The 213,097-nt window shown below is 42.6% G+C and overlaps 3 protein-coding genes and 1 long non-coding RNA gene across 18 annotated transcripts; 3 read left to right on the top strand and 1 right to left on the bottom strand.

The window, feature by feature from the left end:
- Nucleotides 1-31,635: 31,635 nt before the first annotated feature.
- POC1B (POC1 centriolar protein B) lies at nt 31,636-198,679 on the top strand. 14 transcript variants are annotated; one of them, XR_010591213.1, is made up of 13 exons: nt 32,042-32,248; nt 33,314-33,398; nt 42,664-42,835; nt 43,688-43,867; nt 45,942-46,049; nt 50,925-51,040; nt 59,657-59,790; nt 60,826-60,894; nt 68,542-68,694; nt 79,683-79,769; nt 176,924-177,083; nt 185,240-185,405; nt 198,541-198,679. XR_010591213.1 is itself a non-coding variant. In XM_024107192.3 (12 exons), the coding sequence occupies exons 1-12, from the start codon at nt 31,964-31,966 to the stop codon at nt 136,096-136,098; spliced, it is 1,437 nt and encodes a 478-aa protein (XP_023962960.2). In that variant the 5' UTR covers nt 31,636-31,963; the 3' UTR covers nt 136,099-136,199. The 14 variants fall into 14 exon arrangements, 13 of the variants coding, with proteins under 13 accessions (XP_023962960.2, XP_005279186.2, XP_005279191.2 ...); XM_024107192.3 differs by lacking the exons at nt 32,042-32,248; nt 176,924-177,083; nt 185,240-185,405; nt 198,541-198,679 and adding exons at nt 31,636-31,966; nt 134,515-134,739; nt 135,994-136,199; XM_005279129.4 differs by lacking the exons at nt 176,924-177,083; nt 185,240-185,405; nt 198,541-198,679 and adding exons at nt 134,515-134,739; nt 135,994-136,199 and having other exon boundaries at nt 32,027-32,248.
- GALNT4 (polypeptide N-acetylgalactosaminyltransferase 4) lies at nt 33,406-38,679 on the top strand. The gene has a single exon (XM_005279128.5). The coding sequence runs from the start codon at nt 34,150-34,152 to the stop codon at nt 35,899-35,901; it is 1,752 nt and encodes a 583-aa protein (XP_005279185.2). The 5' UTR covers nt 33,406-34,149; the 3' UTR covers nt 35,902-38,679.
- On the bottom strand, nt 65,999-78,271 carry LOC135974084 (uncharacterized). The gene is made up of 3 exons (XR_010591223.1): nt 78,066-78,271; nt 77,688-77,878; nt 65,999-67,736 (listed from the first exon to the last, which is right to left on the bottom strand). It is a non-coding gene; the product is annotated as an uncharacterized LOC135974084 (long non-coding RNA).
- Nucleotides 192,515-199,952, top strand: DUSP6 (dual specificity phosphatase 6). Of its 2 annotated transcripts, XM_005279126.5 has the most exons (3): nt 192,515-195,893; nt 196,536-196,973; nt 198,541-199,952. In XM_005279126.5, exons 1-3 carry the CDS (start codon nt 195,491-195,493, stop codon nt 198,846-198,848), a joined length of 1,149 nt encoding a protein of 382 aa, XP_005279183.1. In that variant the 5' UTR covers nt 192,515-195,490; the 3' UTR covers nt 198,849-199,952. The 2 variants fall into 2 exon arrangements, with proteins under 2 accessions (XP_005279183.1, XP_023962855.1); XM_024107087.3 differs by lacking the exon at nt 196,536-196,973.
- Nucleotides 199,953-213,097: the final 13,145 nt, after the last annotated feature.

Genomic DNA, 213,097 nt, shown 5'->3' with positions numbered 1-213,097 from the left:
ATCAGGCATTAACTTCTCTCCCTTGCTTTTCCCAGGCTGGGAAAGTGTCCACCTCTGAGGACCCCAGCTGCCTCTCAGTGCTCCTATAGGGTGTACTGCCCCTCCCTCACCTGGCAATATGTCTGGGCTTGCAGCTAAGCATGTTTACCCCAGTGAAGCCTGTCCTAATGCTGCGGTGTAATGGTAATCGTGTGTCTGGCTTTCAGCCCACAGACTGCTCTGCATTGGAAGGGAGATCAGTCTGAAAGGGAGGGAAGGGGTCACTCTTCACCCCTCTTCCACTCCATAGGCTGGCTCCACACTCAAGCATCAGGAGCACATCAGGCATTCTGTGACGAGAACAGAGACATGTAAATATTATAGTAGTAGGTGAGATGTCTTGCAATGTTCAAAATAACTCTCGTTGTATTAAGTAAAGCCCCCAATGGTATTGGGTCGCTTCTACAGTAATCACATGGGTGCTAGCAAGCCTGGCAAAGCGGGCAGGCAGCCTTTCAGGCTCCTAGGGACATTGAGCAAGCTATTCCCACAATTGAGGTATTTGTAACCATACCTATTCATGGTTGAGTGGTCCCCAGGCCAGGATCAATATCCTTCCTGTAAAGAGCTGGGGAAGTACCACAGGTGCATCACCAAAATAAAGGCTCTATGATTTCCAGGACATGAAGCAAATGGCTTGTAAGGAATTAAATGTTACACAAGAACACAAAGCAACCTCGTATGTTGGGAACCTCAGGTTCAATCAGCAGAAGCTCCACCTGTGAAAGACATTGTCACCTTCAGAAGGGGGCTTCGTTCCAGAAGACCCCATAGTCCACAAGAGAAGGACTTACTACGCTGGCCCTCAAAGCAACAACCATTCAGAAAATAAAATCCTATACTTTATAAGGAAAATATACTTGGTTTGTTGTCCAGGGGTATGAATCTTCCTTGGAGTGAAAGGTCTCAAGTTCTGTTTTGTGTCAATCCTTCATGAAATTTGTGATAAGCTCTGAATCCTAACTCGGTGGCTACAAAGAAATGATGAGGTTGTCAAGTGGTGAAGCACCCATAAATAATCAGTAATCCTAAACTGGTACCTTGTGCATCCAAACACACAGGTGAAGAGTTGTCTGCAATCCCAGCTATTAATTTCAATAACATTTCCCCAAGGGGATTCAACCCTCACTATCAAAGCCAACATGGCAATGTGTTGGTTGCTATCAACTTCAAGGGTATTCAAGAAGGCACTCTCCCCATAGCAGAGGGAGGAGGAAACAAACTCAAGCTGATGTTTACAAAGAAACAAAGATAAATTCTTCCCAAACCAATTAAATTCTCAGCATGACAAAGACAAATGACCACTTGTGTATGAGAATGTTAATTCCTGCACAAGACTCTTCCCTGTGATCCACCCTCTCCACCTATCTATTCCCATTCATAGACAACATATCAATCAGCACTCTGTACAGGGAAAAAGACTCATTCAGCACTAGCCAGCGGCAAAATCAAGAACCTCTGGACCCACTACAGAGAATTGCTTACCCAGGATTCAAAACAGGCATGGCTCTGGCCATATTTTTACCACCATGCTAAAGCTTTGTAAAAAATCCAAAATGTCATGGCAACAGTCATGTGTTGGCAGTGGTCACCAGTAGGCAGTTATTTCCCATGGCTAGGATGCTGGTGCCATGCATAGCCTTCATCCCCTGAATGGGATTTCTCAAAATGTACCTCCAGAAATTCCTTCTGAGAACATGGAAATGCTTACCTTGTACAATGCAAAATTAACCTCCATTCCTGGATCACATCACTGCCCCTTTCTTGGCAGGTAAGTACAAACTCATTCTGAATGCCAACCCAAATTCCACCGTACACTCTTGCATACTCAGGATGAAAATAAGCCTCGCAGGTTGAGGCGCATACTTGAAAGACCCAATTCCAAATATCAGAACACATCCTTTTAATTCACTTTGAGAGCTCTATCAAGGACACAGCTGAATAATGACAAAATATGGCTATATGGGATTGGACCAATGATTCATCGAGTCCAGTGTCCTGTCTGACAATGGCCAATACCAGCTGCATCAGAAAAAGAAGCAAGAAACCATGCCCTAGGCAATTATGGTGCTCGTAGGAAGTTTCCTCCTACTTCCTGTTAACTTGGCGTTCGAGTAACATGTGAGTATTTATATGCTGTTGGACTTGATAAACAGCCAAGGATCCTCCATTGCACTGGCAGAAGGCCAGACTTCTTGAAGAAGGGATGACTCCATTTGGACTCAGACCACCTATACTTCCATAGTTTTATTTTTGCAGAGATTATAGCCAGAAGGGATTATTATATCATCTCGTCTGACCTCCTGTATTTCACAAGCCCTTAAACTTTACCTAGTTGGCCCTGTATTCAGACTATTAATTTATGACCAGAAGGCTCCTCCTTGGTCACTGAAGTTAGTCCTCTGCCATCACATGCGTCCCCACCACTTAATTCTGTTCATAAACTTATTGAGCTCCCTCTTAAAAAAGACAGGTTGTTTGCTCCAACTACTCCCTATTGGGGGGCTGATCCAGAACCTCACTCTTCTGACAGTTAGAAACCTTCTTCAAACTTGGGTTTGACTAAAAAATATTTTCCCAGAAGATATCCAGTTTTGATTTGAAGACTTCAAGAGATGGAGAATTCACCACTTTCCTCAGTCTCCTATTCTAGTAATTAATCAACCTTACCTCTTTTTTGTTTTTGTTTTTAAAGTGCCTTTATTTCCACTATGAATTTATCTGGCTTCAGCTTCCAGCCATTGGTTCTCATTATGCCTTTCTCCATGACATAAGAGTTCTTTAGTACCTGGCAATTCCCCCCCCCCCCCCAATGATACTTTTACGTTGTATTCAAAGTCACCTCACCCATCTTTTTTTTTATTAAGTGGGTTAAGGTTTTTAGGGCTTTCAGTATAAGGGCTTTTCTCCAGCCCTCAAACCACTTTTTTGTGCTTTTCTCCAATTTTTCAACATCCTCTTTGAAGTGTAGACACCAGAACTGAACACGATACTCTAGTAATGCTCTCACCAATGCCGTATATAAAGGTGAAAATCATTTCCCTTGTTTACACAGCCAAGAATCTCATTACCCCTTTTAGTCACACCACTGCACTGATTGCTCATGGTGATCTGACTGTCCACAATGAGCCCTAGAACCTTTTCATATTCACTGCTTTCCAATATAGCCCCCCATTCTCTAGGTATGGTCTGCATTCCTTGTTCCTACATGTATAATGGTGCACTTGGCTGTAATAAAATACATTTTGTTTGAATGGGCCCAACTAATGAAATGATCCAGAATACTGTGTGACTACCCTCTCCTCATTCTTTACTATGCTGCCAATCTTTGTGTAATCTGCAAACTTGATCAGCAATGATTTTATATTTACTTGCAAATCATTGGTGAAAATGTTAACTACCATGGAGCCCACTAGAAATCCCCCCATTCAATGATACCCCTTTGAAAACTACTTCTTGCTATCTGTCCAATAGCCAGTTCTTAATTGATTTAATGTCTGATTTATTGTATAGTGCTAGTTTTTAATCAATGTCATGTGGTACTAGACCGAATACCTCCCAAAAGGTTTGCAAAATAGATTTCCAGTCCTCGATAGAAGTATCCTTTGCTAGGAAGGTGCAACTGAGTTGATTCCCAACAGTTCTTTAAATTATATAGCTCTGGCTTCATATGCGGGGCTGGAGTGGGGATGGAGGGAGACCATTCCCATTTCTACCTATTGTACTATAATACTTTGCTTCTCTCCCCCACCCCAACTTCCCCTTTGTTATGAGGGGCAGAAAGCTTTGTGCTGCAGAAAGCAAAACTTATTACCAGCTTTCTCTTTTGCTAGCAACTTCTCCTCAGTCAACCTATGCTGGTAGCCCGAAAACAACTCACTCCACCCCCCCCCACCCCTAGGCTTTAGTCCTGGAACCTCCAGCAATATTGGACCACCTCTGAATTGCACAGATGGGAGGAGGGTATTAACCCATTATTGATGAAATAGAAAAGTCTTAAATATGTTACAGAGGTGTGAAGAGGGCCTGAGCTTCATTGCTCCTGTATGGGAGGAAATGCATAGTTTATCACAGAAGAGCAGTGAGTGTGAGGAAAGGGAGGGAGATGAGGTTTCTGGGAAAAATTTAATATAAGGAATAATTCCTGTACAAACTTACCCAAGTTGCCTTCCCTTTCATCGTCTGTGTTCGGGTGGCAGGATTGGCTAGACTCCAGAATAGTTTCAAATAGCTCCTGGCTCGCGGCATGCTTTGAGTCCCCTGCTGCATTGCCTTGCCTTTGCCATTCATGGCAGGGGTCTCCACTTCAGACTCCTGCAAAGTGCCCACAGTTGTACATGAGGTGCTGGTGGGGTCCCCAGCAAGTATGGCATGCAGTTCTTCATCAAAGCGGCAGATCTGTGGGGCCATGCCAGATTTATTCTTGCCTTCTGATATGCCTAGTGAAGTTCCTTCACTTTCATGTGGCACTGCTTCTGCTATCTGTCATGCCCCTTTGCCAGCATCCCCCACCCAATCTGCCTGTAGATGGCAACATTTCTAGCAGTGCTTGCACAGCCTCTTCACCCCAGGCCAAGAGGATCGAATACTACTTGTCTGCTCCAGGAAGGAGCGCTTCTAGCAGCTCTGTGCTCATGGAGTCAGCATGGTTGGACAATCAGATGCAAATGACAAAAGTGAGGTGGTGGGCAATCAGGAAAAGGCATTTCAAAAACATGTGCAAGGTTTTAAAGGCAATGTGTGGGATAGGAAGACAGGCTTCCAGTGTCTGTGACCCTTGGGAATGGAATTCCAAATTGTAATCAGAGTGGCCACTGTCACAGGGACAAGGGAAATGTGGGACAGCTGCTGAAGGGCTGTTAAGTTGACGCAATGTGAGTGTAAACATTTCATGACCTGTGTCAACTCTAAGTAAGTTGACCATGGCTGTGTAGTCATTCAAAGACGTGGTGTTTATTGCATCAGCGTAACAGGGAGCTTTCATTGATCCAAGACTAAATTTGTACAGACAGCACTGCATCAACCTAGTTGTGCATGTGATGCAAGCACCCACGTATGTACACATATAAGCAACATATTACAGTTGGTGGTTATATGCCAACATAATTTGTATCAAATGAACTTTATAGGGTAGACATGGCCTGAGTCTGTTGATTAAGGAATGAGCCACCTGACTGAAAACTTCACTGACTCTATTGACATTACAATGATTCTTAACAGCAAGTTTAAATGGATTTCTACAAAGCTTGTCTTATGCAGGTGTTAAAGCTTTAGAAATGTGTGGGTTTTTTTTTTAACCTTTTAAAAATAACAGGATTAGAATGTGTAGGAAAACCCACAGGACCTTATGGGGTCTTCATTGTGCTTTTTGCAGCATTGCAGTTGTTTGCCAACACACATGTTAAGCATAATATACACCATACTGATGGGTATTATGCACATGGGGTGTGTGTAATTATAGTAAGTGCTGTGAAGTTATGTTAACTGAATGTATTATCCCACAATTCTGTTCACCCATGTCAAGCATCCCACAACACTTTACAAAGCTGCGTGAATACTTTGTACCAAGCACAGTTAAGGAGTACTTTCATGGCTCATCAACACTTGGAATGTAGTGTTCAAAATGAGATATGGGGAAGTAGAGGGAGGTACCAAGGACAAAGCTGGCACGAATAAGTGGATCAAGCTTAAACTTTTAGTGATGTGTAACAAGTTTTATAATTAGTCAAATCATACTATGAATATTGCTAGCTGAAATGCCTATCTTTGAAGGACACCGTCTGTAAGGTGAACATGTGCTGAGGATTTGCTTCCCAGGAAGGTTTGTATGTCTCCTGTCTGTTACACTGTTAATTTTAAGACAAATTTGGCTAAGTTCGGTTATTTGGTCTCTTAAACATTTTTAAGAATGAATGGTGAGTACAGTCAAACAATTGACTACAACTTTTAGTCAATGGGGAAGGGGGGAACTGATCTGTCCCACACAAAGGAGTGTGTACTCTACTTGTACCGCCAGAAAAGCCTCTTAGTTTGATTCTTCTGCTTCAGTTGCAGGCTGGCTTTTCCAAACCTTCCTGAAAGAGAGCATTGAACACAATTAGCTATTCTAAAAAACAAGTAGGGCTGATTTATTTTGCTGAGGCCTTGGCTACACTTGGGGATTCATAGCGCTGCCACGGCAGTGCTGTTAAGTGCGAGTGTAGTCACGCCGCCAGCGCTGCGAGAGCTCTCTCCCCGAGGGGAATAGCTTGCAGCGCTGCGAGCGCTGATTACACTGGCGCTTTACAGGGCTGCGCTCGGGGGTTCACACCCCTGAGCGCAGCAAGTTGCAGTGCTGTACAGCACCAGTGTAGCCAAGGCCTGAGCTTTGTGGCTAGGCTACAGGGTCTTATCTTGGAGTCTTTCACGTGGAAGTTGCTCCCTTTCACTGAAAAACTACATTGACTGTGGCCTCAGCTGTGCAACGTGGCACACACAGGAATGGTGGAGGACAAGCCCAGTAGGAAGGGGAAGATAAATGATTTGCAAGAGACTATGCCGCATCATTAAATGCATCGCTAGGATCTTTGTATCTTGTGCAAACTGCAGTCAGACTTGTGCCCTTTTTTTGCTCATGTATAAAGACTTGAAACATGCTGCTAAAAAAGGGAGATTCTGCTTGTTACACTATTTCTTTATTAGGAATATCCCTCTCAAGGCCTCTGAGTCCACTGAGTCTATTCCTTTTAAAAAGAGATATTTATGGAGGAAAGGGGGTGGAGCATTATGTTTTTGAGATTGTAAAAAACACAAGTTGCGAAATCAAGTACGCAGTTGTTTAATGCTAGAATTAAGGTAATCTGGGCAATGTTAATTTACCCCCTTGTGTGCATGCGTGATTGAGAGTCTTTAACTATGTGATCACATACTATTTTTTCCACAGGAACTTGTGAATGAGTTACTTGTATTACCATAACACCTAGGAGCTTTAGTCATAGACCAGGACCCCATTGTGCTAAGTGCTGTACAAACACAGACCATTCAATAGTTGTATTTTTATCCTCCCTTATGCGGCACCAGACTTACCTATTAAACCCATCCCCTGCATCGAACTCCTGCATTCAATTCAAAACTTTGAACGTGCTTTCACCACTGTGTGAATGCTTCACAGATGTTAATGAATGTATCTTCACCATACCTCTTGATGGTATTTATCCCCATTTTACAGTTAGGGTATGGAGACCGAGATTATGGCTAAAGTGGCCAACTTGAGGTACTTACAGCTTGATATTTCATTACTCAGGATTTTTATAACTTTATATGTTCAAAGCATAGCTCCTCCAATCAACTGCAGTGGCAGCTCAAAGTGCTCAACCCTGCTACAAATCAGACCCCTGAGGTTTCACATTGAGCTATCAGATGATGAACACAGGATTAGTGATCACCTTTGAAAAGTATGGTTTAAGTGCCTTACCCAGCATCACATTAGGAGTTCTGTAGCAGAGGCAGGGATAGAATCTAGGGCATCATGTGACTGCCTTATACATGGATCATCCTTTCTCTTCCTGAAGTCCCCTGACTCAGTCCATATTCCACTCTGGTCCCATCGCTTGGTGGGAGTATTACCTGGTGGCTCCTTCAGGGAGCCATAAGCACAGAAGTGTACCTGGAACAGTTCACAAACTCCCCCAACATTTGTTCCTTTTGCAGTGAAAGGGAGATGCTGGCACACCTCTATGCAGAGTTGCAGCCCATCTGCTGGCTCTTCCAGTACCTCCTGCTGGGTTTCTGGCTGCACTTCTCCCCGCACCTCCTGATTTCACACTCCTCACAAGACCTCGTCAACTGAAAACATCCGCTCAATGTGCAGCGGCAGTCAAAAAAGCAAACCATGTTGGGAATCATTATGAAAAGGATAGCTAATGAGACAGAAAATATCATATTGCCTCTATATAAATCCATGGTACGCCCACCTCCTCAATACTGTGTGCAGACGTGGTTGCCCCCTCTCAAAAAAGATATATTGGAATTGGAAAAGGTTCAGAAAAGGGCAACAAAAATTAGGGATATAGAATGGCTTCTATATGAGGAGTGATTTAATAAGACTGGGACACTTGAACTTGGAAAAAAGATGCCGGGGGGATATGATTGAGATCTATAAAATCAAGACTGATGTGGAGAAAGTAAATAAGGAAGTGCTATTTACTCGTAACACAAGAACTAGGGCAGGGGTAGGCCACCTATGGCACGTGTGTCGAAGGCGGCATGCAAGCTGATTTTCAGTGGCACTCACATTGCCCGGGTCCTGGCCACCAGTCTGGGAGACTCTGCATTTTAATTTAAAATGTTTAAGCTTCATTTAAAATTAAAAACCTTATTTAATTTACATACAACAATAGTTTAGTTATATATTATAGACTTATAGAAAGAGATCTTCTAAAAACGTTAAAATGTATTACTGGCATGCGAAACCTTAAATTAGGGTGAATAAATGAAGACTCTGCACACCACTTCTGAAAGATTGCCGACCCCTGAACTTAGGGGGTCACCAAATGAAATCAATAGGCAGCAGGTTTAAAACAAAAGGAAGTATTTTTTTTTCTCACAACGCATGGTCAGTCTTTGGAACTCTTTGCCAGAGGGTGTTGTGAAGGCCAAGATCATAACAGGGTGCAAAAAAAGAACTAGGTAAGTTCATGGAGGATAGGTCCATCAATGACTATTAGCCAGGATGGGCTGATGTCCCTGACTTCTATTTGCTAGAGGCTGGGAATGGGCAATAGGGGATGGATCACTTGATGATTACCTGTTCTGTTCATTCCCTCTGGGGCACCTGGCATTGGCCACTGTTGGAAGACAGGATACTGAGCTAGATAGACTGTTGCTCTGACCCAGTATGGCCGTTCTTATGTTCTTAACTTCCTTCTGATGCTGGTTAAGACAGCCATCCATCACACCAAAAAGAGAAGCTGGCCAGGAGGGCATTCTGTGACTCTCAGGCCTGTTTCTGGTTCCTAGTTCAATTGTGTCCCCAGCTACAGTTCCTTGGGGCACTCTCTGGGGTTCTCTGCTCAGTGTCCCCCTCTGGTTCCCTGATTTGTCAACCTTTGTTCTCACTCCTGTCCCTGTTTTTTCATTTGTTATCCCCAGTTTTCAGTTGCATCCTGGGTCCAATGGCTCCTCCCTGTCAGGTGAAGGGGAAGATCTAGATCTGCCTGTATCAGTACTTGTAATTAGTACACACCTTCTATTCTGCTGCAACAAATGAAGCAGGGGTCCTAAAAACAACAGCCTCTTTCATAACACAACCCTAATTCATTCTCAAAGCAGGGCTCATCCCGTCTACTGAATGAGGCATGGATTCTCTGGAGAAAATAGTATGTGATCATGTAATTACAGTATCATAATTCATATGCACAAGGAAGGGTGAATTAAATTTACACAGGAAATGCCAGAAGTAAAATTGCCTAACTTTTGCTTGCTTGATTTTGTAGCCTTACTATTTTTTTTAACATGGGTATTTTCAATGAACTTTCCTTTTCCCTTAAAATAAATAAATAGAATAACTGCTTTTTTATTTTTATCATGTAGAACCATATTGGCACCCAACTTCGGTCACCGGCAAGTTTCAAACATTTAAATGCACATCACAGACTTGCATTCACGAAGTGAGTAGATTTTACAGCTCTTTGCTGATAGCAGCTGAACATAGTGACACAGCACTCCTGGATTCAATTCCATGTTCTGGAGGATGTGTTCTCTAGTGGTTATGCCCTTCTGCCCAGGTCTGTCTCCATCTCCTCCTAGCCAACCCTTCTCCCCAGCTCCATCTCCTCTGTAGAGATACCCATCCACATCACCAGCTCATTAACTCTTTATTTATTACTCTAGCTACCCTTTCTTATAAAGTTGACTATGCTGTAGGCTACTCAAGATACAACCACTCATTGTTTAAGGGTTGTTCGTAGCTTTCTGTCTTACAACACTACACTAATTTGGCAGTAGCTGGGGCAGGCACTCCTCATTTCTGCCAGTTTTATGGAAGTACGTTAATCAATTCCTAGTTGATAAAGAGTAGAAATACTGGGAAAAGGAAAGAGTACAAAAATATAAATCCAGTTGCTTTCAAGACAGTTTGAACTACTCAAACTAACATCTCCAGCCAAAGACAACTAATATACAAACCAGGATCCAGCTGCCTTGACAGTTTAGGATGACTGATTTTGTCTGAACCTTAAAGTGGCATTTAAAAAGCTAAATAGAGTGGAAACTGGCAAAGTACTTTCAGAGCTATATTGAATGGGTGCTGAAAATAGACACTAGGTGGCACACCTGATCAAACATTACGTTGTTGACATGCTGACGTAAACTTGACCCAATGAAGTGACTGTCAGACACTTAACACTACTGATTAAAGATTGTAAGGAACTGACATCGAAAGGAGGTATGAAACAAGACTCCTGAAACCGGTAACTGAGTCTCTGAAATGGTACCAATCCAAGTGGATCAGAGAGGGGGAAAAGTTATTGGAAATGTAAGATGGTTTTTTGCTTCCCTACAACTAAGCCTAAGATGTACCTAGGTGACTTAGTTTTTGCTCAGGTTCAGATAACATATTATACATACTGCTATTGTTTTAATCTGATATATGTAAGTACATTTTGTTTTTAATTAGGCCATTGAATCATAGAATGGTAATTTCACAGTCCTGAATCCAGAATTGGAAATCAGGTATGAGTCCTGTTCCCAGCTTTGCTGCTAACTGCTTGTGTGGCCTTGAACATTTCATTTAACCTTTTTGAGTTTTAGTTTCTTTAAAATTGGAATCTTCTTCTAGATCTTTAGATGGCCTCCATGACTGCACAATGAGTTCCTCTGAAGTATTTAGACCAAGAAATAGCTATTTCTATGTTCCCAGCCTGTAGATGAAATAGCTTGCCCACTAGGGTGACCAGATCACAGGGATGAAATATCGGGGAGCGGGGGGGGGGGGGGGGGCGGAGCAAAAAAAAAAAAAAAAAACAGTGTTGCAGGGGCGGGGGGCATTAGCAGGCCCCAGCCGCGCCGTCCGCACGTGCTGCCCACCCCAGGGCAAAAGCTGGCCCCGATGCAGAGGGGGCTGGGGATAAAGAGGGCATGGGGGGGGGGACACACCGATAAGAAGCGCTGGGAAGCAAAGAAGTCCGGGGCTGGCCGCGGGGCAGCAGCGGTGCATGTGAGCCGGGGACCCCGGGGGCAGCGCGGTGCAGGGGGCCGGGGCTGGCACAGCCGAGCCACAGCAGCGGCCGGTCTCCTGAGGGGCTCCCCAGGGCTCCAGGCTGGGCAACGGGCAGGAGCCAGGGCTTTTCCCAGCCCCGCAGAGCCTCCCGCCCCCCAGCCCGCCGTGGGTACATGTGGCGCGTCCCGCCGCCGGCAGGGAGCCCCGCGCCTCTCCCGCTCGGCTGCGCTCCAGCGGCTCCTTCCCGGAGGGGCGAGCCGCTGGAGCGCAGCCGAGCAGGAGAGGCGCGGGGCTCCCTGGCAGCGGTGGGGAAGTTTATGGGGACCCTGGCTGGCCCCTCGCCCCTGTCCGCCGGCCTCCCCGCCTGGGACAAGTCTCGCCCCCGCAGCCCCTCTTCGCTGCGTGTCTCCGGCGGCCCACGCCCCTGGTCCGCGCTGCCCACCCGGGCCAGAGCCAGCCCCGGCTGCTGCCTGCACGCAGCCCAGGCCATGCCCAGCTAGCCCCCGCAGCCGCAGCAACTTTCCCTTCCCCTCCCACGCTCCTGGTAGATGCCCGACCCTCCTCACTCCATCCCCCCTCCACACATCCCTCCTCCTAACCTCCTCCCTCCATGGAGGGATCCAATGGGGGAAAGAGGGGGCAGAGTCGGGGTGGGGGGGGCGTGAGCGCCGGAGCAGAGGGCAAAATTGCTTTTTTGTCCAGTGTCCCCACCGAACATCGTTCGGGACGCTGGACAAAGAAGGAAATATCGGGACAGTCCCGATAAAATCGGGACAGTCCCGATAAAATCGGGACGTCTGGTCACCCTATTGCCCACACTTAGAAAATTCTTCAAGATCTATGGCTACAAAGCACTACATAACTATGAATTACCTTATTACTACCATTTTTAAAAAAAATGAAGATAGTTTTTTGGAGCTCTTTCATCTTTCCTGGAATCCCTACAGCAGCACCTTTATACACTCTCCTGCCTCAGACTTCAACCTCCATTCTTTCAAGTTCAACAGCATACTAGACAATCCAGGGCTCTAGTCTCTATTAGCAACAGGCAATGACAGTCTGTCCTCACCAGTATGCCCTGCCTTATTATGCCTCCCACCCTCTTCCTCCTCGCCTTAACATTGTCTTCCAACTTTTTCCTCCTCACCATCATCTCCCTTCTTCATATTCTCTCACTTGTCACTCAAGCTCAACTTTCAACTATTGAAGTAAAACAAATAAGTACTGGATAGATAATTAGGAACTGTGCCCACAACATATATTAGTAACTACATAATCTTTTAAACTCCCTTTCCCTTTCCTTCCTTCTTGTGAACAAAGTATGGATGACATGTGTTTCATCTCCTCTTATTTTTAAACTGCAAACTTCAGAACAGGGAATGTGCCTTATTTGTGAAGCTCCTAGCATCGCTTTACGTTACTGGAAAATAGGGTGACCAGATCGCCCAAGTCAAATATCAGGATGTGGGGCGGGGGGGGGGGGCAAAAAAAACAAAACAAACACCCTTCCTCCACAAGTGCTGGAGGGAGGCCCGGGAGACGCAGGGAAAGCAGGGGGCCAGGGTGAGTGAGTCCAGCCTGGCCCCGAGCAGGCAGGACTCAGTCGGGCGGTAGGGAGAGTAGGGGAGCGGCCCACGGGGCCAGGCAGCGGCTGTTCTCCCCCCCCCGGCAGCGGGACTCGGGCGCAGCCACTGCTGCAGCTCCCACTGCCGCGGGGGGGAGGAAGCGGCCCATGGCCAAGCTCGGCGGCTGCGGCTACGGCTCTGGCGCCCAGGCCCGAACCCCCTGAGCCTGTTCGGGAAGAGGGGGCGGAGTCAGGGCGGGGGTGGGAGGGGGGAGCGCGAGCATTTCCTTGTTTGTTCAGTGTCCCGACCGCACATCAGTCGGGACATGGGACAAACAAGGAAATATCGGGACAGTCCCGATAAAATCGGGCCGTCTGGTCACCCTACTGGAAAATAATACTAAATACTAATAACTGGAACAAGTGAAAACTGACTTCTATGAATTTTTTGACCAGCTCTAATGCTTGTTGGATTTTTCTTGTGAAAATGAAGTAAAGTTTATATAGTCTGGTAAAGTGCTATCACTTCCAGATTCTTCAATTTTATCTTCAATTTAAGCATTGAACCCCTCACTGCATTTTTCAGTGCAGTTTGATGGAAAATATTTATCACTAACTTATGCCATAGTGCAGTTAAATATGAATTCAGTGATGTGAAAGTACTAGAATGTTTATACTGAGGCTTTCTTCCTGACTTCAAACAGTGCTTGTTAGATTTGTCTCCTTTTTTTATTAATTAAGTTCATCAAAGAGCCAAAGTTGGGCTCACAAAAGCCTGGGCTTCAGACAAAGCAGTCTTTCCTAACGTTGAATGAATGAACTCAGATTTCAAGATCCCATTCTCTCTCTTTTTTTTTCTTTCCTTAAGCTCTCATTTCTCTTTGCCTCTTCTCTCTCCACTCTTATATATTTACCTAATATAATTGTCACTTTTTTGTTTTTTTTATTTCCATATACTCAATTTTTAAATCAATATCCACGTTCATTCTAGTGTTTACTATTACTACATCAATGGCTAGGTATAGATACTACCTTCAGTGCAGACACTACCTACACCAACAGGAGTGGTTCTCCCATTGGCATAAGTAACCCATCTTCCCAAGAGTCAGTAGCTAAGTCAATGGAAGAATTCTTTGTCAACCTAGCATGGTCTACACTAGGGGTTACATCAGCTTAACTACATCGCTCAGGGGTGCGGATTTTTCACACCCCTGAGTGACATAGCTGAGTCAACCTATTTTTTTTTTTTTTTAGTGTAGACCAGGCCTCAGCCCTTGTAAACAATGGGATTTTATTTAGGAACTGTAGACTTCAGCACCCTCTTTCCTAAGGCTGCATCAGTTGAAATTGACAGGTATAGAAGTAGTATTTGATCTACATTCAACCTCCATCAGACACGAGGCTAGGGTCCTTTCAACCAGGAAGTAGCTACAGCTTTTAGAATGCATTACAACTAGAGCTTTGTGAATAACTGATTTTTCAATTCACTGGCAGTTCTGAAAAAAAAAATTAAAAATTCAGTTGAGGTCAAACAGAAACCAGAATTGACTGAAAGTTGGACCAAAAAACATTGTTTGATCCAAAACAATTTGTTTCAATTATTTTAAACTTTTTTAATAGAAGCAAAGGAAATGAAGGGCTAGATTCAGGAAACTGAGGCAGAGGTAGAGCCCTCTTTTATTCCCTGTGGGCAGGGCACTCACCGGAGATATAGGAGACCTAAGTCTGGATCCCTGCTCTGGAACAGAGACTTGAATCCAAGTCACCCCACTCCTAGGTTACTGCCTTGGCAAAATGGTTATAGGCGATTTTGGTATGGGTCTCGCTCTCCTATTAAAGCTGTTCCACTTTGTATAAAATACTTGAATAGTCATTGGGCCAGAATGAGCAAATGACTCTACGGTCTAGTGATTCGGGCATTCACCTAGGAGATGGGACACCTGGGTTCCAGTTCCTTCTCCAGAACAGGAAGTCAAACTGGTAATCTCCCACATCCTAGGTGACTGTCCTGACATGGGGCTATTGGGCATAAGGGGACACTGTCTCCTCCCTGGTTTTGTCAATGATACCTACTTCCCCTTGTGAATCTAGCCCCCCAAAAAATCTCAACATTTTGTTTTGATAATGTAGAATAATGTAGATAATGTAATTGTTTTGGCATTTCTAAAATTCTTGTTTGTTTGAACCAAAACACCTCACTGAAATTGACATGAAGTTGCAAAACGTTTTGGTTGATCTGAATCTGCATTTTTCATAGGAAAAAAAAAAGTCGTCATTACCAGCTTGGGCCATATTTAAACAAAAGGCCTGGGTGCGAAAGGTTCTACACCCTGTTTCGGGCACAGAATCAATGTACTGAATTTAGACGATTTTTACATGCTCTTAAATAAATGGCAGCCAAGAATACAAACTTATATTATATCATAGTATGGTGTATTTGGAAATAGTAAAACTTCCTCCAATCCCCATTACCATATTTCCATTATAAACTATAGCAGCCTTACTTTGGCCTGGTCTACACTAGGAGGTTATGTCGAATTTAGCAGCGTTAACTCGAATTAACCCTGTACCAGTCCACACAACGAAGCTATTTATTTCGACATAGAGGTCTCTTTAAATCAATTTCTGTACTCCTCCCCGACGAGGGGAGTAGCGCTAAATTCGACATGGCCATGTCGAATTAGGGTAGGTGTGGATGGAATTCAACGCTAATAGCTCTGGGAGCTATCCCACAGTGCACCACTCTGTTGACGCTCTGGACAGCAGTCCGAGCTCGGATGCTCTGACCAGCCACCAGCAACACAGGAAAAGCCCCAGGAAAATTTGAATTCCTTTTCCTGTCTGGCCAGTTTGAATCTCATTTCCTGTTTGGACATGGTGGCGAGCTCAGCAGCACTGGCAATGATGCAGAGCTCTCTAGCAGAGGTGATCATGCAATCGCAGAATAGAAAGAGGGCCCCAGCATGGACTGATCGGGAAGTCTTGGATCTGACCACTGTGTGGGGCGATGAGTCCGTGCTTTCGGAGCTGCGATCGAAAAAACGGAATGCGAAGATCTCTGAGAAGATCTCAAAAGCCATAACTGAGAGAGGATACAGCCGGGATGCAACGCAGTGCCACGTGAAAATCAAGGAGCTGAGACAAGGGTACCAGAAGACCAAAGAGTCAAACGGATGCTCCAGATACCAGCCCCAGACATGCCGTTTCTACGAGGCACTGCATTCCATTCGAGGTGCGGCCGCCACCACTACCCCACCACTGTCCGTGGACTCTGACGATGGGGTATTGTCGACGGCCGCTTCCTCGGAGATGTTCGCGGACAGGGAAGATGAGGAAGGAGATGAGGAGGACAAGGCAGTCGATAGCGCTTTCAACGCTGATTTCCCCGACAGCAAGGATCTCTTCATCACCCTCACGGAGATCCCCTACCAACCCTCCCAAGGCGGTAACCCGGACCGTGAATCAGGGGAAAGATCAGTAGGTAAGTGTTTTAAACATTTATTTTGAACAGAATAAGAATGGTATCTTAACAATGGGTTTTTCATGATTAGTTTGCCCTAGGCGCTTTAGTTTTTAGTCCTTGCCAGTGCAGCTACTGGAAAATTCTGTCAATATGTCCAGGGATAAAGCAGAAATCCTCAAGGGACATCTCCATGAAGCTCTCCTGGAGATATTGTGAAAGCCTTTGCATCAGGTTCCTGGGGAGAGCGGCCTTATTGCGTCCTCCATGGTAGGAAACTTTTCTGCGCCAGGCTAGCAGCAAGTACTCCGGGATCATTGCCTCGCAATGCATGGCGGCATACAGCCCTGGTGTTTGCTGGCATTCACGCAGCATGCGCTCTTTCTCTGTCTCCGAAATCCTCATCAGAGTGATATCACTCATGGTGACCTGCTTTGAATTAGGGGAATGTTAGTATTGGGACTGATTGCCTGTTCCTTTACATAACTGTAACCGGCCGTTTACAGCCGCGCGGTGGAGGCGGGACAGGGGCAGCATGCAGGGATCTTTCCCGGGGACAGCCGCAACAGGGGTGGGACAGGGGCAGAGTTCATGCTGGCCGGATTGCCGGCAGCAGGAACTGGCCAACGCTAGGAGCATTGCTTGGAACGTGAAAGGAGGGCACTGCTATAAATTAAGCTTTAAGCAGCCAAAAGTCTACGGCTTACCATGTCCGCCTGCTAGCCGAATTCCGTTGTCCGGCCCCGCTTGTGTGATCTGTACAGCAAGACCCCAGGCACTCAATGGGAAGTCCGAAAATTCGACCTTGTACTGAGTGCGCATGTGATAGGTACTGTGCATGGTCTTGTTCACAGAAAAAGACTATATTCATTGTTCGCAAAACTGTATCTTTGTGAGGAATTCACTCCCTTTTTCCCATCCCACAGCTGCGAGTGTCTCCCGAGCTACCCCGGCATCCCCCTTCCAGAGGCTGGCGCAGATCAGGCGACGAAAGAGAAGGACACGGGACAAGATGTTCTCAGAACTTATGGGCTCCGAGGCGGCACAGCAGACCCAGTGGAGGGAGAACATGTCGCAATACCAGCGATCACACAGCGAACGGGAGGACAGGTGGCGGCAGGAAGACCAGCAGGCGACTCAAACGCTGCTTGGACTAATGAGGGAGCAAACGGACACGCTCCGGCGCCTTGTAGATGTTCTGCAGGACTGGAGGCAGGACAGTGCCCTGCTGTATTCTATCTCTAACCGCCCTCCCCCACCACAAAGTCCCATCCCCCCCTCACCCAAAGTCCCAAGAAGGAGGGGCGGCAGGGGCCGTGAAAACAGTCACTCCACCCCTGCAGACTGCTCAAGTAGCAGAAGACTCTCATTCCCAAAGATTTAATAAGTCCTTTCCTTCACTCCAAAAGCACCTCACCCAAGCCCCCGTCCCAGTTTCATCCCCTAACTGTGTAGTTGTTAATAAAAAATATGTTTATGTTAATCACTGTTTCCGTCATGTTCTTTTAGAGGAGAGTGTGTTTGAAGGGGGGGAAAGGGGTTGGTAATTGGAGAGGACAGTCACCTTTACCAGGGTACAGACACGGGGGCAGGTTCAGCAGAAGGTCACACACACATTGCAGTCACTAGGCTCCCTGGTCAGTCTGGGAGGTGGTTTTCATGGTCTGGGGGGGGGCGCTATGTGAGTTTGTGGCGGGGGAGGGCGGTTACAGATCTTATGCAGCAGTCCTTAGCCTGGATGATAGAGCTACGCAGCAGGGGATCTGTAACCGCCCTCCCCCGCCACAAAGTCACATAACCCCCACACACAGAGTCCCGAAAAGGAGGGTGGCAGACTCCGTTGAAACAACCAGTCCACCACTGCAGACCGCTCTAGGAGCAGGAGCCTGTCATTCCTTGAGTTTAGAAGCATCCTTTCCATCACTCCACCCACTCTCCACCACAGTCTGCGTTCCAGTTTCAACACTTTACCAGGAAATCCTTAATAAAGAAAACGGTGTTAATGAACAAAGTTTCATTTATTTTATTTTTAAAGGTGTGTTGGAAGGGGGGGGAAGGAGGTTGGTAACTGGAGAGGATAGTCAACATTAAGTGGGTAAAGAAACAGGGGCAGGTTCAGCTTCTGTTTAAACAAACTTAATAGTCACAGCTTACCCTGCTCACTCTGGAACCTAGCTTTCAAAGCTTCCCGGATGCACAGCACGTCCCGCTGGGCTCTTCTAATCGCCCGGGTGTCTGGCTGGGTGTAATCAGCAGCCAGGCGATTTGCCTCAACCTCCCACCCTGCCATAAACGTCCCCCCCTTGCTCTCACAGAGATTGTGGAGCACACAGCAAGCTGCAATAACAATGGGGATATTGGTTTCGCTGAGATCAGAGCAAGTCAGTAAGCTTCTCCATCTCCCCTTCAGACGTCCAAAAGTACACTCCACCACCATTCTGCACTTGCTCAGCCGGTAGTTGAAGAGTTCTTTTTCACTGTCCAGGGCGCCTGTATAGGGCTTCATGAGCCAGGGCATTAGCGGGTAGGCTGGGTCCCCGAGGATCCACATCCCCAACAGTTATTTTGTGGTCCGGGAAGTAAATACCTTCCTGCAGCCTAAACAGACCAGACTTCCTGAAAACGCGAGCATCATGAACCTTGCCTGGCCATCCAACGTTGATGTTGGTAAAACGTCCCCTATGGTCCACCAGTGCTTGCAGCACCATTGAAAAGTAGCCCTTTCGGTTAATGTACTGGCTGGCCTGGTGGTCCGGTCCCAGGATAGGGATGTGAGTTCCATCTATAGCCCCACAGCAGTTTGGGAATCCCATCGCAGCGAAGCCATCTATGATCACCTGCATGTTTCCCAGGGTCACTACCTTTGAGAGCAGTAGCTCAACGATTGCGTTGGCTACTTGCATCACAGCAACCCCCACGGTAGATTTGCCCACTCCAAATTGGTTCGCGACTGACCGGTAGCTGTCTGGCGTTGCAAGCTTCCAGAGGGCTATGGCCACTCGCTTCTGGACAGTCAGGGCTGCTCGCATCCGGGTGTCTTTGCGCTTCAGGGCAGGGGACAGCAACTCACAAAGTTCCAGGAAAGTTCCCTTCCGCATGCGAAAGTTTCGCAGCCACTGTGATTCATCCCAGACCTGCAGCACTATCTGGTCCCACCAGTCCGTGCTTATTTCCCGGGCCCAGAATCACCATTCCACAGCATCAACATGACTCATTCCCACCATGATGTTCACGGCGCGGGGTCCCGTGCTTTGTGAGAGGTCTGTGCCCCTCTCAGACTTAATGTCCTCACCGCGCTGCCGTAGCCTCCCCGCCCGATTGCTCAGCATCTGCCTCTGAAAAAGGTGGATGATAGGGTGCGAGGTGTTGACAACGGCCATAACTGCAGCAATGATCGCAGCAGGATCCATGCTTGCAGTGCTGTGGCGTCCGCGCTGTCAATCACCAGAAAAGTGCACGAACTGATTGCCCGCCGGCGCTTTCACGGAGGGAGGGCGGGAGTGAGGGTTGAATGACGACAGTTACCCAAAAGCACCCTCGACACATTTTTTGCCCCAGCAGGCATTGGGAGCTCGACCCAGAATTCCAGTGGGCAGCAGGGACTGTGGAAACTGTGGGATAGCTGCCCACAGTGCACCGCTTCCAATGTCGATGCTTGCCCCGTTAGTGTGGACTCACAAAGTCGAATTACTGTCCTTAGTGTGGATACACACGTCTGACTTCGTAATATCGGTTCCACAAATTCGCTTTAAGTAAAATCGAACTACTCTCGTCGTGTAGACATACCCTTAAGTGCAACTCCACTATAATAAAACTATATTTCCCCCCCAATTTTTTTTTTTCTGGAATCAAAGTTATTCGATGTGGCTCTATTAGTCATGCAGTTTCTAAGTGATCAGAAGCTGAAAGTTTTACATTAAGAATCTCAAGGAGTGGTTTGGCTAAATAAATCAGAAGTTTTGCCTCCTTAAACATCTGTTTTATTCTATTGATGAACGTTGGCAACAAATGCCCTTTTACAAACAACTGAACTTGCACAAGTCTATGAGCCACAATGTACACTGATAAAGAAGGGTAAACAATGGGGACCTGCTCAGCTTCAGTGCATCTCAGAGCTGTGTAGAGCAGCTTATACTATAGGAAGTTTAACTTATAGCGGGTGGATGGTTTGATATTATTAATTTTCAAATGAAGGGTAATTTTCAGACTTTAAGATACCTCAGCTGAGTATGTGTAAGGGGAAAAAAGAGCACCAATGTAATTAAACAGCAGCATTATAAGCCAAATAACATAAACAGTAGAGTTAGCAGCTGACAATTTGACAGTTATTCTGCCAAAGGACACATCTCAAAGCTGTTAAAATCTGTAGGGTAAAAGTAGGTGGCATCCATTTGATTAGTCTTTTGTCAGACATGCTGTAAATCCTTCCAGTGGCTTCAGGCATCAGATTCCTTCTAACTGTCCTAGCACCTCTGTTCTATTTTTCTGTGTCTTTCCTGCTCCTACTATAGCATTTATGACTTCACTGATTAGGACAAGCATGAAAAAAAAATGCCTGTTAATGTCTCTCAATTCCACACGCCCATGTTTTGATAGTCAAAACATATTTTGCAGTTTACTTTTTGTCCTATCGCAGATGGTGTATGTAGTTCACATTAGTTTTAGGTTAAACTAAATTGATTTATAAGGGCATGTCTACACTGGCAGTGTTACAGTGCCAGGAGTTACAGCGCCGCTCAGAGAGCGTTGAAGGGAAACCGCTGTTGTGTGTTCACACTGTCAGCTGCCTGCGCAATAGCATTTTCACACTTGTGGCACTTGCAGCAGTATTTGGAGCGGTGCACTCTGGGCAGCTATCCCATAGAGCCCCTCTTTCTTTTCTGCCGCTAAGAGCTGTGGGACGGCAGTGGGGGTCATGGGGCATCCTGGGTCCTGCCTCATGTCCCATGATGCATTGCTTCGCATCCCAGCAATCCCTGTGCTTCTGACCGCATTTGGCACTATCTTTCAACGGTTTGTGTACTGCACGCTCTGCCTCTTTGGGCGGCAGGAATGGATCCCGAACTGTTGACCAGTATGCTGCTCGCACTGACCAACACATCACGAGTGGCAGTGGAGTTATTCCTTAAACTACAAAGGCAAGAGGAGTGCAACATTGATCTCACCATGCATAGTACTACGACACAAGATTGCTTGTGGCATTCACTGAGGTGCTAACCACAGTGGAATGACGCTTTTGGGCTCGGGAAATAAGCACTGAGTGGTGGGATCACATTGTGATACATATCTGGGATAACGAGCAGTGGCTGCAGAACTTTTGGATGAGGAAAGTCACATTCCTGGGACTGTGTGATGAGCTCACCCCAGCCCTCTGGCACAAGAACATGAGAACGAGAGCTACCCTGCCACTGGAGAAGTAGGTGGCGATTGCATTGTGGAAGCTGGCTACTCCAGACTGCTACCGATCGGTTGCTAACCAGTTCGGAGTGGGAAAGTCGATCATTGGACTCATGTTGACGGAAGTCTGCAGGGCCATTAATCATGACCTGCTCCGAAAGACTGTGATTCTGGGCAACATGCGTGACATTGTAGATGGCTTTGCACAAATGGACTTCCCTAACTGCGGTAGGGCGATAGATGGCATGCATATTCCAATTCTGGCACCAGACCACCTAGCCACCGAGTACATTAATCGCAAGGGGTATTTCTCAATGGTTCTCCAGGCGCTTGTGGATCACCGTGGGCGTTTCACGGACATTAACGCAGGCTGGTGCAAAAAGGCACATGACGCAAGCATCTTTTGGAATGTTGGCCTGTTCAGGAAGCTGCAAGCAGGGACTTTCTTTCCGGACCAGAAGTTCACTGTAGAGGAAGTTGAAATGCCCATTGTGATCCTGGGAGACTCCGCCTACCCCTCAATGCCATGGCTTATGAAGCCATACACGGGGCAACTTGACAGCAGCAAGGAGCGGTTCAACAACAGGCTGAGCAAATGCAGAATGACTGTTGAGTGTGCTTTTGGCTGTTTAAAAGCCTGCTGGCGCTGTCTCTATGGGAAGCTGGACCTGGCTGATGACAATATTCCTATGCTTATAGCCGCGTGCTGTAAGCTCCATAATATTTGTGAAGGGAAGGGTGAAAGTTAGCTGGACTGCAGAGGCTCAGCGCCTGGAGGCTGTTTGAGACCAGGGCTATTAGAGGGGCATAGCGCGGGGCCATAAGGAGCAGGGATGCCTTGAGGCAGCAGTTTGAAACTGAAAGCCACTAATATTTGTTGCTATGCTCAGGAGTGCAGTGCTTGTAATGCTAGGAGGTGCTTGTGATTGGTGCAGATGATACAATATGAAGGTTTAACATAATTGTCTGTTGCTTTGCAGGGCTCTGTTTGCTTTCAATTAATAGACTAAAGATTTCTTTGAAACCAACACAACTCTTTTATTCAAAACCAACAACCGGAGGAGACAGTCAAACAAAAAAACCCATAAACACCAAGGGTGGTGGTGGAAGGGAAGGTCCCACGAGGAGGTGGGGTCCCGGGGTGGCTAAAGGTTTGTGTATGTCTAAGGATCGTATCCAACCTTCTCCTTTGGAGTACAATGCAGCGGGTGCTGTACTTCAGCAGGGCCAAACTGCAGAGGGATGGGTGTCAAGTGCAGTGGGTAGTGGGAGTCCACAGTGCTGGACTGTGAGAGGGGAGGAGTGGAATGCTGCGGGTATAAACTGGAGCCAGGAGGTTGATAAGAGTGTGTTGGTGGTGGCTACAGCATGGGAAAGAGTTTTGCGACAGCAGCTGCATGGGAGGGTGGGTACGGAACTGCTTGGTTTGAAGAACTAGTATCACCTAAAGCGTGTCTGCTTGGCGCTCCATAACTTTTAAGAGCCGCTTTGTGGCTTCATTCTGGCATACCGCGTTCTCTTTTCAGTCCCTTTTCTCACTATCCCATCACTCTTTCAATTTCTGTTTCTCGGCGGCGAAGTGCATCATAAAATCATGCAGAAAGTCCTCCTTAGTTATTCTTTGCTGCTTTCTAATTCTGCGCAGCCATTCAGCTGCTGATAACAAAGAGTGAGGCAGGGCTCCCAATGTCATCTCTGTGAAATTTAAATGCAACATTTACAGAAGCAATATTGTTTGCAACACACACAACACTGATTTAAAACACAGGCTGTCCTCTCACACCTGTCACTAACTGGCTGACCCCAGGCAAGCACACATGAGCTGCAAGACCCCCAAAATGTGAGTAGCTGCAAGGCAGGGCAGGATAAATCACTCTTCCCAGATCCTGCTGTACACTGGGCACATGGCTCTTGGGGAGAGCCAGCACTGTAGGGTGGGCCTGATAATCATTCCTGTCCCCAGACTTTCCACAGGATGTGACCTTTATGGAAGATATCTCACTGCTGAGGGTAGGCAGTGAATCAAGGGAGGGTCTTCCCAAGACTGCGGCTTCCGCCCTGGCCCTTATATGGCTCGCTTGTGTGAAGCAATGGTTCCCCTTCCCTTCCCCTGTGACAGCACGGTGGCGCAGGAAAGTTACCAAGAAACAAAGCAGCTCTGCCGAAGAACCTGCGGCAGCGGATTGCTCAGTATCTCCACGAGAGTTTTCTGGAGATCTCTGAGGGAGATTCCTGTGAAGTGAGGGAGTCAATCAACAGCCTGTTCTGCCACTCTGACTAGGCATGCGGTGGGAGACAAGCCTGCTTTCTGCAATCCTCCTCCCCCAACAACTCGCTTCAGTGATTCCCAAAATCAAATCCACTTACCAGGGGCCTCCTCTCCTGTTTGTAATTCGCCAACATCTGACAGCTGTGACTGGCTAGCCTCCTCCAGAGTAGAAAAGAGCTCCTGACTGCATGCATCTCTGACCTCAGAATCATCCTCTCCCTTTGGGTCCCCCTCCACATCCTCATCCAAGATTTTCTCCTCCTGCCTCGGTCCACTTTCGACTGACACGTGAGTCACCGAAGTATCCACAGTAGTCTTCGCAGTGGAGGTGGGGTTACTGCCAAACATCACATCCAGCTCTTTGTAGAATCGGCAGTTCGTGGATGTAGCATCGGAGTGGCAGTTTGCCTCCCATACCTTGTGGTAGGCATTCCGCAGCTCCTTCACTTTGACCCTGCACTGCAATGTGTCCTGGTCATGGCCCCTTTCTGTCATGCATCGTGAAATCTGTCCGTGGGTATCATAATTCCTATAGCTGCAGCGCAGTTGGGACTGGACATCCTCCTCTCCCCAAATGCTGATGAGGTCCAGCAGCTTGGCATTGCTCCAAACGGGGGATCGCCTGGTGCATGGAGCAGGGATGGCCACCTGGAAAGGTGCGCTGAGACCACTGCACACATCACTGAGCAAACAGGAAGGTGACTTTCAAAATTCCAAAGGAATTTACAGGGTGGGGATGATGATGATTGGTCACCTGAGGGTAGGGCAGTAGAGTTCAAACTGATGACCAGAGAGGCGAAAACAGGCATTGTGGGCCTCCCACAGGCCAACTGCAGCACTGTAATCAACGATGGTATCTATACTGGCACTGCAGCACTGTAGCCCCTGCGCAGAAAGCTGTACGTCTCTTGTTGGGGTGGTTTTTTTACAACGCTACAACTGCACAGTTTCTGCACACTGCATGGCAGTGTGTCCACTTTGGGAGTTACAGCGCAGAAAGTTGCTTTACATGCAGAAACTTGCCAGTGTAGACAAGGCCTAAATGTTAAGGCTGAAAGTTACTTACCCTCCATCAAAACAGCTGTGAAAGGGGAATTAGAAGAAATATGGCCTAAATTTCACATTCCCTTTTGAAAACTCTTACAGGGACACTGTCAATAGGAGTTCTTTAATTTCCAAAAAGAAACGTTCAGGGAGCGCCCTTTAAATAGTATGTTCTGACCTTTTCAAAACATGGAAATCTCCTTTCCTGCTTCATGCTGATGATTATAAGAGTCTTTTAGGCAGGAGCAACACCAAATGTTCAGAAGCACACCTGCTTCTCCCTTCCCTTCATCTCTGCATACACCTACCTGCTATTTTTTCAGTTTCAGCTCTTCTGCTGTTGAACACCCTTTCACAGGGCCTGGCCAGAAGAGGCACATGAGCAATGCAAGACAAAATAGAGAAACTGAATTGACAGCACTTTATGTACAGTCAAAGCAAGAAAACAAACTTGGGGTGGAGGAGAAAATTTGTTTTTTGTGTTTTATAAAAATCTCAGATATTACAAGTAATACTACTACATGCAATTTTGAAATGGAAACTTTGTCTTCAAGCTGATGTCTTTTATTTTAAAAAACAATCTCCAGTACCATATCAGAAGAAAATGAGAAGAAATAAGAGATATTTCTTTTAACAGACTGAGGCCCTCAGTGGGGTTGCAGGAACACACATGAATCTGCCCACGTGGTGCTCACTGCAGGATTGGAGCCTAAACTTTGTAAATGGAGGAGAAAGGGTGGTGGAGGAGAATTGGGCAGGGGAATGGCCTGAGTTTTAGAGTGTGTGTGTGTAGGCTAACCATGAGCTAGAAATGATACTGACATGTCTGGCATATTAAAAAATATCTGGAATGAGCCGTGCTCTGATAGCTGTATTCAATTCTATATGTAGGAGCCAGAGGATGAGAGGCAGGAGAAGGAGTAGCAGCCAGGGACTTGAGGGGGTATACAGGAGTGGGGGAACTAGCATAGGAACTGGGAGTAAGGGAGAGGGAGCCAGGGGTCTATAACCATGAGTGCACAGTCCCCTCTAGAGCTTGGAACTGAACCCAGGAGTCTTGAATCTCTGCATTCCTTTGTCAGCAAACAGCTCTGAAACTCACTGGCAAAGTGTGTCGCACCCCCTCTAGTGCCTAACCATATACTCAACCTACTGCTGCTACCAGTTACTCTGTTAAAACTATGCTGCGCTCTAAAGGTCTGACCCCTGCTGGTGACCAAAGTTGGGGGTCAATATGGCCCCACATAATAGGATTTCTGATATTTCAATTTTGTTTTAAAAATTAGGGAACTACAGTTAAAAAAAAACTATAAAAAGATAAATAAGGTTGCAAAGTAAAACACTCAAGCTAGGAAAGGACTGACTTAAGGTTGCCTCTGCAACTTTAATTCAGCCACCTTGTGGATATGTATTATAGTAGTCTTTAATTACATGAAAAGTATGTGATCAGTAATTAACATTTTTTATCCTACTGTATATGCATAAGGTGGCAAAATGTAAGGTTACACAGGCAACCTTAGTTCTGTTCTTTCCTAACTTGAGTGTTTGACTTTGCAACCTTTTCATTTAGCATAGTTTTTTTTAATGTTTATATATAAAATACAGTTTTCCCTAGGGATGTCAGCCATTAAAACAATGCTTTTGTTCCCAAGTTTGGGAAAAGACATTTTTTAGGTGGTGACTTTCTCATTAATAATGACGAGGATTTTCATGTTGGACTAACACTTCTAGCAAAAACTAACCATTTTCACTCAGTACCTGAGGCACTTCCACACAGCTATTGGAGTGACTGCCAACTGAAACATAGTATTTTGATGCTATTTTTTGAGGCATCATTTATTACTGCCATCGAAGCTGTGCAATAACTTGGTACAGTAGATGGCACTTTTGTATCACAGAAGAATCATTCTGAACCTTAAAAGGACATAGGCAAATATGAGAATTGACAGAATTATTATAAATTTTGTTACCAATAATCTCTGATTACTCTTTTTTTTTTTAAATGAGAGGGGAACAAATACTTTGTTTATTAGGTATATTTGCCAGCTCTTTGTGTGTAACTTTAGTTTACCTTGCTATCATGCACTGCTTTGGGGGAGCTCACATGCACATTCAAGGCCCAAGACCAGGGGTCGGCAACCTATGGCATGCGGCTCGCCAGGGTAAGCACCCTGACGGGGTGGGCCAGTTTGTTTACCTGCCGCGTTCGCAGGTTCGGCCGATCACGGCTCCCACTGGCCGTGGTTCACCGCTCCAGGCCAATGGGGGCTGTGGGAAGCAGAGCGGGCCGAGGGATATGCTGGCCACGGCTTCCCGCCGCCCCCATTGGCCTTGAAACAGAGTTTTTATCAGTAAAATAGGCAGAGCTCCTGCTGTTTCTGAATTTTGGACCAAGTGTCTCTTTCTGAAAGCAATAAGAACTGAGGCCCCTATCTGCCCAAACACCTCAACTCTGATAGGACTACAGAGTCTCACAGGGACTTTAGGAATCTGTCCCTTTCCCCCTTCCTCTGACCTTGTGCAGAAAGCTAAGGACTGCCTTTTTCATTCTACAGACATTTGCACTGGGAGGCTGAGGGAACCCATTTCTTCACTGTTCAGGACATACTTCTCCTTGCTCCTTAGTGGACTGGGAAACTATCAGTGCCATCCATGCAGGGGAAAGGGAAGGGCAGCTCTTTTTCATCGTCAGTCTTTCTTTTCAGCTATCTTTCTATTTCCTCTTCCAAAATCCTCAATATATGTTCCATTCTATATGCATCCGAAGAAGTGGGCTGTAGTCCACGAAAACTTATGCTCTAATAAATTTGTTAGTCTCTAAGGTGCCACAAGTACTCCTGTTCTTCTTTTTGCAAAATCCTCCAGTCCCTCTACCCAACACCTAATATTCTTCTACCCCAAAGGTTTCAAATTTACACCTATGATGGTTCACCACTCTGCCTCCCATGATCTCACTTTGCTTTATGACCCCCGTCCCTCATTTTTCTCTATTTTCTTTTGCTCTGCTTCTCCCAGGGCTCCGGGGTCAATCCAGACACCCATCTTCACACCTCTTCCAGATCTCCCCCACCCTGCCCAATCTCCCTCGCCTACACCTTCTGTTCCCCATCTATTCAAACAAATGAGCACCTCCATCCCAAAGGCTTTGTCTCCCAAGTGCCCCTGTTCATCCATGCTTTGCCCATCCCTAAGGCTTCCTCCTCTCCAACTTACTCACTGTATCTGTCCCCCAAGGGGGAAGGAGAAGAAGTTGCGGCCTGCTGGCAGGCCAGCAGCTGGGACTCCATTCTCCAATCTGCACAGCTCTTTGTCTACTCAGGCAGCCGGCAGGTTCCTAACTCTGCCCTATTGTGACACAGAGCTAGCTGGGAAGGGAAGAGGAGCTCAGGCAGGGTAAGAGTTGAGCTGGCTGTGAACAAGTGTCCGCTTCTTCAACCCCCTGCCTGCCTACCGGGGGAGGGGGAGGGCAGACAGAGGCAAGCCAAGAGACATTGCCTACTGAGATGCTTCACTAATCAATAGCCTGCAAGCAGGGTGGTGGTGAAGTTCTGAGAGGCTCAGTATTGTAGTTATGGGTAAACGCAGGTAAACAGTTTGTTAGTCTACCCACTTATTTTTTTTACCATTACACCACTGGTGAGGCCTGCAACAGTCACTCTCCTCTGCTACTTCTCTTCCTTTCTCTGTAGTCAGCTGAAATTTAGGAGGCGAGAGGACAGATCCCCATTGCTGAGCAGTGAAATACAATTTCCCAGTTCTCGAGAAGGAACACTCTTCCCTCTACTCCTTAAGACCCCTACCTCTGCTTCCTAGTCATATTCATAGCTTCCAAGTTCCATGCAGATCCATGTAACATTTTATGTAAATTAGCTCATGAAATAATTTGCACATGACTGTAAACTTCAGCTTACGGCCAATAAACCTTGCAGCGAGCAGAAACTGGGATAAGACATGGAGTTGCACAAAACTTGGCAGGTGGGTGGAGGGCTGGAGGCTAAAGTGTGTCGGGGGGTGTAGGGGGAGAAGGTGAAGGGAGAATTGTTAAGGGACAATGCCTAGACTACTAGCTTTGATTTTTGCCTCCCCTTTAGCTACCTTACAAAAGTGTTTTGGACCAGGACAGGAAAAGGCCTGTGATCCCAGGCAATCAAAAGAACTCTGGTGGGTTTAAAAGGGAACATTCGACCAAGGGTAGCTGTTTAGGGGAAACAGACTGAGATACGTGACTCTCCACTAAGGGTGCCTGAAGAAGTTAGTCCTGCCTAGGATACAATCAGGGGATGGGAACGGAAGCCTTTAGGTAAGATCAATAGTCTACACGTCTTCTTAAAATCCTTTTAAAAATTTTAACTGCTTTGTTCCTACTATTAAAATAAATAATATTCTGGTTTTAAGAAGGCTGTCTCATTGTATACAACCAATTACAGCCTCCCTAAGGGAAGAACTGTGCAGGTACCCAAACACTGTCAGCCCTGCAGGGCAAGCCTGGTTTATAGACCAGGCTTTGAGCTACAGTACACTGTGGGGCTGCACTCAGAGGCCTGAAGTGCAGCTAGTCCCCTAACTATGACACCAAGATTTTCAAAAGTGACCAATGAGCTTTAGTATCCAACTTGGGACACCTTTTAAAGGAGCCAGATTTTCAGAGGAGAGGTGATCAGTCCTTTCTTACAATTTGGATCCCTTAAGGTCTCAAGTTGGATACCCAGAATCACTAGGAAAATCAAAAGTTTCTGAAAATCTTGGCCTTTGATATCTTCTGCTCTCCCCCACAACCACCCACTCCCAAAGCCCACCAAAGTCAACAAATCGAAAGAAACATGAAGTTTATAGACCAAACCATTGTAGGGATATGAGCCAAAATTTAAATTTCCTGACTAGAATGAGATGTAGTATGTGAAATTTTAGGAGGATTAACTTTGTTGGGGGTAGCTGTGTGTGGGGAGAGAGAAGGGGTTGAAAATCAGGCTTGTAATTGGAAACTAGCCCAAACTATGAAGTTGTTACTGCCACTCCATAATAAGCTCACCTTATCTGTCTCTACCAAAATATCAAATAACAAATAATGTGTTATTTTAGAAAGAGCTTCTAACTAAAATTCTCAGTGCAAATATGAAAGTTTGCCAAATCTGTTTACAGAAGCCCCAAAAATTTCATAAATGTTTACCATGAAAATTAGATTCATAAAATGACCAATAGGAAACTACGATGCAACCCAAGGTCCTCCCAAATCTTGCCCTTTTCCTGGTCCCTAGCCTTCCCATATCCTGGCAGCAAAATTTTAAGCCCCATCTCACCCTTTGTCTATGCTTTATCAAATGCTCAAGGTGCAACCCCTCCTCCTTTTAACATTGATTCATTTCTTCTGTTGGGGAATCTCCTCAGTAACAGCCACCAGTTCCAATTACTTAAACAGAGCAATAATATTTGTCATAGAAAATACAGAAAAGTAAATCGTATAGAATAAAAGCGTACTAAGCTAGCCTATATTACATTACCTTTTCTGTAAGTAAGTGTTTTCTCCTTTCCTTGAGATCAGTAAGCAGTCTCCTTCGTGATTGCTCTATTCGGGGTTTATCCATTTCTTCCTGTCTGGCTTTAAGGAATGCAACATCTGGGAGAAGGAGTTTTTGTGATCTGATTCAGGCCATAGCCCATTAAATGATGGGTAAACAAATTTTAGATTCTGCCAATTTTCAGCCATTTCTATACATATTTTTATGGCAAGAGTCAGTAGCTAGGACTGTTACCTGTAGGTTTAATGTTTTTTTGTAATTGGACAAGTACTGTTCAGTCTTGAAGAAATGCTGCTGCTGTTAGTTTTGCAATGTTTCTTTTGGGGAGGAGCTGCAGGAAAGCAAGCAGCAGGAAAGGCTGATCTATCTTCGTGTCTCTAACTAGTCAGTTTTGGGGTTAGAGTTTCTCCCTGGGTATTGGTGAAAGAAGGGGTTGCTTGTGTGCTGCTTGACTGCCTTTGTTCAAGGAGTGGTATAAATCTGTCTTTGATGATTTATATGCCCTCCTCTATTACTATAATTTCTGATCACCTCAATCTTTGAGATATTGATTTTATACAGTGTAAATTAAAATAAGTAACCCTATTTAAAATACTTAGATTCTGCATCACTGATTTCTTCTATAAGGGGAAACAAACCTGCAAGCCCCTGAAATCGGCTACTGCGCAGCAGATTCCCTAACTACGTGGAGTTCATTCAGCATCATACTTCTTCAGGTAAAAGTAATTTTGGCAGAATTCATTTTTTAAAAATTTTAAGCATTTTTTAAAAATTGAATACAATTTTCACAGTTGTGGGAAATTATGGGGGAAGACAACTATTTAATGACAATGAACAGTGAGATTTTAAAAGTTAAAGTTTTCTAACTGTTAAAATACAAACTGTCAATACCACCTGTTAAAATATACAAAGTGAACAGCCTTCAATTAAACTCTTGTCCTCAAGCAGCATTTTGCTTACGATGCCTGTCCTACGCTTTGAGTGGTGCAGATGAATGACTTTTTTCAACCCTGCGCGTGAAATTTAAATTCACTGACATTTGCCCACATTTACCGTACAAATCTCATCCTTCCACGCCTGGCGAGGAAGCCACGGCCCAGCCCCCAGGAAAGGGCCTTTCCCCGCCCAACAGCTCCCTCGCCACAACACGGATGGAGCATGGCTGATACGAGGGGATTTGACTCTAACGCTCCCTGAATCTTAAGGCGCTAGGAAGGAAGGTGGTTCCCCCCTGAGTGCAGCTCCCCAAGCTGGCTCGGCGGGGTGATTCCCGGTCTACTTGCTTGGCCCGCTCCTCCCCCGGGCGGCGGGTCAGCAGCGCAAGCACCGTTGGGAGTTCAGTCCCGCTGGGCTCGTGCTGCTGAGGCAGAGGAGCCCGCGCTGCAGCGAGGGCGGGGGCAGGCCAGGGGCTAGAGCTGTAGCGCGCGTGCCTCTCTGGGGGCGTGAGGACTGCGCAGAGAGTGGGACACGGACGCTCATGGTAACCAAGCAACTGGGACGATGGGGCTCACTGTCTCTTTAAGGGCGAGTCGAGTGCCTATCACATGGATGCGGCTCTAAGCTCGGCGCCGCGCTTACAGGGTTGGATGGGGCCCGCAGCCAGGCAGGGGCTGCCGCTGGGGTCGAATTCGGGACTCGGCTAGTCGGGTCTGGAGCGCGGGGGGTTTGACTGGGCCGCGGCGCGGCTGCTGGTGTTTCAGGGCAGGGGATCGCAGCGCCTCGAGCGGGCGCGCCGGGCCCCTGTCCCATGGCGTCTGTGCTGGTAAGGGGGCGGGCGGGCCTGGGGAGACGCTGCCCGCCGAGCCCCGTTCTTGGGGCAGAGGGAAGGGAGGGACCCGGTAGCTGTGCTGTGCGTGCTGGGGAAGCCCCGGACAGCCGCCCGCCCGGCCCCGAACTGATGAGCGTGTCTCCAGCTGGGCACCAAGCGGCGGAGTAGGCTGGGGTCCGCGCCTTCTGGCCCCGCCCCATGCGCTGCCCCTTCTCCACCGGGACCCGCTAGTGCCCGTTCTTTTCCTCTACTCCTGCTGTTACCGCTAAGGGCAGCGCTCAGCTGTCACGGTGATGGGCGTCTGGGGCGCTGGGCAGATCGGTGGTGGACGCTCCTCAGTGAGCGAACTGGCCAACTGGAAAGGGGCCTGGAGCCCAAAGAGAACGGGGAAAAGTTTGTCACAGCTCGCTCTGCCAATGGAAAACCCCTGCCCTTGAAACAGGGAGGGCGGGGGCCGTCCAACAGCTGTTCCAGGGTTTTCGTTTGCGGTAACCAAATCAAAACACATTCAAAACGCCCTCTCACTCTGATTTGTCAGAGGAGAGTTACAGTCCCTTAAAGGGGAGCAGGAGGGTGGCCTTGCATATGATTTGCTATATCAGTCCTGTTTGTTGCAGGGCGTTTTATTGCCCTCCAGGGCCGGATTCCACACGGGCGGCGGGTTGTTGCTCGGGAACATCTGTGCTATAGGGACATTCTGTAGGGCCTGTCTTCTCGGGATTTTTCTCCATGTCAACATCTAAAGACCAGCACTTATGCCTGGGCCTCTTGGCTGTCACCGCACTTCTCAGAGCAATGCAACCTTGAGCAGCGTTCTAGCTTTTAGGATGCTTTGCAGTACTCTCCTTTCCCACTATTATTATAATGGAAGGAAGTTTTATTCAGGGCTAAGGCGCTGCTGCTTTCCCAGAATCTATCAATTGTATCTGAGAGAAGCTACCTCCTTTCAATATTGATCTTTGTGTGATCTTAACATGGCGAGTTCCGGGTTGACATAGAGAACAAAAATCAGGTGGTGACTCAAAACTGAGTTCTCAGATATTACAACTTCTTTTCCAGGAGGATCCTATCTTAATTCGTCCCTTTAAAGGCCATAAAGCTGCAGTCACCGGCGTTGACTTCAGCCCGACCACCACGGCAGTTGGTGAGTTTGTTACCTTTGGTTGCGCGTTAGAGTGCCAGCTTGTGCTGAACGCTTTGTGTAGGATCCAGACGCCCAGCTCCTGCTACGGGACTGTACTCAATGGGGAGGAGGGTACAGTGCCGCTGGAGCGCACGGAGGAGGAGGAGCGAGAGGATGGCTACAGGTGGGTGGCCCCTACAGGTTGTCGCTTGGGCAGGAGGCCGTGTTTGCTTTCCGGGATGACTGAAGAAACTTTCTCAGCGGCTTCCGGAGAAGCGTGCTTGTGTGGCTGCGGGTCTAGCTCCGGCTCCCGTCGGGTGGGGCTGACGGAGGCGGGGCTGGCGCACAGGGTGGGAGGGGGGAGGCGTTTCTCTGGGTCGGACGGGCCAAAGGCTCCCTGCCCCTTTCTTAAGCGACAACTTTTTGAGCAAACCACAAGGCGGAGGGAGAGTGCCCGAGGGAGGGGTTTGTCCTGGGGACAGAGAGGAGGAAGTAAGGCACGAGAGAGCTGAGGCGGGGGCGTTCTGCACAGGAGGGGGGGAGGGGCCGGGAGAGGGACGCTGCTTCGTTGTTTTTTTGCTCCTCCGCATCCCCGCTCCGGACTCTATATCCGGGAAGAAGAGGACCTGCTGCAACCCTCCCGCCCCCCTCCCCAGCAGCCTGAGCCCGGAACTGCTGCCCGTCCGCGGCTCCCGGCAGTGCCAGGAAGGGGCAGAGCGTTGCAAGAACTTACAGCTCTCTCGTCTGCCCGCGGCTGGTTTAATCGCTTGCAATGAGGATCCGTCTGGCCAGAAGATGGACTTGGCTTGGCAGAAGCTGCCTGTTGCTTGGCCTCTTGATGGTTGCCTACTTCGTAGTGGAGCTGTCTGTTTCTACCTTCCATGCCTCCTCCACCGGAGGCAGCGTCACCAATGGGAGATGGGAGAGGCACTTTTCTAATAGAGCAGAAAAAGCAGAGGATTTGGCTCGTCCAGTTTATGAAAAATCCCCCCCTGATTCTTCTGCGCCAGGAGAATGGGGTAAGGCCGCTCGTCCACAATTGACTCCCGAGGAAAAGAAACTTGAAGAAGAGCTGATTGAAAAATATGCAATTAATATTTATTTGAGTGACAAAATATCTCTACATCGTCACATACAGGACAATCGAATGTATGAATGTAAAGCCAAATCTTACAACTATAGAAAACTTCCAACTACATCCGTTATAATTGCTTTCTATAATGAAGCTTGGTCAACCTTACTGCGGACAGTTCACAGCGTTCTTGAAACATCTCCTGCAGTACTTCTAAAAGAAATTATACTAGTGGATGACTTGAGCGATAAAATATATCTGAAGGCTGAACTTGAAAAGTACATTAGTAACCTGAAAAGAGTTCGTTTGATAAGAACCAGCAAACGAGAAGGACTGGTTCGTGCACGCTTAATTGGAGCTACCTTTGCTACTGGTGATGTCCTCACATTCCTAGACTGTCATTGTGAGTGTAACTCTGGTTGGCTGGAACCACTTTTAGAGAGGATTGCTGAGAATGAGACTGTGATCATTTGTCCTGTTATAGATACCATTGATTGGAATACTTTTGAATTCTACATGCAGACGGGTGAGCCCATGATTGGGGGATTTGACTGGCGATTGACATTTCAGTGGCATTCTGTGCCTGAACATGAACGTCAAAGATGGAAATCTAAAACTGACCCAATTAGATCCCCAACTATGGCTGGTGGGCTATTTGCAGTTAGTAAGAAGTATTTTGAGTATCTTGGTACATATGACACAGGGATGGATGTCTGGGGTGGGGAGAATTTAGAACTATCATTCAGGGTGTGGCAATGTGGTGGCACCTTGGAGATCCATCCTTGTTCCCATGTAGGCCATGTGTTTCCAAAGCGGGCTCCATATGCGAGGCCAAATTTCCTTCAGAACACTGCACGTGCTGCCGAAGTGTGGATGGATGAATATAAAGAACATTTTTACAATAGAAATCCTCCAGCAAGAAAAGAAAATTATGGTGATATTTCTGAAAGAAAACTAGTAAGAGAGCGTTTGAAATGTAAGAGTTTTGACTGGTATTTGAAAAATATTTTTTCCAACTTACATGTACCAGAGGATCGTCCAGGCTGGCATGGAGCTATCCACAGTATGGGAATATCATCAGAATGTCTCGATTACAATTCACCTGAACATAATCCTACTGGGACTTACGTGTCTCTCTTTGGATGTCATGGTCAAGGAGGCAATCAGTTCTTTGAATATACATCGAGTAAAGAAATTAGGTTTAACTCTGTGACTGAACTGTGTGCTGAAGTCCCTGAACAAAAGGATTTAATTGGCATGAGGAACTGCCCAAAAGATAGATTCCCTATCCCAGAAAATATCATATGGCATTTTAAAGAGGATGGGACTATTTATCATCCTCATTCAGGAAAGTGCCTTAGTGCTTATCGTACTTCTGAGGGTCGGCCTGATGTGCAAATGAGGACTTGTAATGCTGCAGATAAAAATCAAATTTGGAAGTTTGAGAAATAAAATAGCCACTGATGATAGTTATTACCTGAAGAACTTCAGAGTAAATTAGTGGCTGGCTATGCTTTGATACGTGGATGTCCTCTGAGAGCCTTCCCTATAGTAGTTTAGGAACTGAATCTCTTATGCTGAAGTGTACGAAAGTGGGTTGGCAAATACTGGGAATTAATATTTAAAAGTGCCTTTTCATACTGACTTAAGGTTTTTATTTTTGTAGAGTTTTGATTCGTTAAATTCACAGAATAAATAATACGGTAGTACATGGCTGAGTTAACATTGGTGTGGGAAGTCGAACCTTAATCCTTAGTACGTTGTATAATCATCCAGGTGTTTACTTTATTGGAGATCTGCCAACTCCTAAGGGTGTTGAAGAGGTCATATTATTTTGAAAGGAATGAAAGTTTCTATTTTCTAACTCCTTGGAAGACGGGAAACATTAGGACTGGCCGTGCTTCATTCCCTAATTCATATCCCTCTCCACACGTGAACACCTCTTCAGTCTTGCCCTAGTTCCTAAAAGCAACTTGGTTCTTCAACACCTCCTTCCTCCCCCGCCCCCCCCACCCTAATGCTAGAGGTAGTGAGGTAGTGGAACTAGGAAGATGGGCTAGCAGTATGAGAATGTTGGCCAGGTGGAGGTTGGGGGTGGGAAGGGGATGGTTAGGGGTGGGAGACTATAGAGTGTGTGTGGTGCATTTATCTTGAGTGTGAGAGAGAAAAGGATGGGTGTCATGTTGACATCTGTTTCTCATCTTTGAATTCTCAGAACTAGTATGCACATCCTGAGTGCTCTAAGCATTAGCTAGTACTCAATTTCTGGACACTTGTTTATATTCTCAACACTACCATTATGTTTACATAATCTTTTGCATTCTTTCTTGTGTCGTGTTTTATTTTTTTGTTTGTTTTTAAATATATGTAATATTTTATATACCAGTATGTTAGGAGGTTAAGGAAAGAGGTGCTTGTGTAGGTCTTTTCATAATGATATTAAGGCGGTGGTTCTCCACCTATTTACTGTTGCGGGCTGCATATGCAGCTCTCTATGTGTTATGTAGGCCACATTCACTCAATATGTATACGGCCTGTGTGGCCCTGAGGATGTCACATGGGCTGCAGCTGTGTGCTGATTGGTCCGCAAGCGACCTGCAGTTTGAGAACCATTGCATTAAGGTGTTTCTTTAAATATGTGATCCTAGATAGGATGTTCAAATAAAGTTTCTTAGGTGTGTGATCATTGGATTGCATATTCTAGAAAAAGTACAATGCCAGTACCAAGCGTGTTGGGGCCTCTACATGATTCTTTGAGGCATTGGCTTAAGCTTTGGCAAATCCAGGGTGGTTTTTTTTTTCTTTTTCTTTTTCTTTTTCCTGTATTCATCTTGTGCTGTTTATCAGTAGCCACCAGATACCAAAACTTGATCTTGGACTGACAGCTCTTACCTTCAGAAAGTCACAAATTAATGACAGGAAGTGAGCAATAAAAATCTGGGGAAGGTCTAGTGGGATATAGTAGGTGGTGTTGGTTCATTACAGCCAGGGCTAGGCAGAAGGGAAAGGAGATGGCTATTTGGAGGGAGAAAGTGGGGTCGTAAAAGGGCTAGGGACTTTCTAGCAATAATGAGGGAAGAGGGAAAAGGGTGTGTGTTCAGGGGTATCTCTAAGGACTTTTGAAGGATTGGAGGGAAAGAAGTGGCCAGCAAGTTGAGGCAAGAGTCTCTGGGGCTGGGCTGAAAGAGGGACTAGATGAGGAAGATTCTGGATTAGTAGTGTAGTGCAGGGCCATACTAAAAATGATTGCCTCTATGTGGCACTGGGCATTATAAGTCTCTCTGTAATTTATTTTAAAATGACTAATTTGAAGTCTGATTTGTATAAATTGGTACAGAATAAGGGAATTGTAACATTATATTGATCAGCAAGGCACTCCTTGGCACATTCACCAAACCTGGTGTGCCAAGGAATACCTCTGCATTCCTTTGTAGACCTACTCCTTTGAGAGACTACAGCCCATGACATTCTGAAAGAGCAAGCTGTATATGGTCACATGTATTTGTGAAAGCCTTACCATAAATACATTTGTTTCAGCATGCACACTTCCAAATGGATTCATGCTTGCATATGCATCTACCTTGTATGCCATGCATACTTATGTAGTGAGGGAAATGAAGTACTGTGTGTGCAGACTATGCAATTTTTATTCAATTCTAACATTTATTATTTTTTTAAAACCTAGAAAATATTGTGCTCCTCTTGGAGGACTATTTTATGAATTGGAAGTTTAAAAATAAGTTGTTGAGCTATCTGAGCAGAAAATAAGAATGAACAAGTTTCTTAAATGTTACACTTTTTTCAATGCACTTATAACTAACAAACAATTCAAGAGAATTTTCTTATCCCATATTTCAGGTTTTTTAAACAGAAAAATAAGACTAAGAATGCAGCACTTCTGTCCAATCAGAGCAATTTTTATAATATTATAAATATCTAATAGGAACTTGGAAATGGCAATCTCAACCATAACTGAAGCATTGCTACTGTAATCTTTTAATTCTGTGTGCAGATTTCTGGAAAATCTGATACTCTGAGAAACAAAGGTATAAATATATCTATTTTTAATTCTATCATAGTTTTATGAGAATTTTGGGGGAAATAAAATTACTGTATGTGGATTTTAAACTACTGATTTTAAATGACAAAAGAAACTATGTAAATTTAACATTGATTAAATGTAATTTTTTTTTTTTTAAAAAACAGTAATAAAAATTATAATTGAACGTCGGTTAGTTTTCTGGCTTTTGTTTTGTTTTTGATCTTTGCCACTTATATTAGTGCCCACTACATTTAGAATGAACTCCAGTATTTTGGCATTTTATAAAGGTTAATAATATTAAACCTCTTCTGCTTAATACCCAATAAAGATTCGGAATTTAAGCAGCCTCTCCATCCCTTTGGCAGAAATTTATTTATCATCAAATAGAAACTCCTTAGAATTACTGTTGTATATGTATTTACCACTGTAACTAATGATGAAAGAATATTTGATAGAGGCGTAGTTGTTTTAATGTCCCCATTTGATTTGAATATTTAAGTTCATCTACACTGTAATTCCTATTTTACTGCATGACCTCGTTACAGCAAGGTAGCCTCCTGATATAGTTGAGCAATAAGTAGATGTGTTTTAACTGTCTATCAGTTCTACAAAAGGTCAAAGTTGTAGCACAGTTCAGTCCTACTAAATCTTGTTAACAATATCAGCACTGCTGTGGTGTTCGGGGGGTGGGGGTTGAGTACAGTAGGAGTTCCACTCTAGATGGAACCTTACTGTCTTTGATAGACGTGATCAATATGGCCAATTATTTTTATTCTGATTTTGGCAGTATTGAGGGGTGGGGGAAGAAGTAAGTCCAGATGTCTTTATTTACTGCCAAAGAGGTATCCTTGATTGAGTGCCCTTTTACTAATAATTGCAGTCCAGAAATGTATAAAACTGGTGTTTGAATAGACTATCGTTCCATTGTTGGATGTGCAAGTCTTTGATTCATATGAAGAAAAGCAAAATATGTAAAGAAAAATCTATTGTTAATTTCTATTGCCTGTATCATTAGATACTTAAGTAAAACTCTGGTTGTAATGTTGTTTTTTGTATGCAGACAAGAATCAACAATGTTATGACATGAGGTTTGTGCACAGTCAAGTTTTTGCCCTGTTAAAACATGATTGTTTTAGTGTAGAAGGGTAGTTAACTAGAACCATGTTCGAACATGAAAGGTGTTCACATACACCACTGCATACACCAGACGTGCTCATGTTATAAACTGTTTTACAAAACTAGTCTATGGACCCACCTAGTGTGTTTAAAGGGTGTAACATGGCAATGTATCATACCTATATAAAGATCAGACAGCATTATACCACACTACATTTTCCAGTGTTGATGCATCCAGTAACACATTTTGTTACAATTAGGCTTGGTCTACAATGGCTTGGGACATCATATTTAGCCCCTGCCTGGGAACAGCCATGTTTAAATAGGTATTTTAACATTTTATTTGAATTTTGTAGAACTTAATGTATTTATAATATCTTATGGGAGGGGGGGAACATGGTGCAAAAAGGGAAACAATTTTACAAATAATTCTGTGAAATACTTTGCTTGGATAACTCAGAGAACCATCTTAAACTGGAATAAAGAAACAGAAGACTTAATTTAAAGGTAATAATTATTAATCACTTATAAAGTGCATTTTGTTACAGATAAGGAATAATTTAAATTCGGTTGCAGCTAATATGGTTTCAACACCACTGTTGAAGAGAGAAGTTGTTGCTATTAGCAACATTAACCATAGATGTATTTATAATACACCTGTACCTCGATATAACGCTGTCCTCGGGAGCCAAAAAATCTTACTGCGTTATAGGTGAAACCAGGTTATATCGAACTTGCTTTGATCCACCAGAGTGCGCAGCCCTGCTCCCCCGGAGCACGGCTTTACCGCGTTATATCCAAATTCGTGTTATATCGGGTCTTGTTATATCAGGCTAGAGGTGTAATTCTTTCCCTCCATGTCTTAATTATATATTATTGTGCTAAGGTATTCCAGAGGTTTAAGATAGTGTGAAATCTTATGTAGAAGGTACACCATAGTTAGTCCCAATTCCTGAAGGCAGAAATATTCAGGCTATCTCAGGATCCCATTGAAATTAATGGGACTCAGTTCTCCCAGAATCGGGGCCCTAGTTAAGGTTGGAATGAGAGCTTCAGCTCAGAATTTCCTTTCTTTTCATTGTGCTCATCTCATGTCTATCTCTCTGTCTCCTTTTTTTTCCCCCAGCTTAATATAAACAATTACTTATTTGTGGTAGTAAAGCAGTAAAAGGAAGGAATTAGAATGCAATTTAAAAATATGTTAATGTCTGAAAGCAAGGAAGAGGGCCAGTGCTATGTGCTTATGCTCCAGGGGTTGCTGGTGGTTTGTGGATTATATTTAGTTTAGAAAGTAGTGGCCTAATAAATAATCTGTCCCATTATTTCAAAGGTGGTGAACTCAAATTCTTTCTTTTACAGCCAAAAAAAAAGACACAAAATATTATCAGAAAGAGCCTACTATAAGTTTTTCTAAATTTGAAAGTATGTTACTTTATCACATACCCACAAACCACACACCCTCCAAAGTAGGGGATCCAGGGATAACACCTCGCCTCAGAGACTACCCTTCTCCTTGGCTTCTGGGAAAAGCGGGGATTAGATCCATGGAGAGGACTGTGTAGACTCTACTGGGGGGCTCATCATCTTATGTACTAGTCTTGTCTTGTGCTGTATATGTCTCTTTAAATTTAGAGGTTTCTTCCTCATCTCTTGCTTTCCAAATTACTGCCGTCACTGGTGCAAGTTGGGCAGAGAAGTATTAACTTCTTCACATCTTCTGCAATTGCAAGGGAGATCCTATTCGCCCATCCCCTCTTTTCCCACTTGCAGTGAGGAAGGAATTATTTGTTTCTTCTCTCCTTTCTTTTTTTTTTTTTCCTTTCTGATTACGCCATCCCCACCCGCTACACACAAGTCATTCCCATGCCTTCCCTGCCTTCATCTTTTCCAAGCACTGACATAGAACTTTACCTAGGGTGACCAGATGTCCCGTTTTTTGGGACTCTTTCTTACCTATTAAGAATTAATAGGAGGTGCCTATTACCTCCTCCCCCACACTCCCGTCCTGTTTTTTCACAGTTGCTATCTGGTAACCCTAACTTTACCAGATTGGTCATTTTCATTCAGCTGCTCAGAAACTTCCAGACAAAGTCTGGAAAACATTTTGCTTAAAAAGTTAAATACATCATTATACTGAATTATGTCCAGTATATGATCAGCTGTTCTGACTGCAAAGAGACACAAATATGTTCCAGTGCTTGCTGTTATTTAACCAACAGCCTCAGTTTCCCATTAAATTCACATGAACTCAAAGAATGTGCAAAATGTTCAAACTTGAGTACTTAGATACCGAATTACTTTTTTGGACATGTTTGTTCCAATTTAGGTGACTGAAACAGATATTAGGAGTGGAATTTTCAAGTAGAGGTTTAGCACAAGCCTATCTCTGTGGAGTTAGGCCAACACTTAGTGCTTTTTGAAAATCCCACAGTAGAGACGGAACTTTAGGCACCCATCTGTGAAAATGTGGCTCATGTCACCACTGTGACTTTAAATAGCTGCAGATAGAAAAGGCAGTATTCGCTAGCCTGTTTCCAGATGTTTTAAATTTTGTTCAGCATTGTCAAACCTGTTATAGTTATTGGAATATTTACAGTATTTTCATCTTCTAAGTGCTTTGCATCCTAATTTGCTCAATACACCTCAAAAATAATGTCCTTATTTTACAGATGAGAAAATTTAGAGTGACTTGTCTGAAGTCACAGTGAGCCAATGTTAGTGTCAAAATGTCTGTTTAGGAGTTCCTGGCTGGCTCCCAGACTTTGTACAAGGGCCACTAGACCAAACCTTTCTCTCGAAACATTAAATAGATAATAAATTCAGTGGCATTGACAAAATCCGCAGTAATTGTTTTTGTAGGCATTTTGTGTCATTTGACTTCCATATTAAAAATTAACAGATTGTTAATGATAGTGGAATTTAAGGTACTGTCACCAGTTAAGTATGTAACTATTATGTATATTTTAAATTTGAGTAATTATCAGAATTCTTATAATTTCAAGTGATGTAGTTGTTCGCTTTTAACAGAAAATAGCTTTCAAATTATTTTTTGCCAGCCTCATCTTCTTTGGATAGATTTCTTATGATATGGAATTTGAAGCCACAGTCCAGAGCTTTCAGATTTGTGGGTCACGTGGAAGCTGTGACCAGTGTACAGTTTTCACCAGATGGGCACCTCGTGGCATCTGCTTCTCAGGATCGGACTGTTAGACTATGGATTCCCTGTGTGTGAGTATAACTGAAGTGTATTGGTTATATATTTTGATACTGCAGTACCAATATAGGAGAAACTTCAGATCTGTAGATTATTGCCCCCTTCCCCCATCAGGTGGACTTGAGGGATAATGGGAGTCTGCGGGCAGCTGGAAGCAAGGTTCTTCATTCTCATTGGTTCCTCTGCAGTTCTATAAGAGTACAGAAATTAGGAGGCCTTAGCTCAAGGCAGGCAAGAATGAGTGGGTAGCAGGAGGAGGAAGGCCTAAATTCACGTGGCAGTGTTTCTTTCAAACTCAAAGGATACATTTACTTAAATGGGAGTTGTACGGCTAAAATTCTGTGCAACCGTTTGCAATTTGGGGGTAAGTGTTGAAGGAAGCCAAGACAACACAGCAACTTTTATTCATTCAATCAAAATTTGTCTGTTCCTTTAGAGAAAAATGGTAGTGATTATGAACAAAAAATATTTTAAAGACATTTTACAGTGTAGAGGCTAGTGTTTACCTTCACTCTTAAGATTGTTAGATTATTACAGTATATTAAAATATTTTTATTTCATTAATTACATATTCTGAACTAAATAGCAAGGCAAATGTTGGCAAGGCAAAGTACTTTTATGTTTTAGAGTTAGTCATCTAGATAAATAAACTTCTGCTAGATTAGAAAACCTGTTTTTTCAAAAATGTCTGTGTGGCTTTGTCTAAAGTCCATAATCAGGTTTTACCAAGAGAGATTGTTCTTGTGTATAGGTGTATTAAGGGAGAAATAGATTAATTTTGATCTTTTAATCAGTGTCAGATTATTATTGAGTTTTATATCCTCTACAAGGTTAATATTGTGTAAAATGTTAATGTATATTTTCAGTCATGGAGAATCTTCAGCCCTGAAAGCCCATACTGCACCTGTCCGTAGTGTGAACTTCTCACATGATGGCCAGTTCCTAGTTACAGCGTCCAATGACAAATCAATAAAAGTATGGAGTGTCTACCGGCAGCGCCTTTTGTTTTCCTTATCCCAGCACACACACTGGGTTCGCTGTGCCAAGTGAGTGTTGTGTTATTGTGTTCTTTCATAGTGCGTTTGTAAAGGAGGAGCATTATATGCCAATTTCCTTGTTTAGAACTTCAAACAAGGCATTTTATTCTCCAGAGGCTGAACAAGCATGCAGAAAAATGTGTAAATGATAGAAAGCTGTTACCTTATGATACATCATTCACATTTATGTTATTTCATTTTAATAAGTTTAGTGCTATAGGCCCAGATTTTTAAAGGTACTTAAGTGTGGCTGAGCTCAGTGTACAATGCCTAACTGATTTAGAAACCAAAATCCCCTTGCCAGTTGCTGGAATTTGGGCACCTAAGTTCCTAAATCCCCTTTGAAAATGAAATTTAGCCTCCTAAATCAGTTAGGCTTTGTACATTGAGCTCAGCATGCCTAAATACCTTTAAATATCTGGGCTATAATACTTAAATGTATCTAGTTGTTTACTTATCACTGTACACAACAAATATTGAAAAAATAATAATATATATGGGAATTTTGTTTTTGAAGAAAAAGTAAGACTTACTATTTTTATCCTGTTTTTCCTATATTCTGTATGTGTGTGTAATTGTGTTTGAAACTTATGTTTTAGCTTTTCCACATACATACAGTTTCTTTCAAATTCCTATTTTTCTCTTCGGATAGTAAGGTTACATAGGGATGGTTACAAGCCAAAGTAGAAAGCAGGTTGTTATTTATGACTTACAGAAGTGGATAGTGCACCAGAAAATGTCTTTAAATGCACAGTTGGTTGCAGTGTTGAGGCTGTGTTGGTCCCAGGATATGACACTGACAAGGGAAGGATGAGGTAATGTGTTTTATTGGGCCAACTTCTTTTGGTGAAAGAGCCGTGCTTTCGAGCTGCACAGTGCACTTCAGAGGAAGAAGAGCTCTGTGCATCTCTTTCACCATCAGAATTTGGCCCAATAAAAGACAATAACTCGTTCACCGGGTCTCTCTTTAAATAAAGCAAACAATAGGGTTGGCTCACTATTTAAAGACAGGTTTCAGAGTAGCAGCCATGTTAGTCTGTATCTGCAAAAAGAACAGGAGTACTTGTGGCACTTCAGAGACTAACACATTTATTTGAGCATAAGCTTTCGGAAATAAATTTGTTAGTCTCTAAGGTGCCACAAATACTCCTGTTCTTTTTACTTAAAGACAGAGCAAATCTCCAAGGACAGTGAGAGGGGAATTGCCCATTACTGTTCTGCTTGGTTCTAAAGAAGAGGTTCATCAATTGTTTGATTAACATCAGCATTGATATTGAATTTTGAAAAATATGAATATATTCTGATAGCAGCGCATAATGAAATTCACTATAGAACACTAGAGGACTCAACTGGTGAAAAGAAGAACAGAACCATAAGGCAATCAGATTTGAAAACTCCCAGAGGATTACAGAAGTGCAATACTGCACCTGTATTTAAAAAAGAGAAGTAATGAATACTGGAGAAACTAGACTAATAAGTTTGACTTTGATTCATGAAAACTTTTAAAAATAAGAAACAAAACAAATCAGATTAACCAGTCTGGGAGAGTTTAGGGTAATTATTGATGGATCATTGTTAGTTTAGAAAGACTTACTTAGTGAAAACTCGCAAGCATGTGTACGTTTAATACCATTAAAATATTCATGGTAGAGAAAGCCTTAGTTTAAAATTTAAATGCAGAGTTCTAGTATGACACTCTGTTTTCATTCACTTGTAATGTTTCTGCAAATTTCTCCTTTAGAGCTGAAACTTTCATACTTGGATTCAGCCTACAGGTCATTCTTCTACCCCCTCCCCCATTCAGCTGTATCGGTGTTTAAAAATATATTTTAGTTTTTAGATTTCAGGGGTGGAAAAGGTGTTTTTTTTTTTTTTTTTTTTTTTATATAAATGGTGTAGGAAGAGGTAATCTTTTCTGCCTAGTTTTGCGAACTTGAGGTTTCTCAGTAAGTATAACACCCTTAAACTGAAAACTGAGATTGTCCTAGAAAATATCTTTTAATATTTATTTACTATTCAGTTATCTTTATTACTGAATATTTGATACTACTTCTTAAATAGAAACCTTTTTTATACTTTTCAGATTTTCACCTGATGGAAGATTAATAGCATCTTGCAGTGAGGATAAAACTGTTAAAATCTGGGATGCAGCAAATAAAATATGCATTGATAGCTTTACAGACTATGAAGGGTAAGTGCCATGCAACAGAAGAATGCAGAAATATATTTAACATGATATGAAGTTCATCTTTTGTGCTGCCTTAAATCAAATTTCACCAACATCTCTATGCAATACTTGAAAATAGATGCAAACTTTTCTACCAGCAGATGGAAATCAAAGAAATGCAAAGATTTTTTTATTTTTAAGAAGCCAGCTGGCTGTCTAAACGTGCCCATCTGTTTTTCTGTCTTCAGGAGATGAGACCAAACCTGTCTTGAGAAGATGACTGGGTTAGACTTTTGACTACTTTTATCTTTGATTTTTTCCCCAATACTTTCCTTTCTGTTAATTTAGAGTAGGATGTTTGTTAGTGAAGAATTCTTAATTTTCCCCCTCATGCTCATTAATTAGTTGATAAGGTTGTTTATATTCTGCAAGCTACAGTGTGTTCTGCCTTCTTTGGCTGTAGAAAATACTTTGGTTTCATATTATCCCATATTCTTTTAAACATAAAGGGAGTCAGAGCTTTTGGAATGCAAAGAACCTCCTGGAAGAGCCCAATATATGCACTTTATTAGTTTCACTAGTGCTATCTCTCTCCATCCTTTGTCTGAGCGGAAAAGTACTTTGAGCTCTGCGGCCTGTCACTATCACAGGCTAGGTCTACACTACCCGCCTGAATCGGCGGGTAGAAATCGATCTCTCGGGGATCGAATTATCGCGTCTCGTCGGGACGCGACAATCGATCCCCGAATTGACGCACTTACTTCACCAGCGGAGGTAGGAGTAAGCGCCGTCGATGGGGAGCCGCGGAGGTCGATTTTTGCCGCCGTCCTCACAGCGGGGTAAGTCTGCTCCGATACGTCGAATTCAGCTACGCTATTCGCATAGCTGAATTTGCGTATCTTAAATCGACCCCCCCCACCCCGTAGTGAAGACCTGCCCTCAGTCTTCCTGCATGTATAGCAGCAACAGCACTTCAATTTTCCTATTGAGAGCTTGGGACTTGCTTTCTAGAATGAAATGAGTTTTCTAGGTTTAAGGCTTCAAGCACTCCTCTAATGGAGAGCTTTTTCCTGTTGCTGAATTCAATGAAGGAAATTTAACTCCTATCCTTAGTAGGATGGCAGAAAGGAAACCAGATGATTTCCCTCTCTTTCCCCCCCCCGCCCCCCGCATGTTTTTTGTTTTTTTCCCATTCTTGGTTAGTCCAAGCTGCTTATTCTAGTCATCTGCTGTTTGATACCAATGATGTTCAGATGTGGAAAAATAAGTGTAAACAAATACATAACCAGAGCTTTGGCAGATTCCTCAACAGTCAGACCGCACTGAGCTTTTGGGAATTCTTTTGTTTTTGTCTTTGTCCCTAATCTTGCAGTAGATGCTCAAAATAAATATAAGTCAACAGGAGAATCTTTCAGAAATATTACAATTATTAAAATAAGCGAGTTCCTGGACAAAATTTTGGGAACTTCCCAAAATTCTACAAATTCTATAGCGGAACCCCCAGCACTTTGTAGCCATTGACATTGTACATCAACTCTTTGAATCGTCAAGATGATTTGACCCATTGCTGTTCAGTGCACAGCCCTTCATATTTCTGGGGATAGATCATGTTTTTCTGAAGAAATCACTGTAATGGAACAGGAATGGTGGGCTCCCAAGTGTCTTACCTAGACCTTTGATGCTATGGAAGCCTGTTGTGAGTGAGGGGCAAGGTAGCATGGGGCTTTTCTTTGGTGTAACAATAAGAGTTTAGAAGCTGGGAGGGACTGCAGGAGAGAAATCCCTTTTCCTATTTTTTTTCCTTTTGCTGCTACGATTGGTGATTATGTTAGGGACACTTGTCACTGCTGATGCTTCCATGAGAAGGCAGATTGTAAACTATTCTATTTTTCTAGATACTCTTCCTAGGTCTATTCTGTTCATTTGGTACCTCTGTGTGTGCTCCCACTGTCTGAGGAGACTTGAAGGGATGTTTGATAACGTCAGTTCCTTAGTTGTAATTTGTGTTTTCCAAGTCTCTGTGCCAGCCGAAACCTTCCGTTCTATTGGTGGAGTTAGGACTGTCTTTTGTCTAAGTATTTTCTTTAGAATAAATAGCATTTTAATTGCTCTGAAAGTCCAAAGTCCCTAACTGAGCAGAGTCAGCTATCTAGTGTAGCAGGAGTGTTCTTTTTTCCCCTATTTCTTCCTATTGATTAGGTGAATTTAGATCCATGACTAGAACTAGATGAATGTGAAGAACCCAAATTACCAGGTGGCAAATCACCACTCAATAATAGTACCTATAATGTAATTAAATTTAACATCCTTGAGGGAGGAAAATACCAAAGAAACCTACTACAGTAGCATTTAACTTCAAAAAGGGGACCTACACAACAGTAGTTAAATGGAAATGAAAAGGAACAGTCACAAGGGTAAAATGCCTGCAAGCTGCATGGGGACTATTTAGAAACACCATAATAGAGGCTCAAACTAAATGTATACCTGAAATAAAAAAAAAAAAAAAAAAAAGGAAGAGGGCCAAAAAAATACCACTGTGGCTAAACAACAGAGTAGAAGAGGCGGTTATAGGCAAAAAAGACATCCTTTAAAATTGCAAGTCAAACCTACTGAGGAAGATAGAAAGGAGCATAAACTCTGGCAAGTCAATTGTAAAAGTATAATTAGGTAGGCCAAAAAAGAATTTGAAGAGCAACTAGCAAAAGACACAAACTAAAAGCAAATATTTTTAAGTACATCAGAAGTAGGAAGCCTGCTAAGCAATCAGTGGGGCCACTGAACAATCTGTGTATTAAAGGAGCACTCGAGGAAGACAAGAGTATTGCAGAGAAGCTAAATGAATTCTTTGCATCCGTCTTTACTGCAGAGGATGTGAGGGATATTCCCATACCCAAGCCATTCTGAGGAACTGTCCCAGACTGAGGTGTTGGTAGAGGAGGTTTTAGAATAAACTGATAAATTAAATGGTGCTAAGTCACCAGGACTAGATGGTATTCAACCAAGAGTTCTGAAGAAATTCAATATAAAATTGCAAAACTACTAACTCTGTTATGTAATCTGTTTCTGTGCCAGATGATTGGCAGCATACCAGCTATCATCCAATTTTTAAAAAAGGTTCTAGAGGTGATCCTGGCAGTTACAGGCTTGTAAGCCTAACTTCAGTACCACACAAAGAATTAATTATCAGATACATAGGTAAATAAAATATGTTGGAAAAAGTCAACATAGCTTTTGTAAAGGGAAATCATGCCTCACCAATCTATTAGAATTCTTTGAGGGGGTTCAACAAGCACGTGGACAAGAATGATCCAGAGTTTATAGTGTACTTTGACATTCAGGAAGCCTTTGACAAGGTCCCCCACCAAAGGCTCTTAAGTAAAGTAAGCAGTCATGGGATAAGAGGGAAGGACCTCTCGTGGATCAGTAATTGATTAAAGACAGGAGGGAAAAAAGGGTAGAAATAAATGATCAGTTTTCATTGTGGAGAGAAGTAAATAGCAGTGTCCCCCAGGGATCTGTATTGGGACCAGTGCTGTTCATCATATTCATGAATGATTTGGAAAAGGGTGAACAGTCAGCTGGCAAAGTTTGTAGATGATACAAAATTACTCAAGATACTTAAGTCCAAAGCTTCTGTGAAGAATTACAAAGGGATCTTGCAAAACTGGATGACTGGGCAACAAAACGGCAGATGAAAATCAATGCCGATAAATGCAAAGTAATGCATGTGGGAAAACATAATCCAAATTATACTTGCAAAATTATGGGCTCTAAATTGGCTATTGCCACTCAAGAAAGAGATCTTGGAGTCATAGTGGATAGTGTTCTGAAAACATCTGCTCAATGTGCAGCGGAAGCTTTTTTTTAAAAAGCTAACAATGTTAGGAACAATTAGGAAAGGGATAGATAATAAGACAGAAAATATCATAACGCCACTGTACAAATCTGTGGTATGCCCGCACCTTGAATACTAGATGCAGTTCTGATTGCTCCATCTCAAAAAGGATATATTAGAATTGGAAAAAGTACAGATAAAGGCAACAAAAATGATTAGGGGTATGGAACAGCTTCCATATGAGGAGAGACTGGGCCTATTCATCTTAGGGTACATCTACACTACAGGGGGGAGTCGATTTAAGATACGCAAATTCAGCTACGTGAATAGCGTAGCTGAATTCGACGTATCGCAGCCGACTTACCCCGCTGTGAGGACGGCGGCAAAATCGACTTCTGCGGCTTTCTGTCGACGGCGCTTACTCCCACCTCCGATCCCCAAGAGGTCGATTTCTACCCGCCGATTCAGGCGGGTAGTGTAGACCTAGCCTCAGAAAAGAGACAACTAACACGGAATATGATAGAGGTCTATAAAATCATGAGTGGTGTGGAGAAAGTTAATAGGAGAGTGTAACCTATCCCTTCACGTAACAGAAGAACCTGGGGGCACCCAATGAAATTCATAGGAGGTTTAAACACACGGAAGTGCTTCTTCACACAATGTACAGTCAATCTGTGGAACTCATTGCCAGGGGATGTTGTGAGGGCCAAAAGTAGAACTAGGTTGAAAAAAGAATTAGATATGTTCATGGAGGGTAGGTCCATCAATGGCTCTCAGCCAAGATGGTCAGGTATGTAACCCCATGGTTTGGGTGTCCCAAACCTCTGATTGCCAGAAGTTGTGAGTAGATGACGGCATGGATCACTTGATGATTGATCTGTTCTGTTCATTCTCTCTGAAGCTTCTGGCACTGGTCACTGTTGGAAGGAAGGATACTGGACTAGATGGATCATTCATCTAACCCAGTATGGATGTTCTTACATTCTTATTAATTCTCTTGAATTATAGATATTGCTTTTAAAACAGCAAAACTCATTAAATCTATTTTCATAATTTCCATCTAGGTTTGCAAACTATGTTGATTTCAATCCAAGTGGTACATGTGTAGTTTCTGCAGGTTCTAATCATACAGTGAAGCTCTGGGATATTCGAATGAACAAGTTACTGCAGCATTACCGAGGTAAAAGCTTACATAGCTCATGGTAACTAAACCTGTTTATTTAATTCTTCTATAATTATATTATAAATTAAATTATATTAGAATTTCTTTAAAATGGAAGCAATAAAATGTCTTGTAACATTAAGAAATATTCCCTTAACTATCCTTTATTTACATTTTAGTGTACCTTGATCTCATTTTATATTGCTGAGAATACTTTTTCTTTTCCTTCTGCTAATTTTCCTTGAGAGAAGACTGGTGAAATTATGCCCAAAATGAAATTATAAAGTGGCTGCACAAGGTTGATTTCATTCAGTTTAGCAGTTGACTTTTGAGGTTTTCTTGGCAGGAAATCCCACTGCCTCTTGGACTTGAAGACAAATGCTGTTTTCTAGTTTTTAATGCAGAATCTTCTACCTGGCCATTGTGAAAATGACATACGAGCTAGATTCCTCAATGACAATAAACGGCTATAAGAAAGTTGTTGCTTAATAACAGTTAACTTGGAGAAAGTGTGGTCCAGTGATTAGAGCATGAGACTGGGAGTTAGAGCATAGGACTTCTGTCTTTTAATGCTAATTATGCCGCTGAGTAGTTCTCTGGTCTGGGACAAGTTACTTATCCTTTCTGTGTTTGGCTTTCCATATAGGTGTTGCAAGTAATAGTTAACATTTGAAAAGTGCTCTAGAAAATAGTTATGAAAAGATAAGTATTTTTATTATTCAAATAAGGCAGAATGTGGGAAAAATAAATGGCATGAAAATTAATGTTCAAGTAATTTTCATGTTACGGTGAAATAATACTCTGAGTTTCAAGTTCTAGTCTATCGTGAGAAGATACAAATTTAGGAAAGACTGGAGATATGGGGAGGAGACAGATGCATGATGGGGGATACTATTCAGAATTTTTATTTAGAACTAGTAGCTGAAAGCTCATCCTGTTGCATGGGTGTAATTCCTAAATGTGTGTGTCAAAAAGCTGGTAAAAAGGGCTCTTGTTTCCATGTGTTGTGTTGCAGGGAGCAGTGTTGCTGTTTGTACATGTTCCCCAAAGTTTGTACACAGAGCAGCCCCCTGGTTGACAGCACAACCATCTCCTTGTTACCCCACATAGCTGTTACTCCCACTTTCTCTGATCAACTGTCACTTTCCAACCACCACGGAACCTTTGGACTCCAGCATTCGATCTGGTTCTGACAGCCAAACTGATGCTTGAACCTCATGATATTCCAAATAAAAAAGAGCCATCAGCCATGGTTCTAGCTGTTTCACTTCACAGTGAGTCACCAGACATGCTAGGCTTTAGAGTGATACACAGACAGAGTGACAATCCTGGAAGATTTGTGTTGATTTTGTGCAGGTGGCAAATGAGCAGTGCGCTGCTGTGAGGGTCTCTGTGTTGGTTGTGTTGTTCTGTAAGTGGTTTTGGAAAAACTGGCAGTTGGGCCAAGTAATCCACCGTCTGTGCAGTCTTCCTCATACAACCAATTAAAGTGTTGCATAAAAATTAGTTGTAACACAGTGGTTTTCAACCTGTGGTCCCCAGACCTTTCAGGGTCCGCAGACAATATCTAAAATTTCCAAAGGGATCCACATCTCCATTGAAAAAAATTTTAGGGGTCTGCAAATGAAAAAAGGTTGAACACCATGTGAAAGGATGGCAGTTGGTTGAGTTACCTCTGATATCACAATGGTGTAGGTCTCTTGGCGTACCATAGACACATGTAAAAAAGCAACAGAGGGTCCTGTGGCACCTTTGAGACTAACAGAAGTACTGGGAGCATAAGCTTTCGTGGGTAAGAACCTCACTTCTTCAGATGCAAGTAATGGAAATCTCCAGAGGCAGGTATATATCAGTGTGGAGATAACGAGGTTAGTTCAATCAGGGAGGGTGAGGTGCTCTGCTAGCAGTTGAGGTGTGAACACCAAGGGAGGAGAAACTGTTTCTGTAGTTGGATAGCCATTCACAGTCTTTGTTTAATCCTGATCTGATGGTGTCAAATTTGCAAATGAACTGGAGCTCAGCAGTTTCTCTTTGGAGTCTGGTCCTGAAGTTTTTTTGCTGTAAGATGGCAACCTTTACATCTGCTATTGTGTGGCCAGGGAGGTTGAAGTGTTCTCCTACAGGTTTTTGTATATTGCCATTCCTGATATCTGACTTATGTCCATTTATCCTCTTGCGTAGTGACTGTCCAGTTTGGCCAATGTACATAGCAGAGGGGCATTGCTGGCATATGATGGCATATATAACATTGGTGGACGTGCAGGTGAATGAGCCGGTGATGTTGTAGCTGATCTGGTTAGGTCCAGTGATGGTGTTGCTGGTGTAGATATGTGGGCAGAGTTGGCATCGAGGTTTGTTGCATGGGTTGGTTCCTGAGTTAGAGTTGTTATGGTGCGGTCCGTGGTTGCTGGTGAGAATATGTTTAAGGTTGGCAGGTTGTCTGTGGGCGAGGACTGGCCTGCCTCCCAAGGTCTGTGAAAGTGAGGGATCATTGTCCAGGATGGGTTGTAGATCACTGATGATGCGTTGGAGAGGTTTAAGCTGAGGACTGTAGGTGATGGCCAGTGGAGTTCTGTTGGTTTCTCTTCTGGGCCTGTCTTGTAGCAGGAGGCTTCTGGGTACACGTCTGGCTCTGTTGATTTGTTTCTTTATTTCCTTGTGTGGGTATTGTAGTTTTGAGAATGCTTGGTGAAGATCTTGTAGGTGTTGGTCTCTGTCTGAGGGGTTGGAGCAGATGCGATTGTACCTCAGCGCTTGGCTGTAGACGATGGATCGTGTGGTGTGACCGGGGTGGAAGCTGGAGGCATGAAGGTAGGCGTAGCGGTCGGTGGGTTTTCGGTATAGGGTGGTGTTAATGTGGCCATCGCTTATTTGTACGGTGGTGTCCAGGAAGTGGACCTCCCGTGTAGATTGGTCCAGGCTGAGGTTGATGGTGGGGTGGAAGCTGTTGAAAGCATGGTGGAATTCTTCCAGGGCCTCCTTCCCATGGGTCCAGATGATGAAGATGTCATCAATATAGCGTAGGTAGAGAAGGGGCATGAGTGGACGGGAGCTGAGGAAGCGTTGTTCCAGGTCAGCCATAAAAATGTTGGCATATTGTGGGGCCATGCGGGTGCCCATAGCGGTGCCACTGGTCTGGAGGTATATATTGTCACCAAATTTGAAATAATTGTGCGTGAGGATAAAGTCACAGAGCTCAGCAATAAGTTGTGCTGTGTCATCGTCAGGGATACTGTTCCTGACAGCTTGTATTCCATCTGTATGTGGGATGTTTGTGTAGAGAGCCTCTACATCCATGGTGGCTAGGATGGTGTTTTCTGGGAGGTCACCAATGCATTGTAGTTTCCTCAGGAAATCTGTGGTGTCACGGAGATAGCTGGGAGTGCTGGTGGCGTAGGGTCTGAGTAGGGAGTCCACATATCCAGACAGTCCTTCAGTGAGAGTGCCAATGCCCGAGATGATGGGGCGTCCAGGGTTTCCAGGTTTGTGGATCTTAGGTAGTAGATAGAATAACCCCGGTCGGGGCTCTAAGGGTATGTTGATTTGTTCCTGTGTTAGTGTAGGGAGTGTCCTGAGTAGATGGTGTAGTTTCTTAGTGTATTCCTCAGTGGGATCTGAGGAAAGCGGCCTGTAGAATTGGGTATTGGAGAGTTGTCTGGCAGCCTCCTTCTGGTAGTCAGACCTGTTCATGATGACAACAGCACCTCCTTTATCAGCCTCTTTGATGATAATGTCAGGGTGGTTTCTGAGGCTGTGGATGGCATTGCGTTCTGCACGACTTAGGTTATGAGGCAAGCGATGTTGTTTTTCCACAATTTCTGCCTGTGCACGTCGGCGGAAGCATTCTATGTATAGGTCCAGACTGTCATTTCGACCCTCAGGAGGAGTCCATGTGGAGTTCTTCTTCCTGTGTTGTTGGTGGGAGGGTATCTGTGTATCACACAGTCTGGACCTATACATAGAATGCTTCCGCCGACGTGCACAGAAAAGACTGTGTGTGCACAGGGATTGCCTGGGAATCCTCAGTGGAGATCTCTAGGAAACTTTCTAGGGAAGGGCTGCCTAATTTCTTCTATCATGATTGGACACTTTCCCATGGCACTCCAGTATTAATTCTGCTGGCATTGCGATACACAGCATAGCAATGTAAGGACCGGATCCATTCACAAACGCTTGCAGCATCTGCTCTCTTGCCACCTCTGTTTCCTTCAGGAGACTGATATCACATAAGGTCACCTAGGGGAGATGGTGGAAGTTTACATTATGAGTGCTCGTACCGCAAATATTAGAGCATGTGATCCACCACCCATGGTGACTTCTGGGTCCCTCAACCACACTTCCTTTAACATGCTGGTGGTTTTGTTGGCAGGGATCGGTGCTGACCTCACATTCTGCAAGTCCAGGGTGACTATTACCAGCAGCATTAAGAGAAGTGGGGAGTGGGCTTCTGTGCTCTCTTGTGGCCACAAACCCCTGCCCCTCCTCCTTGGACAAAGACTGCAATTTGTGAGGCTTAACGCTGGTCCCTGGTCTCAAAGCAACATCCATGTTGCTAGGGGGAAGGGGCATGGTCCACATGTGCTCCCGATTTTTAAATAGCAACCTTGTGCTAGACCCATGGTATGCACTGACAATGGTTGCCTTGTGCTTTGCATGCCTTACAGTAGAAAGCTTGCCCTTCAGCACATCCTCCACACCAGCAGAGAGGCATTCACAGATTAGAAGGCGGAAAAAGAGAACATGTGATGACGTGTTCAGCGAGATAATGAATGCCTCTGGGACTGCTGACATGGCGCTAAGAGCCTGGAGTATTTCATTGTCTGAAAAATTGGACATGGACATGGAGAGCATCCCAGGAGCATGAGGGTGGCATGCAGAATGAGATGCTGATTATGAAGGACCAATCAGATATGTTGAGGCATCTGGTTGAGCTTCAAGAAAAACAGCTTGAGGCTAGACTCCCTTTGCAGCCCCTGCAAAACTGCCTGAAAGCATTGCCCTGTTCCCGATCCCCCTCCTGCAAACGTTCCAGGAGAGGGGTGGGGGGGAAGTGCAGTATCCCTTTCACTCAACTCTGGGAGAGGGTACTAAGAACAAACAGCAGCCATTCAAAGACCTTTGATGGCAAGACTACTGTGCTTTCACAGACAAGCTGACTTGGTTTCTTCCTTCCCAATTTTATCACATTGTTTGCCCAAGGTTAAATTATTTTCCCAGTCTTTCAGTTTCTTTATGCTTGTGCAATAAAAATCAATGTTTCAAGAATGAAATGCTCTTTATTTATTCCAATCGTGGGGACTTGGTGGTGGGAGGGGGGTACAGGGAAACTGATGCAACGGGGGGATGGTATGGGAAGGCACAATGCAGATAAGCGGTGCACGTTACTGTGGCTCATTACCGAAACAGGTTTTCAAACCCTCCTGGAGATGAAGAGCTCCTTGCTGGGCTCTTCTTCTTGCCCTGGTATCTGGGTGCTCAAAATTAGCTGTGAACCTATCTGTCTCCATGCCCCACCCCTGCAGAAACTTCTCTCCCTTTGCCTCACAGATATTATGGAGCGCACAGCAGGCAGTGATAAAAATAGGGAAAATGCTTTCACTGAGGTCTAACCTAGTAACCAAACTGTGCCAGCGACCCTTTAAATGGCCAAAGGCACATTCCTCCACCAGTCTGCACTTGCTCCGCCTATTGTTGAACCATTCCTTACTGCTGTCCATGTGGCCACCGTATGGCTTCATGAGCCATGGGAGCAAGGGGTAGGCTGGGTCTCCCAGGATCACTATTGGCATTTCAATGCCATCAATAGTTATTTTGTGATCTGGAAAGAAAGTTCCTGCTTGCATCTTTCTGAACAGACTTGTGTTCCTATAGATGCGCACGTCATGCACCTTTCCTGACCATCCCACATTGATGTTGGTTACACGCCCCCTGTGATCCACCCACATTTGCAACACCATTGAAAAGTATCCCTAACCGTTTATATACTCTTTGGCTAAGTGGTCTGGTGCCAAGATAAGGATATGCATTCTGTCTATCGCCCCGCCATGCAAAACCATCCACGATGTCCCGCACGTTGCCCACAGTCATGATCCTTCTTAGCAGAAGTTGATTAATAGCCCTGCACACTTGGATCACAACAGCTCCCACAGAGGATTTAGCAACTCTGAATTGATTTCCCCCTGACTGGTAGCAGTTTGGCGTTGTAAGCGTCCACAGAGCGATCACCACTCGCTTCTCCACTGTCAGAGCATGTCTCATTTTGGTGTTGCTGCATTTCAGGGCTGGGAAAAGCTCTGCACAAAGTTCCTGGAAAGTGGCCTTCCGCATTTGAAAGTTCTGTAGTCATCGTTCATCATCTCATAGCCGCATAACGAAGCGATCCCAACAGTCAGTTCTTGTTTCCCAGGACCAGAAACGGCGTTCCACTTGTGCTCAGCTGCTGCATGACTGCCAGAAGCAACCAGGAATTGTTTCTTTCTATGGCTTGCAGCTGGGCTGCTTGAATGACATTGCAATGTTCCACACTGTGGCTCCTGTCTCGGCTCTGGAAATACTGCAGGATAAGGCACAAGATGTTTGTAATGCTCACAACAAGAATGCACAGCTGAGCGAGGTCCCTGCTTCTCAGGCTATTGCATATGTGTGGCTAAGCCAGGCTTTCAAAAAAAGACACAAGAAAATATGGGTTGTTTGCCGTTGATATCAGGGGAGGGATGGAGGAAGCGGGATCATGGGAGGCCGAAGCCATGTTCGCATTCCTCCCTGTGACAATGTTTTGGTCCCATGAGGTGTTGCAAGCCCTTCCCATAACCCCCTGCAGCTAGTTAAACTGTGGGATAGCTATCCATGGTGCACTACTCTGTGCATCAATGCAAGTGCTGCTAGTGAGGATGCACTCCACTGACACAACCGACCAACTTATTTACTACAGTGTCTGAGTGTCAACTTACATTAAGTTGACTTAACTTAGTAGTGTAGACATGCCCTAAATCTATTTTCAAATGTTTAGAAAACAGCTAAAATACAGACATCTCCTTTTCTTCCTCCAAAAACAATTTTTCCATAAAAATCATAATTTTGAGTTTTTATAGTGGCATGACTGCTCAAAGAGGCTTTTTTGTGAGTGGAGTTTAGTATAAAACAACTTTTTTCTGTTTTTGTAACTATTAAAAATAGCTACTACCCATTTGTAAATTGAAATTCACCAAGCCATTAGCTTGTAGCAAAGACTAATATTTTCCACCAAATAGCCAAATTTTAAAAATGATTAAAAAGAGCTGTAGTTAGTGTGATACTTTGTTTATTGGGGCAAGGAAAGGAGATTCTTAATCTGTTTTTTATGCCTGGGCCACCATCCTTATGACCGAATAGGAGAATTGGCTCCATTCAGTGTCTGTTGCCACTCGGTAATGGGCAGGTCTTACAATGTGCTGATTGTCCAGCTGCAGTTGGTTTAAAGTCAGTAGGATCCAAGGAAAATCAATAGGAGATGAATGTGCTCTGCATCTCACAAGATCTGGCCCTGATTGACTAGGGCCCTGATCCAGTGAAGCACATGTTTAAGCATATGTTTAACTTTAAGCCTCTGCATAGTTCCATTGAAGTTAGCTATGTGCCGAAGTATTTTGCTACATCAGCATGTGACAGTGTGATTAATATGACTCAGTCCCTCTTCTCCAAGAACAGAAACTGACAGTACAGAAAACAATAATGTAAACATTTAATATTTATTAAGTGTCTTTTCTATATGTTTTAGTGACTCAATATTACATTTTGTCTACATTTTTAGCTTTCAGAAGAATGCCATTTGAGTTAAAAACTGCAACGTATTTCAACTTGGTCCCTTTGAAACTGTCCTATAATTTTACAGACTCTGAGAAGTTGCTGTAATCTTAAGAATTCATATTTATTTTATTTTAAAAAGCCCCATGCTGTGAAAGACAGCTTAACCATCTGAGTTTGGCCAATAAAAGATGGGACATTCAATGCTAAGGCTTTCTTATCATCCTAAGCTCATGTTATTGGGTCAAGGTACCAGAAAACACACTCACCGGTATGTGATCATAAGGAGTTTAGGTTTAACAGTATGAAATTAACCACAGAAAATAGCCTTTGCTTTGAATTGCTTTATATTTGTTGGTTTGTCAAACTCTTTAATATCATGATTTTTAACATGCTATATGTTAGTGTCTGAATTATTTCTGTCTCGATAAATTTAATACATGTCAACAAAGCTCCTCCTACACCATGAATACTTTTTGTAATCAATGAATTGACTAGTATTACTATAACTGCAATTATACTCAGATATTTTTCTTTGTTAAATTAATATTTTTTTAAATGAATTTAAATTAATTCCCCCTGCTAACTGGAAAGCAAACAAGTCTGCATCCTTTATTTTAATAAAAGCATTAATTACTTTAGCATCTCAGAATTTTTCTTCATTTTGTAATTTTTCTGTTGTATTAGCATGGAACTGAGTAACTGCTTTCTTTCACATTTGTTTTTCTTTTCTCTCAGTAATAATGGGAGTTGATTATTGTTTTGGGCACTAGAAAGCAACTACTATAAGAAACGTAGATTTTATTTCCAATAGTTAGTATCAACGTCTGAATTTTGTCTCTTGTGAATTAGTTCACAGAGGAGGAGTTAATTGTGTATCATTCCATCCTTCTGGTAACTATCTCATCACTGCTTCTACTGATGGTACCCTTAAAATTATGGATCTCTTAGAAGGAAGACTTATATATACGCTTCATGGACACAAGGTATAGCAGTACTGTAGTAGTTCTTTTTTAACTGAAATGTTAGTAGATTTTATCATATCGATATGTTTAATAACTTCATTAGAGGAGAAATAATACACTTGCGTGGTGCACTAACGATGCCAGTTATTTGCCAATGCACGACATTTTCAATGGAAAACAAACTTTTGCAGTAATGCAGCTTCTCACAAGTTGACAGAAATTGCATAACCTCAAGTGACAGTCATGCCACTACAGTGTATGTGCTTTAATGCTGGGTAACAGTTTTCATACTGAATTAATATCTGAAATCAAGAGGGTAATGTTCTTCAGTCATTTTGCAGATGAACAACTAATCATCTACTAGATAAGTACATGTGCTGTATAAACCTTCTGTAGTTAACGGAGGAGTGTGTGACAGTCTTAACAAGAACCTCCTATCACCACTTTCCTTTTCTCTCTTCCTCCCTAATATGCAGCAAGCCCTACTTTCTAATTGAATTATTTATGATAAAAATATCAAATATATAGTAAAGTAAATATAAAGTAAAATAGATATGGGAAATATAGTATTGTTTAGAATAATAAGTAATACGGCAATAATCATGACCTAATATTTTCCTGTGATTTGTAGTATTCATCTTTCACTCAACCTTAATTTTGTAGAAATCATCATTGCAATTGGACTATTTCTCATTAATTGTTTGCAGTGTTGTTGTAGCTATGTTAGTCCCAGGATATTAGAGCGACAAGGTGGGTGAGGTAATATCTTTTAGTGAACAAATTTCTGTTGGTGAAAGAGACCAGCTTTTGAGCTGTACAGAGATCCTCCTCTTCAGAAAATTTGAAAGCTTGTCTCTTTCACGAACAGAAGGTGGTCCAATAAAAATATTACCTCATCCATTTTGTCTATCTTATTCATTAGCATTAGAAAGTTGTTGCAGTTCTGGAGTTCTGTTGAACAACAGATGACTATCTATATTTCAGTGTAAAGAGAGAGAGACTGTAATAGAAATAAATTATTTTAGCACATTACTGAACTTGCTTTTAATTTTACAGGGACCTGTGCTTTCTGTGGCCTTTTCCAAAGGTGGGGAAAAATTTGCATCAGGTGGAGCTGATGCACAGGTTTGTTTAAAAACTAGATGTTCTATATAAAACAATCATTCTTTCAGTATTTATTACAGTGAGTGAATGAGTTAGTGTTTTGAAACATGAGAATTACAGTAGACTTATTGGATCCATTTTGAATGTTTTTAGTAATTGTTTCTAGGTAGGCTTATATGCAAGTTTAATTTGCGATATCTTATACTATTTTTGTTTTGTGTAATAAAATTACATTTTTACATTCACCGGTTCCAATTGAGTATTCCAGTAAAAAACAGGAATGCACTCCATTTGTATTTTGAGTCCCATATCATAAGAAAGACACCAGAAGTAATGATTCAAGTTCAGGGAAACAATGTGGATCATAATACAGCAATTCAAACAAATCTCTTCTATTCAGAAGTGCACAGCAGGAAAGTAATTTTGCTGTTACTAGTGTGCTTTGGTTAAAGATGATGATTTTGATGATGATTCACATAGGATAGATATATCTGCATACATGCTCTGTTTGCTAGGTTGTCCCTTCTAATTAGAGGAAGGTACCTAGTCTGTTAGTGCACAAATTAATGAGATATTAGAAAATTTGGGCTGAGATCGGGCAAAATCTGTTTAGATTGTTGTTCTGCCAGTTTAAATTAGCCAAAGCACTAGATTTCATACAGAGTATCAGTTTAATAATTCCACGCAAAATAAGTTTTATTAAACCAGCGAGTCATATAATTAATCCTTATCCCGACTGTGGGTGCAGTAGATTGTGCCACTGTGGGTAAATCTGGTCACTATGAAATGCCACCATATCTGATCTTAGAGCTGCTTCTCCAGGTGTTTACATGGTAAAAGAATAAAGGGGCACAATTAAGGAAAATAGAAATTATCTAGCACTTGGATTAGAACTTTATATTCTGTAAAATGCTTCCTCAGTATTATGTGGCAATAACAAAAAAAGAACAAAATGTGTTTTGGGAGCCCATGATGGAGGCACAGAGAACAGCTTTGTGGAAGTGACACTCCGGGGAGTTACTACAAACATGTTTCATATTTTGTTGGGGGAAGAAAAGGGTGGAATTTTACTCAACAACTAATAGAAAACATAACTTGAAGGAATAAAGTTCAAACTAAAGACTCAGGTGGTATTGGAAAGAAGACATCACTGTCTTACTTCTAAAGTGCAATCAGATGCAAAGAACCAGAGATGTAGCTTCACGTGGCACCTTTTCTAGAAATGAGTTGGGGAAACTCAAAGGAAATAAAAGAACTGCTGACATGACAATGAATCTGCAACAGCAATCAAAAGACTGGCAAATATTGGAGAGAAATAAACTCTGACTGAAGCAAGGATATGGATGCTGGAGGATTTTGCTAGTAAAAAAGATTGAAATTTGAGATGTAAAAGATTTGCAGAAAGACACGTGGTCAATAAATGAAATTATTATGAAAATGAAGCTAGATGTAACAACTAAAATATTTGAGCATAAAAGGAGGAAATCTTACCAAATTCGTGCAAATGCTTTTTCACTTTACTATGCACTAATTAAAGAGTGCAGTTTGGAGGTGAAAAAAGTACACCAAATAGTGGAATAGTGAAACTGTTATGGTAAGCTTAATAGTCTTCAAAAGGCAAAAAGTTCTTATGAATTTACCTGTCAAGGAACACAACACTTTGAATACAAGATGAATAGGGCACTTTGCATCTCTTGGAGCTATTAGCTCTTCACAACCTTGAAGGATAGAAACATTTTAATCTATAGCTTCTTGAGCATTTATTCAATGACCAAAATACTCAATTATTTCAATTGAAGTAGAAATGGTTAAAAATAACAATGTTAATTTAAAAAAAAAAAATTAAAGTAGCCTATATCTTACATTTTGCTGCACCTGAGAAGTAAGTCAGACTTCAGATCTGAAAAATTACTAGGAATTTTATTTGCATTAAGGAGCCAAAACAGAGTTAGCAAAAACAATTCTTAAAGGGCTCATTGTAAAATCATTATAATTCATAAACTAATTAACAGATTTACATGGAAATTCTGAGGAGCGTGTTTCTTACTAAAAAGAATAAGTGCTGTTCTACGGAGGATACAGTACAGTATTCTGTGAGGGGCATATAAACCCTCCACTGTAACAGCCAGGAAGGGGTGAATGGGCAGAACAGTTACTTCCCAAGCTGACCACCACAGCTGAGATAAATGGCTGTTCCTGGAGAGAAGAGTCTCCAGAATAAAAGAGAAGAGAACAGGGAGGAGACCTCGCAGGAAAAAGAATTTAAAGAGACTTCCCAAACAGTTGGAGAAGGCTCATGGTGCAAGGGGCTGCACGCAGCCAGAGAACTCAAGGGGAGTCCCCTTGGGCACTCTAGCAGCATGCAGCCTCTTGCATCAGCCTGACAGCAGGAAGTGGCACAGGGAAACAGCAGGGAGTCTATGGAAGCACTCTAGCTGCTTAATAGAGTCCCTGGGCCAGAACCCAGAGAAGAGGGAAGGCCTGGATTCCCACACTGATCCTCCAAAGTTATCAAACCTACGGTGGGGCTGCCAGGTCATTAGACTTCTGCTTTATTGGAGTCTTTATTACCCTGGAAGGGATGGACTATAGATGACCCGACCAGAGGGCTGAGCCATAAAAAGGGGTGCAAGCTACCTCAGGCTCGGAGTGAGCAAGGATGGGGGCACCAGAAGAGACTGCTAAACTATGCTCAGCCATCGGAGGGTGCACTGGCCAGCCAGTGACCCTTCTATAATTCTTACAAGAGTTTTTTAATTCCTGGTCTAAGCTGAAATCTCAACTCTACTTTCTGGACCTGCTATAGTGCTTCTCTAATAATCTCTATACTAAATGTATTCATTTTAGGGATGTCTTGAGGTAATTATTAAAACTTTTTAGTAAATAGCTACAGTTAGTAGCACAGATGATGCACATAAAGGACACAGATTTCCCTGTAGTAATGCCTTAGGAGATCTAGTAACATTTGTCATCTGTTGAAAAGGCTACTTTATGTAAAGACAATAGAACAAAAATGTTTTCCAAAATTTGTCATTATGAAGTGGATTATTTTGTCAGATTACATGGAATAGATAAAGCTCATCAGATGTCACTTGCTTACATTTCCTGTCTATATGGAGGTTTAAATTGGAATTTGTTTTGGATTTTTTTCTTTCCTTTTAAAATGTTTAAGGAGCATAGTTGAGTGATGCTTTTGCACATCATCTTGAAATCCTACTTCCCTCCCCCATTACATAGTGTTTTCTTTATAGCTGTCTGTCTTCAAGCTATTATGTTATAGTATTGGCATCTCTTGTTGTGTTCTTAAAGACTTTTTAAAAAATATTTTTTAACTTTCGCATAAATCACTGCATCGTAGATATTTTCAGTTCTTAAGGGAGAACTTAATTTAATGCAAGAGAATCCTGCATAACACATGCTTTTTGATTTGGGGGGGTATTGTTATTGCATGGCATTTTTGTGAAGCGTTTTCATAGGAACATACTCCATATCATGTTGGCTATTGCTCTGTAAAATGTATAAAGTCTCTCTGTCAATCCTGTTTTTATTTACCTTTCAAAGAGCTCTCTTTCTTTCCCAATCATAATTTTATCCGGTTATAATTTTCTTGGTGTCCTGTGTATTTTGCTATAGTTTACATTAATATATCTTAATCTTTAAAATTTGGCACAACAGACCATGGAACCTTTCATTTTTCTTTTTTTAAGAGTAGCAGGCTATAGTTATTCACATGAACAGTGTTAACCAAATTCTCTCCAGTGAGAAGAGGAAATGGCATAGTTAAATTGAGTGGCCACCCACAGAGATGAAAGGGGGAATGTAATGGGGTCTACAAACCCCATACTGAACATAGACAGAGCGGGGAGGAGAGTCCCTCCTGTTTACAAGCAAGCATCTTGATCACAACCCCTTGCAGCTGCCAGACCCACCAATGATGGAGGCAGGCACCCACAGCTGCAACCAATAAAGGAAATAGGGTCTGCTGTAAAGAGAAGAGGGCAGAGAAAGAAGGGGAGGCAGAAAGGCCTGGGGTAGCAAAGTGGTGACAGCCTTGCACCAGGTTGCCTCCAAGAAAACAGCCAGGAGACTAGCAGAGAGACGCACCTAGGAAGTAACAGGCTTTAAGGAATGTAAGGGTCCAAACACTGACCTCACTGACAGCAAGTTAATGGGGGGAGGGCAGTTAGGTGAAGCTGAGGCCACCCCAAGAGCCCATGACAGGGAACAATTCCATAAGGAATGTGTAACCTTCTAGGACCAGAGTTTTTTTTCAAATGTTTTGTACAGTTAACACTTTAGATTTCCACTTAAGAAGCAGCAGTATGGAAGAGGTGAGACTTGAAACAATCATGTAATGAAGATTTTTAACAGTCAAAAGTAACAATAAGAATCCAGTTATTTGGGAATAGAGTAAAGGTTGAACTGCCCAAAAACTACTTTAGTCTTTCTTACAAGAATTAATAAGTGATGAGCGCATTCTCTGTATCCTACCTGCCTCTGACGAGGGCATGTTCTGTGAAAGCTCCCAGTCAAGGGAGTAGTCAAATAGTTAACATTACTGAATTTCCATCAACCCTTTTTTTTCTTTTCCTGCTATACACACAGATATTGTAATTTCCTCCCAACAAACATTTTAGGTACTGTTTCCCTGGTGTTCTCTGTCATGACTGCAACAAATAACTTTTGAGTAGCTAGTCAAGCAGCTATAAAATGAACATGTGAAAAGGGCACTATATTGTATCTTCTCCATACCAATCTTTCTTAAGTTGGAGAGAGGCTACATAATTGTCAACTTTTGTTCAAACTGGCATGTTGGAAATAATTTCCCCAATAGATTTACCAAGGTTTGCCAGGATTCTTTTTCCACGCAAACATTTCTTTCTTATTCCAGAGTCCATTTGGTGTTGGTTACATCAAAAATAACAATATAACTATATACACACTTATTCTCTGTATCCTACTAACAATTCAGTTATAAGCATTGGCCAAAATACTTACAACAGGATCAGGCCCTGGGTGATACCTTCCCATCATGGTATGATTCCAGAGGGGTAAGGAAAAGCTCTCCTGAAGACATTCATTCCTAAAGAACCCTGATTTTATATACTATAGTAAACAAGTGATGTCATTGCTGGTAATTGGGCCTTAGCTAAAGCCAAGGGAAGGAATTTTTGGGCTGAGCCCTGGACCTAGCACCCAATTGACCATGTTTTCTTAATTTCTGTTACTTCAACCTAAACCTTAAATAAGATAACACTGGTATTGCACGGGTCATTACAGCTTTAATACAAACAATCCTCCTTTCTTGTGATCTCATTCTTTTTGGTCAAATGCTTTGGGCCTATCACTCATGCTAATATCTAAATCCAACTTAAAACAATATCTCATTGAGGCCAAAACTAGGCCTATAGTCCTACATGGAGTCCTTCCACTAAAGAAATTTAAAGGAAACAGACATTTGATTTGGTACTGCATGACATTTTAATTAAAAAAAACTAGAACAATACAAAATTAACATGGCCCATATTAAATGGATTAAAAACTAAGTAACTGATGGGTCTCAAAATGTAATTGTAAATGGGGAATCATCAATGAGTTGTGTTTCTTGTGGGGATTTGAAGGGATTGATTCTTGGCCTAAGCTATTTAATTTTTATCAATGACCTGTAAGAAAACACAAAATCCTACTAATAAAATTTACAGGTTACACAAAGATTAGGGGAGTGGTAAATAATGAAGAGGACAGGTCACTGATACAGGTGATCTAGATAGTGTCCAGCTTAACAAGCAATCAAAAATGCATTTCAGTATGGCCAAATGTAAGGTCACATAAAGAAACAAAGAATGTAGCTCATACTTACAGGTTGGAAGACTCTACCCTGAGAAGCAATGATTCCGAAAAGGACTTTAGAATCATGGTGGATAATCAAGTCAACATGAGTTCCTAGTATGATGCTTTGGCCAAAAGGGCTAACACAATTCTCGGATGCATGAATGAGGGAATATTGAGTAGGAACAGAGCAGCTCTATTTCCTTTGTATTTGGCTCAGGTGGGACTGCTGATAGAATATGGTGTCCAGTTCTGGTGTCCAAAATTCAAGAAGGATGTTGAAAAATCAGAGGGCTCAGAGAAGAGCCATCTACTAAATGAAGGATTGGAAAACGTATCTATAAGAAAATACTTAAGGAGCTCAATCTCTTTGGCTTATCAAAAAGAAGGTTGAGGTGCCTTGACAATAGTACTTACATGGGGAATAGAAATTTGATAATAGAGTGCTCTTCAGTATAGCACAGATTCATATAACAAGATCAAATGATTGGAAGTTGAAGCTAGGAAAAATTCAGATTAAAAATAAAGTGAAATTTTTTAACCGTGATGGAATTAACTATTGGAACAATTTACCAAAGATGGTGGTGGTTTAGGCTTAATCAATTTTTTCCCTTTATATAATTTCAGACAAAATTATTGTTACTTACAGTGTCTGAACATATATTTATGCCATGCAATAATAACAGAGAAGACAGAATTTGTAAATGACCCAAGTTACCACATTCTGGGGCACTTTCACCTTCCATGATGGTCATTGCCTCCTCTGATATCCTGGTCTGGTCCTTTAGTCCAGTACTTCAATTTCTGGTTCGGTGTTTCTACAGTTTGGGCAGAGTTCACTTAGGTCTTTTGTATCTTTCTGCGTTCCAAATTACTTCATTTTATCCAATTGGCCTTTAGCACATCACCTGTTTAATTTTTATATGTATCCATACATTACATATGAGTAACCTTCAGTTAGCCAACTTCTGCATTTTTCCGGATAGTTTTGCAGGTTCTGGATCATGTTGTTCTGTGTCACCATGTTCCTGGATCTTCCCAGAAAAAGAGGTTTTTATTTATCATTACATGATTGTATACCTCTTACTTGCATCTTCCAACACAATACATTACTTATCTTGACAGCAAATAACATCATCTTAAACAATTCAGCAATTTTATATCAAAGAATTGACAAAACCACACTGATGCCAGGCAAGGGCTTGACCTAAGTTTTAGCTTATCTATAATTAATTATTCATAATTTCAAATTAGTAAAATATAGCTATATCAAAGCTCTTAATCTTATTTAACAATCCTTCATTTTCTAGTTCAGTATAAGTATGTTACCCTGTTTTATTCTTTAATCTATTAGAATCGGGGTGGGGTTTGGAGCATATGCTATAATTCGTTAACATTTCTTTATCTTCTGCAAGCATAGGTTTGTCAGGGGACAAACCCTTATATTTATATTTCAATTCAAAGTCCAAAACCTTATACTGTATTCCCAAGACTCGTTAGGGTTTTTTTTTTTTTTTCTGTTACAAATTTTGAGATGCTTGTATTTTTAACTGTAATCAACAGAATATCACTAAACAGTTATGGTTTGGATATTAGAATATGCTGAAAGTCAAATTCCTAACATTGAACCTTTATTATTTTAAACAGTGTTTTGCCTTTAAAATGATATTGTAGGTTCTTTATGGAAATTGCACATATCTATTGCATTGCAATTTGGAGAGCAGAAGATTTGTACCATTACTTTTTGAAAATCAAGTTCCTGTAGTTTTCCTTTTGAAGAGTTATTTTCCTTATTAAAAAAATTATTCAATTTTAATAAGGTTGATGGTTGATTTACAGGTATTACTGTGGAAGACCAATTTTGATTCATTTAACTATAAGGAAGTTCTTAAACAACATAGAAGAAGAATACATACTGATGACCCACCTCACCTTCTTGATATTTATCCAAGATCACCTCATCCCCATGATGGGCAATCTCAGTCAATTGAAGTAAGTTCTATGATTATCCACACTAATATTTACAGTTTCTCTCTCTCTCTAACTAACATTGGCTGTCAAAATATCATTTATACTGAGATGAGGTCTGTGTGGCATCAGATAATGCAGTGCTAAGCAATTTCTTGTCATTTATTATCAGTATCAGCGTTTTTCTTTTTTGTTTCAAAGAATATAAAATTTTTAGAAACAGACACTGAATGTATTGAAATATCTTTATTAGTCTTTCTAAAAGTTATTGACATCCTCATTTTTCATAACATGAAAATAAGACTTATGATTATTGTAATTCAGAAATTATTCCCTCTCATTAATGAAACCTAAAACAATGAATACTGTAAAGATTTAGAATTGTTTAAAGTAAATTATCAGGTGTAGCTTGATCCATATTTTTCTTATCACTGCAAATTCTTGATCGTAATGAGGAAGATTTGGGTATATATTTTGGATACAAGCTCTGTGTTCTTGTGAGCAACTAAGTGCAGAATGCTGTCTCTTGGCATTTCTCATTAGCACTAACTATACTTGAAAGTTTGTGGTACTTCACTTTGTTGGCCCTCATGTTTATAATCAGACAGAAAGAATCATAGAAGATTAGAGTTGGAAGAAACCTCAGGCGGTCATCTTGTCCAATTCCCTGCTCAAAGCAGGACCAACACCAACTAAATCATCCCAGCCAGGGCTTTGTCAAGCTGGGCCTTAAAAACCTCTAAGGATAGAGATTTCACCACCTCCCTAGGTAACCCATTCCAATACTTCACCACCCTTCTAGTGAAATAGTTTTTCCTAATATCCAACCTAGACCTCCCCAACTGCAACTGGAGACCATTGTTCCTTGTTGTCATCTGCCACCACTGAGCACAGCCTAGCTCCATCCTCTTTGGAACCCCCCGTTCAGGTAGTTGAAGGCTGCTATCAATTCCCCCCCCCCCCCCCCCCCGCTTACTCTTCTTTTCTGCAGATAGTTATGCTAGCTGTAAGATTTTTGTCATATTAAAAAGCAATGGTCTCAGCATGATGGCACAAATAAAAAATGTGACAAACTCAGTCAGCAACAATATGTAGGTGACCAATAATAACTTTGGCAATTTGTTGTTGTTTCTGTGATTTAAGTCCTCCATTTTAATGTCTCATTCCATCAGCAGGAAAATGTAAAAAATAATGTTACAATGTCACCAATAGATAATAATGAAAGAAGTACTGTAACTTCTCTCCAGCTGTCTCATATGATATAAATGGTCTTTGATGAATCATCAGAGCAGCAAACAATAATGCCGATGATAGTAAGAGGTTGCCTTAAAATTTTGAATGACCAATTAATAGCTAAATCTTTGAGGTGGCATTTGTTAGTAAAAGCATTTACCATCTCTGAAAATTTCCAGATCCAGTGTACTCAGTTTATATGTGAAAGAAATTGTTTTGTTGTTTTTTAAGAACATTCAGACTTGCAAACTAAGTTGAAGATGTGAAAGTCAAGCTGTCCTTTTCTGAGTATGCCTTACCAGTAAGCCTTGCCTCCAAGTGAGGTGTATTATATAGCAGGTACAATCAATTGTGTAATTGAAGCACCTCAGTTGTGTAGGGTTCACTGCTCACGAACTAGTAATAACACAAATTGACTTTCATATCCCATGTTCAGTTTGTATGTCTCAGAAAAAAGCTTTTTCTAAACTGAATAAACTTGACCTGGAAGATGTATCATCCCATGTCTCATTATGCCATTTTAGAGTCACTTTTCAGATTATAACTGCACTCTTCTTTTGTTCATACTTCATTTCCTGCCCCTGAAATAGCCCTGCCATTTCCTCTCCCCCCCCAACAAATAGGGGTATGTAGTGTATTTCAGCCATAGGACAATCTGGTTATGATACTTAATCCTTCTAGTAACTCATGTCTCCAGTGTGCAAGTAAATGGAGACATTAAACAAAAAGCAGAGCTGCTTAGCTTTGACAAACAACAAATGATATATTTTATGGGGAATGGCAGGTGGAGAAGTTAGTCCTTAACTAAATCTGAGGCTTATATATTTAAAATTAACTCAGTGATGCTGGGCATTGTACCACATTAAGAGGCCCCAGGAGCTGCTTTTTGTATTCTTTAGAATGTATACAAGCATTAAGGGCAAAACCACAAATAGGTTAATCAATTTTAAGTGGCAGTAATAAAAGAATGCATAACCTTTCAAGCCTTCACGGAGACAGAAATGCAATCTAGCAATATTAAATATACCTATCTCATAGAACTGGAAGGGACCCCGAAAGGTCGAGTCCAGCCCCCTGCCTTCACTGGTAGGATCAAGTACTGATTTTGCCCCAGATCCCTAAGTGGGCCCCTCAATGATTGAAGAAGATTGAATATTCAAGAAGAGTTGAATATATTACTACAAAATGTGTCAAGAAAGAGACCTAGACACCTCTATAGCAGGCATGAAAACTATTTAATTGCCTTAGGAAAAAAATACTAAGGCCTGGCCTACATCTAAAATTCTTCCGTTGACATAGATACCTCCTTTCAGAAAGGTGGATTACCTATATGTACAGAAAACCCCCTTTCTGTCAATGTAGAAAGTGTCTACACTACAGCAGCACAGCTGCAGAGCCATAGCTGTGCCGGTGCAGTCACTCTAGTATAGATATACCCTAAGAATGCATGACAGTGTGTGGGAATCAAACAAGTCCATAAAAAAAAAAGCACAACTTATGAATCTTCCATAATTAGTCTATCTCATGGTATTCTACCGCCTATAGTGACAGAAACCTGAAGCTTCCAGGGAAGGTGTGAGTACATCCAGATTTCATCTTGATGATTGTGTAATGTTGTACACAATGATGGTACTAGTGAAGGTATCTTTCTGAATTCTCCAGGGGATCACTCTACTTTCTAAAGCTTAACTGGTAGCTACTATAATAATATATAATCACAACTAGTGAGGAATTTATCCAATCCTGCTTAAAATTCAGATCCATTATGTGTCTTAATGTATGGCACCAAATTCCATCTTTATAGTTTATAAAATTTTACGATTCGATAAATTAACATCATTTAAAATGATCAATCTGATGTTTGAGATTAGGAGTAACCAGAGCTCCAAGTATTCTGCAGTTCTCAAAAGTAAGCTTTCATTATAAAAAAAAAAAAAAAAAAAAAAACCTTATAAAGAATATGTCTACAATGTGATAAGACCCATGGCTGGCCAAGGTAAACTGGCTCAGCTGTGGGGCTATAACAGTACAGTGTAGATCAGAGGTGGGCAAACTATGGCCCGTGGGCCGGATCCGGCCCCTCAGGACTTTGGATCTGGCCCGGGGGATTGCTCCCCATGGCACCGTGGGCGCCGTTCTCAGAAGGGTCCGGCATCACTTCCCTGCGGCCCCCAGGCACTGCCCCCCGCAGCTCCCATTGGCTGCGGTTCCCCGTTCTCGGCCAGTGGGAGCTTCAGGGGAGGCACCTGGAGGCCTGGCAAGGGCAGTGCATGCGGAGCACCTCGTACACCCTGCACCCCTCCTGCACCCCAACCCCCTGCCCTGAGTCCCCTCCTGCAGTCTGCACCCCTGCCCTGAGCCTCCTCCTGGACTCCGCATCCCTCCTGCACCCCAGGCCCCTCATGCATCCCTCCTCTGCCCCAATCCCTTGCCTTGAGCCCTTTCCTGCACCCCCTCCCACACCACACACTCCCTCCCGCACCCCAACCCCCTGCCCCGGCCCTGCATACAATTTCCCCACCCAAATGTGGCCCTCGGCCCAAAAAGTTTGCCCACCCCGGGTGTAGATTTTCAGGCTTGGGATGGAGTTTGGGCACTGAGATCATGTGAGGGAGATGTGCCTCAGCCCAAGCTCCACAAGCCCGAGTCAGCTGATTCTGGCTCTGAGACTCAGTGCCTCAGGTTTTTTTAATACAGTGTAGACATAGTCTTGAGAACCAGCTAAAGAAGCAGGTGCTTGGGGCGGCCAATACCAAGGAGCGGCACTTTGGCTGCTATTGGGGCGGCACGTCCGGGAGCAAAGGACCTGCCGCTGAATTGCCACCGAAGAGTGGAGTGGTGTGATCGCGCTGCCGCTTTTTTTTTTTTTTTTTTTTGCCGCTTGGGACGGCAGAAAACCTGGAGCTGGCCCTGCTTGAGAATGTCTACAGAGTGTAAATAGATCCAGTGTTGTGTTCCTGTGTTAACAAGGAAATAATAGTTCTGAATAGCCTGAAATAATAGTTCTGAATTGTCCCATTCATCTTAATCAAGAACTCCTGGTTGTGTAGCTGCAAATATTGGCATTTTTCAGATATGCCATAAAAGTTACCATTTTGGTTGATGCAAGCATCTGATATTTTATTTTCTGTCTCCATGACCTGGGCCCTGATTGTTGCTGCCTCTTACTACCCATCTTCCCCACAAGGAGGAATTATTGGATTACAGGTGACGCTCCCTCCATGTTCATAAACTAAACAATTTAAGAATCTCTCATAATAGATCAGACTATAGGTCCATGGAGCTAGGAAGTTAGGGAGCCAGAGCTGGAGTCCAGTTTACAGCCTATGAACAGAGAAAATTAGTAATATAGTTTGAGCTACCTAGAGAACAACACAGAAGTCAAGGCTTAGAGAAGTGAGTTGCTGAAGCCAGCTGCAAGCTACTCTCTTCCTTGGCCTAAATGGAGACAAGACGGTTCTGAGCCAGGCCACCTAGTAGATGGTTCTGCAGGAGTTGAGGCCCACAAATTGGAGCTGGGTTACCATACTTGAAAATAAACATTGACTTACTTTGCATCTGAATATCGTAAACCCCTAAATTGCCATTGAATGTTTTTCGAGGCATAACTGAATGGGAAAGAAGAGTATTTGGACTACAGAGTAATTTTAAGATTACTGTAGAATTTAGGCATTCTTGCCATGGAATTTGGTCCCCTTATGCTATGGAATACATATGGGCGTTGGGAGTAACCAAATAAACTGCTATATGTGCAGTAATTAACATCATAATTATCTAGATAATAATCTAGAGTTATAGTCGGAAACACTGAATTAAAAGACTAAATTAAAATCTACACAATACAAAACTGGCTTAGATTTACAGTTAAACTTTTAACGGGAAGAACATGTTCTGTACATAAGGGACTTCTTGTCTTTCATGCCATATGTTTAATGGAGTTTCTGTGAAAACATAAGTTGTATTATTTATCTGGAGATAGCAAGGTTTGCTTTAGGTTTAATTATTCAGGGGTACGGTTGTAGTGTAATATGCTAAGTTGCGTGCACCACTCTGGAAGAGACTAAGTTGTGATTTTTGAGCTTTCTGCATTTCTGCTTTAATTGAATCCTCCGTATGTAGGCGAAGATTTTAAATGGATGGAAGGTTGAGCTAGTACATCACTTTAAAAATATGTTCAAACTTGAATGTAATATTCTGTTATATTTAAGTGCATTGTGTTTGTGTTTGTATTATGAGTTTGAATATGTTTTGCTTGTCCAGTTGCACATTTAAATTTTCTGCATAATTTTAAATCAGCATTTTTCTTAGATGAACAGACTACTAATCCACACTAGGTGGCAGTAAAAATCAGAGAATATTTTCTTGGTTTGTTTTACCTTGAGGACGTCAACCCAGCACAAAATCAGATAATATTTTTATATTAATCTCTTCAAGCCAGTTAATGGAGGTCAGTAAAATAACAATCGTGGTTAAAGCACAGAAGTAGGAGACAGTAGACCTTGATTCTAGTAGTTTTTTCTGCCATACTTTTTCCCTGTGATCTTCAGCAAATGACCTAATCTCAGTACCTCATTTTCTTTAGCTATTATCCTCTACTTTAAGACCAAATTCCCTTTTAATAATTAATATTCAGAAAGTGCTGAGAGATCTTTGAATGGAAACTTCTGCAGAAGTGCTTATTTTTTATTGCATAGGTCAAAGGTTAATATTCCTTTAGAAATTATTAGAGTAGATTAATGAACATGTTTAATATTATAATCTAATTGACTAGGTACTGTTTTAACTAAGGAAGATTCTCTAGTCAATCACCCTGTCAATGGAGAATTATTTGATACACTGTACTTTCTAGGGTTTTGGCCAGTCTCACTCTTTTAAAAAAAAAGTTAAATGAAATTTCCACCAATACCCTTGGGGAGACTATTCTACAATCTAATTCATCTTGATGTCAGGAAATATTTTGAGAGATTTGTCTTAAATATTCTCTCTTAGCCTCATTCCATTGCTTCAGATTATGCTTATATGTATTACACTAAATAATTATCCTCAATATTTATACCCTTGAAATATTTGTACACTGTTTCATGTCCTGCCTGCCTCACTTTCTTGCTTTATCTATACATATTTAGTTCTTTTTTTTTTTTTATCTTGCAGACAGGCTCTGCAGCCCTTTTTGGTTCTCTGAATTCTCTCTACCTTGTCAGTATCTTTCTGATGTGCCCAGAAAGCATATTGCAGACTCACATAAAGAGAGACTGTTACCTTCCTGCTCCAGGATGAGATTGGTATTGCATGAAAAGTCCTCAGTCCCCCTGCCTTCTTTAGTCAGATCACGTATCTACTGGCTTTCCAGTATCTTTTCTAGGTCTCTTTCAGGATGACCACTTCACATGTTTCTCCCCCCTATTAAGTAGAGCTGGGTGAATAATGGATATTTCAGTTTGCTGGCACTCGTGAAAAATCATGGGAAAAAATCATTGTGTTGAACCAAAACCAATATTTATTAATTTTTCGGCAAATTGGAGAAGTAAAAGTGTAAGTTCCCCCTCTGCCTGATGTGGAGAAGGGATTTGAACTTGGCAAGAGAATTGCTCTAGCCACTGGGTTATGGAATATTCTGTTGTGGGTCTCTCTCAGTCTGTCCTGTTGAAGCTGTTCCATGGTGTGTAAGAGCAGGGCCATGAACGTGGGCTTCTTACATCCTAGGTGAGTGTCCTAACCACCAGGGTCTAGAATAATTTTTGCACTTTCTATGGGCAGGTGATTCATTGTCATTCACAGCAGCAGTTCGTAGTCATTCATGTCTAGAGTTGCCTCTTGTTTACAGTTTCAAGCCAGGTTTCGTCCTCTGCATTAAGTTCTTATCTAAGCCAATTTTAATTAAGTTTTCATGAAACAGTAATAAATGTTTTATTAAATATATTACATGCAGTATGCTTCTGTTGTCAACTGATTTTTGTGATTTTATTTAAAAAAATGCAATCAGGTTTGTCTGGCAGTGCTTATTCTTTATCAGTCTATGCTGCCTATTGCTCATGATTCACCTTACTCTATAAATGGCTAGGGATTCTTTCTTTTTAACTGAATTTCCTTGCTCTACATCCTGTACAGCACAGTTACAGAACAGAATATATAGCTATCATTGGTAAAAAGCCACATGAAGGAAAACACCAAATACTTGATCTTAGTGGCTTGCATGGATGAAAACAAGTATCTTCACATATTACTGGATTACAGTTGTAGAGAGAAACAGTAAATTATGCCTACATTTTTCATTCTTATTGGTGTCTACAGCTTGCTCTAAACAAAGTTGCACCAGTTTAAATCAGTACTACATCCTTTCTTTATTTAAACTAATGTAACCTGTGTGTAGACAAGTTCTAGATATCTTTGCTGAAAAAACTTTAGAAATAAATCTGTGGATGGTTATTGCAATATTTTTGGTTATTACCTAAGTGTAATAGGATAGCTGTAGTCTAACCAAACTAAAATAAGATAATTTTAAAATGCCACTTGAGTACAAATGCTAATATCATTTTTTTTACTAAAGTGCAAATTATGCTCTGTACATAGATCCATTTTCTTTGCTTAATATTGTTGCATCTGCCTTGAAATGGGAAATAGTTTAGTTTCACTATAACGTCTGTAAAATAGCTCTGTGTCCTTTGCTGAAATGCTAGTTTTGAACTAATGACAGCAGTTCTCCTCAGTGAATCACAGCAAGTATCCCTAATGTTTGTAAAGCCCTTGGAAAATGGAAAAAGGTGGTGAAATGTGCTGCTTATTGTATTTTATTTGCTTTAAGATTGTATTGAATAGTGTGCCCTTGGAATTGAAATTAAACTATGGATGTGGTTTGTCATGTATGTTGACAGAAAGTAAAGGTGCTACAAGCAATTGTGAGAAGAGAGATTGGTTGAGCAGTTACAGTTGGGGGGCCAAATTTTGATCTCATATACACTGGGGTAAATTCAAAGCAACTCCTAGAGTTATTCCCTCAATATTTTAAGTGTATTTTGTAAGTTTTTTTTGATTAAGTTAATAGTTAATACGTTCAACTCAATCGTGTTGTACAATAAGGCTTGCATTATGTACACTGCATAAGATACTTTCTTTTTAGAGGTATCCTCACACTGGGCATGAAATTCATTTACTATTCCTTAGCTCTATGACACACTCTTCTACTTTTTATCCAGTCCAAATATTTAGACTGTAAGAACATATTTGGACCAAACATGTTTGAATTGAAGAACATATCAGAGGGTTTGATTCTCAGATAACAAGGTGATGGAAATGGTATAAAAACATAGGCTTCCACAGACATGCATAGCACTTCACATAAATAAGATAGATTCCCTAACCTGAAAAACATAATGTAAGGTCATGACCTGCATGTTGCTTCATGTAGGCAGGCCCCTTGCTACTATGTACAGCCTCACTAACTTCACTGGGCCTCCTCATGGGTGTTAGGATCCGTCAATATGAAGCAGATTGTGTGACTGGAGCCAAAATAAACAAAAGGCTAGCAAGAGGGGAAAACAAAGGGAAAAGATGGAAAAAGAATAGGACAGCAGTGAGAACACAAAGATTATATTAGTCACATGGGATGATGTATGTTTTGGTGGTGGTTTAGGTTTAATTAAAGCTATGGTTTATAGGCAAGCTTATATAAATTGGATTTTAAGAAGGCATTTTAAGGAAGAGGGAGACTGTAATACACAAGAGAAGCAGATATCTGGTTTTATAATAATTTTGAGTTTGACACTCATGAGCCATTGGAAACTTACCCCTTATGCATCAAAGTCTTCAGCATATTTTGGAATAATATATGACCTACATGACATAGCAGGAGTACAGGGCTCAGCATTCAGTGGCTCCAGTTGTTCCTCTCCAACAGAGCTCTGTGTCATGATGGGTAATTGCGCTTTCTCTCCAAGGGCTGCACATGGAGATCCATATTATTTCCTCTCTTCAATATCTACATGAAATCAATGCAAAAGACAGTGAGATGCAATGTACTCAGCTGTCAACAGTATGCTGATGACACTCAACTCAGTTGCCCCCTTCACCCAGAAACTCTCCCAGACAGTAACTCTCTCAGCACCACCTAGTGCTGGTAACAAACTTAGACAATATAGGACAACATAGAGAAAAGGGTTCTGCACCATCTGGGCTCCGCTTTCAGTTGTTTCCTCATCTGCTGTAGAGCTCTAACTCTCAGGGCTTTTCCCCTGTGGGAGTCTTCCCTCATCCTCTTCCAGGCTGTCTGCCTGGGAGTTATCCTTCTCCAAGGCCTGCCAGAGGTGCCATTTGCCCTTCTGCAGCTTCTCTCTCCAGACTGAGCTCTCTCAGCTCTTCACAGGTATCCCATGCTCCCATCCCAACTGGGTCTAATAATTAAACAGGGCCATCTGATTCCTATCCAGTCAGGTCAGCTGGGACAGTAGCTCATCTGTCACAGGCAAGGCTGCGTCCAACGCCCCTTAAGGGGCCAGCTAGCCTGTGACAAATCTCCCCCAACTAGAGTTTTTACTCAAAAACAAAATCACTCTAAAGTCCACAATAAACTATTATGTGTATTTTACATGCAAGATGCTCAGATACTATGGTAATTGGCAGTCATAAAATCTTATGATAGGTGTAAGAAGGATTTTCCTTCTATGTTTTCATGAGGTTTTTATATTACATTTATATTAATATTTCTCTTAGCTCTCCCATTTTAGATAAAAATTTTCAGAACCATGACAAAAGGTACAAGTAAGCACTTCTAACTTCTGTTCAAACTTATAGAACCAAACAATGTCAAATAATTTAGTATTCTGACAGCACAGACTTCTGATATTTTTGTGGTGTGTAGCTATGTAATGCATTTCAGGCAGAATGCAGATCTTCATAGTCAATCACTTTCATATAGTAGCTCACCATGAATCAGTTTTTGCATTTTTTTCAGACATCGTGACTTCTAGTCAGACGCTTGACCTACCACAGAAACCACTGTTGCCTCATAACCTAAAAAACAAACATGATTTGCAAATGAGAATTAGAGTTCTTTTAAAAGTAGGGCTTAGGCTCCTAAATCACTTGGATGCTTTTGAAAATTGTACTCATAGTACATTGCAATCATATTTCCAGAGTGGAAAAAGATGAAATCATAGCAGCAATTTTACAAGGAATCTTCAGAAGAATAGACTGCAAAAATTACATACTGCCCTTTTAGTTTGGGCTTCAGATCACATGAGAAAATATAAAGAAGCCACATTTGGAAGCTTGGAAAAAAGCTTCCTGGAATGCATTTCTTCAAAGGTCATTAGTGATTCTATTGGAGATCAGCAGCTGGCTTAAATTTTGGGTAACATCAGTGTTAACTGCCCTGATTAAATCAATTTTATAGTTGCTATTTCCACTCCCACATTTTCATATTCTATCATAAAATTTAACTTCTTGATTCGTAGTTCCTGTGCTAAGAATAAGATAAGAACCTTTGAGTCAATTTATTTTTTGGGGGTGTTTGAGGTTTATAACAAAAGTATGGACTGTAGACCTATTTGATATGACCTGCGTTAATATAATTGGTTTCTTTAATGTGTGTGGTTACCAATACATTATGATTATGATAACAGGAAAAGCTTCAAAGAAAGCAGTTTCTTTTATGAATATATTATCCTTACCTGTAACTGTGTTGATAGGCATGCCCTCATTTAACATATGGTCTTTGTGGGCTCAGTCTTGTTTCCATTTTCTGTTGATATAGAAATACTAACAGCAAAATTTGTTTTTGACAGATAGATCCTAGCTTCGATGTGACAGATACACAAACGCTTGACCCACCTGTCGTAGATATTAGTTCCTCCGTGTATTTCAGTTCTCCGGTAAGTTTCCTGGGGGGACATGTTCGGAAGGACAAAGCATAGTTTAAATTAATAGGTTAGTGGCAATGTGGACTTCTCTAAATTGATAAAATGTAGTCAGAGTCCAATAAATAGTTTTACTATTAAGAGTCTTAACTTCTTAGCCGCCATGTTCAAATTTCCTTCCACAATTCAGTGTTAACCAGAAGATGGTGCAAGAGTGAAGTTTTCACTTTGCTTAAGAGATTTAATCTTTTATTGTACTGAAGAGCAGCTCATAATTAGCTGTTGAAAAATCACATAATATTGTTTCTGTGTAAATATTTAATTTATGAAATATTTGATTTTGCTAACTTAAGTTGCAGACAAATAGACATGTACTGGAAAACAAAGAACAGTCTTCTTATTGATAAAGAGTGCCAATAATGATATGATTTGATTTTTCTCCTTTTATGGTATCAGCTAGTGCACATCATTCTAAGAAGGAATGATAGGATTAGTTCCTTTTAGTGTTCACTTTCATATAACAGTGCTGTGTGGGAGGAAAGAAAGGCAATATTTAAATGGTGCTTTCGTAGGAGGAGAAAAATGCACACTCGGTGTTGGATAATAAAGGATGTACTGTTCTAGAGTTAGGTTAAAATGAGAAATCCTTTTCTAGGATGAGAATGTTTCCTCCCTCCCTCTCCCTCCCCCTGAATTATTAGCTCTGAAATTGTTCCACTGAATTTAATTATTAGATGACAGGATTTGTAAAGAGTGTGCTTTCTAAGGCAATGGTAATCACCATAAGTAGGTTTCATCTGGCTAGAGTGGATGGATGATTTTATGGTTAAAACACCGGACTGTGCAACAGATGTGTGTTTTGCTCCCTGTCTTCCCTCAGATTTTGTATGACCATGAATGTCACTTGATCTCTCTGTCCCCGTCTATAAAATGGTGGTAGTAACACCTACATACAGGTGTGTAGTAAGAGTTATTTAATGTTTTAAAAGTGCTTTGAGATCCTTGAATGAAATGCTGTGTAGAGGTTCTAGTGCTGTTTAACCCTCTTTCCTCCCCAGCCAAACTGAAATCCTCACATAACATTTGGCTGTCGTAATTCAGATGCTTTGATTTCATTAGCAATTTTGCTGTTGTGTTTTCAGTGTCACCAAGAAAATTTAGCTCTTTAACCTAGCTGGGGTCAAAATAATCCACTCACTTTATAACTCTTGTAAGTAGAGGGAGAGAAAATACCAAAAAAAGACCACCAGAGTAGCATTTAACTTCAGAAAGATTAACTATACAAAAACGAGGAAGCTATTTAAGTGAAAATTAAAAGTTACAGTCACAAGAGTGAAACAGCAAAAAAAAATTAAGCACATCAGAAGTAGGAAGCCTGCCAAACAATCAGTGGGACTACTGGATGATAGAGTTGGTAAAGGAGCACTCAAGGAAGACAAGGCCATTGTGAAGAAGCTAAATTAATTCTTTGCATCGGTTTTCATTCTGAAGGATGTGAGGAAAATTCCCACACCTAAGCCTTTCTTTTTAGGTGACAGATCTGAGGAACTGTCCCAGATTGAGGTATCGGTAGAAGAGTTTTTGGAACAACTTGTTAAATTAAACAGTAATAACTCACCAGGGCTAGATGTATTTACCCAAGAGTTTTGAAGAAATTCAAATATGAAATTGCAGAACTACTAACTGTGTTATGTAATCTATCATTTAAATCTGTTTCTGTACCACATGACTGGCAGCACACTAGCTATCATCCAATTTTTTTTAAAAGGTTCCATAGGTGATCCTGGCAGTTACAGGCTTGTAAGCCTAACTTCAGTAACATGCAAATTCGTTGAAAATATAGTAAAAAAACAGGATTACCAGACTCATAAAAGAGCACAATATTTTGGACACTAGTCAACTTGGCTTTAGTCAAGGGAAATGATGTCTCACCAAACATATGGACAAGGGTGATCTAGTGGATATGGTGTACTTGGACTTTCAGAAAGCCTTTCACTAGGTCCTTCACTAAAGGTTCTTAAGCAAAGTAAGCAGTCATGGGATAAGAGGGACCTTTCCTTTCATGGATCAATAACTGGTTAAAAGATAGGAAACAAAGGGTGGGGGTAAATGGTCAGTTTTCAGAATGGAGAGAGGCAAATAGCTGTGTCCCCCAGGAATTTGTATTGCGACCAGTACTGTTCAACGCATTCATAAATGATCTGGAAAAAGGGGTAAACAGTGAGGTGGCAAAATTTGAAGATGATACAGATTACTCAAGATAGTTAAGTCTAAAACAGACTGTGAAGAGTTACAAAGGGCTCTCACAAAACTGGGTGACTGGACAACAATATCAATAAATCCGAAGTAGAGCACATGGAAAAACATAATCTCAACTATACATATAAAATGATGGGGTCTAAATTAGCAGTTATCACCCAAGAAAAAGATCTTGGACTCATTAGGGATACTTCTCTGAAAACATTTGCTCAATGTACAGCGGCAGTCAAAAAAGCTAACAAAATGTTAGGAACCATTAGGAAAGGGATAGATAATACAGTAAATATCATAATACCACTATATAAATCCCTGGTATGCCCACAACTTGAATACTGTGTAGAGTTCTGGTCGCCCCATCTAAATAAATAAGTGAATATTAGTATTGGAGAAGGTACAGCAGAGAAGGGCAACAAAAATGATTACGGGTATGGAACAGCTTCCATATGAAGAGAGATTAAAAAGACTGGGACTGTTCCGCTTCGAAAAGAGATGACTGCGTGGGGGCGGGAGGGCATGATGGAGGTCTATAATGGGGTTCTCAGACTTTTGTACTGGTGACCCCTTTCACACAGCAAGCCTCTGAGTGTGACCCTCCTTATAAATTAAAATCACTCTCTTTTTATATATTTAACACCATTATAAATGCTGGAGGCAAAGCGGGGTTTGGGGTGGAGGCTGATAGCTCACGATCCCCCATGTAATAACCTCAGGAACCACTGGTCTATAAAATCATGAATGGTGTGGAGAAAGTGAATAGGGAAGTGTTATTTATCTCTTCACATAACCTAAGAACCAGGGGTCACCCAATGAAATTAATAGGCAGCAGATTTAAAACAAACAAAAGGAAGTACGTCACACAATTCACAGTCAACCTGTGGAACTCATTAACAAGATGTTGTGAAGGCCAAAAGTATAACAGGGTTCAAAAAGGAGTTTGATAAGTTCACGGAGGATAGGTCCATCAATGACTATTAGCCAAGATGATCAGGGATGCAACCCCACGCTCTGGGAGTCCTAAGCCTCTGACTGCCAGAAGCTGAGAGTGAATGACAGGGAATGGATCACTCAGTGATTGCCTGTTCTGTTCGTTCCCTCTGGGGCATCTGGCATTGGCCACTGTTGGAAGACAGGATACTGGGCTAGATGGACCATTGGTCTGACCCAGTATGGCCACTCAACAGACAGAATTTTCTGGCTGTTCAATAATTTTTTGAAGTGTGTTGCATCTGAATCTTACCACTGATTGCAGGACTCAAGTGTACATGTATAGATAACAAAGAGAGATATTATAAAGCCCCCAATCACATAATTTTATCAAGTTAATCTCATTAATTTGTTTACCTGACCTATGACTGCTTTATGAAACGTTTGTGTCCAGAATGCATCTTGTGGAGTTGAATAATAAAATGAAGCGTTGATGCATCCCTGGTAGCATCCCCTTGATTGCTGACAGCATCCCTTTTGTTTTATAGCCTTTTGTCATCCTTATTATAAGAGATATAACTACAAAACTCACCTATATGACTCTGCCAATAATGTACTAAATGTGAGATGGGTTAGCTTGTCCATCTATCACTCAGCCATGGCTCTCACCACACCCTTCTGCATCATAGTATCTGTGCTTTCCCCTTTCTTTCCTCCCTCTGGCTTCATTTCAACATAATTGTTCCCCTTACCTCCTACAGTCCCCACCTTCTCCTTTCCCCACCAGCACAAATCCAGATCCCACATCTACACCCTCCTCTTCCCCCTCACGTATGATGACATTTGCCCCACCTTCCCTCCATCACCCACCGTCTCCCTGTCACCCATTCGTCCCTCTTGTGCCATCATTCCTAATCTCACCCCACCTCCTTGCTGTTTTTGGGACACCCACTCCATCTCTTAAAGAAAAATGAAACAAAATGCTCCCTCCCTTGGAAAGATACAGAATGCTTCTTTCCCCAAAATCCTTACAAATTTTAGGAGATTATTTGGGGGAGTTCTCACTAAACCTTCCCACAGCGAGCCTAATCCTTTGTCGCTTTGAGGGCCTTCTGTATACCTTCCCTTAGGACCCTTGTATAGGGGCCCTGTAAACCATAGGAAACTCAATAGGGCCCCAACCTTCCAGGAAGAATGTTTCTACCTATTTGGGGGGCGGGTATTGCTACAAAGAGTCAAAAAATGTTAATTTTTTAAATTTTGAATAACTATCTTTTTAGGGTATTCTAATTCACTTTATACTTGGTGGAAAAATTCTACCTTGAACCAAGATCTATCCTACCATCTTTGAGAATGATATGACTTTTTTTGTGTATTTTAGATTAAGGGACAAAATTAGCCTTCTAATGAGAAAAGTCTCAATAACCTTAATTATGGAGTATCTGGCAGCCTTATTATAATTATGAAAGCTTTGGGAGTTATTGAATTATATGTTGAAATAGTTCTTGGGCATTATGGACTATTGATTGTTAGTTCTGTTGTCTGTTTCAGTAAAATTAGGAAAGAAAGCAATCCCTAGATGTGGCTGTGTGTCAGCTTTTCCTTGTTTGTTTGTTTTTTTGTTGTTGTTCATACAAGAATAATAGAATAGCTGGAATTTGCACCATTGTTAGCAAGAAGAGACTGCCAGTTCTGAATATTTCCCCCCTGCAGTCCTGTTGTAGCCAATAAATACTACAAACTGGGGGGGACACGGTGGGGCCCAGGCTAGCCTCCACAGGGGGCAGGGAGGGGAGGGAGCACCACCTTGCCCCATACCCAGCTGCAGCTCCAGCCCCAGCTCCAGCGCTCCTGGCCCCCACCGCAGGCCTGCTCCCGGCCCCAACTGCAGCTCTGCTCCTAACCCCAGATCCCAACCACAGTTCCTGGGGGGTTGGGAGGTCCAGACAAGTACCATTACAGGTGGGGAGAGGGCGTGCCAGAAAAATTTTTGGGACCACTGAAATATTATATGGACAAAATATATTCAGGAAGAGAGAGTTCACTTGTGAAGACAGAGAAAATATTTCAGTAAATGTTGTGACACTGGGGTATCCTAGTTACTAGACAACATTGCAAAACCAGTTCAGAGCCACTTCCTAACTACTTATGTAAACAGAGGTTTGGAAAAATCTATTTGAAAGAACACAAATTATAAAGATGTAAAAGTTTAAAAACTAAATGTTGTACTATCTTCAAAATCAATGTGGAAAAAAGTAATTCACCTATTGTCCCCCTCAAATTATGCCAGTAATTTGTAATTAATCTGCTAAATTTATAATGAATAGTAAACGTAGCTCATTTAAAAACACATTGATCTTTAGGATAATAACATTCTTCATTGGCAAGATGTAGAATCATAGATTACAGTTCTTTAACGTGTGAGAATCTCAGACTATTTAGTTTTTTTTGTTATAAAGGTGGCTTTCTCTCTTCCATTCAAAACACTACTTGTCTTCTCCCTCCCACCCACCCCTAAATGTATTACAGCCATCTTAGTATTGTCTTTGTGTTCCTGAGTTACCAAAAAGTAAAAGTTGGAAAGGACTTTTTTTTCCCTGTAGGACTGTTTCTTTCTGCCCCATCCTTTGATTTTTGCTTATATGTTGAGGGTGTATTTTTTTCAATTAAATGTGCAAACCAATGCACAGTTAACCTCAGGTCCCATGATAAACCCAGGATAAGTTGATGTCTCGCTAGCTGTTCTGACAGCAGCAGGAAATCACTGTGAAGGCTCTCTAGTGTTCCATCTGTTGACCTTGCTCATGTAAACAGGATTTGAAGGAAGCAGAGCAGTGTGAAGTCTGAACTAGCAATGCTGCCTGTAATACACATTTGCTGCCCTCTCCTCCATTGATACTTATCAAATGCAAGATGTATTTTTTCGTTCATACACAATATCGACTCTACAACTAAGACTGTGTGCTAAATATTTTAAGGGGGGGGATAAGCATTGTTCCTTTTTGCTTGGTGAGGAGTAGATTAATTAGAAGGTTTTCAAAAAAAAATTAAGTGATCAAACATTTTTTTTGGAGACAGCGTAACATTTTAAAGAAGGGGTTAGGAACAAAGTTAATGCTCAGAAATTATTATTCAGAAAGATGAAATATTGCTAACTAGACCATGCCCCTTTAGTAGTAGGTGTCTGGATTTCTCGATGCTAAAAGCAGAAAAGATTTTGTTTTATTTATTTTCACAGACATTAACATAGACTCCCCTTCTTCTCCCACAACCCCACCTAAGAAAGGTGCCTATCCAGAACTCTAGCAGGTTTTTTTACACACAACTGAAATTCCATTCTGGGATGTGACTACTACCAGTATAGATGAATTGTCAGTTATGCCACGTAGGCAAGTAGTAGTCAATATGGCAGCAAGATTTTGCACCATTTTCTCCTCCCAATGTACAGGCAGTCTTCCCCAGCTCTTTCCCTACCTTACTGGAAGAAGCTGCCATTGATACCTCTGCCTGGGGCACCATCTTTCTTCCTTGGCTTAATGCAGCATCAGAATTACATGGAACAGAGGAGGACAAAGAAAATTTCCTCTAAGAAAAAGTGAAGGAAGAAGGGACCCTTCCGTTCCTCTCTCTACAGTTTTGAACAGGGATCCAGACTGTTCATCCTCCTCCTCCCCGGCCTGACCTGTACAATACACTAAATTAGCATGCTCTTAAATTTCCCTTGGTTAGTATAAGCTACAATACTGTCTTTCTCTCTTTGGCCTCTCTCGCACATTTCCTGGGCACAAGCTCTCTCTGTTACTCCTTCAAGAAAATGGGATCCTGCAGCCCAGCTGCTCTAGGCCCCAGGACCAGTGCTGACCCACCCAGCCTCCCCAGTAACTTAAGCACACTCATTCCCTCAGCTCCAACTGTGTAGTCACTCTAGGTTTATGGTTTAACTCTTCTGGAGCATGTGATAGGTGAACCAAACAGACACATAGATAGGCCTTGCAAAGGTTTCCAAGCACACTTACTGTTTTTACTCAGATAGCACAGAAGACCTACAGATCCAGAAAAATATAATAAAACCCTACACACACTTTCCTGCCTCAGTTTCCTCATCATTCTGGAGCATTTCCTTTGCTTATGTCAGAGTTCTCTGAGGAGTTCTGAAACCTTCTCCTCCAAATCATGGAGTCTCTCCTTCTTCTCCAAGTCAGCTTCCTTTTACCTTGCCTCGTTCCAGAGTTAAACAGCCCCTGCACTCCCTGTGCCCTCCTCGCAGGATAGCATGCCCCTCTCTTTCTTCCTCTTGAGTTTATAAGTCTTACCACTAACACCCGGTTCCTTTGTTCTGCTTCTGGGAAAATTCTACTGCTCCAAATCCTAACCCCTCTGCAGACAAACTTGGTTGAGCTAGTTTCTCAACTGGAGTACAGTCATTAGCTTTAACAACTGTCCATTGTCCCTGGTCTTGGAAATACATAATACAGCCCCATGGCTGACTGCACATGCAGTGAGACATTTAATGATACAACAATTTAATAATTTCATCAATCAGAATTCATAAGTTGTACATAGAATCCCCAAATTGTCACAGGTTTTGATTCTCTTGTTCTGGAATGCAGTCACATCACAATTACTTGACATGTGCAGTGTACCTGACTTTAAGAGGCATGCTAGTGCAATTGATAATGGATCTAAAAATTAGCTATACACAAGAGAGAAGTAATACATATGTAATAAGGGAGGAATGTGATCTTAATGGCCTTTCTTTGCACTGTTTATAATGGTATTCTAACAGGACATATAACTACTAGTATACTAAGAAAGAATTGGGAATGTATGTTGCACTGCTGCATAATTAAGTAATAATACATGCCAGGGTGTTCATTAATAGTGCTTTGAGTGAATTGAAGACTGAACTTGACTTAATATCTTAGATAGTTGGAGAGGAAGATTTCCTGTGCTATTTTTAAGTATATAGCCTGTGCCCAATAATTACATTAGTTCAGCTACAGTATTAGTTAATATGTGAAGTCATTAATCATGTTTATAACAGTAGTGCTTAAGGGCCCATCAAGACCCTATTTTGCTAGGCACTGTACAAATGCAGAGTAGTGGACTGTACCAGATGTAGTCAAGCTCCCTTGGCTGGACACTTGCAAAACTGCTGCTGGGGAATCCAAACTCTGAATTCCATGTACCACTAGTGTTCTGGGGCTGGGCACAGTTTAGGCACTGTCCCTGGCTTTGGGCCTCTAGGCAGGCCTTATGTCTGACCCCACGCTCTTGGCAATGGATTCCCTGCAATCCCATTATCCAAAGTTAAGCCATTAGAAGAGTAGCAGCCAAAGCCAGGATCTCTGGACAGTCAGGTCTTGTCCAGGTGGAGATATAGTATGCAGCCTGTGCCAGGGTGTGAATGTACAGTGCTGTTGCCACACACACAGCTTTACTCTGCACCTGCACCTCTTACCCTCTTCTCCCCTGTCCCTCTTCCTCCTCTCCCTTTCCATTTGTTTCCGTTTAGCCAATCCCCTCCTAAGTAATCCCACCCAAAGGGTGGAAAGAATCATGGAACTGACATGTTTGCCACCATCATCTTGTTCACTCTGTTTGTGTGTTATGCTCAGTGGTGGATTAGCCACTGGGCCAATGGGGCCCATGTCCTGGGACCCTGGGCAAATAAGGGGGGCCCCAGAAAAATGGGTGCCCCCCAACCCCACCCGGCACTCCTACCAGGGAGCCAGGGAAGCCCCCGTGCCCCAACTCTGCTCCCCAGCAGGAGTGCTGCGTAGGGGTGGGGCAAGCCCTCACACCCCAACCCCATTTTTCCAACAGGAACATATGGGAGGGGCGGGGGGACTGCAGGCAGAAGGGGTGGGGAGGGGCTCCCACTTGCTCTGGCCCAGGGCCCCACAAAATCCGCCTCTAGTCATACCCCTTTCCCCACCCTGTGTCTGTCTTATCTATTTAGATTGTAAGCTCTTTAAGACAGGGTTGGCAAAGGGGCCCTATTCTTAGTTGGCCCTTAGGCAATACTATAATAAACGTGATTAATAATGAAATTCTTAATATTTTGTTTCATGTTGTAAAATTAACTGATTATTTTCTAGTAGATATGTTAGAGCTGGCCAAAAAAAAAGTCATAAATGTTTTTTTTTAATTTGGCAGCAAAACACAGTGTTAAGTGAAATGGTTAAAGAAAGTTTATCAAGTCAGTCTGTTCTTTTTTGTAGTTCCTTTAGCAAATCAGCACATTTCTGGGAACTGGATGTGTAAAAGTTCCAGGTATTATTTCTGTGTCATAACTTCCTGAGATACTGTACTTGTAAGCTGTCAGTAATTTTTCCCCTAGGCTGGGAATCTAAGCTGTTTATCCAAGTTCTCACAGCTGATTCTGAGGCATGTAGAAAATGTCCGACAGCTATCAACCCACACATCCAATAACAACTGGTTCCTTCCTCTTCCTGTGGAAGAGTAACATCCTCTGAGAAGAACTGTACCCTGAGGAATGCAAAAACCAGCAGCTAGTCTTTCACACAGGAAATAACTACTAAAGCATTTTCAGAAAAGCGCTTCTTTCACTTGGACTGTCAGCTTGTAATGATCTTTCTGCTGACATAGAATATGATTTATTACTGGTCTAAATGCCATTTGAGAGTCTGTTAGTTCAATGGAAAATAAAGAACCTAGTATTCACCAGTTCTGTAAATCTTTAAAACCCCTCTTGTTTTGGATATAGTGACACAAGTGAATTTAGTTGAATATTTTATTCAGTTAATTTAACTGACTTTAAAAATGATGAAAATGTTTGGTGGTTGTTGTGTTCATAGTGTGTGTAATATGTGTTTTCCCCCTTCCCTTAAAAGTTAATGGGTTATATTTTATCTGAAGTTGTGTTGTAAGCCTGTGACCCAAACTGACACAAAGCTAGGGAACAAGACATTAAGTCTGGAACAGTGCCCTTGACTTACCCTGTTATTCCTAACCATTGCACGAGTCTGAGGTTGGTACAGGATGCTGACAGCCATGTGTGCTGCAAAATTTGAATGTGAACTGAAATGCTTATTTAACAAAACAAAAAATAAAAATATTGAAGATTCAAAATGAGTAATAAAGCACATATTTTAAAGTGTATTTCTCTTTGTAACTGATTTAAAAGCTGTTCCTCCTTTGCTTGTCTGACAGCTCTCAAGTCAAGGCCGTAGAATTCTGTTTATCCTGTTACTGACTACACTGCTAACATCTCGTTCAGTCAAGGAATGCAGCCACCTGCTCCACTTTAAATGATGAAAGTGACTTATGTCCATGTCAGCTCCATTACAGTGGCTCTCCCTGCTGCTGTCTTGGTACTCCCTATGTGGTCAATAACTAGCAATAAAAGCAGCATTGCAGTGCCTATTGTGTTTCTGTGCATGAGGAAAAAGTACTTATTAATAGTTAAGAACAGAAGGGACCATTATGATTGTCCAGGCTGACCACCTGCATATCTCAGGCCATGGAATTTCACCTACTAATTTCTGCATGAAGCTAACATCTGCTTGAGCTAGATCATATGTTTTTTTAAGAAAGATCTCCAATCTTGACTTAGATTTCAAGTGATGGAGAATCCCTTGTTATGCTTTTATCTGTTACTATCCGAAAACTTCTCCTCTTTTAGGTGTTTATGAATCCAGACCACGTGAACTGTTTTAATCTTCTCTTCATTAAACTAAACAGTGTTTTAAGACTCTCACTATAAGTTTTCCAGACCTTGAATCATTCTTGTAACTCTCTTTCTGAACTTCTTCCAGTTTTTCCACATCCTTTTTTGAGGGGTGGACACCAGAACTGGACAAAGTAATCAGACAATGGTCTTACCAATACGGTAATACATAGACTCATAGACTCATAGACTTTAAGGTCAGAAGGGACCATTATGATCATCTGGTCTGACCCCCTGCATGCTGCAGGCCACAGAACCCTTCCCTGGACTCTGCCGTTGAAGTCCCCAATCCTGTGTTTTAGTGACTTCAATCGGCAGAGACCCTCCTGCTAGTGATCCCTGCCCCATGCTGCGGAAGAAGGCGAAAAATCTCCAGAGGCTCAGCCAATTTACCCTGGAGGAAAATTCCTTCCCGACCCCAAATATGGCGATCAGTAAGACCCCGAGCATGTAGGCAAGAGTCTCAAGTCTGACCCTGTTGGCCATTATACTATTTACGTACCATTGCTTGGTTTTCCTTGGCTACTATGTTTTACCATTAAACCATTCCCTCCATAAACTTATCTAACTTAATCTTAAAACCAGACAGGTCCGTCGCCCCCACCATTTCCCTCGGAAGGCCATTCCAATATTTCACCCCTCTGACGGTCAGAAACCTTCGTCTAATTTCAAGCCTGAACTTCCCCACGGCCAGTTTATATCCATTCGTTCTCGTGTCCACATTAGTACTAAGCTGGAATAGTTCCTCTCCCTCTCTTGTATTTATCCCTCTGATATATTTAAAGATAGCAATCATATCCCCCCTCAGCCTTCGCTTTGTCAGACTAAACAACCCAAGCTCCTCTAGTCTCCTTTCATATGACAGGTTTTCCATTCCTCTGATCATCCTAGTCGCCCTTCTCTGCACCCGTTCCAGTTTGAGTTCATCTTTTTTAAACATGGGAGACCAGAACTGCACACAGTACTCCAAATGAGGTCTCACCAGCGCCTTATACAACGGAAGCAGGACCTCCTTATCCCTACTAGATATCCCTCGCCTAATGCATCCCAAGACCGCATTGGCTTTTTTTACGCCACGTCACAGTGTCGACTCATAGTCATCCTGCGGTCTACAAGGACCCCTAGGTCCTTCTCCTCTTCCGTTACTTCTAACCAATGCGTCCCCATCTTGTAACTAAAATTATTAGTCATCCCCAAGTGCATCACCTTACACTTTTCACTATTAAATTTCATCCTATTTCTGATACTCCAATTCACAAGCTCATTCAAGTCTCCCTGCAGAATATCCCTATCCTCCTCCGAATTTGCAATGCCTCCCACCTTCGTATCATCCGCAAACTTTATCAGCCCACTCCTGCAATCGGTTCCGAGGTCAGTTATAAATAGATTAAATAAAATGGGTCCCAAAACCGAACCTTGAGGCACTCCACTAGTAACCTCCCTCCAACCTGACAGTTCACCCTTTAATACGACCCGCTGCATTCTCCCCATTAACCAATTCCTTATCCACCTCTGGATTTTCATATCGATCCCCATGTTTTCCAGTTTAACCAATAATTCCTCATGGGGTACAGTATCAAATGCTTTACTGAAATCCAGGTATATTAGGTCCACTGCATTTCCCTTATCTAATAAGTCCGTTACTTTCTCAAAGAAGGAGATCAGATTCGTTTGGCACGATCTGCCCTTCGTAAAACCATGTTGTAATTTATCGCAATTGCCATTAACCTCAAGGTCCTCAACTAGTTTCTCTTTCAGAATTTTCTCCAGCACCTTGCACACTACAGATGTTAAACTAACAGGCCTGTAGTTACCCGGATCACTTTTTTTCCCTTTCTTGAAAATAGGAACCACGTTAGCTATTCTCCAGTCTAACGGGACCACCCCCGAGTTTACAGATTCATTAAATATTATCGCTAATGGGCCTGCTATTTCCCGTGCCAATTCCTTCAGTATTCTCGGATGAAGGTCGTCCGGTCCTCCCGACTTAGTCCCATTAAGGTGTTCAAGTTTTGTTTCTACCTCGGATACGGTAATCCCCCATCCTGTATGCCCCTCTGTAATGGTGTTAGTATCCCTAATACCTTCATTGGCCTCATTAAACTCCGATGCAAAATATTCATTGAGATATTGCGCCATGCCTAGATTATCTTTAATCTCCTCTCCGGCTATAGTCTTCAGCGGTCCCACTTCTTCTTTCTTTGCTTTCTTCCTATTTATATGGCTGTAAAACCTCTTACTATTGCTTTTAATTCCCCTCGCTGGGTCCAACTCTACACGGCCTTTGGCCTTTCTCACTCTATCTCTACATTTTCTGACTTCACTAAGGTAAGTTTCCTTACTGATCCCTCCCCTCTTCCACTCTTTGTACGCTTTCTGTTTTTTCCTAGTCGCCCCTTTGAGTCGGTCGCTCATCCAGCTCGGTCTAAATCTCTTGCTTAGTAATCTTTTTCCCTTTTTGGGAATACAGGCCTCTGACAGCTCATGCATCTTTAACTTAAAGTACTCCCAGGCTTCTTCTGCCTTTAGATCCATTAATACGTTTGCCCAATCCACTTCCCTTACCAGTCCCCTTAATTTGTTAAAATTGGCCTTTTTAAAATTATAAACCCTAGTCTTTGACTTAATTCTGTTACTCCTTCCATTTACTTTAAACCGAATTAGCTCATGATCACTGGAGCCCAAGTTGTCCCCTACTACCACTTCCTCAACGAGGTCCTCACTACTTACCAGAATCAAATCTAAAATGGCCTCCCCCCTTGTCGGTTCAGCTACCACTTGATGAAGGAATTGATCAGCAAGCACATCTAGGAACATCTGAGCCCTATTATTGCTACTAGCGTTTGTTCCCCAATCTATATCCGGGAAGTTAAAGTCCCCCATAATTACACAGTTTCTATTAGTATTTACTTCCCTAAATACATTAAATAGTTCCTTATCCATATCCTGGGTCGATCCCGGCGGTCTATAGCACACCCCAAGCACTATCCCCGGAGAGGCTCTAGTAGTCCTTTTACCCAGTGTGAGTATTGCCCGGACGGACTCTGTTATCTATTCCATCCACTATTATTTCTTTACAGCTTATTTCACTATTGACATACAATGCCACCCTCCCACCTTTACCTTTGTCCCGGTCTTTCCTAAACAGCGCATACCCCTCCATACCTGTGTTCCAGTCGTGACTGCCATTCCACCACGTTTCAGTTATTCCTACGATATCCGGTTTCAATTCTCGGACCAAGAGCTCCAATTCCTCCATTTTATTACCTAGGCTTCTTGCATTGGTGTATAAACACCCTAATGTATGTCGTTTAGCCTGTCTCCCATTAGTAGCACTATATGTTGCGGGCCTCTTTGTGTCCATCCCCCCTGTCCTTCCTATGTCCATCTCCCTGGCTATGTCTCCTCTTATTTCACTCAGCTTTTCAATACATATTTAATACCATCTTCATCCTCCTACTTGATATTTCCCTACTTATTATACAGTCAATGATTACATTTGCACTCTCAGCTGTTATATCACACTGCAAACTCTTGTTCAGTTGATTATATACCATAACACCTTAGTTCTTTTTAGTGTCACTGCTTTCCAAGATAGATCCACTCCCACATCCTGCCAGTTTGATCTATGTTATTTGTTCCTAGATGTGTGTCCTTGTATTTGGCTATATTAAAATTCATGGTGTTTGAATGAGCCATGCTTACCAAGTGACCCATATTACTCTGTTGTGTTGACCTGTCTTTATTATTTACCATTCCATCAATCTTTGTAATCTATAAACTTTTTCAGAAATTATTTTGTTTTCTTCTTGATTATTGAGAAAGATATTGACCAGCAGTGGGCCAGTAACAGATTCTACTGGAATTACTAGAAACACCACCATTTGTTGATGATTCTCCATTTACTTTTGAAGATTCATCAACTAACCAGTTTTTAACCTATTTCATGTGCTACGCTGACTTTCTATAGTGCTAATTTTAATCAGAATATCGTGCAGTATGAAATCAAATTTATTACAGAAGTCTAGGTATATTTTGTCAACACATTTCCGTTTTTTCAACCAAGATTACAGTCTAATCAAAAAAGATATTAAGTTTGTTTGACAAGATCTATTTTTCATTAAAGCTCCCTGATTGGCATTAATTATGCTACCATTCTTCATAGATTGCATCTCATATCAGCTGTTCACTTTTTTTTTTTTTCCGCGACATCACTATCAAGCTATCCTACCTAAAGTTACACAGGTCATTCTGTTTGCCCATTTTAAATATTGATGCATTAGACTTGGAGAAATTCCAGAGGACTGGAAACAATATTCCAAGATATATTAAAAAATTAACATCAGTGGTTCACTGGTTCAACATTTAAGATTTTGGGGTGCAAGTTATCTAGTTTCCCAGAATTAAAAATGTTTAAACATAGATGTTGTTTAACACTCTCCTTAGTTATTGTTGGAATAGAAATTATTTCTTTACCACTGTAAGATATGAATATACATCCATGTTTCAAAATAAAGAACAGAAACACTTATTAAACACATGCTTTTTGTGCATCATTATTAACAATTTTAACACTGCCATACTATAAGTCTACTATTTTTGTTTTGTTTTGTTTTGGAATATTTAAGAAAAATCCTTATTGTCCTTTGCCCTAATAGCCATAGACATGTTCCTTGATACCTTTAGCTTCCCGTATCAAATGTCTACATGTCAACTTCCCCTTTGTTTATATTTATAATATATTATTGCTTTATAATACTAATAATAAAAAAATCAAGCTCAGGCTTTAGAGCCTGGGCTCCAGCCCAAGCCCAAATGTCTACACTGCAATTTCATAGCCCCACAGCCCGAGCCCCGCAAGCATGAGACAGCTGATGGGAGACAGCTGCGGCCATGCTGCAGGTCTTTTAATGCACTGTAGACACACCATAAAGGCCTGAACTTAGAAGGACAAAAGCTGTCAATTTCCCTTCAATTTAAATATAGATGTTAAAAGTAATCTGTTCCTGTTCTGGAATCTCAAATTGAGGGCAGTTTGTATTTGATGGTGATGATTTGATGGGGGTGAGGTTACAGATCAATGGCAGTGTGATTTATTTTGTTTGGAAAGTGCTTGCAGGGAGATTGAGGAATGAACTGGGTAGGTAGGATGATTCAATGGCCATTGTAGTCTCCCCTGGGTGTTTCTATTCTGGCATCTAGCTGTGGTGTTTGCATCCTTTGGCCACCTTCAGGTGGTTGTGAAGATGGAACAGTGCTGCCATTTACAGGGGTTATGGGATGGGGTTTTTGGTATGAGGACTTTGGCTCCTCAGTTAACTTGGAAGTGGGCAGGTGGAGACAAGACATGAAGAAATCTTGTTTACAGTTTAAACCAGAACCTAGATGCTTATTTTCAGCCCCTGATATTTCACCTCTAGGTAACTCTCAACTTATATCAGGCACCTACCATTCTAAACTTTTAAATAAATCATAATACATTTGCAATTTACAGCAATGAAATAGGTAGTAAAATCTTGTATTTCAGTATGTAAACTGATTATCTGGGGGGGATCAGGAAGTAGTTCTCTCTCCATGTACAACATTAGATAAGTGCAATTTATAATTTTCACATTCTCTTGAAGCAACAGGTTTTGGCTGCTGTTAGAGGCTGAATATCAGGCTAGATGGGCTGATCCAGCATAGCAGGCTCTCTTCCCACATTGCTAAGTAAAAACAAAACATTTTTCATGATGTTACTGTAGTGTTTGGGTGATTTTTTTTTTTAAGTAAACAACTGATGCCATGCAATACATATATGATAATTAAAAATTGATAGCCTGATTAAATATTCAAATTAATTATTTGGTCCTGTTGTAAACATGGTCAGCGTGTAATAAATGGGAAGTAGTATAATGTTCCTGTTAATGCATGTCTGTCTTCTACCACAGTCGATCGTAATGATTCTCTTAGTTATTCCCCTAGTATGTGATGTATAATGTACTATTAATATAATTACTTTAGTAAAGCAATTAAATGTTGTTGGCATGCTTAATTGCACCTTGACCTCATATTCAGCTTTAAATGTCTTTTAAATATAAATGAGACCCTAAACCTGCATTCTAATCAGCACAGGCAGACCCTTGTGCCTGTGCAGAGACCATTCATTTTTATGTTTACATAAAAGGTACATGGGTGGACCCTTATGTTTACGCAAATGAATGGCAGGATCTGGACCAATGTTTGTACCAACAAGTTCTTGTGTGTAAACAAGCTATGCATTTAATCTGATCTTTGTAGATGGTCTTTGCGTATGTTTCATCATCATTTTAAAAGTGCTTAGTGTATTTTACTTTGTCTGATATAGGGAAGCATGTAGATGGCATATAGCATTACAGTCTGCACCTGCCTTAAAAATAATTAAAATCAGTAGCCCAGACCTAAAATTCTTGTGTCTTTCATGCTGCAGCTGCTGCTTTTTGCATTAATTCAAAAACAGTGCACTCCAAGGTTAATGTGCTTTTCTTGTGAATAATATCCTTGCACTTACATAGTTAGTTTCATCAGAGGCTCTTGTACTTATAAAAAGATGGATGAGCATTATCCTACTTTAGAGATGCCTTATCCCACACTCATTGAAATCTGTGGCAAAGCTCCCATTAGAAATAGAACCCAAGTTTCAGGACTGCAATTGTCCTGTTTTAACCATCAGAGCACAATTTTCTAGACCAAATCTCCAGTTGTTTCTTATTGTATACCAATACAAGAAACTCATATTGTACAAAGCTCAAATATGAGGTACCACACACTTTGACTTTCTATCCTAGTCTTGGTATGTACCTGTATTTGTGTTTCAGCTGCCAATGTAAATTAATCACATTAAAAGGAAGTTCATTTAAACTGGAAAAAATGATTTATGTTTGAGCTGAATTTTTTTGTCAAGGCTTTGACATGGCATTTTTAGGGGGCTGCACCAATTTGTGCAGACCTAGCTAATAAAAATTGACATTGAGTAATATAAGTCTTGACAGTTCCTATCTGGAGGTCACCGATGTGAATATAACATTGCATGCCACTGTATTGTGGAGCAACAGAAGAGTTTACAAGGGTTGAGCAATGTTTGTGAATATAGTGGTGTATAAACTTCACTTTGTTTTCTATTTTGAGCACAAAGGGAATGCTAATTTTATACCAATACTGTATTTTTCTGTGTAGTTGTGTGTTTACCTAAATCCTAACATCCAAAAGTTGTTAATTGTCCAGTGATATATTTATTATTTTTAAATCTGCTATTTTGTGATGCTGGCATTTTGTGTAAAAGATCTGCAGCAATGTTTGGGAAGTGAATTTGCCTGGGTAAGTGGTATGAATAAAACACATCTATAATATTGCATTAGATATAGTACCTTAGCTTTAAATGATAAGCATTCTATTCAGTGTTCCTGTTTTCTTTATACACCTCTACCTTGATATAACGCTGTCCTCGGGAGCCAAAAAAATCTTACCGCGTTATAGGTGAAACCGTGTTATATCAAACTTGCTTTGATCCACCGGAGTGCGCAGCCCCACCCCCCCGGAGCACTGCTTTACCGCGTTATATCCAAATTCGTGTTATATTGGGTCGCGTTATATAGGGGTAGAGGTGTACTTAAGTTTATATTTATGGGGGGTGTGTGTGTGTGTGTGTGTGTGTGTGTGTGTGTATATATATATATATATATATACACACACACACACACACACACACTCTCTCACTCTGCACAATACAGAGTGTTATGCCATTTACATTACAGGTAATAAGGTTTAAATTTTTCACTTAACAACAATATTGCCACACAGTTAAAATTATACACACAACTTAATTGATATGCTGCATTTACACGCATTTAATTATGTGGAAGGTACACTGAATATATAGTGTATTTCTAAATACTAATCAATCCACAGTGAATCTGTTCTTTAATCTTTTTTTTTTTTTAATTGTGGCACTAAATTACCATATAATTACCATGTTGGTGAATGATAGAATGGGAATGTCTGTGTTGGTTATAATTTTTGTATAAATCTGCAGCGTCCCTGATTTGATGCCTATTTGTAGCATCCCATTTATATCTATTATGTGGAATATTACCACATAAGGGAATGGAAACCCCACACATTTCAACACATGGACTTTCCTTTTTATGCTTACATTAGTGTTGAGACCTATGTTTCAGTTCATTAAAATTGTGGAGTTCTGGGGATCTGCTGGAGGAAAGAACTATCTGTGTGGATCACTATCCTGCTCTATCAACTGAATTCTTGCCTTTCTGCAGCTCTATGACAGCATGGCTCCTGTAGGAGCCCTGAGGCAGGACTTCCTCTAACTTTGTCGCCATGTTGCAGAGAGAAGGGGAACTTGTGCATGATTTTTCTTCTTGGGTTTGGAGAGAGGAGACCACACTGCAGCCAGTCCAGCCATCTCACAACATCAGTGGTGGGTCTGAATCCCTCTGGAGTTTCCATACTGGGCTTCTACAAGATCTCAGAAAAGGGGCACCATTTAGTGGACCCATTCCTTCCCTCACCCATCTCACCCGTTTCCTTGGCCCATGTCTGCATATTTTGGCTTTCCTCCAGTGCCACTTATGGATGTGGAAAAGCGCACAAAGCCTTAAACATGTTAGTCTACATTTGTACTTATTTTGAGGATAGTTCACTAGTGTTATTCTTTGAGTTTAACAGAACTAATTAAGGTTATATTCACTAAATGGCTGTGACCATTGTGTCTTTTATTTAGTTAATAGGGATTATGGTCTAAGTTTTTTCCATCTCAGGCCAAAAACATGCACACTCTGACTGCTTTTAAATTCACAAAATTGAAAAGAATTATTCTCAGTTTACCAAGTATAATTTATGAATGTCAGATGTTGGCAGTTAGAAAATAAACCAGTCCACTCAGTGATGCGTTTCCTTACATAGAAGGTGGGGTGGTACAAACAGCATTTTATAATTACTTCTAGATGGGCAATAAAATTCCATATTTTTATATTTGCTTATATGATTATATGTGCAAGATAATTTGAATATTAAAACTGTAACTTGAATATTAAAAGTAACTGAGGGTTTCTAACACTTAGTCTCTAATATTATTTCCCTAATGTTGGCACCTCAGCTAGGCAAAAACTTCCTAAACATACCAATAGCGGCATTAGTTAGTATGTACATTTGATTTTCAAACTCCAGTAGCCAACAAGTTCTCTGAATATTTGCTCACATTTGCTGTCTTGTCACAGTTGTGACTTGAATTGTATCCTGGTGCTCTTTAATGGGCTGCTGGAACCATGACCCTTCTCCTGATACCTAGGTATCTATTTCAATTTGGGGTTTTATTTTTTCTTTAAGTTTCAACAATAGCAGCCCAAAAAGCTCTAGTCAGCTATAAAAGTGCTTCAAAACATAGTTCTTTACAGCAACCTTGAAAAATTACATCCAAAGTATTCCCAGTGAATTCTCTGGTCTTAGTGCAACCAAATAGAACTTGTCTTTCTATATCTACCAAGCTTGTGTACCACCATGTATAACACTTTAATTGTTGCTGGACAATGTACATGTTTTGATAGAACTTCTAATAGAAACATAGAATATCAGGGTTGGAAAGGACCTCAGGAGGTCATCAAGTCCAACCCCCTGCTCCAAGCAGGACCAATCCCCAACTAAATCATCCCAGCCAGGGCTTTGTCAAGCCTGACTGTAAAAACCTCTAAGGAAAGAGATTCCACCACCACCTCTCTAGGTAACCCATTCCAGTGCTTCACCACCCTCCTAGTGAAAAAGTTTTTCCTAATATCCAACCTAAACCTCCCCCCACTGCAACTTGAGACCATTACTCCTTGTTCTGTCATCTGCTACCACTGAGAACAGTCTATCTCCATCCTCTTTGGAACCCCCTTTCAGGTAGTTGAAAGCAGCTATCAAATCCCCCCTCATTCTTCTTTTCTGCAGTCTAAATAATCCCAGTTCCCTCAGCCTCTCCTCATAAGTCATGTGCTCCAGCCCCCTAATCATTTTTGTTGCCCTCCACTGGACTCTTTCCAATTTTTCCACATCCTTCTTGTAGTGTGGGGCCCAAAATTGGACACAGTACTCCAGATGAAGCCTCACCAATGCCGAATAGAGGAGAATGATCACGTCCCTTGATCTGCTGGCAATGCTCCTACTAATACAGCCCAAAATGCTGTTAGCCTTCTTGGCAATAAGGGCACACTGTTGACTCCTATCCATCGTCCACTGTAACCCCTAGGTCCTTTTCTGCAGAACTACTGCCTAGCCACTTGGTCCCTAGTCTGTAGCAGTGCATGGGATTCTTCCATCCTAAGTGCAGGACTCTGCACTTGTCCTTGTTGAACCTCATCAGATTTATTTTGGCCCAATCCTCTAATTTGTCTAGGTCCCTCTGTATCCTATCCTTACCTTCCAGTGTATCTACCGCTCCTCCAAGTTTAGTGTCATCTGCAGACTTGGTGAGGGTGCAATCCATGCCATCTTCCAGGTCATTAATGAAGATATTGAATAAAACCAGCCGCAGGACCGACCCTTGGGGTACTCCACTTGATACCGGCTGCCAGCTAGACATGGAGCCATTGATCACTAACCATTGAGCCCGATGATCTAGCCAGCTTTCTATCCACCTTATAGTCCATTCATCCAGCCCACACTACTTTAACTTGCTGGCAAGAATACTGTGGGAGACTGTATCAAAAGCTTAGTATAATAGAATACTAATGACAATAAATGAGATGTCAAAAATATACCAGGTATGTCAGACCAACCTACAGAAATGTTTCTTGAACATTTAGGATGAGATTCTCCAAAACTTTCAGCAATGGCTTAATTCTTCTTCCATTGGCTGCAGTAGAAGCAAGGTTAGGCCAATGCTGAGCACTTCTGAAAATCCCACCCTTGTGTTCTACTAGGCTGCACTGAGTGTTACATGTATCCATACAAATTAGAGAGCATGTCCCAAATGGTCTATGCATTACTAAAACTCCCCAATGAAATGGATTAACATGGTCTTTTTCCATATACATACAGTTTTTCAAAATAAATTTTCAAACATGTTTTCACTTGGAATGTTTTCTCAGACAAGTATTGTTAGAGCACTTTTTGTCCTCTTGAAACCTTACTTCATCCGCCATTTTAAATGTAATGTTTATTAATAAAGTTTTAGTCAAGTACTGAAGTGCTGCCACCATTACATAGTACTATTTCTCATTTTCCTGGCTGGCAGTCAGGGGTTTAGATGGCAAGCTGTGAAATACTATTTTTCTGGCACTAGCATTTGGCTCTTTGGCTGACTCCTCAATCAGTTGTGCTGGCAGCATTGGAGTTGTCTCTGGGGGTCTCATGTGGCTGTGTTGCAGATGGGTTTCTTGTGCTTCTTACTCCATGACACATTCTTGCAAATGATTTGACTTGGAGGGATTTGCTTTTCTCCACAGAAGTAGAGCAACATATCTTGTGCTGTTGTAGGTAGCTTCCTGTTGTTAAATTCTCCCTCCCACATCATAAGGGGAGAGAGACTGATAGCTCTTTTACAATCTCAGATCTGCCAAAGAAGCATGGGGGGTTGTTTGTTTGTTTTTTGGGGCGGGGGGGGGGGAATCTCTCTCCCTCTCTCTGTATGGAAAGTTAGGAACTGGGATGCCAGGCTCCCTCCTGACAGCAGCTAAAAATGAATTCTAGAAAGATAATGATCAGTGAATTTATTTTTATAGAGTTATCTGTTGTATGGCGTGGTACCAGAGTATCTGAACACCTCACAAACATTCATTAATTTATCCTCAAAAACTCTTGTGTTGGGAGAGTATTATCTTTGTTATACACAAGAGGAACTAACATACTAGTGACCCTTGCTTGCTGCTTGCTCATGCAGGGATCCAAGGAACCATCTTATTCCCCCTGCACTTGCTACCCATATCACAAGTAGCAGCATTGGAGGGAAAGCAGGAGCCACAGGGCTGCTGTTCTTCTTTCTATACTGAAGAATGAGCAGGCATAGGTGAACCTTAGCTCCCTGCCTTCCTTCCACACCCATGTACTGGCCCATGCAGAGTAGATTGTGATTCCGAGTCACTCCTGGTCTGCTCCTGAGCTGGTGCAACTATGCACTACCCCTTACTCAGGGCAGATTGTAAAACTACACATAGTACAACTGTAGATAGTCACATTCACATGGGAAGTGTCTAGTATATCAGGAAGAGAACAGTTCTGAATCCCAATCCAGTGCCTTACCCAAAAGACCATTTTTTGTGTGTGTGTGCATGCATGTGCACATCTACATGATCAGAAACACCAAATCTATACGCACATTTTAGGAAGTCTTCCTAAATGTAGTTGTGGTTCTAATCAGGCTTTGTGTTCTGGAAGAGGTTGTTTTTTGGAGGGGGTAAGAGAAAATAGCTAAATTAATAGAAATCTGCAGTAGCTTCAAAATAGCTGTGACTGGGAATGCACTTAGAACTAGAGCTGGCTGAAAATTTTTTACCAGCTATTTTTTTTCTGATGCAAAATGCCATTTTAATTAAACTTTCATGAGGAATATTCTGTTTTTGTCAAAAAAAAAATTCAGATTTCAATGAAAAAAAAAAAACAAAAAAAATCCTCAGTTTTGGCATTTTGGAAAAATCCAAAAACTGTCAATGAAAATTTTTGACAAAAATAAACTTTAATTTTCTCCTAAAAATTTAAATTTGCAAACAGGTCTTCTTAGAATTGTTTCCATTTACATCCTTTTTCTTTGTTGTTATTGAGTTTTGCTCTGTATCGGGGTATGCCAAAGTCTCCAGGCTTCAAGCACTGTTCTGGCTACAGTAAGTTGATGTCAATCAGCAGTCCTTACTCCAGCTACTTAAAGTGTCTGGCTGAGGGCCTTGTTCGGGATAAGTGCCCCATCTGCAAGGTTTTTAAACCCTGAACCAAAAACAGCAGAGCGGTTTGTTTTAGAGATCTTTTGATGGAGGCAACTATGTGTCCTCACTCAGTACCCAGCTACTCAATATGGGAAGATTCTGTCTAAACCCCCTCCAAGAGGGCGTTGCCAGACTTAGCAGCTTCTCTGTGCCAAAGGGAGTGGGATAGAAGACACCATTCCCCATTTCCAGTGCTAGGTAAGCACCTGAAGAAGTCTGGTGATTTGGCTTTGTCTAGCCATAAGAAATCTGGGGTTTTCACTTCGTGCAGCCACAGTCTCTTCTCCTTCAAGGGCTAGATTCTTGTCAGACTCCCATAAGGAGAAATCAATTTCAAGGTTGGAATCACTGACCAGGTGATCCCCTTTACTGCATTCTGCCGTAAACTGTACCAAGTTGTCAGTTCTGCCAAGTCAAGGGATACCATCAAAAACAACTCAATTTCCTGCTTTGTCTGAGGCTTTGAGTTTTGTTCCCCCAGCTGTTTTATCAGTACCACCTACGGCCAAGGCGTATATGGTGGCATGGGATCTCTTACATTTGTTAGTACTGCATTTGCTGCTTGTGCATCATGCAGGATGACTCTCTCACAGTTTCAGGATAACAGCACCTGTATTCCTCTCCTCCATAACCCACCAAGGACATCTATTTAAAGGTTTCCGGCTCCCAACTGCTACCTCTTGGGCAAAGACCTATATCTCTCCCACTCCTGGCCAGAGAATTCTAAGTTGCCCAGCTCCCTGGATTTACACTGTGATATCTGCAGCCAGACAGACTGCCTAAAAGGCCACTGCTTTGCTTTCTCTTTGAAGGCTAGGAAGAGTGTAATTGCAAACAGTTGCAAATTATCACACAGCTCTTTCTAAGCAAGCGTATTTATTCTTAAGGTGAAAGCATTACAGAAAAAGCATACTAAAAACAATAAAAAACATACACATGAGCTAAAAGGCTTGCCAGAGGTCACCCCAACTGTAGTAGGTGTCAGTCCTTGAAAACCCACAACTGGGTTTCCCCCATGGTTGCAAGTTCACAACTATCTCAGATTCAGAACCAGAATTCAGACTGGGCAGTTCAGCTGTTCTTCACGCAGCTTGGGCCTTTGATCTTGTCTCCAGGGATCACGTAATCAGCAGACAATGACCTACTCCTCAGGACATAGCTTCAGAAGGCTGGGGTTTAGCATAGCCAGAGCTGGGGGATTTGCATTAACCTCTCCCTAGGTATTCCCCAGGAAATCCACTTCACCTAATTGTCCCAAAAATCTATTCTTTTCTGGCACATTTTCCATATAGTCCTCTGAACTCCCAGGCCTCAGATCACTTTTCTCCTCTAGAGAAGTTACATACAATCCTAACCCACAATAATACATACATTTTGCATTTATTACAATGGATCCCAAAGATACATAAACTTAATTCAATAAGGTTTTTCAATGATATTGTAGGAAATTGGCCCTTCTGGAAGTTATGGGGACATCCCCCAGATTTGAGGTCCTCTTCTTGTTGGTACTGGACAACGAGATTGTCCTGCCTGTGCCATCCAAAGTCCTGCCATCCTTGATACTAATGTGAGGCTAGACCACCTTCTAAGTGCTGTTTCCCAACTGGGACTATCCTTGATACCAACGATAGGCCAGCTTCACTAACAAGATGCTGTACCCCAGCTTGGTACTGCCTCTGGTATCCATCAGCTATGTAAGGATTTATCTACAGCTATTCTTCTTCCTTCCTCAGAGGTTCTTATACTAACAAACCAGCCTGATACACTAATACACCCCCTGATGAGGCTACTGTCTTTGAGTCATCATCTCCTGTCACTGATGACCACAACATTTACCAGGAGCCTTTGAAGAGGATTGGGGAATTCTCTGGGGATTCAGGGTGCGTTGGTTCAAAACGACCACCATTCATGCCCCTACTAGTGTGGCTTTGGGGCTCACCAAAATCCTTTGACAGACTCCCTCTTCTTTAGCACCCACAGCCAAAAGAACAGAGAGGAGGTATCAAGCTCAGGGGCATGAATATTTTGACTTGCATGTTATCCAAGTGTCTTTAATGGTGACAGTTATAAACAAAAAATTGAGGCAAAGCCAGATAAAATTGACTCCCAAGGACAAAGAGCCTAAAAAAATTGATTTGTTTGGGTGAAAGCCAGTTTACAATTTAGAATGGCAAACCGCCACCACGTTTGTTCTCGGACAAAATGGATGAGGTGACCCTAAAATCTTTGGGCATTTATACTCCTGCTATAAAAAAGAAGCAGTTTAAGCCTCCGATCCACCAGAAATATCCATCATACTAACCAATGAGTCAGACTGACACCTCAGACATGTCATAAGTTTAAAAGGAGGAGATCTCTGCCCCCACCTCCTACATCAGAGGTTCTCAAACTTCATTGCACCACAACCCCTTTCTGACAACAAAAATTACTACATGACCCCTGGAAGAAGGACTGAAGCCTGAGCCTGCCCGAGCCCCGCTGCCCCTGGTAAGAGGACCGAAGCCTGTAACCCGAGCCACGCCACCCCGGGCGGTGGGGCTCAGGCTTCAGCTTCAGCCCCAGGCGATGGAGCTTGGGCTTTGGCCCGGGCCCTAGTAAGTCTAAGACAGCCCTGGTGACCCCATTAAAATGGGGTCACGACCCACAGTTTGAGAACTGCTGTCCTACATCTATTACATCAGGACAGCCATCAGTTTCCAAGTATACTGTTTGACTTCTTGGTTGAGGGCAGCAAACCACTCCTGCAGACTTCTCCCTCCCTGGCCTCGTCAAAATTGGTTTTCAAATCTGTTCATAGAATCATAGAATATCATGGTTGGAAGGGACCTCAGGAGGTCATCTAGTCCAACCCCTTGCTCAAAGCAGGACCAATCCCTAGACAGGGATCTGGGGCAAAAATCTAAATGGCCCCCTCAAGGATTGAACTCACAACCCTGGGTTTAGCACTGTTAAACCTCTCCATTCAAGATCCAGTTTCCCTTCCTTTGGATCCAGACATAATATCACAAAATTATGGCCAGGCTGCATATCCCAACCTGATCAGTCTGCATCTAACCACCTGGATGCTCAATGGTTAGAGTCTCTGGAATCTGCCTGTTCTGTGGCAGTTCAGTACATTTGTTTAAGTCGTAAGAAGATATACATACCTTGAGATATACATACTTTGTAAAATAGAATACGTCTCCTTCCAAGGCTACTATCCAGTTTGTCCTGGATGACCTCCTTCACCTAAAACAGATGGGGCTGTCAGTTAGCTCACTGAGGGAACACCTCACTGCATTTTGTCCTCTTATAGCTGGCAAGCCTGTGTCCTCCGACCCTATCACTATCAGAAAGGTTTGGACAGACTCTTCCCTTATGTAAAGGATACAATTCATTCCTAGGTTCTTTCAGGATTGATGGGACTTCCTTTGAAACCCAAGTTGCATTTTTAATAGCTGTTAGCTCAGCTAGGAGGGTTGCTGTGCTCCAGGCTCTCATGACTGACTCTCCATATACAACTTTTTAAAACAAGGACAAAGTGGCTCTATGTCCTCACCCAAAATTTCTTATGGAGGGGTCTGGGAGTTTCATTTGAATCAGACTGTTTGTTTGCCAGCGTTCTTTCTGAAGCCTCACTCTCAGGCCTTGCCTACACTTGCGAGTTACAGCGCTGTAAAGGCTCCCCCAGCGCTGTAACTCACTCCCTGTCCACACTGGCAAGGCATTTGCAGCGCTGTATCTCCGTGGTTGCAGCGCTGCATGTACTCCTCCTCTCTGAGAGGAATAGTGAGTATTGCGCTGCGGCGGCAGTGTGGCCGCCCAATGCGCTATGAATGGCCTCCAGAGTTATTCAGCAGTATCCCACAATGCCTGTTCTAGCCACTCTGGTCATCGGTTCAAACTCTACTGCCCTGGCCTCAGGTAACCAACCATGTGACCTACCCTTTACATTCCCCGGGAATTTTAAAAATCCCCTTCCTGTTTGCTCAGCCCGGCGTGGTGTGGAGTGCTATCAGCGAATCTTTCCAGGTGACCATGCCTCCACGCACCAAGCGAGCCCCAGCATGGAGCAATGGCGAGTTGCTGGACCTCATCAGTGTTTGGGGAGAGGAAACTGTACAGTCCCAGCTGCGCTCCAGCTGTAGGAATTACGATACCTTCAGGAAGGTATCAAAGGACATGATGGAAAGGGGCCATGACCGGGACGTCCTGCAGTGCAGGATTAAAGTGAAGGAGCTGCGGAGTGCCTACCGCAAAGCCCGCGACACAAACAGCCGCTTGGGTGCTCCCCCCGCGACCTGCCGATTCTACAAAGAGCTGGATGCAATACTTGGGGTTAACCCCACCTCCAATCCGAGCACCACCATGGACACTTCAGAGCCGGTGTGGGGGAGGGAGGAGGAGGTGGGGGAGGAAAACGGGAGTGATGGTGGTGGGCCGGATGGAGACACCCCGGAATCCCTGGAGCCATGCAGCTAGGAGCTCTTCTCAAGCCAGGAGGAAGGTAGCCAGTTGCAGCGGCCGGTACTTGGTGGAGGACAAACAGAAGAGCAGGTTCCCAGTAAGCAGTTTTTTTTTTCGGGAAGGAATTTTTTCAGTGCGGGCTCTTTGGGAGAGGAGGGTTAGGCATGCATGTCTAGATGCGGAATAGTGCATTGATGTGGTTTATCACATCACGGTAATCGGCCTCGGTAATCTCCTCGAATGTCTCATCCAGAACGTGTGCAATACGCTTGCGCAGGTTTATTGGGAGAGCCACCGTGGTCCTTGTCCCAGCCAGGCTAACATGTCCATGCCACTGTGCCGCGAGGGGCGGGGGGACCATTGCTGCACACAGGCAAGCTGCATATGGGCCAGGGCAGAAGCCGCATTGCAGTAGAAGACCCTCCCTTGCTTCCCAGGTCACCCTCAGCGGCGAGATATCGTCCAGGGCGAACTCCTGTGGAAAATGTTGGGACAGTGTTCAGTGTAGGTGCCCTCTGAAGCTGTTGGCTCTCCCCAAGGCACAGAAACCCAGAAGACAGTGCAGCCCTGAAACAATCAGTCCCTCTTACTCACCATTTTGAGGCTCCCGTGGGATATGTGTGCTCTGTTTCGGATGGAAAAATTATGCTATTATGTAGACCCTGTGTGTTTTCTACTCCTTAAGTGCCAAGGGAATCATTACTCTGTCTGGTATAAACAATGCTGCCTCTGTTAAATGTTGCATTTTGCCTATACAGCTGCATCAACCTTGAGACCTCAGTCGTCCCTCTTATCGCCTGCTCAGAGACTGCAAAGACCCAGGAAGAGATCGCGAAAAAGCAAAGAAAACATGCTGCAAGAAGTGATGCAGCAATCTATTAAAGAGAATGAGAAAGCACAGGACTGGAGGGAGAGAGAAAGCAGGATCCACCAGGAAAACGCAGCGCACTGGCGACAAAGCACCGTGCACCGGCAGCAAAGCACTGGTAGGCTCATAAGCATCCTGGAGCGCCAAGCAGATACTATCCAGGAACTGGTAGCCATGCAGAAAGAGGAGCAGTACTGCAAACGCCACCGCCCCCCCCTACAGCCCTTGTCCCAAAACTCTTTCCGTTGTGCCCCACTGTCACCTCCAACCCACTTTCCCCAACTTCCGTGTTCTTCACACCACCCGCTGCCTCCAACACCAGTATCTTCACCACCCAGCCCTGAAAACCACGACCCTTACCCTCTGCACTCAACCTCCATCATCATGCAGTATAGCTGTCCTGAAGTGCAGCACTCACTGCACAGCACACCAGACAGGACATACGCGAATCTGTGATTGTACTGTTCCCCACTCCACCCCCTTGTTTCTTTTCAATAAATGGATTCTTTGGCTTTGAAAACATTCTTTATTTTTGCATAAAGTAAAAGACTCCTTAGCCCAGGAAATAAACAGGCACTGCAAGTCTGCTTGTCTGCTAAGCAGACACTGATTCCTAAAGATTGGAACTACTGCACTTCACTCCTGTGCAGGGCACCAGATTTCACTGCTGGTTTTCAGCCTCAAATTGCTCCCTTAAGGCATCCCTAATCCTTGCAGCCCCGCGCTGGGCCCCTGTAATAGCCCTGCTCTCTGGCTGTGCAAATTCAGCCTCCAGGTGTTGAACCTTGGAGGTCCATGCCTGAGTGAAGCTTTCACCCTTCCCTTCACAAATATTATGGAGGGCACAGCACGCGATATAACTGCGGGGATGCTGTTTTCGGCCAAGTCCAGCTTCCCATACAGAGATCGACAGCGGCCCTTTAAACGGCCAAAGGCACACTCCACAGTCATTCGGCACCGGCTCAGTCTGTAGTTGAACCGTTCCTTGCTGCTTTCAAGGCTCCCTGTGTAGGGTTTCATGAGCCATGGCATTAACGGGTAAGCAGGATCTCCAAGGATCACAATGGGCATTTCAACTTCCCCTACCGTGATCTTCCGCTCTGGGAAAAAAGTCCCGGCCTGCATCTTCCTGAACAGCCAAGTGTTCCGTCATGCACCTTTCCGGGCCAGCCTGTGTTAATGTCAATGAAACACCCAGGGTGATCCACAAGCGGCTGGAGAACCATAGAGAAATACCCCTACCGATTAACGTAATTGGATCCTAGGTGGGGTGGTGCCAGAATAGGAATGTGCGTCCCATCTATCGCCCCTCCACAGTTAGGGAACCCCATTTGTGCAAAGCCATCCACTATTTCCTGCATGTTACCCAGAGTCATGGTTCTTCTGAGTAGGATGCGATTAATGGCCTTGCAAACTTGCATCAACACGATTCCAACGGTTGACTTTCCCACTCCAAATTGGTTTGCGACCGACCGGTAGCTGTCTGGAGTTGCCATCTTCCAGATTGCAATAGCCACCTGCTTCTCCACTGGCAGGGCAGCTCTCAATCTCATGTCCTTGTGCCGCAGGGTGGGGGCGAGCTCCTCACACAGTCCCAGGAAAGTGGCTTTTCTCATCCGAAAGTTCTACAGCCACCGCTCATCATCCCAGACTTCCATGACGATGTGATCCCACCACTCGGTGCTTGTTTCTCGAGTCCAAAAGCGGCGTTCCATGGTGCTGAGCATGTCCATGAATGCCACAAGCAATTTCGTGTCATTACGCGTTACGCGGCTCGATAGCATCGTCGGACTCCTCACCCTCACTCTCACTGTCACTTTGGATCTTAAGGAATAGTTCGACAGCCAAACGTGACGTGCTGGCAAGACTCGTCAGCATACGCCTGAGCAGTTCGGACTCCATTTCCCGCAGACAGATCGCGCTGCACGGAAACCATTGAAAGATGGCGCCAAAGGTGGACGGAAACAAAGGGATTTCTGGGATGCGAAGCGATGCATCACGGGGCATTGGGACAGGACCCAGAAACCCCTGCACCCACGCCTCCTTCCCACAGCGCCAGAATGGGAAAAGGTGCTCTGTGGGATAGCTGCCCATAATGCACCGCTCCCAATAGCGCTGCAATTGCCGCAAATGTGGCCACGACAGTGTGCTGGGCAGCTGTCAGTGTGGACAGACTGCAGCACTTTCCCTACTCAGCTGCACGAAGTCAGGTTTAATTCACAGCGCTGTACATCTGGAAGTGTAGCCAAGGCCTCACAAAGATGTATGCAAGACATCAGAAGGGCATTGGCCTTCTATTTCGACAGGACTAAAGACTTTTTGGGCATCTCCTCAACTGTTTGTTTCATTTGCTGATTGAATGAAAGGGAAAGCAGTTACCTCCCAAAGGATCTCCACCTGGATTTCCACTTGTATTCATTTGTTATGACCTAGCTAATGGGGCATTAGGTCACTCCACAAGGACTTAAGAGGCTTCAGCACCTTTCTTAGCTTTGTGACAAAGTTCCTCCTCTATCTTGGTGGGTCCTGCGCTTATTGGCAGATTTTCTTGCCTCAGAGATTCACCATGTGGGTTGGGGAACAGCCCAGAGACCTTCCTCTCTGGAAGAACCACAGTCCAGGTCAATTGGGAGGTTTGGGGGGAACCTGGGCCCGCCCTCTACTCCGGGTTCCAGCCCAGGGACCTGTGGACTGCAGCTGTCTATAGTGCCTCCTGTAACAGCTGCATGACAGCTACAACTCCCTGGGCTACTTCCCCAAGGCCTCCTCCAAACACCTTCCTTATTCTCACCACAGGACCTTCCTCGTGGTGTCTGATAACGCTTGTGCTCCTCAGTCCTCCAGCAGCACACCCTCTCACTCTCAGCTCCTTGTGCCTCTTGCTCCCAGATCCTCACACTCTCGCACTACAAACTGAAGTAAGCTCCTTTTAAAATCCAGGTGCCCTGATTAGCCTGCCTTAACTGGTTCTAGCAGGTTCCTGATTACTCTAGTGCAGCCCCTTCTCTGGTCACTCAGGGAACAGAAAACTACTCATCCAGTGACCAGTATATTTGCCCTCTACCAGACTCCTGTACCCCACTGGTCTGGGTCTGTCACAGCTTATATTCCCATTTCTGACATTTGCATTGTTGCCCCTTGGTCTTTGGTTTGTACATTTACCACTCATTATACCAGGGGTAGGCAACCTATGGCATGCGTACCAAAGGCGGCACGCAAGCTGATTTTCAGTGGCACTCACACTGCCCGGGTCCTGGCCACCAGTCCAGGGAGCTCTGCATTTTAATTTAATTTTAAATGAAGCTTCTTAAACATTTTAAAAACCTTATTTACTTTACATACAACAATAGTTTAGTTATATATTAGACTTATAGAAAGAGACCTTCTAAAAATGTTAAAATGTATTATTGGCACGCGAAACCTTAAATTAGAGTGAATAAATGAAGACTCGGCACACCACTTCTGAAAGTTTGCCGACCCCTGCATTATACCATCTTCCAGGCCTCCAGAGACCATGCTAATTTGGGAGAGTAGTGATGCAGTCCTTGTTTAGATAGACTCTGATACCTTCCTCCATCAGGAACTGCTTGTGATTCACTCAGGTGGAATGGACATGTGCAACACTTGAGGAAGGCAAAATAGTTATAAACCTGTTCCATAACTGCTGTTCTTCCAGATATGTTGCACACATCCATTCTACAACCCACCCTTCTTCCCCTCTTCATCTGAGTTATCACACATATGGTCTTCCAATGTGTGAAGGAAGTGAGAGTGGTTGGGGCAGCCTGCCCTTTATGCTCCTAGGAGACAGCACAAGCACATGGAGGGTGCATGCTCTTCCCCAAAGGATACCACTATGGGAAAAAGTTATCCAATTCCAATGCACTGGCCATGTACAACATATCTCGAAGAACAGTTACAGAAGAGGTTTGCAACCGTTTTTTCTGGTTCTTAGCCCAAATGTGAACTTGCTCATAGAGCCTGATAAAATTCTCTTAAGCCATCAATCATAATGTTTTCTAAGCAAGTAAAAAAGGAGTTTTTTCTCACTTATAATTTTTCTCACAAACTTTTTGTACTCTGACAAATGACAAAAGGCTTCTTTTTGAAATGTCAGTCTTTCTATGGACTTTAGCCTCAGTGATGAGTCATACTTTTTTCTGATAATCAATGCTTTGTTGTTCTGTGTCATTGCAGCTGCTATAGCACTGTGTGTGTGTGTGTGTGTGTGTGTGTATTTGATAAGCAACGCAAGTAGTGCTGCCTGTAGTTAAAGTTATAAAACCCTGTTAAAGTTCTTATTGAGCCTGTTTTTATTTGCATATAACTAGAGCTGAATGAAGTTTTTCCACCAAAACTTTTTTTGATGAAAAATGCATATTTGGTGACACTGAAACATGTAGCAAATTCCTGTTGATTTTGCTAAATTATTTTGGCTAGAAAAACCAACCTTAAATCTAAAAAAATTGAAATGTTTTCTTTTGACATTTTTTAAATGATTTTTTTTTTTATTTTTGATTCAAACAACTTTGTTTCAAAATTTTCTCTTGAATTTTATTTAAAAAATTATAAAACCAAAAATGTTAGAAATCAAAACAAAACATTTTGTTGCTGGTGGAACAAAATGTTTTGACCAGAAATGAATTTATTTTTTACTCCTTTGATTTGATTTTCATTTTTGGTTCAATCCAAAAGCTAACCTTTTTCTTTCTTTTTCTTTTCTTGCTAGTAAATACAAAAACCCATTATTCACCCAGCTGTACATATAATTTTGCCAAACTTAAACCATTTTAAACTGCAGGCAGAGTTTTGTAGGGTTTTTTGTTTTTTATGTTTCAGCTTAAACAGTTCTGCCATTTCTGAGAATACAATTAGGGGAAAATGTGTTTTGCCCAGGTTTTAAAAAAGCTTAGAACCATTTCACTGAGGAACTCTAATGCCTCTATCCTTGAAATTTAGCTAAGGGTTACCCCTGATGTCAGGATTTACCTTTTGCCGTCCGTTTGAAAATTTCCCAAATGTGCCCGAACTATAAACCTCTGAAAATCAGTGTTTGCGTGTTATCAGTAGAGACTTGTTAGATTTTTGGCTGCTAAATTTTCTGAAAATTCCATCTGCAGTGAACTCACAGCTCCTATCTGTGACTAGACAGGTCCTGTAGAGCAACTAAGCAACGTGGGGCTGAGCAGGGTTTTGCCAACGGTTGCTTCTCTTGGAGCCACTCTGACATAGGACATAGGAACTGAGAGCCAGGTTATTTGTATATATAATAACATAATGAATTGCTTTAGCAGATACAATTATATACCATTATAAGAATATAATTCTTTTTCTGTGAACTTTTACTTTCCAAACTGTAGGAACCAAGGAAACAGGGAGACTCCCTAGGGTGAAAATGTTCATTAGCATGCTATCAAACTGCTCCAAGGAAGTTGTCCTCAAACACACAAGAGGCATGGCGTATACTTTGAAGTGCTCCACGGTACTGAAGTTAAATCATATGAACTACTGGATTCGTTTTTATACAGAACATTTGTGTATCCAATTTAAAGGAATCACTACTTACACAGCAACAGAGGGTCCTTAAACAGGTTCCAATACATCTTTGAAAATTGGTGAAAGAACGGAAATGCAGCTGCAAACCCAAATAAATTAATGGAAGGGAAGACATTGCATATCTGGAGAAAATATGAATCCAGTACATTGGAAGTGTCACTGTACTTATGTGCTGTTACTTGGCCTAAAAATAAGTTAATATATAACATGTTAATGAACACTAACACCTGAACTTGTTGGCCATGTTTATGCTAGAAAAAAAGCATCGTGTTTTAAAAGTGTTAACTAATATGATATTAAACACTATTTGTCTTTTAGTGTAGACCAGGAGAGTTGTGTTAAATCATGGTTACTTACCTCATTTTAAAACACAATGCTTTTTCTTAGTGTGGACATAACTTTAAAGATACACTGGGGAGAAATGGAGCTAGAGAGAGAGACACTGGCTAGAGACCAAAGGCTCCTCTTCTTTCAGGGAAATATTGGAATTCAATTTGTTGGGCTACAAAAGAGAAGACACAGATGAGTAATATATAGTCTATTGAGAACGTCCAAAATTCTGTTACTAAGCTTGGAGTCTTGCTAGCTAGACTTTGGAAATATTTTTAATCTAGCTGTTTTATGTGCTATATAATGTGTTTGATTTTTTTCTTTGCTTTCTACCCTAAACCAAGTAAACTACTTTTATTTAAGATAACTGGAGCTACTTGTGTATTAGTTGTGTAGACTAATAGCTAGGGAACAACTGCTGTCAGGCACCTCAGAGAGAAAGAAACTGAGCTGTGAATTTCTTGCTCAGTTGGTGGTGCAGAGAAGCAGAAGGATGACGGGATGAGTCACACTTGCTATGTTTTTAGGAAATGTCCTTAGAAAAAATAAAGTGTAAAGGGAAAGCTGTGTATTGAATATGCATGATAATGGCTCAGTTTGTGAAATTTAGGCACAGCCTGGTCTTGGGCAGGGGAGCAGCACCAGAAGGCATTTTGCCTTAGGGAGGTAGAACAGCTACTTGGAGTGGCTGTACAGTGGCTTTGCACCTGCTAATGGCCCTTTGAGGGGTGCAACTTAGTCTTCTCCTATGCAGCTGGCCAGCTCTGCTGGTGTGTTTTATAAGAAGCACAGGGATTGGAGCTGTGGTTCCACCTCTTCCCCACCCCATTTGGAGCACCATACCCCTCCACAGATGGCAGAGCACGAGGAGCTCTTGCACTCCCTAGAGTACATGGGCTGCAATTCTGCTTGGCCCCCTTATGCCTGCAGTGCAAAGTGAGGGGTAGGTTCTTCATGTCCTCTTCTTCTCCTACCCCCTGCTCACCCACATAAGGGCAAGGCTGAAACTGACCTTCAGTGATTTTCTACTACCTTTTTCCCCCACTGAGGTTTGGTGTTCCAGATACATACATATTTCATTAGCTCCTCCCTCCAAGTACAGTGCAAACTAGTTAAGACAGGTTTTTCCCAGCTACCTGAAATCAAAAGGTTATGAGCTTATTAACTCCAAGAGTTAATTTAAAAAAAAATTCTATGTTATTTGGCTTTGGAACATAAAGTTGAATGAATTGTATCTGGCCTGTCTTCCCTAGTATTAGCTAGTTATCAAAGTGGGGCCCTTCATTAGTTGACATTTTATGTAGAGGTTTGTCTCTTCATAATGAATCATTGGCTCAATAGCCTCTGTTTCCTTGCAGTGTCTAGTTTGGTCTATGTGGTAGTTGGTCTACGGTTTATTTTTAGCTTATCCCTTTCTAATATCCAAGACAGGACAAAATACCATTCCCAGTACTGGAAATCAGGATCTGGTGCCAAGTAGATATAATTTTCTGACTCAGATATTTTTCTTATGTTGCCAGTTACTGGAAAAAGAACATTCTCTTAGCTGCGTGAGAAAAAGAAAGTTCTGTAAGCTGAGTCTGATATTTCAAAGCACTTTTTAGAACAAAGTTCAATATATCGACAAAGCCAACTCATCATATAACGCTTTACTGTTAATTCTACCTATAAGATGTTTCCTTGAATGTGTACATATGTAGTCTGAAGTAATTCGCTGTAAATTAAAATTGGGTAGTTTATTTTGATTGTGAATAGTGGGAATGTTTCAGTGGTTTCATGTTATCTGTCCTGAGTTTTAAGAGCTTCCTGCTGTAGCTATTTACAGATAAATTGAGGACCAGCCTTTACTACGTTCCTTTACCTTTTTACCATGGTGTGCACATTGTTATTTTTAGTCTGTGAGGTCTGCAAAAGTATTTTTGTAATTTATGAAAGTATTTCAATATGCTTTTTTCCTGAATTGTTATATTTAGAATTGACTGTCTGGTAGGGAATTTCTCACCTTTGGAAATGGAACCTTTAATGGTTTCAATCTCCTGTGTGGTGGTTGCATTTTTTGTTTGATTTTTTGTTTGTTTGTTTGTTTTTTTTACCTGTGGTTCTTTGCTGGTGGAAGAAAACGGAACCTTAGCCAATTTTTTTTTCTCTAAACACTTCAGTAAATGGCGAAATCTGATTAAAATGGTGTTTTTTTTCCTGTTACTAATTCCAATAATACTTTGTTTACATAGCACTTGTATACTTGCAGTAACTTTATCAAAATTTAGTTGTAGGATGAATCAGGAAAATAAGAATATTAAGGAAATGGAATCAAATAACAAAAGAAACTAACTAGGTCCCTTATCCTGCAATGGGATTTGCATGTGTAAATCTATATTCATCCAGGGAATCCCATTGATATGAAGCATTTGAGTCCATGCATGAGGATCCCTTTGCAGGATTAGGGCCTGAATATACAGGGAAAACTGTGATTCAAGCTATAAACAAAGTGCTGTCAGCTGAACGAAGTGAACAAACAGTGGGGAAAAAAGAAACTATCTCTGACAGCTATAGAAATTGTGGGTGTTAGTGGTAACTATAGGAGGTTTTAAAAAAACAAAACTTTAGATCAAAGTCAACTTAAAAACAAATCACTTATGTCTGAAGTATATCATAGAGAGAGAGAACAGAAATCAGGGAGTACAGAAGTTTTTGCTATTTGCAAGCAAAACTGCATTTCTTTTTATTTGGGAAATAAATTATATATACTTGATTACTACATCTACACTGTACTAGTGTATCCATTACAACCTAGACCTCATGCACTCTACCGTGAGCGGAACATAAACATTGCCACAAGGCCCCTGATTTCTCCAGCAGTCTATTGCAGCAAAATTTTAAAAATGGACTGTTTTACTGAGTTAAATATGAAAATACTTTTTGCATATTTTGATGTTAAATGCAATTTGTTTTACTCTCCCCCTAAAATGTTGGTTTTTCAATATGCTGCCAGGTCTTGTATTGTGCAAAACTGCATTGTAAAGTTGTCAGTGTGAAGTTGAAGATTTTAGTAGCTGGATACAGGGGACACTTAGGGACTTGGCATCTAGAAAATTGAGGTGCAGTTTGGGTTTATGGGATAAGTACAACTTGATGTTTCTGTCTGTCAAATACTTAACAATGCTAACATTTTGTCCTCACTTGCTTTCGGAGTGAATACCCTGCAGTCTTAGGAAGAGAATATTGTTTACATTTGGTTAACATTTGGAAGGTTTCATTATCATAGGGGCTATAAATATAATTTTTGTAAGGAAAGCTTGGAAGCTGGAGCAAAATTCTGTTTGATGGATTCTGCAGTAACCTCTGCAGGCATGGAATTGCACAATATACCATGCACTGATTATAGGCAAGCGTATTGTATCTTCTCAGTGGATAAGTATTGAGTATAGTCACAATCGTGGGGAAATTAATAATAGAAAATGTTAGTTTTAATACTTGTTTGCAATAATACTCACAATGTCCTGTGCACTTTCCAGACATATAAGAAGGGTCAATCCCTCTGCTATGCAACTACATCTATTCAGAATACTCCTAGATCTACTTATTGCTATGAACGTGGCTCAGAGAAGCTTGCTATTTGATGCTGTCACAGCTGTGCTAAATTTAACACAGCTGTAATCCTGTGTTTAAAAAAAAAATAAAAATAAAACTGATTTATCAGAGCACAGCTGCAGATGCGACAAGGACTTAAATTTGTTTTTGATACAACCAAGCCACCAGTTTTTCTTGTTCTCCAATGACCCAGTCACCTCTAAAAGTTCAGTCCGATTAAGGCTGAATTTGTTAGTTGAATGAATAATAAAGTGCTCAGCAATTTTAGGTGAAACTATCTACTTTACTAAGAAAATAGTTTGTTAACCCTTTTCAGTTTGTTGACTGTGAATGTGGTTTCCGATACTGCCACTCAGAGTTGGGCTCTTAATTAACATACGTACTACTTACAGTGGTGGTTGCCTCACTGGAGTGAAAGAGGCCAAATGTTTACTCTCTGCGTGGGTAATATGAGATATACCTGCAGTTCAGAGTTCTTTTGGTTCTTATGACTTATTTAATTCAGGTGCTCTTTTAAGATTTGGAGATGACTAAGATGGATAAAAGACCATGCAAGACTCTGCGTGTAATTTTTGGCCTGAATTTCTGTATTATGGTCTGGTACCAAGAGAGTTTTGCTTAGACTAGGAATATCTAGCTAGATTTTGGGCAAATTATTTAGCCCACTTGTGTTTTATTGGTATGACTACAAACTATAATAACTGATTTGATTACACAAACTAAATATACGAACTGCCTCACCAACTAGTGAAATGCAGCAATCTCTAAATTGGAACATGGAGAAGGAAGTGAGAATGAAACTACAGAGAAGTTTAGGTCAACAGAATATACTTAATATGGATTCTGATTAGGATACTTGGGTTACCCGCATACTTGATACAAGTGCTATAGGGTCTTTAATGACCATACCACCATGACCCTACATTATTTATAATTTTAAATAGGAATGCATCTGTCACATTCTCTAGGTAATCACTAAAGCCAAATAAATTAAAACTTAACAATATTGACTCAACAATAGAAAAATCAACTAATTCTTCAATAACAGAAACACAAACTTCTCTTAAGCCATGTTGTCAAGCAGAAGCCTGGGTAAATAGATACAACTTGCATCACTTCTTTGAAGATTAACAAATTCTCTGGCTTTGTCCAGTGAATGAGGAAAGCAAGTTCCAGAAAAAAGGACCCTCCTCAAAGCCTTCTCTATCTCCAGCTTCAGACATACAGAGCCATGTAGCTGGTCTCAAATGTCTGGACAGAACATAAAGTAAAACACAGTCTAAGAGCCAAATTGACCGTGCTGAAGGATTGTTATAACATAGTGATGCTTTCACCATGCTGTTAACACAGCATGGTTTGTCTCTATTGAGTGAACTAAACCACATAATATATTAGCAGAAACTTTAGAGGGCAACTTGTGGGCTGCTGTGGCTTATGATACACTCCCCCATTTCAGACTGCCTTTGTAAATGAGCTGTAAGATACCTAGTGCCTAACCCATACTGGGCTTTAAAGATTAAAATCAGTACCTTGAATGGCACACAAAACTAAAAAGAAGCCAGTGCAGTCTGTGCAGTGCAGATGTAATATGTTCTAAGTGAGAGAAACTGTTAAATGGGGATACACGTTTCACACTACAGCAGCTGATAATCTTTTAAGCTTGCCCCACGGAGAGCACACTGCAGTAATCCATTTTGGAGGTGACAAAGTCATGTATAATGCCGACAAGATCTGCATTTGAGATGGAAGGTCACAGCTTCCTGGCCAAGCAGGCACCTTTAATGTAGCTGCCACTACTACATGATGATCCAGAAGCGACTGAGAATCTAACAAAAGACCCCAAAATATGAACCTAGTTAACAAAAATATTGTCCTATCCTAACCTCCCTTCCCCCAGCTGCACTTCATCTAGCTAGCTCTTACCTAGGTCCCACAATATTCTCCATTCTTTTGTATTCAGCTTATCGACGATTTTTAATAAACTAAAGCAGGAGTCGGCAAACTTTCAGAAGTGGTGTGCCGAGTCTTCATTTATTCACTCTAATTTAAGGTTTCGCGTGCCAGTAAAACATTTTAACATTTTTAGTAGGTCTCTTTCTATAAGTCTATTATATATAACTAAACTATTGTTGTATGTAAAGTAAATAAGGTTTTTAAAATGTTTAAGAAGCTTCATTTAAAATTAAATTAAAATGCAGAGCCCCCTGGACCAGTAGCCAGGACCCGGGCAGTGTGAGTGCCACTGAAAATCAGCTTGCATGCTTCAGGTTGCTACCCCTGAACTAAAGTGTTATATTGTGACGTACATTATCATGGGAACTCCAGGATTGCCATTAATGTGACTGGGTAGGATAGTCCAGATCTTGTAATAATGCGAGGGAGGGAGTTTTGTAAACTGCCAAATACAAAAATAACATTGAAATTCTTGCTCATTATAAGCCCATTTTATTGATGGGTTGTTCATTGTATGTGGGAGATAGAAGACTAGGTTGTGATGCTTTTGTTCTTTGATCTGTTTGGGCTTGTCTTGTTTGTGACGCATTGTTTTTAGTTATTTTAATGTTAACAGGCAAGTAGACCATATGCTCATAATTGAAAGGATGATTATTTAATAACAGGCCTTGCCAACTTTGGGATTCATTAACGCTTGTCACATTGGTAAGTTCTACCTTCAATTCCATCCTTATTATAAGACGATTAGGATATTCCACAGGAAGCTATTGAATATGCTTTCTATATGTGAAGATTTACAGAATATTAAAGGCAGATGTTTTGCAGTTGTGTGGGTTGGGTTTGTGTTTTTCTCATTCTTTCTCCAAAAGAATTTTTTTTTTTTAAAGTTTCTTTTTCAATAAACAAGAACATGATCAGATCAACTATACATATGAATACATCCATCTTAATCAATTATTATGATATATGAGGGAAAGAGAGTCTTTACAATATTTGTTTATAGTTGATAAGTGCCAAAGCTCCATGGGAAAACATGCAGGGGTATGCAAGGGTGATCAGGTTACATGAAAGCTCCTTTCACAGATTTCACAGAGTGCCACCCACAGAGTTTTGGCCATTTTGCTTGACAAAAAGTGAAGATGATCAATTATCGTGTGCTGACTATGACATCATTCATAGTCTAAATTTAATTTCCTACTAAACATCCGTTTGGTAATGCTATAGAAATAGCTTCCTATTGATTCATTATCTCTGCTCCTTGTCCTTCTAATTTGTCAGTTACATTAAGTTGCTCAAATGTGAATCAGTTTCACTGTTAACAGGCAGTGAATGGAAATACTGTACCTATTTTAATTTTCTTTTTAGTTTTGTTTAAAAGTAATAATTCAAAATATGGCTAATTCTTGCCTAGTCCAACTGTATTCATTGAAAACAAGCTATTTCTCTAAAGTCTTACATAGCAGTCAGCTGTTTGAACAGTAACCTAATTTCCCAACGTAGTTTGCAGTAAATTGAATTATCAGTGTTTATGAATTGTTAGTATTCTGTGTGCTCTAAAGAAAGAGGCTGCTTTGAAGGGATGGGGACACTCAGACTTCATTATATAAACCATCCCATGAAAAACAGCACTGTTAGATGGAAGCAGTTAATTGAAAACATTGTTTATTAAAGATCACTTGATAGTGAGTAAAAATGATGGATATGTACTAAAAATGATGCATATGGACTAATAGTTTTCCCTTACCACTTTAATAGCGTTCAGTGTCATTCCTTGACACCAAACCTTAGCCATTTGAATACTAATTTGGATTCTGTTGCACAGCTTCTCTCTGAGTTCATTACTCATGAGCTAATTCCTGCCACCTGTGGAGTTCAGTGGTGGACCACTGTTGTTGCTGGAGACTCCAGGACAAGGCTCCAACCTTCTGCTCATGGAAACTTTTAAATAACCACCATAATACAGGTTCAAACTAAATGTATACCCCAAATTAATTTTTTTTAAAAAGTAATAGGAGCAAAAATATACCACCATGACTAAACAACAAAGTAAAAGAGGCGGTTAAAGACAAAAAGACATCCTTGAAAAATTGGAAGTCAAATCCTACTAAGGAAAATAGGAAGGCGCATGAACTCAGGCAAGTTTAATGTAAAACTATAATTAGACAGGCGAAAAAGAATTTGAAGGCCAACTAGCAAAAGAAACAAAAACTAAGCAAATAAAAAAATTTAAGTACATCAGAAGCAGAAAGTAAGACAAAAGATTAGTGGGTCCACAGGATGATCAAGATGCTAAAGGAGCACTCAAAGACCAAGACAAAGCTAAATGAATTTTTTGTGTCAATCTTTGCTAGAGAATGTGATGGAGATTCACACAGCTGAGCCATTCTTTTTAGGTGACAGCTGAGGAACTGTCCCTGATTGTGGTGTCCATAGAGGAGGTTTTGGAACAAATTGATAAATTAAACAGTAATAACTCACCAAGAGTTCTGAAGGAACTTATCGCTTAAATCACCCTCTGTACCAAATGACTGGAGGCAGGACCGGCTCCAGGGTTTTTGCCGCCCCAAGCGGCGGAAAAAAAAAAGCCGCGATCGCAATTGCGATCAGCGGCACTCCGGCGGCAGCTCCATCGCGCCGCTTTCTTCTTCGGCAGGAATTCGGCGGCAGGTGCTTCCCTCCGAGAGGGACCCGCTGCCAAATTGCAGCTGAACAGCCCGACATGCCGCCCCTTCCCCTTGGCCGCCTCAAGCGCTTGCTGGGCTGGTGCCTGGAGCTGGCCCTGACTGGAGGATAGCTAACGTAACACCTATTTTTAGAAAAGGCTGCAGGGGTGATCCTGGCAATTACAGGCCGGTAAACCTAACTTCAGTACAAGACAAATTAATTGAAACTATAGTAAACAACAGAATTATTAGACACATAGATGAACGTGGTATTTAAGGAAGAGTCCACATGCCTTTTGTAAACTGAAGTCATGCTTCAGCAATCTATTAGAATTCTTTGAGGAGGTCAACAAGCATGTGTTCAAGAGTGATTCAGTGGATATAGTGTACTTGGATTTTTAGAAAGTCTATGACAAAATCCCACACCAAAGGCTCTTAAGGAAAGTAAGCAGTCATTGGATAAGAGGGAAGGTCCTCTCATGGATCAGTAACTGGTTAAAAGACAGGAAATAAAAGTTAGGAATAAATGGTCAGTTTTCACAGTGGAGAGAGGCAAGTAGTGGTGAACGGTGAGGTGGTAAAGTTTGCAGATAATACAAAATTACTCAAGATCGTTAAGTCCAAAGCTGACTGCAAAGAGTTAAAAGAAATCTCACAAAACTGGGTGACTGGGCAACTAAGTGGCAGATGAAATTCAATGGTGATAAATGCAAAGTAATGCACATTGGAAAATATAATCCCAACTATATGTACAAAATGGTGGGATCTCAATTAGCTGTTTCCACTCAAGAAAGAGATCTTAGACTCATTGGGGAAAATTCTCTGAAAATGTCTGTTTACTGTGCAACAGTAGTCTAAAAAGCTAACAATGTTAGGAACTATTAGGAAAGGGATAGAAAATAAGACAAAAATATCATAATGCCACTATAGAAATCCATAGTATGCCTATACCTGGAATACTGCATGCAGTTCTGGTCACCCCATCTCAAAAAAGATATATTAGAATTGGAGATAGTACAGAGAAGAGCAATAAAAATGATTAGGGGTATGGAACAGTTTTCATAGGAAGAAAGATTAAAAATACGGGGACTGTTCATCTTAGAGAAGGGACAACTCGGCGGCGGGATATGATAGAAGTCTCTCATATTATGAATAATATGGAGAAAGTAAATGGGGAAGTGTTATTTACCCCTTCACATAACACAGCGGTCACCCAATGAAATTAACGGTCAGCAGGTTTAAAACAAACATAAGGAAGTACTTCACACAATGCACAGTCAACTTGTGGAACTTATTGCTAGAAGATGTTATGAAGGCCAAAAGTATAACTGGGTTGAAAAAAGAATGAGATAAGTTAATGGGGGATAGGTCCATCAATGGCTACTAGGAAAGTGGTCAGGGATGCAATCCCATGCTGTGAGTGTCGCTAAACCCCTGACTGCCAGAAGCTGGGACTAGATGACAGGGGATGGATCACTTGTTTATTGGCCTGTTCTGTTCCCTCCCTCTGAAGCATCTGGCACTGGCCATTGTCAGAGGACAGGATACTGAGCTAGATGAACCATTGGTCTGACCCAGTATGGCCATTCTTATGTTCCAGGTCCAAAATGGAAAAAGCATGTGTTTCCTTCCTAAGGTAGCAATTAATATTGTTAATGAACAAGTGGGGCAAAAATGAGAGGTTAACACCCTTCTCCCTTGAGGGAGTGTTTCCTGGGGCTTTTCTCCTACACAGAGGTTCTCTCAGTGCTCTGTATCTTGTCACCACCGCTGCCCACCCTGCAGCAAATCTTGGCTTCAGAGAAACCTGTTCTTCCTGTGCAGCCCTATCTCAGGTTGCATCCTAATGGGAATTGTGCCTGTCTGGCTTTCAGCCCAAGGAACCTCATTGTGCCATGGAAAGGGGCTTGAATTTCATGAATCAATGGAATGGGAATTGTGCCATCTGATCATCAGCCATAAACTCTTGGTCTGCCAGGGAAAGAATTTCAGACTCTGTAAGGCAGAAATGAGTCTCTCTGTCTCTCTACCCCTCCCCTGCTCCACAGGCTGGCTCCACATTAAAAACATATGAACAGGCATACAGGGTCACCCAAATGGTCCATCTAGCCCAGTGGCAGGTGCTTCAGAGATAATGAACAGAATAGGATTATTTTGAGTGATCCATCCCTTGTCATGCAGTTCCAGAATCTGGCAGTTGGAGGTTTAAGGACCTCTTGCCTAATGGTCATTGATGGACCTATCCTCCATGAACGTACCTAATTCTTTTTTTAATCCAGTTGTACTTTTGTCCTTCACTATGTCCCCTGGCACTGAGTTCCACAGGTTGGCTGTGCATTGTGTGAAGAAGTAGTACTTCCTTATGTTTGTTTTAAACCTGCTGCCTATTAATTTCATTGGGTGACCCCCTAGTTCTTGTGCTATGTGAAGGGGTAAATAATTCTTCCTTATTCACTTTCTCCACACCATTAATGATTTTGTAGACCTCTATCATGTCCCTGCTTAGTCATCTCTTCTCTAAGTTGAACAGTCCCCGTCTTTTTAATCTCTTCTCATACAATCCATTCCATACCCCTACTCATTTTTGTTGCCCTTCTCTGCAACTTTCTTGATGCTAATATATCTTTTTTGAGATGGGGCGACCAGAACTGCGTGCAGTATTCAAGGTGTAGGCATACCATGGGTTTCTATACTGACTTTGTGATATTTTCTGTTTTATTTTCTATCCCTTTCCTAATGGTTCTTAACTTTGTAAGCTTTTTTTGACTGCTGCCGCATATTGAGGAGTTGTTTTCAGAGAACTGTCCCTAATGACTTCAAGATATCTTTCTTGAATGGAAACAACTAATTGAGATCCCATCATTTGTTAGGATTATGTTTTCCTATGTGCATTACTTTGCACTTATCAACACTGAATTTCATCTGTCATTTTTGTACATAGTGTAGTTGAAGCCATGTCAGTCCCAGGATATTAGAGAGACAAGGTAGATGAGTTAATAAATTTTATTGAACCAACTTCTGTTGGCGAGAGAGATGACAGACAACCATATACAAGAAACCCACAGATCACCACATCTACCTTCATAGGTCCAATAACCACCCCAAATACACCAAGAAATCTGTTTTCTGCAGCCAGGCACTCAGATCACACAGAATATGCTCCAAGGAGTAAATCTGCAATATACATCTTAACACACTTGAACCCCCTTCACCAGACAAGGACCCTCCACCAGAGAAGTAGATCACATCAGGGAATGGGCCACCCAAATACTCTGAGAATAACTGTATCAATACTGAAATGAAACCTTCTCTAAGCACACACCCCTAGTTGTTACCTACCACCCCACACTGGAAGCCATATGGGGAATCATCAGATAACTACAACCCATACTCCATGAGGACCCCATCCTGACAGAAATCTTTCCTAATCTTCCACTTCTGGCCTTCAAACAACTCTCCAACCTTTCCAAGCTCATCATCAGAAGCAAGCTCTCCATAGACCAGGACACCAACTCAAAGCAGCACCAGACCATGCCAGAAGAACAGATGCAAAACCTGCAGACATATCTCCACTGCTACAGTGATCAACACCCCCCACAACACACCTTTCAAGATCCATGGATACTACACATGCCTATCACAACAAGTGGTATTCTTCAGCCAATGCACTAAATGCCTCAATAACAACTATGTGAGTGAAACCAGACAATCACCGTGCTCTCAAATGAACTCACACAGGAAAATAAGACAAAAACACCATATCACCTGTGGATGAACACTTCACAAAACGATTACTCTCTATCTGACCTGTCAGCCCTCATCCTCAAAGGAAACCTGCACAACACCTTCAAAAGATGAGCCTGGGAACTTAAATTCATAACTTTGCTAGACTCTAAAAATCATGGACTGAACAGAAACACTGGATTTATGGTTTATTACAACAATCTGTAAACTGCTAATCCCTTTTTTTGTCCTATGACTGCAGAGGTGTTAACAGTCCAATCTACTTTGAATAGTCCCTTGCAACATGTGCTAACTACTTATGCTAAACAATCTGTTCCACCTTGTGTTTAGCTGTAATGCAAGAGCTCCTATATGGCTTGAAAGCTTCTCTCTTTCACCAACAGAAGTAGTCCAAAAAGAGATATTACCTCACCCATCTTTTCTCTCTAATCTGCCATTTTGTCACCCAGTTAGTGAGATCCCTTTGTAACTCTTCACAGTCAGCTTTGGACTTAACTATCTTGAGTAATTTTGTACAGTCTGAAAACTCTGCCACCTCATTTTTCCTTAAAGCTGACACTTCAGGCAATCAGTGACTAGAACAGAGGCACATGAGGATCCCACTCCCAACAAAATTGCACCTTTGTGGGATTACAGAGGGGTAAGTGATAAATCTCTTCCCATATTCAGAATGATTCTGATTTACTGAGTAAAGCCCTAAGTAGTACTAAGTTACTCCTACAGTACTTTCTTGGGTGTTAGCCAGCTGATGGGAGCAGGCAGACCGCCTTTCAGGCTCCCAGGGCCATTTAGCAAGTTACTTCCCAGTTGAGATAGGTTTACAGATATCTCTCTGTTGTGTGGTTCCCATGCCAAGATGAATAGAGTCCTGCTTTCCACCGTAAACAGCCAGGCAAGGTAGTACTACATATGCATTACCCCCCCCCCCCCCCCACACACACACACACAAACATAATAATTATTAATGCCTTTGAAGGTACACCTCTACCTCGATATAACGCTGTCCTCGGGAGCCAAAAAATCTTACTACATTATAAGTGAAACCGCGTTATATTGAACTTGCTTTAATCCACCGGATTGTGCAGCCCTGTCACCCCGGAGCACCGTTTTACCACGTTATATCCGAATTTGTGTTATATCTGGTCGCGTTATATCGGAGTAGAGGTGTATCATAAAATCCAAATGTGAACATCTGACTAAACTAAATGTTTAACCAAAATGTTTATGTAAAAACAAAGAAATGGTGTACATTTGGGAAGCCTAAAATTGGTGCAGCAATAGCTTTACCAGTGAAAGACACATTCATACCTTCAGAAAGGGACTTCCTTATAAAGGACCCCATAGACTATATGAGTGTGTACAGCACTCTGTACAGCAATTTCAAAGCCTTGGCTATAGATTTTCAGATGAAAGCTTTTTCATCTGTTTAGTAAGGAAAGCTTCCGTTGTGACAAACAAGTGGCTTATTGTCTAGAGGTACGAGCCTGGCTTGGAGTGAGACATCTCTGGTTTTCTCTTGGTTAAACCTTTGATGTGATTTGTGATGAGCAATGGATTCTAACTTGGTGGCTATAAGGAAGCCATTTTATACGCAGTAATAGCCATTACTCATTCTAAACAGATATCCTGTGAATGCAGATTTGCTGGTGTGGAGTTATTGGGGGAAATATTAGAAATTAGTAGCTGAGATTGCAGAGAGGCCTCAACTCTCACTGTCAAAGCTAGCATAGCAATCCATTGGTTGCTACTAACACCAAGAGTATCCAAGATTACTCTGGCAGGTGGAAAAATCTGGAACAAAAGCTTCCAAGGAAACCTAGATAAATTTTTCTCCAAACCAACAAAACCTTCTGAGGACATAGAATAATGCACTTGATGCAATGCAAAATTAGATATCCTCAGATAACATCCAAATGCCTCTTTTGGTATGTCTGTACTGCAATTAGACATCCTCGGCTGGCCTGTGCCAGCTGATTTGGGCTAAGGGGCTTGGGCTAAAAGGCGATTTAATTGTGGTGTAGACATTCAGGCTCACTGGGACCCTCCCACCTCACAGGGTCCCAGAGCTCAGGCTCCAGCCCGAGCCCAAACGTCTACACCACATTTGAACAGCCCCTTAGCCTGAGCCCTGCAAGTCTGAGTCAGCTGGCATGGGCCATCTGTGGGTTTTTAAATGTTAGACATGCCCTTTGTGGGTAGATAACTACAAACAATATGCTGAAAGCCAACCCAGCTTCCACTCTAGACCCTTACATACTCACTGTGGAAGCAAACATGCTTTCAAGACAATTTTCCATCCTTATAGTACACATCATTTTAGTTCATTAGACACCTCTGTTGGGATGTCTTTAAAAAAAAAAAATCAAAACCTGCAAACATGGCCATACAGGGTCAGGCCCATGGCCCATCTAGTCCAGTATCTTTTCTGTGACAGTAACCAATACCAGATCCAACAGTAAAAGGTGGCAGAAACCACACAATGGGCAATTATGATACTGGCAGAGGAAGTCTCCCCCTACTTCCCATTAGAGGTTGGCTTTGACTGAGGCATGAGTTTTTATATCCCTTTGAAAACTAGGGAGCAAGCATAGGTCACAGCTTCTCTGTGGCATAGGAAATAATGTCCTGATTAGAGAAGAATTTATTACCTTTCAAGACAGTTCACATAAAGGATACAGTTGGCATGTTAGGCTTCTGGGAAACTATTCAGAGAAGTCCATCAGAGGCACTGGGTGGAAAAGTATATGAACCTCATCTCCGGAAGTTTTGCAAAGTAAGTTTCCATTCCTCTGCAGAAAGCATCCTTTACTTTATAAAGATCTTGCTTTATCGGGGGGGGAGCTCCCATTCCTTCCTATTATTCTTCTGGAATAATTAAACTATGTTTATCCTTTTCCTCCTTCTGGCATTCGCTTGCTACTTTCCATGAATAATGAATGAGTAGAGAAGCTGTGCAACCGAATGAGAAATGTCTTACGTGATGATTTTCTTTCTGCTAGAACTTCTCTCTGGATTCAACCCATCCTGGCAGTCTGGTAAATGGCCAGAATATACATTGAATTTTTTCTCTAAAAGGAGACAGACATATGTTGCCTTAAGATTAATTTAATATATTAGATCAAGTTGTTTTAATGCTAATAGTTGGTTGCTGGAGTCTTTCTTTGGCTGTGGAAGAACTCTTTTGATGGCTTAGTCCTGGAGCCTCCAGCAACATGGGACTGCCTCCAAATTCTACAGGTGGGAATCATTGGCCCATGAGTAATGAATGTGGAGAGAAGCTGCAAACAGAAAATTAGGTAAGATTTCTCATTTCTACAATTATGGCTCCTTCACTGAAGTGAAGAAGATTGCTGCTCTTGTATCATCTAATGTGGGTCATGTTTTGATAGAAACATATCTAGATGTCTTTAATGCCAGCAATCGTTAGGTACGTAGTCATACTCATAAATTATCTGATTGAAGTTTGTAAACCTTTACCAGTGCTCTTTCCTTGTTTATAACTAAGTTACAGATTCTTTGGGCACAATTTATGATTTTTTAAGAAAACTGGTTTGTCTTATTTTTGTGGCTTTCCTCTGCATTGATTGTTTTCCTATCAGTATTTGGTCCTTTCAAGTTTGACAACTATTAAGTCTCTTTGTCTCCCACTTATTTATGTAGCCCTTCCCTGCCATGTCATGTCCTGAAGTCTTTGCAGACAATATCAGTGTCCCAGGGGTCCTACTCAAGACACTAAGATAGTATAATACTTTCCGCCTGAGGAAGTGGTACATGCTGAATTGACCAGAGGCACTGATGTACCTAGCTGCAAAACACTCTCCACTAACATTCAACTGCTAATGTCCTAGAATGTTAGAGCATTGTTCTGTTGTTAAATCAACAAAAAAATCTTTTTTTATTTATTTCCTCATGCTGCTTATTCAAGTTGACAGTTTTTTCTCCCTGGAGTTTTAAGGATACATTTGTATTGGATTTAGTAACAAAAGTTGTGGGAGTTCATAATGAAATTTCTGTCTGATTTACTTACAGTCTGCAGAAATTCAAAAATACATCTGTTGTATCAGCACCGAGACTAACAGGAAACCTCAGCTACCAAGTAGGTCACTGTTTAGGGCAGAGATTCTCAAACTGGGGCAGGCAGAGTGGAATGTATTCTCGGGGGTGGGCGTGAAGTTTTAGGGGGGAAAAAATGTACTGCACACATTTTTCCCACAGCAATGAATAACTAGCTAAGCTGATCCTTCCAAATACATCAGGTCCTCAGGTTGCGCTGTGCATTTGACTCTAGATGACGCTGTGCGTTTTGATGGATTTCTGTTAAGCTTGCATAGCATTATACAGAGTCATTGCCATCTGTACATTAATCCGTTTCCTACGATGCAGTGTGGCTATTTAATTGAAGGTAGAAGGGGATCTCTGGATAGCTGTCTCAAGCATACTACCCAGTATGGAATTGCTGTGCTCCAAAAAACAGGTGCACCCATCACACTGGTAACAGCATTGTAATGCAAGTAAGATCTCACTTAAAATGTATATTACTCTATACTTAAATGGCTCGGTTTGACTCAGTGCCTTACTGTTTTTAATATGTAGTAAGAGTTGCCTGTTTTTTTTAAATCGGTATATGTACTTGTATAGTACGGGGTGTTAACTACTACAGACACAAAGAAGGGGGGCATGATCAAGTATGTTTGAGAACCACTGGTTTAGGGTAGACATGTCAGCATCTAATATTCTTAGAATTCTTCTTCCCCCACGCCCAAAAAATGAATATGTGTGTGTGTTTTGTTTTGAACTACTTGGCAATCATTTTAATAGCTTATCAAAAAACTTGATTTATAAAGCAGTAAGCATTCAGAAAAGACCAGGATTGTGTTCTATATTGCTTAACCACATTTATAATCCTTTCGTTTTTATCTCATAAAAAGATGTATTACTCATGCAGCAAGAAAATGAATTTGCTTTTCAAAAATATTATCAGAAAAAAATAACGTTCTTGCAGTTTCCTGTTATAATTAAACATGAGAATCCTCTTTCTTCTGTTATATTAATAGGTTGTAAGACGCGAATGATTTTTGGTATATAGCACCACAATTTATTTTTCTTATTTTTCTCCATTAACCAATTTTGGAGAACTTTTCCAGTTGGTAGGCTGGCACACATGCAGAAGAACCTTATTAATCCTATTTCATAAGGATCCTAAAAAGCTAAAAACATCTTAGTGAGTATGAGGTACTTTTATGATCTGGAGGAAGGGCATTCCACATACCCAAAGCTACAAAGGCAAGATATGAACAGTACCCCTTCTGCCACAACAATTCTCAAACTGTAACAGCCCCATTTTCTTCTTACATGTCTAAAAATACATAAAGTCAACAGCACCAACTTTCTAATGTGCCGGTGGGGGCGGGGAGAGGGGGGCTAAAAACCCAAGCTCTGCCCCAGGTCCTGACCCCACTCTACTCCTTCTCCCAGACCCCTGCCTTTTCCTGCCCTCACTCCATCCCTTCCCTCAAGCCCCACCCCACCCCACTTCTTCCCACCCCTTCCACGCCCCCACTTCACCCCCGCCCTTCCTCTTCCCATCCCATTCTCCCCCTCCCCTGAGTGTGCCCCACCTTTGTTCCTTGCCCTCTCCCCCTAGCCTCAGCTTAGCTAGTTCCAGCCTCCTGCACGCTGCAGAACAGCTCATCTGCAGCAGGCAGCAAGAGTTGGGAGGGAAGGGGAGGTGCTGATCGGTGGGGCCGCCAGCAGGCAGGAGGTGCTTGGGGGGAAGGGGGAAAGATGGCTAACGGTGGATGCTCAGCACCCACCATTTTTTCCCCTGGGTGCTCCAGCCCTGGAACACCCATGGAGTTGGCGCCTATGCATAAAATTATATAGGAGCCAGAAGGCAGTGAGATATTCAGGACCCAGTCAGTTAAGGGCTTTGAACATTTTAGAATTGAAACCTAAAATTGAATCCATGCCCAAACAGACAGCTGATGCAAAGAAGTGGGAACCCAAATTTTCCCCTGCCCACCTTGGACAACATTTCTTTCTGCTTTAGTTGCATGCAGAAGATCAGCTCCTTCCCAAAATAAAGCTAATTGGAGTAGTTCAAGTGTGATGTCACCATAGATGGCTGCAGACTGGTAACATTCTCAAAATGGCAGTAAGCCTGCCATATCCGTGGCTGCCAAGTGATCTTTATAATCAGCCCCAGTCTAGGGGGGGTTAATAAAGGAAAAAAGCAAGGGGGAGAAATACAGATACTAACCTCTTCTTTTTTTTTTTTTTTTAAAGATCTCCAGTGTACAACTAGAATACTATACTCTTGAATATACAGTGTTGATGCGTATAAATGTTATGGATTATCTGGTAGCAACAGCTAGCAACACTATACTGAAAGTTCTGTACAGTGTATCCTTTATAAACTCTCTCTCCTGAGTTTATAAACAGTCACATGCGAGAAATTGCTGCAGGTTCAAGCTTTGCAGACAAGGTCTTGACTGGCAAACAACTTTAAAATAAACTACATTCCAAATGCCAGATTTTCAGACTCTGGTGCTTAACATTTGGGCACCTAAATCTCTTTTTTTTTTTTTTTTTTTTTTTTTTTTTACTGTTCCGGTCCAATTCCTATGGAAGTCCGTGTAAAGACGCCTTTTGATTTCAATGGGATTTAGATCCAATTTTTAGCTAACTACTGATTAATTTGCCTAAATCAACACCTAGCGCCCCAACTTTGAAATTTGGACACTAAATCAATTCAGCAATTTAAGTTCTAGAAAATTATGTTGGTCATGAGAAGGATTTTTTATGAATTAAGATGTATTTTATGATTCTCTAATTTGAAAATATATCCAGTTTTAAATTATTAGCATTTTGGAGGATTAGAAAGGTAAAATATCAGAATTTTCTCTTTCCATTGCTAAGCTTATAGGGTCGTTTCACAAGACTTGAAGAACCTTTAGAGAGGCAGTTACAATTTTAACTTCTCGTGTATTCTGTTTTCTTTTGTAATCTAATGGATATTACAAGGCTAATTTGTGTAAGAAAACAAAATGTGGCTGCTATCATTAGTTTATTTTGGGGGAAGATATCTGAGGCATTAAAAGAATGTGACCCTTGGCATCTTGATAGAGCCAGGTAAAGTTGATGTGAGTGACCATCTGGTGACTGCTGACTTTGCAGCCTCTCCTCGCAAGAGAGTGCCATTAGGACTCCTGAGGGTGCAAAGAAAAACAGAAATAAAGCAGCATGAAAGGAACTGATACTGTCACTCTGATCTTGAGGCAATGCTCATATATCAGGGTTGTTTGATAGTTTAATCTCCTTTCTCTCCCTTGACTTCAGGTTGTGTGTACCCTTTCAACCTTTTCCTCCTCTTGTTCTTTGGGGAAGTCAGTTTCCCAGGAAAATGTAGCTGAATGAGTAACTAAAAACTATCTATAGCTGTTTTTCATTGTATAGGATACCTTTCTCTTTTATTAAAGAAAGATTTACATTGACTTTAATCTCCAGTAGTAAAACCTCTAATCCCTCAGTCATATGTACCCAAGATATAGTAGTTGGTGTTGACATCATCTGTGAGGATTGCTGAATTTTCTCCATATACTGTGAACTTTTGTTCCCTCATATATCTGCCACAGCCAAAATTCTCTCCTTGGTAAGAATGAATGGATGTGATATAAAATTGGACCTTATACAGAAAGCAAAACTGACCCTTTTGTATGTGTTTATGTATGTGCCAATATATTTTTGAAGCATAAAAAAGTAGATCTTTATACCTTCCTTTCCCTATGATTCCAACTAAATGAAGTCAAGGACAACTGGCTCTTCAAATGGAGTTTCCCCATTCAAAGATGATATGAGCAGTGAAGATCTGCGGTATCGTCCTGCTTTGTTCTCACCCACAAGCTCAAGAAGGCGGCTGGAGGACGAGGTTGAACCAGCTGTGTGTACCGTGGACAAGCGCATAGGCATCTCGCCAGCTCTGGGTAATGCTTTAGAGCACATTGTGGAGCAGCTGGATGTTTTGACTTTAGTGAGTATGCAATGGACTAGTAACGCTTCCTTAATTAATATGGTAATTCCCTCATTACTGGGTAAAAAACCTGGAGCCACGCTCATAACCCAAAGTATTAAAATGTTGTGTGGGCTGACTTTACAGATGGTTAGAGTCCTGCTGAATTCTTTCAATCTCATGAAATGTTGGCCATATGAATTAAATTCATTAAAGTCAACATAGAAGGTTCTTTAAAAAGCTTTTTCTTGTTATGCAACTGCCAATGGCATTTTAAAACTTTGAAAGGCTATTGTTATATTTTTAACTCTTTGGCTGGGAAGTTGGGATTTTTCAGTAGTAACTGCTAATGTTGATTTACCAGAAGCCTGCTGTTGACTAGAGAGGGTTAGATTCCAACTTGAACAATCATGCTCTGACAGAGGATGAACAAAGTAAGAAAGGCAGAACAGTTGGAGAAGAGCATCCCCATCTTTTGGTAGTTCCAGGACTATAGACATTTTCAGCCTGAAGGCTCCAGGTTCTAAGTCTCAGGGTAGAGTCCAGGCACAGGCATAATTCTAAAAATCAGTGTGAGACAGAGCAAATACCAGCATTAATCAATGGCTTCTGATTCAGTTGAAAATTCTCATCCTTTCCTCTCAGTAACTCAGCTCCAGCCAATTTATATTTAAGATATTGCACTTTACTTGGTAATTTATTAAAAGTGTGCCTAATTGAAATGGGGTAGTCAGATAAATGTAGTGAAAGAAATGCAGAGCGAAAATGCTTAATTTATCAGAAGACTCAAAAGGGCTATCAGTTAATTGTGGAATAATGTAGATTAAAGCAGAACAGTCTAGAAAGTTACCTTTCTAGAAATAAAATGAATTATTGGAGGATGCCTTTTATTTAGTACTTTAAAAAAAAAAGACTCTTTTTTGGTTGTTTCTGCAGTGCTTGTTTTTGTAGCTGGAGACCCAAACAATATGTTCCATTAATGGATGATATTTTATTTTATTTATATTAAAGCTTGTGTAGACGAATAATTATCCAGGGATACAATACCCTCCAGTAAGTTTTGTTGAGACAGGTTTATGCCTTTTGACAATCCTCTTAGTTAAAAAGCCATAGTATTAATTTTGGGTTTAAATGGGAGACTATCTAAAGCCAGTATTGCAGCCATAGTCTTTTCTGTTATTCAGTACAAGCCATTGTTTTTGTGAATAAAGCATTGTGCACATTTATGATATTGCAGAAATATGTAAAAAATACATGACTGTCCTCTTCTTGCAGACTATTTCAATCCTGGAGCAGCGACTGACTTTGACCGAAGATAAACTGAAAGAATGCTTAGAAAATCAACACAAAATGTTACTTCAAGCTAGGCAAGGAGAATAAAACATACAAATGTAGTTGATCTGTACTGATGAATATGTTTCATACATTCTCAGGGAACTAATAAATGATGATGCCTTATTTAATCTCACAATAAGCAAAAAGCAAATTTTGTCTCTTATTTTAACCTATTGCTGAAAGGAGAAAAAAGTGGAAAAAGCACATGCAGTATATTTTAAAAATATAGTGGCAAACTAACGTTTGGTTAACATATTTAATAAAATGTAGTTTAGCAGAAGATTAATACAGTTTTAATACACATTTTGGGTGACTCTTTGACATCCATAGAGTGAGGATTTCACTCTTTATTTTGTTTACCTCTCAACCTTTCATCCTCATTACATTCTACCAGTTGGCAGCCTATACTTAAATATTTTCCCAGGCCTAAGAAACTTTTTTAAAAGCACTGAACAACAAACTATGCAATTTTAGATGGAAGGCATTTATTGTGAAAGGAGGTAAGGCAGCTTTTTCAACCTAAGTGAGACTTACTTAAAATGAAGTTGCCTTAAGAACAGCAGGTAGAAATTATACACATAGAGAAGTGACAAGACCTGCCCAACTCCTAAGAAATTTCAGGGGGATTTTAGGGAATTCTGTTTTTTTAAGGGTAAGCAGATTTTTTATTACAAATATGAAATATAGCCCATCCTGCATCCCAAGCCTCTGCCCCAGCCTTGAGTCCCCTCCAAGAGACAGCACCCCATACCTCCTCCTGCACCCCAAACTCCTGCCCCAGCCCTAACCACCCTCCAAGAGCCAGCGCTCCATACCCCCTCCTGCACCCCAACCCCCTGCCCCAGCCCTGACCACCCTCCCAGAGCCAGCACCCCGTGCCCCCTCTTGAACCCCAACACTCTGCCCCAGCCCAGAGCCCCCTCCTGCACCCATACTTCCTCCCAGAGCTGGCACCCCTCACCCCTTCCTGCACCCCAACCCCTGCCCCAGGCTCAGCCTGGAACCCCTCCCACACTGTGAACTCCTCAGCACCAGCCCAGAGCCTGCACCCCTCCCGAACCCCTGCCCCAGCCCAGTGAAAGTGAGTGAGAGTGGAGAGAACGAGCGACAGAGAGGGGTGGATGTAGTGAGCAGGGCAGGGCTTCGGGGAAGGGGTGGGGCCTCGGGGAAGGGGCAGGGTAAATCCTGGGTTGCCCTTACATTCAAAAAATGATCTTGGGCGTAAAAAGGTTGGAGACCACTGGTATAGCTGAACCCCTTTTCCTGCGTTGAGCTGCACTGAAATCACTAGAGCACAAGGGCACACCCATGGAGATTCGATTGCAGAACTGGGGTCAAAGGGGCAAACAGCATATCTCAAACATTGTTATTTAAAACTCTGTCATGATCACCCATTTCTGACCATGCATCACTGGAATCTGTGATGTATAATAATCTGTGAATTTGGTCGATCAATATATATAAAAAAAAAACTAATCAGATCACATATTTACATTTTGGTCTTGAACTGTACTTGTATTTGGGGGAAGAGATATTTCATAGGGAACTAGCCTTTCAATTTGGTCGTCTGGGTGCATATATATTACTATGCAAATATGTACTTATAAAATGTCTTCCATAATGAAAGTCATTGTTGTAGTCGTATCTATAGGTTTAAGATAGATCTGACCTTGGATTATGCAATTATGCAATTATTTATACCACTATACAATGTGTGGCTACATAAATGCTAGCTTTTAGATTATATTTTAATATTTTCACATTCTTACTTAACACTGAGTTTTCCTCATTTGATTGAGAGGATTAAGGGATTGTCTACACAGAGCAGCAATGCTCACTACAGGGTGTGATTTCTGAAGCACACTAATGTGTTTCACATTAATTGGTCCATGTAGACCCTGCTGGTGTACGCTAAAGGTTCCCTAGAGCAGTGGTTCCCAAACTGGGGTTCGCGAAATGTTACAGGGGGTTCTTGGGAAAAAATTCCCTAATGGCGGACAGAACTGTCCCTAGGTACCCTGGGCAGCATGGGGCCAGCAGCCTGGAGCCACTGTACTTCCAAGAACTAAACAGATCAAAGCAAGCATATCTATCACACTGAGGAGATTTAAACTTCAAGGACTCCTTATAAGAAATGGAAAGGGAGGTGGATATATTTTGCTGTTTTTAAAATTAAAAAGGCAGCTAAGCTTTGTTGTAACGTGCATTGTTTGCCTGGACTGCTCAAGACTTGAATGCTTGTGTAGGAGAAACTCTTTAAGTTGGCTTCTTAAATACCTTCATGCTGTTTTACATCTGATACTCCTTGATGAAACATAGGAGTTTTGTCTTATAACAGGCTTATTCAAAGTGATACAAGCTACAAAAGTGAGATCTTGGAAGAGTGTCGCCATTTTCATAATGTAATAAAAATATTGTAATGATAAATAATAATAATAAAGTGTGTAATACGCATGTCATAAAAACAAATTTTATATTTCCAAGCTCACTGCTTTTATAATTTATGCTCAGGTAAAGGAGAAAACCCCTGGAAATATTTATTTTTAGGAGGGGGTTCGCGAGACGACATTTTAGCAAAGGGGGTTCATAGGTTGTTAAAGTTTGGGAACCACTGCCCTAGAGTACACTTTAACGAAGTGCTGTTTGAAATAGAAATCACCCTCCCTCCCCCCATAGGATTTATTACCCCACCATGTAGAAATGTACCTCTTTAAATCTGATGCAGTTGCTATTTTCTCCTAATGAGCTATCCTTTATTAAAAATAAAAATCAATCTTATCAACAGACATCAGAGGGGTAGCCGTGTTAGTCTGAATCTGTAAAAAGCAACAGAGTGTCCTGTGGCAATGCGTCTGATGAAGTGGGCATTCACCCACGAAAGCTTATGCTCCAATACTTCTGTTAGTCTTAAAGGTGCCACAGGACCCTCTGTTGCGTCTTATCAACAGAATCATTTTGTTGTTCTTTGAGTGATTGCAGATGTCCATTCCACTGTAGGTGTGTGAGCACTCCAGTGCAGTTCTTGAAGAGTCTTTCCCTGAGCGGTACCCATTGGGGTGGCACGAGCACCCTCTGGTGTCTTGTACCTCATGTACAGACATAAAGGGCCTTGGGGGACACACAGTTGGGGACTGGGGCTGTACCAATGTCCCTTTTGGAACCAAGAGGTTCTCCCCTCAATCAAGAGTGTCCCCACAGTCACTGCTCCTGGCTCGATCTACTGGCCATTGGGAGCATCGATGCCACAAGTACCCTAGCGTAATGAGCCTGGCACTGAACAGATTTGGGATTTCTCTCACGAGCAGCCACAAGAGGAGCAGGAACTGGATTGGCTCCCAGTACCATTGGCATCCACTTCCTCATCCCCGATGAGACAATTGTGCTAGAAACTATTTCTCTACCTCCTGATGATTTAAGACTCATTAGGATGAGGAAGATGGCTATGGCCCCTGACATCCACCCAAAGAAGTTCCAGAAAAAAACCTACAGGTTGGTGGACATCTTGGCATCTGCAGCCCCAGATAGAATAGCTCTCCCTATTAATGATGCTATTTTAGAGTCTACCAAGGTCCTCAGGCAGACCCCAGCTTCCCTTTCAGACTGCAAAAAGAGTGGAGAGAAGGTACTATGTCCCCTGTCAAAGGTTCAAACTCCTATATAATTACCCTTTCCAGGTTCTCTTGTAGAAGCTGCAGCCAATGAGAAAGAAAGACAGGGGCACTAGGCATCAAATCCTAAAAATAAATTGGCTAAGAGGCTGGACTTGTTTGGGAGGAGGCTTTATTCCATAGACAGATTACAGCTTCGTATTGCAAATCAGCATGTTTTGCTGGGGCACTATGATTTCACCCTATGGGATATAGTTTCAAAGACAGGCTCCCAGATGAGATTAAACAGGAGTTCCAAACATTAATAAAGGAGAACAAGTTGGTTTCCAGAGTAGCTCTAAAGGCCTGGCTGAATACAGCAGATTCTGTAGCTCGCAGCATGCCCTTTTGCCATCACAATGAAGAGCTGTTCTGATTACGTTCTTCTGGCCTCCCTCCAGAGATTCAGCAGACCATCCAGGACCTCCCTTTTGAAGGGCCATTGCTCTTTCAGAAAAGGCTGATGAAACTCTGCATAGTCCCAAAGACTAGAGCAACACTGAAATCCCTGGGCATTTGAAGCGGAAGACTTTCTGTCCTCATCAGTCCCAGCATTTCCCAGGGTTTGCCTCTTGAGCCCAGGACCTGCCCAGGAGGAAGAGCAGAGGTTATGAAAGCTGCCCACCAGTACTCTCTGCTTCAGCAGCCACCGGTGGTCATCTACACAAGTGGCATCTTCCAAGAGCTCACTACCAGTTCTTAGAGTGCCATCTTTTTCTTTTCCAATTTTTCCAAACCACCTGTCCCACTTCCATTGTGCTTGGGACCCACATCACAACAGATCAGTGGGTTGTAAGCATAGTGAAAGTGAGATATACACTCCAATTTATTTCTACCTGCCTCCCATTCCCCTTCCTCTTCATCAACCTCTCCCATGAGGCAGTGTGACTGCAAGAAATACAATCGCTTCTCCTGGTAGGACCTATAGAAGAAGTCCCTCCTTTGTTCCAGGGAAAGGGCTTTTACTCCTAACACTTTCTGAACTTGAAAGCAAAATGGGGTCTCAAGCCTATTTTAGGTCTAAAGGAGTTAAACAACTTACTAAAACAAATCAAAATTCCGGATGGTCTTTCCTGCCTCCATTATTACTTCCCTGGAGCGAGGGGACTGGTATTCTGTTCTCGACTTAAAGGATGCTTACTTTCAGTGGCAATTCATCAGAACCACAGAAAGTTTCTGAGATTCATCATCAGCATTCGCCATTGTTTGTTCACAATCCTTCCCTTTGATCTCTTGGCTGCCCTTTATATATTTACAAAGTGTATGGCAATGGTAACAGCGTTCCTCTGGAGGCGAGGGGTCCATGTCTTTCCTTACCTAGACAACTGGCTGATAAGAGGTCGATTCAGGTCACAGGTGATGTCCAGCATAAGCATAAGCTGATCCAATTGATGCACTTGGTCTGCTGATCAACCTAGACAAGTAAGTCCTGTCTCTGATATAGAAAATCTAATTTATTGGAGGCTCCTGGACTTGACAATGGCGAGGGCCTTACTACCTCAGGCAAGGCTTCGTGCAATGGAAACCTTCATTCTAGACTTAAAGGCTTATCCCCTCATCATGGTGAGAAACTTTTTAAGGCATATGGCAGCATGCACCTACATAGTTCAGTACACCCTGTGTTTCAGAGGGCGTACTGTGTAGCAGAGTTGTTTTCTCCAAGAAGGTACCACATAAACATGTTAGTGCATGTACGAGGTCATCTGTTATCCTCCCTAGCTTGGTGGATAGACCTAATCAGTGTCTGCAAGAGAGTTCTTTTCCCCCCACCTCAACAATCTCTTTCCTTAGGCCTGGTCTACACTACAATGTTAGGTTGATACAAGGCATCTTATGTCGACCTAGTCATGCATGTGTCTACATTTAAATTGGTCTCCCACTGATTTAAGTGCCCTGTTAGGCCAACATAATAGCACCACCTCCCCAAGCAGCGTAGAGCAGAGATGGGCAAACTACGGCCTGCAGGCCACAGCCGGCCCTCATCCGGGACCCTCCTGCCCGGCCCCTGAGCTCCTGTCCCAGGAGGCTTGCCCCTGGCCCCTCCCCTGTTGTTCCCCCTCCCCCGCAGCCTCAACTCGCTCTGCCGCCGGTGCAATGCTCTGGGCAGCCAGGCAGCACAGCTGCAGAGCCACGGCCTGACCCGGTGCTCTGGGCAGCGCTGCTGTAATGCTCCAGCCACCAGTGCTCCAGGCAGCGCGGTAAGGGGGGTGGGGAGCGGGGGGGTTGGATAGAGGGCAGGGAAGTTCGGGATGGTGGGCAGGGGGCGGGGGTGTGGATGGGGTCGGGGTGGTCAAAGGGCAGGGAACAGAGGGGTTAAATGGGGGTAGGGATTCCAGGGGACAGTCAGGAAGGGGGGGGTGGATGGGGTGGCAGGGGGCAGTCAGGGGCGAGAGGTCCAGGGGTGGTCAGGGGACAGGGCGCAGGGAGTGGTGGATGGGGTAGGGGTCCCGGGAGGGGGGGGTGCGCCGTCAGGGGACAGGGAATGGGGGAGGTTGGATAGGGTAGGAATCCCGGGGGGGCTGGATAGGGGTCGGGGGCCAGGCCACGCCTGGCTGATTGGGGAGGCACTGCTGTTTGGGGAGGCAGAGCCTCCCCTAACCGGCCCTCCATTCAATTTTGGAAACCCGATGTGGCCCTCGGGCCAAAAAGTTTGCCCACCCCTGGTGTAGAGCCACAGTCGATGTACTTAGGCCTATGCAGTGCGAGTGTAGACGCTGCGTTACTTATATGGACCCTAACTGTCCTCCAGCAGCTGTCTTTCAATGCCCCACACTGCTCTAGTCACCATTGTGAACTCCACTACCCAGGGTCACAGAGAGCAGAAGCCCCCCCTCCCTTGTAAAGCCCTGTGAATTTTTGAAATTCCTTTGTCTGGCCTGGTGAGCAGACCTAGCACCTCTCCATTATTGAATGTACTGCCCGGCTTACTGCACTGGCTACATGCTCTTGCCTGGAGTAGACAGATGATATTGGCTCTCCTGGCCTGTGGGGAGAAGAGGCTGTGCCGGCACAGATCCAAACCAGCCACAGAAATGTCGACATCTATGAGGAAATTGCTGTTTAGCATTAGTTCTGCTCTTGGGGTATTTCAAAGAGTAATTGCACAGATCTTCGAGGGATCACTAAGTACTGAAGTTATAATGGATGATGTTTTAATAGTAGGGGCCTTAAAAATACAACGATTTAGGCAAATTATGCAGAGAGCAAGAGCTCTTATTCCTAACACTGAAATATATGAAATGACATATTGGTCTAACAGTAGTTGTGTATAAATTGAGCAAAAATGGCTTAATTGCACATTCAAGTAAACTAAAACAAATCATTGAAGTGTCCATTTTAAACTGCTCAATGGCTCCTCAGAAGTTTAGTGCACTGATAAACTATTTGGCAATTTCACTTCTACTTACGGTCACAGTAACATTATCACTGGGAATACAGACAAAAACAAGAATGTGAAAAACACCGGTCAAGCTACAAATTTCACAATATTATGACTGCCTAAGTCAATTGCATTGTCAGATACGGGAAGAGAGGTGGTTACATTTCCCTAAAAAAAGGCAGAACGCAACTGTGTCCAAATTGACAGAGATGCTGTAAATTCCTAGATTACCTTAAATATTGTCTACGTATTTGTAATCCCAGCACAAGTTTGAAAGTTAGATAAAAGTTTCTTTAAACTATCTTTAGGTACTATGTGTTTCACTGTTGGTATGTCAAATAATTTACATTTATAAACTCTTATGGGCAGGAATCATGCCTTCTTTTCATTATAGGAAACATTTAGCACACCTTTGGGTGTCCGCAAAAATAATAATACTTAAATACTGGAGATTCCTAGATTCCTATTGACCCAGGAAAAAAAAACAGGGGGAAATGATTCCTTAAGCAACAGTCAAGATGATTAGAAAGCATGTGTCAATGCTGGAGCAAGCAGAATCATTGGTCACGAGCAATGATGAGGTTGCCAAGTCCAAGTTGTGTCTCTCTGAGACCGCAATATAATCTAGCTGGAGTGAGTCATGTTAGCAGTTTGTCTTGGGGGAAGAAAACAGCCAAATACATTCAGGATTAGAATAAACTGTAATTGACTAATTAAGTGACTTTTGAAAAATATTTCAAAATATATTGATCAGTTACATGTTATTTTAAAGTTAATCGTGTTACTTTAGAGGAAGTAAAGAGGGTACAAGAATAGATATCAAATAACAAGTCCACAAAAAGGAGTTGTACTATGCGAGTGCGTGACCCAAGGACCTTTTGATGCCAATTGACAGAGGGCACAGGCCTACATAAGTATACTGGGATCCCCTGGATTCACAAAAAAAAGTCATGTAAGGTTTCTAATGAAAGCCTGTGTCACTGGTCATCATAGTCCTTGCAAGGTATATGTATGGAAAATATATAAGAAGTTATGTATATATGCTGAAAATTATGTTCTCTAGGCTTTGTAGCTAAAGTTGGATCACTCAAAGGTACCATGCCTGGAGAAAAACTTCTCCAGGCAGGAGGTGGGAGACAGTTATCTCCTGAGTGGACCTCTGTGTATTCTACATCTCACATAAGAAGTTTATTAGCATAGTGAGTAGGGTGACCAGATAGCAACTTTGAAAAAAGGGGACAGGGGGTGGGGTGTAATAGGCACCTATATAAGAAAAAGTCCCCCAAAATTGGACTGTCCCTATAAAAACAGGACATCTGGTCACCCTAATAGTGAGTCAAATGCTAACGAAGAAGTTACGGAGATTTCAGAACGAAATTAACAGGAAACGGTAAATAGCAGGAGGAAACAGGTACCTTATTGTCAGATGAACATCAAAGGGCTGGGCTAGTGTATTTGGGGATGCAGAGAGATGCTCTGGCATCCTTCCATCTGTGAGTTCAAGTTGCCATTGGTCTTAATCTTATGAAAGGGGGATGTCAGCCACCCAGCTGAAAACGCTCGGAAAAGGACTTGGGGTAAATGATTCTGTAGGAAACGGGGGAATGTCTAGTGAGTTTAAATTTAGGCTCCAGAAAGCATGTTATGATTTTGTTTTAAATGTAACCATTTGTTTCCAATATTCTTTCTTACTATCATTTGAATCTCTGTTCTTTGATAATAAACTTATTCTTGTTTTCACTATAAATATATCTAAGTTCTGTGTGTTAAGCAGACTGGTGATCCAGAGTTAAAACTAGTCAGCTGGTGTGTACTATTCCTTTGGGAGCAGTGGATCATAGTTCTGTGTGTGGTCAGTGGGCCAGGGGCTGGGCACTCCAGTGGGATGCTTCAAGGGCTCAGACGTTGATGTGTACCTATTACTTGCCTGCAAAGGGACAGTGTAGCCTGCAGGGGTTGAGAGGGGAGTATTTGTGCTGCCTGTGGCCAGGGTTGTCTGAAAGCTGACCCTTGGCAGGTACAGACAAGGCTGTCTCATGCTAAAAGTAGATAGTAGCAAGGTGCATCACCCCTGTGAAGCATCACCAAGTGACTATGTTACAGCCTATCTTAAGCTTCTAACCATGCTTAATGTGAACTAGATGTTTCTAGATACCACAGCAAATTCAGACTGAGGTAACTCTTCATGCCATTAATAAAATGTACTGTGCCTTTTCTCTTGACTAGAGCTGATGAAAAATTTGGTTCAGGAGCCAAACTAAAAATATCTGGAAAAAAATTTGGTTTGCTTCAGACCATATCTGACTTTTCAGTTTTTCTCACCAAAAAGGGGGGAAAAAATACATTTTGTTTGACCCAAAACGAATGGGGTTTGGGGGGGCATGTTTCATTTTTGGTCATTTTGGGGTGTTTTTCACCCTTTTAAAAAAAAAGCTACATTTCTATATGAAAACACTATTTTGAAATGAAGTCAAATGCCTAGTTTCTAAATGGTCAAAATTAAATGTTTAGTTTCAAAATGCTCCATGCATTTCATTTAGGAATGGCCAAAATGAACAATTCTGGTTTTTGAAACAGTTTTTCCATTTAGTTTTTGCCTAAATTATTCGCTGAATTGAACCCAAATAGTTTCAATGCCCCCCCAAATGCATTTTTGGCTAATTTATTATTCACCAAAAATCTTTCACCCAGCTCCTGGCAAACCTGATTCCTGAAACGTTATATGGTGTCAGATATTATATTGACCTAGAGCAGTTTCTTCCTCCAAGGCACCTGAGTACTTACTCAACACGATTGTCAATGTATCAGTTATCATCCTTGGGCTTCAGAGCTACAATTTCTCGAGACGAAGGTACATGAGATACTCCCACATCTCTTAGGGATTGATCGTGTTTAGTTGCAGACTCATTAAGACCAACACTGCACGTTTTACATTCATAATCTTTAAAAATAGAAACTTTTACAATTAAACTATAAATTCTGAAGAAACTAACAAGCCCAGGAGAAAAGTGTTGGTTGAGTTTACAAACTGCTATTGGCTCAATCCTACCACTAATAGAAAGGTCAGGTCTCTTTACCCCTCTGCAGTCTGGCAACTCCTCACTTTTCTGACGTGATGATTAGTCACAAACTCCGAATGTTTAGCCCTTAGAGTTTCCCTGTGAAATTTTACTACTTGTGATTTTCCATGGGAGAGCATCATCTGGCACTAAATAGCTCAATTATAATAATTTATGCACTCAGCACAGTCTCCTGAAATACAGCTATCTCTGGAGAGGTGATTGGCAACTAACCTGAGCAGGTCACAGTAGTATGGAAGAAGGAGGAATTTGATTAAGGACATCTGGGCAAATGCCTACCTTTAAAAAAAAAAAAAAAAGTGCTCTGGGACTTTTACTGTCCATATAAGCAGGTAGAACTTCCTTCTTAAATATTCTATTACAGAGACCTTGCCATTGATCTGACCATTGTCTTTCACACACCCCTTTGAATCTCTCCTGGATTTGCAATGGTGTGAGATCAGAATCTAGCCCCAAGACTATCGTCGCTCATTTCTACTCTATGTACTTGCAAGCTTTGTGAAGTAGAGAAATTCTGGACTCTTTGCCCCAAATGGTTAAAGAATGCGTTCATGTGCATTGCATCCAGGAACACCATGTATTTGTCAGAGTGTCCCCTCTGGGAATTTTTCATGCTTCAGATAATACAATAGAAGCCCTTGCTTTGTGGGAAAATCAAAGGCAGCTGTTAATTGGAAAAAGCACATAAAGGTATTTTTCTTTGCAAGGAACGTAGATTGCATTTGTTGTGACTCACTTCCTAGAACAGGTGCAATACCCCAATACCCTTTATCTGTGTAACAAAAGTTGCTCTCTACGTACAATATTGATTTTATTGTAGATTTTAAAATTAAGCTGGAAAATTTCTTCCCAAGCCAGTTCAGTGAATGGTAATTTACTACTCAGCGTTACAAGGCAGGTTCATGACACATTAATGTAGTTGCTGTTATTTTAGTGTCTTTTTAATAATAAAGTCATAAGGCCTGATTTTATTTAACCGTATATTGATGAGCTATGGTACTTAGCATTGATGCAACTAATATAACACAAAATAACTTTTTCCCTTTCCTCTCTCAGATTATTCTGCCATGGAAGTTAGCAGTTCCTTGGGCAGTACTAGATAAGGTACCTTTAACATATTCATAAATGCACATTACAGGTATGTTTATAAGTAATCAGAAAACGGTTCATTTTCATCTTTGTGCTTTACTGCCTCTAGATTATAAAATTCAATTAAATCTCTTCTTTCAACCTCCTTTCAGTTCCTGCCCTTATCAGCAAAAGGAGAGATGGGGTTGGGTAGGAGGTATAACATCATGGTATGGGTGGGAAAAGAAAAGGAGCTTCAAGCCTGACCTAGAGCCTATTCAAGTAAATGGAAAGACTCCTGCTGATCTCAGTGTCCAGAGCCTTTGGATCAGACTCTTATTCAACAAAACATCCTCAGCTATGCTAAATTTCTCAGATCATTTTCTTGAAAAAAATCCCAATTGCGAGTCCTAGGAGCAACAAGGATTTACAGACTTGGTTAAAACAAATGCAGCAGCTTCTCCCGTTCAGCTGCCAAAGAGGTAGTAATTGCCAAGACAGGGAAAAAAAAGACTTCTGTTATATAGTCACCTTTTTCATCCTTTCGTGCTTTGTCTTGTAATGACCTCTATCTCAGGTTGCTTCCTACTTCTAATCCCCAGAGGAAATCCCTATTCCTTTCAGAGAGATAAAACGTTAGAACAAAGGGAAAGTAGCAGGAACTTGCCAGTCTCTGTACTATAGAATTTCACTGAAGCCTTTCCAGGCCCTGATGATGGAACCCAAAGGCTTACGGTGTTTATTCCTACACCTGTATTGAATATCAAGGTCTGGGATAAGATTAATCATTTAAAAGCAGAGCGTGCTTGCAGGGGCCATTATTTATTAGGGCTTTACAAACAACTGTGTCAGAGATAGAATTATGTGATGTTCAAAGCTGTCAAACCTTCTGCCTGCTGATTTTTTTAGAAGTAGGTGAAATCCAGAATAGTTTCATGCAAAAGGCCTGCTGCTTCATGTTACCTTCATCTTGCACATTTTGGAAAACGAAACATTAAAGATGAAATACTCGGGAGATGAAAAGGACAAAATACTCCAGGCAGCATTTCTTCCTCATGAGAGCACCTGTCTAACACATTAGGAGCTTTTTAATCATTTTTTTTTATTTTTTACCCTAAAATATATGTTGTGAGCACAGAGCCCAAGGTTTGGATTAGAACATAAATAGAGTGATTTGAAAGAGAAAGGGCAATTTAAGATGGATAAATTCCTAATTTATGACCAAATTCAGCATTCAGTTACACCATAGTACATCTAGAGTAATTCAATTAAAGTTAAATGGAGCTACACTAGATTTACAGTGTTGTTGCTATGGTCAGAATTTAGCCCTTAGTTTTTATTTGTTGCAAACACTTATCCTGGTAAATTCACAGTTCCCCAGAAAGTTTTGCACTTGCAGTAATCTGTAGTTAAACAGTAAATGTAAACAACGGCGGGATAATGGAATACGGATTTAAGCACAATTAACCATACTTGGTGCCCTCAGTCCAGTAACTGGTGCCTATTTATCTACATCTCAGAAACACCACATGCTTTGGCATGATTTATGGAGTAGCCACAGTATTATAGGACAGCAGTGAGATTCACTGGAGAAGCTTGGACAGCACTTTTTATGCTCTATTCTGGCTAGTGCTAATATATTATAACCCTGATTCAACAAAGTACTTACACAAGTAAGTAACTTTTGGCACAAGTAGTCTCATTGAAGGAATGGTTCCATTGAAGTCGATAGGACTATTTGCATTCTTAAAGTTACCCGCATACTTAAATATTTTGTTGAGTCTGCCATCATACTGAGCACTACATCCTCTGAACTCAAAAAATTAATAGCAATTGAAGACTAACCTTTCCATAAGGTAAATTAAAGACAGATTTATAAGTAGAACTTAAATTCCTATTTTCTTTATTGATATCTACATAACAAACAGTCATTGGTTTTTTTGCTTCTTAGTTAACTGATTTAGGTCCTTCACGCTCTTGGCTCATGGAACTCCTGCTGCACTGAATGGAGAGCATGCAGGATTGGGCCCTTAACTTGAACAAATATGTTGTTCTACAGCCTCCTGGATTCACTTTAGGAAGACATGCAGACATATAAGGATTTTCCAATGCAATTAAAAATTATAACAAATGAAATGTCAGTAATTTTGCCCTGATTTTATTAAGAAAGAAAAATGCTCTGGAGACTGCGCTGCTCGGCAATTATAAGTTATACATGCATAATTTACACTCTGAGATGTATTCTTCTTTTCTTGTGTCGAATAGTGGCTACGGTAGGAATTTCAAGGTGGGAGAGTTGTGCCTTTGCTCTGTATTTTGAGTATCTGAGAAGTCTACATGCAGTTTAGAAGGGAAATACCCAGGCATGCGTATTCTTCTACTTAATAGATTTGGCAGGGCCAGAGAAGGAGAATATAAACCCAATTACTTATAGGATTTGAAAGATCCTACATAGAACAAACTATTGATCAGGATAAAATGATCATTGACCCACTGATTAGCTCATAATTTCTTTTTCTATATGCAACTATTTAGGAAGTTCTAACGGGCTGACAAATCATTGCCATGTAAACATCAGAAATAAAACGTTAACTGTTACAACACAGAGCTTACAATTTGGTTTAGAGAAACAGGCTGTAATATAATCATCAAATCTCTCTGTTTAGCAGATTATTTACCATACTGAAGAGTGAGCTTCTTTACATCACTCAGGATATGTTGTTTCTGGTGATTTTATTAAATTAAATTAAACTATTGATTCAACTCATATTAATCAAACCAAACATGCCTATCAAACATTAAAATTCCAAAAAATAGAACAGTGGTGGTGGGGGTGGATCCACCCCCACCCCCTGCAGACAAATGTATTTTATCTGAATAGTGAATAAATGGTAACAAAATATTTAAGTATCTTTTTGTCCTCTCTCTGTTTTGCTAGATACATAATTGATTAATTTGTTTTTCTATAATAACTTTCTATATTTAAAAAAAAAATTATCAAATTGTGGGCAGCTTTTCATTGGAATAAATGTCAGTAGCCTAGAAGCTACCAGCAGATGAGAGATTAGTTCTTCATCTCTTTGGGTGTGATCATTTCTGCAAATAAAGGGTTTTTGTACAAAATCTGGTTTTCTCCTTCAGTATTCTCAGGCAATCTCTTAATTCTGATATTGCTTCTCCTCTTTCTATTTTCTACATCAGTGATTGGCAATCTTTGGCACGCGGCCCGCCAGGGTAAGCACCCTGGCGGGCCGTGCCGGTTTGTTTACCTGACTCGTCCACAGGTTCGGCCGATCGCAGCTCCCACTGGCGGTGGTTCACCGTTCCAGGCCAATGGGGATGGCAGGAAGCAGCAGCCAGCACATCCTTCAGTCCATGCCGCTTCCCATAGCCCCCATTGGCCTGGAGCAGCGAACCGCGGCCAGTGGGAACCACGGTCGGCCGAACCTGCGGATATGGCAGGTAAACAAACTGGCCTGGCCTGCCAGGGTGCTTACCCTGGTGGACCACGTACCAAAGATTGCCGATCCCTATTCTATATCATCTAATTTAAGATGCATCTCCCTTTTTCTCTGCTCCAGTAGTGCCATACAGCTCTTCATCTCTCTCTCTCTCTCTCTCTCTCTCGCTCTCTCTCTCTCTCTCTCACTTGTTTCTGGTAGGCCATTTTCTAGAACAGTGACATGATCTTCCCAAGTCAGTAACTTCCTGCTTTACTGCTAGAATCTTGGACATCAGATTGTTTCTCAGGGCCTTAAATTCAGAGATGAACTCCCTGATGTCTGCCATTGTGGCCAGTTAATTTACCGCCCTGTGATTTCTGCCAGTTTTGACCTCCATGTCTTCAGTTAGAGTCAGAGAGGTCCATGTGCAAGCCTGGAATGCTCTTCTTAGTGAGGTTTATTTAGTATTTAATTTTCTGATTTTTTTTTCTTTGGAGGTGGGGGGCATTCTCTGCAATTTGTGCTCTGCACTCTTGTGTGGATAAGAAAATGAGATGTAGGAGATCAATGGAAACATATTACTTTGCTATTCACTGATGGCTCAGGCTTCAGACAGCCATCCCAGTTCAGCCCCTTACACTAGTTCCCCTATCTCTCAGTGTCTAACACCCTACAGTTGATTGCTTTTCTTGCTTCAGCCAACTACGTCTGCCCATCAGGGTGTAAATTCTACCCACTTATTTGCACCTCCACTTTTGGTGTCTTAAATGCACGTAATGGGGATGATTTGGCCAGTGCTGAGTGGCCGTGACAATTTACGCTCTGTTTTTTTAGCACAGTAGTTACCAAACAATGTAGAAGCTTGCAGTGAATATCATTTTTAGTCTTGTATTTTAACCACCACTTTTTAGATTGGCATTTTCTTATTCAGGAGAACTGCTTCATCAGAAAGATAGACTGTCCATCAAGCAGGCCCACCCAACCGGATTAGTCTGTATTCATCATAGTTAGTCACTCAACATAGTCTATAAGCTCATAGTTCTTATTCTTCTCAAGCACAGCCTCTGCTTCCCTGCCTACCAATTCTTTATCTGATTCCCTGCTGTGTGTCCTATTCTCAGTCTACCAATTCACTGCTTATCTCTTCCCCTCTCTGTTTTCACCAAGTCTTCTCTCCCATCCCTTTCCTCTGAAAATATTTTGGAGCTTGCAGTCGTGCACTTGGCTGCTACCTTGTTGGGCATATCAAGAAGCTTTCCTGATCCTTGATGGGTGGAGTTTCCCAAAAGCGTCAATTCAGTATTAATGTTGTATAAACAACAGGCCTGCCAAACGCTGTAAAAGTTAGAGATAGCATCAAAATACTGTGCTTGCAAATCTCTCTTTAGGTTGATTACTGCCTAGTATGTGGTAGAAATCTTGATTCTGTTCACGTTCACATGGCATATCATTGGCATATCTCCATTCAATGTAATTACAGCAGGAAGAAAATTGGTTCCCTTGGTGTTAGCCATTTGCTTTGGATCAACCTGTAGCTTCAGTTTAAAACTTCTTGGTAACTGAAATTACCAAGGTAGTTTCTGCGAGCTGTCATGAGATAACAAGTTACATAATAAGGACACAATTTGCAGCTCTGGAATTAAGTTTGAATCAGAGGATTGTGTCGGCAGGAGGATTTTGAGTTGAAATTACAGTTCAGACAGCATTATGTAACCTTGAATTACTTGGTTCATTTGAGAGTTTTTACCCTAGGGAGAGAGAGAGGTGGGTAAGAAGTCTCAAATAGTTTTACCCAGAAAACTCTACGTCGGTGGGATTTTTATTGATGGGGCTGGTAACACCACCTGTTATTAAGGTTGTCCAACACTTCCCATTCTGGGGGACTATCTGGGCAAGGAGATCGAGAGTGCGAGCAAGGAGGGGATGGGGAGTCGACTGGATGAGATTAGGACTAGATGGGAAAGGAGACTGGGACTGGGATGAGAAGCATAAGGAGTGGAGACTGGGGCTGGGTATGCGTGGAGAATGTGTATGGCATGAAGAGCCAGAAATGGGGAAAGGACAGGACTAGGACAGGAACAGGTTGGAGGGAACAGAGCAGAAGGGGATAAACTGGTAGAAGAGTCTGTGCCCACTAGAGTACATTCACCTCCAGTGTCTGAATGGAATCCAAGAATCCTGAGTCTCACCATTCCCCTGCTGTCAGCAAGTATCTGTGAAATCCACTGACAACATATGAGTCTTAGCGATGCACATAGAGGATGACAACCTGCTACTGCTATCAGTTACTGTGACCGAGATCTGCGCAGTGGATCTTTCCAACTCCTCTGATGTACCATGTGGGTGTCCATATGATGCCACATGGTGGAATTTCTGTTTTTTCAGTTTGCTTTTTTAAAAAAACCTATAACATTACACATATAAAAAACTACATTAAAAGAACGATAAGATTGCAAAGTCAAGCCCTCAAAAGTTAGGATATGCCAGAATTAAGGTTGCCTGTTGAACCTTAATTTGTCCCCCATGTGTATGCATTATGATATAGTTTTTTTAATTACGTGACCACATACTATTTTCTTCATGTGACCTCTGCCTCATCAGTACATGGGATAGCCTTGTTCTGGGGTGAATCAGGGTTGTGTAGTGAAGTGGAGATAATCGGAGACTTCTCCATATACATTTTTTTACTCTACAGCGGTTCAATAGAGGCTCCTGCCATCTTTTAGCAACAGATTAAGGAGCAGAGTAGCAATGAGTACATGGAGGATGTCTGCAGTTCCAAATGCACAGAGTCCATTGACAGCTGGCTAGTTAGGCTTTTACTGTTATCGTGGAATATTTAACATTATGTAAATGGCTACTTAGGGAGCTGTTCCCTCAGTTGTGCTGTCATTTGTTAGTTGTGAGATTTAGACATAAACCTTTAATTATGTCTAGCATCTTTTGAGAAAGTAATTTCTGCTCTCTCCTACCGCATCCAACTTCTTGGGATGCCCCTGTGTGTGGGGTGTGAGCAGGCTACCCTTTAATATGGCTTTAAATGATCGCAGCAACATTATTTAACATCTATTACAAAAGATTGCTCCCCTCTGCCCAGTTTGTTTTCTTTGGACAGCAGTTGTGTAAGGGAGGCAAATAATTTCAGAAACTTTTTTTCAAGGTTAGATATAGTGGGCCAAACTTTTGGCTGGTATAAACCAATGCAGGTCAATAACAGATGAGGATCTGGCTCAGAAACATTATTTAGAGATAAATTGCAATTCTTTTTTAACAAATAAGCACCTTTCAAAGAATTCCAGTGAGGCTCCTTTAGTTGTTTTCCAAAAACTGCATTCAGATAATGTCTGAGTAATAGGAATAGCCAGAAATAACTAGCTGTATATTACATGTAAAGAGAGATTGGAGCTAAAATTTGCAAAAGGGCCCACATGATTTAGGACCCTATGTCCACTTTCAAAAGTGACTTATTCACTCAGGTGTCTAAGTCTCGCTCTAAGTCAATGGGACTTCAGCTTCTAATCACTTAACTGCTTTTGAAAATTTCACTCTGGGGATTTTTTTACATATGGTTTGGAAATGCAGGAAAAACTGCAAAATTTTGGTTCAACATAATTCAATATATTCTACATTTGCTGGATACTTGTGGTTCCTTTCATCCAGATGTTTCCTTATTAAACAATTAGGAAGAAGTTACATCAAAGAAAACTTATGGAAGCAGCAGGGTGAGTAGCAAAAACATGCATAATATGACACTGAACAAAGGAATCTGCACCTTCAGTGTCAGAATGGATTGCGTATGAACATAAGTATTCATTAGAGCACATTACTTACAAACTCAGAAGTAATTCAGAGAAGATTTGGGACCCCTATCTGAGGTTAAATTTGATATCCATTTTTAAATGTTCTAATAGTGATTATACTGTAGTTTTTTGTATGTTTGTTATTAGTCACCTGTGTGTATGTGTGTGTGTGTATTTATATATATATATATATGCACACAGAACATACTGTGTTGTATATGCTTTTATATACAGGATGTTTTAGAAGGTGTACATTTTAGGTATTTAAAATTATTAAAATATATTTGCATGAAAGCTCCTGAACTATTAACATTAATGGACCCCTGCTCCTGCTTAGGCCCTCACCGAATTCAAATAAACTATTTAAGATTCCAAATATCTAGTGAAATGTGTAGCTAGCCTCAAAAGATTTACCTTTCATCTAAAACCAAATGTCTGAAATCACTTCCCTGTATACTTGTAAACTAGGCCCAGAACTCATGGAACTGTGTTTCTTCCACAAGAGTTTGCCAAGTCAGCTTTTGCTGGTGAAAATTAGATCTTGGGAAAGGCCTGGGGCTCTGTATGGAGGCCACCTGTGCAGAGCAGCTTTCAGGGCGAGGGCCCCAGATCTGAGTGAACGGTTCTTGTTCTTTCTTGCAAGAACTGATGACATCACGGTCTCTCGCAGAAGAAACTCAGACTCTTCGATACAGGCCCTGGTTTAGGAGGAAATGAATGTTAAATATTTTATGTTAGAAATGGTTATGCTTGTCATTTGTCAGCACTTTCCATATTTTTGTTAAATATTTGGAATTTTAAACGGTCACTGGCAATTATTTAGAAAGCACCTCAGCTTTTCATTAGCAGTGATTCTGACTGCTATTTGGCTGTCCATCCTTCCCTTTCACCTCCCATGTACCCAAAATCAGGAAGAGTGCCTGATTGGCTGGCACTTAGGGTCAGAGTTGGAAGGGCTCAACACCGGCATTTAGGACCAGATTCTCAAAAGAGCTCATTACTCAATAAAGTGAGCTCTTTTAAAAACCCAGCCCCTTATTTTGGTGCATAAATTACTCCTGGGGGAATTCTGCACTAAAAAGTTAAAAATTCTGTGCATAATATTTTTAAATGTTGCATATTTTATTTGTCAAAATTACGCAATATAATCATGCTGGTTTCAATTATTTTGGTAATTTATTTAAACTACAATACAATGCATGGAGAATGGGAGTCGGGATCATTGGAGGAAATCCCCAAACCCCCTTGCCTAATAGTAAGTAGTTAGCAACAAAGAGTCCTGTGGTACCTTAAAGACTAACAGATGTATTGAAGCATAAGCTTTCGTGGGTGAATGCCCACTTCGTCAGACGCTTATGCTCCAATACATCTGTTAGTCTTTAAGGTGCCACAGGACTCTTTGTTGCTTTTTACAGATCCAGACTAACACGGCTACCCCTCTGATACTTGACACCATGCCAGTAAGTAGCTAGGTCATCATAGGCAACTAAAGAGCAAGTGAGGGTTGGGGAATCAAACTCGCAATTTATATTGGCTACTGACCATCCCCAGAAAGGTCAGTAGCAAACAGTTCATGGAGCACATTTTGATAAGAAATTTTTTCAGTCCAAAAATTTAGACCAGTTGTAATCACTAAAGCACCATTAGCATTTATAAGGCCATACTGTCCTTTACACCCCTCTGGCCATGTAAAGGAGCCTTAAAACTTTTACACCTGTTTTATCCTCCTGGGGGAATTCACAAAGACAATGGGAACAATTCACTAAGCAGGCAGTCTGCTACATTCTGCTCTACATGAGGGGACAGCCTGTGTCATGCCTACCTCCTCAGACACACCCTGAAGCCCTGCCCCTCCATGCCAAGCATGCTGCAATAGTGAGCGAGGACAGTCTCTCTCTCTCTCTCTCTCTCTCTCTTTCTCTCACGCACAACTCCCCACCCCTTCACACACTCCCGGTGGTGATTTACGTCTCTATTGGCTGCTCTGGGTGCCTAAACCAACCTGTCTGTGCTGCCAGGGAGGGGCATATGACTGCTCTTGTGGCTTCCCTTTGCTACTCTGTCAGAAGTCATTTTTCTGTGGGGAAGCAAATAAATCTGCGGGGGACATGAATTCTGTACATGCACAGTGATGCAGAATTCTCCCAGGAGTAATAAATGGAAGCTGAGAACTTTTGAAAATCTGGCCCCAACTGTGCATACTGAGCTCTTTCAAATATCTGTCCCTGTGTCAGTCACAATGCTGCCATTTGGTGCTTAGTTACAACTATGCTGTACATAGTGGTCCTGGGTTTGAAATGTCTACTCTGGTTAACCTGAATCAGGCAGATCATTTCTTTTTTTTTAATATTAAATGAGGTCTCTTCAAGACTGTGAGGCAGGCTGGGCCACTGAACAGCAGAAAACTGAGACTCCTGAATGTTACACAATGCCGGAAAAGTCCATGTATACTGGTGCAAATAGCATGTTTCCAAAACCAGACATCTGGCCCATAGTGTGCAGTGATTGCTATAAAATTTGCCACTTGAGTTACAGAACCTTATACCTAAACATACTAGAATTTAAAATCAACCTTAAAATAATGGCTTCCGTGCACAGTGACTCCCTTTGGTTCCCTCTCCCTGAGTAGGCTTCTTGATTTACCCTCCCTAGGATTAGGGCCAGTGGTGAAAAGCGGCCTAAATGACAACCTGAGGATATGGAATGCTGTTTATCCACAGGGCTGGTGGACACCTCTAACTTGCCCTCCAGAACTAGCCCATGTGAGGAGCAGAGTAAAGGATTGCAGGTTAAGAGCTTAAAAACCCAACCCCAGCCATTACAAAAAGACTAAGAGCCCATTTACGCAGGCAAAACTGCTGTGTCTGGGGATGTTGTCATAACCCAATATGGTCTTGTCTATGTAAACAAAATTATTTCCCAGCACAGTTGGATACCATCCCCCCACCACCGTAGAGTTGTGTTTGTATACGAGTTCTAAATCTCTGCGGATATTCAGTATACTGCCAGCAAGCTCAGGGCCATGTTCCCACAACCTGTGAATGGAAGGGTGGAGAAGACAGGGTGAAATCCTGGCTCCTGTGAAGTCGATGGGAGTTTTGCCACTGACTTCACTAGGGCCAGGACTTAACTCCCCAGTCTTTTCTTGGCTTGTAGTTGGCTCTTCTCTTTCCCTGACTGTGAATAGATGAGTATGTCTAGCAATAGCCATTTGCGCTCTCCCTCTCTTTTTAAAAATAGTGAGGGGGAGGGCCCGCTGCCACTGAAATCTCATCTAGAGTGTGCTGGTGACCATCAGTCCCCAGAAAAGAGAATCTCACGGCTTGTACTTCTTAGCTACAGGTTGGTTCCCAGGACTATGTTACATTTTGGTTACTGGTTTGGTTATTTGTTAGATGTTCTTTTTAACATAAGGTCAAATGACAGATTTGAAAGATCTCAACTAGAGGAAATATATGGAGAAGTCTTTGGCTAAAGGGGTGTAAAAATTCTCTCTTCCTCCATTTGCACATTGAAAAGGATCAGTCACAATCTGGTCTGTACTTATGGAACAGGTCCACAAAAATGAGAAATTGTCATGTGGTTGTCTCTATATATGCGCACATACACACACTGGGTGAAATCCAAGCCCCACTGAAGTCGATGGAAGTTTTATCATTGACTTCAGTGAAGCCAGGATTTCACCTGCTGTCTATATACACACATATTGTGTACATACAAGTATAGCATATCAAATAGGAAAGCATCCTCCTGTATTTCATGTTTTCCACTCAAGCCCTGATTTCACATATCCTATCTACCTTGGGATAAGAAATAGGTTAACTGATGGACATATTTTTTGTCTTAAATATTCACTTCATGCTTTAGAGGATTTAAGTCAGACCCTTAGATAACATCATTTCTTGTGGTTTAATGGAGCAAAAAAACCCTTCTTGCTTCTGAGTTCTGCAATAACAATCACATTCTCAGGAAGAGGAAATGAGCAGTGTAGTACACACTGTATCTTTTAAACATTAACCATTGTTAAGAGCATGTTGCTGCAGACAGAGTGGCAGCAGGGCAGGAGGGTGGGAAGCAGGTGTTACCTGCAGGGAGCACAAGGCTAGCAAAAACAGTTTGTTAATTCAGATAAGTTACCCACCCTGACTCTACCCTTTACCAAATGGAAAGACTTTTTAACATCATTAATTGCCAGTATGGGAATGCTTAACAAATGCCTGAATGAAATGGACAGTTAAATTTCTCATCTTTGGCCTCTTATTGGAAAAGACCATGATCTCCTTTGTTCAGTCTCCATAGGATTACATTTCACACCTAATACTTTAGTCTGAGGTAACTTGGCTTCTTTGCATTACAAAGAAATCAAAATTCTCTCCCTTCTTGCTAATCCTTCTTTTGTCCTTAACCTAGCCCTTTCTCCCTCTCTTCTAACTCAGAAAGTGAATGGCTTCACTGCAGAGTGAGCTCAGACTTGCCTAGCCCAGGTGGAGCATCTCCATTGCAAGGCCCTCCTCATGCCAGATCCATGTAGCTATGTCCACACTAGTGCTGTACCAGACTTGGGTGGGCTACCCCAATGTTACATTGGCCAAGAGTGAGGCTGAATGTAGGTTAAATTGAACAAGAGGAACTTTATTAAACCCTGTGCACTGCTCTGTCCATGTGGCGCTGTTTCTTCTAGCATAACTCCACCCATTTCCATTTCCAGTCCCATCAGTATTAGTGACTCCAGAGAACATGGGCCTTCTGATTCCACTTCTACTGATCATGATACATCTGTCCTATTTTATAAACATTTTAATATAAACATTAAAACCAAATAACTGGCACGCAGACACCAAGCCATCGTTCTTTCAGCCCAAAGTAGCTAGCACGTAACTGAGTTGGAGTCTCATCTTTATGACAGACTCAGATGGCTACATAGTCTTTGAGATAGTCTGGGCTCCTCAACTGGCAACAACACTGGGAGCGATCTTTCTCTGTCTCCCTGTCATGTATCTCCAAGTCCAGCAAACTATCTCTGTGGAGTCTCCTCCCATCTTGTGGGCTTGGCCTCTGGACGGTTCTCTGCCTCTCTGTTCTGGAATGATGTCTGTATCTCTATAGACTCTCCCTGGGTGTGGTGTCTGCTGTCTCCTGGTCCTTTGGATCACTTGTCTCTCTGGCATAGTCACCTTATATGACTTGCGTGCCACTGCACCCCTCACAACTCATTTATTCCACCCTTCTGGTTTCTCTCGAATGGCTAAATCATGCCAGTCTCCAGGGCTGGTGGGTCATGGGCAGACCTGTCATATTCTAGTGCCTGCTCTCTCAGATTGTTGGCCATCTCCTCTCGGCAGCACCTCCATCCTGCTGGCTGCAAGAGGTCTTTCCTCACTAGTAGCAGGCTTTTGGTCCTTCGTTTCACCAGTGCCTGTGTTGGATGTTTTGTCACCCTGTAATGAGGTATTCCTGTGTGCCAAAAATGCTAACAATGCTAAGCCAGAAGAAACATCCTTGGGTAACAGTCTCTTAGCTGTTTTCACAGCTGATTCCACCTTACTGTTACCCTGGGGGGATGCTGCGGGATGAGGTAGCATGGAGGAGAGGCCACTGGAGCAGGCTGGACTGGGAGTGGGCTGGCATCCGGGCTGGCACTTTCCGCTGCCTGCTGGCCATCATGCCAAGCAGCCACTCCATCAGCTTCCTATGTTGCTGTTGCTTTCCCCACTGCAGCTGTCAGTCCTACTCCGTCATGGCATGGTCCTGGGTGACGTAGTCCGCTACCATCTTCTCTGCCCTCTTCAGTATCTTCTCAGCTGCAGCCTGGCTCTACCAGTCCTGCTCTGGGGGCTTGTACAACCAGCTGGCAAAGTCTCTGTGTATCTCCTGCAGCAATTCGTCTCTGGCCTCTTTTTCTTCTCCCCTGAAGGTTCTTGTACTTCTCACTGACAGTCAACGGCATTCTTGAGTGGGGATAGGGATTCATCCGGACTGGTGTAGATGTCTCAGAAAAACATCATTTGTCCTGTTTGGGGAGGGACTGTCTCTCCTTTAAGTTTCTGCATCACAGGTGTAAAAAGTTGCAATTTTTCTCTCATTGGCACGTGGACTCCTTAATTCCTCTGCATTTCTCTGCTCTGCGGCTGTTGTGACCAGTTTCTCCACACCAAAAGTATGGCGAGTGATTATATGTTGTTATAGTATATAATCGCTATATGTATACAAAAACCGGAACCTTGCTTGTTGTGGTTTGGGTAGTGGGTGTCAGTATGAGGAAAAAGCACCCCAGCAAAATATATAGGCATCCCTGCATTTGTGGACATGTACTAATGCTCCCTGCTTTGCATGCATGCAACACTGTTTGCCACAATACCACACTGTTTGCATGTTAAATTCCCCCCACCCCCTGCTTTTGGAATCCATCTTAGATCACAGGTGACTGGGTAAGAGGGAGAGGAGGATGGGGAAACAGTAATTCTTCAACCCTCAACTGAAGCTTCGCAGGCAAAGCCCAGCCCACAGCATGCGTGATTGAGACTGGTCATAACCAGGCAAAGCCCCATCCTCTTATTTTGTAATATCCCCCCATAGCAATAACAGACATGCATAACTGCTTCTTGCCTGGCTGCAGTGATGCTGGTTCCTCTGCCTGTTGCTCTTGGGTCTGTCCCCCGCATCACATTCCTAAAGATATCCTGGGTATGCCCCAAAGCAGTTGAAGGGGTGGAAGGTATACATCAGCTCTATGTCCCCTCCTCCCTCTGTCCCCAGTCCCTGCTGCTCCACTCCCTCTACCCCTTCTTTATTCTCCAGTAGCTCATCCAGCAGAAATGATGGGTGGGTCTGTACTCAGGGCAGGGCCCATCATTGAATGGGCATGTTTTTGCTGAGCTGGACATGGCATTGTGATCCTGGGTCTTCCTCTATGCAGTCTTTGGGGTTTTGATTTTTTTCTCTGCACTGAGGTCCTGTCAGCTGAATCTCCTCCACTGCCAGCTTCTTGGAGATCTAGAATTGCTGATTTCAGATACATCTGCCCAATTATGGGTCTAATTGACTTCATACCAGAGGTTCACCAGAACCTTGGTGTCAACTCTTGGCCAGCTGGCAGCACTCTGGGAGGAGAATTTCTCAGACGGCATCTGTTCAGATGCTGTGGAAGTGCAGTAGAAGTGTCGCAGGCAAACATGGGGTTTAAACACTAAGCCAGTGTCATTGACCAGTGCAGAAGAAGGGAGGCGGTAGAGAGGGAGAGGATGGGAAAATGCAGCCCAGGTGGAACTGTGGGAAGGCATTAGAGGACTATCAGCACCTAGGCTTAAATAGTCTGTGTCCTCACTTCAAAACAGCTGGATTGCCAGCCCAGGCAAAGGTCAAAACTGAGCCCTAAACCCTGAGCTGTGTACGGTAACCCATGCTTGAAGCACCCTCAAATCTGGGTGAGAACTTTTTCTGTGTAGACGATGGGTTTAAGGGTACCACCTGGGTAAGAGCCTGGGCTAACTCTGCAATAAAGATGTATCCTAAGTGTTCTTATATGTGTTCCTTCCAGTCTTGATGGCCTCCAGCCGATTTGGGTTGAAAGCTGCCTCCTATTTCACGTGCCCAGCAGCTGTAATTGGAGACTATAATATAGTACATAGCCACTCTGTACAAGTCAGATTCCCTTCTAGTTGTTTTGGAATGCCCACTGCTGAGTATAAATGCTGCCCTCTGAGTGTTCCAGTCAGTTCCTTCAACTGAACAGGTGGTGAAGCTCCCAGGAGGAAAACTCAAGATGATCAACACAAGATCAAAAATGTGCCTCAGAGAAAATTAAAAAAAAAATAGGGAAGCATATCTCCAAAAGGGTACGCGCCAAACTTTCAGGGGAGGGGTGTGTGAGAGAGGGTGTGAGAATCCAGCCAGATGATCTCATCAGAGAAACAGAATTGCAAGGTAATTAATTTCCCCTTCTCTAAAGTTACCATCTGTGCAACATTATCTCTCTCCTGGAGAGGTAAAATCTCAAGGGATGTCCCCAAAGGAAACGGAGTGTGGTGCTGCAATGAGCAAAAATAACAAGGCCAGTACCCACTGTGTGAAGAGGGAAGGTTTGTTTATATATGGCTGTTGTTGAGTGAGGAGATCTAAAAGATAGGAGAAAACAGCCAGAAGAATGTCTAAGGTAATGTAAAGAGTCTGATTATATGGCTATGTCTTTACTGCCGAATTAAAGTGAGTTTTTACTTTGAGATTGCTAATTGTGTATCCCACTGTAAAAAGCCTTGCGGAGACAAGGCTCGGGAATTTTTTATCAATGTAGCTACAATAGTTAACCCCCACCCGAAGTTAAATTTGACTGCATTAGGGTAAAACTTTTACTGCCTTGTCTCCACTAGGATTTTACAAAGTGAAATTGCCAGCTTGAGCTAGCTATCTCCCTGTAAAAACACATCTTTTTAGTCAGTCAAATGTAGCCTGTGTCCAGCAGTCTGCCACCCACAGACCATGGAACTGGCCAAGAAGCCACTCACTGATAATGGCCTCAGCAAGTATCAGTCAACTGTTAAATTAAAGTGGAACAAACTAAAATTTAACTACTTCAGACCTATGTCTGAGCTATGGACAAGAATAGTAGGAAATTTCAGACATTCGAGCAAGTCCCTGAACTATTCATTTGCAAGCTTAAAATTAACATGTTATCCTCTGCTACATGCTATGTTTCAAAAGCTGCTCTTCCTGCTCCGCGCCTTTGATAAATCTGTGATATGAATAGAGACCTGCCAAGTCTCACTTATTTTGCATTCATTTTAAGGCAGTGTTTAAAGCAGCTCTCACTTATGAAGAAGTCTTTTGCTTTGTTTTTTCAATGAGACATTTAAGATCTCACACACGCTGATTCTGAAGTCCTTTTTTTTTTTCCCCCCCCAGTCAGGCTGTCACGGTTCTGACAGCTCTGTGTACAGCTTAGCATTTTCTTCAACCAGTATGAAAGGATAGGATGATGATAACCAGTGAAAACAAAACATCTTGTAGCAGCATAAAATTCCTATGGTTCTTCCATCGAACATCCCCTCTTGCCCCCTCCCCAAAATAGCCTATATTTTTATATTAATCTCTAACTTAGCATAAGAATTCCTAGCTCTTATAAAGCACTTTTCATCAATAGATCTCAGAGCTTTACAAAGCAGGTCAGTGTCATTATTGCTTTTTTGGAGATGAAGAAACTTAGGCACAGCGGCAGTGACTTGCACAATATCACCCAATGGGTCAGTGGCAGAGCAGAGAATAGAACCCAGATTTCTTTAGTCCCACTCCGATGTCCCACACTGCCAAACGAAATGTGTGCACCGAGAGCTTTTATGGGGAGAAAATTCCAATAATTACATAAACAATCCTAAATAAAATAGATGGTATCATTACCCAGCTTAATCTGCTAGGAGGTGTAGAGTTAACTCACAAGTGTTTAGAAATTTCATTTTATTTCTTCCTGTTGGAAGGAGATTTTTCTGTTCATCACAACTATTATTGGTGGTATAAAACAAAAAAAGTCAGAAATGGGTAATAATTTGGAAACTAAAGTATTGTTGTGGTGGAGGGTGTTGGTGGCTACCAGTAGGTGTGTCTTTGATCTTTGGACAATCACAGCCTTCACTGAAGCTGATGGGAGTGCTAGCCACTCTTTATTCAGGCTAAATGGAAGAAGCAATTGGGCTCCTTTATGGAATAAGATAGCTGAAACCATAGAAACCACCGCCCAAGGCATTGGGCCACGTAGGAAGGCCTGATCAAGAATGAACTCGGGAAGAATGAGAGGGGTTATCCTGGCACTGATGGAAAATGCAAGGGCTGGGGCATTGACTGGTAAAGCTGTGCACGTCTGTGTGTCAGAAGCAGAAAGAATCCAGAAAGCAAGGTGATAGCCAGAGAAGCACTAATAGCATGGCCCTGAGAGGGAGCAGAGACAGAGCTCCTTTGTGGCACAGGACTGGCTCGAAAGCAGGCTTGGATTTCTGAACAAGCAAACTGCTGTTGCTTATTCCTACTGTGTTCAGGGAAGCAGAACTTTGTGTACTTTCTCTCTAAATAATCAGGATTGCATAAAAAGAAATACCTAACTCTATCATCAATTTCTCCTAACAGAAACAACCTATCAAAGCCCCTAATATTGGCTAACTGCTTAAGCCAAGAGGCAATGGTACTATTTCATCATTGCTCAGGAGAAGCCAAATTTTTCAAATTGTAACCCACATTTGCTCATGCACAACTTTACATATGCAAATCACTTGTATACACATGCCTTGAAAATATATCCCTTAGAATTTGGATGCTACAAATTCCTGCACCTTCAGTAACGGAAATAAAACTGCTGTTTGCTGTATAGCCAACTCTCATGAGTTTTTTGCAACTCTAGAGATTTTGGGATGTTTTTTACCTGTCTCATGAAAACATGATGAAAGGCGCCAATTCTTGAATTTTCCCTTATTTAAAATGGCCACCATCTCCTATTACTGTCAATGGGGCTGAAGCCAGCAAGATGGCCACCATTTCCCTATAGTCTAGCTGCATATTAAAGCTAATAAAGTTGGCTGCCACCTCCCACTGTTTCTAATCAGACTGAGGCTGTGCCCACAGGCAAAAGGGCTGCCACTCTGTGTTTCATGGGGCTAGACAGGATTCAGGAACTGTGAGGAGCAGCAGAGACACTGAAAGGTGCATGGGGAGAGTGAGGAGAAGCAGGGCAGTGGCATTAGCATGAGGCAGATTTAGGAGGTGCAGGGGAATGGGGTGCATGGGGATATGGAGCAGGAGGGAGGCTGAGGGAGATGTGGGGGGAAGAAGGGAGGCCGGGGAGGAGCAGAGGGCAGTGATGGGGGTGGGCGATGAAAAGGATAGAATGGCAGCTCCCCCAGCTATTGGTGGTGAAGGGGAGACCCCTCAGAGCAGCCAGTGGAATACAGTGTTGCCAACTCTCATGAATTAATTGTGAGTCACAGAATTTTTGTGTCTGCAAGAGGAGCTGTCACAAGGACATGATACACTCCTCTGAGTCCACCATTTGCAGGGCTGGGCATGCAGGAAAAGCTCTGTGCAAGAGCCTTGGGGCTCAGGATGCAGACTAAGCTAAACAGGGAAGACTTGGTATAAAATGTCACTTGCTAGGTGAACTCAAGGACAGCTAGCAGGAGAGTTTCAGAGAGAGTTTGGAGCAGGCATGTGAGAAGCTTTCCTTCCAGGATCGGTACTATGTGTGATACCAAGATGGCCAGTGATGGAACGGTGGTGACCTGCAAAAAACGTGCCATGTTCTCTCCCTGAAGCTAGACAGGATTTCCTGTTCATGAAATGCAAGCTGGGAGCTGTGTTGGAGGAAAAGATTCTTGGACTGGAGGGCAAATTATGCTACTGAGATCAGAGAAGCTGATTTGTTCCTAGACAACCAGATTCAGGTTCAAAGAAATATGGAGCTTGCCACCAAGAAGTCAGAGAGAAAGGAAGTCAGAGAGGAGGCCTGGCAGTTTGTAACCACCAGAGGCAAGAGGTCACGGTGGCATTCTGCACAGCTGGACACAGATGAAGATAGGCAGGCTGTGGCCACCAGAGAGAAGAGGACTGAGAAGAATTCCACACAGCTAGAAGTTTCAAATCAATACCAGGCCCTCGACATGGAAACTATGGAAGATATATCTCAAGATCCAGCAGATCCAAGGGAACAGAGAGATGTATGGAACACACATGTGAATGGCAGCTCTGCCCAATCTGTAAGAAAATCAACCTTGCCCGCAAAACGGGAGGGGGAGTGGGATTCTATGTCAAAAATAGAATTACCTGTTTCTGAGTCACTGATAACTTGGAAGAAAATGATCTTGAATGCTTATGATCTTGAATGCTGGAAATCTCATGTTGCCAGTACTGAAACATCCTTGGAGTTTCTAAACATTCTAGATGACAATTTCCCAACTCAAAAAGTTTTTCAGCCAATGTGGGGGAATTCTTTATTAGACCTTTACTTAACAGATAGAAACTGATCACAGAGCTAAAAATTAATGGTAGCTGAGGTACCAAGTGAGCATGACTTGATCATATTTATAATGTGCAAGCAGAATTAGATCCAGACCAGTGATATATATACTTGGTGCTTTAATAGGGCCAATTTCACAAAGCTGAAAATAATTATGAGCCCCATCAGTGGGGAGGAAGAATTTAATCAGAAAGATATGAATAATAATTTGGAAATTTTTAAGCATACCTTACTAGAAGCCCAAAAAGCCATGGCACCACAATCAAGAAAGAAGGCTGTACTAGTTTTAAAAAAAACTGACGTGGCTTAGAGGGGAAGTATAAAAAAAAAGTATCTATCTATATCTGTAGATCTATAGATATAGATCATGGAAAAAAGGGGAAGTTGTTAGTTATGAATATAAATCAGAAGTTAGTTATTGTAGAAAATAGATAAGGGAAGCAAAGGGATACAAGGAGAAATTTATGGCCAGCAGAGTTAAGGACAATAAGAAGGAGTTTTTAAAATATAATAGGAAAAAAAGACTCCTGAGAATGGTATTGGTCCATTACTGGATGGAAATGGTAGAATTATCAATAATAATACAGAAAAGCCAGAAGTATTCAATAAATAACTTCTGTATTGGGGGGAAAAAACAGATTATATAGACTCATCATGTGGTGATAATCACACTCTGTCCACTCCACTCATATCTCTGGAAGATGTTAAATAGAAGCTACTAAAGCTAGGCATTTTTAAAGCAGCAGTCGCGATAACTTGCATCTAAGAGTTTTAAAAGAGCAGACTGAGGAGCTCACTGGAGCATTAATGTTGATTTTCAATAAGCCTTGGAGCACTGGGGAAGTTCCAGAAGAATGGAAGACAGCTAATGTTTTCCAATTTTTAAAATGGGTAAACGGGATGACGCAGGTAATTATAGGCCTGTCAGCCTGACATCAATCCCAGGCACGATAATGGAGCGGCTGATATGGGACTCAATTAATAAAGAATTAAAGGAGAGTAATGTAATTAATGCAAATGGGTTTAAGGAAAATACATCCTGTCAAACTAACTTAATATCTTTTTTTTTTATGTGATTACAAGTTTGGTTGATAAATAGTGTTGGTAATAGTGTTGATGTAATATACTTAGACTTCTGAAATGCATTCGAGTTGGTATCACACAACATTTTGATTAAAAAAAACTAGACAAATTCAGACTGGAAATAAGTCATACATTTTAATGGTGAGAGTAAATAACAATTGGAGCAACTGTCGAAGGTTCTTAGTGGATTCTCCATCACTGACCATTTTAAAATCAATATTGGAGGTTTTGCTAAAAAATCTTCTCTTGGAATTATTTTGGGGAAGTTCTGTGGCCTGTGCTATATAGGGCATCAGACTAAATGATCACAATGGTCTTGTCAGGCCTTGGAATCTATGAATCTATCCTGACACTGAATCCTGCCTTCATGTATGGCCCTGTAGCAGAGAGAAGGACATGGGCCAGAGGAAGGCAGGGTGGAGGAAAGTCATGGAAGTGGTGCTGCTGGGTCCAAGATAGAGAAGTCCCAGGGCAGCAGGAGGCAGAGAAGTGCTTCTGCTAGGTCCAGACAGGAATAGGAAATGGACAGCAGTTCCCCCGTCTTGGGGGAGCGTTAAATGGAGGTTAAATGGAGTCTCCAGCTGAGCAGCCAGGAAGAGGTAATCATTTTGTGTGCATTAAAGGTTGACTTTTTAGTCTTTTTATCACACACGTATTGGCAGAGGAATATAGAGGAATCAAAAAGGAAAAAAATAGACTAAAAACTTTTTTTTTTTTAAAGAAACATGACTTTTTGGGCCAATCTCACGACTTTTGAGGGTTTGACTTGAAATTTTTGCTCTCTTGAGGTTGGCAATACTGTGCTTGTCAACCCTATAGTGATTGATCAATACACAGAGGAGGGTGGGGTAACTCTGTTTTCCATTATCTGAAGCACATGCTGCTCAAAAACACCTTCCAATAAATTTGAATCTCCCTAAAAAGCAGCATGGTGCCTGGTGACACAAAAACAATCTGATGTAATTGGGAGTAGTGAGTGAGAGCCTGTAAGAATTTAACAGAGGGGCATCTCTATAATGATACCTTATACATAGTGCATAAGGGGTGTGTGTATTTGAACAGCTAATCTGATAAATTTGAACTTTACATTTAAAGTGTTTTAATAGATTGAGTAAAAACTTGCTGATGTGATAAACTATCATCTCTTTTTCTCTCTTGCTCCCACTTGTTTATAGGAATAGAAACCCACAATATTGGTTAGAACTTTCTTTACTTTATAAACTGCTCTTTGTTTTTCACACAAGTTGATTCTTCCACTGTTCGCATTAACACCAGGCAATAAAAAACCCTGCCTGAATTAACTGCTGGGCACATATGAATCCTACTTATTTATTTATTTGTTTGTTTTTTTATTTTATTAAATCAATTTGGAGGGTGTACTTGGCCCTGAACAGAACAAAAGGAGACACGGGGCCTGTGTCCCTAAAGTAACTTGCAATCTCAGGGCCCACTTCTGAAGACATTACTGACTATAGGTCTTACTATCATGAATCATCGTCACTGTTGTTAAGTGCATTGTAATGGGAATCTTGGTAATTTCCAGGATTAACCCCTATGTAGACAAACAAAGAAAATACTAATATTACCCACCCCAAAAATCTTGAGTCGGGCCTCAAAAATCATGTGATTGGCTTAAAAATCATGAGGGTTTTTTTATTAATTATTAATTATTATTATACATTTGTAGGTTATTTTCTTTCTCTTCTGGTTTAAGAATTTGGGTGTATTTGCTTCACACTTTAAAGCTTTTCTACACAACCATGAAGGCTAGAAATATACTTTTTTTTAGATGACAGCTAAGAAGCTCAGGAAATCCCATGATTTGAGGAGCTGGGTCATTAAGAAAAACACCAAAGATCACGAGACTTATGGTAAAATCACGAGAGCTGGCAACACTGCACTGGACAATCAGTACGTAGAAGGTACCAAGTTAATTACAGGTTTCAGAGTAGCAGCCGTGTTAGTCTGTATCCATAAAAAGAACAGGAGTACTTGTGGCACCTTAGAGACTAACAAATTTATTTGAGCATAAGCTTTCATGGGCTACAGCTAATTAATTAATTAATTAGCCTCTTAGAGCTGGTATGGCATCTTCTCTGTATGTATATATATATATACTCTTATTATATGTTCCATTCTATGCATCCGATGAAGTGGGCTGTAGTCCACGAAAGCTTATGCTCAAATAAATTTGTTAGTCTCTAAGATGCCTCAAGTACTCCTGTTCTTTTTAAGTTAATTACAGAGCAATAATAACTCCATCCTAAGGCAATAGACTTTTGAGTTAAAAATGTCTTTTAAAGCTTCATTTTGATCTAATTCGAAATAGCTGTAGCAGTGTGTTGCATGTGTTCCTTATTGCACTGAAGTAAGCCAATGAACCCCACATGGTGTTCCAACAGACTCGATTCCGTTACCGTTACAAAAACACATTGAAATCAGTGGGAAGCTGCCACTCCAAGCTGCATGAAGACTGCATTTGTGCAGCCAGTTTGTACTGTAGTGTGTTAAGAAATCTTTCCTTTCAGTTACCATATCAGGTTTTCAGATCAGAACTCTTCCCAGCCTTTCCACCTCCAGGCTGTTCACAGTGTCGAGTGTTCTTTTCCTGTTTATCCTACATGCCTCTTTATTACTGGGCGTTTTAAAAGCACATTCAGGCGCCCTGCTTGTTTTTTCTAAAGCTCTACGGGGATCTGCTGGCGTCTTACAGCAGGTCATCCTGTTTTCAGACAAAGTTCCGGCCTTGTTAAAAACAATCATTTCTGGATGTCTGTGTGCACCACTCTTTTGTTTAACCATCCTTAATCCTTGAGATATGAAACTGAAACCCCAAATATGTTTATTTATCGCCCAAAACTTTGAGTTTCCATAAAAAAAGAAGGTCCCATGGAACTTTGTGAAGAGAAGATCTATCCAACCCCGTAACACTATCAAACAGCTGTGTTCAGATGCACTTTGCAACCTCAGAAGGAAGGCTACAAGTTAAAAAAGTATTTTATTTTTATTTTAAAGAAAACCTACCACCCCCACCACAAATTCCCCCTGACTGCTGCTGGTAGCATTATTTACCCAGATGAGATTTGCAGCCTTACTCCCTGGGGACTGGCATAGGGGGGAGTCCACTACAAGAAAATTCCAGTCAACTGTTCACTGGTACAGAAGCAGATTTGAAGGACATAAATGGGAACATGGGGCCAAAGGCTGGGCTGATCAAATGTTTGGGCATAATCCTGCTCTCAGGGTGCAGGTTACAGCTCTCTACTGAGTAGGGTGGAGGGCCCCTGTTCAAATCCTTCCTCCCCCTCGTGTGGGGTAGGGGGGATATTGAACATGGGTCTCCCACATCCCGGGTGAGTAAGTGCTCAAATCACTTGACTAAAAGTTACAAAGTGGTCACCACCTCCTACTTGGTGTGGAGGGAGGCAGATGCCTGGTTGACTTAGGCACGTAAACTGCCTGACTGCAGGAGAGGGGTTCCTGTTCGTGGATCGCTAACAGAGCTAAGCGCCTCCCTACAGCTTGGACTTAGGTGCCTATCTCTATGAGGGGGCGGCGCTTCACACACACCTTTGTCATCAGCATCTCCCATTGGCTAGCTTAGGCAGCTCCCTACCTAGCATGCTGGCTTTTGTGGATCACATTCCTAGGTGCCTAGCTCTCCCCACTCAGTGTATCGGGAGCCTTGGTGCCCAACTCAGGCTTTGCGACTCGCAGTGTTGTTCCTGTGATTTTTCTAGGCCACTAAAAGTTAGGCATTAATATGCTGAGTGTCACAACACCTGAGACCCTTTTGTGAGACCAGCCCAAAGTCTAGGACTCTCCTCACCTCCCAAAATATTGCCATGGTGGTGGTGGCGGGGGAATCAACTGGCTTCCTTTCCTTAACAGCCCCAAAACGGGCACTACAGCAAAGCGCATCTGAAACAATCTTCACATTGCTTTCTTGTATTGATTCACTCATTGGGATAAAGCTAAATTTCAAGCATATCTTTAGGGGTCTGTGTACTGTTACATTTTAGAAGGTGTTTAAATATATATCAAGATATATATTTAAAGGTACTATTGTCTCCAATCCCATTATGAGAACAGGTTTTATTGTGTGATTCGTGATGCTGAGCACTCATGCAAAATGATCATAAAATTTTAGGCTTTAGTAAGTTTTACCCATGACAGTCCTTATGAGTAGATGTTACACAATCTCCAACCCAGCCACTTTGATCTTCTACGTTAAAGTCAATGTGGCCAGCTGGATAAATAACATTAAGCTCAGCTGTGCTTCCTGTGCAAGTGATAAAAAATTGATAATGTCCTAACTTTTTAGAAGCACAGGTGCTTCAAATCAATGGAGTGAAGCTCACTGAAGCTGTTAATACTTAGCCAGAGCCCACATCTGAAGCGAAAAACTTTGATATGTTCATAGTCTTTTATTCAGATCTGGAGTTTAAATGAGGTGATTTTTAGGTAGTTGCAAACAATGGGCCAAATCCTCAGCACAAGTCCACTGGCCACATTGGAATTGTATTGATTTACAGCAGCTGGGGCTCTGCCCCATTATATTTTCAGCTTCTCTAAAACCTAAATGGATTGTTAACTTTCAGAGAGACACTCTGAGCCCTCTGCTACAACATCAACATCCTATGATAGTTGCTGACTTCCTGCTTGTGATTTTTTTTCCCCTCAAAAATAATGACACTCTTGAAAGCTTGAGATAAATATCCTGTTAAAAAACAGATGATCAGGCTGAATATTATCATCCTCATCTAAGTCATTACTTGCGGGGGAGTAGAGATAACCTGTTTAATCATATGGATGCTTTTTATTACTTACAAATGGTATTTCTTGTAGAACAAAACTTTATTTTTGTGTGTGTGATCTTTGGGTGTTTTCAGTTAAAACCCTCCACCCCCTTTTTAATTCTCTGAGGGTGAAATTCATTCCCATGCAGAGGGCCTCGGACAAAGACATAGATGGGACTGACATGATGCAGAGGCCTTGTGCTAAGTTTCATTCTTAGAGAGAATCTCCTTTGACATAAGAAATTAAGGTCTTGAAATTGTATCTTTGATTAAACTTAGTCACCCGGGGGATGGGGAAGAGAGGCACTAGAGGCTCCTGCAAGCAGAATGCCTTTAAAAGCATCTTGCTTGTAGTGACTGAGGGGAGGCACCTATGCTACAGCTGTTCCACAAAGGTAGCCAGTGCTTTCCCACAGGTGCCACCATCCCAGCCCTGCAAGGGCTGGGTGTAGGTCTAGCTCTTGCCACATCAATTAACCCAACACTGCCACTCTTCAATGTTGGAGACTAGCCTGCCCCCCCATTGAGCATGTTTGTCTCCCTCGTGCAAAGTGCCCTCTCACACATAAGTAGAGGTAAAAACAAAACAACAACCCTGCAGTGACAGAGTCTGTCTTTCCTATATGCAGATGACAAAGAACTAGGTAAAATGGTTCCTATTTGGGAAAATACTTGTAAAGGCTTTTTTCTTCTCATGTCAGTAACAAAAATCAAATCCGGAACGTCTGATGAGGAGGACAGACTGTGGTCAGATGCAGAGCCTGACTGAGATCATGTCAGGCTGTTACCTCAGGGCCCACAAACTCTGCTTCCTCCTTGGTCTTTAGTCATTTCCCATGCTCCAGCCTAACCACAGTCTGAGTTCAGTGACACCGCATTGAATGGACATGCCCAGTGAGCAGTCACTCTTGTATCTCCTATTCACCCCACCCAGTCCTCCATTTTTCGGCCTCTCACCAAAGGTCAGAAGTTCATTTTCCTTTTCTTCTTTTTAAAGGCAGTGTACTGCCATCCACTTGTTGGGTGTCCAGGGTACCTGCTCAGTTTTAAGCACCAGAACTGAACTGGAGTGAATATATAGAGCTTCTGAGTAACCGAGCAGTTGGATTCATTTCTTTCTGACTTTACCTGATTTTCTTCTGTTGGTAATACAGAACATATTTTTTGTAGTGACTCAGTTGGGAAGCAATGTGGACTTTGGCTGGAGTAGGAAACAGGCAATTAACACTCCTGGCTCCTATTCCTGACATTGACACCGACTTGCTATGTATGGTACTTACCTGCTCAGTGCCTCAGTTTACCCATTTGAAAAACTGGTATAATACAGGGATGTGGCGAAGCTTCACGCTTGAAAATGGGATTCATATAACTAGGTGCTATGTGGGTATAAAAGCTACTAATTTTATTATTATTTTGCTGTTGTTTTATTATTATGGTTGTTATTATTAAGTAACACATTTACAAACAATGCTTATCAATCCAGACCCAAGTCAATTTACATAGACACACAAATACAAATTGCCCCATTCTGAATCTCCACTTCAGTTGCTGCACCTGAGAAAGCTGATCACGTTATCCAGATCAGCCCAAAAGCATCAAATTGATTGCATCAAACTATGCTTCCTCAAAACAGCCCAGCATCTGACTAACAGATCTTACTAGCCGAGGGGGATCAGATTTCTATTTCCTCTCTTAGACTTAATGATAAAATAATGTCATATTCATAAATTTAGTCTTGTAAGTCTTGGGGGAAAAGGGCAGGTAACAAAAACCTTCTGTAAGAGAGATTTCTTGTTGTACAGCTTCTGCAGCTGTCCTAGCTGCTTGTGTTTAGAAGCTCATGCAAAGACTGAGTAGGCTGAACAAGTAACCTCGCCAGCACATGCACCATACTGCTTGTACACCTGATGCAGTGGAGGCATTGCAAGTGTTATTAATGAGTCTCTAAGGAGTCAAACCAGTTATTTTTAAATAATTAGCCTATCTCTGAAGCTAAAAGAGACTGATTTTTTAAGTGAGCATATAGAGCTCCTGCGTATGCCAGATCTTGTGCTTATTTCTTTCTAACCTTCTCTGTATAAATATATGTAATAATACAGGTGACAGTTTATAGCATTGATTTAGCTATTGTGGAGAGCACATGCCTATCAAATACTTATTAGGAAGACATAGTTCCTTTATTTACTTTACACAAATGCTAGGGAGGAAGGGGGGAGGGATAGCTCAGTGGTTTGAGCATTGGCCTGTTAAACCCATGGTTGTGAGTTCAATCCTTGAGGGGGCCACTTAGGGATCTGGGGCAAAAAAATCAGTACTTGGTCCTGCTAGTGAAGGCAGGGGGCTGGACTCAATGACCTTTCAAAGTCCCTTTCAGTTCTAGGAAATAGGATAACAGGGAAATATGTGGCACTGAAAGTCTCTTTGTTTTTGCTCATTGGATTTAAGTAATTCCTCCTGCCCACATCAGAACAATGAATCCCTTCAGTTTACTGGTCTGCGGGAGATACGATACCATAGATTTGGACTGCAGATCTCCAGCAGTTGGTAGTGTTTAGGGTCTGAATTGAAAAATTACACTGACTGGAGATCCAAACCTTAGAGTGCCAGATTCTGAGGTGAAGTATAAATTAGACCCCACTCCTGCACTAACTTACTGCCTTACAGCTACTTGCACCCATACTGGTGATGCCTAAAGGAGTCTTAGTTGATGTTACATACTCACCAGTGAACCACAAGATGGTGTCAGAAGATATATGTTAAAATAGCTCCTACTAATTAATTAGACACATACTTGGCTAACAACTAGGTTTGTACTCAGAGGACACAGGGTTAATAATTGAATTCCTAACTGTGCACTGCCACTGCTAGAGGCCTAGTACTCTGTGTGGTCTCTGTATGTAGTTAGTCACACAGTTAATTTGGTGAGTGGATGAGCACCCCCAACCGTGCCACTGCACCTGATAAATTCAGTCCTCCCTCCTTTCATTACGAGATCTCGCAGATCATGTTGTAGATGCCACTCTTTGTGAATGACAGCTGAGAGTTCATCCCTTAGGCATAAAAGTATCCCAAGGGCCTTCTCTGGCCATCCAGAAGCCATAGGCACATTTAAAATGACCATAACTTGTTTTGCTGGACATATCACTCACACACACCTGGATATGCATCATTGTCCAGAGAGCTGTGACCTGCCCATCAACTGTATCTCAACTATGAAGAAACTGAGACAGTACACGGGTCCAAAGGGGAGATGAAGACTCTGCTGATTCTCTAGAATGAGGAGTGCATTCAGGTTGATTTGAATTGTGCCAAACAATCACGAAGTGCACCAGTGAATCTCTGAAGGCCTTGCTGACAGCAGGATCCAGCACTGCCATGCAGTGTCAGGAGACAGTATAGTCAATGAAGGTTTCCTACAATCAGCTGAAAGACTAGAATAAGGTTCCTGCCAATTAGTGGATAACTTGTCCCTTTGTCAAGGATCTGGACCAGGTGCTCACAACTAGACCCACCATGGAACCTATGAATCACGTGGCCAATGGGGAACCTGGACCTGAGGTGCCAGCAGAAGTGGAATGGGAAGATGAAGTTCAGGCATTGAGTTATGGCTTTATTAATGTGTGCTGTTTGGCAATGCAGCATGTAGCTTGTGTCATATTAAAGGCGAAGGATAGTGCTGAGGGTGAGTAGTTTGAATGCAGCCATGGCTTCTGGTGTGTATGTTCCTGTTTGATTGTTTTGATGGCAGAACTGACCACACATTACTTCCAGTCTGCAATAAGCCTTCTGATAAAATGGTTTTCCTCTCTTGCATCTAGTGTTCAGTCATTTCAAATCAACAGTCAGTAATGTTGGGTCAATGCCCTGGAGAGAGGTGCTGTGAGGATTTCCAATGTGAGATCTGCTTTCGCTTAGGGCAATTTCAGATCTGTTTCTTGAGGAATGGGGATTAACCTAGGTAGAAGCAGAATGCAGGAGGCCAGTAATAGTTACGTATTTATAGAGAGTTTATTGATACCTGAATACACAAAGATTTGAAAGATGTGGTATTTACCCAGAAAGAATATTTATGCACTAGCTTGTGTTTTTGCATTTTAATAACAAAAGCCCTTACTTGTGGACTGTGCCTTGACATAATGGGAAGGCATTCCTATGATCCTGAGAGCTATATTGGCGGCTACTCTAACTTCCAGTAGAGCCACCCAACTTGGACAGAGACAAAAAGTAGGGACCAGACAAAAAGCAGCTCACTGATCCTCGAGGTTAGAGGCAGAGTGACCCGCCAACAACCTCGCCTTGTTAAAAAAAAAAAAAAAAAAAAAAAAAAAGTTAAGTTATAGAAACACAACGAAATAGCCATTCCAGCCACCGGCATGCTGAGACGGGATGATAGAGCCTTGTCCTACACGATGGTTGACAATGCGGGAAGGATTCAGAACACCAGACACGCAGTGGTTCAAACTGGGAGGGCAGAACGGAATGATATGCAAAAGACAGCGAAGGGATGGAACCACCAGATGCTCTTTGCCTTGCCCCACCATTTCCCCCCCCCCACCTTTTATCAACTCTCTTCCTGTTTCAGTGGGACAGTGGTGAGATGTGTGGCTCTGACAAACTCGCAGATGCCTGCATGACGGGAGCACAGCAAACGGGACAAGCTGGAATTATCGACCAGCACAAAGAAACTGGAAACAGCAGAACCAGGGGCATCAGGGATTTTCCTGCCATGGAGGACTCTTCAGGTAGTGTGAACTGGCAAAGGGCATAGCAGTTCCTGCACCACACCCCTAACATAAGGGAGCATGTTGGTGGCATGGGCAGAGCACTACTCTACTCTGGTGATCTCTAGCTGGACAGTGGCCCATTAAGCGCCATAACCAACTAGCATACAATAGAGCAACCCCTAGGCACAGAAGAACCCACTAGGCAACACTGCCTCCCTTAGACTAGTCCTTCATCTTTGACTTCTTGAATTAAAATTGGCCTATTTTACCCCTCAGCTAATCCAGCTCTGGACTGTAGAAAATTTCAGGAGTTTGGAATAAAAATGTTCACCGTCTTTTTCTGTTTTAAGGCAGTTCCCACAGATATACTCCTGACTGCAACTATGACAATCTCTATTTTGCTCCAGAGTAAAACTGCTCCAATATCTTGCGCTAACAAATTACACTTTTTAAAATACCCCAAAATTGATTTAATTTAATGCTCATCAATTATGTGCATTAAATACAAGAGAACAACAATTAGAACATTTTTGGCTGTGAAAAGAACTCTGGGAAGCTGCCTCAAACGTCAAAAGTTCTTCACTACCCTGACACTTATGTAATTGTTCTGTGAACACCCACACACCGGAATAGACCTACCATGCCTGAGTCACTGAGTATTTCTATATGAATCTAAAATCTGTTCAGCCAGGATACATCATCCATAACGTAAGGAACACAGTGTAAGTATAATTTTAAAGTGATATCCATGATTCAATAATGTTACAGCTCACTTAGGCAGAAGGCCGTAATAAACTATTGCATCTTTATGGCCCCACCATGCTTTAGGGCTCTGCTCCTGTGAATGGGAAAGAAAGAAAGACTGGCTGAGAGAGGTGCAATTGCAGGGAACATCCAGATCTGTAGCATACTACCCCTAAGTACCTCCCACAGGCCCCTTCCAGGAGGTTGCATTGTGTCCTAGCTCCATGGATTTCCCCACTCAAATGTGATACAGAATTGTCACAGTTTATAGTAACCTGCAGAGTTTTTCTCTTTGCACTATAGAATGTCCTCTTCCCTTCCCCACCTCCAAGCATAGGTGCGGACTCCGTGGGTGCTTGGGGGCAAAATTGGTGGGTGCTCTGCACCCACCGGCAGCCAAACTCCCCACCTCGTTTCCGCCTCCTCAGCGTGCCATGTTCCCTCTTCTCCTCCCAGCACTTGCTGCTGCAAAACAGCTGTTTTGCGGCATAACAAGCTCTGGGAGGGAGGGGGGACGAGCGGGAACCCGGCACGCTCAGGGAAGGGATTTGGGGAATAGGGGCAGGGAGGGGGCGGAGTTGGGGCGGGGACTTTGGGGAAGGGATTGGAATGGGGGCAGGGCAGGGGTAGGAGAGGGCGGGGCAGGGGTGGAGTCGAGGCGGGCCGGGGCAGAGTGGGGTCGAGCACCCACCGGCGGCAGCAGAAGTCAGGGCCTATGCCTTCCGGGGGCTCCAGAGACAGCCACACACAGGGAGACTTTGGTATCAGATTTTCAGTAGGAACGGTGCTGTCCCTGAGCTGCAGGCAACATTGGGGAGGGGCCATTGTGCAGATGCCCTTGCTTCCAGTGGAGCCCCATAATCTATTGGCTTAGTGGATGACCCCCTGGCCTCCTCAAACAAACCCCATTCTCCCTGACCAATTCCAGGGGAACTCTGTGAACTGAAACTCAGAATCCCCACCCTCCTACATGGGAATAACCCCATGTCTATACAGGGACCATTAGTGTATACAGTTGCTATCTGAACTCAAGCTGGATGAACAGTTGTGCAAAGTAGATTCAAATGTATATAGTTGACTTGCCTAATCGATCCCGTTTCCTTTTCTCTGCTAACACATTCTGTAGTTTAATTTCAGAGGATGTGCATAGAGTACAATATTTGGTCCACTTGACAATTTCAGCACATTATTTTATATTTATATAGAACCTTTCCTCATGAGAGAACCCAAAGCGCCTCCCCAAAAAGACAAACTGATATGCCAATAGGATTGAAACTGCATGCAAATGTAGGTAGGAAGACTGTAATTAAGCTAGCTAGAACCTGGCTAAGACAGCCTGATTAATGCCCTTACAAGAAGTGCCACGTGCTCTGGGCTGCTGAATGACCACAAGTGGTCATCATGAAGTGTCTTACTGAAAGACAGCACTTCCTGCTGCAGAGCACCCCTGCTGCTATGCTGGGGTCTTGATTTGGTGTAGATAAAGAGGGAAGAGTGCCAGCCACCTCCTGACTCATCAACATCCCTTCCTGCAGCATATGGGCAGGTTGAAGTTTCGCCTCAGAGTTCTGATCTAGTCCAGTCCTACTTCATTGCTAAGATCTGATGATGTGGCACGACTGCAGGATTTGTAAAAATGAAACCCAGTCATAAAAAAGCTGCTTATAACAATTAATAAAGGGAAAGAGTTAACACTGCAAGGTGCCACCTGTATAAGGGTGTGACAGAGGGAGCATTAAGGGAGCCATTGGCAAGGTTATGCACCTGTATATGCATGGGAATATAGAAAGAATGGGTAAATGTCTGAGAGGGTTATACTTTATTGCCATTAGGCTAGGGCTACCACATTACTTAGGGATAAGAATACCCGATGTAATTTATTTTTATGATATGCCTATGGCACCAATCCACTGAATAAATACCAAGAGTTGAGACAATGAATGGCATTGTTATCATGATAACAGCGCATTGAAAAATCCCTAACGGTGACTGGAGGGTTGTAAAGGGCAGTTGTCACACTCCTCCTCATAAAAACTAACATTGGTAAACACCTGTTTAAACCAATAAACATTAATTCTCTTCTCAACATTTCAGGAAATTCCCCTTCCAGTTCTACCAACAGCAAATCCCATAAACTCTGGATCAAAGTTATAGTAGGGATTATGTATGTAGAACATTATGCATATGTGCATTTTTACTAAGGCTCTTATCCCAGAAAGATACAACTTCTGTATAACTTCCTAGGAGTCGGCAGAACTCAACATTGTCCAATGCATTTTTAAAAAGTCACTCAACTTTTAGTTGAGTATGCTCCAATATGTCTGTTAGTCTGTTAGACAGGACTCTGTCGCTTTTTACAGATCCAGACTAACATGGCTACCCCTCTGATACTCAACTTTTAGGGGGTTCAAGTGTATTTACCCTCTTTGCCCTGTTCTGTTCACACCAGATTCTCCCTTTACTATTCCCCCCCCCCCCCCGACAAGCTAATATTTGAAGCTTCCAGAGAAAGGGAATTAAGATGATTTCTAGGACATCAGGATCGTGAGGGATTCTTTGAACAACTGAAGTCTGGCAGTTTTCTTTATGTATGTGCTTTGTCTCTCCTACCTCTGCTTTTTGGGAATACAGCAAATTAAAACAGAATCTTAGTTCCCAAGTCACAAAAATATAATTTTAAGCACACGAGTTGTCCCAACGATGCTATTCACATCCTTAAAGTTATGCACAGGCATTAAGCACTTTGCCGAATTGAGCCCTTATTTAGGATTATTTGCAGATATCAGCTGTGAGCAATAGGGAAATTCTTCCAGATTTTCAGGTGCATATGTATACGCCAGCCCAAATCCCTAGCACTGCGATATTCTGGAGCTGAAGTACAGGCTGATCTACATCAAGTCTGCAGTGCACAATCCAACTCCTACAGAAAAATTTAGTGTGAAAATTGGGTTGTTCATGCCTGGATTAGATTCCTAATTGCTTCCTATTTGGAACTAGGATATAAAAGAGCTGGAGCATATTTGTTTTCTTAAATAGACCAGTCCCAGCATGAGAACCATCCCTTTTGGTTTACATTCATTTTCTTTTCTTTCTCTGCCCTTTGCACGCATGGGTTAACCTGTGCTGTGCAAACTTGGTGCTTGTTTACTCTTTTCATGCTGTAGAACAAACCTTCAGTCCTCCAAAGACCTCATTCTCAGGAGGCAGAGCAACTATCGAGAGAGAGGTTTGGGACAGAGGGATCCTGGAAACCCAGAATAAAACAAATCTGTAACACAGGGAACAGAGACTTGTGTTTGACATTTTCTCACTACTACTAGGGGAAAGGAAATCTAAGCTTCTTAAGTTACTTGCCATGTAGCATTAGTGACCCTGATGCCCTCCCACTGAGTCAGATCTGCAGATGGTGTCAAGTGGCATAGCTCTATTGAAGTCACTATGCTTCAATGATGTTCTCACTGTACCACCAGGTTAGCCCTTATTTTGCTGTGTAATATCTTCAGAGCCTTTCGAGGTACAGCCAGGGCCAATCAGAGGGGGGACTAGGAGGACCATTTGGCCTGGGCCGCATGCTCAAAGAGGGCCTCAAATTTAGACACTTGTTAATTTTTTGGCATTTGGTAAGTTTCGCAACTTGTTTTTATGCGCATCCCTATCGGACCAAAATGTGACACACTCTCTCAGCTTAGAGCTGTAAATGTAAGCAAATAAGAGATGTGATTTGGTAAAAGACATAATTTTTTTGTTAACTGATATAGATTTTGTCATATTAAATAGTTTAAAATGTTCATAAATATTAATAAAAATATATCGGTTCTGATGGCACAAGATTAGACCATGTGTCATCATTTTTTATTTTTATTATGGCTAGGGGCTTCAAAAGCTGGAAGTGGCCTGGGCCTCTCTGGACCTCTGAGAGGGCCTGGGTACAGCTTGAAATATCTCAGTTGAGCATGAAATCTTGTAAAAGGTAAATGAGGCAGTCACTTTGGACAATGCACTGTGGAGTCCAGTGTCCTGAATGAAAGGCACAATATGCCTACATCATGACTAAACAGCTCTTTTATTGGCTGTTGCTATTTTTTTCAAAATCAAGGTAATTGAACCACTTAAACAATCACAAATATCTTGATTTTTGATTCTTCACTTTAGTCTATAAAACAAGAATACACAATTCATTAACCTTGGCATTAAAAAGCTTCAATCCCAGTCTTCTAAATTAACTAAGGTATGTAATTATAAGAAAATAATTTAAGTGAGTTTTATTATTTGTTCAGTTTGGATCCTGCCTTCAGGGTCTATAGTCCTCCTGATGTGTGATGGATTTACTCAGACCTGTCTCCCATGAGTGCTTAACAGGTTGCTTGTGAAAATCCTATGGGCAGCGGGTATAATAGGCAAGGGGAGGTATTGCCTCCCCTAGCACAGCTGTTCCTGCTGCCCGACACCTGGGCCATGGTGCCCTCCCCCCGCCTCTTCCCCTCCCTACTCTGACCCAAGCTTGCTGCTGCAGCCTGGGGTGAGTCTTCCTTCTCCTCCACCCCACCCCCTCTCTCCCCCTTGGAGGTCCCCGCAGCTGCGGGGGGGGGGGGGGGGAGAGGCAAGCAGAGGGGATCCCTGAGCAACTTTACACAGTGAAAAAGCCTTCCAGAGATCTAGTAGCAGACATAACTGAAACTGTTAAAGAGCCACTGAAGTGGTAATGAAGCCATTTAAGAGGCATTTACCAACGCCCAGGAAGCCTTTGGCCACGTTCAGCTGGCTTTTATATTGTAGGAAAATGTTTTATTGGGGTTAAAAACAGTTTCCAAAGAACGACCCTTCAGTTATTCTCTGTACCCAGAAGAAATAGCTGCTAACCTGGCTCAAGGAGGAGCTGACATAGCCAATGAGTTTATTTCTAGATCTAGTTGTTTTATTCAAACCCAGTTTAAGTAAACGAGTCTGGCAGGCAATTCTGTGTAAGGAAAGGTGATTAAACTACTGCCTTAATGCAGACTATCAATGACAAGCACTTTTCAAAAGGAGAGATTAGGCTTCAGGTTAGTGCAGGTAGCCTGGCTTTTCATCTCTCTCTGTACAGCGTACACCAAACTCCCTGCCACGCAGATGAGAATCTATCTGGCAATTGAGCAATACCTGTTGCCTGTTCAGTTCCCGTGGGGAATGTTATTAGTGCTTTAAGATGAAAAGGGGAGAGGGTGGCACGGGGGGGGGGAGACAGCAACAGGGTGAGGAGGCGAGCGGTGAGCCAGCTGCAAAGCAGGTGGTTGTGGGGGTCTCATGGAGGGCGGGGAAAGGGTCTGGCAGAGGGTGGTGAGGAGGCGAGTAGCAGGCGGGCAGGGGAGGTGAGTGGAGGGCGGATTTGGGGTGTGTGTGTGAAGAGGTGAGTGGTGAGTCAATGGTGGGTGGGCGTGGGGCCTGGGGCAGAACAGGGGTGGAGTGTGGGCAGGGCTGTGAGCGGAAGCGGCAGGACAAGGAGCTCGCCTCCCCCAGGGGAAGTTTCACCCACCGCCCATGCACAGTAGGTGAAAATTCACCACTGTGCAGAGTGCCAGCACATCACTTGAGCCACATTTGAGCATGAATCTCGTGCTACCCTTCTTCACAGGGTGAATTCCGCTCACGGAGAGACGAGACACCCTGAATTGTTTGTGACTTGCTGCCAATAAACTTCCAGCTATTTAATACATTTATTGGCTGCTTGTGATATTCTAGAGTATAGCCAGCTTTGAGTAATCATGTTCTTAGCAAGGGAGAATAGAGTATCCAGTCTCCTAAATGCCCAAGTGCTGTCCTTTACTTTATGCACAAAGCTATTGTCCGTCTCTTCCTCCCCATCCCCCCCCCCCCCCCCCCCCCGTGTCTCACCTCCCAAACTCCTGGTCTTTGCCCTTCCCTCCAGGCAGTTCCAGATGTGTGTACTGATTACGATTACTTTTTTTTCCTCGCTCACTATTATTGACTAAATTCAGAGGGGAACTTGGTTTATAAAATCTACACATCAATGCATTTCTGGAGTACCCGGTAAGTATTTTTAAAGCACCACTCCTAAGTCATGGCTAACTACATTCCATTATTATGTGGCACAATTAAAAAAGTACTTGGGTCATAAAGCAATTTCCAGTTTCAAGGAAAGCACTCGAGTCAAAAGGATTTCCTAAATGGACTAATTCAATGTGTTATTTCTCTGACTTCAGGAATTATTATTTAAGATGTGCAACATAATTGGACATTAGATAATCTGTTATGTGTCATTTCCCTAAATTGTTATTGGTGTACATAACTCAAGTAAAATGCTTTATGGAGCATTTTCATTCTGCTTTAAGTACCCCATACTAACAATTCTAGTTGGTACTCACAAAATACTGGCTTCATAGACAAATGGTCTAGCCTTCTAGGGCGCATCCTATGCACTTATGTCTGAAACTTATTTTTCACTTTTATTCTCTTAATTCCTCCATCCATTTAAACCCTAGGTTGAGACTTTCAAGGCTGCTTAAGGAATTTAGACACACAGCTTCCATTGAAATGAATAGAAATTGTGCATCTAAATCCCCTAAATGGTTTTTGAAAAGCTCAGGCCTTAAGTGCCACTTAAATGTTCCAAGGATTTTACAGGGGTCCTCTGGACTGGAGCGTGAAATTCACCCCTAAATATGCATAAAGCACAGAATATGCATAAAGTCTGTGCAACTCAAGCAATCAAAATATGATGCAAGTGGTGCATATGACTTATGCTGGGCCCCAGCGCAAGGGAGAATTTCACTCCTAACAAGCCCCCAAATCAGGGGTTGGGGGTGGGCACAGCTCTAACCTTTGCAGGATCCGGCGACCAGGTATGTCTGTGACTGACTGGAAATGGGATGGCTAACATGCATGGCAGGTCATACCACTTTCCTTCTAGAAGGTTATGTAACAGATAGGGTATGCAAAGAGCGGCTTCCAGCTGAGACTCAGTTGTTGGTCTGTGCAGACAGCCATCATGTGGGACTTTGATTAATGGGCTAAGCCTGACCCAGTGTGCAGCCAGCAGTTGACAGGTATAACATGACTATTTACTGCCTGTATCCCCTCCCCCCCACAAACCACCCTGAATTGCATTTTGCCAATTTGTTTTAATTCTCTGAGGGTGATTAGTCAGGTAGGGTGTGCTGGGGAGAGGTTCTGGTCCCCTACCAAAAAGCTGCTGCTAGCTATCCACTTGCTTAAGTCTCACATGGCGCAGCATTTTCAACTTGCATCACAGCTCTGCTTGGTGTAGTGAGGTGGAGTGGCCTCTGTTGGAACTGGAGTGTGAGGGACCACTGCACTCCCCTGGGTGGCCAGAGCCAAATCCACCCTGACCCCCTCACTGGAAGTACCAGAGCGGGACAGGAAGTAGAAAAGGAGAGCCCATGGGAGAGTCTCTTCATGGATGTCTCTTCTAGGGAGCAGACGCCTCCGCAAGAGCCCGGCCCAGCCCCAGAGTGAACTGACAACTTGTCATCGGGGGAGGCAGACGAGGACCTCTAGGAGCTGACAGAGCTGCCAGAAGCTGACTACCCTGAGGAGATGGAGGGTCTCTAGACCATGGGGCACTACACCCTGACTCTGGTAGGAAGTAGCCCAGAGGGACCAGACTCTAGTCCAGTTCTGATGCCTGAGGGAGAGTCTGTGTTTCGGGAGGATCCCCGCTGACCCAGTGGCGGACCCATCTGCCACTGTTAGGGCCCTGGGCTGGGACCTGGTGGAGTAGGGTGGGCCTGGGCCCCCCTACCTGCCTGCTGCCAACCCCACCCCTGGGGTGGTGGCCTATGCACCCGTAGGCGGAAGGCCTGTGTGTTGCTTGTACTCTCTGCCCTGTCCAGAGGGTTCCTCTATAGACTGTTTGTAGCTGTTTGCCTCAGCCAGGTGGCTGAAGGCTATAGACTGTGGCTCTGCCCCTCCCAGAGGGCCAGAGCTCCCTGATAAACTGCTAATTATAGGCTGTTAATTACTGTTTGTCCCAGCCAGGCAACTGTGGGCCAAAGACTGTTGTGCTTCACCCCACCCACGAGGCTGGAGCTTTCCCAGATAAGACTGTTACTTGCGACCTGCCAATAGTGGGGCAGAGTGGCCTCCCTCTGAACTGGAGTGTGAGGGACCATGACACTTGGCAACACAATATCATGGTATTGTGAGACTCAAAATTTGTGGGCACAACTTAGAAAATACATACCCACTTCTTAGAATGAAGGCACTTCATTTTACTTTTCACCATCTTCTTTGGTTTGAGTCTCATTGTTTGTAAAATTTCAATCATAGCTGGCAATAATAATGCTTCTTCACCTTTGTTAAACATTTTGAGGTTAGTGGCGCTGACAAGGAAAATCTCTAGGTCTTAAGTAGTAGTAGTATTTCATTAGTATCAGGCAAATACTTCGTTAGGGTTGATAGGGCTGCATAATATTCAGTAAAACTGTTGAACGGCTAAGATTTTATTTTGAATCACTGCCATTAAAATGGCACTGAAAATGATGATAATTCAAATATTTTTTCTTCCAAAAAAAAAAGCTTTATCAGAAAGGTAAATATATATTTATCATAAGACTACAAAGTAACAAATTAATATTCTAAACAAGGGTCTTCATTCTTTTATCACTTACATGGGGTTTACACAATTGAAACTATTGACATCTGAGGAGTTAATTGTGTTCACAGGGGTGTAACTAAGAGCAGAATCAGGCCCAGGATTAAGAAATATTTATTTTTTCCATAACTATGAAATATTCTGGCATTTCTCCCAAGGCATGTCTTCACAGAAAAATATGGTTGTATTAGAAGATAATCTTGAAGAATCATGTTAACTAATGTGATGCTAAACATAACTTAGCAGTCAGTGTAGACAAGGACAAGCTGGGTTTAATGTCGTATCAGCTAGCCATCTGAAATATCTCTGAGTGATTCTGGATCATAGCTTCACATACCGCCAACATCTGACCGAAGCCGCTGCCAAGATAAAGGCTAAGAAATAATATAAGCCACAAACTACCGAGGATCAGCTGTTTACACCTTGTGGGCAGCTACTTTGGCCCTTGTCTTCTCAGCAGCTGAACATTATGCACTAATATGGGCAGGTAGTGCATATACAAAATTCTCATAGCAGTGCAGTTGAACACTGCTACCAGAATTGTCACAGGAGTGTTGAAATCAGAACCAGCAGTCTGGCTCCCTGAACTCGCATATACCTTTCCATCATCCCTTTGAAGAGAAGCAGCACTAATCCGAGAATACAGCCATGAAGTAATTAACCCAGACTTGCTCATCTATGACGATCTCACCCCTGCCCCCTGAGATGCCACCTAAAAGCCAAGAACCTTTTCCAGCTAGATGCCAAAACTCCCAAAACCTCAGGACTGTCACCAATAGAAAAGTGGTGGAGGCTGTGGGAAAATAGAAGGGTCAAGAATCCACATCTGGTTACAGATCCTACAGACCATCTCTCTGGCTTCACCGTGCCATATAAGATATGGATCACAGTGAGCTGTATCAGAACCTCAAACTGGTATTGCAATTATTTACTACACAAAGACAGCCTGATATGTGGATGTGAAGAAGACACCCAAACCATGGAACATCAAGCAGGACTGGTCTTACCATGAGGCGAACTGAGGCAGCCGCCTCAGGTGCCAGACTGTGCGGGGGGCACCACTAGGACCCAGAGTGTAGAAAATTGTGTCTGCTGCTGGTGCATATGTATTCTCTCTGCTCTAGATGCACAGAGATGGTGGAGTGCCGTGCTGGAAGAAGGAGGGCACAAGAGACATAATTAGGGCTACCATATGTCCGGATTTCCCGGACATGTCCGGCTTTTCGGTCTATAAATAGCCGTCCGGGGGATTTTTAAAAATCTAAAAATGTCCGGGATTTCCCCCCGTCGGCTATTTATAGACAGAAAAGCGGCGGCCAAGCACGGCTGGGCAGCCAAAGCCCCTTCCCGGCTCCCCCCATCTCCTGCAGCCTTACCATGCTGTCCGGCCCCGCAGCTGTCTTCCCCCTCCTCCCCTCCCCTGAACGCTCCGCCCACCTGCTCCTCCACATACCCTGCTTCCGTGACTCAGATCTTCGCGGGAAGTCTGAAAAGAAGCAGGGCAGGTGGGAGGCAGAGGGGGTTGGATGGGTCGGGAGTTCTGGGGGTCCTGTCAGGGGGTGGGGAGCAGTTAGATAGGGCATGAGAGTCCCGGGGGTCTGTCTGGGGGCGGGGGTGTGAATATGGGGTGGGGGTGTGGATAAGGGTCGGGGCAGTCAGGGGACAGGTAGGGTCGTAGGGGGGCAGTGAGGGTGGGGGGTTCTCAGGAGGGGGCAGTCGGGACAAGAAGCAGGGAGGCTTACATAGGGGGTGAGGTCCTAGGGGGCAGTTAGTGGCAGGGGTCCCAGGAGGGGGCAGTCAGGGGACAAGGAGTGGAGGGGGGGTTGGGAGTTCTGAGGGGGGCAATCAGGGGGTGGGAAGTGGGAGGGAGTGGATGGGGGCGGGGCAGGGGCGGGGCTAGAATGGGGATCCTCCCCCCCAGTGTCCTCTTTCTTGCTTGTGGAAATATGGTAACCCTAGACATAACAGGCAGGCAGGAGAAAAGTTGAGAGGGAATAACAAAAAGCAGCAGGAGCTGCAGAGAGATAGAGGAGGAGGAGCCTCTTATGTACCTCTCTAGCACCCCCAGGAGCCTGGACTGATTAACACCAGCTTCTCAGGGAGCTTCCTGTTTCCTGCTGCTTCCCTGAACCCTCTTGAGGAGAACAGGCAGTCAATTGAAGAAGTAGGAGCCAGTTAGGGCCTTAAAAAGAACAGGAGTACTTGTGGCACCTTAGAGACTAACAAATTTATTAGAGCATAAGCTTTCGTGGGCTACAACCCACTTCTTCGGAAGTGGGTTGTAGCCCATGAAAGCTTATGCTCTAATAAATTTGTTAGTCTCTAAGGTGCCACAAGTACTCCTGTTCTTTTTGAGGATACAGACTAACACGGCTGCTACCCTGAAACCTGTCATTAGGCCCTTAAGACGCTGATATCTTCCCTCACTCAGGCCCTGCTACCAGCCTGCTCATCTGTCCCTTCACTTGAGTGTTGAGAGCCACTATAGCTGGCACAGAACAGCAGTCATGAGTGAAAGAAGAAAACTCCCCTCTGGGTCAGAATTCAGAAAAAGAAAGAAAGCAAAGAAAGCTTTTCTATCTAAGCAGGAAGGAGCTCTCTTGAGATACAGAGACACAAATGTTCATGGTGAGCCTTCCGGCCCCAGTGAGGATGTGAGTGGTGAGGAGATGCCTGATCTTCCAGTTAGTCAGAGAGAGTGCAGGTGACCTGTCAGCTATTGCAGCATCCATATTTCCATCTCAAATAGATATAGCCATGCACATTCCTGGTAGTAGATCAGAGTAGAGTGTGGTGGAGGCACAAGAAACAGCTGCTGCTGAGTTTAGTCCCTTAAGTCTAGATGATCCAGGATTGTGGACCCACTTGAGCAGTAGCCTGAGGGACTTCCTTGTACTGCATCGGCCACAGCAAGTGAAAAACTTCATGTTCCCCAAAGACAATGAAAATAGAAGTTTCCATCCAACACATTACTGGCGTGAAATCCCCAATGGTGACAAAGTGGAGAGGCTATGGCTTATGTACTCAAAAACCCAGAATGCTGCATACTGTTTTTGTTGCAAACTCTTCCAGTCTAATGTTCCAGACACATTGGATTCTACAGGAACAAAGGACTGGAAAAATCTGGCTAGGAATCTGGCATGCCATGAGAAGGCAGCAAATCACCAGAGAGCATTCCATAGGTGGAAAGAGCTTGAGATGAGACTAAGGTTAAAGGCCACCATAGATGATCAGTGTCAAGAGAAGATTGCATCAGAGTTTCTTTACTGGCAAAATGTTCTGAAAAGGCTCATTGCCATTGTGAGAATGCTTGCTACCCAAAACCTAGCACTGCATGGCATTTCAGATCAGGTGTATGTGCCAAACAATGGAAACTTCCTTAAAATTGTGGAGCTGATGGCTGAGTTTTATGCTGTACTCCAGGAGCATCTATGAAGAGTCACCAACCAAGAAATATACAAACAAACAAATACCTTGGAAAAACAGTTCAAAATGAGATCATACAGTTACTGACAACAGAAGTCAAACAGAAGATTGTGGCAGATCTGAAGTCAGCAAGCTATTACTCTGGTGTTCTGGACTGCACACCTGACATCAGCCATACGGAACAAATGACTTTAATGGTGCGTTTTGTAACAACAACAGAACCTGGTGAAAATGTCCCTTCAATGGTGACTTTGATATATCTGGAGCAATGGAACAACTGGACAAAGCAAAGTCATACCTACAATCTTACCAGTCAGAGGAGGGATTTCAAAACGTTCTGAAGAGTGCACAGAAGTTGGCAGAGGAACTTCACACTGAAGCTATTTTCCCACCCATTCAAGAATACAAGAGTCACCAAAGAAGACATTTTGATTACGAGGCACGGGATAATCCGATAAGAGACCCCAAACAACAATTCAAAGTTGAATTCTTTAACCAGGTGCTAGATTGTGCAATACAGTCAGTTGAAGAACGTTTCATGCAGCTCAAGGAACACAGTAGTACATTTGGGATGTTGTATGATATTCCAAAACTCCTCACTATACCTGAAGAAGACCTACACCAGCAATGCAGGGCACTAGAGACAGTGTTGACACATGATGACATGCACGATATTGATGCGAGTGATTTAGGTGATGAACTGAAAGCCCTTTCAAGATACATTTCAGAAGGATTAACTCTAAAGGCTGTTCTGGAATATATGTGCACAAATAAGATGACCACCCTCTTTCCAAATGCTTTTGTTGCTCTGCACATACTTCTAACACTTCCTAGTTGCCAGTGGAGAACGCAGCTTCTCCAAGCTGAAGTTAATAAAATCACATCTATGCTCCACAATGACACAGGAGAGGCTGGTTGGCCTGGCAACCATCTCAACAGAGCATGAGCTGGCCCAGACTGTGGACCTTCAGGAAGCAGTTCAAATCTTTGCAACCAAGAAGGCACGGAAAGCACCACTTTGATTATTCAAACAGATAAAAATGCCAGTGTTTACTATGCAGACAAGAAAAGTTACATTTGCTGTTCAGGTGTTTGAAAGTTAAGTGTTACTTAAAATTTTTGAACAAGGCATTTTAAGTTGTTAGTTGTTAGTTGGTAGGTAGCAGAGCAGTACCATGAGAGGAGTAGAACAGAAGAAGGCAGAATTAAGACCTTTCAAAGTTTTGGCCCAAGTGAGGGGGCATAGGGGCGTCATTTGAGCTCCCTGCCTCAGGTGCCAAAATGTTGTCGGCCGGCCCTGAGTGAACAGCTGTCCCCTAAGATCCTCCAGAGGGCGGCCTTGATTCATTCCATGCCCCCACCAGCCATAGAGTAGATGACAAACTTGAAGGTTGACCTTTAATGTTGTTTTTACGTTCACCATACAAAAGAAGAAGAAACTGGCCATGGTTTGTCACAATGCTAAACCCAACTTGTCCTGCTCTATGTTGACTTTTAAATAATGTTTTACATCATGTTAACATGACTCCTTCAGCTCCTATTCTAACATGACCTATTTTTTTCTAATAAAGATAAGCCCTCACATTCTTCATATTGCAGCTCTTGTTGGGAAGGAGGTTAAGACAGAAAATATAGCTGATTGTTTAAAAAATAGGTAACCAGAAGTATTTAAAGCTGTTGTAAGGTAAATCTATTAATATATCTGGAGTTCTAGGGGTAATTACAGTTAAGGTTAACTGGAGTTTTAGCGGTAATTACAGTTAAGGTTACCTAGGAGTTTCCATTCTGGTACTCTGTTTTCAGTTGCTTATCCTTTAAATAATTTTCACCTTGAGAGCTGAAATTTTCCAGGCCTTGTGTCCAAATCGAGAGCACATTTTTGTAAAATTTGAACAAAAACAGTTCAGAGATATTTGAGAATGTGGGGAGTAGGGGAAAAACCTTTTTGCCCTTATGGAAAAAAACCTGGAAGTTTTTAAAATTGCTGTGGCACTGAAGTGGGTGACAGCAGAAAGTTGAAATGCGGCGAGGAGAAGAAAGTTCACTGTTCCTGTAAAAATCTGTTTTGATTTGCCCACGTAATGGGCATTAAATTGTAGTTTGTGCATGCAAAGTTTAACAATGATAGCACTTTATAATAACATGGCAAAAGAAAGAGCTGTACTGCACATATGTGACTAATGTAGGACCATAGTTAAAATAGCGAGCCCTTCAGTATTCAGGCTGAACAGTGCTGACAGACAGCACAAACTCCGGGCATTACTGAAACCCCACTTTTAAGCCTCCAAAATAGGTAGTGAAGCAGGATGCTGTGAAAATAGTGTGTATGTGACTGAATGGTTAAGCACTTGACTACAACCCTGAGTTGGAGTCTCCACTTGATCTCATGCTGAAAGGCCAATTCCAGTTCACCCAGCTGCAAAATAGGTCCCTGATCCGTCAGGATAGTCAAAGGTGGTTGGATGTGATGCTGTATACATCACTCCCTTGTGTGTGGTTGGCTCAACGTCACCTATGGGACCTTTGCCATCATTAATTATACTGTTGTACCATGTGCAACCTTCATTTTGGCAGTTCTTGAATGTTTAGTGACTTAACATTGCAGTTTTATTGTTCTTCCAAATGTAGGTTTTTGAGCAGAATATATGGGAATATTCATGCAATGGGATTGTCTAGGACAGTGGTTCTCAACCAGGGGTAAGTGTACCCCGGGCGTATACAGAGGTCTTCCAGGGGGTACATCAATTCATCTAGATATTTGCCTAGTTTTACAACAGGATACATAAAAAACACTAGCAAAGTCAGTATAAACTAAAATTTCATACAGACAATGCTTTGTTTATACTGTTCTACATACTAGACACTGAAATGTAAGTACAATATTTATATTCCAATTGATTTATTTATAATTATATGGTAGAAATTAGAAAGCAATTTTTCAGTAATAATGTGCTGTGATACTTTTGTATTTTTATGTCTGCTTTTGTAAGCAAATAGTTTTTAAATAGGGTGATCAGACAGCAAGTGTGAAAAATCAGGATGGGGGTGGGGGGGGGTAATAGGAGCCTATATAAGAAAAAGACCCACAAATCGGGACTGTCCTATAAAATTGGGACATCTGGTCACCCTATTTTTAAGTGATGTGAAACTTGGGGGTACCGCAAGACAAATCAGACTTCTGAAAGGGGTACAGTTGTCTGGAAAGATTGGAGAGCCACTACTCCAGGAGGCCCCAGGGAATGGGCAATCTAATTATTGCATAGCCCTGGCTGTCTGTAGAGCCTCCTGATGTCTCAGATAAAAATGTGGCTCCAGCCCAGCAGTGGTAAGGTAAATGAGGTGAGCCTTTTAGAACCGGTTTTGCACCGAGCCAGCTATTAGCAACAGGCTCAGAGGTCAGATCAGGGCTTGTGAATTGTGCCTTTCAATACGACAAGCAGCTCAGTGTCGAAGCCGCGGCTCTTGTTCCAGGCAGATAACCCCTACATGGGTTTTTTTTTACACCGCATGGGCCCTTCCTCTGTGCCAGACCCACGGAGCAGGGCAGCAATTGGCGAGACCGGCTGAACTGCGAGGAGCGGAGAGCCCCGCGCTGCAGGTGGCGCTATCTGCGCTGGGGGCGCCGGTACATTGTCCTTCCCCAGCTCAGCCGAGCAGCGCTCAGTGACTGCTCTCCTCCGGCAGGGCCCACGCTGCCTGCCCAGGGCGCTCAGCCCCTGTGCACGCAGGAAGGGCCCCTCCCAGGCACTGCCACGGCCGGCTCGGAGCTCCGCACAATCCCCTTTGTCTCCAGGTCGGAGCCTCGCTGGCTGCAGCGCTAAGGGAGGCCGCTTGTGCAGCGGCTCCCCGCACAGAGGCGGTGGAGGTGCCCGGGGGGGGTGAGCAGCAGAGCTGAGTGGGCTCCGCTCAGTCACGATTCCAGCTCTCGAAGCCAATAGCTGCATTGGGCTCGCTGCGGCTGCCGATCGGGCTTCCCCCCTTTTTTAAGCACACGCACACGCTGGGAGGCCGTTGCTTCTGAAATGCGTTTCCCCTTCTTTATTGTCAATGGAACAGCTAGAGCTTGGCACGGGAACTATGTCATGGGCCTGGGAGCCGGGCTACCCCCTCTGGCCAGGCGTCCTCAGGCCCGCGGGGGCTTTGTGCTACAGAAATGATTTACGAGGAAAGGATCCCTCTGCTATACAGGACTCTTTGATGTCAGGCTCTCAGAACAATGGACAATAAACCTACAGGCGGACACCAAGGCAAATGCCACATGACTTTCTAAAACACACATTAACTCTGGCCCACGCCTAGCCCTATTTAAAACTGGCACTTGGACAATTAGCATTGCTTGCCTGGAGGGGAGAACAAAACCTGCATTTTCTTACAGCAGGCCGCTTTCTCTCGGGATGCTGTTTAAGGTCATCCTCAGAAACAATGCAGAACTCTTCACAATCAACCGTATGTTTATTCTTAAAGTGATAGCGGCGTTTCAGCTCTTATTTCCGATTCTAGCGAGAACCCGGCTTGTGTAGGGAATGATTAGATTAGAGCGGTACACTTCACCACTGCAAAGAGCAATCAAGGACAAATACAACCCACGGCCGGAAAGAGGGCATTCAAAAAACAAATTGTAATTCAAAGCCCGGCTAAAATCAACACAGACGGGTTGGGGGAGATACAGCGGCCTAACTCGTTCCTATAAAGATCGGGATTTTGAGGAGACAATTCGGAGAGGGAGAAGGTGCCTCTTGTTCCTCATACAATTGCACCATTTGTTGTCTAATCGCTCTGCTGCTATGTGTGAACTTTACCAGAAGGAAACATGAGCCTCAGCAGCACGGCCCGGGTTGCTGCGTCTCCCCCCCCCCTCACCTGCCCCCACTCCTCCACCGCCTCTTTCGCCTTCCTCCCGCTGAGCTGCTGTTGCTGCTTGTTTGCACTCAGCTTATCCGGAGCGGAAATTCCTTTCCGTTTTTGTGAATGACAAACTCATTAACAATTCATCAACACAACCTGTTCCAGCCGGTCCGTCGCCACGGCAACAGCCCCTTCCGCGCGCCCTCATTGGCTGGGCGAGAGAATGTATCCATTGAGACGTTCTGTGTTTGTATCCATTGAGGAGCTGCCTGGCGCTGGGGGTGTGCGGGGCTGATTCAAAGGGACATTGATCACATCAAGGGGACGGAGCGGAGGAGGAGGAGGGGAAATCACGTTGTGAGAAGCAGGGGGGCGGGGGGAGCCGGGGCTGACGAGCCGCACACAAGGGGGGCAGAGGGAGAGGGATCACACAAGAGCAGGGGCCAGTGCAGTATTTTTGTGCTCAGCGAAAGGAGGGCAAGTCAATGGCACGTTAATTGGATTTCATTCACTTGGGGAGGAGAGAGAGCCCGAGCGTCTGGACGGGGCCGGCGATTAGACAGGTTCATTCAGGGACTCATTGACAAAAAGCTGCAGCCACCCGCATTCGGGAGTCAGAGCGCTGGTGTCCTCCCCGAAATCTATTGCTGCCCGTGCAGGGGAGGCGACCGAGGGCGGGGGTGAGTCATTTTTCTGGGGTGGCAGGAGTGCAGTTTAGGGGGTGCCGGGGGGTTCAGCCTTATGCCTCAGTGAGCGGGCAGTTTATAAGCCACACGCCGCTCTCCCCCAGCCTTTCCTCATGCTAGATACGTTCAGGCCCGTGCCCTTCGTGTCGGAGATGGCTGTCAGTAAAACGGTGGCTTGGCTGAACGAGCAGCTGGAGCTGGGCAACGGCCGGCTGCTGCTCATGGACTGTCGCTCGCAGGAGTTGTACGAGTCGTCCCACATCGAGTCGGCCATCAGCGTGGCCCTGCCCGGCATCATGCTGAGGCGGCTGCAGAAGGGCAACCTGCCCCTGCGCGCCCTCTTCTCCACCAGCGACCAGGACCGGGAGAAGTTTGCCCGGCGCTGCGGGACAGACACCGTGGTGCTGTACGACGAGAACAGCAGCGAGTGGAACGAGAACACGGGCGGGGAGTCGGTGCTGGGCTTGCTGCTCAAGCGGCTGAAGGATGAAGGCTGCAAGGCGTTTTATTTGGAAGGTGAGGGGTTAAACGGACCTGCTTGGGACCGGCCGCAAATCCGCGGCTGGGGGGGCGCCCCGCTAGGACCTGGCGCTGGGTGGGTTTTGTTCTTTGTCTGTCGCCTGTGGTATGTCAGCGGTAGCCGGGCTGTGCACATGCCTCAAGCTTATCTAGGCTTAGGACCCTCCATGGCGTTGACTCCAACGCGTGCAGGAGCCATTTGGGGACACGCTGTCTCGCGCCTGCACACCTGGGTGCAAATCCCTGCAAGCCACAAACGGGGGGGAGGGGGATTTTCTCCCCAGGAAGGCGCTCGGGTGGGGAGCTAACGGGGCACGGGACAGAGCTGCCGGTGCTACCCGTTAGCAGCCCGTGAGGCAAGGACAGGGTTGTGGCTGAAGGAATGCGCGGCTATCCATTTCTGTAGCGAGCCCCAGCAGGAGGGAAATGCATTGAGCTCCGCTGTGGAATGGATTCCTGTCCCCCGCTGACAGCAATGCGGTTTCCCCAAACCTGGCCGCCGCACGTGGCTTTATCTGTGCCCCTCTCTGTGTGTGACTTTGGGGGAGGACGGGGAGGACACCGAGTCTATCTAGGCAGAGACGCTAGGAGCTCGCCGCCGCATCTCAGGTTGCATTTGTGCTGTGCTTTCCTCCCCAGGTGGCTTCAGCAAGTTCCAGACCGAATTCGCCCTGCACTGTGAAACTAACCTAGACAGTTCATGTAGCAGCAGCTCTCCTTCTCTGCCAGTCCTGGGGTTAGGAGGCCTGCGAATCAGCTCCGATTCCTCTTCCGACATTGAATCTGACACGGACCGAGACCCCAATAGTGCCACTGACTCAGATGGCAGCCCTCTGTCCAACAACCAGCCTTCCTTCCCGGTCGAGATTTTACCCTACCTCTACTTGGGCTGTGCTAAGGACTCCACCAATCTGGACGTTTTAGAAGAGTTTGGCATTAAATACATCTTGAATGTGACCCCCAATCTGCCTAATCTCTTTGAGAACGCCGGAGAGTTTAAATACAAGCAGATCCCCATCTCCGACCACTGGAGTCAAAACTTGTCTCAGTTCTTTCCCGAGGCCATTTCTTTCATAGGTGAGCCCTAATGAATTATGACCGCTAAAGGACCACCAGATGTTTATCATTTCCAGAGTTTAAACCCTTAATCTTTTGTATTTGTCAGCCGCATGTCTCACATAGCCGCTGCGCAATGTTCGACTTTCAGAACTGATTGAAATTAAAAGGGCGGATAGAATTTGTTTTTCTAGATTTAGGCGACAAGCCCTGTTGAATTAGCAACTGTATTCACAGGTTGCAAATATGTTTACTTGTATGTCGAGCTGATATGGGATCACCGCAGAACAGTCCATCCCCGTGTGCTAAATTTGGGGAATAAAGAGAATCCGCACTAGTGAATTTATTAGTAATAGTTTTATTATTATTTACCTAGTTCGTAGTCTTAAAAACAGAGGTGATGGGGTTTTTTTGCTTTTTGTTTCCAAGAGAGAATGACAATTAAAAGTAATTTCAGATTTATAGTGGTATAGTTAGATATAGCCTGTAAATAACGGTATCCTTTCCAGAGGTATAATGTTTTTAAAGGTAAATCTCCAATAAATAATTGTATTCCTTTCAGATTTAGCGCTTTAGCTAGATCTCCTTTAAATAATTTTGTCCATCAGTTTCCCAAATGTAAGTCAGTGAAGAGTTCTGCCTAAAATCTAGGGTGCAAGATACAGTCACTTCACACATATCACCCTAGGTGGATAATGTTTTCACACACACCTCAAAACTCTTTCATGTTACTTATTCAGATTGATATTGTTTTTCTCGCTGAGCCACCATGGGGATTTCTGATCTCCTCTTAGTATTACTAGTGAGCTGTGGTCAAGTGAAAAATTCTCTTAGTTTATTGCTTTTCTTATTTGAGGCCGGGAAAAGGGGATTATGGATGGGCATACTGTGTATTGGAAAACTGTGTTGTAATCCAGTGGAGAGATACCGGTGCTAGTGAAGTATGTAGGTAATCTGAGCCTAGCAAAAGAAATGTGGGCTGGAAGCCACGAAGAAACTAATCTCCAGTCATTGTAATGCATTTCCTTTTACAAAGGAACCCATTTTCCAGCAACGTTGACATCCTGTTCCTCCTAATGGGCTGTCCCCTGTGACTTCCCTCTTTCTTTTCAAATGCCTGAATACCTCCATTGTTAGCAGCACAACAGTTGGAGAATAATTTAATAGACCTTTGCAGTCTGCTGGTCTGTGTAAAAAGCATTCAGTGGCATATGGCGTGGTTTCTAGTTTTCACATGCTGGGGGAAATGTACACAGGGAGAATGGTTTTTTGGGGGCCAGCATTCAGTACAAATAGCATCCTTTGAAAATAAAAATAAAAAGTCTGGGCTGGGTCACAGCATGTTTCCTCTGTGCCACTGTGAAGTTTCATCAGCCTTCTGATTTACATGCTGTTCTGATCTCAGGGTCCGTTCTGATCTCACTTTGGTTTTGCACTAGTATAACTGTCTCCGTTGACCTCACTGGAGTCATTCTTGATTCACACTGGTAATAAGTGAGATCTGAATCAGCCCCCCTGATATTTCTCCTATGTCACAGCTGGATCATGAGCATCTCTTTTCTCTTGTGTTCCCTCTCTGTGTGTGCAGATGAAGCTCGGGGGAAGAACTGTGGAGTCCTGGTGCACTGCTTAGCAGGGATCAGCCGCTCGGTCACCGTGACCGTCGCATACCTCATGCAAAAGCTCAACTTGTCCATGAATGATGCCTACGACATTGTCAAGATGAAGAAATCCAACATCTCGCCCAACTTCAACTTCATGGGCCAGCTGCTGGACTTCGAGCGGACCCTGGGGCTCAGCAGCCCCTGCGATAATCGCGTGCCCAGCCAGCAGCTCTACTTCACCACTCCCTCCAACCAGAATGTCTTCCAAGTGGATTCCCGGCAGTCCACGTGAGCGCTCTCCAATGGCCTCCCCGCCAGGTCTGGATCATGTGATCATTCCTCAATGGTTTCCCTCTGGCAGCAGGAAGGAGATGGAGCTTTGCTCTCTCGTGGCCCCTGCCAGTGCACACTGGGAAAGGTACAAGGGAACTTGCTGAGGTCTCCCAGAAGGAACATGTGGCACTGCCCCCAAGGCAGGCAGCGCACCTGCTGGCTACACAACCACCCACCTGGCCAGGGGCTTGGAACTGAGGACTTCCAACACGTAGGGGGAGACTGGGCATTCTGAGCATGTGTTCTCTAGTGACTGGGAATTTCCTATTTCCTTCTTTGCTTTGGGATCTGTAACATAGATTGTTGTCTTCAGTGAAGACTGATTCTTTTTTAATTTAGAGGAGCCAAAGAGAGAGGTTTCAGCTCAGTGTATTTGGAGTACTTGTTTGATGCCAGTTCTGTAGTGTGCTATTTGATCAGTGTAAATATTTAATCTTAAATCCATGGGCAATGTTTATATTTTTTAATTTTTGCCTATAGAAAAGAAATCAACCCAAAGGACTGCTACATTTTTGTGCTCTTCATGAATTATGTTTCTGTCCCATTGCAAAGAATACATTTGCAGCATGCTTGATTTTATTGTTCAGTTGAGCTGAGGCAAACTTGAGAGACAATGGCTATGGTCAGAAATTTGCTATTCACATTCTGGGAATCAGTAGAGTCTCTTCCTTTTTTATTTTTCTTTTCCTTGTAAGTTCACCCACACCCCTCTTGTGCTGCTGTTTCTCCTTTTTTTTTTTTTTTTTTACCTTTTGTAAATAGATCATCTTGGAAGAGATTTGTCTTCAGAAACATTTCAGATACGCTAAACAGTGCTTTATCTCTGTACAAACTCTTCAGGGAGCTTCACCTCAAATGCAATATTTTCTTTTTCTTTTTCTTTTTTATTTTTTGGTTTAGAACTGGAAGTACATGTGATCATGTGTACTTGTGCGTACGCAAGGTGAACTTGAACACGATTGTCAATGAGGGAGAGCCTAATTCGTGGTGAAAAAGGTTTAAGCTGGAATTTATTATAAGAATGTACATTTTTAAATTATTAATAAATAACTATTTTTGGCTATTGAGAATCTGAGTGGTTTATTTCCCTCCTACTGATGAATTGCATACACATCGGAATATTTTTAAGGAGGGTGTGTCTCTTAACATGTTTGTACAGCCCTAGCACAAAAAAGGCCTGATCCCTGCTTTGGCCCACCGTAATCTAAATTAATAGTTAATGCTCAGATAGCGCTATCATCTTAGCCTGGCGGGGAGGATGGATCTCTATAGTCTCTGCTTAATCACCGAAAAGACGGAGCATATATAGAACAATTCAGACTTCCCCCACACTGCCCCATCAATGTACTGCTACCCTACTGTGGCAGGGCTGCTTCTAGAGATGGGGGGAATAATTGTTTCTATGCTTATTGAATGAATAATTTTTGCCTTTCTGCTGAGCATGCCAAAAGATCTGTGTTTTCTGTGGCGTGGTTACTTAACTACAAATAGTAGGTTTGAAACCACCAACTCATGTCACTGAGACCCATAGACAGTCCACAGAGAGTAAGTGACTGTCAGTCACTGCTGACCTGTGCTGGAACTGTGCAGGTTCTAGATACAATTAACAATGCCTGAGACACCCAGTTTCTTCTTTAGCTGCACTGAAACAATTCTGGCTGTGCAGAAGGAACAGGTTAGATTTTAGACATGGTAACACTTCAGATAGTAACTTCCTGTTTGTTATAGTTAATTTAAATAGCAAGGATGGTAATATACATTTCACCCTAAGTCTGCATGTTGTCAAGTCAGGATTGGCTGATTCTCCAGCATACGCTGCTGACTGGGGTGCTTTAGAATTCCTGGCAACCAAAACATGTTTCCTGTAACTTTAGGAACTGCAAGTGTGTGAAATGAAAAACAAACAAAACACAGCCAAAAAAAAAAAAAAGTTGGTGTCTCTTGTAGTAGTGACCTAGATCGAGTGCATAAACTGTGAAAGTAGAAGTGGGTTGCAGTTAAACTTGGCTTGTGCTAATCCAGTTTTGAACGGTTTCCGCTCCTGGCATTCCCCATACTGTGGTGTTCAAAGTGGAGATTTGCAAGCAGCTCTAGCAATTTCCTGTCCAGCTGCAGCTCAAGTGACTTTTTTTTTTTAATATGGTCTGTGGATAATTTTAGCCAGTTTCCTCTTTGTGGATTATTAATCTGCTTTCCTTGTAGAAACAGCATAGCTATGTTCCTACTGTTCTGCTGAAGCCAACAGATGGCCTCCCCGCCACTTCCTCTCGTTTCACTGTGGGTTTGTTGTCAGGCCACTTCTGAAATTAATAATGTTTTCTGGCTGAGTGCCACAGGCCATTACCACAAAAGGGAAGTAACACATGTGAATAGCAGGAAGCCAGGCAGGGTCACTGTGAACTGAACCTGTTGAGCGCAATTGAGCCTCTCCCATTGAGCAAGTGTATGACTTCCTCTTTTTTTTTTTTTAAAGGGAGTCCACTGAACTATCCTGCAACTAAGCAATTCATGCTGTGAAAAGGTTGCTGCTAAATTAGTATCAAATGCTAATTGTGGTGAGGTACCCAGCAGGTGGAGAGGCAGAAGTGTAGCACCAGCTTGGCCCATAAAGATCTAGTTTTCTTTGCAAACTGTGCTTTGAGAACTTAGTAGTCACGAGGGTTTCCTGCTTCCTTCCTGTTTCACCAAATGACTAACACTAAATTGGTAGTTCTGCAAATCATCTTTTCTTTTCTTTTTTTTTTCCAGAACTAGCAAATAGCGAAGGCCAGTTCTTCAGCTGTTGGACATCAGTCTTGCTATGTTGATTTTTTTCAATAGTTACATCAGTGTATACCAGCTGAGGTGCTGGCCTGGCTGTTTAGTCACACATGATTTTAGAGGTGGAAGGAGATCTACCCCTTTCCAGCAGGAGCCCTCTTTAGCCCCATGTAACTCTGGTTACTGGGAACTAGTAGTTGTCAAACACCTTGAGCCCTGGGTCCTCTTGCAAATTCCTCCCCCTACCCCACCCAGCCTTCGCCTGCCAACTCTTGTCTTCAATGTTAATTAACATCATTCTCTCCCTCCACTCCTGCTTCAGTCTTTGCTGGGGTTAGTGAGAGGTCTCAGGCTTGGGGGAGAGGGAGGGCAAGGGCTGGCAGCTGCTGTAGTGGCTTGGCCAATCATTTGTAAGGTGGGAGAATAAATGCTCTGTGTTTGTGGGGCGACCCAGTGCGGGGATCATCCCCTGGAAATTAAAAATAGCCCTGTCCTGCCCTCTGCTGTAATGTGGTACATTCCAAAGGGAGGCAGATATTGAATTGCTGTTCAGAAGTTTCTAAGATTTTAGCAGAGAAAGTGGTACCTGGCAGGCTTGAGTTCCACCAGTTCAGGGAAATCTCACCCCACTCATGTCTTCAGCACTGGGGGTGAAGTCCTGCCCCCTTAAAGTCAATTGGAAACCTCCTCTTGACTTCAAGGGGCCTGGCAAGACTGTGAACCCACATTAGCATTTTGCTTTCAACCTTCTATTTAATAATGTCATGCAATTAACACATTGTATCTGTCACTGCTTTTCCTCTCCCTTCTTAACCTTTTACATCTTTTCCAGCCACTTCCCCCTTTAAAATGTCTTCCCCCTTTTTGTCTGTCATTTTTTCTTTCCTCAAACCTATCTCCTCCTTCCCCTTTCTCCTCCTTTCTTTGGACTGTTTTCTCCCTCCTCCTATGCTGTACTTCTATTCTTTTTCTACAACCTCTCCATTTCTTGCTCTGTCTCTCTTGTCTGACCCCAGGAACCTCCTTCCCTCTCTTTTCTTCCCCATTAATCTGTTACTGCTTTCCTTATGCCCCCAAATCTGCTCCCACCTTCCCTCACTGTCAGTCAGTCATCTCTCCTGCTCTCCCTCTAGATGGTTTTAGTGAAAAAAAACAAAGCCTCCTCCAAGGTGGGAGAATTCGCAGTGGACAGTCTTGATGGACATAGGGGAAGGGTACACAGGAGGACAAGAGAGAGAAAAATGCCTACTCTTCCCTGTCCAGGCCAAGCAAATTCCCTTCCTCCCATTCCCCCCCCCCCCCCACTAGGTCAGTTTCACTCTGTGTAATTGCTTGAGGAGTCATGTGGAGGGGGAATCACCGGGAGGCAGAGTGCCATCAAGTCAGGGGCTTGCTAGGGGATGTCCTTGAGATGTGTATGTGCTGATTCAATCTGCCATCAGTTTCACCAGTTTCTTTAAGGGAGACAGGTGTGCTGAGTCTCGCAAACCAGGACAAAGCACAAGTATTATTGTAAAATCAACAGACAGGGCCCCTGAAACAAGACCAATCCAGATACTCGGGGGCAGTTCATCACCCTACTCTCTTCTCCAAGTCCTCCCCCACAGCTCTGATTCTTCTCCTTTCTCACACAGCACAGTCAGTACTCTCTGATTCAGTGATGGTGAGCACAAGCACCCCAGTACCATACTGTCCCTCTTCGGGAAGGAAATCTTGCTAGGAACAGTCTAGCTCTCAGCTCAGCTTCTCTGCTGCTTCCATGAAGAGCTGAAGAGGGCATCTACCTCTGCATAGCACAGGCAGCCCCATTTACATGGTTGCTTTGTCCAGTCTGATCTTAAATAACTTAAGTGAGGAGGTTTCCACCAAATACTTTGAGAGGCCGTTCCACAGTCTCACTATGAGGATGGCTTTTTCTTCTTGATCTTTACCCTAGTTTTCTTCTGTTCAGTTTCTTCCCATTCATGCTAGTGGAACAATATTACCCCCATGCTTTCACAGTCCCACCACTGTCTGAATAACTCACTGCTCAGTGACATTTTCTACACTCTCTACCTGATTCTGAGATCCATTTCTGGGAGTTTAAGTAAAATCCTTTCAGCTTCTTTTGAGCTCTGGTGAACTGACGAAAGAATTTTCCCAGTCAAAGGTTCTAATCCTGCTTGTTTAGGCAGGGCTATAGTTAAAACAGCTGAAGTCTGAAACTTTACATTTGGTTTGGTCTTGATTCCATTTTGCTGTCTTTACGTCCACTGAAGTCAGTGGGAGTTTTGTGTGAGTAAGGACTGCCTTACTGACCTTGCAGACCTCAGAGTATGTCTTCACTGCACAGTTAACCCAGAATGTTACCCGGATTTTAGCCCAAATCCATCATTCATGAAGAAAAAATCTCTGACTACATGTGTAAGTCACTATTTTTTGCTACCACATTTGGAACTTCAGGGAACAGTCCATTTCAACTTGCAGCAGGTGCTTTAAGCCCAGGCTACCTTACCTGGCTGGGGTATAAATTCACTCAACTCTGACGGTCTGGTGACTCCCCACAGTTCTCCAACCCCCCTGAAGGACAGACAAGTTCTTCCACAGTTGACTGGGCAAGAATCCTAGAGCATCTCAGCGCAAAGAACTATGGGATATGCCTCCAGACACAATAGGTGAGTGCAGAAACAGTGAGGACACAGTAGTGTGAGTAGGGCTTTGCTGTGGGAACACTCAAACCTGGGCTAGGTTAACTTGGGTGCTTAGACATGGAAGACAATCACCTGGGTTATCTGTGCATTGAAGACATACCCTCCACTCATTCAAGCTTCAGGCATGTAGAGAAGCCAGCAATGCAAGTGTTGGGGGTGTTACAGCACATTGCAAAAACAAACACAAGGCCAAATTCTGCCATGGGACGTGCACAACTCTCCTGCTGACTTCAATGAGAGATGTGCTCATGTTCCAGAGGGCTGAATTTGGCTCATAAGCTATGAAAGCTCCTGGCATCAAGTCTGAGGGCAATACAAAGGACTCTCACGTTTTCTGATGGTAAGTGGTGACACAAAGGAATCCATGGTCCCCCAAGACGTTGGTAGGTATGGATGCTGCATCATCTTTCCTTTCTATCTGAATTTTGGCAATAAGCATGTGCTGTTACTGACTAGACTGGTCAGGCAGAGAGCTAGAGTGAGTGTTTCTCTCTTTTGAGAAAAGTGATTGTCTTCTTAAGGAAAGGGAAGAACCAGAGGTAGAGGGTTTCTGTTGTTTGTTAACTGAGGAGTCTGCACATACCAAGTGGATTCTGGAGTGTTTGGTGAAGGATGTTGACATACAAGAAATATAGAGAGATTAGTATAAAATGTAAAGTGGGAGTATAGAGTCAGTTTAGAAAATATTTCCTGATGATAAACTGAGATGCAGAATTGTATGTGGGGGATGCAGCGATGATGCATAGTGATCTATTTCACAACTGTCTTCCACAAGGCTCAGGAAAAGCTCTGAATGCTGGCGCCATCCCACCAGTAAATCGCTCCAGCACTGCAGATACTGGAGACATAAAATGATACTATGTGGGAGGTCTGTTTGCTTTAGCATGGGGACCAGGGTGAAGCACTTTGCTCCCAGTGCCAGACGCATAAGTGCTTTGGAAATTCCTGCTGTAGAGGTTTGTTGCACACATCTGCTTTTCCATATGGGTAATGTTTGTACAGAACCACAGGGTCTTTGGGTTTTTTAAATGAATTTTTCCATCTTTTTTGTTCAAGATGCAGTTTGGGGGCATTGCTGAATTCTTCTGGTTCTTTTTTCTTTTCTTTGGCTGATTTTATCTGTGTAAGAAAGGAATCCCCATCTGAATTTGTAGGGATCTGAAAAACAGACCACAGACTTCCCACTTGGTTTGCCCAGGGCAGAAGTATTTGCCTCTAATTTAAATGTGGTCTTTGTTTTTTTTCCCACAAAGCTGAGTATATGTGCTAGTCCTAGAAACATCACCCTTAAAAAAAATAGGACAGAACTTCTTCTGCTGGCTTAGTATTTGGGAAAACTCATCTACAGTTCAATCCAGGGGCTTGATCCTCGGCGGGTGTAAATCTGCATAGCTACAGTGGGAGCTACAGTGATTTACACCGTCTGAGGCTCTGGCCCAAAGGCTTGACCTTGCTCCCATTGATAACAATAAGCTATTGACCTTAGTGGGAAAGGACTCCAGTTTGTATACAGAATTGATTAGCAACTGCAATAAATTGTATTCCATTGCAAAATAGTGATTTTTTTTTTTTAGATTATAAATAGGAAAAAAGGTACAAAAGAAGGAAGGTAAAAATGTCCTCTTCATACTACCAGAGAGCTTTTCATGGTATTTCCAAGAGGGATATTTTTAACTACAGGGACATGTACTGGTGGTAAAATGTCTGTGCCTAATCAGGTAAAGAATCTGAGCGAAGCCACACAGCAAAAATTAAGATGTTTGTACACCAATGCAAGGAGCCTAGGTAACAAAATGGAGGAACTAGAGCTATTCATGCAGGAAGTGAAACCAGATATTATAGGGATAACAGAAACATGGTGGAATAGTAGTCATGACTGGAGTACAGATATTGAACCGTATGTGCTGTTTAGGAAAGACAGAAATAAAGGCAAAGGTGGTGGAGTAGCATTGTATATCAATGTTGAGGTAGACTGTAAAGAAATAAGAAGTGATGGAATGGATAAGACAGAGTCTGTCTGGGCAAAAATCACATTGGGGAAGAAAGCTACTAGAGCCTCCCCTGGGATAGTGCTTGGGATGTGCTATAGACCACCGGGATCCGATTTGGATATGGATAGAGACATCTTTAATGTTTTTAATGAAGTAAATACTAATGGGAATTGTGTGATCATGGGAGACTTTAACTTCCCAGATATAGACTGGAGACCAAGTGCTAATAATAATAATAATAATAGGGCTCAGATTTTCCTGGATGCGATAGCTGATGGATTCCTTCACCAAGTAGTTGCTGAACCAACAAGAGGGGATGCCATTTTAGATTTTCTTTTGGTGAGTAGTGAGGACCTCATAGAAGAAATGGTTGTAGGGGACAACCTTGGTTCAAGCAATCATGTGTTAATTCAGTTCAAACTAAATGGAAGGATAAACAAAAATAGATCTGTGTCTAGGGTTTTTGATTTCAAAAGGTCTAACTTAAAAAATTAAGGAAATTAGTTAGGGAAGTGGATTGGACTGAAGAACTTGTGGATCTAAAGGTGAAGGAGGCTTGGAATTACTTCAAGTCAAAGTTGCAGAAACTATCAGAAGCCTGCATCCCAAGAAAGGGGGAAAAAATCATAGGCAGGAGGAGAGGTCAATGGTAATTGGGACAAAATACAACATGGTTTTACAAAAGGTATATCATGCCAAACAACCTGATCTCCTTCTTTGAGAAGGTAACAGATTTTTTAGACAAAGGAAATGCAGTGGATCTAATTTACCTCGATTTCAGTAAGGCATTTGATATGTTTCCACATGGGGAATTATTAGTTAAGTTGGAAAAGATGGGGATCAATATGAAAATTGAAAGGTGGGTATGGAACTAAAGGGGAGACTACAACAGGTGATACTGAAAGGTTACTAATGGAGTTCCTCAGGGATCAGTTTTGGGACAAATCTTATTTAATCTTTTTATTACTGACCTTGACACAAAAAATAGGAGTGTGCTAATAAAGTTTGCGGCTGACACAAAACTGGGAGGTATTGCCAATACAGAGAAGGACTGGGATATCATACAGGAAGATCTGGATGACCTTGTAAACTGGAGTAATAGTAATAGGATGAAATTTAATAGTGAAAAGTGCAAAGTCATGCATTTAGGGATTAATAACAAGAATTTTTGTTATAAGCTGGGGACTCATCAGTTGGAAGTAACAGAGGAGGAGAAGGACCTCTGAGTATTGGTTGATCACAGGATGATTATGAGCTGCCAATGTGATATGGCCGTGAAAAAAGCTAATGTGGTCTTGGGATGCATCAGGCGAGGTATTTCCAGTAGAGGTTTTGAGGTGTTAGTACCATTATACAAGGCACTGGTGAGACCCCATCTGGAATACTGTATGCAGTTCTGGTCTCTCATGTTTAAGAAGGATGAATTCAAACTGGAACAGGTACAGAGAAGGGCTACTAGGATGATCCGAGGAATGGAAAACCTGTCTTATGAAAGGAGACTCAAAGAGCTTGGCTTGTTTAGCCTAACAAAAAGAAGGCTGAGGGGAGATATGATTGCTCTCTATAAATATATCAGAGGGATAAATATCAGGGAGGGAGAGGAATTATTTAAGCTCAGTACCAATGTGGACACAAGAACAAATGGATATAAACTGGCCATAAGGAAGTTTAGACTTGAAATTAGACGAAGGTTTCTAACCATCAGTGGAGTGAAGTTCTGGAACAGCCTTCCAAGGGGAGCAGTGGGGGCAAAAGACATATCTGGCTTCAAGATTAAGCTTCATAAGTTTATGGAGGGGATGGTATGATGGGATAGCCTAATTTTGGCAATTACACCTCTACCTCGCTATAACGCTGTCCTCGGGAGCCAAAAAATCTTACCGCGTTATAGGTGAAACCGCGTTATATTGAACTTGCTTTGATCCACCGGAGTATGCAGCCCCCCTCCATCCCCCCGAGCACTGCTTTACCGCATTATATCCGAATTCGGGTTATATCGGGGTAGAGGTGTAATTGATCTTTGACTATTAGCAGTAAAGATGCCCAATGGCCTGTGATGGGACACTAGATAGGGTGGGATCTGAGTTACTACAGAGAATTCTTTCCTGGGTGTCTGGCTGGTGAGTCTTGCCCACATGCTCAGGGTTTAGCTGGTTGCCATATTTGGGGTCAGGAAGGAATTTTCCTCCAGGGCAGATTGGCAGAGGCCCTGGGGGGGGGGGGGGGGGTTCGCTTTCCTCTGCAGCGTGGGGCACGAGTCACTTGCTGGAGAATTCTCTGCACCTTGAAGTCTTTAAACCATTATTTGAGGACTTCAATGGTTCAGACATAGGTTAGGGATTTGTTGCGGGAGTGGGTGGGTGAGATTCTGTGGCCTGCGTTGTGCAAGAGGTCAGACTAGATGATCATAATAGTCCCTTCTGACCTTAAAGTCTATGCCTCTATGACTCTATGTTATGAGAGAACTTGTTAAAGCATAAAGGTAACAATGAGCGCTCAAATGTTGTTTTATTGATTATGATCTCCCATGCTAACAACAATATAAATAATACCCCACCATCAGCATATCTATTACACACCTCTACTTGTGGGGATTTCCAGCTTAACCCTAAAGTTCGCTCTGCAGAGAGAACAACAAGGAGTCCTTGTGGCACCTTAGAGACTAACACATTTATTTTGGCATAATATGGCAAAATAAATGTGTTAGTCTCTAAGGTGCCACAAGGACTCCTCATTGTTTTTGCTGATACAGACTAACATGGCTACCACTCTGAAATCTGGAGAGAGAATTCAGCATTACAGTTCTCATTGCAGGCGAAATTCAGCACTGCATGGAGGGTTAGCACAGAGCTCATGCACTTCTTAAGGATTAAGTGCCAACTATATGGTGCATAGGCCTTCTCCAGCTCTCTGCACAAGGTAAATTTTATCGTCTTTGTTATAAATACAGCAAAACAAAATACTTTGTCTGTAAGTCAGGGAATACAAATCAGCAATAACAAATTGCTCTTTTCATATACATTCTTACATATACATTATTTTTCATTCATATTTATATATACATATTTATAAATACATTCATATTTATCGAGAGCAATCATATCTCCCCTCTTTTCATATACATTCTTTCTTTATTGTTTGAAGTGAAATCTTGCAAGCTGCTAACACTCTACATTGGAACTACTGTTTTTGAATTTACAAATCATAGGCAGGGCCGGTAACGCTCCCTATTATTAAGCTTGCCCAACACTTTCTAGTAGAAGACCCTCTTTTCAGTTGCTTATAACTTTGCCAAATTCTAATGGTTGGGCTGAAATTTCCTTTGCCAGGTGTCTGCCTCAGGATGAATTTCAGCCAAAACGATTCAGACTAGGGGGAAACACTGTGTTTTTCCCATGTTGAAAAATTCTGGCAACCTTTTCTTTGAACAGCTCTCGTGCTCCGATGCTTTTCAGTGGGGACTTGAAATCTGGCAGGATGGGGTTACTTTGTGCCAGGGATGAGCTGTTTGCCATCCTCATGAAAATCCACCAAACCGGCTAAATTCTAATCTAAGCCTTTGCAAAATTACCCTTCGCACATGTTCAGTAGAGACTTCAGTTTTTTTCAGCTAAACTCTTTGAAGATCTCACTGAGCATATTTGAGCCTCTCTCGGGTCCTGTACTGATAGGGCTGCCAACTGTCTAATCATACAAACCCAAACACCCTTGCCCCACCCCCTGCCCTCCCTTCTCCGAGGACCCACCCCATTCACTCCATACCTCCTCCCTGTGTCATTTGCTCTCCCCCAGCCTCACTTTCACCAGGCTGGGGCAGGGGGTTGGGGTGCAGGAGGGAGGGTGGGGTGCAAGTTCTGGGAGGGAGTTTGGGTGCTGGAGGGGGCTCACGGCTGGGGCAGGGGATTGGGCTATGGGAGGGGGTGAGGGCTCTGGGAGGGAGTTTGGGTGCAGGAGGGGGCTCTGGGCTGGGGTAGGGGGTTGGGATGCAGGACGGGGTGCGGGCTCCAGCCGGGTGGTGCTTACCTCGGGCAGCTCCCAATAGGTGGTGCAGCAGTGCAAAGGCAGGCTCCCTGCCTGCCCTGGCCCCGTGCCGCTCCAAGAAGCGGCCAGCACATCCCTGCGGGCGCTGGTGCAGAGAGGCACCTCTCCCCACCATGGCAGATCCGTGCTGGAGGAGAGGCATCTCTCTCCGCCGCAGCCCTGAGACCCTGCACGGGCCTTAATAGGCAGCTGTGTGGCCGCGCAGTTGCGCAGCTTAAACGGAACTTAGGTATGTGATCATGCAACAAAAGACTGTATCATAATGCATATGCACAAGGAGGCTGAATTAAGGTTGCCCATCCAACCTTAATTCTGGCATTTCCTGAGTGCTTGAATTTGCAACCTTATTTTTCTTTTAATACAATTTTTTATTGGTAATACATATTTTAACCTCTGGGATCTGATTTAAATTGATGGAGTTACTCTGATTTTACAGTGGTATAACTGAGATCAGAATCCAACCTTGATGTTGTTAAAATAAAAGTTTAAAAGACTTTTCCTCAATTTCACTACAGAGAAAAATTAGAAGGACTCTGATTTTCATGCTTTTCATGCACAGAGGCATGATACTATTGGCAGGGCTGGATCATCCAATACATTTGTGTATCACCAAGTATAATGAAGGCTGAATGGACTTTTGGGCATTATTGCAAGTGAATATTAGTTAATGATAATATCCAGCTGAGGTCAAGAGAAAACTTCTCTGTCACTACGTAGTACTACCAATCAGATGCATTAAGGGGTCTTGCAGTATTAATTATCTGAGTTAAACAATTTGTCTATTGCTGTATTCTGGTATGCCAACTCTTAGGCTCCTACTTGGGCTGACAGGTCACCAGGAAAATTTTGAGCTCAAGAGGACCACTCAAGTCAGTAGAGTTATTCATATGCATAAGTGTTTGCAGGATCAGGCCTTCAAGTATTATTTTGTTTGTGCTTAAATATGGCAAAATATGGGTTACCATCATCAGTAATATCATCCAGTGTTAGTGTTTGACAAGCCCAGCAATACATGGGACAGGGATAATTTTTTACCTTAAACTCTATCACCAAGTTTTTCAGCCTCCAACTTCAAGAAGGCTGATTTTCATGAAATGCTGAGTATTAACCCTCTGATAATCAAGACTCATTCAGGCGTCTTAAGTTGGACACCTTGAAGTTGGGTAGCCAAAAATTTGAGGCACCAAAATAATTTGTCTACGTTCATACTTGGGTTGACAGTTACCAGGGAAAGAAACCTTGACCTATTTCTTGGCTTTTGTCATCTTCAACCAGACCCTTAATGTTACTTGGATATAACAACTTGGGATCTCAACTTCATCGCTGTGGTTTTATGCCCATGTAAATCAATGGAGTTACATTGATATAAAACTGGAGTAACCCTCTGGTAAATCAAGCTTAAAAGCGTTGCATATGAGTTCCCTTCCATATAGGAATATATGCTCTGCTGAGCTATTCTTTGAAACAAGAGTTGCTATTTGTTTTCAGGGACACAGAAAGACGCCAGGTATTTTTTCAGAAATGAATGTCAAATGACTCTGCCACTTGTGCCTACTACAAAATACCTGGTTTTGGGATAGGCTGGGCCGGCTCTAGGCACCAGCGCAGGAAGCAAGTGCTTGGGGCAGCCAATGGAAAGGGGCGGCACATCCAGGTCTTCGGCAGCAATTTGGCGGCGGGTCCCTCACTCCCTCTTGGAGGGAAAGACCAGCTGCCGAATTGCCGCCAAAGAATGAAGCAGCACGGTAGAGCAGCCGCCGAAGTGCCGCCAATCGTGATTTATCTTTTTTTTTTTCCTTCGCTGCTTGGGGCAGCAAAAAGGCTGGAGCCGGCCCTGGGGATAGGGACCAATTCATTTCTTGTTGAGCTTCTAACTACTTTTGGATTTCATAGGTTACGCTGGAAAGTGGTAATGGCTGCCATCAAGCAGGTCTTTGATCTACATACATTCACAGACCTGATTGAAGTCAATGGGTGTGCTCAGCACCCATCTTTCAGGCTAAATGGAAGGAACAATTAAATGCTACTTTATATAGGGTTAGCTGAAAAAAATAGGAAGCTACTGCCCAAGGCACTGGGCTGCTTGGTGAAATAGGGCTAAATTGTATAATCTGAGGGTCTTTCCTGGGACTAGTTGCAAAAGCAATGGGCTGGGCGATTGGATGGCAAACTGTGAGTTGGCAAAATGAGAAAGAGCAGAGAGACGGAGCTTCTTGGGCACAGAAATCACTGAAGAGGCAGGCTTGGGGATTTCTGAGCAAGGAAACTGCCTGCTGTTGTTTGTTTCTACTGTGTTAGGGAAACAGAACTTTAAACAAATAGGACTGCACAAAGAATATACATGAACTGTCCCATCAATTTCTTCTTCTAATAAAAATAAACCTATCAGTCCCTTACCTCTTGGGCCAAAAGGGACAGCACATTAGCATGAAAATACTAATTTCCCATGAATGGATACATAATGTAACATAAAAGGCTGGATTTTTACTTCCTAGTGTTGTTTCCTATTTCCATTTTCTTCTCATTTATGCACAAATCTTTGAACAACAACAACCATAATATAAAGGTGCCTTTCTCATTCATAAATCTAAGTCTTAAAGCTGCAATAATTCTACTTTGAAAGTTTAATGTACGCTGTTTGGATGGGCAGCTTTAATTGGTAGCAGCAGACTTCACTTTTGAGGGACTAGTCCAAAAAGAATAGGGCATCTCTCTATTTTGTTGAG

The sequence above is a fragment of the Chrysemys picta genome, chromosome 1 (assembly GCF_011386835.1).
Source record: "Chrysemys picta bellii isolate R12L10 chromosome 1, ASM1138683v2, whole genome shotgun sequence".
Taxonomy (NCBI): Eukaryota; Metazoa; Chordata; order Testudines; family Emydidae; genus Chrysemys; species Chrysemys picta.
The sequence above is the reverse complement of the archived record's forward strand: the minus strand, read 5'-3'. Positions and strand labels throughout refer to the sequence as shown.

What these genes read in the sequence shown, in the direction of transcription:
- DUSP6 (XM_005279126.5), top strand. Translation starts at nt 195,491, where the DNA reads ATGCTAGATACGTTCAGGCCCGTGCCCTTCGTGTCGGAGATGGCTGTC. An exon ending in CAAGGCGTTTTATTTGGAAG is followed by an intron (nt 195,894 to 196,535) that starts GTGAGGGGTTAA and finishes TTTCCTCCCCAG; the next exon opens with GTGGCTTCAGCAAGTTCCAG. An exon ending in CGAGGCCATTTCTTTCATAG is followed by an intron (nt 196,974 to 198,540) that starts GTGAGCCCTAAT and finishes CTGTGTGTGCAG; the next exon opens with ATGAAGCTCGGGGGAAGAAC.
- POC1B (XM_005279129.4), top strand. An exon ending in CCCGACCACCACGGCAGTTG is followed by an intron (nt 33,399 to 42,663) that starts GTGAGTTTGTTA and finishes ATTTTTTGCCAG; the next exon opens with CCTCATCTTCTTTGGATAGA. An exon ending in AGACTATGGATTCCCTGTGT is followed by an intron (nt 42,836 to 43,687) that starts GTGAGTATAACT and finishes GTATATTTTCAG; the next exon opens with TCATGGAGAATCTTCAGCCC.
- GALNT4 (XM_005279128.5), top strand. Translation starts at nt 34,150, where the DNA reads ATGAGGATCCGTCTGGCCAGAAGATGGACTTGGCTTGGCAGAAGCTGC.